The sequence below is a fragment of the Perca fluviatilis genome, chromosome 3 (assembly GCF_010015445.1).
Source record: "Perca fluviatilis chromosome 3, GENO_Pfluv_1.0, whole genome shotgun sequence".
Classification (NCBI taxonomy): domain Eukaryota; kingdom Metazoa; phylum Chordata; class Actinopteri; order Perciformes; family Percidae; genus Perca; species Perca fluviatilis.
In genome coordinates, this window is record NC_053114.1 from 31,933,060 (window position 1) to 32,165,578 (window position 232,519).

The 232,519-nt window shown below is 40.0% G+C and overlaps 12 protein-coding genes and 1 pseudogene across 22 annotated transcripts; 8 read left to right on the forward strand and 5 right to left on the reverse strand.

Annotated features, from left to right (window-relative positions):
* The first annotated feature begins 59,017 nt into the window (after positions 1 to 59,017).
* Positions 59,018 to 87,911, forward strand: greb1 (growth regulating estrogen receptor binding 1). Of its 2 annotated transcripts, XM_039794494.1 has the most exons (34): positions 59,018 to 59,155; positions 66,012 to 66,172; positions 66,331 to 66,438; positions 66,966 to 67,142; positions 68,144 to 68,326; positions 71,005 to 71,118; positions 71,450 to 71,587; positions 73,727 to 73,888; positions 74,010 to 74,132; positions 74,950 to 75,135; positions 75,412 to 75,548; positions 75,811 to 76,087; positions 76,198 to 76,326; positions 76,433 to 76,645; positions 76,954 to 77,151; positions 77,266 to 77,449; positions 77,629 to 77,812; positions 77,902 to 78,038; positions 78,194 to 78,545; positions 78,688 to 78,803; positions 79,055 to 79,260; positions 79,366 to 79,981; positions 80,960 to 81,116; positions 81,210 to 81,312; positions 81,566 to 81,721; positions 81,896 to 82,032; positions 82,186 to 82,347; positions 83,991 to 84,195; positions 84,358 to 84,520; positions 84,663 to 84,781; positions 85,408 to 85,640; positions 86,101 to 86,301; positions 86,457 to 86,595; positions 86,793 to 87,911. In XM_039794494.1, exons 2-34 carry the CDS (start codon positions 66,019 to 66,021, stop codon positions 86,954 to 86,956), a joined length of 6,033 nt encoding a protein of 2,010 aa, XP_039650428.1. In that variant the 5' UTR covers positions 59,018 to 59,155; positions 66,012 to 66,018; the 3' UTR covers positions 86,957 to 87,911. The 2 variants fall into 2 exon arrangements, with proteins under 2 accessions (XP_039650428.1, XP_039650429.1); XM_039794495.1 differs by lacking the exons at positions 59,018 to 59,155; positions 66,012 to 66,172; positions 66,331 to 66,438 and adding an exon at positions 66,531 to 66,709.
* Positions 87,912 to 88,538: 627 nt separating this feature from the next.
* On the forward strand, positions 88,539 to 116,261 carry lpin1a (lipin 1a). 4 transcript variants are annotated; one of them, XM_039794497.1, is made up of 23 exons: positions 88,539 to 88,736; positions 97,875 to 98,075; positions 98,691 to 98,786; positions 103,103 to 103,199; positions 103,282 to 103,501; positions 105,778 to 105,852; positions 106,073 to 106,165; positions 106,312 to 106,426; positions 106,641 to 106,860; positions 107,049 to 107,201; positions 107,314 to 107,407; positions 108,086 to 108,282; positions 108,553 to 108,646; positions 109,159 to 109,228; positions 111,247 to 111,339; positions 111,546 to 111,607; positions 111,709 to 111,847; positions 112,240 to 112,388; positions 112,600 to 112,686; positions 112,913 to 113,065; positions 113,526 to 113,640; positions 113,874 to 113,977; positions 114,104 to 114,272. In XM_039794497.1, the coding sequence occupies exons 1-23, from the start codon at positions 88,665 to 88,667 to the stop codon at positions 114,270 to 114,272; spliced, it is 2,868 nt and encodes a 955-aa protein (XP_039650431.1). In that variant the 5' UTR covers positions 88,539 to 88,664. The 4 variants fall into 4 exon arrangements, with proteins under 4 accessions (XP_039650431.1, XP_039650433.1, XP_039650430.1 ...); XM_039794496.1 differs by having other exon boundaries at positions 88,540 to 88,736; positions 106,309 to 106,426; positions 114,104 to 116,261; XM_039794498.1 differs by lacking the exon at positions 88,539 to 88,736 and adding an exon at positions 94,716 to 94,904 and having other exon boundaries at positions 106,309 to 106,426.
* A 2,071-nt stretch (positions 116,262 to 118,332) lies between these two features.
* On the forward strand, positions 118,333 to 121,879 carry LOC120555343 (membrane-spanning 4-domains subfamily A member 4D-like). Of its 4 annotated transcripts, none has more exons than XM_039794015.1 (7): positions 118,333 to 118,465; positions 119,662 to 119,784; positions 119,969 to 120,085; positions 120,333 to 120,389; positions 120,562 to 120,672; positions 121,397 to 121,510; positions 121,670 to 121,879. In XM_039794015.1, exons 2-7 carry the CDS (start codon positions 119,662 to 119,664, stop codon positions 121,715 to 121,717), a joined length of 570 nt encoding a protein of 189 aa, XP_039649949.1. In that variant the 5' UTR covers positions 118,333 to 118,465; the 3' UTR covers positions 121,718 to 121,879. The 4 variants fall into 4 exon arrangements, with proteins under 4 accessions (XP_039649949.1, XP_039649950.1, XP_039649948.1 ...); XM_039794016.1 differs by lacking the exon at positions 118,333 to 118,465 and adding an exon at positions 118,506 to 118,666; XM_039794009.1 differs by lacking the exon at positions 118,333 to 118,465 and adding an exon at positions 118,686 to 118,832.
* A 2,021-nt stretch (positions 121,880 to 123,900) lies between these two features.
* Positions 123,901 to 130,458, reverse strand: LOC120555386 (transcriptional regulator Kaiso-like). 3 transcript variants are annotated; one of them, XM_039794053.1, is made up of 5 exons: positions 130,011 to 130,458; positions 129,303 to 129,442; positions 129,017 to 129,116; positions 128,032 to 128,271; positions 123,901 to 125,274 (listed from the first exon to the last, which is right to left on the reverse strand). In XM_039794053.1, the coding sequence occupies exons 1-5, from the start codon at positions 130,014 to 130,016 to the stop codon at positions 125,146 to 125,148; spliced, it is 615 nt and encodes a 204-aa protein (XP_039649987.1). In that variant the 5' UTR covers positions 130,017 to 130,458; the 3' UTR covers positions 123,901 to 125,145. The 3 variants fall into 3 exon arrangements, with proteins under 3 accessions (XP_039649987.1, XP_039649986.1, XP_039649985.1); XM_039794052.1 differs by having other exon boundaries at positions 128,032 to 129,116; XM_039794051.1 differs by having other exon boundaries at positions 123,901 to 129,116.
* Positions 130,459 to 134,599: 4,141 nt separating this feature from the next.
* On the reverse strand, positions 134,600 to 141,217 carry ddias (DNA damage-induced apoptosis suppressor). The gene is made up of 5 exons (XM_039794483.1): positions 140,769 to 141,217; positions 140,139 to 140,300; positions 138,371 to 138,470; positions 137,007 to 137,320; positions 134,600 to 136,648 (listed from the first exon to the last, which is right to left on the reverse strand). The coding sequence occupies exons 1-5, from the start codon at positions 140,888 to 140,890 to the stop codon at positions 134,932 to 134,934; spliced, it is 2,415 nt and encodes an 804-aa protein (XP_039650417.1). The 5' UTR covers positions 140,891 to 141,217; the 3' UTR covers positions 134,600 to 134,931.
* A 923-nt stretch (positions 141,218 to 142,140) lies between these two features.
* LOC120555626 lies at positions 142,141 to 150,137 on the forward strand. 2 transcript variants are annotated; one of them, XM_039794485.1, is made up of 10 exons: positions 142,141 to 142,304; positions 142,399 to 142,456; positions 142,558 to 142,667; positions 143,828 to 143,979; positions 144,109 to 144,251; positions 144,410 to 144,572; positions 145,279 to 145,372; positions 145,519 to 145,597; positions 146,677 to 146,750; positions 147,354 to 150,137. In XM_039794485.1, the coding sequence occupies exons 1-10, from the start codon at positions 142,291 to 142,293 to the stop codon at positions 148,312 to 148,314; spliced, it is 1,848 nt and encodes a 615-aa protein (XP_039650419.1). In that variant the 5' UTR covers positions 142,141 to 142,290; the 3' UTR covers positions 148,315 to 150,137. The 2 variants fall into 2 exon arrangements, with proteins under 2 accessions (XP_039650419.1, XP_039650418.1); XM_039794484.1 differs by having other exon boundaries at positions 142,145 to 142,304; positions 142,399 to 142,463; positions 142,559 to 142,667.
* Positions 150,138 to 152,570: 2,433 nt separating this feature from the next.
* Positions 152,571 to 161,205, forward strand: LOC120555627 (annotated as a pseudogene).
* Positions 161,206 to 163,465: 2,260 nt separating this feature from the next.
* On the forward strand, positions 163,466 to 173,872 carry LOC120556081 (interferon regulatory factor 1-like). Its single transcript, XM_039795466.1, has 7 exons — positions 163,466 to 163,555; positions 163,662 to 163,761; positions 171,217 to 171,396; positions 171,500 to 171,661; positions 171,757 to 171,809; positions 171,992 to 172,076; positions 172,326 to 173,872. The coding sequence occupies exons 1-7, from the start codon at positions 163,466 to 163,468 to the stop codon at positions 172,442 to 172,444; spliced, it is 789 nt and encodes a 262-aa protein (XP_039651400.1). The 3' UTR covers positions 172,445 to 173,872.
* A 1,640-nt stretch (positions 173,873 to 175,512) lies between these two features.
* Positions 175,513 to 184,191, reverse strand: cdc42se2 (CDC42 small effector 2). The gene is made up of 5 exons (XM_039794806.1): positions 184,083 to 184,191; positions 181,894 to 182,137; positions 180,880 to 180,981; positions 180,705 to 180,783; positions 175,513 to 177,841 (listed from the first exon to the last, which is right to left on the reverse strand). Exons 2-4 carry the CDS (start codon positions 181,945 to 181,947, stop codon positions 180,709 to 180,711), a joined length of 231 nt encoding a protein of 76 aa, XP_039650740.1. The 5' UTR covers positions 181,948 to 182,137; positions 184,083 to 184,191; the 3' UTR covers positions 175,513 to 177,841; positions 180,705 to 180,708.
* Positions 184,192 to 184,215: 24 nt separating this feature from the next.
* On the forward strand, positions 184,216 to 190,507 carry nip7 (NIP7 nucleolar pre-rRNA processing protein). Its single transcript, XM_039794805.1, has 5 exons — positions 184,216 to 184,357; positions 184,492 to 184,578; positions 184,672 to 184,810; positions 189,053 to 189,193; positions 190,094 to 190,507. The coding sequence occupies exons 1-5, from the start codon at positions 184,302 to 184,304 to the stop codon at positions 190,211 to 190,213; spliced, it is 543 nt and encodes a 180-aa protein (XP_039650739.1). The 5' UTR covers positions 184,216 to 184,301; the 3' UTR covers positions 190,214 to 190,507.
* Positions 190,508 to 190,599: 92 nt separating this feature from the next.
* Positions 190,600 to 199,922, reverse strand: terfa (telomeric repeat binding factor a). Its single transcript, XM_039794804.1, has 13 exons — positions 199,687 to 199,922; positions 198,887 to 198,982; positions 198,180 to 198,310; positions 197,766 to 197,852; positions 195,606 to 195,743; positions 195,208 to 195,329; positions 193,836 to 194,375; positions 192,986 to 193,105; positions 192,098 to 192,220; positions 191,873 to 192,007; positions 191,428 to 191,510; positions 191,282 to 191,328; positions 190,600 to 190,961 (listed from the first exon to the last, which is right to left on the reverse strand). Exons 1-13 carry the CDS (start codon positions 199,850 to 199,852, stop codon positions 190,803 to 190,805), a joined length of 1,947 nt encoding a protein of 648 aa, XP_039650738.1. The 5' UTR covers positions 199,853 to 199,922; the 3' UTR covers positions 190,600 to 190,802.
* A 4,063-nt stretch (positions 199,923 to 203,985) lies between these two features.
* On the reverse strand, positions 203,986 to 217,968 carry zdhhc7 (zinc finger DHHC-type palmitoyltransferase 7). Its single transcript, XM_039794365.1, has 8 exons — positions 217,781 to 217,968; positions 216,071 to 216,157; positions 208,397 to 208,747; positions 207,091 to 207,215; positions 206,822 to 206,918; positions 206,173 to 206,254; positions 205,510 to 205,640; positions 203,986 to 205,115 (listed from the first exon to the last, which is right to left on the reverse strand). Exons 3-8 carry the CDS (start codon positions 208,739 to 208,741, stop codon positions 204,933 to 204,935), a joined length of 963 nt encoding a protein of 320 aa, XP_039650299.1. The 5' UTR covers positions 208,742 to 208,747; positions 216,071 to 216,157; positions 217,781 to 217,968; the 3' UTR covers positions 203,986 to 204,932.
* A 9,563-nt stretch (positions 217,969 to 227,531) lies between these two features.
* Positions 227,532 to 231,009, forward strand: LOC120555579 (regulator of G-protein signaling 9-binding protein). Its single transcript, XM_039794366.1, has one exon. It carries the CDS (start codon positions 228,226 to 228,228, stop codon positions 228,964 to 228,966), a length of 741 nt encoding a protein of 246 aa, XP_039650300.1. The 5' UTR covers positions 227,532 to 228,225; the 3' UTR covers positions 228,967 to 231,009.
* The last annotated feature ends 1,510 nt before the right edge of the window (positions 231,010 to 232,519 follow it).

Consider the following 232,519-nt stretch of genomic DNA (forward strand, 5'->3'; position numbering starts at 1 on the left):
GTATATTGTACTAAAACATAAGCATGGTTTTAACTTTTTTATCTTCAATACTAACAATAGCTAACCGGGCTAGAGCTAATGAAAACAATGAAAATCCGACTTTTAAATAGAACGCATTCAACTCGGGTATGACGTCATTCCCAGTTCCGGCTTCCGAGTTCCGAGGTAAATAGAATGCGGCATACATCTGAGCTACTGCGCATGTGCGAGTGCAATCAAAGATAGTACAGAAGAAGAAGAAGAAAAAAGGTCTCACTCTGTAGCTAAAACAGAGACAAGGTGAAAAGAGGATCTGCAGCAGTGAGAGACAAAAATATGGTGTTTTTTGAAAATTAAACCATGTAAACCTATTCTGGTACAACCTTAAAATACAATTATGAACCTGAAAATGAGCATAATATGGGCGCTTTAAAACACTGCAGTCTTGAACTGGATGCAAGCTGCAACAGGAAGCCAGTGTAGTTTCATGAAACTAATAATTTATATATATGTAATCTGCACATATTAAATGTACACCTTGAACATTTTTTACAAAGTACAAAATCAGGCATTTAACATAAAAAGTACAGAAACTAATCTTAGTCTTATTCAAGTTTTCCTTTTGGCTTGCTTGCTTGCTTTTTTGGGGCTTTAATCTCAAAAGCCTCTAAACTGAAAGGTGTCATGGCTCTGTAAAGGAGGAAAGGTCTGATAATTACTTTTTCTTGTTTCATATTGTTTTGAGTATTTTTGGACTGATCTTTGTGTGTCTCCTGATTGACCTTCTTAGCCCATCACCGATGCACACACACCACAATATCTTATATACTCTCACGTACAGTACACACACTTGTATCTGTGTGTGTGTGTGTGTGTGTGTGTGTGTGTGTGTGTGTGTGTGTGTGTGTGTGTGTGTGTGTGTGTGTGTGTGTGTGTGTGTGTGTGTGTTTTGCCTCACCTCAGGAAACTTGTGGCTAATTCCATTAGTGGGAGGAGAGGGTATGTAAATGAGGGGAGACAGCTGGTGGTGAGGGGAGGTTGATGGAGTGAGCCTGGGGGGGCACTGACACACACCCACACAACACACACAACACACACACACACACACTCATTACTACACTTTCACACGTGAAGGCATCGTCTTCATAACAATACTTCAGTAACTCACACTGAACTTTATTGTATGTGTACGCATTAACACACATGTCTGATGTGTGTTAATACACAGCAGATTTCAGGTTTTAATGACAGTGCGCACTAAACATGGTGTTACACATACAAATAACACAAGGCTTTTGTTGGGTAGATAGTATGTAGTATAGAGCAGTCAGTAAATGAGGGGAAAGAGAGAGATGGGGAATTACTTTGGTTAGGTTATAAAATTAGGTATACGATTAGATTGTCACCAATTAACAAATCTTTTGGTTGAAACCAAAACATTTGGTAATGCTGCTGGAATGATATGTTTTATCAACAAAATGAGAATACAATATTAATTAACATCCACTCGTAGCCACTAAAGTATGATTGAACTTTTTTATGGATCCTTTTTAGGCACTCAAATCACTAAGTTAAAGTTAGGGAAACATTGGGTCGTGGTTAGATATTGACAAAGTCAAAAGGAACTTGAAGCATGAGATACTTGAGGATCTTTTCCTAACTTCAACTAAAGTTTTTTTTTTTTTTTTTTTTTTGGCATAATCACACACAAGACTGGGAGTGTGAAACCCAGTCTGCAGTGTCAAAGTCCTCCACTGGGAAAAAAACAAAACATTACTACTGAACATATTTCATGAGCAAATACATTTCTTTCAAAATGTACCAAATTAGTAGTATATTTACATAATTTCTATTCTACAGATACACACAAACAATGTGTCAAAGCCACATTTTCTCTGAATTTGTGGCAAAATCACACGTGAAGTACTCAATGTGTGTGTGTGTTTGTGTGTGTGTGTTTGTGTGTGTGTGTGTGTGTGTGTGTGTGTGTGTTTGTTAGCGATGAGGGGCTGATAAGTGGCAGGGTTGGACAGAGGGTCCAGATGGTTGGAGAGATAGATGGAGTGATGGATAAAGTCAAAGAAAGAGGGAACAAAGACAAATGTAGTCACTGTTTATCATTCTTATCATTCAGGAGTCTCACAGACACACAGGTAGGTGTTGGTCATAATCCTATTGTGTATCAGCAGTGACCACAGTACCATAGGACTCTCTCATCACCTGTCACCTCACACACACACACACATACACACACTATAATCCTGTCAGTAACTGTGATGGAATTTACAGGGGATTTCATTTTTTATAAATCAAACTGCATACTGTAATTCTTTGGAGCAAAAAGTAAGGTTCTGGACTCATGTTATCACACACACTTCTATTTTCTATTCTTTCTGCAATATATTTTCATGTCAATTTGATCCCCTTGCCTCTGTTCTTCCTATTTTGCAGTCTGTACAAAAACCTGAATAACAGGTGACAGCTTATATATTCACTGCATCCATTATTTTTCACAAAATATTTATGATTCTTCTTCTCCCTCATGCCAATTTTGCATTATATAACCCAATTATAGTAAAAGCTGTGGGACTGGAAATGGCTGCGGGGATATGGCTGCAGATGGGAGCCGTGAGGGTAACGGCTACTAAATGATGCTGAATGTTCATACATATACATTAAACTGTCCTAAAGTACAGGTGCACCATGTTAAAACTGTAATTGGGTGGCTTCTCTCTTTAAAGTGAGGTATTGTTGGCTGAATGTTATGTACTGTGCTTGATTGACAGGAAATGAGAGAGGAGGCTGGGCAGTCTGTCATATCGTTAATGTGATAGGTAATGCCCCAAGGAGACACACACACACACACACACACACACACACACACACACACACACACACAACGGATTGACTCTATCTATCTGTCTGTCTATACACACCTAAACACACACCTCAGTTTCTCTGTCTCAATCTCTTTTCCATGTACACATGAACATTTTCCTCTCTTCACACACACTCTCCCTCTCTCTTAATCACTCACACACACCAATGGCGTCAATGTTTGGATGTGTGGGGTTTTACTGCAGGTTAATAATCAGAGGAGAGGTGTGTGACCCTGTCAGAAGTTTGAGAAACTGACCCAAAGAAATCAGACAGAGGCCGAGACCCCACAACCCTGAGGGCATAAAGTGTGTGTGTGGGTGTGTGTAATAGAGAGGAAGGTAATGTGTGTGTATCCATCCCCATCTTCTCATGGATGACATATGTGGGGTCATTTACATACTATTACCTTTCTATTGGATATGAGGCACCACACACACACACTCACATGGATTGGTGGATTGGCCTGGTGTGATGCTCCTGTCAGATGTCACGATGCAGATGGGATGGGATGGAGGGGGGTAGGTCACGTCTGTTTCCCTCTCTCTCACACACACACCTGTCTTGCCCCCCTAAGGTGCCCAGTTACTGAGAGAGTTGTCAGCACGTCTGTGTGAGGCTTCAACTGTTTGACATCTGCCAGCGACCCCCCAAAACACACACACACATACACATCTCCCCTACCACCTCATTTCAGAACAACAGAGCATCTCCCAGTGATCAACATTTAGACACAGTCATCATTTACTGGTCCCAGCTGCCAACACACACACACACAAACACACACAGCACACACTCATCAGTAGAAAGGGAGATGGTCAATTGGAGAGATTGAACCACAAGCCTGAGACAAGTCGGGCAACAAAGAAAACAAAGAAAAAGGAATTATAGCTGTGTGTGTGTGTGTGTGTGCGTGTGTGTGTGTGTGTGTGTGTGTGTGTGTGTGTGTGTGTGTGTGTGTGTGTGTGTGTGTGTGTGTGTGTGTGTGTGTGTGTTAAGGTTTTTGTTTTTTCAGCTATCCATACTTACACTCAGAGTGATAGAGAGACAAGCCTCCATTTGTTCCACTTTCATACAAGATAATGAAGCTGTCATTCTCAGACAACTTCATTGGATTGGTACAGGAGCACATAGTGATAGTAAGGGACACACATACATACGCACACACAATGCTGCGAGCGATCCCCAAGGCCCCGTTAAGCATATGTCAAATATAACCATGTATAGAAAGTGAGATTGTGTGACATATGTACAGCTGGCTGAATGGCAGAGACACAAAGCGCAGAGCAGCACTCACGCACGCACACACACACACACACACACGCATGCACACCCTGCTCATATCTTTAACATGCAAACGGACAGACAGCCCTGATAGCGAATAAAATGAAATCAACCTTGAATGGCAAAACCCTCTGTGACTACTTGTCTCCTCTTTACAAGTCAATTTCATATCCTGTAGCTCAAGACAAATCTAAAGAGATTTGGGAACAGACGGAGGACTAAAAGGGGTTACAGAGAAAAATGAAAGAGGGTGTGATACACAAAAAAGAGAGAGACCTTGGTGGGAGCTGGGATCGTGTGTTAAATTGGGGTTGAAAAGTCATCACAGTGCCAACGATTCGCAACTACAACTACACTGACTTGTACCCCAAGATTAGACAGGATTGTTATTCTTTCAGACAGCTCAGTGGGTTAAGACACATTACATTATTTATTGACGTTGTGGATTTGAGGTCTTTTTGTCAGGCTGTCAAAATGAATAACAATTTGCCTTTAAGTGGCCAATGTGTCTTTTAGCGATGGGTAAAAGACCCTGCAAAAAATTTGCACATCTAACCCCAGTTTAGTAAAGGTGCAGGACAAAAAACAGCATCAAAGGAAAAGATGAGACTGTCTTAGACTGAATTAATGTATTTCCAATCTCCAGAGTTTTTATTAGTGCAATGTTTTCACCTGCAAGGTTGAAAACAGAAAACACAGTGTCTGGATGTTTCTTTTTTGTTTGTTTTTTGCTTACATGGATGTTTGCCCAACAAAGACTTTACAGATAAGCCTATATGATCAGGGTTCGTACAGGTGCTTGAAATCCTTGAAAATGCTTGAATTTTGATGTTGTGTTTTCAAGGTTTGAAAAGTGCTTGCATTTTGGATAACATGCTTGAAAATGCTTGAAATTGTAACTGTATTTCTTTCATAACACATACCTAACTTAATGAATAGTTTGTTTATTAAATGGAGAAATAAAATGTCGGAGAGCCTAAAATTAAACCTGCTTGCTTGTGTGTGACTCATAGACTGTTAATATTAATAATATACAGTCTATGGTGTGACTGCGATCTGCCACCACGCCGAGACCCGCCCTAGGAAGCAGCTCGATTGGTTGGGGTAAGGCATTTCACCTCGAGTGGTTAAGGTTAGGATAGCCGATTGGTCACGGTTACGATACCTTGCGTAAGCATCATGGACACCTGGCCAATAAATGGTATTGAAGGGCGGGTCTTGGCGTGGCCATAGTGGGATTCGTAATATCGCTGCCAGGAGGTTGTCGTTTAAATGAACGTTGGCTGGAAGATGAAAAATACAAATTATGGATTAAACGGGGACAAACCCTACGAGTTGCCTCTTGTAAAGTCTGCAAAAAAGACGTGCAGCTTTTTCACAATGGGCGAGACTTCGCTCGAGTCACATGAAGTACGTTTCAAGTAAGCCAACTGAAGTAGCCTACTGTACACGTTAGCGCCAGTTAGCGCCTATTTGTTTACACTAGTAACTTCTAGCTAGGAATTTGCATGCTAAGTGACTGAGAGTACTTGGTGTGATAATGTAATGTTAGTATTGCATGTCCGTTATGGCACGTTCATTTATGGAATATGCAGTGAACATAGCCAAAGAACAGAAATTGTGTCAGATAGAGTGTCATACAAGTAGCCTACTGTAAGGTTGAGGATTGCCTTATGCACTAGTTGCACTGCTCTATTCCAGTAGATAAATGTATATGTCTTGGCAATGAAGTACATTTTTTTTTCAATTAATATAGGCTATTTATCAGGCAGGTACCTATGCACTGTCAGAGTCTTCTGGGTTAAAATGGAATTACAGGTTGTTGTTACACTGTCTCAGATGTTGTTCAAACCTTGTCTATATCAAGAATGTGTCCCAAAACCAAGGCCTGTAAAATATTTCTGTTCAAATCCTATGTCTTATTACTTCAGTTTTACAGCCTGAAAATCACATTATCTGGGAAGCAATATTTGGACATTAATTTATAGCCAGCCCAAACTTTATAGGGTGGAAGACAAACATGTCAATATGCAGTATATACAATATAGTACATACCTTCATCCCAGGCTAATGTGTAAGCAGCCAATAATTATGAAAAGTGATATTTGCGGTCTTAAAATGAATATTATTCTTTATCAGTACTGTAGTTTTTTTCAATTTTGTTTTTCAACAAAAAAAAGGAATTTACCAGTGATTTAGTAGTAATAATTTACATGAAGTAGGAGGACTTTAGGAGTGACAGATTAATAAGTGAACGGTCCAACACATTCTCACACCCAACTCGTAAAATAAGGACGTTCGGTCAGGACGCCTCAAAAGCAGCAATTTCCCATTACATACCACTCGCTAAAGGGTGCCTTTTTCGTCGCATCAGACGCTGAAGGACACTGCCCAAACGTACTTATTTTACGAGTTCGGAATGAGAACGGGTTGAACGGTCAAACTGATCCAATAGAGGCCAGGATATCCTAACTTTTATTCCTTAAGTAAGCTCCAAAATCACTGGATCCTACACCTTCCATAATGGTATGCCTTATTTAGACATATATATCTTTACTGCAGGCTTTCTGTTAAAAGGTTTCTAAGCCCAAGTCAATACATATCTAATGACAGTCATGGGATTTTGTAAGACTTGACCAAGCTCCTCCAGAACCACAGAAACGTCAAACAACTGTTTTTACGGGCTCCTCATGATAAATAAACCAATCTTTATTTGTAAAATCATTAGAGGGCCCCTTAAAAAAGTTTAAATAATCGCCAGACCAAATGCAAATGTGAGTTAGTTTGGAACCTCTCAGTTAATTTTTTATTTCCAAGGGACACAATGAAAGACCAAAATGCCTCTGGACGCAATTAAATAGACCTACATCAATGAGAGCAAAAAAACATGCAACGTAGCACTGAGCGACGAAGAAATGTAAACACTACAACGTGCAGAGCTGTGACGATGTCGCATCAATATGTCTGTGAAGGAGTGTTGCATCCATAATGTTTTTTTTTCCCCGAAAATGCCTCAAAAGCCACGCATTTTGCTAAACTAGGTTTATTCTCGCAGTAGTGTGTGGCACAGCCAGGGCCTGGTCGGCTGGAAATCTGTATGAACTGGAGGGAGATGTATCTACCAGAGCAAATAAAACATGAACTCACAGATTGATCTGGCTCCAAGGCTAGCATCTTCATTTACTCATTTAAATTAAATCTACTATCTCTTTTTTTAAATCTGGGAGAACAAAACACAATGGAAAATTCCCACCAAGACAGAAAAAGTAAGAGGCAGAATAGAGATGCAGAATGAGTGTCCGTTGTGTGTGAATGAGAGCAAATGAGGAAGGCAGTTAACTTTTTTTTATCCGATCATCCTCATACCCACTCATGTCTGTCTATTCAAAGAAAGCCATAATTACAGCTTTGAGTATTTAGCCTTATAATTTACTCGTTCTGTCGCATTATTTACAACCCTCTCTCTCTCTCTCTCTCTCTCTCTCACTCTCTCTCTCTCTCTCACTCTCTCTCTCTCTCTCAGCAGGGGTTCACCCCTATAATCTAGTCTGTTAGGTCCAATCCATATTCCAAGTTATTATCACTCTCATTTGCTTATTAAGTGCTCCCTTGTTTTCTTCAAATAAAGTTATAATTAGAGATTTAGTGTCGGCAGCTTGAAATACTATCTCCTCTTCATGAAATCTTGGGTGGGATGAGAGAGAATCGTGTTTTATCATACTCGAGGAGTTAATGAGGATGTGCACAGCTTGATATTGTGTTTGTATGTGTGTGAGGGTGTGTGCGTGTTTTCTAATTATGTCTCTGTGACAGCTTTCTGGCCTCCAAAATGGCCATATACTGTATACCCTCTGTTGTTTTGTCTTCCCACTGATTTATGTTAATGAGGTAAGTCAACATTGTTTGTAATTTTTATTTAATAAAAATAACACATTTTGGGCTACAAATAATGAGTATGAGTATTTTGCACCACATATTGTACTCTTTACTAGCTTATTTAGCCTAAATTGCATTCATCAGAACTGGAAAGACTTAGGCCTCATCACTCGGCCAGCGTTCACAGCTTTGAATACCAATCACCAACGTTTCCCGAGGATGAGCCACTGATCCATTCTTACCTTCTCGTGACCCACCCTGTGGGCCCAACCCTGTCTTTGAGAAACAGCAGAGTAGAGTACATTAAGACACGCCCCAGCAACACACTGATTACATATGCTAGCGACGGTAATGAGCTGAGCTGGACAGTGGAAGACTGCTGCTGTTTATGGCAACTCATTATCTGGCCCATTGACCAGAACTGTTCTACACATCATGGAGCCCTGTGTCCTCTACATCTATTCAACCATCACTCTCTCTACTTGTCTGGATGTGTGTGTGTGTGTGTGTGTCTGTGTCTGTGTGTGTATATGTGTGTGTCAGTTGGTGGTTGGTTGAATGGACCCGTTTTTGTGTATGTGATAGGTTTGAGGTGGTTGTTACATGGATGGATAAATGAAGGGATGAGTGGATGGATAGTGAAAATGTGCGTGTGTGTGTGTGTGTGTGTGTGTGTGTGTTGCTTACATGCGTGTTTACTCGATTAAAAAAAGTAAGATGATTCCTAAACTAATGATCTCGCACCCGCACATGTAGCAGTGCACGTTCATTTGAGTAATACTTTGTGCAGTTAGTTTCATTTAAGTGTGTATTTGTGCATTTCTCTATTCGAATATATGCTGATGTGTCTTACTTGAGTGTGTGTCTGTGTGCATCTGTGCGTGCACGTGCATGTTACTATGATCGCCTGCCAAAGTAAAGTGTTTGCAGCCGAGAGAGACAGGGGCGCTAAGCTCAAGGGCACATTTGTTTCAAGCTAATGATAGAATGTAAATGGAGCAAATTTCCTCTGCAAGAACAGAAGCTCTCTCGCTCAAACACACACACACACACACACACACATACACACACACACACACACGTTCAGATTTACACACACAGATGAAGACACACCTTTTCTCATGCACACACACATGCATAGCGGCATCGTGTTGATGGAGTGCAGAATCTCATTACACATCTAATAGAATAAGTGTAGTGTGCGTATGGGGAGAGGAGAGGAGCAGCCAACCTGATTAGCCTTATCACTTTATTATGCCGCTCTGCACGCAGCACACAGGACAATTGCATTAGAGAGGAGCAGATGAGCTGAAGGCAAGGAGAACTCAGCAAACACACCCTTAATTGATTCCTCACCAAATTAGCAGGGACAGGTGGGGGGCTCGCTGGCTGGGTGGCTGCTTGAATGACTGGATACTTGGTCGTCCGCTTCGCCGAGTGACTGACTTGTTGACTTGTTCAGTGGTTGGTTGACTGAGTTACGGCAAGAGTAGTTGACTGACTGATTGGTTTACTGACTGACTGGCCGGCTGCATTAGAGGTCTTCAGTGGAGCTGAAGGTGAGGAGAACTCTGAAAACACATTAATGCTTTAATTGATTCCTCAGCAGATTAACAGGGACAGGTGAGGTGACAACTTTAATGACCTGCTGACTGACTGACTGACTGACTGACTGACTGGGATTTTCGGATGGGTTTTTATATATTTATATTTATTTTATATAAATCATTTTACATAAATATCATTACGTTCAAATATCTTTAAATGGAAATAGTACCGGCATTAAGCGTTAGCTATCTGTAGCTCAGTCTTGCATTGCCAGACCTTCCTCCACAGCGCTGCGGAGGAGGGTCTGGCGAGTCCACACAGCATTCTGGGATGGGAAAAAAATGTGCTCTGGTTTATTGACATTTTTTAAAAACCAATCACAATTGTCTTGGGTGGCGCTACGCACCGGACAGAGCAACAATGCTTCTTGCAAAACAATACAACATTGCCTGCAAACCAGTGTTTATGTTTATGAATCAAACTTTTTCTTGTAGCTCCGCAGCAGCAGCCACTAGTCCAGTTTGCTGCTAACAGGGAAAATGAAGAGCCAGTAACGTTACCAAACACCAGCCATGAGCCCAGAACTCTAGAGTGGGCAGGTAGGGTTGCTCATTGACTGAATATTATAAGAATTAATAAGAGTGTGGTGTAGACCTGCTCTATATGAAAAATGCGCTGCGATAATTAATGATGCCAAATGATTCGGCACTACCTTAATGAAACTGACTTGACGTTAACCGAAAGCTTTGTAAAAAGGGGAGATTTGTGCTGACGATTATGACAATTTCTAAAATGGGATTTAGTGTCAGAAGCAGAGCCGGTAGTGTGCGAGGGATAGCAGCTGACAGTGTGGAAGGCACATCTACTGTAAACTCTTGTAGTGTGTTAACAAGCAGACATTATCAGATTAGTTACAATATAATCACTTTTTATGCTCAAATATTACTTGTGACCCATTATGCCTTTCTCCTCGAAATTAGGATAGTAAATATACAAAGCCCACAACTGAAAGGGAATAGAAAGTTATAGGAAATATGGTACAAAGGAAAAAATAGATTATGGTGTCTTTAGAAAGTGCAATACAATTTATCAAATTCTTTATTTAATTTCAAGTTTTGGATATCTGTTATTACTTATTTGCACAGAAAATAGATTCTGATATTGTTGAACATCATTGGGTTGTTGTAAAGATGTTAACTTTTCTAATAAATCTACATTGTAAGCAACACTTACTGTATTTTCACTGAATTGGAAATAGTGATATTTTACAAAAAAATCACTGAATTACAGGGCTGTAGAGAACAGGGCGCTATTGCAGACTTATATACTAAGGTTTTAATTCAATTTGTTTGATATAGTCAGTTGTGAAGTGGGCCAGTCTAAGGCATGAAAATGAGTCCCACTCCTGCCCTGCGTGCAACAGAAAACTCAGATTGAACAGATAGTCTAGCACCGGAGTTTAAAATGCCAACACAAAGTAAGCGGAAGGTGACGGACATCTGGTCGAAATTAGGTACATCCAGCGGAATTTCAGGCGGCACCTGAACAAGCCCAGAAATGAAACGTTGTCAATATAGACTGTAGCTTCAATCTAAATGCTATACCAGGCCAATTTAGCTCAGCTGAAGCACACTATACCCATCGATGCACCCTGACACCTAATTATGAGAACACTGGCCGTACTTTCATAGTGGGAAACTCCTCAAAAAGAGGACCATAATCATAGTTATACTTCTTAGTCTATTTTGTAGAAATAAGTTAGACTTGCACTTTGTTAATTATGTTCCTGTTAGTTATTCCTCTGTTGAAACCTGGTCGTTGTGAGGGAGGGTGGGGGGAACCTGGTGTGTGTTATGGAGTGTGGGAGGCGGAAAGAGGGGGGACATGCAGGACACAAGGGGAAGAGAGTTTGTCTTTGTCTCTGTAGGTCCCCCTGGGGGGGATTGTGGGATAGTGGAGGTTAATGAATCTGATTGGCTGGTGGGAGTTTTTCTGCTGGTGCTGCGGTTTGCACACTTGCTTCACTTTTTTATTTCGCTAAGTTTGGCTTCAACACAGCGCACCATGAAGGACAGAGTGGCAGACAAAAAGTGTGCTAAATATTACTGAAGGTGTGGAATAGGCCAGCACTTTGAATCAACACTGCAGAGGTGCTGAATTACAGATGCAAACACATACAGTTAATGGACATAAACTCACCTGCAGTGATACAATACAAAAAAACAAAAATGTATTTTTTAGATAAAACCAGTGAAAATTATAGGCATCATGAAAGTACCTCATGCTGTCGTTACTTTAATATATGCCCACATCAGATACATTTTGTGTCAAGTTTGAAAGTTGGCTGCCCTTCAACTGACTACACCTTAATGAGCACCTATGCAGAATACCAATATTACATTGTTTGGTCAACAGTGAATAACATTTTTGGAAGAAGTCCATGCTTCATATTTTCTGACCAGCACCATTAATGCCTTCATGGTAAATATCCAGAAAACAAAGCTTTAAAAAAAAAAATGTAATGACCAGCTTGATGAACTCTTCCCCCAAATCTTTGATAAAGTATATAAATAATTAAGTTATTCCCTGTAAAATAAATCAACATTGATATTGTAGATAATTGCACCAAAGTGTTGTAAAGTATCACAGATTCCTGTATGTGTGAGTGTAATTGGTTTTAAATTGTTCAATGCTTTGAACCTCTACTAACTAAGACAAGTTCTGACAGATCAAAGTTTGTGTATGTGTCTCAACATAGTTACATCTTGGTTTGTGAAGCTATGTGTCTGAACACACAAGTGCATACATTCATCCATGTCTATGTGTATGTGTGTGTCCCTCTTTGTGCATATAAAACTGTTTGTGTGTGTGCTAATGAGAGTGTGGGGGGGGGGGAGCGGGCCGTCGCAGCAGTGCGTCCTCTGCTCTCCCGGCAGGTCACTAGCGACAGATGTTCTCAGCATATGTGGCGAATTAATTAGCCGCTAGTAAACAGAGGGGGCTGCCGCCATGAGCTGCCGGTCTGCGCTGCCGCCGAGCCGCAACGGGCCGCCTTTTGTCCAAATTCCTCTTTTCTCTCCATCCTCCTCTGGTAGATAGTTACAGGGAGCATCATTCTTTTTGATCAGTGGACCCATAATGAGTTGGGGGCCACATGTCTGTTTGAATTGTGTGTGTGTGTCTGTGTTTCTGTGTGTGTCTGTGTGTGTGTGGTGTGTTTTTCCATCGTCGCAGTGTGTATGTAACTGTGTGCACATGTATGTGCATTCTGTGGATTAGCGTCTCTTGTGTTTGGAGCCAGACAAGGATCACGTCTGTGTGCGTGTGTGTGCGTAAGTTGTGTGTGTGTGTGTGTGTGTGTGTGTGTGTGTGTGTGTGTGTGTGTTTGTACGTCAGCACCCCATCATTTGGTCATGGCAGTGAGCCTGTTTTTGTGATGAGAGATCCCCTTGATGACCTAATTGGTTGATTGAGGTGCATCTCTGCGTGTGTGTGTGTGTGTGTGTGTGTGTGTGTGTTTGTTTTGTGTGTGTGTGTGTGTGTGTGTGTGTGTGTGTGTGTGTGTGTGTGTGTGTGTGTGTGTGTGTGTGTGTGTGTGTGTGTGTGTGTGTGTGTGTGCGTGCCAGGGCCTCACATTCCCAGAACTGGGAATGTTTTCACAGCCTCAGAACAACTTGGCAGAGACTGGAAACACGTTGAGAGCTGTTTGGATAAACACACACACACACACACACACACAAAGGGGCGCCATGCTGATACACCTGGACTGTATGTGTAGCCCTTTAAAGAAAATGTAATTGTTTTTGTATCACCAAAGTATTTGGGTATATCTACATCACACTTTAAGTACCACAACATCAAAATGTGAATCACTGATGACTGGGAGTTAACTCTATATATGGGCATTCAAATGGCAAAATATAACTGGAATTAGATAAGGCACACGTAACACTTTTGACTGAATGGTGTTTGTAAAAAGTATATAGTCGATGATCAACAGGGTTTGTGTTAGGACATGTTTTGGTGTGTGTGTGTGTGTGTGTGTGTGTGTGGCTGCAGTAATGAAGTTGTTAGTTAAAGTGGCCCCCACCCCTTGGGACTGGCTTAAGCTGTGTGTGATTGCTTAGGGATCGGGCAGATACACACACACTTATCATTATCCACACACACACACATACACATATACTCAGAGTCATTACTCCATTACGCACATGGACTATTGATTTTCTGCCATCTTTCCATCAGGTGAGAGCTTGCCAGGGAATATGGGAATGAACGCCTGGCTAGGAAAATCAAACTGTCACTCCTCCTTTCCTCTCTTCCTCCCTTCTCTCCTTCATTACAGACAGATGACAGGTCAAAGCTGCTGCCGTTCACTTTGTTGTTTTTCCTCCATCCATCATCACTCAATCACTTCTTGCTCTCTTACATCTTCATCCAACAAATCTTTGTTTCGTCATCTCTATCTGTCTAATCTCACTTTTCTCTCTGTTTCTCTCCTTTTTTTTTTTTTTTTTTTTTTTTTTTTTTTTTTTTTTTTTTTTTTTTTTTTTTTTTTTTTTTTTTTTTTTTTTTTTTTTTTTTTTTTTTTTTTTTTCTTTCTCTTTCTCGCTGTTTTTTTTTTTTTTTTTTTTTTTTTTTTTTTTCCTCTTTTTTTTTATTTTTAAACCCACAAAAAAAAAAACTCCCCCCCCCCCCCCCCCTCCCCCCACACAAAAAAAAACCCTTTTTTTTTTTTTTCCCTCTTTTTCCCTAGATTTCCTCCAGTCTTCCCCCTCCCTTATTCCTCTCTACCTTCACATTCCCTTCATTCTCTTCTAATCCGTACCTTGCTACACTCCTTGTAATCACTTCTTTTCATCCCTTTTCTCTTCTTCTTCTACCCTAACCCTCTTCCCTTTCTTGGTCTTTCTCTCCGTTTCTCTGGTCAAGTTAAACATTTATGAACCACTTTTAACAAGACAAGTCTGCCATAATCCTCTCCATGACCTCGCTGCCTCATCTTCCTTTCCTTTCCCTTCCTTCCATATGCTCTCCTCCCATTTAAACTCCTCACCATGCTCTCTCCTCCATCTACCTCCTCAATCTCTTTTCTCTCTCCTTACTCCCCCTCTCGTCACATGCTAAGCATTCCTCACCCCTTTATACCGTTCTCTCTCTTTCTTTCTCTCTCTCTCTCTCACCGGTTCACCTCCTGTCCTCCTCTTCTCCCCTCCACACTTTATCTCTCCCCTCCTTCACCTCCTGTGTCTCCTCCCTCCTCACCTCTCCTCCCTGAGAGGAGGATATGGGATCAGAGGATGTAATTCACTGACAAGGGTATCTATATTTAATATTAATGGGCGCATAGGAACCTTCACTCTCACACTCACACACACATATGGACACACACATGCTCGGTGCCAAATAAAGAGTGATCAGAGGCTGTGTAAGGTGCTGCGTTGTAGCCCCCAGGATAGACGCCTTGTGGACACACACACACACACATACACACACACACATACACACCTACCTGTGTAGCGCTTGGCGCCCCAGGATGGATGTGGCATCATTAGGCAGAGGAGTGTGGCCATTCTCAGCAGAAACGGCCACGCCGGCGGTACACATCAATCTAGCACCGCACGCTCCCTCAGATACTGTCCCTTTCACACAAACACTCACAAACACAGAGAGAGAGGAAAAGCAACACAGGAGAGCGAGTGAGGGTTTTTGTACAAACATATACTGTACACACACACTCACACACACACACACACACACACATACATACATACACACACTCCTTGGGCCTTGTAATGTATCTGGCGCTATCTGCCTCGCTCTGTCTTTCTCTTTCACACACACACAAACACACACACACTTCCTTTGTCTAATTTATTTACTGTTGGAAAGTGCCACCAAGGAGAAAGGGACAGAGAAGGAGAAAAATAGTGTTCATCTTCTTCTCTGCACTTGTCTATTCTTTCATTCTCTTTTTTCTCGTGTCATGTTCTCTTTTCTTTACTTGCTTTGATATAACTTCTGAGTGTCACTGATTGATTAGTTCTTGTAGAGTAAGTGCAATCCATGTGCATATAACACATTGCACAATAAATAACCTTTGGAAATTATTCTAAATTAGTGAAAAGAATAGTTTCACATATGTACACTAATCCAAGTACTTTCTGTACATTGCATGTTTGCTTATAGGGGATTCAAACAGTTCAGTTCAAATCTTTTTTATTGTCCCACAATATATAATTTCTTTGTAGCAAGACATCTTAGCAAAAACACACAAAAAGAAACACAATTAAAAACACAGTAAAACAATAAGGTAGCTTTAAGACATTAAAAGCGCTGGTACTGTATGAATAATATACAATATAGCCTATGTTAAAATCCCATGGATTAGGGTGGCTTTGTGGTGTAAGAACTGTTTTTTCTACGTCTAAATCTGCCACTTTCTGACCTGTTTGAACAAAATGACACTAACTTTACTGTTTACTTATTACACATCTTTGCTGACATGAAAGTAAAGCACAAAATATTTGTAGCCTTCTTTTAAAATTGATACACACCTTTGATATAAAACACCCTCTACTGTTACAAAGTCACTGAACACTTGCCTTCTGCTGGTATAGTACCTAATCCTTACTGACCTGCTCTTTCAAAGGTATATTGTACACTGGTGAATATGAGTTATATTTATCCATTTATTTACTAACATACTCCAAGGACATCAAACACATTTTATTAATTATTTGGTATTTTTTTGCATTACACATTTTCTAGCATGTTCTGAAAAGTGTCACTAAAATATAATACAGCAACATAATCTACAAGTTTGTGGACAGAGCAATATGTTTTACTGCTGAACACCAAAGATACAGTATGTGTCTCAAGGGGAACATTATGGGGGATATTCTATCTTGGAAATTTTCCATTTATATTTATGTTACGAATTTACATTTTGAATAACATTTTCCAGGTACTGCATGTCTGTTTTTCCATCAATTTTAAAATGTTCCTCACGTCCTAAAAATCTCCATATCTGTTGTTTTTTGGCTGCGGCGTGTGTGTTCAATGATTTAACAGCAACATATTACAGAGAAAAATCACACACATTGCTGCTTTAATATGGTGATTTCTAAAGTAAAAAGTTTTATCTTGTGTATACGCTTCAGGTGTTTCAATGTATTTTAGTGTTTTCCTTGTGCTAATGATCTCCATATCAGAGTTGTTGAGAATAACGAGCGTCTACTGCAGATACCATCTGCCTGCGGGCTACACACAGTCTGGTTTGTGTGTGTGTGTGTGGTTTCTCCTTGGCTTCAATTGATCTGTGGGTATCATACTGTATCAAGTAATAGAATGCTTTGGGACAGGGGCAATATTTAAATGAAGGGGACAAGTGTGCACATGCATGGACACAAATATCTACCTGTGTTTGTGCCTATGTCTATGTGTGTGTGTGTGTGTGTGTGTGTGTGTGTGTGTGTGTGTGTGTGTGTGTGTGTGTGTGTGTGTTGAAATAAAAAGAGAGCGGTCATGGGACGAGTGCAGAGCAGAGTTTCTCTCTGTTCCTCCAGCCGACAAATGAATAGACGGCCCTATTGGTAATCAATGGTAAAACTCGAGCCATTGAACAACTGTCTGCCTTTTCAATTGTGTCCCGTTTGAGAAACAATTTGACAATAACGTCAGCTTGGGAAAAAAAGACACACAGTCAATATACAGGGAGAGCCATGTGAAGGACAATTTAGTGAGCGTCGCCATCTATATCATCTATATGTGTGTGTGTGTGTGTGTGTGTGTGTGTGTGTGTGTGTTCTTTGTCTCAGTGATTTTTTGGACAGCACTGACAACAGAGCATTGTATACCCTTCACTGATAAACAGCTTCCAGAGTCATTAAAATAGAGTTAGTGTTAACACACACACACACACACACACACACACACACACACACACACACACATACACACACACACACACACACTCAGGTGCAGAGAGGTGAAACTACATGAGACCAAAGACAAATGTTTCAAATAGAAATTTAATCACAGCTCTTGCACAGCTGAAATTCAATTTAATACATCAAGTTCAAATGAGGGATGGATTTATTCAGATTGTGGAATGATGAAGGAATTAAATGAAAATTATTGTATAGCTTTAGATAAGAAGATGGATATCAAAAGCATTACACCTTATCATTAGAGTCTTTATGTTGGGACAAATATGCTCATAAAAACTAGTTGAGAAATGATATTGTAAATGTTTTGCTTAACTACTCCTTGCACCTTAAATAATTTATCAGGTACAAACACGATGTGGTAGTACTATATAAATGCAAACAAAATATTTAAATGACAATGCTGATGGCTGATTTAAACATGAATACATAAATACATACATTTGCAAAAAATTAAAGATGAGGAATAATGTCTGTCTCAACCATAATAATAAACATGTCATTCAAAATAATTTTAAATTTTTATTTTCATTTTCAAATACAATATTTATAGCATTTACAAAAAAACTACTATGCATAGTTTGTAAGATCTCAAACTTTTTGCACATGCAAATGTTTTCATTACAATCTTACTCTTCTATTGTAGCCCTACAACATCTCTCTCTCTCTCTCTCTCTCTCTCTCTCTCTCTCTCTCTCTCTCTCTCTCTCTCTCTCTCTCTCTCTCTCCGTTCCCTTGCTGCCATCTTTTGTTCCATCCTACATGGGACTGCGGTTCTCAGACATTCTTCGGAGGATAAGGTTTAAACACAAAGAGCTTTTGCGCACGAGCGTGGAGAATTGCACACACTTCTATTCCTGTGCATATCTGGCTGCCGAAGGATGTGATTGCGCGGTAGTCAACGGTGTTGTGTTCTTTTTTAGAGTGAACACATGTTTTCATGACCATTATTCAAAGTTTTTGATTCTAGACACATGCACACCATACTGTCTTAAGTTGTTAGTGCTCAAATTGTTACAGTGTGTGTATACAGTGTGTGTGGTTGATTAAGACAGGGTTCTCCAGGGCTTTGCCCCCCTCCCATCCATCAGTTTGATAAGTCCCTGGACGGGCAACATATTGCCTGGGACGCAAAGACACGGCCGGGGATATCAATTTCACCTGTCTGTATGTGCTGTCACACACGCTAACATAACTACATACTGTCAGATACACACACTGTAGTAGGCAACCACACAGGGTGTAACACATAAAGTAACAGACTAATTTCAGCACACACACCACACACGCACACTCGACCCCAAAACATCTGAGGGGAGAGCAGAGGTGAAGGGGAAAGGGGAGAGTAAAGGTGTGTCTGGTGTGTGTGTGTGTGTGTGTGTGTGAGTGTGTGTGTTAATCATTGTTCATTTTCAGTTATTATATCTTTTTACAATCATCCTCACTTTTGGCTCCATATAAGGTAAGGGCGTTTGTTTAGCCCTCAATTCTGTAAGTGTGAATCTTGTTCTTTACAAATAAAAACTTTCAGGCTGTGACCAAAAATTTAATAAATTCAATCTTGCCATTCCCTTGGGTATTGTAAGTTTATTTATAGGCTTCCAAACTGCAACCCAGACCCAGACTGGCCCTGTTTATCCCATTAGCCATGGACTCAGCGGCCAGGCCTCTGTATGTGTGTGTGTGTGTGTGTGTGTGTGTGTGTGTGTGTACATGTGGATCAATAACCATCCTAGAGGTGTGGATAGTGAGGGGCAAGGTGAGGGTCAGGGTTAGCCGCACAGTGTTAGGGAAATAAGTGGATAAACAGATAAGAAAGAGATTGAGAGAAACTGAAGTAAATGCCTTACAGGAGAGAAATTGAGAGAAAGAGAAACAAGGAGATATTGACTTAAAGTGGAATTATGTATCATCACATGAATTATTGGATTGTTTCATGTTTTCTAGTAAGTACTCATACATATTTGAGAGAGGTGGCAACGTTTGCACCTCGAAAATTTTTGTGTACATCTATCACATTTTTGTTGCTTGTTTCTGATATTTTGTTATAGATGAAGAAGAGTTAGATTATGTTGACATCTGTATCTGTTTTCCCACACTTAATACTGAACAAAACATAGTGCTATAGATATTTAGTAAAATCTTCACAGACTCCTCACAGATAATGCAACATATAGTGTCTTACTGTTTTCTTTTTCTACCCCGCTTACGAATGCAGAAAACGTTTGTGAATATAAAAAATAATAATAAGGTATTTAGGTATTATCATGATCATATCACCTTTGGAAAAAAAATTTAACAATATGGCAATCCAAAGTGTTACATGGAGACATAGTGTTGAGGCAAGGTGGAAAATACCAATTCTTTTAATGTCATGCTTTTTTTGTAGCAGTTACTCAGGTTGCCTTCACAGCTGACAAACTTATTTTTCCAGTGATGGCTTCATCTGTCAACCCCCCCCCCCCACACACACACACACACAAACACACACACACACACCACACTCCAGCACGCACGGCGACTACTAGATTTTGCTCTCTACGTAATTGAATCAAATTCTCCACCACCAAAAAAAAAAAAACAGTCTAGCGTCAGCATCTTCTGTTCCTTTTTGCATGGCCACTGATTGTCCTTCCTCCTCAACTCTGCAAACTATAATTGCACAAATTATTCTACAGGCCAGAATGAACTGGCCAAACCTTCAGTTCTCACAGAGACAACAGGAAGTGTACTTGCTATATTTCTCTCTCTCACTTTCTCCTGCTCTGATCATCTCTCTCATACATGCTAACTTAGGTTTTCCACATAGCATAACCATGTCAAATGAAGTCCACAGACACACACACACACACACATACAAATGTGTGCGCACACAGTCCTATTGTCATGATAATGGGTTCTGTGTTGTTGGCTTTAGGGTCAGGAGGTCAACATAAGCTTCTTAATGGACTGTGAAATAACCCTAACTGCATTAACCTCCCAGATCTCTCTCTCTCACACACACATACACACACACACACACACACACACACACACACGTGCATGCATTCTCATACATATAAGTGTATACATGCAGACACACATGCACACATACACTGCTCCCCCACACATAAACACGCAGAAGCTGAGATGCGATTGGATTGGTCTTTAATTGGCGGGGCGATCACACCTTGACGATGGAGAGAAGATCCTTCAATCAGATGGAGTGATGGAGCGAGGGATGGAGAGGAGGGAGGACGGGAGTAATAGATGGATGGAAAACAAATGAGCGAGCCTAAAAAGAGGACACTGTTGTCACAGAGGACCCACACACAAACCCCCAAAACACACACACACACACACACACACACACACACAACACACACACACACACACACACCACACACACACACATACACACACGCACACACACATTCTCAGGCTTACATTAGGATAATGTGCTGTGCAAATACTGCTTTGCCATTTAGAGTGTATTAGAAAGTGGATGATGTTGAAGTGCAAGCTGGGTTGGTATATGCGGAGCCAGTGAGAGGCTGCCACTGGCTAAGTTTGACCTCAGCCCAGTGTCATTCTCCATATGCTCTCCTCCAATACAATTATTCCACTCTGTCTTTGCTGTTATTAGGTGGGAAAGGGGAGTCTATCTAATCAGATTTTTTTGTTTTAGAATTTATTTTCTTTTAAAGGTGTTTCAGGGCTTACCGTCAAGCACTGAAAGCTAATTGTACTCTCGTACCAAATAAAAAATACCAAATAATTAGAAAAATTTAAACATGCGATATTGCCAACAAGCTTTTAAGACTAAATCCATTTCAAATTTCTTCTCTCCTCTCATCTTGCTCCTCCTGTGTCTCCCTAAGAGGGGATCACAAAGGATTTTGGGGGGGATTTAGCTCTGTGTCTTAAATCAGTCTTAATTTTTGCTCTCTGCCATTAAAGAGCCGCCATTAAGCTCCTGTCTTCTCGCCTCATTTCCCTCTTCCTCTTGTTTCACTTTTTCAATTTGTGTGAGAGGGGGAGTTCACTCCTCATAAAATTTCACTTTGGCCAACCTATCATTTGCATCTGAGCCAATAAATAGCAATTAGCATTAACAATTAAACCAGCCAGTGGAACCGCAGGCAGCTCCCTGAGATGGCCTGATGGATGGGAAGGTGGATAGAAAGGAAGGGAGGGAAGGTTTAGTCTGTGTGTGTGTGTGTGTGTGTGTGTGTGTGTGTGTGTGTGTGTGTGTGGGGGGGGGGACTACATGAACTCTCACAGGGCATTCCAGTATATCTTGCACTTTCATTTTCTTTGCTAAGCTAATTTATCTACTGTCTCAGTGGCCTAATCACAACACACACACACACACACACACACACACACACACACACACACACACACACACACACACACACACACACACACACGTGGGCCGAAATGCCAAGCTGGCATGCCATTTTCTGCTCAAATATCGCACAAATTTGACTTGTTAATTACAATCATTAAATACCAACTGTTTCCGGCGCTCCATCTTATTTTATAGTTCTGTTTTTCAGCACCACCGCACAGTTTTTCGTATTCATTCATGAAGAGCTGATGTAATGAGGCCACCCCTGGCCTGATAATGTCTGTTGTGTCAAATTGTGTTGCTATTAACGCATTTTTAGTTGAGACTGATATTTTTAACACAAGAGGTGTGATGTTCTGCCTATTGATCCCCAAAGGCGAGATTTGTTGTCTTGGGATATGTTGAAAAATTTATCCAAGTCGGTGTCTCGCTGCATCTTGCAAAGGATTACTGCACACAGAAATAACCAAAAATGAAACTAAGATATAACAGGGTTAAAGTACCCCACGCTATTCGAAACTGAGGGCTCACTGAACCAGAGCGATCGGGAAGCCAAGGGCATCGCTTGAAGACGTTTTTAACACACACAAAAAAACTTGAAATATGTATCTTGTAATTATAACTTAGAATCTCATGATCACAAAATAAAGATTTCATAATTATGAGAGAAAAAGCTCGTAATTCTCATAATCTTGCACTCACAAGAAAACTAAACAAGATATTTGCCTTGTTATCTTTAGATATGGATCTCGCAGTTATGAGATTTTTCTCTTAATCTCACGACAATTTCTCACAATTAGAAGGTAAGAAAGTAGGCTAATTTACGAGAACAAGTTTCTCCTTTTTTTCTTTAATGAATCAAATTCACTCTTGTACATGTTTGTCCGAAATGTGCACCCTGTCTCCATGTCTGCTACCCCCTGTGTTCACCTCCACTGTGCCGGCGGTGAGAATATTGTTGGTGGCTGGTGACGATCAGTCCATCTCCATACATTAATCACCACCAATAGAAAGCCCTGACACAGCAACTACAGCAGTGCCACTGCCCTGCCTAACAAAGCATAGAGCAAGGACACACAGCGCCAACAGCGGAAAGACAGAAAAGAGGAAGAGAGGGAAAGTGTGTGTGTGTGTGTGTGTGTGTGTGTGTGTGTGTGTGTGTGTGTGTGTTGGGTCGACGGTGCAGAGAAAGAAAGAGAGAAGGGGAACTAGATGGGGAAATATGGAAATGTAGAAAGAAAACAATCATGCTTTATGTTTCCCCCTCTGTCCTAACCTCTCTCTTTTTGTCTCTCTTTCTCCGTCTCTCTTTTTCTCTTGTTCTCCTGGTTTTTATTGTTATTACCACGGCAGCGCCATTAGAGAGCTCTACGTTCTTCTCCACTGGAGCAATAAATGAAGAGGGCCTCACTCCTTTTTTCTCCTCATCCTCTCCTTTCTTATCCCTTCTTCAGGTCCCAGCTCGACTCCTTTTTCACCTCTCGTCGCCTACTTCTCAGTTCTCGTTTCCTCACTGCTCTCGTCCTTTCCCATTACCAATCGTATTCTCATTCCTTCTCTTTTCTTCTCGTTTAGTCCTATTCACCTTCTTGTGTCTCTCCTCTTTTTTTCTGGTGTTTAGTTTTTCTTTCTTTCTTTCTTTCTTTCTTTCTTTCTTTCTTTCTTTCTTTCTTTCTTTCTTTCTTTCTTTCTTTTCTCGTAAAATGTGTTCTTTTCTTCTTTTCAGTAATCTGTTCTAATGGCAGACTATCGTAATCCACCCAATACAAACCTCATCACCACACACACACACACACACACACACACACACACACACACACACACACACATACACACACACACACACACACACAAGGAACCGATGTTGCAGCCATGACAAATCACCCTCTGTGATTAAATGCTACAATGTACAATGGGAACACGTTGGACCATTAATTAATGGTCCAAATGCACAAACACAGCAGTCAAACACCAGCTGAAGAGTCATTACATTACAATTCCTTGATGTCATCACTGTTGTGGTATGGCACGGTCACTGATCATAGAAAATTAGACCTTCAAACAAGCTCAAATGTCAGAAAGCCAAAGTTAACAAGTGACTGTAGAAAGAGTCAACCAGCTCTTGAGAATGAATACTGGACATATTGGTAGGTGGTTATAGAGTGGGATACTCATGTTGCTCTATGCATAGTGGTTGTTTTGCTAAGACATTAGCTATAACAACCTGATTTTGATTGAATTTTAAGAAGCATGTAGAAATGGCGAGTCAAGCTAAAAAAAAAAAGAAACCTATTAAGAAGTGTCAGAAACTGCTAACATTTTATGTTGCAAATAGGTTTATGCATTCTGTATTTGTTTTAGATTTTAATTACCGTGCAACTTCATGGTCTAAAGCCGCTCCTACAATAAGCGTCTTGAAATTATATTCTACTGTATAGTGAATAACTTCAGATCAGAAGCTGATGGGGTCTCACCATTACTATGTTCTAAATGAAATATGTCATGTTATTGATGACTTATTTATAAATGTCTACATTTTTTGTCACTGGGATTTAATCCACTTTCATGGTATTTTATAGTACTTTATAGTTCCTGCAGTCACAGGCAAGAAAAGTTAACAGAGAGAGTTAAAGAAGGATCCCATTCTGAGAGAAGAAAGGGATAAAAGACACCACAAGTGCTACAATCAAACCCCAGCCAACGGCACACAGAGATTGATATGAGGACTTTGGAGTCAGCTGCCCTATCGAGTACACCGCATGGTATGAGACGAGGCAGACACAGCATGCAGACAGAGCTTTAAAAAAAGAAGGACAGAGATGTAAAGTGAGTACAAGACTATATGGAGATATATGGGATAAGGCAAGGCGACATGTGGAAGGTGGTACAGGGAGCAGATGCCAAAACTGTATGACAGTGAGTGTCAAACAAGGAGAGAACAAGGGTGGAGGGAGCAGTGGGTGGCTGCAAGGAAAGGTGAGAGAGAGGAGCCTGGGAAGTGCGTACCATAGTAAAATAAGAAAGGACACTGGTTGGAAAAAGGACGAAGACGCATGCTTGGTATTCATAATAGTGCAGGTGATAATGATCTTAAAGGAGCATCACAACCACTGATGTTTTTTGTACTGATATTGCTTTTGGTCTACCTAATTTGTTCTTAGGTGCCATCTCATTGCAGTCATTTTAAAATATGCATATCATTCAGCATTGTTCTGATGTTTTGTCAACTTCCTTACAGTGTTCCTTACAGTGTATCACCCTAACTAATAAGGGGTTTCTAAATGCATTACTCCTACAGGACAAACATTTCTAAATTAATAGTACACAAAATTAGGGGATGGAAAAGCGAAGGCCGGCCCCCCCTCTTTTTTTTATATAAATTAAAAAAAAAAATAAATTCCCTGCTCTTCCTGAAGATGAGTAAAGTTGTATAACTACACAAAACTATCCAGCATTAAAAACGGAAAAGACCTTGAATGGAGATGGAAGGGGAAACGTGATGGCAGGCTGGAGAGGTGAGAAAGAGAAGATTGTGTGGCAATAGGGAGCCAAAAAAAAGAAAACTTTTAAAAGTCCCTCCAGTAAAAGTAACAGTTTGTGGAGACTGTGGAATAATTTTCTGTATGTGTTGGCAACTGCCTTATGAAAGCACATTAGCCTTCCAGACAAAATCTAAATAGCAGATAGCAGTGGAGGGTGGATGGGGGCAGGATTAACAAGTCTATACCTGCTCTTGAAGACAACGACAATGTGCGAACATTTTACTGACACATCGGGCGGACCGACAAATGGGAAGGAGGGAGGGATAGATGCCAAGGTCAAGGTTATAAATCCATTAGAAAAGTCAGGAAGACCCTATGAAAATGTTATATATATATATATATATAATGTTATATATATATATATATATATATATATATATATATATATATATTGTGCCTGTGCAGTAACAATATTTTTATTGTATTATTATTGATTATAATATTATATATTATACCTATCTATCACTCTACAGGTACACAGTATGTCTAACTGTCTGTCTTTCTCTCTTCCAAACACTCAACCACTTGGTTATTTTGGGTTCTCCATAGGAAGTGCTGCTTCTCACCTGACGTCCCTGAGACATGGATTCATTACCTAGCCCGACGCCACTAGGATGCTGTGTGTGTGTGTGTGTGTGTGTGTGTGTGTGTGTGTGTGTGTGTGTGTGTGTGTGTGTGTGTGTGTGTGTGTGTGTGTGTGTGTGTGTGAGTGTGTGTGTGTGTCTCATGTAACTCATCTCAGGGCAATCAGTTGTTTGGGAAATTGCTGAGAGAAGTGTAATATACTCCCTTGCTCACTGTAATTTTCACTCTTTTCCTCTTTCATTCCTACTTTCTCACTCTCTTCAAGTCTTATGTTTCATTCTTTTCTTCTTTTACACAAATTGTAGAAAACATGAAGATAGCTGATGTGTTGCTTCATTAAACACAGTGGACATTTTATTCTGCAGATTTAAACATTTTTGTATTTGACTTCAGATTGGAAATGAGGGAGACAGAGATGTAAAAAAGGTTGGAATTAAATGTTGCAGTTATGTTTCAAAATTATACTTTGTATTGTCAATTTGAGGGCCAATTACTTTGTCCATGTTCTTCTGTTTTGTTGAGATGCAGGGCAGTGAGCTCTTTATGCTAATGCTGGAACAACCTACCCTGACAAATTAAAGTTACGTAGGTAGGATTGTGAAGATCCAGGACTTAGCCAAAAAATTTGAACATTAACAACTACTCAGTCCCTCCCCTCTTTCCGCTAAAGCCCAAAACGGTCTCCTAAGCCCCTTCCCCCACAAGGGAGAATGAATGAATGTGCATGAGCAGTGATGGACACGCAATTAGACACCCCCCCGGCCCTGATTGGTGCATCTGAACAGGGAGCGGTGGATTTTTGCAAATCGCACTACAGGCTGTAGGTGGTGCCAGAGGAGTCAGATTCTTTTTTAAATTACTTGTTTCATGTAGTTCTACTGGAACATAGGGACAGTTTCAACAAATATGACAGAAAGTTAGTTTTATAAGTCGTACCTACAGCACCTTTAAGGGAGACTGGATCAGAAAACAGAGTTTTGTTAGAGTTGTTTGGGAGCAAAACACACAAGCAAGAGTACAAGGTGTTACAAGTTTGAACAAACCTTATCACATTTGATCAGCCGCCTTCCCTGTGTTGCTCCTGTGGACACACAGTTGAGTCTGTGGCTGCAGTAAGTTTTCTTATCAAGGTTCTCTTAAACCTACATGTTTTTTTCCCTCCTAATCCCTTCCATCTAACCTTTGTATCTCTCTACTAGCATCCCTTTCGTCTCTCCCATCCCCCCCTCACCCCCCCACACACACACACACACACACACACACACACACACACACACACACACACACACACACACACACACACACACACACACACACACTCCAGCGTCTCCCTCAGTGCCCCCAGTGAGAGCAGCTAAAATTAAGTGGTGCCACTTCTCAATGACACTTTAATGATAGCACCACTGCTCCGCACACAGAGAGACGGGAGAGGTATGAGCATCTGCTAAAGATAGGCCCCTCAGACACAAACACACAATACACACACACGTACACACACAGGCACACTCACACGTCCAAACGAGTGAGCCTCCCTTTGTCTCGCCTGCCACAGGGACCATGGGGGACGGGTGGAGTCTAATTAAGAGCATCCATAGGGATAGGTTTGTGTATGCTTGTGTGTGTGTTAGTGTGTGTCATTCCTGCTTGGCATCACCATCACCTGCCTGGCACTGCCATTATGGCTGGCATCTGAGGAGAGAGAGAGAGAGAGAGAGAGAGAGAGAGAGAGAGAGAGAGAGAGAGAGAGAGAGAAAGAGTGTGAGAGTGAGGGAGAGAGAGAGAGAGAGAGAGAGTGTGAGAGTGAGAGAGAGAGAAAAACAGGAAACTGATTGTAGACAAAGACACATTGTTGCTTTTTAGTAGTATTACATGTAACATCTTAGATAGACACAAAGAAAAAAAGAGAGGGAAGTTACGTTTGCTTCTCCTTTCATCAGTATTGTTTAGGGTGTGTATAGAACCTCAATACTTTATGATAAACAATTTGTGATTGAAATCATACCTTTCCTAATTTTACTACATTTCATTTAGGCAATGTTCCTATACCCATAGGCATAATTTGCGGCGGGTGATGGGGGGGTTACAAACCTCCCCAATAATGAAAACTGGCCAGTCCATGCCCCCCAAAATACCTAATAATGATTTCCATTATTCAAGACATTTGCACCATAAATTGATGCAGAAAAATTCACCAGAATGAAGATGGGGATCTCAACCCCAACGTTGAACCCAAAGTTATGCCCTTGCACCGCTAATCGTGGCGACATTAATCACAGATGCATTGGGAAGGTTTCCATATTTTCTTATAATTATTTAGTGGAAAATGTATTGTGAAAGGTATCATATTAGCACCAGTATTAAAAAATCTAAACCAATCCCTAATTATATTTCTGTTTTCTTTTTTGTATGTAGACATGCTGCCTGCATTTTTTATGTCTTAGGTAGGCCCATACGTGTGTGTGTGTGTGTGTGTGTGTGTGTGTGTGTGTGTGTGTGTGTGTGTGTGTGTGTGGTGGGTGCTGTGCAGGGCCTCCTGCTAATAGAGTTCCAACATGTTCTTAATGTTGTCAGCATTAAGCAAGTGGTTGATCAATTAGCCCACTACTACCCTTACAATGTCAATACTGTGACTTTAAAACCTGTGTCAATAATGTAACATTAACTGCCAAAACACTGGTGATCACATCACACTGACAACACTGATTATAGCTGCAAATTCCTCACTGTGAGATCGCAGAGGTAACCAACACACACCTCCACTCATTCACCTGTCAGTGATATTAGATTTGTATGACAGAGACAATGTATTTTAAATCTCTATGTGCTGCTGAATATTTACTATCTATCTGTTGACAGGTTTTATTTCCGAAAAGGGAGAGCAAGAAAAAACTTTAGTATGCATGTATTTTGTGTGTGTGTGTGTGTGTGCGTGTGTGTGTGTGTGTGTGTGTGTGTGTGTGTGTGTGTGTGTGTGTGTGTGTGTGTGTGTGTGTGTGTGGAGGTTATCGTCAGGTCAAAGATGCTGCTGCAGGGAGGAGTGCCAAGTGACATTTTAAGACTCCCCTTTACACACACACACACACACACACACACACACACACACACACACACACACACACACACACACACACACACACACACAAACTGGGATCTGACTGGAGTAGACAGGTCATCAGCAGTGTGATGCAGGCCCTTACCCTGACTGGCACTGGGCGCGCACACACACAGATCAACACATGTCACTTTTATGGCAGATGAGATCAGAGATGTTCTTTTCAGTAGACGTCACATATGGAGCTACGTCTGACTCCCAACACACACACATAGAAAGAACCTCTACACTCTTCTAAGTTTGCCCTATGTATTATTATTTATTTGGTACACTTTTGTAGCTGGTTTAGCACACATGCTCTACATGCATAGCAAATGACCAATCACAAACATTCTCAGCAAGGAATGATATGTTCGACATATGATTTAAAAAAACCAAGCATCTATTTTTTGTGGATTCTTTTATCTAATTTGAAAATAAGTCAGTTTATCATTTAGTGTTCTTTACTCTGAACTCCCGATGCAAGTAACAAATGAGCAGTGACACACGTTTTGGGTGCTACCGTATATATCACAGTATATGCGCAGGCACATTTTAACTACCGTATGTGACAGACATTACTTTTCGCTCGTCGAAAAAGACAAAAATGTAGTGGTGAGTTGGTGTAAGCAGGTGTAAAAAACCTATCCACATCTAAGAGTAGCAATTCAAATCTTATGAAGCACATGTTGAAGCAACACACTTCGACAAAGCTAGTAGCGAAAGACCCCAGCCCTACGGATGCTGAAGGCGCCACTCCATGCAAACAACCAAAGCTAGATTTTACAGGGACTGCAGTGCAGCCGATAAGCCAGGCAGAGCTAAATAAATTGATTGCTAGGTATAGTGTAGGCCAATTATTGGGCCTAATGTGGTAAAAACACTGTTAAATGACTGAGACAGTTGTTATTTAATTTCAAGTATTAAAAGGGACTTTTGTACTACTGCTTGATTTGAAGGCCTGTTGCCCTGTTGATTACAATAAATAGGTCTAAAAATTATGTTTATTGTGTTTGACTTGTGTTTGCTTTGAAAAAACAGACATAAAAGTCACTTAAAAGTTACTTCCCCTAGTAACTAATTACTTTTGATAAACAGTAATTAGTAAAGGAATTCAATTACTTTTAAAAGAAGTAACTAGTAACTGTAACTGTGACACATTTTCAGTAACTTTCCCAAAACTGCTCTACAGTTTTTTTCTTTAATGCTATTCTTAGCTACGTACCACCTGGCCACAAATACAATGACAACTCCGCATTGGCATTAACGTTTTGCACAATCTAAACCAAGTGTGGAGCCCATGAGGAGTAGTTCCCATGACAGTTCAACAGGGAACCATCATACACAATACCAGGACCCTGAAACTGTAGCAGCTATGGTTCTATTATCAATTGTATGGTGCAGTGTTTCAAAACTCTAAGTACAATACTCCCAACTGATCATACTTGTAAATCATTAAATATTGCATTCAAAGCACCTGATTCTCCTTTCATTTGGCATGTAAACATCTTTCACTACAAGACCAATGTTTCAACCATTAAGTTTCTGGTAAAATACGAGTACATTTGTTAAGTCACCTAAACATATATCATTGTGCAATTCTTTCAGTTGTAAATAATTACTTTTGCCATCATCAATTTTAATATTTACACCTGTGCTTTTCTTACTGGGACATGACATGAACACGTCTTTTGTGAAAATGTATTATTTACTGTAAAAGCAACCTTTTTCAAACCACACTGATAGACTATATTGTGGTAATTCTGTGCATAGTGCCATTTCAAATCTAATCAGTAATACTGTAATGAAAATACAAAAAATAAAGTGTCAGTAAGATATAATACAGGTTTACCACAGGTGGCACTACTGGAAATTAAGCTCTCAGCCCAGCAGTGTTAGCGTCATGTTGTTCTTATTGTGCCATACACCACCAACGGAAAAGCATCTGCTGCCATGATTCAGAATGAAGGTGGACGCGACGTATGCCAGCAGCCACCTGCAGCCAGGTGTGCCTGTGAGAATGTGTTTGTGTGGTGACCTCAGGACAAGTAATGAGTGATCTATTCTCAGCGCTGCTTCCCAATGAATTGAGTTCCATTACACCTTGCTTTGCTCCACTCAGGTATACTGTAGGCATGTATGTGTGTGTGTGTATGTGTGTGGTGTGAGAAAGGAAGGCGTCAAGGTTGGAGCACATCAATACCTGAATGAGATGAGGCCTTCCTTTTCTAGAAGCAAACACACACACACACAGACACAGACACACATACACACGCACACACGCACACACACACACAGTATATTAAATAAATAATTAATTAAACAGCAGACTGAAATATTGGCAGCCTGCTGTGGAGATAGACGGTTGATTTTCAACTGGAGAAAAAAAATTCCCTTAGGGAACGCACACACATACAGAAGCTTACCACACATGCTACCATTGGGGGCTGATACACACTCATACAAACAGTAATTACCCCCAACAGCTTAAAAAGACATTTGCGGTGCATTTATAATGGATGCCAAATTACCAAAAGAATCCATTTACACACACAAATACATGTGTGTGTGTGTGTGTGTGTGTGTGTGTGTGTGTGTGTGTGTGTGTGTGTGTGTGTGTGTGTGTGTGTGCACGCTTACATACATGCTGTTTAAACCTACATTTACTAATGTCTGCCCAGTCGAGTGCTATTTATGTCTAGTGTGAATAATTGCAGTTATTGATTTATCCTTTGTAAAGGTAATTTAAATCATTTAAGAAAGTATTAATATATTGTCATGCCCTGTCCTGGAGAACTGACCAGTTAGTAAGTTTTCAGATACAAAAGTACGCATGCGCACGTACTGTACATACACACACAGACAAGCAAATGCATTCTGTACTAGGACTGCATACGGTACATCAACTTTTGCCAGCTCTCTTTTTAGATTGCTCTCTCCTACACTCTTGTTTTTCTTTCCTCTCCCCTCCACTCTTTTCCTCCATTCCCCCTGCTCTTTCTCTTCTTACCTCTTCACCTCTCTTCCCTTCCTCTGTTGCTCTTCCATTCATTAATCTCAATCTCTCTGTCTATGCTCCTTGAAGTAATGTCAACACAGAGCAAACATGAGCACATCCATAGAAATGTGCCATATCATCAGTTCCACTTGCAGTTAGTGTTGGCTTTTGTCGTCACAGGCAGGCCTGTAGACAGAATCAAATCACATTTGTCTGTCCTGTCATATTCTCATCAAAGAGTCTGCTGTGACTGTGTGTTTGTGTGCAAGCACAGAGTACAGAGATTTGTATTTACAATATGTGAGTGTTTGCAAGCATGTGTCCATGAAACATTTACATTAGTCAAGCAGTGCACAGCAGTGAAATGAGACAGGGACATATTCCACTGCAGGCTCTTATTAACATGACACTGATGAAGGGAGGTAAAGGGGGTAATCTGAAAATTTGTTTACTAGTGTCAACCAAGAGTTCCTTATTTTAAGTTACGGACGTATGAGGTATGAGGAAGAGTTGATCTCCTGCTACTGGTGGGGGAGCTAATTTAGGAAATGCTTCTGTGGGCCGGTTAGAAGGTAGGAACACACTCTGTGGGGTTTTACGTGTAGGAGGACTTGTTGAAATAAAGGGTTAGTTTAAAAGGAATGGCCTACCTGAAAGTGTTACTTGCTCAGTTACTTGCTGAGATGGTTGCTGGTTTTATGTTTCTAAGTTTTTAATCAAATTGTGATGACAATCATTCAACACATTAGTGTTTTGTATGTTTAAAGGCTAACGATGATTATCAAAGACATTTCTTTTTCCAAAGTTGAGTGATTTCTTGGTGATTACTAATTCAAACATTTCTATCTGGAATGCTGTAGTTAGTTCAAATAACTAAGCAGATATAAAATTTTGCTCAGCAGACTTCATACTTTTTATTCTTTGTAAAGTTATGCAGATCCTGTATACTTGTGGCTCTTCTCAATGTCAGTAAAATATCCTTGATCATATATTTTCATAGTCTGAGCTTGTGGCCACTATCACAAACAATTGTGGTATTCATGACTACATGTTCATCTTGCCATTGCCAGCACCTCCCACTCTGCAGTACAAGCTGTGAATAGAGTTGTGTTTCTTTTATTTACTCATTGGTTTATAGATCTTTTTTAAATGTCACAAAGCCTAAGATGTTTGAGATCACATCTTTATCTGTAAGAAAAAAATGAATACTTAAGTGTGGTAGTCAAGTTTCTTTCTTGCCTTCTTTCTCTTTTCTGCTTTTTCTTTTTCCCTCTCCTTTATTTCTTTCTCTCCCGGCAGTTTCAGTGGAAGCCACATCTTCTCAAGGACAGGTCAAAGTCGTACACGCACACACACACACACACACATACACAAAGGCATAGGCACATACACACATATATAGAGGAGGTAGTACTGTATGTATTGTGGCAGCTCTGTGGGAAAAGCCTGTGGCTCTCGCAGAAAAAAGCAAAAATAGAATAGAGCCGTCGAGTTGCTGTGACTCCACTGGGCCAATTCAAATCTCTCTCCCTCTCTCTTGCGAGACCCTACACCCACCAGCCCACACACACACACACACACACACACACACACACACACACACACACACACACACACCTGCGCTATTCACACTTACTGCATATCTCAGTCTCTGCTTTGGTTTTCTGTTTCCCTTATTCTCCCTCTGTTTCACTCTATATCTTTATTTTGATTTTACTTTACAGTAATCTTTGTTTGAACCAAGGGACATGTGGAAAACAGTGCAGAATGTCACTGAACAACCTGGGGGAAGGAAGAGTGAGCATATGGCAGGAATGCAAGGAGAAGAAGAGATGGAGTTATCAAACACTCAGCGTCCAATTTACTCCTGTTCTCTTTCATCATGTCTGCTCTCCTCTTACACACTGACAGAGATAACCTGTGTGTGTGTGTGTGTGTGTGTGTGTGTGTGTGTGTGTGTGTGTGTGTGTGTGTGTGTGTGTGTGTGTGTGTGTGTGTGCGCGTGTGTGCGTGTGTGTGTGTGTTTGATAGGGAATGAAAATTAAACTGCAGGCAGATTTTTGCAACTTTAAGCTTGCCAATCCTCAAACGCAGTCAGGCTCAAAACCAAAGCTTTGTGTCTGAAAAGTTGTGACATTGAGAGGTCTGGAACATTTTACGCCTCCAGTGATACAATTTTTTTCCCTTCCTTCAACTACATTTTGATGGTTAAGAACATTAGTCAGAACCCGGATTTTGTTTTTGTTTCCCAGAAACTAGAGCTTGTCAGTAAGCACTGGAGACGTCTGGAGCCTTAGTGCTTTCAGTGGCAAAAGTAATAGCTGAATAATTATTTAAAATACTTTAAAAAATAAAATAAAATTGTTAATCACAAAAATAAAGTACTTTTAGAACATTTAATGGAACCTAAAACTTTTAAAAGTACAACAGTGGGAAGGCAATTCAGTTGGCTTTTTCATCATCCAGCATGGCGCTGCATTAGCCAATCATGCAAGCACACATTTCTGTTACATAACTTTAAAGTTGTAGTGCGTAGTTTCTGTCTCGCCCATGAGGGATTCTAAGTGAAGACAACCAAACTGTTGGCACATCCACATGATACAAGCCTTCTGTTATCCCGCACCCCCTCCCCCCCCACCATCCTTGCAGTTGCTAGTAGCCAAGGAAGACACAGAGGATTGAAAAAGATGATGGACTCTTCAGAAGAGGTAATTATCTTCACTCGATTCTCTGCGCGCGATCTAATCAGAAAATTTTAAAGAAAAAGGAAAGCGGACTCGCAACATTGAAGTCTCTTTGTCAAGGTCTTTATTTTCATACACTGCTGAGTGGGACATGCTGAACAGTAAAATGGTGACTACTAAAGAGCCAGTACTGTATGTGTGTGCGTGTGTGTGTGTGTGTGTGTGTGTGCGCGTGTGTGTGTGTGTGTGTGTGATTGATACAGAGTGCCACACTAGGCGAGATTTGTGGGAGCGAAGCAAAGGAACAGTTGCATAAGTGTGTATGATTGTGTGTGTGTGTGTGTGTGTGTGTGTGTTTGTTGTGTGTGTGTGTGTGTGTGTGTGTGTGTGTGTGTGTGTGTGTGTGAGATAGAAGCAGGGGAGTTCATTCTGAAACAGGCCGTCTGTTCTGAAAGCAGAGCATGTGTGCATGTTGGTGCTTATGTGTGTGCTGTAGCCATGCGCTCTACTTTCTGAGAGCACAGGGCGGAGGGAGCGAAGCGGAGCGCGGCGTAATTAGGCCACGATTTGAACTCTCTTAGTTCCTCCCTGAGAGGGGGCACAGGGTCATGCCAACTATTATAAATCGAGCTGGGTTGTATAGGTGTTCAGATGAGTCCGTGTGTGTGTGAGTGTGTGTGTGTGTGTGTGTGTGTGTGTGCGTGCTTGTGTGTGTGTGTGTGTGTGTGTGTGTGCGTGTGTGTGTGTGTGTGTGTGAGAGAGAAAATGAAAGGTACATGAGGTAAAATGGAGGCAGCTTCTGATTGGTTCAAAGTACACTGTTAAATATAGCTTCATCGCAGAAGCTTGGTGTCTTACTGGTTTAAGGTGCATTACACGCTTTTGATATTATGCACTCAACTCACAAATGTTGTGTCATGTCACACCCATAGACTGTAAAAATAATGGATGAATCGTCCGTTCCTGAAAAGTGAAGCCTATGCGTAGGTGCCTAATTTCTAATGTCTAATTTCTAATTTCCAGAAGGGGCGACTCCACTGGTTGCAAAAAGAAGTCAGTTTCTAAAGAAGTCTACTTCCAAGTCTTCCTCAATACCACATAATGTTCATTTAGTTAATTATGGTGCCATTTATTTTAAAATTGACGATAAAGCAGGGGATGCTTTAGGGGCGCAGCTACATTTCAACCTTTAAATCAGGACAGAGGCTTAGCATGTGCATATCCATGGCATTTTTTGTGTGTCCATGTTTTCATTTTAAACTTTGACCCTTTCACTTACTCTTAGTTAACCAGAACAATTGGTTGCCTAAAAATGTCTTGTTTAGCGTTATGTCAACCAAGCTAGCTAGCTACCGCTAGCGTTAGCTGGTAACTTAAGGGAAAGTTTGCTGAATTTCTGTAGTGTAGTGTAATTAGTATTGTTGCTATGGTTACTTGCAGGCTAACCATAGACTGTAAATATGAATTAATATTTACAGTCTATGAGTCTAACGTATAGGTTAATGTTCCCACTGCCTTCAGCTGATTGGACAAGGCCTTCTACCAAGTAAAAGCTGCACTCCTCGGCATTCATAATTAGTTGGTGTGGAAATAAAACTGACACCATTCTATAAATTACATTTTTTTTGTCTCCAACTTGCTGATAGCCCATTTAGGGGCCACTGATCAATTAAAATCCTTTTGTAACCTCCCCTGCACCCACACACACAAACACACTCATGCTATTAATGAGCGGACGGCTAATTAAGACTCAAAAAAGCAGGGGAGTCACTTCTTTTTGATTGATAGCACCCACCATCTTCTTTTCCTGCTATTTTGCATTTTAATGTTCATTAATAAACTTTTATTGTTTTGTTAATTATAATACCACCCTCCCCCGTTGAGATAATAACTGAACAGAGCGATTTGTTCAGAAAGATTTTCTGCTACATGAAGGAAGACTGGACAAAGAGAGAAAAAGAGAAGAAAAGACAGGAAACAAAAGAGAAAAAATAAATGGACTGAGAGAAATAGCAGGGGGTGAAGGGTGATGTATTGTATAGTGAGAATTTAAAATGGCCTGCCCTTTTTTCATACCAACTAAAACAATACAACAGCGTTTAAGATTAGTGTTTAATTAAGTTTTTAGCAGCATGGCCCTTAAAGCAGCAAGTGTCTGGGATTGGCTGATTGAAATCTAGACCAACCCTTGAAATATTTTCCCTCTGCTAATAGAGACGCAGTTTTTGCAGCAGCTATGTGTGTGGCACTGAGAAGCATAAAATCACCTAACCTTTCAAAATCCATCTTGAAACTTTTGCTCAACGTTCTCTCTTATTTAACATAAGTATGTAAACATAAAAATGTGAAGACACAGACTGTTTATATACAGTGTATGTAACATTTACTGTATGTATGTGTGTGTGTGTGTGTGTGTGTGTGTGTGTGTGTGTGTTTGTGTGTCTGTCTGCAGATGATTGCTGCAACATCTAATTGGTTTGTTCAGTGTTTTCATGCTTAAGTACATCTGCTTGTGTAGGCGTGTATTTACTTGCGTATGAGTGTATGTGTGCGTTTGCTCATTTAAATGTGCGTGTGTGTGCATGTGTGCTGCGGCCCTAGAGGTGCAGGGCCAGGGACGCGCATGATGGATCGTGGAGGCCAGTTGATAGCGCCATTACTCACTGACACACACACACATTCTCTCTCTCTCACACACACACACACACACACACACACACACACACACACACACACACACACAAACACACACACACGTACACACCTGCCTGACACCTGTCCCCCATGGGGATCTGCTTGCCCCTGAGGCCATTGCCCTGGAGACGAGCAAAGCCCAAAATTATTCTGCATGACAGCAAATACACGTAAAGTTTTGAAAAGGAAAGAACTTCAAAACTTTGTAGGACAAACATGGTCTTTCTCTCTCTTTCTCTTGCTGCCTACCTTTTCATTTTCTCTTGCACTCTTAAATCTATCTATCTATCTATCTATCTATTCTATCTATCTATCTATCTATCTATCTATCTATCTATCTCTATCTATCTATCTATCTATCTATTTGTCTGCTATTTCACCTCAGGGGCATATGGAGAGTAGGGATTCCTACATGTATAATAACATTAGAAAATTATGTTTATGTAATTTTCATCTCTGCATCACATTCCTTCACAGGAGATGTGTCTAAAGTATAAAAAAAAAATCATTACCTACCAGCGGGGGAATGTGGAAATTGGCTTTTAAGGAAAAGTTGATAGAGAAGAAGAAACACCAGAAGCAGTACAATCATTTCTGTAACACTGATAGAGAAATGTGCAAATGTTAAAAATAGTTTTTGTATTTTTGTATATTTCTTTTGCTTTTTAGCTTAAATTGGGTGAGATGCTTCTCCATTTTTGTCTATATTATCTGCCACCAATGTCTGAAATGTACTGATTATTTTAACAAATAAAAGCCAAAAGTGACCTAATATAATAAATATGTTTCCCCCCTTATTGAAACATCTAAAAGTGGTAGCTTTACCATCATTTGGTACCAGCTGTCAGCCATAACAGGACGGTCATACATTTTGTAAAGTAAACATGTGTTTGACTACCAGTGATAATTAATTACCTTGTTATTATTTTACTTTAATTTAGTCTTGATGTGCTGATAGCCTGTCTCACTGGAACCATTCTGTATTATCTAACACAAAACAAGCAATTCAATCAAAGAATTCTTCTTAGCACAAAACACACGAGAGGTGGAACATTCAAAGGTCATGCCAAGTCAAAGGTAGGTGTTATGTGTGGAGTCCGTAAGAGGGATCCATAATGACCCTGGTTCAAGGGACTACATTAACCATAACTATTTGTCAGTGTTACCGTAGTCTCGCATTGCCAGACCTTCCTCCACAGTGCTGCGGAGGAGGGTCTGCCAAGTCCCCACAGTATTCTGGGATGGGAGAAAAACATGCTCTGGTTTATTGGCATTTCTTTAAACCAATCACAAAGTCATCATATGTTGAGGTAAACCTTTCACTGTGATTGGAGTGTGTTTAGATTTACCAGAACCTGCACTACATGTGTTACATGTGTGTCTGTGTTTGTGTCTCTGCCGAAAGCCACTTTGTATTTCAAGTTTTGAGCAAAGGAAATACAGTTCTTCTCCTGTGTTGACTGATATTATGGGAAGAAAGAAAGAATAAATAACATACATGACACAAATTGAGGTGCAGTGGCTAATTGGCATTAAATTGGGCACTTTATTGGCATCGAGCGCAGTGAGAAAACACTCATATCTCACTTCATCTTCATTAGTGGGAAAAGTGATGTGATTTGCTTGTGTGTGTACCTCAAAAGGAACAGTAACCAGCAGACATTGATACAAATAATACTACTGGGTCATATGTGTGTTTCTTGCAAATTCTGAGGTATCAAATGAAAAAAGTAAATTCAACAGAATGCCTTCGGTAAATACGGAACAACATTGATGCATCTGCTGAGTAAAACAACTTGACCTGCCACAGAAATGGTTCAATTTCATTCCTTAAAGTGCTCATATTATGCTCATTTTCAGGTTCATAATTGTATTTAGAGGTTATATCAGAATAGGTTTACATGGTTTAATTTTCAAAAAACACCATATTTTTGTTGTACTGCACATTGCTGCAGCTCCTCTTTTCACCCTGTGTGTTGAGCTCTCTGTTTTAGCTACAGAGTGAGGCCTCTCACTTCTGTACCATATTTGTTGGGAGTCGCACATGCACAGTACCTAGGTAAGGACTACTACCCAGTCAGAAGCAGAGTATGAGGGCGTGCCACGCTAGCAGCTAGGCGAGCATTATAACGTGTTACAAAGTGATGCACGGAAGTAAAGGCTGGACTACAACAGAGCTGTTTGGAACAGTTTGTGAACAGTGTTTTCTGTTGGAGATGGTAAGGTGCCTTTGGGGTGGACTTTGGCCTTTTTCACTTTGTAAACCTATAACATGCACAAAAAAGATATATAACACAATAAAGGAAAGGGAAAAAGCCAAAAAGCCTAATATGAGCACTTTAAGCCAACACCAGCTCAAAGAAAGAGGCTTTTGCAAACATCTATATATGTCAAACCTGCTGTCACTTGTAAGTGTATGAGGTCCATTGTCGATTGTGTAAATAAATAATATTACTAAATGAATCTCTCTGTTGTTTTTAGATATACTACTAATCTGCTGTTCATGGCTGTCCACTGAGCATACAGACATTTTCACTGACATGCAGTCAAATGGAGACATCAAAGGATACATTTCAATACTTTTCATAATTTATTACAAATGTAAACCAATACATTTACCACAGTTAAGGGTTGAAAGTCAATGAAAATGTCAATAAGGCAGACAACTGGCCAAACAGGCAGTTGTAAGGATATTGTTAGAACATGGGTCTCCAACAGGCAGACAGTCAGAAATATCTGGACAGACCAACAAACAGAAACAGACAGACAGAAAGGCAGCTAGCCTGGTATACAGACAGGTAGCTAATGTTATATATAAGGACTCCCAGGGACTTGCTACAGCGCACAGCAGAGCACCTAGGGACACTGCAGCCATATGTTTAAGCTTTGTCTCGTCCTACAAAACTCAGTCTGCCCTTCACGTGATTTGTCAAAGGGCTGCGCACAGTGACAGGTACAGGGTACAGGAGGACCCGAGATACTAAGACACACAGCAACTAAAGGAGAGAGGTGGACAGAGGGAGAACGACCAGGGGAGGTGGGGGGTTGGAGGGATAAAAAGAAAGAGAGAGGGAGGGTGACATGAAATACAGTAGGGCTTCAAGACGCACAGGAAACAGAAGGAGAGGGAAACTGGCCAGAGACTGAGAGTTGAGGTATGTTCGGCAACAAAACGGGTTCAAAAGTGTGTCTGAAGTAATTTAGGTACAAAGGAAAGGATGTAGGGAGAGAAACCAGAAAAGAATGAGAGACACAATGCAAGCAGGTAAAACCCAGCAGGGATAGTTTAGAGATGAGACAAGGGGGGGAAGGAGGTATGAGAAGCAGAGTGCCTCCAGGCTTCTCTTCCTCTCCTTCTCCCAACTCCCTTTCTCCCTCCACCCACTCTTCTCTTGTCCCGTCTTTCAGTCCCCCTTACCTCCCACCAACCCACACCTCCACCACCCCTCTCTCTTTCTGTCCTTCTGTGCAGGGGGTTGAGGCGCTGAACAGATTATGGCGTAATTAAGGCGCTAAAGCAGCACATTATCCACCTGGTGGCTTATCCAGGGTGGCTAGCATCGTGGCTAGGCTAATCAGCCAATGTGTGTGTGTGTGTGTGTGTGTGTGTGTGTGTGTGTGTGTGTGCGCGTGCGTGCATACATTGGGCCCATCTCACCTGATTAAGGCCTCTTATAGGGATGTGTTAAAAGCATTAGGTGAGGACAGAAATGTAATTCGTCATGTTTAAAGGCTGGAAATTGAATCAGGGATTAGGAGGCAGCCAAATGAGACCAAATACACATACTCAGCTAGCTGGAGGGAATTCATATCTCCTTGTGTCTCTTTTTCTTTCTGTCTGCCTCTACATTCTCCGTTGTTCTCCATTCCCCTCTATTTGTTTGATTCCTCTTGTTCCCTCACGTTCTGCCTCCATTTCCTAGTTAACTCTTAGGTTACGTGCATCTCAAAGTGGGGAGGCACCAAATCTCACCCACTCTCTCTCTCTCTCTCTCTCTCTCTCTCTCTCTCTATCTATCTATCTATCTCTCTCTTTCTCTCTCGCTCTCTCTCCTCTGTCCTCTAAGTGGTTAAATTGAAAATAATTGTGCAGACAGACCCCACAATGCAATCAAAGTGTGTGACAATGTACTTGGAAAAGAAGCTGGTATTATTGGGTTGGCGAGAGTACTAAGTGTATAGTGAAATACCTCAGAGAGTAATTTTATACCTTCAGACTTTATTAAAGCTAATAGGTTTATATATATACCTCCCCGAGGCTGGTCAATTCATTAGTTGTAACCGTTAGGAACTATTATGCACACAACAAAGTCACAGCGTTGAGAGAGAGAGGAAGAGAGAAAGAGTGTGTGTGGCTGCACGCCTGTATTCATGTGTTCTTGAGACGTGTCATAAATATCAAGACTGTTGATCAGATTATTTTAAACAATAGTAAAAAAAAAACATAAAATAAAATCTTGTGAATTTTTAAAACCATAGTAATACTTACAAAGTCATTCTAAATATGACTTAAAGAAAACGAAAAGAAATCCTATCCTGAAATCCTATGTATTTAAACTGCAATCAATTGTTAGTGAACCATCAAACAAACACGTTTTTAACATGTGATACACCCCAAATAATACTAATTGTAATACTACTACTACTACTAATAATAATAATAATAATAGTAATAATAATAACAATAATATTAATAATAAAAAAGTGATAATAGTGATAATGGAATTCCACAGTATATTGATTGATTAATATTCAACATTTATTGTAGTATTGAAAATATATTTAATTTATTTCAATTCATACTAAAGGACGAAGAGTGACGTCCACACGTAAGGATAGCTGTCTATGACTGCCTCATAGTTTTGCTAAAGCGGCGTTGAGCAAAAAATCTAATCAGAAAACTTAAAAGAAAAAAGAAAGCGGACTTGCAACATTGAAGTCTCTTTGTCAAGGGCGTTGTCTTTATTTTCATACACTGCTGAGTGGGACATGCTGAACAGTAAAATGGTGAGTGCTAAAGAGCCAGTACTGTGTGTGTGTGTGTGTGTGTGTGTGTGTGTGTGTGTGTGTGTGTGTGTGTGTGTGTGTGTGTGTGTGTGTGTGTGTGTGTGTGTGTGTTCTGCGAGTCTGTGTGGGTGTGTCTGTGTGTGTGTGTGTATACGCGTCCTTATAAGTGAGAGACACCTTGAGGGGGTATGAAGGTGATGACGGTCAAGTCAAAGCTTGTTTGAACTATAAACAAGATGAAGGAAATTAAAATTATAACATATTTTTGTTGGCATGCACACACATTTAGTGCACACGTTATTTAATAGGAAATAAATATGAAATCTAACACGTTTAAAATGAATGACATAAAAACCGTTTTGACCCTTTTAATACGCAGCAAAAAAGTCTCATGCTCGAAAAAGAAGGGCCAACTTCAGCACATATACAGTCTGTTATTAAATTTACCATAAAATAATTATTAGAAAATGCTGTGCATGCAACATTGCTTTTAAAAGATTTTGTTATGTATGTTCTAGGTTTTTCACAAATACGTCACGGCAGTTGGGATTCTGTTCACATACACAGAGGTTGATGTTTTTAGCAAGCAATTTCCCTGCTGTAGTGTCCTTGAGCAAGAGACTGGACCCTGACAGGTTCCCATGTTGGCCATTACATAGTTAACCTTTCCCTCTGACCTCCCTGGAGGCAACAAATGAAATAAGTTACTCCACAAGAATGAAAGATTAAAATGCTAAATTCGGATGTTGTTGGTTTAGTGGACACACACAACATCACAGGAATAATAGCAGCAGTGTGTAATATTATCAATATCATATAAAGTATAATGAAAAAAATAAATAACAAAGTCTGAATTGGTTTTCTATAATTATTTGAAGAAGAATGGCGATATTGCCCTTGTTGGCACAATATTTAAAATACTTCTAAGAAGAGATGGAAGAGAAAACGTGTTTGTCTTTTACCATCCTGTACTCTATGTCTAAAACCTCACCTGCTTCTTCTACCAAACTGGTACAGAACAAAGAATACATCTCAGAAAGATTCAATTAAATAAGTACAGAAAGCATCATTACAGAAAGGCTGAGTCATTGTCAAGGGCACCTTTTTTATATTCAGTGCAGGGTAGGACATACGCGATCTTGCATCTGCAGCTATACTATTAAACTATCCCTTTACTGGCGGCAATAAGGCAGCATATGGTCCAAAAGTGTTCTGCAATTTTTAATCAGTGACTAAATTCTTAAAAGGCAAATTATGTAACATCTTTAATTTCTGCATATGTATATTTTATTCAAACCAAAAACTGAGGAACTTAAAAAAGCCAGTTTGATGATTCTACCATTTGAATGTCTTTTCTCACGATCTGTGCATGGATTATAGGTCAGACGTTTATAATCATCATTCACTAAAGACAATGTCAGCTAAAAAATAAAAAATATACAGAAAGATTTGTTTACACTGCACTTGAATACTATTTCCAGTGATTCACTTCATTTATTTTATTAGATATGCATATTCACATTAGAAATAAAAATGTGGCTGTGGCAGAAAATCTGTAAGTAAACACTTCTTCTCTCTATCTCTATTTGAGTTTTAATTTGTGTCTTTTTTTTGCTGCATTTTGGCTATGCATGCATGCAAATTTGCAAAATGCAGGTTGTTGTCAAGATCGCAGCCCTGTTCATGTTGATTGGTCACATCTGTAACTCTATTTTTAGACTGGAGCTAGTCAGATGAATGTCATTGCTACTAACACAATACCGATTTTACCCTGAAACATCTTCATTCAAAAGCTGAATAAAAACAAGATGAAATTTGTGTGGCTCAATGGATCACGTAAATAGACAGTTGCAGTCATGATTTTTTGAAATGTCTATCCACAACGTTTGCATTAATATACAGGAAATAGCTTGTGATATGCCATTTTGATGTGTAATTGCTCTTGACAAATGTAATAATGATTGTCATGAAATCAAATGCATTTGTATGTGACTCAACAAGACAAAGAATTAAATCACTATAGTCATCACATTCACTTTCAGTGAGTAACACAGCAATTATTGTGCTGCTTTCTTTTTTTCTATAATTACAGTGTAATTACAATGTAACTACATGTAACAAAATGTGACACAGCTGCTTGCAACCACCAGGCCAATTACTCACCTGACCTTGACTGAATTTACTAATCACAGTTAGACGTGGTGACACCATAAGACAAATACACCACCTGTCCTGTGTTTTCTCCATATTAGTAGTTCCTGTAGAACAATTCACAGTCCACAATTTTATATTTAATTACTTCATAATTACTCCATAATTACTGAGAGGAGAAAATAGTGATCAACATAATGGGAATGACATGCTGATATGGCTTCAATAAAAAGAAGTCATTCTGATTGTAGGAAAATATTAAACACTATCAGACCATGTCGCTGTTTAACACTGAACTGTAATTTTAACACTAAATTCTGCATGTGCAATTTTTTATTTTTACCTCTCTACGTGTAGGCCTGTTTTTTTTTCTTCGTAATTTAAGGTTTAAACCATATAGAGCTTGTTCTGTTTACCTGCACATACTTAATAGAAGTCTAAGAGTAAAACAATACCTTTTGAAACTAATTGAACCCACAAGAGCTTCCAAGAATTTGGATGAATTTGTGAGTTATGTTATCAGAAGGAAAATGTCATCCTAGCTCTGCCTGTTGCGATGATCTAGTGTGCTCTTTTTTGTTTATAACTTCACTTTATGCGTGGTTGTTCTGTAGCTATTCTTGTGCTGAATGTGCTGGATGACTCTGTCTGCCAGCTCAAAGACAAAGAAGGACGGTCATTAGACTATTCTGTAACATCAGGTACTGTACACCCCTCTCTCTCTCTCTCTCTCTCTCTCTCTCTCTCTCTCTCTCTCCTCCTCTTTCTCTCTTTCTGTCTCTCTCTCTAACACACACACTTTCCTTCTTGCTCTATTTTTCTATTTCTCCCTCTCGCTCTCACACACACAGACACACACTTTAATTCTGCGCTACGGCCCACATTCCATCAAAGTCCAGTGTCATTTCCTGGTATAGAGCGCCATCTATAGGTCCTATGAGGACCACTTCAGCTGCAACGCAAATCTCTAACTACCATTTTCTGGTTTTGAAAAAGACAAACATTTTTAGACTCAGCAATGCGCTTAAGGGGAGGTACACATTGAATAATGACTGTGATGTTTGATTAGTTTCAACACACATGCACTCAATGTAAATAAATAGAGTTTAACACAAAAAAGGAAAGGCAATCTTCTCTAAAAAAGTATACTCAGTGTAAAACTGTTTTGCAATGAGTGGTAAGAAAGTTCTGGAAGAATAAAACTGAAATATGTTTAACAAGAAAATTATGATATGAAGTCACTGACTTTGATGTGTTGCTGTTACATTCAAGTGTCTTTACAGGAATACACCAGCTGGGAAACTCTCCCTGGGTTACATGCCTTAAATATATATTTATATTATAGGCTACTGTTGGCAGGTATAATTGGAATGAGGGCAAGTCAGGTCTATTTTCAAATAGACCTGACTTGCCCTCTTTTAGATAAAAGTTTCAAAAAGAAATATCCTTTCATTTTGTGCTTGTGTGTTGCTGTGTCTGTGTGTATTGCACACGGAGGCTACACATATGTGGCTGAGTGAAGGCAGCCATTGGCCTAAGTGCAACTGCTTTAGCTTTTGTCTCCTATTTTGCGAACTCCTACAATAGCCTGTTATATTTGTTAAAGTGATGAATGAGTTTGCCCATTCCATTCTTCATTTTGTGTGTGTGTGTGTGTGTGTGTGTGTGTGTGTGTGTGTGTGTGTGTGTGTGTGTGTGTGTGTGTGTGTGTGTGTGTGTGTGTGTGTGTGAGTGAGTTCCAACCCTCTCAAAGTCATTGTTTCCCTAGAGGGCAGTGTGCTGGTCAAAGCTTTCTGCTGCCAAGCTCACCTCCCACCACTGACCAGAGAGAGAGGGGTGGGGGGAGGAGGAGGAGAGGAGAAGCAGGGACTCACTCACTTATACCTGTAATGTAGGTAAATTAAAATAAGCTGATATTTCACTGTTTTTACTGTTACTCTTAATTATGTTTGATTTGTATATAATTGTAAAATTTAGGGTGGGGTAAAAAAGTACATGGAACTCTTGCGTTAACAGTTTGGCCCCTTCCGTAAACTGATTCTGAAGTTTGGCAACATTACTAATGTTAAAGGATTAAAGAGAAGAGATCGGGGCGGCCTCTAGCTCACCCAGATAAGAGCGTTCGCCCCGTGTTGGCTGAGTCCTGCAGCGGCGCAGGTTCGAATCTGACCCGCTGTCCTTTCCTGCCTGTCATCCCCCATCTCTCTCCCCCTTTCTGGTCTATACACTGTCAATAAAGGAAAAAGCCCCAAAAATATAAAAAAAAGAGAAGAGATCATGTTAAAGTTGCTAAATATGGTGGAACTTATGAATTTCAGAGACAATATCCAAATTGTATTACTTTTATAAGAGAAAAGTACAGCTTGAAATAAGAGGAAACATTCACACCTGAATGGGTCATATGCTCTCTTCCCACACACATACACGCACGCACGCACGCACGCACGCACGCACGCACGCACGCACGCACACACACACACACACACACACACACACACACACACACACACACACACACACAGAGTCCACCCATTATTAAACAGTCTGTCATGGGGGTTGAGTGTGTCGCTTCTCTCCCCCATTCGCTCACAGCCCCTAGAACAATTTCAATTTTAATAGCTTTTACTATGTATCTGAAGCACTTGAGACACAGAAAGAAAGGGCAACACACACACACACACACACGCACCACATGCCACACACACACACACACACACACACACACACACACACACACACACACACACACACACACACACACACAGAGCAAGTGAGAGAACTAGGCCCCTCTTGTTGAAAATAGAGCCATCAAAAATGAAGGCCAGCCCAGCATAGAGACCGACAGACAGACAGATCCCGGGAGCATCTTGTAATTATCCCTGTGGACGAGTTGCCTTTAGCTGGGCTCAGCTACCCACCCCAACCCCCCTTTCTATCATCCCTCCATCCTGCCGCTAACCCCTCCGCTGCTAATTTCATCCCAGGGATTAGCACCCGCTTGCTTGTCTATCTTGTAATATTTCTGGGGGGTGAAATGGTGAAATATCGCCTTCTTCTATTTATAATAGGACTTAGTGAGTCGGGCCAGGGCATGCTTCTGCCTCCCTCCCTCCCTCCTTCCCTATTCAGAGATGAAGAAAGAGGGTTAAAAAAAGGAGATGAGGAGAGAGAGAAAGAACACCCCAGGAAGTGCCGCTGCTGCGACGCAAGCTCTACCGGGAAGTGACCGCAGAGAAGGTGTGAAGGTGAAAGTGAAAGCGGTGTGTGGCGGCATAGTGCTCTGGTAGTACCTGCAGGGCAATGCAAGCTGTTTTCTTTATGCATAAAAGAGAAGGAGGGAGGAAGGGAGGGAGGGAGGGAGGGAGGAAGGGAAGGAGGGAGGGAGGAGACACTGAGACAGTACCATAGAAGTACCACACACTGCATATCCACCACACAGTCTTTTGTCTAACTATTTGTCTGATGTGTAATGCTTACCTGTCTGTCTTTCTGCCTGACGTTTGTCTTAACCTGCCTGTATGACACTTTAACTGCCAATATGTCTGTCATTTACTGTAACATGCCTGGTTGTCTGTCTGAAATTTGCAACACAACATATCCAGAGCAGTTTAATATTTGTTGTTGGGACAAAGTAAATTCAAAATGCAGTAAATTACTGAATCATTATGAGATAGAATACCAGTCAGGTGAGGCTACATTTACAGTCAATTTTAAAATTGGGAAGAAATTATGATACATATACTGTAATATATAATAAAATAAAAAATATTCGACAGGGATCACATTTTTCCTTGGATTGGGGATGGGAAATTAGATTTACTTTACTGTGTTTATTTGTAATTTTGAGCAAGAAAAAAAAGAAACAAATGTCTGATGTCAGTGCTGGAGTATGGTTTGGCCACATTGCCTATCTATTCTGTGATAGGGTAAAAATCGCTGTGGCTTGCTTGTATTTCTTTAAACCAATCACAACCGTCCCGGGTGGCACTAAGCCTCGACAGCAGAGATAGCGAGAGGAGAGGAACATCCGGCACATCAGCAATGTACAAGACTATGGTATCACTCGATTGTCCACTAACTTAGATTGAGATGATATGAAGGCCAAGATATCCAACTAACCACTCACTCACATTACAGAGGTCACTATTGGAATTACAAATTATATTATTTGATTGAATGAGCTCACCGTGGGGAAAACAAATAATTCAACCATAACCTTAACAGTCTGTATAAACCCATGGACATCCAGGTAAAGAGATTCAGTGTATAGATTTTGGCTGGTCCATCTTTGTGTGTATGACCATGTGCATCTGTCCATCTGTGTGCGTCTGCATGCATGCATTTTGTCTGTTCATTATGACCTATAGCCCTCTGTCTCTCACACACTCCTCTCCATCACTTCAGCCTCTCATTACAGCTGCAGAACCCCAGCCTGTCACGTAATTAAAGGCTAAGTTATAAATGACCAGCAGGCCAAAAGCCATATTTCACAGGTGGCCGCATATTTATTTATAATTTTTCACCTTTAAATGTGTTTCTTATGCAAATGAGAGCCAGGACACTTTTCAATTAACTTTGGGGGCCAGTCCCTCTAAGTACCGCAGAAGCTTGTTATTGAAAATAGAGTATTTTTGTTATCAGCCATAAAATATTCCTGTGTGTCAAAGAAATTGCAGGATATAATGTATGGGCCTGTATTTGGTGCTATCAGAGGTGGCTGGCGTATTTCCCTCCCTTAAGGACATGGCGATTGCTTTTTTCACTCCCTAACAGGTATATGATTCAACCCCTCCCTTTTTGCTTTTCTACCTGACTCTTGCTCCCTCTGTCTCCTCTCACATGCACACACAGTCAGACTTGCACTTACACTGCAGGGCACTTTAATGGTATATTATATGAGCAATTGGCAGGCAGGTAGGTAGGTACAGTATGGTTCTTTTATGGTGACATACTGAGAGTGTCCCCCTCTGCCTCATTTTCTCCTTAATTGACCTGCTGGGGGAAAGCAGTGGAGTGGCCCCGCTATACCATCACCTCAAGGAGAGACAGAGAGAAGGGGATTCAACAGAACCAACTCTCTAGCAGAGTGTGGAAGACAGAAAGTTAAGTAGTGGAGGTATCAAAAGAGAGGTAAAGAAAGAGACGGACCGTTGATTGTAAACCGGGGGAAAAAACATGTGTTCTTCTTGCCCTCCTGTCCCATCAGTAGCCCCTGACAGTGTGAGATGTGTGGGATATGCTTTGAGGTACAGTGTGTTACAATTGTTACGATGTCTGTGCATCACACATTAAGGTGTGTGTGCAGCTGTGCCCTCTCCCTGGTGCGTAAAAAACGTCCATTAATTGAATTCCCCCTAATTTCCCATCAGCCTCGCCTTACAGAGCGAGACGCCTGCCTGCCAGCCGCGCAACGCCACACTTCAGGTATGGTGGATAATGGAGGATGACATTTCTGTCCCACCATGCCTCAGGGCAGCATGTGATACATGGCTTCCTCTATGAAGGTTAAACTCAGCTAACCTGCCTTTGGCGTTTCATTACCCACTTGTTAAATACTCTTTTGGTAATAAAATGATTAAAAATTTTAGTGCTTCTCTCAAATGAGGCCTCTTTTCAAAGGGATTTAATGACTTTGGAGATGAATATGTGTGCGTGTTTGTGTGCCTGTGTGTAGGTGCACTCTGTGTTTGAATGCATGCATGCGTGCGTGCGTGCGTGCGTGCGTGCGTGCGTGCGTGCGTGTGCGTGTGTGTGTGTGTGTGTGTGTCCAGGCAAGTGCATCTCCAGTTAGGCACGACTAGTGTGTAAAAACCTAATGAGAGTGATATGCTTTGCAGTGAAACCGCCATTATTCTCAGCCAAACGACCTGGGCCGTCATTATGTATAAAGTAGCAATACCTTTTCCCTCTGCCGGGGCACATTCAAATAGACATGTTTTACATACAGCTCAGTCTGTGTCTTGAAGCGAAGTGAAGTATTTATACTAAAATGAATGGGCCTGACTATTTTAACATCACAAGTTAAGCACCGTGGCTATAGCAACGGGACATAAAATATTATATTCAACCCATTAACAGGAACTACAAGCCTTGCCTAGGCCAATATGGCTCCACAGCGACTGCGCAAATCATCATACCCAGTGTCATAGAGGCTGTAAAATTAGCAGTAAAGGGACTTAAGAAACTGATCTCAAAAACCCAATAAACCAGTTTCTTAAGGTCTGAGTCAGGAAACAGAAATGGGTCATTAGAACGGTTTTAAGGCCACCCAAAACTTGAAAAAAAAAATTCGATGTAATGCAGGAGAAGAAAAAAAACTGCTTCTTTGGTAATTTAATAAATCAAAAATATAAAAATGCCTAAGCTTAGACTTTGCAGTCTTTTAATTTGACATCTATATATCTCATATCTGGGTACATGACAAAACAGTATGCCCTTTGTGGGTGGCATTTTTAATTGCTTCAAGCTAAAATATACAGTTTTTGTTAAGGGATTTCCTAGATGGTCTGCCTCCCTGTTGGGTCTTTGGTTCCCAATCACTTTTGTTGGGGCTCATTGTTGTACTGCTGCTGCCCTCGCTGAACCACACACACACGCACGCACGCACGCACGCACACACACACACTCACACACTTAATAAATGGCTGGGTCCCCCTCCCTCGGGCCAGAGGACACGGTGCTGGCCAGTTCATCTGATATATCATGGCAGCCCGCTCTGCTCTGCTCCACTGGACCCTGTCCAACACCTGTTCTCCCATCAGGGGATGTTGTGTTGGCGTGGCATGGCTATGCCACTGTACAGATTGGCACTGCCCAGTTGGGGCAGCAGAAAGGATGAAGTATGAGATTCCCAGTGACAAAATGTAAGCTGTAATTAGGAGGGAGGTCCACAGTGAAATAAATATCCTCTGCACCTTATGATTGAAGGTATCACTTTGGGGAAAAAAAGTCATAAGAGGTCTTAACAACAAATGAATTAATGAATTAATCATGAATTGAAAGAAATAATGATTTTAGCAGTTAGAACTTTTTAGTTTACCCTCTGATGTCCTCTGGCCACTCTGCCTCGACTAATTAATTAACAGAGTTTCTTGATGGACAGAAAGCTGTAGTTTTGGTGGAAGTAATGCAAAATGCTAATTGTATAGCTTTCGTCAGCTAGCTTTTGATCATAATTAAAGTAATTCTAACAAATGCATGTGTACAGCTGTTCATATTTATGACAACAGTGTATATGTGAATTACACTCTGAAACTGTAGGGGCCCTTTAATCTATCTGGTTTCCCCTCTTTGTCACATGCTTAGAACCGGTTTGTGACAGGTGCCAAATCGCAAAAAAATATGAAAGTTATGCAATGTTGCTTTAACATTAGTAAATAATTAATCATTTATCTTCAACTTTAATATTTCGTAGTTCAACTTAAACTGTCACTACTTCCAACTATGAAGAAATGTTTTGAATGCAGTTGACGATGATGCACATTTGAGCTTCTTTTCTTCAATATAAGTGGTGTAGATTATACAATTAAAGAGAGAAGTAGACACAAGACACACATAGACACAACTAAGAAAATGAGACCCCTGTGCAAAAATAGTCTTGCATGCTAATCTAATGTACTGTAGTTTTAGTTTTAAAAACCCCAAATACTGCAGCCTCCAAAGTACATTGTTTTTAAGGATTAAATGAATCTACAGTCAAACCCAACCATAATTATAGATGCTCTGCAGGGATGGTCGGGGCCGAGCATTTTAAAGACGAAAAGGAAAGAGGGGTGAATGGAGAAGAGGAGAGAAATGGCAAATACATGAGCGTTCTGTCAGCAGAAGTGCCAAACATCTCAGCATAACTCTTGGGACTTGAACTCACAGCCTTTGGGTCTGAAGGCAAGCGCTTCACTGAGCTATTGGCCAGGTGATGACACTACTAGCTTCACAACATTGAATAGACAATGTGCAGGACTGCATAAAAATGCAGAATTTTAAAATACTGTCAAAAATAATGAATCACAAGTAAATTCTTAGAACTTGTATACTTTGTCTAGACAACATATAGATGCCTGTAATTTATTTTATTGACTCAACCCGGGTTGACGTAATAACATGACTTCACTGCTTGTTAATTTAAATCAGGTGTGTTAATGCAAAGACACATTTTAAACATGCAGGGTAGTTATCCACAGTACCTGATCAGATATAGTATGATTGTCTTGCAACAGGGGCTCAAACACAGAACCTTTGACACCGTCAGCAGGTGCTGATCTCCGGGAGATATTATCTAAGTGGTGATACCGAGTGGCCTTTCAAAATGTAGTAGACAATGTGCAGGACTGCATAAAAATGCAGAATTTCAAACCTCTGTCAAAAATTCATTTCTCACTAGAACATTTTGAAAATGTGTGTACTTGGTTAAGACAACATAGAGAAACTGATGTTTAAAGATGCTCTTTTTTGCATTGGCTGCAATGGTGTAGCGTAGATCACTTTTTGAGATAAATTCAGAAATTTTGCACACTAAAATGATCTTCGAATGTTGTGAATTTTCCATGAACATCAAAGATTTAGTATGCAAGAAATTGCAGAATTTGTTCACACTACTATATGCAGTAAAATGTTTTATTGCACTGTGGGCTCAATTTTTGATACATCAAAAATCTGAATTGTAAATTTGTGGAGGACAGTCTGGAGATGAAGTTCCCCAAATTTGGTGTCAATCGATTCAAAAATGTGAGAGTTGATAGGTTTAAGAAGTTTTGCAGTTTTGGCAAAAAGTGATGGACTTTAAAATTGCTATTGGGTAAAAGCAGGACAAAGGTTCTGCGTCTATATGTGTCTACATGTGTTTTTGATGGGTATGGACTGTCCTGCTATTAATGCTTTGAATGCTATGAATCCCTAGCAACTTAGTTGCATGGCAATAAAGTATTGAATCTGGAATCTTGAAATACCCCTTACATACTCACCTGTCTGTCTGTTGTGGACATCTGGGGGTTGGGGGTTCTTTCACTCATCCCATCAGCATGACAGATTGCCTGGGATAGAGGGGAGGTGCTCAATAAGAAATGAACATTTGTACCGCTGCGTAGGTGGGATCTCTCCACTGAGACTGTGTGTATTTTTGTCACATATTCATAATTCTGCCCATGTTGTTGGAAACAAAGAGAGGGGTCGTATGGTGGACATATTCTCTTTTACTCACAATAGAATCAGGTTTCAGTTCAGCAGCTGAATTTGTGTTTGCCAGTTTAGAAATTTTCAAATAATAAAAAGTTAAAACTCATCACAAAAGTCAATGAGTTTATTATCAGCTGAGTTAGTATGTCATCTACATATAGAAATTGGACTATGACTGTGGAGGCAGTGAATAGTTGTTAAACAAAGCTACTGGTGAAAAAGTTACAATTATCCCTCTCATCTCCTGCTTGTACGCTGTAAGTCCACTTCTTGCCCAGTAGAGGATGACAGAAGTCTATAAATGACCATAAATGATTCTAATTTACTTGAAACTCACACAGTTAACTGTTTTTAAAAAAATTTTTAAAAAAAAAAATAATTTTTTTAAAAAAAAAAGGTTTTTAACATATTGTAAAATACTAAAAGTTTTAAGATTTTCCTATTTTTCATTCATTAATAAAATATTGATTTACTGTACCATGGCCATACAGTATGATAAAAATGACAATGTCTTTCTTATAATAAAAAATAATTGAATAAAAACAGGCTAAATAATCAACATACTTCTTATTTCAGGGGTTACATGGAAAAATAACTTCAAGCAGGTTGACTTGTAATGTTCTCACCTCAAAAAGACAGGTTGGGGTAATACCCAATACTTTTCCAATCTGTTCTAAATAAGTCTGACTCATATCTGTAAATGGGAGGGATTAGAAGGTTTCTGCCCTGATCGACAGGTGGACGGTAAATGTTCCAAGGGGCTTATTTTTTATGGCGAAATGTCCTGTATACTTCAGTCCTGTCAGGTCGGATTCTTGCAACACAAGTAGGCCTATATCAAATACATTTTTACTCAACAGCGCAAAACTGATAATGCCAAGTGTGGAGGGTTAAGAGGGATACAAAAATCTCCACTCATAGGCCTATGACTAAATCAACAAGTAAGAAACACAGGAGGAGGACTTTATTACATGTTCATATAAAGGTTCTATAGCGTACACGGTATAGTCAGAAAAAAAGTGATCTGGGATTGTCTCTACACTACAGACCATTGCCTAACTCAGGGTTACTGTGTCTCTGCTCTGAGAATCTAGCTGTCTAGAATAAAATAAAAGTCTACAGAATCTTTTCTGGAATTCTTAAATATAGCTCTTCCGCAGCTCAAGTTGTTGCTGATTTGCACTTTCTTTCAATATTGTGGATTACATTACAGCAATTTGAGGAGTTTGTGGCTGTAGTCAAAGTTGATAGGCTTCTGGGCCTGTTAGGCCTCTGATGCATAGGCCTGACTGGACAACTACATCTTGACTGGACAACTACATCTTCAACATTTCCAAGCCAGTAAGAAAGCCTGACAGTTGACTGATTGCTACGGATCGAAGACCCTGGCTTGCTTGGCGTACAAAGATGACAGGTAGAGGAAAAAACAATAAAGATAAAGAAAAGGGTGATAATGGGATTAGCCGTAAGGCAGCAGGATACCCCCCTCTGAAAAAGGAGTTTCTTGAAGATATAAAAAAAGATCCTTTGGGATAATGTACTGGAGATTATGGATGCAGAGGATGCATTGTCCAAATTTATGAAATTATTTTCTGCTGTTTGTGATAAACATGCCACGGTGAGGAAGCTCTCTGTCAGAGCAATCAGAGCCTCTTGGCTTGATGATGAATTGAGAATATGTATGCAGGAAAGAGACTTATTGAAAAAACTAAAGAATACAATTTCCAATATGAATAGACCAACACTATCAATCCAAATTTGATGAGTGTATGAGCGATAGTAAAGAACTATGGAGAACACTGAATGAAGTCATGGGTAGAAGTAAAATGAGTAAAAATCCTTCGTTCATTGAATTGAATGGAACATTTATCACTAAACCATTTGACATAGCAAATTACTTTAACAATTATTTATTTAACAAAGTAAGCTTAATAAGAAATCAGATGTCCCCAGTGAGCGGTAAGCTTTCTGATGACATAATAAAAAAATGTATTATGCATGACAAGGTAGGTAGTTTTGAATTTGAGTTGACCAATGCAGAGGATATAGAAAAGCTTCTTTTAGCACTAAAGAGTGATAAACTTTCTGGGATGGATAATCTGGATAGCAGATTACTGCAGATATCAGCTAAAACTGTGGCCAAGCCCTTAAATCATATTTTTTTATTTATGCTTTGATAACTGTGTTTTTCCTCAGTGTGGAAGATTGTGGAAGATTGCAATGGTTATTCCCCTTCCCAAAAACAGTAAGGAACTATTTATAGAGTCAAACAGCAGGCCGATCAGTATACCTGTCTTAAGCAAATTACTGGAGGGAATTGCATTTAAGCAGATTCAGCATTATTTTACAGTAAACAGCATTAACTCTGATGTTCAGCTTGCATATGAAGTAGGATACTCTACAAGTACAGCACTAGCTGCCCTAACTGATGATTGGCTAAAACAAATCGACAGGAAGTCAATTGTAGGAGCTGTGCTATTAGATTTTAGTGCAGCCTTTGATATTATAGATCATGAGCTACTACTCATGAAGCTATGTGCATATAAATTCAAAGACTGTGCTATTAATTGGATGAAAAATTACTTGTTTAATAGACAACAATGTGTGATATTTAACGGCACCATCTCAAACATGGAGACTCTTCAATGCGGTATTCCACAAGGAAGTTGCCTTGGCCCTCTCCTTTATTCTATCTTTGTAAATGATATGCCATATGTATTAAAAAATGCAAGTATGGCAATCTACGCAGATGGCACTACAATGGACACCTCTGCAGGGAACTAGGCTGCTGCAACAAGAGTTAATGCATGTTGCTAAATGGGTCTCAAAAAACAAATTAAAATTGAATGTTTCAAAAACAAAAAGTATATTCTTGGGCTCAAAGCATGCATTAACGTCGGACCACAAACTGTGCCTTTCATTGCAGGGAGATGCTATTGAACAGGTAAAAGTGGTTTAATTGTTGGTTGTCATGATTGATTGATAAAACATTATCATGGACTATTAATATAAACAACATAGTGTCCAAAATGAATAGAAACATCTCCATTATTAAAAGATATGCTTGACTGTTGACAGAGTCAACAACTAAGTTAGTAACACAGTCTCTAGTCTTGTCCCATCTAGACTATTGCTCTATGATCTGGTCTAGTATGTCAAGACAGGAGCTTGTAAACTTACAGCTCATAAAAAACAGAGCAGCTCGCCTTGTTCTTTGCTGTCCCACAAGGAGTAATGTGGAAGAAATGCATACCAGGCTGTCATGGATGACAGTAGATGAAAGACTAGCATGCAGCCTGATGGTATTTTTAAAGAACATTTGTTACGTAAACCCACCGACCTGTTCTCGTAGCTATTACCTACCAATGATAGACGTTTATGATACCAGACTGGCTGTAGGTTATGGTTTTATCCTGCCAATGCCCAGAACCAATGACCTTAAAGGTCCCACGACATGGTGCTCTTTGGATGCTTTTATATAGATATTATAGAATACTGTATCTGAAGTCTCTTTCCCGAAATTCAGCCTTGGTGCAGAATTACAGCCACTAGAGCCAGTCCCACAATGAGCTTTCCTTAGTATGTGCCATTTCTGTGTCTGTAGCTATTGAGGAAGAGAGAGGCGGGGGCAAGGTGGAGGGTGGGGGTGTGGCCTTGACCAACTGCCACTTTGCTTGTTTGAAAGCCATGATGTCTCTCTCTCTCATGGGTGGGCCAAATTCTCTGGGCGGGCAAATCAGAGAAAGGGGAGGTAACCTTGCTCCTTATGACCTCATAAGGAGCAAGATTCCAGATCGGCCCATCTGAGCTTTCATTTTCTCAAAGGCAGAGCAGGATACCCAGGGCTCGGTTTACACCTATCGCCATTTCTAGCCACTGGGGGACCATAGGCAGGCTGGGGGAACGCATATTAATGTTAAAAAACCTCATAAAGTGAAATTGTCATGCCATGGGACCTTTAAAACCTTTGATTGTTTGATTCTGTTATTCTTTTCGGTTGTCTTTTTTCTTTCTTTCTTTACTATATATTTTATTTCATATACCGTTATTATAACATGAAAAACATGCTACTGTGCCTTTTGTTTATAAAATCCAGGAGATTTTCATTGTTCTAATATAACAATATGTATTTATCTTTCTAATATTATTTGTGTTTGCCTTGTGATGGACCCCAGAAAAAATAGTCTTCACTACGGTGATGACTAATGGGGATCCTTACAATATAACAAGAACTCCTCAAATACTGACACTTTGTCACAGCCCTCGGCATCAGATACCGACGCACAAGGCACCCACATGCACTAAGACACGCACGGCCAGACCGGCTATAAAAACAAAGAACCTCACATTACAACAAACACAGCCCCCTTTTACACAGAGATTCCGCAATAGCGCCGCAGTGGTCTGCCATTATGCCGGCTTTCTTTATTCACACAGAACCAAGTAAAGGCATCATAAAGCCACCCCCAGTGATGTAATGGCATGTAATTTTTCTGTAAGTTATTAATAACTTTGGCTGTTTGGAACACTGCTTTGTCACTTTTTGACCTGTGGCCTGACTCGAGCATCATACAGGCTGTGTGAATGTAGTCCACCATGCCGGATAAAACAAGGCTCAACAACTCTGTCCCCCCATTCCGTCTTTGAAACTTTCACACCAACACAGACGGTGATGCAGCTCAAAGGCGCAACAGTCCCGCCTTGAACAGGTTGTGTGAAAGGGGCTACAGAGAGAGCGTGACTTCATTCTCTGCTCAGGATGCTATTACTCTATTGCTATATCTTACCATAGCAAATAGTTGTTTACTGCTATATTAATGTTATGAATATTGATCACAGCCCCTTTGAGATTGTTTGGTCCATTTGATCCTATTAATTAACTACTAATCAGATCATGATTCATGACTGTCCAGACCAGGGAGAAAGAAAGAAAAAAGTATGCTCATCATAAACACCTCAGACCACTAAATTTGATCATTCGTTAGGTTGGATATCTATTTTTTTTCAGAGGCATATCTAATTTAGCATAGCCTAACGTTACCTAATGCAGCTTATCCTGTCACATTTCTTTCCACTTTTGTATCGTTGCCTGTTCATTCAAATAATACAATGATATGACATATGGCATTACCTTTGAAAAGAGAAATTAGTAAAGTAAAAACGCAGTGGGAAAGATGAGTTACCCGACTCTTGGACCGTACCATTTTTGTGCAGGAAGAGGGGGAGGGACCCTCTCTCGCTAAGATCAGAGGTGATGACACGCGCGACACCCAGTCCAGTCTTTTAGGTCTCGCGCCGGGTCGGAGTCATGGTGACAGCACGTTGGATCAACTTTCAGTCTTTTCATGAAGAATAGCTTCTGTGCTTCTCCCGCTGCATTGTAAAGGTAAGTTCTATCAGCAGTTGTTTTCGCATTTTGTGGTTTTATCGTTGTGTTTTCTGCAGGTAGAGCACGTTACCTTGTCTTCTTGATGAAGCAAGACCACCATGCTCAGTTGTTGCTGATGATGTTAGGAAAAAGGAAATAATCAATGGTAACGATGTTAACAATGTTTCAGAAGAAGTTTAAACTGGGGAGCTGTGTCTTTCAGTTGTGTGTCTGTTTTGCTGGAAAACCTGTGGTCCGTTTTCACACTTTTTTCATGTTTATCTTTATCGTCACCAAGCTTGTCTGTGTAATATGGAGTTTTGGGATTTAACTGTAAACCCGTTTCATCCACAACATGTCCCCCATTTTTCTTTCCATGGCTAAAGTTATATCTTGAAAACAACTGCACTTTCTCAAACCCTTTTTTAACTTATCATAAACGGGTAACATGCTAGGCTACACTAATGACTTTTCCATTAACAATAGATGGTTCCTCCATGTCATGCATAGTGTACATGGTCTTCTTTTTCTCATCTGTTATGTTGTAATATAGCCATTTCACATAATGCCTTAACTCATATTCCAAATGCATCTCATGAATTAATTTCATGTTTCCAAAAATGTATTTTGGTCAAGCAATTTTGGCTGCCACAAAAACGTTTAATAGAAAATGTTACAGTTATTTAGGGTAAATTGCCCTTATGTAACACTACAATATGTACTAAAACAGGTGAGTGCTTATAGATCCTTTATACCTCTCTTCAACAACAAAAACATGTTTTGAGTTTTTCTAAACAGTTGTTTTAAACATATATACTGTGTACTCTAAATGTGTCATAATAGGATATTTTTTTTAAACATTTCTCTAATAAAGCATTTACTCTTGTTTTATTTTGTCATATTGGTCCTGGTGTTTATGGCTGTTAAATAAATCAGTTTTATGATTGAAACTTGAAGAAAAACCGAAAAAGAAAGTAGAGTTGCTGCAGTGCATTAAGATTGTACTGACTCCTGATGCTGCTCACAACATTTGATGCTGAGTTGGATGTGTGAAAATTCACTCGTCTATCCAGTTCAGAGTCAGAAAACTTTATTGGCTGTCATGACAGAAAATCGTCTCACAGTAAACATACAATAGCTTATAAAATAATTAACAATGGATACAAATAATACAATGTATGTGTGCAAAGTGACAGTGTTTGCGTGGGTCGTTACTTTTTATTTAAGTTTAAGTTTGTTATAGCTCTTGCAGCTGAAATGTTTAAATCCATACTAAGCTACACTTTCAACCAGATTTGCATTCCTGTAGACAACACAAGTTCCCCTGGAGTTATGCTAAGATAGAGAGAGAAGAAGAAAAAAAACTGTTCAAGGACGTGGAGCAACATAGAGAAGCAACAGGCAGAGCAGGCATTGCATATTCAGTAAGTTAGAGATTTGTGGTGCCTTACAGCTATGTCTTTATACTAACTCTAGCAGATAGTATACTGCAAAGTATGTAGGCACACAATGTCAGTGTGCTTTAGAAGACAGAAATACAGCATATATGTATGTTGCCTGTATAGTCTCACCGTAGCTCAAAACTGACAGTGTTTTCCAGTATAGCATGCTGGATAAATTGATATTGTAAATGCATGTTTAGAAATAAACATTGTTTGTAAATGATTAGTATGAGGGTGCCTGGAGGGTAGTGATTGGAAATTCTGTGTTTTGGCAGAGTTGACAGGTGAGATGAGTGGCTGACCAGTTCAGTATACGGATGAGTATGTAGATGTATAGTTGAATGGCTGGCTGAACAGTTGGCCAGTTGGCTAGCTGGCCGTCAGTTCAGTGTCTGTTGAGCAAACTGTGAATGAGTGCATTTGATGTGGGTCACCGGTCAGTGATGAGCCCATCTGAGGGTTCGCTTGGGTGTGTGTGTGTGTGTGTTTGTGTGTGTGTGTGTGTGTGTGTGTGTGTGTGTGTGTGTGTGTGTGTGTGTGTGTGTGTGTGTGTGTACAACTGAACGCTTTGCATATGTTTTTGGCTGTGGGTCAGTGATCACAGACCATCTGCAAAGCTGGACGTTTTTCTCTTTTAATTCTACTGCTCAAGGGTGAAAGAGATGCTGCACTGACCAGCTGACACTGCTCAACATTCCTCTGCCTTATCTCTCTCTCACACACACACACACACACACACACACACACACACACACACACACAAACATCACCACTCAAGTACAGTTTCTGTTGATAATGTGTGTACACATATTGTTATGCATATTTGGAGGAATGTCTTTGGTTGTGTGTGTGACTGTGTAATATGATCAGCTATTTAAAGGTGCAGTGGTGGAGGTTGGAGACCAAACCCTGCTTGTCAGGCTTAACAGAAAGAAAGAATAGCAGGGATGCTGCATTTGTTTGTGTGTGTGTACAATTGGTATGTGGGCCTGGCCAACAGAGAAAGAGCCTGGGGTTCTTATCTGACCTCTCCCAGGATGACCTTTCACCCCTCAAGACAAGCCCTTTGTGTCCACTGAGCCTGAGTCCATGGGAGAGCGTGTGTGTGGGTGAGTGTGTGTGTGTGTGTGTGTGCGTGCATTCACATACGTGTGTATTAGAAGTATAGGCCACATCAAAGTCTTACTTAAACATTGTTATTTGGATTCACCTTTGGCCTTGCAGCCATGAGATATCCCTCAAACGAATAGATCCGTACCCTCAAAGCAGAGAGCGTATATTTGCGTTTGCATGTATTAGCAAGGAGCTAACTAGGACATAATGTATAGTCCTGACAAATTTGCAGGGGCAATAACTAGTACATCAAATATGTTTCTAACATTATCTTAATATAAAACATCCTTGGTAGCATACAATAAGATACATTTTTACTTCATCGTGTCCAAAATTACCATCATTCATAGCAGGTTAAGAATGATTGAGGTCTTTCTTAGTCAATTCTTTTTTTTTTAGATCCGCTACATTAATTTGACAGGGAATCAGTAATATCCTAAAAAAAATGTTTTCGTAAGAACTCTTTAAAAGTGCTGAATACTTGAAAATAAAAGCTTTGGCGTGGTAGTATTGTCTGTGGATTGCATGGAGCTGATAGTTTAAATACAGGATCCTAAATACAGGTTTATATGTGTGTGTTTGAGTGTAGTGGTGGTGGGAAGGGGGTCCACGGGGTCATAAAACACCACAATAGTGTCTCTCTCCCCAGGGTGAAAGAAAGACAGGCAGAGAAGAAAAGTAGGGGGGAGATGAAAGGATCTCCCACTTCCACGTCAGGGACAGAGGAAGGAGGGGGAGACAGATGGGAGGAGAACAAATTAACAAAGCTTCATTTAAAGTTTTACATTCAGCTTATTTCTGTCATCTCTGCTACATGTCAACTTTTATGTGCTACGGGTCTTTTAGGTTTGTTATTTACAGATAGTCCTTAATAAAGGATTCCGGATCTGTGTAACACTGGAAGAGTACATGTGCATCCACAGATTAAAATAGACATTTTGACTGAACAATACAAATGCACAGCACTAGGTTTCTTTGTGTGCTTCCATGCAGCCCTTGGATTTTAAAGCAAACTGTTTAACATTATAGTGGACAGACCTTTTTCAATACCTGCAGAAAATTCTCTCTTTGATGTTACACGCTATTGATCCAAATTAATATTTGGCAGAAAAGTCTACCCAAGACAGGAAAAAGAGCCAAATTATTATTATTTGTTATTTTAGACTTACCTCTTTAAGGTAGTGCAATAGTAACCATGCAATAAAAACATATTAAATGGCTTTAGATTTAGACTTACAGTATTGATTATTTGGTTAACAGTTGGTCAGTAGTTTAGGATTTTAGTCAAGATTCAATAAAAGGTGGAATACACCTCTCTGCTTTTATCTCCTCCATGTCTCCTCTTCCTCTGCTTGTAAAAAGATCAGACTGCTCTTTGGTAGAAGGTGTGATTACTTCCTCTCAGTGCCGGCTGTGTTATGACAGGGCTTTTTTGTCTTCCATCCTCTGTCTTTCTACAATGTGGTGCAAGGCATTAAAAGCCTGCACTGTGTCTTTACATATGAAAGTGTGGAAGCAGAAGGTGGCTGGTGAGGTGTGTGTGTGTGTGTGTGTGTGTGTGTGTGTGTGTGTGTGTGTGTGTGTGTGTGTGTGTGTGTGTGTGTGTGTGTGTGTGTGTGTGTGTGTGTGTGTGTGGGTGTGTGTGTGGGTGTGTGTGTGTGGATGTCTGAGTGAGGGAGAGAGTGTGTTTGGGTCCATCTCCAACATGATTCTCAAGAGGAGAATGTAAAGCTGAGAGCACATTCTCAGGACTTGGCCTGTTTACATCAACATGTGGAACATTATTTGTTAAGGGGCAGATGTCTAGAGAAAATCTCCATCAGCGTACTGTAGCTAGTAGCATGTAGCTGATGAGACTTTTTGGCAGAGATCAGTCCAAAAGTAAATTCCCTAAGGGTCTGTTATTACTATCAAAAATGCAGTCTATATGTAATTTTTTTTCTCGTTATAAATAATAATAATAATAATACTTTTATATTTTCAGGTTGATTTCCAAACTAAAACTGTGTTGCTGTGATTGTTTTACTTTTTCATTCTGGGTTTGTCCCACCTTATTGCACAGTGGGATGTGGGGGTATAGCACAATTAAGAAGGCATACAAACGTGGGGCCATGTAGAAAGCTGAAACATGAAGATTCATTTTTGTTGTTGAAAGAGCAGATTTAAGGACCATTGGCTTCTTCTTAAATGTTTTCTGCTAAAGCAGGCTACAAATAAAGATTAAATTAAATGGCAAATACAAATGTTTTTGCTGTCAAGGGATGCAATGCATTGTTTTGTTATTACAGTAATATGACCTGCAGGTTGCTGACTCGTCAGTGAGTCTCATGCTACCAGGTTTGTCATATGTATTTTAATACAGAGCCAGTTAATAACTCTGTGTGTGTGTGTGTGTGTGTGTGTGTGTGCGTGTGTGTGTGCGTGTGTGTGCGCGTGTGTGTGTGTGTGTGTGTGTGTGTGTGTGTGGTCCTTTTTCATTTTTATTGATCTCACCATTTTATATTTTGCTAAAGGCATTACTATCCTATTACTCGAAAAACATCTCCAAGCACCATTACTGTATCAGCAACTAAAATACCTAGGCTGATAAGTAGGCTTGGATTGCCCCTGTAAGACTTGTATGGTGGAAAATACTGAGATGAACTGAATTAAATTACAGCTATATAAAGTGGAAACATTTATTAGGGAAATTATGGTAATTGCCTTTATATGGAGAGGAAAATCGTTCCAAGAAGTGCATGGCAACACCAACTTCTTACAGAGAATTATTTGTAATAGTAAGACTTTGCCATGGAGGCCTGAGTGAAGATGGAGAAAGGCATTAGGGAGAGATGGATGTGAGGAGGGACCAACTGACCGGTCAGACTGTGTCCTTAAAAACACTGTGATGAAATAGCATGCTCATTCTGTGTGTGTGTGTGTGTGTGTGTGTGTGTGTGTGTGTGTGTGTGTGTGTGTGTGTGTGTGTGTGTGTGTGTGTGTGTGTGTGGCAGCCAGCATATGTGCAGTCCCAGGTTTAGATGAGGGGGATTAAGTTGGTGTTTACAATCCGGCCTAGTTATTCCCCTCCTCACTGACCCAGTTTTTTTTACCAACACATTGGTTAGTCAGTATAAATGACACGTTAATTCAGGATCTTATGTACTTACAATCTATTATTGTAATTTTCAAGATGAGGATGGCAACAGTGACATGCATGACTCCCCACACATGATCTAAAGTAGTCAGTAGTGTATGATGTGTCTTGCAAAAAAATAATACAGCACTGCTTTTACTAAGTTCATTGTTCAAAAATGCTTCAGTTTTTCTCACATTTTCTATTGTTCTTTAACACACTTTTTAAGAACAATAAGAATGTAAAATTACTAAACTTTACTAAAACTAATACAATAACTTGAACACATTCACTTTGAAAAATACATACACAGTTGTAATCATTTTTACATGCCTTTTAATGTGAAAATGAGATCAAATAATCTAAAGCAAATGTACTTATGGTCATATGTTAAACCTAAACAATTAAAACAACAGTGTTCTGTACACATTTTTAAAAAGTACATGCATACAATTTATTTATTGGAGTGTTTCTCATCTGTTGTTGAGCAGATGAGAGAGGTGATCAGAGAGAAAACAAGAGAGAGAGGTGATCAGAGAGAAAACAAGAGAGAGAAAGAGAGAGCGAGAGAGAGAGAGGGATGCAGAGAGAGAGAAAGTAGAAAAACAGTGAAGCATCTAGGTCAGGGTGTCCTGACTCTGTCAGTTCAGCTGATTTTATGGCATGCTGTCTGGACAGATGCCATCCGCTGTTTATGTGTGTGTGGGCCTGTGTGTGTTTCCAGGTGAGTAGTGCTTTCAGTGGATTTCAGTGTTAGTGCTCGTCAGTGCATAATGTGTGTATGTGTGTGTGTGTGTGTGTGTGTGCTTCTTGACAATATTAAGATATTAAGCAGTACATTTATTCTCATTGTCAGAGGGCTTTAACTTTCAATGTATTCTGTCTTTTATCACATACAGAGTCCTTTTTTTGTCATAGTGCTTTCTTTTATGATCTTTTTCTTTCTCTAAAGGACCTTATTGGCTAGATCACTATGATAAAATCTGTTTTTCCTGTTTGTTTCTAAAGCTGAAACTGACACTACATGTAATACAAAATCATACAATATAATGGACTGGCTGGTAAGTCTGTATTTAGAGTACCTGACTAGTAGCTTGTCATTCAGTGCAGTAAAGGTTGAACTGGACAAGCAAACAAAATCAATTTAGTGTGAGCTTACGAATACCTTTTGAGTGTCCAACACAAGGTGACTGTGGTTTTGCAGGACATCAATGGGGAACTCCTATGCAGGCCAGCTGCGGACTACGCGCTTTGAGGAGGTCCTCCATAACTCCATTGAGGCGTCGCTGAGGTCAAACACCGTAGTGCCTCGCCCTGTCTTCTCACAGCTATACCTCGAGACAGAGCAGCCATTGGCACATGATGGTGGGTTGCATGGATGCAATGGAGAAGATGTGATATCGAGTTCAGCAAAAGAGTTTATTTCCTCAATTTGAATTATGACATCTCTTTTGCATCTTCATCTGCTTGTCACTCTTGTTCACCATTAAAAATGTTTTTTTGTGTGTGTACATCCCCACCAGGTCGTACAGAGAATGATGATGAAGACGATGAAGATGGCTCAGAGTCTAACAGCCCCCCAATACCCTATCAGATGAAGCCCCCATCTGAGGGATGCTGCACCACGGATGGTTTGTACACATACACAACTTCTAGAAAAACTTGAATCACACACAGGGCCACATATACATAGAATCTTTACTGCATTACAGTCACAATTGCCACGAGGAGATTTTCAAAACAAGCACACTAACCTGAAACTGCAGTTTCCCTGTACATGGATACATCTTGCATTTAATCAGTGTTCACTTCATTTATGCATGTGCTGTAGGTTTACGGAAGGATCATGCAAATGAGGAATGGGTGCATTCTGCTGGATATACAGTCACACTATTTGCAAGGGTCAGTTTTGTGAGTGTGTTTGGTCGTGGTGTAGTTGGGAAGAGAAAAGTTAATTTGCCTCCACTAGAAATCTCAATGACAACTAATAAAAGGTGAATAAGCGTCAGAAAAATATCCAGGACGGCCGTCTACATAATGTATATCATTGGTCTTCTTATTTATGCTAAAATTAGACACAGTAATCTAAAAGTCAAAGAAAAGCTACCAGATCATTTTGTGAAAATGACTGTCCTATCCTGTCTTTTCCTCCCCACAGGCTTCTGTCAGGCAGGCAGGGACCTGCGTCTGTCCTCGCTGGCATCAGATCCCTTGGATGTGCCCTCTGGGTTCATGTTGGTTGGGGTGAAGTCCCCCTCCCACCCTGAGTCCCTGCTGGTGTGTGCCGTGGACCGCCGCTTTCTGCCAGACGAACGGGGTCACAACGCACTGCTGGGTGAGGAAGGAGACTCACAGAGAAACAGGAAAATATTATCACTGTTTGTTAAAAAGTGAAAAACCCTCAAAATGTATATTTTCTTTTATAGGAATAGTTACAGAAATACCTTTATTTGATTTTTTCCAAGAGTGAGATCCACCTTGTGTCTGTGCATTAAGTTCAGAGGAGATGAAACATGTTAAGCCTAGCTTAGCATCAAGACTGGAGACAAAGGAAAGCAGCAACCCAGGCTCTCTCCAAATTTAAAAAACTAGTGCAGTGCCCATTGAAAATGGGCCTGTTCGGAACCGGTTGCTTGGCCTGTTGAATTGCTGCTTTCGGCTTACTCGAGACTCACTCATCCAAGAAGACAGCCAGTTGAAGAGGTGCCCTAGTCAGTCTGCCCGCAGACCCCTGAAGCTCCGCCCGTGCAGTTAATCAAAGTTTTTAATATTGAACGTGTCTGTGTGAAAATGTGCAGCTAGCGAGTGGGCATGTTGATGAGGTTAATTCCACTCGCTCAAAACCGGAAGAAAACAAACTTACGAGGGTAAAGAAATAGGGTCAACAAAAATGTCTAACTGGAGAGATGACGAGATACATGAACCTCTGTCTGTAAGGGCCCACGCCAAAATCATCAAATTCAAGGAACGGCAAGAGACTCAGTGACGAAATTATGAGCGTCTCCATGACGCAATGTAATTCTGTAAGTCTGCTGCACGCTCTAGCCAGCACCACCCTTTGTCTAAATCAAACAGATTATTTCCAGTGAGAACCCATCTAACATTCTCGTGTTGTGTGCTACATGTGTAAAAAGGAAACTCCGGACTATGTCTGGATGTAATTCCTCAGACGTTGTCCAGAGTTCATATGTGAAAATGGCTAGAGATTCCCTTCTTTATAGTTAGATACTATCCCTCCTTTTACTCGTAACTAATAAATATTCCTTTAAGTTGATGACAACTGATAAAATGCAGCCTATTGTAATCGTACATTTTCTGTATGTGTGCTCTATCCAGGCTTCTCAGGGAACTGTATAGGCTGTGGAGAGAAAGGCTTTCGCTATTTCACAGAGTTCTCCAACCACATTAATCTGAAGCTCAGCACCCAGCCCAAGAAACAGAAGCACTTGAAGTACCATCTGCACCGAAACAACCAGGGCGTGCTGGTCAAAGGAGCTCCCATCTGCTGGCGGGGACATGGTAAGTGTAGCAAACCCCCAGCCAGACAATGGTGAAGCGTACTGATGTTTCCAGAAGCCTTTATTTACGTTCAGCCGTCAGCCTTGTTCTGAACACAAATATACCTTCTCTTTCCTTACACCTTTTCTTCATGAAACACCGTAAGAGCTACAGGACAGATAAAATACCTCTGTCGGTATTCACAATGCCGAAAAGCTAATGTTAGCATGACTTTGTATAACAAAGAGATAACAACGCATTTAAACACTTCACAGTGGAATACCGTAGATTAAACTCCATATTACTCCACATGAACATTTAACAAATCAAACACACAATACCTTGTTCCCGTTCCAGCTAGGTGCTTAATTTTCCCCTTTCTAGAGCTTTATACGATTTCAGAGCTACGTGTTTTTCCTCCTTACTTCCGTGCGTGTGTCTCACAAACTAGCCCCCCCCCCCCTTTAGATGGAAGATTAACGTTCCACTAGGAGGCTCCAAAATAAAGGACTCATAATATGAAAAGAGGAAACTATAAAGCTCTGAAGTGGTTACCTTATTAATACACATGTGTTTCATTGGAGCAACTGGAGTAATTTTTGTATTCGAAAGGTGGAACCAAACACAAATTTTTGGGGGGTTTGGATTTTTTTCTTTGAATGTTTACATTTAAAGTTGTAGTCCGTACGATTTGAGTTAGGTTGTTTCTAGCGGCAGCTTTGGCGGTAAGATGTAATTTCAGGCGCGCCTCTGGGACTTCATCTCCCAGAGTTCCTTTCAAAAATGAACAGTCTCGACTGAATGACGTCAGTAGATTGCAGCTCTCACCTGCGTGATGCCTTCACATGCTCCAGTCCATACAGATAGCAGTCTAAGATGAGCTAAGAGTTAATACATCCATGAAGATAAGAGCCGTGTAGGGACACGCGCAGCCGTGGAGATGATAGAGCTGGGGAGGCAGCAGCAAACTTACATAGCTAACCATGCTAACACAGTCAACAGTGCTAATCGGAATTACTCACCGAGGCTATTGGGGTGGCGCAATGTTTTCCAGCACTGTTTACCGCAAAGTTAGTGCACTTAGCCGAGCGGCAGGGGGCATCTAACCTATGTGACATAAACACCCTAATTGCCACTGAGGCAGAATGTGATATAAACCTTAGCTGATGAAGTAGAGGCCAAGGAAGAGCATGCACCGCTTTCCGCTTATTTGCCTCACCCAGAGGGGAAAGGGCCAAACGTCCCCTCTGACCCAAGTGCGCCGCCTCACTGCTAACATTATTAGCTGACACAACATGGTTAACAGTGCTAACATCTAAACCAACCTGAGCATCAGAAAGTGCAGGGAAGCCCATACAAAATGTACGCCCTTTATTGATAAAGTTGTTGGTGGTGCTGCCTTCTCCCAAAGGCACGGCACAAGCCGCCCCAAAGTAGGAATGGGTGAGCAGGTCTTGGATGGCAGGCGACGGTGATCCCCAAAGCTCTCCGCAGGCTAGCGGAGCTGCCAAACCTGCTGGCGGCGCCCTGACTGCTGCTGCTACAGGCGGACATGAGAGCCCAGCTGCTCTGAGGCTTTGGGTGGTTTAGGCCTACAGCCTGCCTGTCATTTCCTGAAGCGACTTGGAGAGAGAGTGGTTCATGACATGGAGGACATACTGGAGTTTAGTTTTTTCTTAATTTTACTTTGGACTCGAAATTGAACGGTCATCTTTCTCTGTCTGTTGGTCCGCCATTGTGAGTAGGCAGTAAATAAATGTAGGTGCCCGGCCGGATTAACGTACCGTTTCTTTGCATATTTCCTTGTCGGAAGTTCTAAATTAATGAGTACAGTGGAACACAGCATAACCGGCACTTACAAGCTCCAACTCTAATACATCCATGGGGCAGACGGGGAGAGACCAACCCTTGCTGACTGATGTAAAAAGCGTCACTAACTGTGCGCACACCTTTGAATTTAGGACGGGGAAAGTCGCCACAGACACTCAGATCCTATTACTTGAAAAAGCAGCAAATACAAGCACGTTCATCAGTGGGTCATATCCTCAATCACCATTGTTTTAACTCACTCTTTGATAGATAGAAACTTAACAGACAATTAACTATATGAAAATCTAACGGACAATAACTTTAAAGTAGTACTGTCCCCTTCTGGCTCAGCAGTAGCGCTATAAGCAAGTATAGCACAATCACAAGTCATGCATTTGATTAGAGGCCTTTATCTTTAGTTTAGGTGTTATATAGTCATAACAATGTCTACAAATCTGACAAAACAAACAATGAGTGTATGGGTCTGACCAGATGGACAGGTAGGACCTTAAGGTCAGGGGGAAAGGTGAGACTACAGAGTATACACAGAGGTCACAGTCTGGAGGTAACCTATCAAATTAAAATAGTTTGAATGGACACCATCTGGTGAAAACGCCTATGAGCAAGGACACTAACCCTGTGGATATCAAGTTCTCTCAATGTTTCTAACCTTATCCTGTTGTTTCTGCTTGGTTCTTAACTCTTTACTCCCGGAGGGGAAAGAGTAAAGCTTAAGAGTTTGGTAAACTTACTTTTTGAAGCGGCCTCTGTTATTACTCCAAAGTGTGCCCACACACAACGAATAAGTTATTGCAATTACCTAGCTACTGAAATGTTTCTGTCTCCCTGGATAAGAAATAACAGTTTTTGTGTCTGTGTGTGTGTTTCAGATGGCAGGATGAGACAGATGGGGTCCAGCCTCTCAGAAGGCCATGCAATATCAGCTGAACAGCCACCAAACATGGCACTGAAAAATTCATCACACACACCTGGCAGCTACACAGGTAACACACACATTCACACAGAAATGTGAATATCAAATCCAAAAATGCAACGTTGATATCAAAGTTTACGTTGAAAATTGTTCTGTTGTCTTGGTTATTTGTTTGGGTTCTCAGGCCCAAAAAAGTATTTTACTGTTTCAGACCACATACTCTAATTTTACCATGAGATCACTAAACATTAATGGCAGTGCAAACAGTTGTTGACAGACACCCATATCTCACTTAAACTAGTGGAGAGAAGGCAATATGTAATAATCACAGAAATGTTTTTCATTCAAAGTTACGGTTATTAATACTATTGATTGATTCATTTTTGTCTATCTGTAAACAGCAGAATCAATTGTGGACCCAATTGGGCTGCCACAAATAACTGATGCTCCCCACTCGCTGACAAATGGCAACCATGCTGTTCCCTCCATCGCCCATCCACCTTTACATCAGTCAAGGCCTGGGAGACCCTCAGCTACAGGTACAGATTGTGCACACTGGTAACTTCAGCTCTATAATCCAGTTAATATCCAGAAGGATGTGTATATATCAAGGACATAAGATCTATTTGATAAACATAGACGCTGTGAATAAGAAGATTTAAACACAAAATAAATTCCTCAATATTAACTTACAATACTATATGCCAGAACTAATATGGTTGTTGAAAACATCAACTAACTGCATGTACATTGGGCTATAAAGGTAGAAGGAGGTATGACTTACTGTTTGTAAACACAGCATTCAAAGTTGGCCCCGGCTCAACGAGCCAGAGAGAACGCAGCGGTGATCGAGCAAGAGAGCGAATGAACAGAGGGAGCACCGAACAAAGCAGTAAATCAAATGTTAGTGTTTATTGTTTCATGGCGATTACGTTCTAAAGCACGAAAATACACACATTCGCAGGAAGAAGACACATTGCCGTGTTTTGTGTGAATGCAAAGCTTCATCCTGTGTGTGTGTTGGTTAAACGTGTGTGTCGCTATGAGACACCGAGAGGCCTTACGGTACCTGTGAATGAGAACAGGCTGCATAACCTGCACACTGTTATTGACTGGGGGTTACACAGCAACATGGGGCCCAAAACGCCCATAAACGTCCCAAACACAGACAAACAGGCAGAGGGCAAGAGCTCTGCAGTTACACACACACCCCACACTCTATTGGCTCATAAGTGGTGATTGTGAGGGATTACTTTGGTCTATACATTGTTTTTTAGTAAGGTGTACTGCATAATATACCTTTAAAGATCTGAATATTGTAGCTCATCTTACAGTGTGTATAGCATAATTGTCTGATTTCTAACCATTATCTGGCTTCTTGTGTGCATGTAAACGTGGTCAGATTGTGACTGTTGTCATTATACGGGTGTCTTCACACCTCTGAAAGGGAGCGCTCCTACCATCAGCAGCCCAAACTGTGTGTGTGTGTGTGTGTGTGTGTGTGTGTTAACACCCCTGCTATACAGGAGCCAGGCAGCTGCATTGTTTGTTATGGGTTGTCCTTTGTCTTTCTGTCTCTCTCCCTCCCTCTCCCTCTGTCTGTCACCTCTATTAACTAGGGTTATAAAATTCCTTCTCTGTCTCCACTTATTTCCTGCTTTCTCGCTGAATGAAAAGCTCCCTTCCTGTCAATGTTTTTTTCATGGCCCTTTTATGTGTCTCTATTACTGCATTTCAACAGAGGTTGCAAGAAAGAGGAAAAGAAAGATTAATGTTTGACTAAAATACGACTTTACGTTACTGTTTCAACAGAAGTCCATCCTAAAACATTATTTAGTGTATACTTTATTTATTTGTGGGTTATTAGAATTAGAAAAGTGACTTCTCTGCTATACAAGAAATCATTCCTAAAGTAAGTAAGTAAGTAAGTAAACTTTATTTATATAGCACCTTTCACAGACAAGAGGGGTCACAAAGTGCTTTACAGTGAAACAAAAAACAATAAAAAAAACACATAAAGTACAAAGCTATATGGCTAATTCAATGCTTGTCTAAAAAGATGAGTCTTCAGGTGTTTTCTAAAGGTTTCCACAGAATCCAAAGCTCTCAAAGCTAAAGGGAGAGAGTTCCAGAGCCCTGGGACCACCACAGAAAAAGACACTGAAAATAGTGGCAATATATCAACTCAACAAATTAAATTGCAGTGACAAATATTAAAGCAGAAGCAGCAACTTATGGGCAACAACAAGATCCCATAGCTGGTACAAAGCAGAAAAACTGTAAAATAAGAAAACAATAACATATATTTAACAATGACAGTATTTTTTAAATGTATTTAAATCTGTGGCAGTTTATTTTTGGCGTCGTTGGGCAAAAATTCTATAATGATCTTTCAGCATATTGTAATCCAAGTGGTCTGAGAGAAAACTAGACTTTTTTTCAGGCTTTAGATAATCTAGCCCTGGCAGGAGGCTTTGGGCAATCTCAGGTAATTTCAGAGAGAGAGAAAGCATCCTATTGGCTCTTCTGCAAATGCATATGCCAGTGCGACAAAGAGGGGACAGGTAGAGCTGCTGACTTGCATGTTTTTGCTTTCTACCCACTATAGCTTTAAATTCTTTTAAATTGTAAATATAAAAACGCTAATACGCTATGTAATCTTTTTCTTTATCCCGCAGGGTCCCACGCAAATGCTGGACCTCCAAAAAAGAGGCACAAGGGCTGGTCGCCTGAGTCATCTACCAACAGTCTGACAGAGAGCACTTTGAAGACACCACCATCTTCATCAGCCTTATCAACATTATCCGTGTCCTCTGTCATCACTAATGGAGTCAGAACAGGTAAAAAGAGAAGAGACATACTGACGAAAAGATGAATGAAGAATATATGGGGATATTATGTTTTGTGTTGCTTGTAGTGTTTGTATGTGTAAATTGAAATATGTTTCCGTCATTTTTCCAGAGACAGCAGCCCCGCTGAGTTCATCACAGGGGTCCTTAACCCCACTTTCTCCGGCAGGGCTGTCTGTAACAATCCCTGATGAGCTGCTACACACCTGCAGACTGAAACCTGTCATCTTTAAAGGTCAGTCAACCAATTGTATCATTGATTTATGATGATAAAATGCACCTTATTTACGATTATTTGTACCTGTGACAGAGTTGACTAGCTAAATCAGTCAAAGTCATTATTGACTAGCGGGTGTTTGGTTAACATTTTCCAGTCAGTTGTCAGTGCTGGACTTTCTCAAGCATGTGAACCGTTGAGATTTTCAGTAACCACCCAGCAGATGGCTAGTTTAGCTCGCCACTCCTCTCAGGTTAGAGGTCAGCCAACTCCTGAGGCTGTTTCCCGGCCTATTTGCCCTCCCCCTCTAACCTTTTCAACCCTTTATATCACCTGTCAACTCATCCACATCTCCATCTTCTATGCCCTCAACCACTTCCTATATCCGGAGTATGAACTTTCATCCTTTTATTTCCGTTTTCACTTTGTATTTATCACCTATCTGCTCCGGTCTTTTTCTCCACTTTAGCTGCTTCTTGGGCCTCCAATCATATATTTCTATCTCTACTATCATCCCTCTCTCCCTTGGGAGTAGATAGAACTGCATTTTCCCACCACTCGATCCTGTACAAGGATTGGTCTCTATTTGGGTTTGTTGCAGTGTGAGACTTTTTTATAGTAACTTAGAGAAACACAAACAGCAAAACAAAATCTAACATAGGCCTATCCATGTACATCAGGGAGCAATTTTGTATATTGCTCATGGACACTTGGGATTGGCTGAATGAACAACCCTACGGTTAATGGCCAAATCCACCACCTGAGCCACAGCACCAAGTACAAGTTATTCTCAGCCTCCTCACTGTGTTCATCTGTTTACCTCTCATTAATACAGGTCATGGCCCACTCCCTCAGCTGACTGGAAATGTCAGTGAAGTGCTTGTCAGTTCTCTGCTTCAGAGTTGTTACTTGAGCTCCCAGACACTCCCCAGAGTCTACCAGCACTATGGACCATCACCCATTCAGCCACTGTCAACTGAGATGCAGATTCTACTCACAGTCTACTACCTTGTTCAGCTAGGTCAGTGTAAAACCTTCTTCTAGAATAAAGGCTATTATCAATGTTCAGTCAGACTGCAGAGAGGAGGCAAGTGATTGACATTTCATGATGTCATTGCTGTGTCTCATAATGGCCACTAAGAGGCAGACAGTTCTGAATGAATCAAGCTTAAGTCGTCTGACTCTAGCTTTTGTTAGTCCCAAAACTCAAAACATATTCCATAAAACTACTCAAAGGTCTTTTGAAATCTTCTTTGCCACACTTACTTTTTTTGTCTCTCACCTTGATTTAACCAAGGCCTTGACCAGGTGCCCCTAATAGAGGACTTGGAGCAGATATTCATGAGGTCATGGAGGGAGTCTCACCTCAGCGAGATCAGACAGTACCAGCAGCCTCAAACACCAGCCACCCAAGGGAGGCACTATGGCATAGAGGTGAGACATCTGAGAAGTGTCCTATTGTCCAAAACAAAAAAACAACAACAAAAAAATAAAAAATTTAAATAAACAAACACATTTACAAATAAAAATGAAGCACTTTAAACACCACACAAAGCGTTACTCTATCTCCCTTTACCTCAAGCTAAATATGCTCTCCTCTTCATGCCGTATATTACAGAAACAAATCGTCATGACAAGACTGAGTAAGACTGAATAAATGAACAAATTGCTCATCCTTTTTCTACTCTGTCTCCAGACCCCATCCACCCTGCCTGGGCTCCCCCAACATTTCTCCTTACCTCCCCAGAGCCAACAATCCCTGACCCCCAGCCAGCTTCCTTGGCTCGCCCAGCTGGCTGCGTCATCCTGTGGAGAGGGCGTGGTGGTGTTAGAGGAGAAGTTTGGATCTTTGGCTCAAGGCCTCCAGCAAACGTTCAGCAGGTTAATGGAAGGACGGCTTGAAAACACCAACTACGTGGTCATTATTTTCACTGCACCGGGACAGGAAACACAGTCCTGTGTGGTCGTCACAGGTGGGAGTTGTGTATTCATATGCATGTGAATGTGTAAATGTTGTTAAGTTGTCCAGATAATTAAACAGAAAGAATAAAGCACATTTTAACTCATTGTATTTGTGTTGCAGGTAAACACCAGTGTCGTGCCTTGGCAGAGAGTATGTACTCCCCCAATGAGGGTCTGAAAGAAATCAACCACCAGCTCTCCACTGGTGTTGCCCAGGAACTCATCCACTACTGCAATTCCCTCGGACAAGGTTTGTCTGCCTTTTTTTCATGCACCTTTGTGTGTGCAGTGCATGCATATTAATGTGTGTTTTAGTCATAATTCACCACCATAAGGTATGCTTTTCTGTTTCTCAGATGGGGATTTGGATTCCCTGTTGGATAGTGCCACTGTGGACAGCAACGAGCCATCTCCCTTATCCAGTAGTCAGGAATCCGCTGAAGAGAGGAGTCTTAAAACCACACACAGTCCCAAAGACACAAACAGTTCAAATGATCCACACACACAGTGTTCAAAAGACTCACCCAGCCCTAAAGAGAGAGCTTCAAGTCCCAAAGACACCTGTTCAGGTGAGACACAGACAGGTTTAGGGGGGACACTATATATCCAATGCATTTCCTTGCCTCGCCATAGTGTGATAGGATGACTAACTGTTCTCTTCAGTTTGCCTTTTGACCTATTGTTGATGCAACTTTTCCTTGGGATCCATTTGATTCACTGTAAAACACGGAAGAATAGTCAGAGATTACATCTGCATGTATTGTATGTCCTTTCCTCCTTTTGACAAATAATGTGCACAGCACATACCAGGACAATCAATTTCAAATCAATCCTTGATTGAGTGTGATGATATGGATTTGTCTTTGTATGTGTGTAGAATACTCCATAGAGTGGCGTGAGGTTCGTCCCATTCAGCTAGCAGTGGCCAGGAAGCTACTGTCCCATGTTTGTGCCATAGCAGACTCCAGCACACAGAACCTGGATCTTGGCTCCTTTGACAGGGTCAGCTTCCTCATTCTGGTCCCGCCGTCCGAGGTAACATTTCAGCAGACCGTTCTCCACCTCTGGAGCTCTGGTTAGTTACAACTCTTTTTTTTCTCAGCAGTTGGTTTTATTCATTCTTGTCTTTGTAAAGGAGAGACAAGATGTTTTTATGTTGACCCTCTTTCTCTTTGGCTACGTGTCTCAGGTGTCCTTCAGGAGCTTGGGGGTTTAGACCAGGAGTGTTTGTCTCAACGGGAGGCTGAGCGTTATGTGGTCAAGATGGATCAGAACGCTCAGGCACGAATTGATAGCCTCATCCAGGAAGCACAAAGCAACTCCTCCACACTCTACATCCTGGTCCATGACCACGCCCACTGGGACATTAACAGGTGTGTTTGGTGTGTGTGAGAGAGAAAATGAGAAAGAGATCAGAAGTCATGCAGAATGATTACTGTGTTGTTATTGTCCCATCAACTCAACAACCTGGTACAAGAAGAGCATCAACAAAGCAATCTAGTGTGTTTTAGCTTTCTCTGAGTCTCTGTCGTTGTCTCTTTCTCTCATTCAGTGCATCCCACAGTAGCTCAGACAGTGATTCGGCTCTGGTGGACCAGCTGTTAAACTCCCGTGAGGTCAGAGATGCTCCAAACATCCTAATTCTCCACGTCACCTCCTTCCCCTTCGCTCTGCAGACACAGTATACCCGCATCAGCCCCTACAATGAGATCCACTGGCCCTCTGCATTCAGTAATGTAAGATGGGAGGCTGTGTGTGATACACATTCTGTATTTAACGAACACTAGTAGTGAAAATAATTCACATTGTGTGTTTGTGTGTGTAGGATGTGGACCTGTATCATGAGAAGACGCGCTACTATGGTGTGTCAGAGCTTTTAGAGTCGACCCGTTCAGGGAGCAACCTGCCTCTGCTGCGTTATGATTCCTCCTTTGAAAGTATGGCATCTGCCCTGGAAGAAAGGTAGCACAAACACACACATGCTTAATCCACACAAATACCCTACTCTTCATAAGCATGTTTGAATTACTTGCAGACCTACACAGAAAAATAGAGCAAGAAGCCTTTACAGTCTCTCTCTCTCTCTCTCTCTCTCTCTCTCTCTCTCTCTCTCCTAGATTCCCTAAACTGCACAGTGCTGTGATCCGGACTACGGTTTTGATCCAACACTACTGCGTAGCTCTGATGGCTGCATCCAGCAGAATCAGCAGCTCCCACAATCTCCACAAACACACCTCTGTGGAGACCCTAGAGATTGTTCAATCACTGCTCACTGCTGCCCAGCAATGTCCCGCCCACCATGGCCACATGGTCCTACTGCGGATCCCATCTTTGGCTCTGGCAGCATGGGCCCACCGACGGCTGTCCAGAGTTAGGAGGCAGCTGGGTCTGGAGGAGAGTTTTGAAATCATAGTGGGGAATCCAAACCAAGCTCTTAATATTGGACAGAGCTTCACTGATCAGATCAAGGTGGGGTAGTAGATCACAATATCATGGAATACAGGCAAAATAATTCTATGGATAGATTATTTTACAACTAGAGAAGTAAAAATGCACTGACTGACTGTGAAAATTGTATTTTTCTGTACTTGTGTTTGTGTGTGTTCTGCAGACATGGCTGAAGATCCAGGATGCTCACTGGGTTCCTCAGACCTACCTGGAACTAGAGTCGCTTCCCTGCATCCTGATCCTGTCAGGAGCTGAGCCACTGGGAGAATCACTGCCCAGGTACACACGGAGTTCTGATCATAACTCTCTGACTTCTGACCTAAAACTTTGACCCTTTGTTACCAACCTTCAGTGTACTGCAGTTCCATTGCCAAGTGTTAACGTTATATGAGCGAAAATAGGTCTAATGTGGAGCAACGTTAGAATAATCTTAATGAAAAAGTGTTATACCATAGTATCTTGCAGGAAAGCCACAGAGGCTGTAGTAAATATAATCTGGGGTTTAAACAGTGAATTCATTCTGCTCACAGGTCATTGAAGTATTGTGATCTTAGAGTGATAAGCTGCTCCTACCTTCAGCGAACCACACTCGAACAAGAGCTAGGACTAGCTGCTTATCTAGTGAGAGCAGAGTCACGACCCCCACACAACCCCGGACCAGGAAGTGACCTGCTGGAGAGTGACGCGGAGAAACTTAGCAGTACTGACAATGAGGAGGAGGAGGGACAGGAGAACGGTGAGATGAGATGCATATGAACAGTTCTTTAAAATGTGTAAAATGTTCACTTGCTGTTTTAAGGGATATCTTAACTACTATACTTTTTCTTTCTTCCATTTCCAGGGTACTCCCCTAAGACATGCAGCCAGCAGCTCCAGTCATGCCCAGACAGAGGAGCTTTAGATCCCTTCCCTGCCCAAAGCACCACCTCTCCAAATGTCCAGAAAGGGACCATGGACACCATACAACCTCCCTCACAATCACAGACTCAACTTCAACCCCAGCCCCCATCTCAGTCTTTTCCATATCCTCAACCTACATCACACCAACCTCAAGTGCAGAGTTATTCCCAAGCCCAATCGATCTCCCAGCCGCAGCCACAACTCCAAATTCAGAGTCAAATCCATCCATTATCTCAAACAAATTCCCAACCTTATACTCAAACGCTTCCCCAGCACCAGTCCCTCTCCCAGATGCAAATACCCCACCCTAAACCTCAACCGCTTCCCAACACTCGCTCTCGTCGCCAACACTCTAAATCCACCTCCTCTGGCTCATTGTCCCCGCGAGCCTCCTCTCCTCATCTGAGCTGCTCCTGGGCGCGGGGAGTGAGTCGCCCGCCTTCTGTGCTCCTCTCTCGTGCCCTCTACGATATCATCACAGCCAGTGACAGCAGCGGTCTTCCAAGATGTACTTCATTCTTGCCACACATGTCAGTCGCATGGGCAAGCAGCTTCAGGTAAAACCCAAAACACATTCCTTTTCACACCACTACAAATAGTATGAGATATGACTGATGTGATGAGATATGAGGTATTTATCATATATATCTCATATCATATGAGATATGATATGGTGAGTTGGGTAGCTATCGTGCCTGTCTCGGTTTCCAGTGGGATGTTGGGAGCTGTGGTGTCCTGGAATGGCGGTGCCATTCAACCGGGTGACTCTTTTTCTGTGTGACGATCTGACAGCCACATTCTTCTTTATGATGAATCATGCACTAGTTGAAGGAGCTGATGGGATAACATTTCACTGTAATTGTACCTCGAATGATTTCATGTGACAAATAAAATTGATTGATTGATATAAAAGCTGACTAACCATTTATAAGCCACCATTCTGCCCATGGGACACAAACTCTATTTAAAACTTTCATGGACTGCTAGTACAATGCAAAGTTACCGTTATTTATTTGAACCTAAAAAGTAAAATAGACTTTTATCTTTAAAAATAGTCTTCAAAATTTGCTTTAGTTCAGGCGGACCACCAAAGGGTTAATTTAACTGTTTGTAGTTTGAAAATCGTAGTGGATTGGTTCAGTGGCTCAGTGTGTATTAAAGTTTAGAAATGAAAAGCTATAATGATAATAGTATTAAACTTTATTTCTATAGTGCCTTTCAAAAACAGACTTACAAGGTGCTTCACAAAATTCGATACCATACAATATAGGTGCAAAGGTAGCGAATCATAGGGAATAAAAAAAGATAAAAAACGATCAATATCATCAATATGAATCAAAGTCTGAACACTAGGCTTGAGGAGACTTACTCCTGTCTTATTCCATTATAATGTGTAGTTTTGAACAGATGACATAAATGTGAACAAAAGACAGTTATGTGCATCCAGACCTTTTATTGAAATTGTCCTGAACAGATCAGAGACTGAAAGTTTTACTAGGAGGAATTTAATTAAGAACTATATTGTTTGTGTGCAGGCCCTTGCTGAGTAAGATGATGACGTGTACAGAGCAGTCACTGTACTACCGCCAGTGGACAGTCCCCCACTCCTACCACATGGACAGCAGAAATCGCACTGAAGGACGAAGTGACAACTTTCACCCTCGCAGGCTGCTGCTCAGTGGACCCCCACAGGTACTTTCTGCCATAATTTCTTTCTTTTATTCAAACTCAAGATCATGCTATGCTGTAATTAATTTACATTCATTTTGTTCTGTCCATGGTCAGGTGGGTAAGACAGGAGCGTACCTGCACTTCCTGGGTATTCTGTCTCGGATGCTGATCAGGCTGATGGAGGTGGATATCTACGATGAAGAAGACATCAACTACAGTCAGTTTATTTGCAAGAGTAGCCACAATTTCTTAACTACATTAAGTAAAATATGGAGACTAGGCTTTCTAAACAACTTTAATATTTCTATATTTTCTACTGTTTCCCCAACATTTTCAATGTTTTGCTGTTATTGCTGCTAAATATGATGAAAATCTAGGATTTTGTCAGAATATGTCAAGAACAGATTTTAATCTTCATTATACACCATGCTGTGAACTCCTGTGTAATGCTTGTAAATGTGTTTATTTAGGTACACAGGCTGAGGGGGTGCTGTACCACCCACCCAATGCTTCCTGGCCCAACCCAGACATTGTAAGGACGATGCCCTTTGACTATACCATCCATGACCCCAAATATGATGACATCAGCTCTGTCTATAGCGCTGGATACAAACCCAGTGCTGAGGGTAGGCACAGTCAGAAAACACACACAAGTCAATATATTTTTTACACAACTAAAACTATATTCTCAGAGCATTCATCTTCTCTTAATGTTTGTTGCTTGTAAGAACAAATCCTCAGAAGTTAAATGTATATTGCTGTTGTCCTAATCTTTCTTTTTCTCCTGTTGTCTTTCCAAGGAAACCATGTGCGCCAGGAGGATGTGTACCTACATAGGCGGACATCTCGGATCAAACTGTCCAAATATGCGGCGTACAACACATACCACCACTGTGAACAGTGTCATCAGTACTTGGGCTTCAACCCCAGATACCAGGTCAGCAGAACACAACAAACACGCAATCTGATAACTGACAATCACACACTGCTTTTGAAATGTTAAATAATAATAATAATTATGTATATGTTATTAAATTAAATGTAGCTGATATAATCTGATAATGTATGTTCTCTCTAATCTTATATTCAGATGTATGAGTCAACACTTCATGCCTTCACGTTCACCCATCTACTGCTTGGGGAAGAGATTCAGCTTTACTTCATCATCCCAAAGTCTAAAGAGCACTACTTCAGCTTCAGCCAACCAGGAGGCCAGCTGGAGAGCATGCGGCTGCCTCTCACCTCTGATTGGGTGAGTCTTTCCTTAGTGAAACCTTAACAACAAATACTAGCCTTTCCTTTTGCCAGATGCTGATATACAGAGTAAAAAGAAAAGAACTAGCTCGTAAATAGCTTTTCCAAACGGCCACACTCAAAGGCGGCTTGAAAAGCTGGTTGTTATAGAGAGAGGCGAGGTAACGGAGCACATTTTCAGACAGTGTCTCCTGGAAGACAGTCATGATGATATTGCGTAACGAATGAAAAAGGAGAACCAGAGAGGGAACTTCAAACTCATCTTACTTCCTTAGCTCCACACAATTGGCCAATTACTGCGCGACGTGGGTGGGAATATCACATTGTTGGTAATTAATATGAATATGCAAAGTAACTAAAGCTATAAAAAATAGATAAGTACAATAGGCAAGTAGGAGAAAATGAAAATACTCAATTAAAAGTACCTTACAGTTGTATTGAAGTACGGCATTGTTTGTAAAATGTTTGTTTAAAGCACTTGAATAAGAAATTCATGTTGTTTAGTTTAAAACAGTCTAAAGGAAATTGTCAATTATAGTGTGATTAAAACTCACCAGTTACATTATTTACAGTACTTGATTTACAGCTGATATGTGAAAAGGTACACAACCTTATTTGTTTAACATTAATTTAGTTTTACTGCGAACCGTCACAGGAAGTGCTTTTATTTTGAAAGTTGTCGGTTGTGTACCTTGTGTACTCTTGCTAGCTTACTGAGATGCAACTGTTATGCATGTTGTTGATGCAACAAATACTATCTATGGATGCAACCTATGGATGCAACATGTCCGTCAAGCTAAGTTGCTCACTTTCTTGTTTGTAAAACTGCCACTGTAATAATTATTACCGTTCATGACAGAAGCATATTGAACAGTAAATGGTCACAGTAAAAGACAAGCGTTTTTGGTCGTCAAGCCATTCCACTACAGGCAGAGTTACTCTCCACGGCTGATGAACTGCAATGATTTACGTGTAAGCAAGCCTAAACATTAATTCCCGACATGTTTAAATCTGTCAGCGGCTCGGACACACTGCTGTCCGATCTGACGTACCGTCACCTGTTGGGACACAGATGTTATGAAATAATACTCACGGCTCTTTTTTCCTGTGAACAAATGCTTCGCGGTGTTGGGAAATTCTTGAAAAATTTTGCGTTAAAATGCGTTGTAACTCGCGTTACTGAGATTGTAACGGGTAATAATATTACCGAAATGTAATTACTAATGCGTTATATTACTGCGTTACAGCAAAAAGGAATACATTACTGTAATTGCCTTTTGTAACGCGTTACTCCCAACACTGCTAGGTACATATGTACCACAGCACATTACCATTGCAGTTAAATTGTGATTTGCACTGTTGAGCACAGTGCAACACCCTTGAGCTCCACTAGGTGGTGTTACAGGCTAGACTATAGCTAAACTTGTCCTTTTGGTAAAGTGGATTACTGTAGCCCAGTGGTTCCTATTTATTTTCATGAAGATATGTGCACCGCAGATTTCTGTTTGAGAGGGTATTTTGTAAATTAAGTGAAGCACTCTGATCACAACCTCTGACCAGCACACCAGCCAGAAAACATCTGAACACATCACATCGTCGTTGATATTATGTAATTTTAAATTTTATCTTCTTGTTCCCCAGAGCCCAGACTGCATCAAGAGTCCCATCTTCACCCCAACCACCGGTCGACATGAGCATGGTCTGTTTAACCTGTACCATGCTATGGATGGAGCCTCACATCTGCACATCCTGGTGGTCAAAGAGTACGAGATGGCTGTGTATAAGAAGTACTGGCCCAACCACATTATGCTGGTACTGCCCACTGTCTTTAACGGCACCGGAATAGGTACGTTACTGCTACTGCAAGTAGACATGTAGGGATTATACTTAATTTCATAGATTTCTATTACAGGTATTCGTAGCAGTTACACTGACACATACAGTACTGAAAAGTCAATATCAACTGTTTTGTCATAGTCCTTTATAAACGGTTCCTGTTATTCTGCAGGTGCTGCTCACTTCCTGATTAAAGAGCTTTCGTATCACAACTTGGAGCTGGAGCGCAGTCGACGTTTGGAGGGAGGGGGGCCAGCAGGTGACGTCTGGCCTTTCATCATTCTGGCTGATGACTCCTGTGTTATGTGGAACGCAGTGGACCTCGACGCACGCAAGTACATACAAGCACTTTATTTACTGTATATGAATAAGGTTGTTGGACAAAAAAGCTTTTGCTTTTACTAGAAGTAATTATATGTTTATTAATGTTATGAGTCGGTTTAACCATAGCTACTGTTTGCTACCTGCTGTCGTTAGTGTTCCAGTGGAGCACGCTGTGTCACTGAAGCACATCTTACAACATATGGAGGCCTGCCCAGACCTGGCCCACTACGGACTATGCGGGATCAGGAAGTGGAGCAGCCGTGGACTCACAGGTCAGGGGTCATGATGTCAGAAACCTTTTAAAGTCAAGAACCATTTTTGACAGCATATCAGTCCTTATAATTACTATACAAATTAACTTAAAATATACATGTCCCTCCCAGGGACAAAATATCAAAGATATGAATTACATAGTATAATAGAACAAACTACATGGAGTGTAATCGCACACACAAAATGTAACGCTATAAGCTTCACTAACATAGTAACCATTGCAAGGCTGTTGTATTGGACTGCATGGGATACTTCTAAATAATAAACTGCTACTATGTGTGTTCATTAAGTTGCCTTGAAACATTCAGGGTAGAGTTTACTTGCTGTAGATGCCTCAAATCGGAACTGCAGATACAGGTTGTGATGTCTTCATCTCTTCAGTGTTTACTTGCTTACCTTAAAGATTTGACAGATATTATTTTAAAGCATGTCTGGCTCCAAGCTACTGTATATGTCCGATCTTTAAACAAACCCCCATTAGGCAGTGTGCAGCCTCAGATACCCAGCCACACAGAGCCTCAATGTCTCAATGAAGGTTTACTTTGTAAATCACAATGAGTAAACATAACGTTTCTGCTTTATGACTGAAATAAATTAGAAGCTGCATTTATTTCGTTTCATCCAGGTAATAAACAAAGGGAGCCCTTTTCCAGAGGCCACCTTCATGACTTCCTTCTCCTCAATGTCGACCGGAGCCAGAATGTCCAGTACGACCAGAACCGCTTCACTTGTCACGATGTGGACTTCACCCTGAGGCTCCACAGCGCTGGACTGCTCATATGCCGGTTCAACAGCTTCAGCGTCATGAAGAAGCAAATCGCCATAGGAGGATACAGAACGTTTATTATCAAGACCAAGGTAGATGCTGAAGACACATGACAACACAACCACATATCACTCAGAGAAGCAGAATAAACAGATTTTAAGAATACTTAATAACTATTACTTCACTTGTATAGTATATAGTATAGTAGTACAGTTACACATACACATATAACACCACATTTGCAGCTATACAGGAACAAATTATAATCTTTTTGCACAACAATTCAGTGGTCAAATTCAATACAACATTGTATTTGACCATCATTAATCAAAACAAACAACACATTAAATTACTGATTATGACTTGTTTTGGCTCCAGGCTTCAAAAACAGGCTATAGTATGTTTGGTAGCTGATACAATTTGGACTAGCACTCAAGCAGTCAGTATAACTATGAATCTGTGTAGGCATCTAACAGCTGATGAAAGATATTTTACTTTTTCAAAACTTCATGGCAACAAAGATTATTAAGCAAAAGTTTGACATTTCTCCAGACGACGGATGTTCCCACCTCAGTGGGGCCCTCGCAGTACATCTGTGCCCCAGACAGCAAGCACCTTTTTCTGGCTACACCAGCTCAGCTCCTCCTGGAAAAATACCTTCAATACACCAGCCAGAAGCTGTTTCCACTCAGCACCAAGAACTACACACACCCTGTACTGTCTGTGGACTGTTATCTCAACCTGGGACCTGAGGTACACACACACACACACACACACACACACACATACACACACACACAGTCTCTTTATTTGTGGTAAATGATTTACCTCTGAACAGAAGTATAGATTCATATACCTATAAATTCAAACACACAGCGTATAAAAGTCACTGTTCTTGCATCCTGCAGGTGACGGTGTGTTTTGTGAGTTCTAGACCTCACTCTGTCAACATCAGCACCACAGGGCTGCTGTTCAGTGGCCTTCTCCTCTGTTTTGCTGACTCCTTTGTGACTCCTGTGTTCCTCAAGAAGTTCACCTTCCTCAAAGGTACAAAGGCAGACCAAACACAGACAATGTAAAAAAAAATATACCGCTGTAGGTGTTACAGATGGCGCGTTTGCAATTAGTACTTTTTAATAACGGCACTGTACAGAGCAAGCTATATATGAAATCTCAGATCTCATTTTGATTGGCTAAATGTGCTAAAGTCTCTATCCCCCTCCATTCTGTGTGCCTCGCTGTAGGTGCGACACTGTGTGTCATCAGCGCAGACCGTAGCTCTTTGAGGCAGACGGTGGGCAGGCTGGAGCTGGAGGAGGAGTGGAGGTTCAGGCTCAGCGATGAATTCCAGACTGCCAACGCCAAGGAGGACCGACCGCTCTTCTTCCTTACTGGAAAACATATATGACTGAAACACACGTAAACAGTGGAGTCCCGGTCAGGACTGAAATCACTTGAATTGCCAAAGAGAGGAAATGTACTAGAGTGCTTTTTCATAGCATGACAGTGTGCACCAACATAGGTTCTGAATGGACAATAACGTGTTATTGCCAAAGAAAAAAGGAAATCATTTTTCAAAATACATCTTTTATGTGGCCTTTATTGAGACATGGTTATCCTGTGAGTTAGCAAAAGATTGTTCAGAAAACATTAAGGACTTTTCAGGAAGATTTTTCTAGTAATGAAATGGTGTTGTTTACATTTAGTGTGGTTTATGCACCACTCAATAAATCACTTTTATGTAATCTTAGAATAGTTATCTTTTTCATCCACTAGAATTTGTTTCCCTATAATAAAAAATACACATTAACTAAAAGAAAAACCTGGTGACAAAAAGGTTAACGGATTCATCTTGTAAAAAGTCAAGAAACTCACTAGACTCAGTAATTGCAGTTGCTGCTTTTGTATTTCTTCATATGTGTCTGCAGATGTATCTGTGTTCAAGTTTGTATTGCAATATCACAGTGTTCTGCACATTTCCTTGCAGGTCCACACAATATGAGAAGCTTTGAAAAAGGGTAGAAACAATCATATGTGTGTGCAATGGTAGCCGATTTTTGGCAACAAACTTTCAGTTGGCCGATTTCTTTGAGGTTTGTTTTGCATGTCTGTTTTTACATATGGAATATTTTGCATATATTTGGTCAGATTTGCATAATGTAAAAAAGTACTTATTCAGTGTTTGTACAAGAAATAGTATTGTGTTTGGATGTAGAACATTTGTTATGCTTAATGCTTCATAGACTGAATGAGGATTGTATTTGTTACTGTAGAAGAAACAAATCCACGGTGTGTTGGAAGCATTAACAATGTACAGTTTTGTATGCCTTTAATTGTATAAATGTACAGACATTTTAAATGTCTTTCCTGTGTGTGTTTGTATGTCCCTAGTATATTTCAAACAGAATTGAACAGGCCCTAACTAAATTTATCAGAACTTCACAATATGCAGATAAAGATTTACTTTCTCCTTTTACAACTACTTTGGACTTGAAGGTTTGTAGCCTAAAGGCCGGGGTGGATTTGACAAATTAGTCTGCACACTTCCTAATACTGTCTGTCACAAGTTGATGAGTGTTCCAAATAATATTATATGACTTGTATGACCAATCTCACTAGAATATCTCATCATCTAACTCTTACAGCCAAGTATAGTTAGCCAAAACTGGCTGGCTGAAAAAAGTCTAAAGTGCACAAAATGGGTATTGTCCCTGTCAGCAGTACCCTGTGCCAGTATTCGATGATGCTCCCCCCTATTTTGTGTACAGTGTGTGTGTGAGTGCGTGCTTGTGTGTGTGTGTGTGCGCGCGCATGCGTGTGTGTGTGTGTGTGGAGACCGGTGTCAGACAGGCAACTGAAGCAGCAGTAGGGTCCAGCACCTCCGGACCCTCTCAGATTTCCTCCAAGTACTCCGTTCCCAGAACACACTTGTTGATAAATTTAGTCTTAAGCACTCACTGCAAATCGCACAAGCATCCACTTCTCAGATTTAGGAGTCAAAGAACTCATCCAGAACCACCCAGGAGAGCTTTTGCACCATCTTGAAGAGATTTAATCAGAATTAGGAGGGTAGGATTTTTCTTAAACATCACCTGCATCTGTCAAGACATGGAGCCATGACCCACGTGGAAGAGCAAGACTCCAGCAGCCACAGTGAGGATGACAGCCTCAACGACAGCTGGTCCTGGGTAACAAAACCAAAATAATATGTACCGCAGGCTATGTATAATAATTGTGTATTTAAATCTGTTTGGGTTAATTGTTTAAGTCCAAAACCTAAATAAAGTGTTGACCAGCTAGCAATACAAAGCGCAGAGAAGCTCAGATTACAACACACAGTGAGAGAGTGTGACTTCATTCTCTGCTCAGGACACCATTACTCCACTATATATTTACATAACAAATTGTTGTTATATATTAATGTTCTGAATATTGAGTACAGCCCCTTCAAAATGTGTTAATTTCCGAATACATTATTTGAAAGACTGCATCAATTGTAATTTCTAGGCAGTTAAGTGGTCCTTTTTCATTTTCATTGATCTAACCATTTTAGATTTTGCTAAAGGCATTACTATCCTATTACTCGTAAAACGTCTCCAAGCACCATTACTGTATCAGCGACTAAAATACCTAGGCTGAAAACAACCAGCAACAGGGACCAACTGACCGGTCAGAGGGTCTTCAGTTGCTTTCCTAGAAAACTAGGCTGTGTCCTTAAAAACACTGATGAAATAGCATGCTCATTCTGTGTGTGCGTGTGTGTGTGTGTGTGTGTGTGTGTGTGTCTGTGTCTATGTCTATGTATCTGTATTTGTGAGAGAAAGTGTGCTTGTTTGTGTCCATATGCTGTACTTTACAGCCTGTTCTCAGTGTGTGTGCAGGTTCATAAAGTTAAAACATGTGAGCTTTTGTTTGTGTGCCAGGTCATCAGCTCATATCTCCCCGCATGACCTCTAGCCCACGTACTTATAAAAGCATATTACACCACAGCTAGCCAAACTATTTCATAACAGTCCCACCATGCAGAGACCTGTAAGTGGCTCTGTGGGCTCAGGCAGCACCTCCACATTTCCTCCTCCTTTAGCCCTTTTGTTGTGTCAGGTAGTGCATCACAGAATGCGTGTCATGCTGTAATTTGAATGATGCATGTCCAGTACACATACAATTTGGAAACCTTTATTGTCCACAGCCTTGAATGCTAGGCCAGCTTCCAAGAAATTCACCACCGCCTGTATATGTCACTAAAGATAAAACAATGTCTATATGCACTGTATAGACAAAATGATGACAGATTTATGATGCTCATAACCTTTGGAATCTAAAAACTACTCCACATTATATAAAATAATTTGTTATTCCAGTTAGTGAGCCACACGAACAGCATGTACTTTTCTCTTTATAGGTGAAGAGTTGGGAAGGAATGTCCTTTTGAGGGTCAATAACACTGAATGATAGACAGCCCTTTGACTAATAAATCATAAGGAAGATGTTTGTTCCAGCATTATTTATTTAGATCATAACACCATTTCTAGGATTCATAAGAAAGCTTTAATCAGCCATGTCTGGCCCTGTCAACCAAATTAGATTTTTCTCAAACCCTGAAGCATGCCTGTTAGGACTATGGTTAGGACTCCACATTGGGGGCGGGTTCAATAGTTCAGTTGCTATGTATGGCTCAGGCAGCCTTTCTGATTGGCTCATGCAGCCTTACCCCCTAGAAAACACCCCCGTCTCTGTGGTGATGAAAAGAATGTATTCTTGACCTCAGAGAGAGTTCCTGGGAGAGATCAGGCTACCCCTGTCCCAGCACACCACCTTCTTCCCCTCCTCTCTCTCCACACATGAGCTGCAATGAATGAAATTCCTGAAGAGCACATATTACAGTTGTGTTCCCTTCGAACGTGCTTCTCTTTAATTCAATGATCCCCCTGTTGAATTCCAAAACATGCAGCCGATGTGATGCACTAAACATTTTAGTGCGGTTTAAGAAAATGAAGCTTAGCCAAACGGCTGCTGGCTGTTCCTTCGTATTTACCACTCAAACAATACAGCAATATATATCTCCTCATTTACTGTAACTACCGTATTACTCAAAATGTCTATTTCTACTATTTCTTTAAATGGTAATAAGCTTTTAGGAAGCATAGAAATAAAAAAATAGTGAAGCAGGAGACAAAATAAAGAGAAAGTAGACGAAGATAATTAAAATAAAATGATTTTGATAATCCATTTATGAATCCATTAGTTGCGTAATCCACAATAGACTTTTAGGACTTTGAATATAAATATAAATTGCTGTTTACTTTTACTGAAAATTAATTTGCGCACCAAAGCCTCAGTAAACCTACCTGCACAGGAGTAAATAAAGCAGTTATTCTCTTTCGTCACACCTCTAACTTTTTCTCTCTCAATCAAACATCCGCACAAACATTAAAAATCGGCAAATTCACTTTTTTTCCTACTCTTCTATCTCCATATTCTCTCTGTCTGTCTCTCCCCTCCCTCTTCGCCTCTAGTTGGCTACTTGTTGCTCCCTGGTGAATGGCTCAGTTCTTAGAAAACTCAACACGTGTTTCCTTGTTCCCTCTCCGGCTGCCTGGTGCTTATTGTGTGTGTGTGTGTGTGTGTGTATGTGTGTGTGTGTGTGTGTGTGTGAGACCAGTGACAGTAGAAATGTATCCAGAAAATCATGAACTGTATGGCATGTTGTAACAGGAACTTTATGCGTACACACAAACACATATACACATATACACACACACACACACACACACACATACACACACACACATACACACTCACACAAAACCCATTCTCTCACATTCCTTGAAAGAAGTTTAAAAAGGTCTAGAAAAACAAAGCGAAGCCGCAGAAGTTAGATGTGAACTCAGTTGGCTGTTTGTTGGCAGTGGCTGGGCTGGTTCTCAGAATCATTAAGCAACAACTAAAGAACACTGTGTGACCCAATCAAGGGAGACTCTCTAAAGTGAAAACTCTGTGTCCAAACTCAACTCTGAGGTCAGGGAATAGCACCTTACATAATCTTCCTATAAGTTGATTACTGTAATAGTGGAACTGAACTGGTTTTGGTTGTTTGTGCAGCAGCAATTTTCATGATCTCTTGATGTTCACTGTTATAGTGGCCATATCTCTGTCAGTCTGCAGCCTTCTTCTATTTCTGTAAAGGGCATATTTAAATATATACATGCATATGTGCCAGAAGTACTCTAGCAATGACAATATATTCTTCTCAGGCTTCTTTCTGTCTATTTCTAATCTGTCAACATAATGAGACAACTACTAGGCCTGTAACAATTGTAACATAATTATCTAATTGTCAATTTTTTTTTACATAATCACAGTTTCTTTGTTTAACCACAATTAATTGCTAACATTAGCTAAGTTCTTAAGGCGTATTATTGGTCACTGTTGATTTTGTGTAGATATGCGCCAAATTGTAGTTATATAAGTGGTCAGACTATATATTTTTATTATTATTTAAATTGTTAGTTGTTGGCACTTGAGCCTATACACGTTCATAGCATAAAAAATGACAAGGGGGGATACAGTTAGAAAAAATGCTTTCTGATAATAAAGAGGTGTCGTTTACTTCATAGGCTGTGTACTTGTGTTATTACATTATCTGGGTCACATAACAGTGATATAACCAAAAGATGTATCCTGGAATTCATTCAAAACTTGAATTTGTTTAAAAAAGTAATAAGTAACTAAAATTTTTTAAATTTGACTGAAAGAGACAATAATATTGTTAATCACAATTTTTTTCTGAGACAATTAATTCTACAGCAACATTTTTAATTGTCACAGCTCTAGCAACTACACTACTGAGTGAACTGACAAAAAACACATAGATACTGTAGGTACTTACATTACACTTCTTATTACTTGATATTAGGTGTTAATATGTGTCAAATAACAATGATAGTTTCCTCACTTAGAAATAGTTTGTCAGTTTGAGCGTTCTTGCTGAGAGTTGAATGAAAAGTGGCATTGATCTTCTCCTCTAAGAGCATCAGCAAGAAAGCAAATAAGTGTTTTTTCCCAAAATGCAAAACAGTTCCATTCAATTGTGGCCAAACTGGAACTTCCTGAAAGACGATATTATTACACAAAGATAGCGTACAATGTTGCAGTTGCAGAGTTGTGGTTAATGTGGTTTCTACATTTGAACAGTTTAATAAGTCTAACGTGCTGCTACTTTTAGTTAAAAACTGCGTAAGCTTTACATTCTTAATTTGCTAAAGTGAAGTCTGCCATTTGGTAATCAAAACATACTAATAATTGATTTGGAAAACATTTTGAAAACTGGGACACAGTCAGTATGTTGCACAACTACAGATGCCTTCAAGTCTTCTGAATGTCACTGCTATTCTTGTCTCCTCTGCTCCAACGCAGCAGTAACCGTGTCATCCCTGTGGAAGATTTTACTGATCTCATTTAATCTTATGGCTTCAACTTGCATTATTGTATTAGTGTTTACATAATATGGACAATACTGGGCAGATTTAACATGGCACTGTTTGATTACTGACACTTAGCCTGACAGCACTACATGTATGGATCGATAGATCGAAAGATTGGAATGATGATATTTTTTTATCATTCACCTTGAATTGCACAATTAATGAAATCCTAGTCTATGTGCACGACGTTCGACTTCCGGGAAATTCCACCTGATGTCACTCTTTACGGCCGGACGTCCGTTACCGGACGTCCGTTACCGCTTTCTTTGTGTTGTAATTAAACCCTCCTCCGCAGCGCTGTGGAGGAAGGTCTGGCAATGCGAGACTTATGAAAACAAAACTTCAGAGTTGAAACTGCTAAAATAAAACATCAGAGCAGCTGCTTTAACCTGCAGCTTTACAGCATCTCACCTGCTCAAAACAGCTAGCATCGGAGGAACTAAAAATACATCCTTCTTCTTCTTCTTCTTCTTCTTCTTCTTCTTCTAATAAGGCATACATTTTAAAGGGTTTACAAGTTTTAACTAACAACGTTTTTTAACTGTTAATGAATAGTGATCAAATGCTTAATAGATCAGTTATAAGTCATTAATATCAACTAGGATGTGAAGTTTTTCTCTCTGAGTAATTGAAATCCAAGTCACTAATAAGTCATTAATAATGGTTCAAGAGTTTCTCCCTTTCTAATAAATCAACAACAAAAGTAATTTTATGAATGATAATAAATCCTTAATAAGGAGTTGTTACTGTAATGGTCCAAGTCTGCAGCTGTAGATGTATAATACTTTTGATAAGTGGACCAAATGCCCTGCAGCTCTTGTCCAGAAGGTCAGGGGTCAAACAGTCCATTAGAGTGGTCTTCCTAATAATTAAAGTAAACGACAGATCAAGTGCTGTTTTATACAGTCTATGATCAAGTGTAGAGGTGGGCAATATATCGATATTATATCGATATCGTGATATGAGATTAGATATCGTCTTAGATTTTGGATATCGTAATATGGCAGAAGTGGTGTCTTTTGCTGGTTTTAAAGGCTGCATTACAGTAAAGTCATGTCGTTGTCTGAACTTACCAGACAGTTGTAACAGTTCTATTATTTATACTTTACCCACTTAGTCATTATATCCACATTACTGATGATTATTTATCAAAACTCTCATTGTGTAAATAATTTGTGTAAGCACCAATAGTCAACACTACAATATCGTTGCGGTTTCGATATCGAGGTATTTGGTAAAAAATATCATGATATTTGATTTTCTCCATATCGCCCAGCCCTAATCAAGTGTCATGTTGGTTCAGAATAAACACAGCCTCAACATGGCAACCCAATAGTAGTTATTTTAAAGGGGTTATAGGTGGTTTAAAAAAGTCAGTAAATGATTTATTATCTATTAATAAAGCCTAGTTGCATCCTATAAAACCTTTATATACCTTGGGCAGGAGTACAGTAGTATGGATAAAATAATAGAAACCAATTAAGAATAGTAAATACAGAATTAGTAAAATCACATTAGCATACAGTCATAATAGATCACAATATAATAAACATATAAAAACATATAGGGTAGCCTAATTGATTTTAAGAGGGACATTTTCAGTCAACATTGTGTGACGTCAGCGCCGGCTCAGCCAACCGGATCGCTCCGTATTTGCAATTCGGTGGCGGTGGGAGGAATAATATAACCGCGGTTTACATAGCGAAGCAGCCTCGAGCAGAGAAGTGAGGATCAGCTGTCAGGAAAGCGTTACCGACAATGTTAGACCTGAAGACTGAGGACACGTAACGGACCAACGCCGCAGGGGACGTTTGGTGGAAAATCTGGATGTAAGATTCCGGAGCGAAAAGCGACATCAATAAATAGCCTAATGTAAGTAGGATTGCTGGACTGTACAATAATCTGCCCTCACGGAAATATTAAACATCATAATAGCCAATTTATTCAGTACTATTTGTTGAGTAGAGGCTTGAGCGTCGGTTTTGCCTAATGTGCGGCTGTCTGAATGAATCTCCGGTGCAGACTGCAGAGCCTCACCCCGTGTGCAGATGTTTACATGTCGCCTTACAGGCCACACATGATACTACAGTTACAAAACCTCGTGTTTATCTCGTTTGTTATACGGCTTCGACGTAGGCGTTTTCATGCAAACAAAAACGACATTTCCTCCTTTTTTTGTTGTCTATTTAGAGAGAATAAGGTCAGACCAAATTAGATATAGCCTGTATGAAATGTGTCAGGCTGCTCCTCCAGTCACATTCACTCAATTTATTATTGGCTAATTATTCACATCATCTGCCTGTAAATCCCTCAGCCTATCTGTCACATCTGTCTGTCTTTGTTTGTATGTGGGTGTCTGGTCTCACTGTCTGTGCTGTAGTGACACCGGGAGTTTTTTTATATTGAATAAAGAAGCCTCTGTGGTGTCGAGTGTTATTCCACCCTCGCCTCAGAAATAACAGCAGTTAGGGTTAGGGCTACTGTTGTTTTGTTTCTTTAGTAGCTAAAACAATAGCCTACAGAAATCTCAATACATTTGATGACCTTGTGAGTGGTCTTTAGATTGGCTATTACATAACGGAGAAGCATTGTGATTGGCTGGTAAACAGAAATTTCTTAGAAGAGTGGACAAGGCTTAGGTCGTGTGTGTGCTTGTGTGTATGAATGATCCCATCTGTTTGCACGTGGTCTAGGTAGACAGTGATATCAGGTCTGTGGCATGTCCATGAATAAGTAAATGTGCATGTCTGTTTGTGTGAGACAAAGAATAAAAAGACCAAGGGGTCAAATCATTGCGTAATCTTTATCAAACAGTCCCACTGCCAGTTCTTGCGCAATAATTCACACTAAGAGATTATGTAGTGTCAATTTACCCAAATGACAAAACAACAAACACATTTCACTCCTGTGGTATGTAGGCATGCAGGTAATTTTGCTTTTGCATTCATAGCATTGAAAAACATTTTATTTTCCAGAAACAGTGTCTTTGTTAATAATCCATGGTTCTCATTGTGAACAGTTTAATTGGGATTAGCTCCTATTGTAGTATAAAATTTAATATAGAAATAAACTGTCCCTATAAAACAAAACTATCTGCACAACTAGATGTCACTTAAGTTAGAAACTATATTTCATGTAATTTGGATTGACTGACCTTGACAAAAGACAGATAAGTTCAACATATCCAAAAGACACCACTGTTATTTTTAAGTTTAATCCTGTATTCATAGGTTTCTTTTTAAGTACATGTGACAGTATATATTTAGTGTGTAGTGTATATCTATGGAGGGCGATTCGAGCAGAATGGCCCCATTCTCATATTCCCAGTAATTGATGGGTGTTAACAAAGCATCCTCATCATTAGAATGTTCTCACATGGTCTGCCAAAATATTGAGCCATCTGTTCCCCTAGGCATGACAGAGAGATAGAGGATGCCAGAATCTGAGTCAGCACAAGCAGGTCGCAGGTGAAGATTTTAAGGGACAGTTTGTGCAGACAAGACAGTGATGTCACATCTTTTCGTCTTAACACTGACTGACACACGATCCATTTCTTCAGAGTCCACCTTCTTCCTCTGCTTTTGTTTGTTTCTTTTATTTTTCTTCAGAATTTCACTTTTTGTCGTTGCATCTTCTCTCCTCCTGTCTTCTTTTCCCCCTCAATTTCCTTCCTGTTTTCTGCCTCTCTTCTTTCTGCCTCTCTTCTTTCTTTCTTTCTTTCTTTCTTTCTTTTTCCTTACCTTTCATTCTCTCTCATAAGTTATTTGCTTCCCTTTCCTTTGAATGGGTTTCTGTCCAAGTCATTTAGCAAATTCTGATGTGTCACATAAGCAACGCTTTCACCCTGGTTTGAAGCTAAAGAAACACTAACGGCACATCGTTTCCTGAATAAATAATGATACATGTTTAACACATAATTGATTCTTTTGCATTGCACAACACATATAAAGTGTCTTTAGACAATTTTCCAAAGTAGGCTACTCAACAGTATGTATGTATAAAAAATGTGTACTTCACTGATGTCATACGTGCAGTTGCTCCCATAGGACCATTAGCTTGTGTATAATGTAGGTCGACATGTCAATTGTAAATACTCTTTCTTTCTATGTTTACGTTTTTGTATGAAAGCATGAAGTATCTACTGTATTCATCTAGTACAAACAATATGGTTGATTTCTCCCGGATGCTGACTGTATTTTCTTACTATTCTCTCTCCCTGCCCCCTGAATCAACAACAACAACCCATCTCGCAGCCCAGTGAAGGCCTTTCCCTGTCTGTGTCTCTCTCCAGAGCCATGTTTGGCATTCTAGACAGAGAGCATTAGAGGCTTGGATCAGAGAGACTGGCACAGCACCACATGATTACTCTCGTCCCAGATGGAGTGTACAGACCAGATCATTTTTGTTTTGAATCAACCAAAAAAAGAAATCAAAACCATTTAAGAAATGCAGAATGTTTTGACATCCATGCACCCACCTACCAACACCAATCACAACCCCAAACATACCCGCGCTCAGCAACGCCACAAGAATACTGTCATTGTTTAGGTTTTCAGCAGAGATTGCAAGGTTGGCTGGCGTGTGTGGGCAATAATTGAACTCAGGGGATAAATAATGTATTTGAATGTATCAGGGAGTTCTTGTGGGTCCCTGACAGCCAATAGGTCCATTAAATGCCATGTGTCCTGACAGTGTGGGATGCTGTGCATATGGTAAAGGCCTGAAAGATGAATTAAACCTAATTTAATGGACAACAAAAGAGAAAAAACTAGAGACGTCTGTATGGGAAAGTAATCAACAAAAACTCTCTCCCTCCCACTTTCCTTCTCTGTCTGTCTTCAGTTACAGACCATGAACTATGTGGGTCAGTTGGCGGGCCAGGTGTTTGTGCAGGTAAAGGAGCTATACAGGGGACTCAACCCTGCAACACTGTCTGGATGTATAGACGTCATCGTGGTCCGGCAGCCTGATGGCTCACTGCAGTGCTCCCCCTTCCACGTCCGCTTCGGCAAGATGGGTGTGCTGCGGTCCCGTGAGAAAGTGGTGAGATCCCTCACTCACGCTTTCACTATCTTTCTTTCTTTCTTTTTCATCTGCATGCACATTTTAGTTGTGTGTACTCAGAGACTTTTTGCTCACACTTGTGTTCTCACAACAGCATAAAAGCAAAGGCAAAAATAAATTCCTAAGAGGTGATGACAAGTTTGAATCGATTGTGGAAGAAGTATTCTGGCCTTTTATTTCTGTAAAAAAAAAAACTTTTCTAAGTAAAAGCCCAACATTCAAAAGTGTAGCTTTTTATGACAAATTCACATTGCAGCACAATTCAGTTGACATTTAATGTGCAACGCAGTAACATATTTCAGCAGGCCAGAAACCATATTGTATTAACTCAAAATCAAACAATAGTGCATTACAATACTGCAATACACCACCCCCATGCATCACTGTGTATGTGTGCATTTCTACATCGTTGTGGGTAAGTTAAAAGGGACTGATCACACACAAAAATACAGTAATTGCTATCTGTTGGACGAGATGGACATTTATTTACAAAACTAACAGTTACTAAACATGTCAACACAAAATCCCAAATTGAAGGTTGTTTTATTAAATGAGGTTTAAAACATGTTAAAGGACTAATATTCTGTCTTGCAGGTGGACATAGAAATTAATGGCGAGCCGGTGAGTTTGCACATGAAGCTGGGAGAGAATGGAGAGGCCTTCTTCGTCAAAGAGACTGAGAACAGAATGGTGAGTAATGATTGACAAGAGTCATTACTCTAGTCAATAAACACACACAAAAATATAGGACGGAACACAACTATCTGACATTAAGGTCATACAGGATAAACTAAAATATAAGCAGTGCTTAAATTCTTGCGCAGTAGTAGTTCTAACTGATTTCACCATCTGCCGATAAATGTGCAATTACATGTCATTGTAATGTTAGTTATCAGGTTTAGATCTCTAGTTATACCGGTCGGACAAGCCCAGAGGCGGCAGAATCCTGCCCCTCCTTTCCAGTAGTCTGAGATGCAACATGAGACTACTTGAGTTCTGCCAGACAGCTGCTACAGTACCGGTGGGAGGTTTGGCCTGAAAAATCAAAACAGACAGAAGGTCTATGAAATAAATAAAGAGTGTCCTGGTCTTGATGACAGAAAATATGCCACAAAATCAGAATTAAACAGAAATGTAATAATACGATCATGAATGGCGTTTTGAATGGCCCCCTAATAGAGTGGTCTATAACCATAACAATAATCAACACCTGATTGTAAGACTAATATATCAAGATTCTAAAATACCCAAAAACATTGGCAGCCAGAGAAGAGAGCACCAAGTTTCTGTAATAAGGATTTGATTTCATGCAGATTGACTAACTTTTACAATTTAATGTCTAATTCCAGAGGGTTCCAGGCAGAGGGATGCAGTGCACATAAAAACTATTTTACTTCAGGGAGTTTGGGAACTGGGAATGAAGAGCATAGCTGTTCATACATTTTTGTTGAATAAACTTACAGTGGTTGTAAACCGATGAATATGTTTTGACATTTAAGAATGTTTTATTGTTTATATATGGAAAGTATATAGTGTATATACATGTGTCTAAGAAATAAGATATTATAATGTTAGACATTTTCAACAGCAGTCTGGCTATACAACCAAATTGGCATTTGGTGTGACATTTGGAAAACAATCTGCTGATCTGAGAGTTTGTACAAAAGCAGATAAAGACTTAAGCATGTCAGCTGAAATATAAGAATGAACATATGAATAACAAGAAGGAACATGAACTTCTGTCCCCTCGTGTCATCCTGTTGGCCAGCATGAATTTAGTTTCCTGGAAATAAACAATCAGGACAGACAGAAGGCAGAAACAGATACAGACACGCAATCAGTGGACGGTTTGTATCGTTTTCACGCATCATTGTGGAAAAATTAACCCTAATTTTCTCTTTTTCTCTATCAGACAACAACCGAGCTACATCTTGTTGTATGCTGTTTTCCTATGCATTGCAAACATAAAATCCATGGGGCATCCAGGGGCGGGTCTAGAGCGGAGGCCCGGGGTGGCGCGCCCCCACCCCCCCCTCCCTCTCCCCTCCCCCGAAATATTTCTAAGCAGATTTACTATGCTGTATTATGATAAAATCCAATGGCCCCCCCTGACTGATTATTGGTTCCCTCTGTGCCACCCTACTTAAAAAAAAAACTAGAATCGCCCCTGCCACTGTTTTGCTTCAATCTTCTGAAGTAGAAGTAGAAGTATCATACAGAATACAGAAACAGTACAAAAGTCTTGGCTAAAAACTTTTCCATGCATCCATAATCGATCCATGTTACATGGAAGTGTGTACAGCACAAATGCAAATAGAGCAGAAAACAATCTGACTTTGGAACATTTCCTTTTGTTTTGACAACTGATTCTGTAAAGTGATTTATTGGGATGTTGGAGGGTCAGGGGCATGAGGGGGAGCACTCGTTTGAAGGAAACAAGGATGAGTGGTGAGCATGATGAGAACTGGCTATGTTTCCCACTTAGGAATTAAGAGGAATATGTCGTAGTCTGAGAAAATCCTATTCCTTATCGGAGCGATTACATTGGTTTTAATACTTACTGTCTCTGTCAAAGGTATGGGAGCCTTACTCCAACAGTCAACCCTTGACATAACTTTTCCTCCACTGAGTGGAAAACCACCAGAGGGCTATTTATAGAATCTTCCCTGCAGTCGGCTGCACACAGACTGCACTCAGGAACTGGCTGTCACTGATCTGTGTGCTGTCCAGACAGACGAGAAGACAGGCGAGACGGTCAGACAGACATACACATAGTGAAATAGGAGCAGGACAAACAAGACACGCAGAGGCCAGATAGGCATACAGAACATACAATACATACTGTACAGTACTAAAGCACAGTGGAACATACACAAGAGTAAACACTCTCAGATATGGCAGCTTGAGGATTGCCATAGCATGGTCTGTTGCAGTTTTGAATGATTTATCTTCCGTCAGTGTTTTTGTTCCGCCTTTCAGTAACGGTCTAAGTTATCATCCTAGCGACTTCAAACGGAAAAAGATCAACAACATTTTTGAGGAACTATTTGGCATCAAGCCAAATGTTCTGTGCCTCACTACCCCCCTCTACTCTCTCCCTCTCGGTTCATCAGGAGGTAAAGTAAAATATGAGGATTTGTTGGGGCTTGAGTATTGGCAAATAGATCCCGCACAGGATGTTCCAGCAGAAATTAATCTTCAGGCTAAACAATCAGGAATCTTTAAATAGCTGTGGTTATGAAACACACATGATGTAATTTATCTTTATCTTGATGTGGTTACGTTAAAATGCCTTGCAAGGGAAAACTGAATATTAAGTGTAATTGTTTTCATGTTTATCTAAACTATTCACTGTACAACCAACTTCCATTTCAGTGAGACCAATCTCAGTTATTACATCATGTCATCTAGTTTTTGTAGTGTATAAACAAACACTTTATTGTTGGTCTGCTTCATGGGTGAAGTGGGTTTGTCTCAAAAGATAGACCCTCTGAAAAAATGATTCATTCATGTAACATATTACCTTGATGCAGGTAGATTCAGAAAATAATATGCACAGAAATATTACATCTAGCTTCGATAGCAAGTTATGTAATATATTAGCTAATAGATTGAGAATGAAGCAATCCAAAAGCATTTAAATTAATTAAAAGTGCTTTGGGGGTGGATGTTTAGAGCTCTGAGCAGATGAGCTGTGACTTGATATAGTGCACATCCTGAGCACTGTCCCTTTTTCTCTCCCATCAAAAAGAATCGGGCTGTGTTGGACTGTGTCATGACACGTGCACTGCAAGGCATGTGTCAGTCTGCACTCTTTGCGTCATCTCTCTATCTTTCCCTCGCTATCTCTGTGTGTCTCTTTCTCTTTCTGGCATAGCCATTGTGGTGAGACTGTGATGAGCAAATCTGTGTGATTTTACTAATCTCAAACCCAAATTCCCACCAGATTATGGAAAAAAAAATCTGTCTCATCAATCAGCAACACTCAGTTTCTACTCCCCAATAGTGTGTTTTTGTGGTATAACACAATGCATTTTTTAGACTGGCGATATCTGTTGGTTGGCAAACCACTTTGTTCTGGACTGAAATATCTCAACAGCTATTACATGGATTGCATTGAAATTGTGTGGACATTAATCCAGCGGCAACAGCACTTTGACATTTGTGGTTTTAAGCAAAATTTCTCAACAACTATTCAATAGATTGCCATGAAATAAGGGACACACTCATGTTTCCCTCAGGATAGTAATATAAAAATAGTGATTGTAATCACTTTGGTGACAAATATATCAAAATATTGGTAACGGAAAAATTAATGACATTCCCATCAGCCTAGTAGGCTACTTTGTGTTTAGTGCTCATTAGCAAATGTTAGAATCAGCATTGTCGTTAGTATGTTTACATTAGCAGTAAGCTCAAAGCAACGCTCAGCTGTGTCTAAAAGTACAGCTTTACAGAGCCACTAGCATTCTCGTTTAGCCTTGTTTAGCCTTGTTTAGCTTGTTTCTCAACAGCTACTAACATTAGATGGATTGGAATGAAATTTGGTTCACGTTCCGCAGGGAATGAAGCCTAATGATTTTGGTGATCCCTTGACTTTTCATCTATCTGAATTTTTTAAAATATTTTCCTTTAAAGTTTCACTTGAATATTTACTTGGTGTTGTGTGTTAATTAGCAAATGCTAACACACTAAACTAAGATGGTAAACATTATGTCTGCTAAACATATGTTAGCATTGTCAATGTGAGCATGTTGCCATACTAGGGTTAGCATTTAGTTTAAAGCACCGCTGCACCTAACTACTGCCTCACAGAGCATGGCTGTAGAGTCTTTAGATCCACCCCACTTCATGTCTTAGCACCCACTTTCCCACATGATTCCATTCCAAATTACCAACTATTTTACTTCTAATACTGTACATTTCAGTTCAAGTAGGAAGTTAATCATGATTTTCTTATCATATCGATTACCTCATATAATCATGTCATGTTTCTGTGTTGACAGGAAATAGTTCCGTCCTACCTAGCAACCTCACCCATCATGTCAATGGGGGCAGAGTTAATGGAGTCCCAGCTAGGCAGGGGCAGTTCTCGTCACCATGGTAGGCCCTGTTGAGCAAAGAATATTTTTGAATTTGTAAAAACGTGTGTGATTTTTTTAACAGTTTTTATCACATCATATAGACACCATCCTGTGCAGCTCACTTCCTGTCCAGAGCCTGGGACTGCAGCAAAGTGATAGCGTAATGATCAAGAAGAGGAGGAAGAGGAGGAGGAAGGCACGGCCAGAGGCAGGCAGCGGAGGAGGAGGGAGGAGAGAGGAGAGCGGGGAAGAGTTCTCGGAGGACCAGGACATGTTTACTATTGACTTGAGCTCGGATGAAGAGAGAGAGGGTGAAAGCAGGTGTGTATGTCTGTGTGCATAATATATTATGTTATTGTATGTTTAACATTTTAGGATTTTAGGACGGAAAATACTAATTACCTTAGTATACAGTATAGTATTTCCAGTATTTCTGAGCCAACAGCTTGTGGGTTTTTGTCTCTGTCTGTTTTAAATTGTTGTTGTAGATCGTTGAATATCATTTGGTTGATGTGTGTGTGTGTGTGTGTGTGTGTGTGTGTGTGTGTGTGTGTGTGTGAGAGAGAGAGAGAGAGAGAGAGAGAGAGAGAGAGAGAGAGAGACAACTTCGTCAGCAGTTACAATGTTGTTTGTCAGGCAGATGAAACACTGCTAAATAGATTTCCCATTTACATTTCTCTCCAGTGGAGAGAGTGTGTGTATGTCTGTTTGTTTTTCATGCATGAGTGAGTGAGTGTGTAAGTGGTTAGCAGCGATCTAAGCAGCTCAGTTGGTAGAGCGGGCGTGGAGGTTTACTCCTCGACCCAGCGGTCGCAGGTTTGACTCTGACCTGCTTCCCTTTGCTGCATGTCATTCCCCCCTCTCTCTCCCCTTTCATGTCTTCATCTGTCCTGTCAAAAAGGCCTAAAATGCACCCAATGGATGAGATGAATAGAAATACAACAAAAAATCACATGTAAACTAAGGACATTCTGATAATGCTGAAATTGTAATTTGTCCATTTATAGCCTTATGGCTCCGTGGATATCAATGTCGACCACTTTGGTCCAGATTGAAATATCTCAACAGCTTTTTAGATGGATTTCATCCCATTTTGTGAAGAAAAAAAATGTCCCCCTTAGGATGTGTTGCGATGACTTTGGTGATACCCTCACTAATTGTCTAGCACCGTCATCAGGTTTATAACAAAATATTGGTACCAACAAAACTCATGATATGTCATCTATAGCCTCAGCTGTACTTTATGTTTAGTGCTAATTATGGAAGGTTAGTACACTAACATGCTAAACTGAAATAGTGAACATTGTTATAATGTTATATCTACTGAACATCAGCATGCTAGCATTGTAATTGTGAGCATGTAAGCATGTTCACATTAGCTTTGAGCCCTAAGTACAGCCTCACAGAGCCGCTAGCATTGCTGTAGACAATTAGTTTTGATGAATTTATGCTTTAATTATAACTAAGAATTGTATCACAATAAAATGTCAGCCCAACATCTGTGCCTCTTATAGCCCTTGAAAACTTGATGACTAAAAACTAAAGCTATTCTCTGTAACATTACATATTCATGACTAAAAAACAACAATCAAAGTTGAAAAAATTGTGTTTAACACACAAAAAAACAGCCAACCTGCTTCATTGGGACTGTGTGGGTTGTATTTGTTCAGATTTGATTGACCGTGACCAAACAACCCATCAACTGTCAACTGATTCTAATTGTTGCTAAATCCAAATAATGTGACATTACCTTTCTCTACTGAGCTGCCCACGTCAAACCAGTGAATTATCATAGAAATAACCTGATTGAGAAAATATGTTTTCAGGGCCTTTTGAACCAGTTTTATGCCGCTTCTGTCTCAATTCGGTAAAATCATTTCAATGGCTCAAATTAAATTCTTAGGAACAACTTAAAGCAACACTAGAGAGCTTTTCCCGCTTCGGTCCCCCTACAGGTTGGAAGCGGAATTGTCCATTACATTACATTATGCAAGTTTGCCAGATCGAGTAGCAGATCTGTAGTTCGAATGAACTGGACAATGTAATGTAATGGACAATTCCGCTTCCAACCTGTGTAGGGGGACAGAAGCGGGAAAAGTTCTCTAATGTTGCTTTAAGGGGGATGAGAATTAATGGGTGAGTCTGCATGTGTGTGCATGTTTGTGTTTACGTATGTGTGTAAAGCCCTTTGAAAACCAGCTATGTTTGTGGGAAGCGCTCCAGGGATTTGTCGTTCCCACGGTTTCTCTGTTCCTTTGAAATAATGGCTCTTTTTTTAAGGAAGTTAACCACATGTTATGGCCGGAAATTTTCCGAAACCCTTAAAGACAAGAAAGAATGTGCGTCTGCCTCATGTCATGCTTAATACCGTACTACGTGTGGTTTCGTCAAACAGGCTGCAAACGTAGTTTTCCAAAGTAAGGATGAGATAAACCTAAAGACTATTATTGGGGTTTGAAAGCACCTCAGGATATTTGTATGAGGTTAAACAAATCTCTTGTTTTACTTTATTTGGACTTGCAGAGACACTGTATTTATAAAGTATGGTGTGTGCACAGGTTGTGAAATAATGTGCATGTGTGTGTGTTTGTGTTCAGGCCTGTGTTTGGTGATCAGGGGTCTACAGCCAACACGCACACACACCCCAGCACTAATTGGATCCGTTCACAGAGGTATTACTTTGACACAAAACACACACAGATACACACTTTATGATTAACTTATTCTTGTCTTGTTTAACTGTATAGTAAATTCGTCTTAACCTTTATTGACTTCTTTTTTATTTTGTTCATATTGTACAACGCCTTTTTGACTGTCTCTCACTCTCTTTCCCGCTCCTCATTTCTTTTTCTGTTTTTGTCTGTCTTCCTGCGTCTTTTTATCTTCCTGTAGTCAAGTGGTTAAGGAGACTCTCTCCATCCCTCCACACTGTGCTCTGTCTATCTCCTGTCCTCAGCAGACTTCTCACTTCTCCTGCCCTGTTAGGTATCACCTTCAATTTTACTCTCACAGTTAACATATCATTACATTAGAATTTCTGCTTTATTTTATTCTAGTATTTTGAAGTTTATAATGTATGTTAAATGTACTTTCTTCAAAAAAAATATAAGTGTCTTTCACTTTCCCAGCAGCCCCGACAATTCTAGGTCATCAACACCGAAGAGTGACTCAGAGCTAACCAATCATCCGAACAAAGACAACCCTGAGATGTTGTGGACCTGGGGGGAGCTGCCACAGGCTGCCCAGGTATCTGCACACACACACACACACACACACACACACACACACACACACACACACACACACACACACACACACACACACACACACACACACACACACACACACTGCAGCCACTCTACACCTGCTTACATGTTCAGATTTAGAAAAACAATGGAGATAAGGAATGTAAGGGTAGAAAAAAAGTGTGTAACAAGTTTGATCTCTCTCTCTTTCATAGCCATCCTTCCTGACTTCCCAGCAGAAGCAGGACCCTGCCACAGCAGTCTCCATCCCGGTGTCTGCCAAAACTCACTTCAGAGCCATTAGTGACACTGGACCCCCCTCACTCACTCTCTATGCTGGGGAGACCGCTGCTCATGGTGGGGACAAGGACACTGAAGAAAGCAAAAATGGAGGCAGGGTCGGACTAACCACTAAGACTGGAGACAGGGCTGGAGGTGAGCATGGTCGGTATATGGTATTATGGATGAATCATAAACCAACAGGACAGCTTAATTTAAATGGTAAATTAATTGAATTGTAGAAATGCAAAATCCTTGTGGAAGATTATGTATCAGTATATCCTGTTGTCCCATGAGTTTGTTTTTTATGCATTAGTTGATTCTTTACTGTTTTTGTTCCATAGGGAGAGAGTTGGAAAGTGTTGGGCCATCGTGTGCAGAGATGGAGGGCTTAACAGCCTGCCCAGTGTCTCCCAGGATTCTTCTTGATCATCTTGACGAAGGTGGGAATGGAGGAAGTCCCATCAAAAGAACTGATTCACCATCCAAGAGGAAAGGTATTACTGCTCTATCCCAAACAATACAAAGGAATTTCTTCAACTCAAAGCGTCTATATGCTTCATTATCACGCTACTGTTACTGATGATGTGTGATATTGTCTCTTATTAGAAAAGAGAAGCCAACACCTTGGTGCTGATGGGATATACCTTGATGACATTACAGAACTGGAGCCTGAAGTAGCTGCTCTCTACTTCCCTAAAAGGTTCAGTAACAAAAATATACATGTACTGAACATGTTGATGCATGCCTTCATATGAGTGCAAAATATACTCCAACCCAAATACACACACCTAATGCATAGAAGGCTTTCATGTGGTTTAATTCCCCCTCTGGCAGCCACCACGGAGGTAGTCGGCAGGATTCTAAAGAATTATGAAGACTTATTTGTGTCTTGGTTTTCAGAAGTCATCAATCAACTTTTGGACTATTATTTGTGATTTTGGGGCTTTAGCTTACCATCACTGCATGATTGCATTACATTACATTTATTTTGCTGATGCTTTTAACCAAAGCGACTCACAATGAGTTCATTCAACTATGTGGGTGCAACCCCAAAAAGTGCAAGAATCATGCAAATACATAAAATATGCTAAGTGCATTCAGAGGCAATAGGAGATAGAGAGAGTTTTTTTATGGGCCATGGTGCAGTATGAGCAGATGAGTTTTTTTCAGGCTGCGTCTTATTGCAAATACTTGAAGTAATTAACTGTTACAGTAAAGTAAGTTCAATACGTGTGGTGGCTGATGTGAACATGCTTTTCAAAACTTTTTAGGTACTTTAAGGCACTTTAGGCTAGCGTTTATTTGACCTACACCATCACAACAATATTTTTTAGTGATGTATGTGTGTTAGAGCGTGGGTGTTTCTCTCGCTTCTCAGTGACGGAGGCAGTAGCTCAATGAGAGGGGACTCTGAGATGCTGATGATGATGGGAGTGCGGAGCGCTAATCAGTCCCCAGTGGGAAGCAGTGGGATGGACAGCGGCGTAGACAGTTTGTCCGACCAAGTAGGGGACCTGCCTCATGTTGCTATCTCTTTGTGCGGAGGACTTACTGACAACACGGAGATCACAAGAGGTAGGATGAGGAATGTGCAAGGAGGCAATGACAGAAGGACAAAACATAAGGTTACAATGTTGTTCAATTCTAACTTCTTACCTCTTCTTTATTTTACAGTAAAACATGTCTTTCAATCTGTTTGTGTTCTTACCTCTGTATGTACTGTGTGTGTGTGTGTCTGTGTGTGTGTGTGTGTGTGTGTGTGTGTGTGTGTGTGTGTGTGTGTGTGTGTGTGTGTGTGTGTGTGTGTGTGTGTGTGTGTGCGTGTGTGTGTGTTTCATGCCACAGAGCAGTTCAAGGAGAGGGCAATTTCCTACCAGCAGTTTTCTGAAAACCCTTCGATTATCGATGACCCTAACCTGGTTGTCAAGATAGGAAACAAGTATGTACTGCTATACTATATTCAATACCATAGTGTGATACACATTTAGACATGTAGCACCATGCTGCAAAAAAGGTAGCTTTCAAAGGAATAGTTTGACATTGCCTTAAGTTAGATGAGAGGATCGATACCTCTCTAATGTCTGTACAGCAAATATGAAGTTAGCAGCTGGATAGCATAGTTTAGCACAATGACTGGAAACAGGAGGAGACAGTGAGCTTCCCTCTGTCTTAAATTGTCTGATTAACTTCTCTCATTTGTTTAAATCTATATAAATGTGTCAAAATATGTGCCATACTATTTCTTGGCTGGTCGCATAAACTTCCTGGAAGTTACTCTGCTTCATATTTAACGTGCATACATGAGAGTGATATTGATCTTCTCATCACCCACGCAAGCAAGTGAATAAGCATCACAGGAGTCCTTTAAAATCAAATCTATCAGCTGTCTTGGTCAGCTAGAAGTCTGAGGTGTAAAGTAGCGCTTATAGCTCTCTCTGTCATCTGTTGTAGGTACTACAACTGGAACACAGCAGCTCCTGTTATGTTGGCCATGCAGGTCTATCAGAAACCACTGCCGCAGGTAAGACTACCTCAGTGACACATATATCAGAGTCAGATTTATTTAAAGGGAGCATATCATGAAAAACATACATTTGCTGTGTCCTGTAACACAGTAATTCCCCAGTTTGGGATCAATAAAGTCCATCTATCTACGTATCTACATTTGTGTATCTGGAGTGCCTACCATCCCACAATAAAGCAGGGGGGCTCAAAGAGACAGGCGCTAAAACTGAGCGCTTCCAACATTTAGGCAGACAGGTGAATACAGGTATATTCAGACAGACAGAAAAAATAATGTGTTTTTTGAACATTAAAGCATGTAAACATGTTCTAGTGGAAATCCAAAATACAAGTATGAACCAGAAAATGAGCATGATGTGTCTCCTTTAAGGGAAAGTAGCCAGTATTGTCATCGAGGTGTAACTAAAGTATCAAAAGTAAAAGTACTCATTATGCAATAGAATGGACTCTCTCAGTTGTAAATTATTATATATTATATTACTGAACTATTATTTCTGATGTATTACTGTGTAAGCAGGAACTTTCATGTTGTAGTACTTTACATACTACTGGGTAGTTGAATCTATAAAATTAAGAAGAAAGAAGAAGACACACTTTATTAATCCCAGATGGCATCTCATTTGTTACTGTTTTTTTAATGTAAAATCTGAATCTGCAAAGTAAGCCGTTACTACAGCTGTCAGGTAACTGCAGTGGAGTAAAATGTACAATATTTCTCTATGAAATGTATTTAAGTAGAAGTTTAGTATAGCATGAACCATGACCATTTGTCAATAACGCTTAAACCTGCCCTGTGTGACAGCTTATATCATGTGCAATGGAGCTCTCTCCATTAAAGTAAATGGATATGTTTTTTTTGTTTCATGTTGTTTTAGTCTTTCATCACAGCTCTTTTTTTTACATTCTTTGATCTACTCTTTTCTATTGTGGGATTAAAATGAATCACTTGCTACAACATACATGTCCTCCAGGGTAAAGTTAAAATTAAAAAATAACTATATTATGTTTTTAAATTATTTAATTTGACTTTATTATCATATTTGTTAGGTGATGTTTGGTTTCTTTTAGTGTTCTGCAACCCCCTGCATCACGTTCTCCTGTGCACTCCCAGCATTTTGCAATTAATAATTATCCCTAATCTGATGTGTCACTACAGTGCTGTCACATGCCAGCCTCTTCTCATTATTTCATGAAAAAGTTGACCAAATGCTACTGTTCACATTTGTGTCTGGCTCTCATAATAATCAATATTCAATCATTTCAGTTACTGTTGTACAGTTAGATATTTGGACAAAGCTGACAGTATTGTTGTGGATTGTCTGATATGCCAGTAATGGGGAAGTTCGCATCAAAGCTGCTAATTTTATATCAGTAAAATATGGCTTGAAATCTAACTGTTTTCCTAACACTTTAATAATGTCATGTCCTTTTTTCCCTTTTATTTACAAATTTTCTTTCAACCACCATCCATCCGATTTTGGGTGTACTAAGTGTTGGTGTTTGAGTTACGTGTTTTCTGCTTTTGGCCTCTTCTCATACTGCCTCCCTGGTCTGTTTGGCTCCAGCTCTTCCCAACCTGTATGGTGTTTTCTTGCTTTGCTTGGGTGTTTGTCAGGGCATGTCTTTGTTTGTTTGTCTGTTTGTCTGTCTGTCTGTTTGTTTTGCCATCATTTCCCACCATTGTCAACCATGTCTCTCTCCTCCTCTTTGTGCTGTGTCTTGCTGCATTTCCCTCCACTGCCATCCAGTCACAATCTTCAGAAGTCTTGTCCTTTTAGGTTTTACTTTGCATCCTTTGCTCTTTGTTTGTGTGCCATTGAATTTCCAGTTGTAACTGCCTTTATTTCGGTGATTTAGGTTTGTGCTGTTTGTTATTTTTACTTTTGTATTTTTTGGTGTGCTTTCTGGTCATTGGTTTACCTGTATTTTCTGCTTCACTTTGTTTTGAGTTTCTCCGGTCAATTTTCAGTTACTTTTTCAGTCATTTTTGAGTTGTATGTGCACGGTTGTCCCTAGGCCTCAGTGGAGAACATCATGAAGGAGAAGATGCCAAAGAAAGGAGGACGCTGGTGGTTCTCATGGAGGAGCCGGAACAGTGACTCCAAATCAGTAAGTACAGAGATACACACATTGTTGGTGAGATTTTTTTTTTTAATATAGTCCTTAGCCTTTATTATCTACACAGTAAATAATGTCAGAGGGGGGAAATGATAGGAGGCAAAGGCTGGGAGCCATATTTCTTCCTCACATCAACACATGCAACACTTCTTAAGTTGATTAGGCCTGTTGTGACCTTTGAACTTTGGGCACTTCAGGATTCAGTGACAGATGCAGGAAACTGTGGAGAGAACTCACTCACTATGCCCTCACTGAACAGGTGATTTATTTTATGCTTTAAATCACCAAATTTCTCTCTCAACACTCACATTTTAATCTGTTTTCATAGTTTCACCAAATTAGTTGTCTTTGATTTTTCAGGATGAAGGATGAGTCATCCTCTAGTGATGAGGACAACATATTGTCCAATCAGGCATCAGGATCCTGCCAGTCAGAGCCCCTTATGACTTCTGGGAGCATCTGTTATAAGAAGACTCTTCGGCTCACCTCAGAGCAACTGGTACGTGTTGCTACAGTTGTTTTTATTGACCTTAACAGGGAAAGAAACATGCACACAAGTTAGTTTATGGCAGCTTTGAAGCTCTATAGTGACTCATATATTGCACACTATGATAAAGCAAGAAGGTGGACAAAGTACATACATTACTTTGATAACAAACATGGATACATTGTTTCCCGTGGACCAGTCTCTGAAGATAGATAGTTGGTGACATTTAGTGTATCTTTAAATTAAGGGTTTTATTCTCACATTTTGTTTAAAGGAATAACCCATACATAGTTGTGTCATTGCATGCAATTTATCTGGAGTATATGAGAATCCTGTTAGAAAACATTTTTAACCGTCCTTTCAACCTTTGTGTGTTTGTCTGTGCGTGCGTGTATGGTTTACAGGCTAGCCTGCAGTTGAAGGAGGGTCCGAATGATGTGGTGTTCAGTGTCACCACTCAGTATCAGGGCACCTGCCGCTGCAATGGAACAATCTATCTTTGGAGCTGGGATGACAAGATAGTCATCTCCGATATAGATGGAACCATCACCAGGTAAAGGAAAGCAAGGCAGTTGCATGGCAGTCTCGCTGTCACTGTTATTAGCCAATGGGAAATTCACAAACCAGCCTATTACAGAAGACAGTTCAGTTTCAACCTTTACCAGTAGATGTCAGATTTTTCACAGATTTGGTGTGTCTATTTGCATGAATTAAGTGTATCTGTATTAATTGTATGATGTTGCCTGGCTTGTGTCGCGCTGTAGGTCAGACACCCTGGGTCACATCCTCCCCACACTGGGTAAAGACTGGACCCACCAGGGTATTGCACGGCTCTACCACAAAGTCAGCCAGTGAGTGCTGCCTTACAATCTGCACATGGTGTACAGAATGCAATTGTTAAACCAAAGAAATCTGATTTAATCAGCTTTTATAATACAAATGTCAAACTTATTTGTTTATCTCATTGTTTATTTTACTTTAACTGAAATACATGTAATGTTATTCTAATGATTCTTTATTTAAATCACAGCGCACAGCTAAGTACACGCTCTCTGTGTGTGTGTCTCTCTGTTACAGAAATGGATATAAATTCATGTACTGCTCGGCGAGGGCCATTGGCATGGCTGATATGACACGAGGCTACCTGCACTGGGTCAATGAGAGGGGAACCATGCTGCCAATGGGCCCAGTGCTGCTTAGCCCCAGCAGTCTTTTTTCTGCCTTGCACAGGTCAGACACACACCACATGTACAAATATTCTACATTGGAGTAATTAGTATGGCCTTGAAATCATAAAAAAATGAAAATATTTAACAATATTGAATAAAAGTTAATTTAATTTGTTATTCATACATGTTTTTTATCAGGAGCAGCTACAAGGTAATGGCAAATATGTAGTGTTATAGCAATAGGCTAGATGCATTTTTTGTCTAATCTACAGTATTCGTATATACAATATATCAATATATCAATATATCAATATATCAATATATATATATATATATATGTAGTGATGACTTGTCATATGCAAATTTTGTACTGTCAATTTTAGGAATTGTCATGCTTTTATTTCTCTCAGTCTTTCATCTGTTTGCTAATTAATTAATTTCAAAACCCCAACTGCATGGGAAACTTTGACCTCTTTCCCAGTGGAGGTGTAAAACGTTTAATGTCATTCCGTGATGTGTAGGGAAGTGATTGAGAAGAAACCTGAGAAGTTCAAGATTGAGTGTCTCACAGACATAAAGCACCTGTTCTACCCCAACACGGAACCATTCTACGCTGCTTTTGGCAACAGAGCCACGGTGAGACTGCTGCACATGAACAGAAACAAGCATGCACTTTCTCTGTAACAAGAGGATTACGTTGTTTTTTGTTTTTTTCATAAGGAAAATGTTGTCATTTCTGTGATAATAGTAATTATTTGTGTCCATTAGGTGAAATCACTTCATATTTCTGCCTTGTCACGATTGTATAGTGTTGGCACCTTTGGTGCTTTTGGTAGTGATGCTGATTGTTTGTGTATGTGTGATTTCAGGATGTGTATTCCTATAAGGAGGTGGGTGTGCCTCTGAACAGGATTTTCACTGTCAATCCCAAAGGGGAGCTGATACAGGAGCATGCCAAAACCAATATCTCCTCGTAAGCTATATTCTCTGTTTCACTTGATTTTCATCCCTGTGGTCTGACTCTGGAAACGTGTGTATACAGATGTTTGACTGTCTGAATACTGGTTAAAGTCTGTAAAACTCTGTGTCTCGCTTTCAGCTTTGGGCGTCTGTGTGAGATGGTCGACCATGACTTCCCAGTCCTAGCTCGAGATGAGGAAGCAGACTTACCCTGCTCTGACACCTTTGATCAGTGCACCTACTGGAGCAAACAACTTCCTGATGGCAGCAACCAGGAAGAAGACCCACAGCAACTTGAGACAAGCTGATGAAACCCAATGAAAATCAGCACTGAGGGCGCTGCGTTCCAGCTTTTCTCCACATAGCAGTCAGGCTGACACTGTGGTCAGTGGTTCCAAGATTCATTGCGAAGATCAGCCCTGATTCAGAGTGAAGGTGTTGATTATTTCAGAACTGTAACTGATAAGTGAATGAAGCTCTGTGGCTCCTTCAAGGATCAAATACCGTTTTTTTAATTTCTTTTAATTTTTTTTTATTTAAGACAAGTAATTGTGACTACTGATTCAAAGTAAATGAATGTGTTTTCAATATCCCACATAAACAAACCTTACCATCATTCAACCCGGAGAGCACAAGCAGACCTAACAGTTCATTACAAATAAGACTGCTGTGCCAGAAAAAAGAAAAGAAAAGCATTTTTTTGGAATTGTTTAGAGACGAGAGAACAAAAAAGCCCTGATGAATTTCAACAGCTGCAACTGATGCTTCTGCCTGAGGATTGCTCAACACAGAGTCACACATCGCACATTAGCAAGTGCACTGACTCACAGACACAAACACTTACATGTAAGTAAATTCGTAAAGACATTCCATAGATAATGCACAACATTGCAGAACATAAGTACATTATACCTCACTGTTTTTCAGCTCCATAAGAGATTCTTTTGACTGGTTTCCATTCTGTCCTTCATACCACACCACTCTTTATCCACACTGGTAGAAAGAAACGCTGCCACACAAGAGGGTCAAATTTATTATATTTTTTTGCACCAATATTGCTTTGGTGTAAATATTTGGTCATCCACCTGATAACCATTATTTCTCAGAATTCTATGCAAAAAAACCTATCTTAAAATTATTAACTGTCCCAAGTTGACCTAAGTATTGGGTGTAGTCCACTCACCATGTATATTAGATAGGAAATTATTTAGCTGTACCACACAGAATTTGTACACAAGCAGCCCTTCCACATTGCCTACACAACTGGCTTCCACAATTAATAATACAATATAAATTGCATATACCATTCAACTTTTCAGCTCTCAAATCAGCCTTTTGGTCATTTAAAAAAAATCTTGTTCAATAAAGAATACTGTACCCATCGCATGCAATAAATTCACCAAATAGAAGAGACTCTTGGTGGAAGTTTTATATACAGTATGTGGCTGTAGTAATCTTTTCTGACCTTGAGTGCAATCGATACAGCACAACACTTTGCACCAGAAACACCACATGACATTACTTACAATAAAGCTATCCAGAACATGCAAAAAATAGCACAGATAGTGTATCTAGTCATCTTTCTGTGCCAAACTACTTTGCAGGTCCAACTAAATGTGTGTGGTCTTCTGACCGTGTTACTGTGAAAGATGTGGCTCTGGCACTTCTTCTAACTTGTGTTCAGTGACAATACTCAAGTTAAATGGAGGACAATGCCAATAACTTCTGTCTGTGTTCTTATTGTCTGTTTTATATGTGCAAATAACACCAGGGATAGTATATAAATCACTCAGAGTGGATGCTATTATAATGACTAATGCTCATCAGTGTAAGTACTGTAGAAGCCCATACAGGACTGTGTTCATATATTTTAAGTATTGTAAAGTTGTTACTGCACAGATCAGATACTTTTACTTTTATTTATGCAGTATATATAAATACCGTAAGGTGTTCCCTTCACATACATATATTCTTTGTCATTTGTTATCAAATGTTTTCATCCATTGATCAAATGACATCTATTGTACTGCATTTATGCGAGATGGAAGCGTGTCTGTTTATTTTTACTACATGTCTAACTTAAAATGGAGGAAACCACTGTAAATAATGAATAACATTCATTTTTTGTGACCATATGAAGTCAACTAAAAAAAGCACTGCTAATCTATTGAGAGCTGATATATTGTGTAATACTGTGTTACTGGTGCTCATTCAAACGCTTTATTATGAACCTCTTCTCAAACCAGCCGCCTCCCACTGCACTAAGAGGCGGCAGTTTCAGCATGTGACCACTAAAGCAAGAGATCAACATGCAGTATTTTAGGACAGCTATTAGATGGATTACTTGACTCTTTCCTGATAATGTCAGCCGTTAATGTCATTTTGTTTCATTTGGCGTCTCATTGGTATCGACAAAGTTCATGTTAAAACACAATTGGATAATTTTTTTTTTTTTTTGCAGCTTTGAATGCCTGACCGCTTCAAGAAAGGGGGCGGATTATGTTGCTACGTCCCTCCAGAGTTTTAATCATTTCAGAAAAGTAATTGTCAAAGTAATTAACCAGACTTTCAAAATGCCAGAATACTTTTAATGAGCCCCCTGATTGAATGTGTCTGAGTCTGTTATACTGCTATATTATCTTAATGCATAGGATAGAAATGTCTGATGCTGTACTGTTATTGACTTTGACTAAAAGAAAACTAATGATGAACTACCCTTTAATCTAAAACTGTTGATGTTCACATTTCTTTGGGGGAACAGTGTAAGTTGCGTAACAGGAAAAAGAGGCAGAGGATGCATGCTGTGGTAATGCTATAGATGCATATTTACGTGGATGTAACAATCACTGTCTTTTCACCTTTGTAGGGTTGCTTCAGTATTTATTAGTTATTTGTATGGTCAAACATGCACGGACATGTACACTTGTAATTATTTAAGCCAAACGCACACTCTGATCTGTGTGAGGTCACTTAATTCGATGCTGGAAAGACCCTTCTGCCTTGTAGTCTTGTAATTATAGCATAAAGATCTCGAAATGAAATGTGGAAGTCAAAAGTAAGAGATGGTTTTTCTTCTCAATGTACACAATGCTCTTCCCAAACTTTTAAAGTAAATAATCTGTTTAATGATTATCATCTGATTCTTTCTGTGAAAGATCCAGTAAAACTCTTGACCAGTTATGCAGTCTGTCCCTGTGTTGACATGGATCTTGTTCCAGTTTGTTTAAGGCACTATGAAACCGCAGTGTGCAGTGCAAGCTATTGTTAACAACGTAGTTTGAATAAATCTGTACAATGGACACATTTTTCAATAAACTCAACGGTGATTGCTACTTTGTGTTACACTTCTTGTTTACACTTCCATTCTGCATTCGAGTATTTTTTTCACTTTTGTTACTATACTTGTTGTTGCTAATGCGTTTGTACTTTTATTAATGTGCAATTTTGAATGCAGAAGGAAACACTGACTCTTTCTTGACTTGTTTTATTAAAGGACTTCACACTTTGCCCTTTTTACCACAATTCTATTTCATGGACAGAGCAAAAACACAAAAGCATACAGCTGTGTAGATTTGGAAACACAGGAAACCGTGTCTCTCTTTCCTTCTCTCTCAAACTGTTTCTTCACAATCCTTCTACTTCTCCATTTCCTATGTGAATCAGTCGTCTCAGCAGCATTCATCCGGTGCCGCTGGAAATTCTGCCGGATGTCCCTGATTTAGGCCTTCCGGTTTCTTTGTGTTGGTATTTTAAACTCTGGGTGATTCTCAGATTTCTGCAGGGTGAATTATATATATGTCAATGGGTGAATCCAGACAGCTAGCTAGATTGTTCCCTTAGGCCTACTACACAATAATCCGCATTTGAGCGATGATGCAAAGCTTAATTTAGAAATAGTGGAGGGCCAAATAGGCCATTACCTTTTTTTCGATTATTTTGTGGGGCTTTTTCCCTTTATTAAGTAGTGACAGTGGATAGACATGAAAGGGGGATGACACGCAGCAAAGGGCAGGTCGGATTCAACACACGCTGCTGCAGGACTCAGCCAACATGGGGCGAACACTTTTACTGGGTGAGCTAAAGGGCACCCCAAATAGGCCATTACCAAATTTTATTTTAACTGAACTGAATTAAACTGAAATGGCTTGCATCAGCAGATTCGTAATATTCGGCTTTACCTGCTAATAGGAACTCCATCATTTCACGCTGTGATTCACCGCAGCGAATCACTCTGCAAGGCTAAACAATTACCAACAGTCAGATTTTATATTATTTATGTCCTCTAAAACAATACAGCAAATGAAGTTAATCTACAAGAAAAAAAAATTGTAAACCCTCTCAATCACGAATTACAAAAAGCCCATAAATAGGCTACTGGTTGTGTTCAAAATGAACCGATCGTTTATCAATTCCCCTTCACGCTGCTCGGCTGCTCCAGATGTGAACGTGATGTGGGTCTTTACAAGACTGAACTACAGCAGCGACCGCGGAACTACACAAGGTCTGTCTCTCATTTTGTTCTCTAACAGATGTTGTTGTTCGTAACAAGTTGGTCTGGGATTTGACACTTAGATAAAACTCTTGTCCACGTTACATTATTATGTAAGAAATCAGTTCAAATTCACATCGTATTACTACAAAACGTTTTCATCTCTGCAACTTCAGAGGAGTGGAGGAAAAACTTGCTTCTTTCGAGACAAATGTGTGTTGTTTACTTACTAGGCCTAACTTACGTGATTATCAGCTTTGCTTGATGTGAACATTAGTCCGACATGCTGGAGATATCTAACGTACAGGCAGACCGCTTAAATCCCAAACCATTCCCTGTTACGCTAGCATGTTGTGCGCTGTCTACATCTACTCCGACCGTAGGTGTTAAGCTTGAACTATGTTTCTGGGGGTATTTTGTCGTTGTTCTAATGCGTATCTTCTGCTGCGCTAGAAATTACATTTTCAACACGTTGTTATTTTAAATGTATATATATATTTTTAAAGATTAAACATGACGTATATTATGTTCAACGACACATCCCATGAGTCTAGCCATTGGCCTGCTGTCAGAGCTTCATGGAGGTGGTTGTTGTTGAACGCTTTTTAAATCAGTAACATACATGTGTGACTTTTGTGATTTTGACATTGGACTTTGAGTTTATAGGCATAAGCATAAAGCATAAAGAAAGGAAATGTATTTTTAAACTTAACAGTCTGATTTAAATGTAGGCAATACAAATATGAATAAAACAGATACAGTGTACCCAATTTCATTTATATTAGGGTTGAGAGCAGATCTTGCGGCTTCAAATTATAAATAAAAATCTAATTTGTCACTTAAAGAAACATGCTTTTCAGTACTGCTTATCGATTCCTGAAAGTTCCTTTTCATCAGCAAATTCTTGGATTTATTGCACTTTCATTTACATTTCAGGTTTCATGTCTCTTAATGCCCACACAAAAAAAGGTTACTAAAGCTTTACAAAATACAGCTGTGATGTACATGGATGGGTTACTGAACGGGCCTACTGGGCACAGGCACAGGGGCCCATAGCGTCAGGGGCCCTGACCATGGAGGAACTATCATCTGCCTGAAAAAGCATTTCCCTAAATCATGGATAAGAACCAGAATCGATTGGCAGAATATAAATGTCAGTCAGACTTGACTCCCTACGTATTAATATTTTCAATCTATTTGTCCCCAAGATGTCTGCTGAGCTCTACTGTGTGAGTGAACCAGGTGGAAATAATGCAAGTCTTCAAAGCACCACAGTGGGGGGCAGCAAACCTTTACACCGCTTCTTGAAGGGGCAACCCAAGATTATTGGCGTGAGACACACACACACACACACACACACACGCCAACGCTCAAATACTTATTGATTATGATGTAACACAGTATTTTGCAAAGTCAAAGATTTAAGAATCAGGCCTAATGAGTCTGTGTTACAGACAATACATATTCAAATAAAACAGAGGTGATGAGATGATGATTGAAGTTGTTTTCTCTTAGATCATCGTGCTGGTCATGGGCTCGTCTTTCTTCATCGTTTCCCTAGCGATCATACCAGACTACTTTAGTTCATTCTTATGGACAGCCATCCAGCCTGGCTTCGCAATGGGAACACTGGTTGGTAGCACAACAAGAGATTCATCAGTGGATCTTAGCAGCTTATGGAATCATTTATTTACCAAACAGAAACTAACACAAATCTAGTTTTGACAGCTCAAGGGCTGATATTAATTTGAATTCCCTTCAGTAGTTAAGCCCCAACGATAGGCTGTGTTTTACACAACATATTTAATAATTACAAACTAATGCAGCCCAAAACATTTAAGGGATACAATAAAAACAGCTTTTTTCCTTCTCCTTGTAGTTCATCATATCTGGGATTGTGTATATTCTGACAGAGCACAGCCCAACAAAGAAAACAGTAAGCTCTATTGTCATATTTTGAAGCAATACTGGCAAGTTAGAACAATCTATATAGAGGATCAAGAGAGGCCTGAAAATATTGTAAATAAACAAATGTTGTCCATAACTTTTACAAACATTTGTAAGTTTCTGTCTGTTTGTCCTTCATCTTTATTGGTGTCTACATCTAGGTAACCATTTCGTTGGCTCTGAGTATTGTGACCATACTGGGGACATGTTGGACTCTCCTGGGCATATTGCCCGCCATAGTTAGATACAGCTACCACAGCACGTCATATCAGGTGATTATTATTTCTTTTATCAATTTTTGATTTGTTGCTGGTTGCATCCATTAACATATTGATCCAAAATCTAAAGAACGTTTTAGTTTTTATATGATATTGAACAATCTTACAAACAACATACACTTTGTGTATTTTGGTATCAAATAAAAACCACAGCCTCAAATGGTCAGCTTTTCAGATTTTGTGACTCTTGAAGACTGACAAACATAACATCCAGGATTGGCATCACGCATTTATCTCAATTATTTATTAAGTTGTCATTATTAACAGAGTCCCAAAGTGTTTGATATTAATAAAATAAATAAGACATAAAATAAATAAAAAATAATATGAATTTCCCAATGTTTGATTGCAGAAACCAATTTCCATCACACAGTCCTCTGCAGAGGCAGTTACATAACCTGCTCTGCCCTGTTTGGCTTGATTGACAGACAGAGACTTTGGGATTAAAAGTGGTGTTATGAAATGAAAACAAATATTTTTTGGGTGAAAAAAAAAATTGCTGTAATTAAATTAAAAAAAGGAACTGAAATACAGAAAGCAGAATGAACACAAAAAATCTCAATAATGGGCTTAATAATAAACACTCTGGTCATCCCTACATTTTGACCAAAAACGTATAACTAGGTGTAATACATTTCAGTTTGGTCCACACCACAGCATGGATATCAGTTGTGTTTCTTTCTGCATTTCTCATGTGTGAACATGTGTGTTTTTCCAGGACATGGAAATGTCTATGGATCTGATCTTCCTGGTTCACACTATTGTGGGAGTAATTATTTTCATTGTAATGTCATGTCTGGCCGGGGCTGCCCTGCGTTCCACCAAGAGCCAGGTAAAAAAACATTAAAACTACTTTGCACACATTACAGACTGTGCACAGAGTTGCCCACACCCAAGAGAATGTCTCACAATATTTACAAAGCAAAATTGCAAGGTGAGTAAGCATCAGTTAAGTCAAGCATTAATGTTCTCTTCTTTTTCTTCTCTTTAGGCCATTGTAGTGATGACTACTACACCGGCTGAAACACCAGTTGAATAACAAGCACAAGAGGAAGATCTAAAGTGTGATAAATTGAGCAGAGTGAAGAAATATAAAGCAAACATAGCCTAACATATATCATTTCTAACTACTGACCACTGGTAACTAGCATTTTTTGATGTTGTATATCAATTCAATACAGATAATATGAATATAACTATATGTATTGTCTTGTGGTGTTTCTGTTATTTATTACTACTTCCAGCACCACGTGAGCATTATATTTCCCTTTTTTGAACGTTTGCCACCAGATTCAACAGGAAGATGGCATTGAACATTCCCCACTGCGTAGACAATTAGCTGCTTCTTACTCTGCAGTCTGGCATTGGCTGATTGGATAAGGCACCCCCCGTAGAAAGGAAAGTTCATAGATCATTTACTAATGCTTGATTAGTCATATTACAATAATAAGAACAACTTTGGGGTTGAGAGGCTGTTATTCTTTGCCAGCATGACCTTAATGGTTCAAGCCCGAAAGGCTGAAACCCTATTTTTTTTGTGCTGATTTTTTATTTTTATTTAGAAATGTTTGTGCAAAATTCCATGAGATGGTACATCATAAACACATGACATTTTCACCAATGATTGGAATTTGAGTTTTCTCCATTGACATATTTAAATGGACCAACAGAGCCCGTTGCTCTGGACCGAGACCAGTGAAGGATATTAGAAGCACTTTCCCGGTGAGTGCTGAGCGTTACTGCGCAGCCTCCAACTGAGAGAGACAAGGTAAATGTGACGTGAGCAACCTGTCTGAAAGTTGGAAGTCTTCTGGTAGCTGTGCCAAGAGAAATCTCAACCATTCCCAATCTTACAGAGAAGGAGAGCGTAGGTATATGTAAGGAGATAACATGGGCACAGGCTAATTATTGCTAACTAAAATGCTAGTTAACATCAATAATTAAACCTAAACAGCTAACGTAAGTCGAAACTGCCTGCGAGCTTCTCCTGTACTATACGGTAATTCCTCTACTGTGCAGTAACGGTTATGACAGTTCGCTTGGTTATGACACAATCGTTAGCCTATTTTTACAAAAACGTCTGCTACGGAGCCATAACGTGAGGTACAAGGTAATGGAGCCTTTTATACATTGTCGTGTTTCTTTAGAAATAAACAATGGACAAATAGAATCTTTAAACGCTTCAGATGTAAAGTTATTCACTGTCAAAGTGGCGTCAAAATGAATGGCAGTCAATGGAATGCTAACGGGAGGTGATCGCTTTGTAGCATCAAAATGGCGCCATAGGAGGTTCGAGTTCTGAAGCGAAGCTTACCCACTTGGTTTCCTCTTGCACGACTATTTTGCAGCGGCTCAGTGCAGAGTTTAGCACTGCCCATGACGATTCTGATTGGTTTAAAGAAATGGCAATAAACCAGAGCACGTTTCCCTAGCCAGACCCTCCTTCAGCGCGCTTTGGAGGAGAGTTTGGCAAAGCCATAGGGGCAAAGCGAGACAAGATGAAATATGACCACAATCAGCCCGATGGGGGTGCTATAATTAAAGGACTTTAGGACTATTTTTTCCTTCATTTTGATTTGAACTCCCTAATCATAGGTTTGAAGTACCACATTTTCTGTGGATCTAAAGTCATCAAAAGCTGATATCTCATTGCGTTTTGAAGATATTGACCAATGAACTTAAAAAGTTCATGGCTCAGCACATCAATAGACCTAACTCCACAACCGTTGGGCCAATCATTACGAAACTTGCAGTTGATATTGGCTTGAACTCCAGAATCGCTTATTATTTATTTTTCTTTCTATTTTTAGCTTCAATACACCAATGGACCATTTGACCAGCTTGGTTCCAGATCTCCGAATTATTGCCCACATATTCAATATTTTTCAGCAGTTCTAGTAGTATAAAAATGGCAATTCAATCTGATCAGGCTACTGTTTGACCACTTACTTTTTAGAAAAGTGTTGCAGAACTTTTGGACCAAAATTTCACCGTAAATATAAACCATTATTTACTTGACATTTATAACTCCAGAAGAGTTACAAACTCATGCTTATATGAGTGAGAAACGGCAGACATGACGTCTTATTAGAATATGAGTATTTATTAATGGTTGGTATCGATATAACTACATTATGACCAAATGGAAACACACAGCCATAGGTAATTCTGGAACATTTTATTAAAAGAGAGTGTTTTATTAAAAAAAAAAACAGACTTGGAACGTCAACATGAAAATGTAATGTCAACAACTTTAGCCACAAATGTGTCACCTCTTGTAAACTGTTGTTGTCTCTATGGTTTTACTATCTAAATTGTTGAATACAGAAGAAGACTGTCAGAGCACCTTCCTGTCCCTTACAGAAGAAATTTGGCATAGACAAGACAGAACATGCACAGAACTTCATGGCTGCCAATGACACTTTATTTTTAAACATTTTTATAATATCAGCTCATGTTCCAGCAGCAATTAAATACAAAAACTATGACACCCAGCATACTGTCATTACTTACAGAAGAGAGCATGTGAAACATTCATATCACTTATACAGTATATGTTGTGATATGAACAGGGAGTGTGATGTTATTCAAAACATGGCATGTTTGCACCCTTCTTGTGTAACTGTCACCATACATTTGCAAAAAGCATTTTGGGTTACTTTTTGATTTTGGATCAATTTACCAAAACAAAGGGAAAACAGGCTACACCTAAGAATATGTAAAAAGAAATATTGTAATGTCTTAAAAATGTGTACACAAGAATCAGGAGTGGGAACAGTTTTGATGAATAAAACGTTGAATACTGAATGACATAACAAATCCAACACGTATGAAGTTCATTGTGTTACAGGTGGTTCAGATTGTATTTGTAATGTTTAAGTGTTGTCGTGAAAATCTGAAAACTGGAAAAACAAAAACGATCAAAAACATGATTAATTCCATCATATACACAAATCAGACAAAACTATATATTAGCAGCTGTAAATAATCTCTAATTTGAATCTCTTCTAGATTACACACATCCCATGAACAAAGGAACACATGACATGCATAAATAAAGGAATGAAAACTCTGCTAAATGTTCCTTATTTGAGTATCACAACATTACATTATTATATAAAAACAAAGAATTTGACATTCTGTACATAGTCCAAACAGAGAATATGAGTCACAATAATGATACATGAGAGGCAACTGTTTTACAAATCCTTTGTAACTGTTCGACATGCAACACAAAAGTAAGTCATTTCTAATAGTTTGTTGTCTGCCAAAGATAACCTCATTATTAATTACAATGCAGTGTCTACTGACGAAGAAAGAGAGACTGGAGATGTTATATTTTAGCAAACTCAAACACTTTAAGCATCAGCGATGTAACTTTAGGAATAAATGCTTTTGTTCTTGGAAATAGCCTGGTCCCAAAAAGCTAGATGTTAGCACTCAGAGGGTCAGGAGGAGCTTCTACCCTCAGGCCACTATGATCATAAATGAGGACACTGTCGCTGAAGTGACTCTGGTCATGACTTTTGTGTCGGCCGGTGCCTCAAAATTAGGGATCTTTGTGTCTATCGCTGTTTGTACCTCTCCTGCTGCAGTCTACAGTAAGAGAGGGGACGATAATCAACAATCAGAAATACATAATTTTTAACAGATTTCTTTTCACTTGAGGGCTGTGGAAACAAGCTGTGAATACAATCAAATAGCACCACCTTTCATGTTATACCTTATGCCTAACTTGTTAGCAAACTTTTGTTTATTTACACAACAGGCGGATAAAGAGCAAGTTAAACCTGCAATAACTGATTTTTCGACCACTTGGATGCAACGTAAACAAGGTGTGAACACAACATTGACATGTCTGTTAGCTGGAGATTGTGAGTCCAACATTCACTCTCTTTTTGCTCTGTTTTTGGTCCCAACTTCTTGGAAATATTATTAACTTTGTTCTCACTATAAAGGGCAGCTGCAAATTCAGGTGATAATTCTTTGTAGGTTCATCACTACGAGCAAGCCCTTTTACATTGTCACATTGTTTTCACATTTCATACACTGTTAATGTAAAAACAGAAAAAGTCAATTCAAGCTCCTTTAAGCATTTTTTCAGTCTCAGATGGAAATGGCTCTGTAGCTGCTTAATTAATTAACTTTGTTTGTCTGATGTTTCTGGGCAGGTAGTAGATTTTTAGAGCTGAAAAGACATTTAAAAGCTCTGTAGATGTGAGGGAAGCGTTGGGTGATAGTTATCTGTGGTGTCATGGCTAACATCGAAATGTTGATTATAGGTGCTTTCAATAATTGATTTATTTACTTTTTTGCCTCTTTTCCCTTTTACTCGTTATTTGGAAGGGCCAATTGTCATAGCACTGCAGCTTTATGAGTGTTAACTCCCATTGTTACCCTTAAGTGCAAAGATATTAACACATTCTGAAATTAATGTCAGGACTTTATCTCATTTGAATAATTTTCTTCCGTATATTTGCAAAATATCAAAGAAAATTCTCATCATCCTGAACTATAACAAACCAAAACATTTGAATAGTACCGGCCTTTAATGACAGGACAATGCATTTCATTTTTGAGGCCTCTCCTTGTTGTTTCAAATTGAAGAAGCAGGGGGCTGTTGAAGATCACGCCCGAGGACACACCGCTGGTGAACACGCATGTGCTCTGTGACACGGTACTGGCGTGAAAAGGTCATAGGGCAGCGGGGGCAGGGGAAGGGCCGTACGCCAAGGTGGCTCCGCACGTGTCTATTTAGAGAGCCTCGTTGGCTGAAGGCACGGTGGCACAGAGAGCACTTGAAAGGGTGGTGAACAGGGTTTGGCAGGTGAACTGATAGATTTGTTGCCATACTGGCTGCCAGGGTAGAAGGTATGCAGATAGACAAGGTAGATGACATTGAGGCTTGTATAGAGTCTTGCACATCAGTAGGTGAACAGACTGCCAAGGTAGGGGCCTGGCTCTGACCATTTATAGGGTTGGAAACCCCCTCCTCAACCCCAGCTTTATGTATAACCTCAGCTCCTGGCCTGCTTTGGTCTTTACCAACAGATTGTCTTTCTTCAACATTTGTTTCTCCAACCTGATATTTAGTATCAACACATGCTACAGATTTTGCTTCAGTCCATTGCTCTCTATCATTATTCCCAAACCCATTTCCAAATGTTTCCTTTTGGTGGATCGCATTAGCAACTAGCAATTCAGCAGGTGTGGCATTAATGTCCAGCAGTAGAATCTGGTCTGTAGTTCCTGTAGCAAACTGCTGCCTCAGAGGACTGTAACCTGGACTGGCAAAGGTACCAACCTCCCCCTCACCACTGGACTGGTCTGAATGATCAGAGTGGCTCGGGTGGGAGTGTTTGCGACCAGAGTATCTGTGTGATAAGTACGTTTCCTCCTGTGGTAGGCAGTGATATTGAAGATGTCCACAGTATGATGGGCCCACAATACTGTACGTAGGGTCAGTGGTGTTGTGGGCCATAGACATTGTAAAAGTTGGCTCTGTGAGCTCAGTGCCTGACATCTTTCCGAGTTCCACAGATGTACGGTGTTCAATGCCAGAGAGACCACCAGTGACGCTATCCAAACATGATTCTGGAGTGGTGGAGACTGGCCGACAAACATCAACACTGTGTCTTCTGTCCATCATAGGTGTGTCTCTGTTGTCTGAGTCATGTTCATGCTGGCTAGAGGCAGCATCTTTTGTGCTCCTTGCTCGATGCAAGTTTGTGTACCAATCCGCCTTGGGTCCGTAGATGTTACAGTGGCTGTCCTGTCTATCTGTTCCAGCTGGACACCTTGAGTAATTGTATTCCTCTTTTGTTTCTCCCTGGGAACACAAATCTTCACAGTGAGAGTCACTTCCTGTGTTTGAGTCCTGTACAGGAAGTGAAACTACAGCGCTCGTATCTCGTAAGCGAATGTACTGTTCCTCTGCTGCAGTTGCCATCCAGACATTTTGGCAATCAGAACAATCCAGTCGCTGATGTTTGGAGGTAAAATCATCAAAACTGATATCAGGTTTACACTGCAATCCTCTTGCGAAATTGCTGCTCTCCTCATTCTGTGGCACTAAATCATCTCTAAGATGTTTTGTGCGATTATTATTCTGAAATGAATCACAATAAGCATGGCGATCATTATGATCTGTAATGTGGGATAATCCATTGCTCATATGTTCATCATTCTGTCCTATGAAATGATCTGTATTGCTGCTGTCGTAATCCTGTTTTAAGATGTGAGATTGATTTGAACTATCCTTTTGATCCCAATTCTGTGTCCCAATGTGTTCTTTATTGTATCTGTCATCATTATTCTGTTCCCCATAGTGATTTTTGTGTGTAGCGGTAATACCTTCAACAATGCTGTCACTGTCTGTGCTTCCTGATGGTGAGTCAGGGGCCCTGTTGGAGCTGCATGAGGTCTGGGATACTGGATGGTGAGGAGGCATTGGAGACACTTCTGCCAGATGGAGCATAGCTGCTCTACTGCTGTGACGAATGACAGGCACTGCTCCACAGCATGGATGCGGGGAAGAGGAAGAGGATGAGGAGGAGCACTGTGAAGGGGGAACATTTTCCCTAAGGTGGGAGGCTGAGAGACAAAGAAGGGGAGAGAGATGGGTCTGAGTCTTGTCTTCCTCTTTTCTATTAGTTTCCTTCTCCTCTGCTTTACTTTTCACTGTTAAACACAGTCGCTGCTTCTTCTCTGCTCTGCTCATCTCTTCCTCTTGAACCTCAGCACTGCACGGTAAAGTCAAGCTCCTCCTGTCCTTGTGTGTCTTCTCTAGCTCCTCCTCTATGCAATCTGAATAAGCTGAATGAAACGGATCATTTTGCACCTCACCTTTGTCCACTCCAGATTCTACATGCCCTTCGGCGGTGCAAGGGATATTTTGAATCAAATCCTCAGGTGTCAGATGAGTTACTTGCCTGTAGTCACCTGTATTTACACTACAGGTACTTGCATTGCTTATAGTGCTTGCATCTTTTCTGCTACAGTGGTTTGCACCAGTTTTAATGCTAGTTCTACATGGATCTAAGTCATCATGTGTGTCCACAGTGGCTGAATATTGATGATCCTCTCTCTCCAGTGATAATGGCAGATGCTTACTAAAAGTGTTCACAGTTTTACTATAAGTATTGTTAATGTCTTTATGTGGCTGATTCTTAGCTCCAGCAGAAGCATTTGTATCATCTGCAGTCTGGTGCCAAGCCTTCAGAGCCTCCTGCAGTTCACTCATCTGCAAGTGGCAGGCGGCAGCAAGTAGATTATAATACTGGCGCTGGCTGTGAGTGTATGGCAAAGCCCCTGTGTAAATGTAATCCAAAAGAAGTACCAGTACAGAGTCAGACAGACATGGAGCCTGCAGTTCCACCAGGGCACCAGAAGAGGACAAGATAGATGCCAACACTGGACTAGAAGCTGCCAGAACACACCTGGTGGAAAGAGCAACTAGATAATGTAATTCTGCATAGAACCATGAACATCATGTCAGACAAATGTCACAGGCTTGTTAAAAGTCACACACCAACCCCATGACACAAACAACTACCAATATAAACAACAATTTCTAATATTGTGCATATGTACTTGTTGGTGTGTTTGTTGTTTCTGTTGCTCACCTGTGTGCAGGGTGAAGTTGACTCAGGTTCTGTCTCTGTCTGACCACACAGTCACAGAACTGAGCTCGTCCTCTTTGGAGGTTCAGACTTGCCAACAGTGATGCTGCACGGCTATTAGCTTTCTGGACACAGGGTGCCACCTGGGGAGTAAAAAAATCAAATAAACTCTATTCTTAGGGTATTGTCCTTTCGGTGTTGTGAGGGTGAAAAGATTTGAGTGCTTTCCCTTATTGCTTTACTATCTCTGTCTTAACATACACCATGGCTTGCCACTGAAACCTTAAGAAGGTGTTAAGACTTTCCAAGGCAATGTATGCTACTACTGATTAAAACCTTATGAACTTATTTCTGGCAAATGCACATAACTGATCTACATCTTCTATCAGTTACATCTCAGAATGCACAAGCAGTTTTCTCTTTTATGCTAAACAGTTTAAATCATGAGGAGACTTTCATTTTCAAGGATTACCAGTTTACTATAACTACGTTGTGGTTTAAGTACATCAACAACACAATAAATGTCAACTTTCAATATGCATATTTTGTCAATAAATGTTTCATCTTATAGAATCGAAAACAAAAAGCTACGACCCCAATGTTGAGCAAACTGTTACTTGATTATTTTAACTTATCAGTGGAAGTCATAGTAGTCAATACAGTAATACAGACTTGAACATGTACATCAGGTATAAATGATTATTCTCTTACCTCCATGTTATATAGGGAAAGGAGCAACAAACCGCCACTATCCTGTGGTGTGCAGTGTAAAGCTCCCGTGTGCAGTGTCCTCACAGGTCTTGCTTGCAGTTGTATGGATGAAAGAACCTCTATGCCGGCTATATAGTCCCAGTCTACTATTTAAGCACACTGTCTCATTCGGAAAACAATCACACGCTTTTCATATTGGGAGCTTGGTGTGACGTGGAGGGACAGGTGCTTATATGGAACGCTGGCGTCTAACGTCACAATCTCCATGGCCCGTTATGGAGGGGGACTGAGACCAGCCTACAGAGAACCAACAGGACACAACAGAACTGTAGTACACAGAGCCAACATTTCTCTTCACATCTCAAGAAGATGGTATCAGGGAAGTAATTTTTTAAGTACACAAATATGTAGTAAATTCAAAGTTGTCATGAAGGAAATGGGTACAAGACCTGCCTCTCATCATACTTATGTAATAATAATAATAATAATAATAATAATAATAATAATAATAATAATAATAATAATGACAATGATAATAATAAGAGAAATAATAGAGAACTGACTTCAATTTCTTTGGGAGCTCCCTATTTTGTCTTTCTAATGCAGGGAGGTCAGAGGTCATGCTCAGTTACAAAATGGTCTGTGGTACGCAGTGACCTTGAACTGTGGAGTTTAAGGGTGAGCGCCGAACCCACAGTTATCGAAGCAGTACATAACATTTCAAACCGGATCTCAAAAGCTTTAATTGGCCTAATTTGTCAACTGTGAATCCCGCTAGAGTCTGTAATTGCATTGTTAGAGTTACACACAAGCCATCACAGATGCATTGAAGAAGAAATCTGGGATGTAGCTGAACATTTCTATGTGTTTTGATTCTACAAAGGGAAACTTCTCCACTGCCAGCCCCCAGGCTGATGCTTTGTTGACTATGCTATACTAAGTCATTCCTCCACCCTTCCACACATGTGCTTGTCACGCCTCTTAATCTCTACAGCACTCTAATGTTACCACCACATGTCTAGCGCTCCACTGGTCAGTAGTACATTTTCCCTTGCAACTGTGCAATGGAAATGCTACCATCACATAGGGAACAGGGAGTCCTGTGGCATTAACTACAAGTTAATAATAAACTATTAAACAACTAATTTCATTGCCAAAAAACATATGTTTAAAATATGTCAATCACATACAGTACAGGCCAAAAGTTTGGACACACCTTCTCATTCAATGTGTTTCTTTATTTTCTTGACTATTTACATTGTAGATTCTCACTGAAGGCATTAAAACTATGAATGAACACATATGGAATTATGTACTTAACAAAAAAGTGTGAAATAACTGAAAACATGTCTTATATTTTCGATTCTTCAAAGTAGCCACCCTTTGCTTTTTTTTGACTCTGCAAACCCTTGGTGTTCTCTCAATGAGCTTCATGAGGTAGTCACCTGGAATGGTTTTCACTTCACAGGTGTGCTTTGTCAGGGTTAATTAGTGGAATTGTTTCCCTTATTAATAAAAAAGCTACTTTGAAGAATCGAAAATATAAGACATGTTTTCAGTTATTTCACACTTTTTTGTTAAGTACATAATTCCATATGTGTTCATTCATAGTTTTGATGCCTTCAGTGAGAATCTACAATGTAAATAGTCATGGAAATAAAAAGGAAACGCATTGAATGAGAAGGTGTGTCCAAACTTTTGGCCTGTACTGTATATCACAAATATGTATATAATATTTGCAAACATATGTATATAAAAATACATAGCAGATGACTTAGTGTGTTTTTTTAGGTGTGCTATCCATTCAAAAACACTGACAGAACAGATTGAAAAAGGCTAATTCGTTTACTGTAAAATTAATTTAACAGACTCAACCATAGTCAGTTGTGATGTTTGATACAAGAATAGAATAGTACCAGTATTTTGCCTTACACTGTACATAGTTGTGGATGCCCCATGTTATAGTGTTATTATTTGGTTCTGCAGTGCCTTCAGTATTTGAGGGGGTAGTGTGGTACCTGAATGCAATATAGGTCAAATGTATTTCAAATAAAGGCAAAACACCCAAAGAATTATCTTGGTAAAATAAAAACAAAATAAAAAAATCTGTAATGTAATTCAAAAGAAAATCACAATAAAAGAAATTATGCTATAACTTAAGAAATAATGACAAACACACACAAAGTATAATCATGTGTGTTCTACAAATGGTGGCTTTGAATGAGTGGCTTAGTGACACAGCCCACATACTGTACTAGCAGCATGCTAAGGAGAGAGGGTTTCCCTTTGGGCACGCACACACACACACACACACACACACACACACACACACACACACACACACACACACACACACACACACACAAACATTACCATTATCAACCCCACAAGAATTACAAACATCCAAGGACATTATCACCTCCCCCCTCCCACAGAAGACGAGGAGTCAACTATGGTATCTATGGTAATCTCCGTTGTCATGACTGTTCAGTTCTGTTGTCAAAGGTAGCTTTTTTTCATCTCAGGACTACTGCTAAACTAAAATCCTTCCTCTGTCGTAAGGACTTGGAGACTGTTATTCATGCCCTTATTTCGTCTCATATTGACAACTGCAATTCCTTGTATTCTGGGATTTGCCAATCATCTTTATCACGCCTGCAGCTTGTCCAGAATGCGGCTGCTAGATTGTTGTCTGGTACCAGAAGGAGGGATCATATCTCCCCGATATAGGCTTATCTTCACTGGTTACCGGTCAAATATAGAATCAATTTTAAGGTCATGTTACGTGTTTTTAAGGCATTACATGGATTGGCCCCTTTATATATTGCTGATCTCCTTACCCTAGATCACTCCTCCGGGAACCTAAGATTTTGTTCTTTGGCGTATGATTTAGTATAGAAGTGTGTTGATTGTATGATGTTCATTGTGTCTATATTTGTATTGTCTTCCTTTGTTTTTATAACATAATATAACTTTGTACAGCACTTTGTTCAGCCTAGCTTGGTTTTAAAATGTGCTCTATAAATAAATTGACTTGACACACACATTTTTGGAAACACTTCCAAGTCCTGTGACTGTATCTATAAATCATCTTAAATCCAGTTCACATTGTGTTGATCCCCTTTAAAAACTCCTATATACTTAGTAAGAGTACAGTAAGTCATTCAGTATTTTAGTACTAACATGGTTCCTGAATTACTTAAAAGAAAAAAGGTAAGAAATGCACACCCAAGTTAAGTAATTAAGACAAAAATAGAAAAAGCTAGAAAAAGTGTATAATGCCTACAATCTGCCTTGCAAAAAGGTCAAACTACCATCAGGCCAGACTTAACATTCAAATCTTATAAAATCCCAATGGGCACTTTATACAATCAGCACTTTGTATTTCAAAGCACATGAACTGACACGTGGGGTTATATTTACTATTTTTATTATTATTACTGAAGCCAAAATTCTCTGGCATCACACACTGTGTCTGAAGTTGTTGAGTACTCCCATAGCTTATGTTTTGTACTACCTTCCAACATGTCTCTGCCACCAGAAGCACTGCAGACATGCACCACATATAGACATGCAACTTATTTTGTAGAATTGCATCATATTTAGGAACTAGTGCTCTTGACAGATGTAACATAGCTCAATGGCTTACAAATATACTAAAATATTTCTGTTTAAGCCCCTAATTTTGTAGTTTTTTGGCAAAGTTAACAGGAGAGAAACAGGACTAAGAGTCTACAGCCATGTTAGGCTGTAGTGCTCATTGTAAAGAAACTCAAACTCTTCAATAGATAAACCAAAGTACTGGACAAATTAAAATGTTGACCCAATGATGGCACTAGATGAGTAGTTAGGGGATCACCAAAGTTCACAGACCATGAATGTCTACACCAAATTGTATTGTCATACAAGCAAGTTGTCATGTCATGTGTACATCAGGAGTTCTCCAGGGTAAATGTACACAAGGCACTTCAAATAGAAAAGATCAACCACATAGGATGCTGAAACATCCACACAGACACACATCACACCATACCCAGCTGACCAATACCAATCCTGCTTCTGCAACACATAGTACCGGTACAAAGCTCCAGCTGTTAACTTCTTGTCCCAGTTTCCATTTTTACACTAGTAACATCATCTTATTCTTGCCCTTGCTCTCTTTTACTCACATCCAGAACATTGTAGTCATGATATTTGTTGGCTGCTATTCTTAGCTCTTTGGCATGACACTGTGCACACTCATCCCTACATTAACACCCCTGCAAAACCACACACAGTAGCAGCAGAACAGCAGTCTCTCTGGTGTCAACAGAAGTACCAGGGAGCAGTGATTAAAAGTAGGAGACTAGAGAGCATTCAAAAGTGTCAGAACGTCTCATTGACCTTTTGGTACCTACTGTTTATTGAAAGAGGAGTGTCCCTGGTTCAATTCAGCTGGTGATTTTTATTCCAGTACCAGTATTTCTGTCCGTCTCGATTTTATTTTAATAAAGACTAAAATGCAAGAAAGACAGAATTGCAATAATTGGAATCATATGGTTATTAGATGTGGCATCAGCAGATCATTTATCAGATAACACACAGAATCATCCTTTTACTGTCACTTTGCTTTAATAGCATTCATAGTTGTAGAAACAATGGAGAACCGACAGGGTTATGAGTAAAATGCAGCAATGAGTGAGAGGGTGCAGCAGCAGAAAGTCTTTAGAACACAGAGTTATGATAAATAAAATAAAATATGTATAATATATAATCTTTTTAGCAATGGGTGTGCCTGGGATAGCAGCAGAAGGTGGGTCAAGTAAGGCTTCTCTGACAGTGCTTTAACAGAATATCATAACTTGGGTTGCCCGCCTGAAATAAATTAAAAAGTCCTTTAATTCTTGGATCAATTGGTAAAGTCCATCTGCAACAGAAACTCTCAGATTGAGTCAGAGAATAGATCTCTAGACCAATCACGTGCCTCATTCTCATCATCAAGGAGGTAACAATTTGATCTAACCATCTCACTGTCACAATTTCCTGTGTGTGCCAGACGTCTCGGTGATGATGCGAGAGTGTGATCCAACAGAATTCTTTTACAATCAACTCCATCTCCCTGCTGCCCTTCCCAAGAATAACCCAAATTTCTGCTGCTGGTATCAGTCTGCCTTCTTCTTCTGAGCTTCACACTCATTCGTGTTTTAGCAGCAGGAGTCGGAGGAACAATTAATGCACTGTCCTCATAATCATAGACAGTCACATCACAATCACTTGAGTCACATTTGTGGTTGATCTTTCCGGTTGACTCTGTGTTTAGAGCCCCTCTCTGGACCGTAGGGTGCTGCTGAGCCAGCAGATGGTTTTTATGCTCGTCTGGTTTCCAGGAAGTCGTCCTCCACACCACGTTTTCTTTTGTAGACTCTCTGCCACACTGGAACAGCTGGTTTGCACTGACACGGTTTAACCTACAAAGAGAAGAGGTGGTTCTGGCTGTCTTTTTACCGTCTAATTCAGGCAGATTTCCTGTTCTGTAAGAGGAGGTAGGCGGCCCCGTCACAACAGCTACTTTTACAATGGGGGTGGACTGAGAAGGGGGGATGAAGTCGAGCTCTTGTGTGCCTGTTGAAATTAAACTGCCTCTTTTAATGCATTTATCACTTTTCAGTTTGTCTGGTGTTGAACGTGTACCATTTTTACTCCTCCGATGCCGTTTTAGTTCGGAAAGCAGTGGGCAAGCTTCTGTGGCCGTCCTGAAAGTCTCTGCATGTGTGTTGAGCTGGTTTGTGTTCATGTCGATTATGAGTGAGCTACTGAATAGGTCTGCTGAACAATTGTAGGTATCCCCTTCAAGCTGCTCTTCCTCTTCATTTTCAAAAGACATAGAACTAGCTTTCTCATCCTCCTGATTACACTCATGGGAACACATGTTTCTGGCTTGACTCATACTTGCAAATCCAACAGGGTTCTTATGTACCTGGTCAGAGAAATCATTACCATTCGGTGCAGGTGAATTGGTGATATCCAGTAATAACTGTGAGTGGCTGTCTGTTATCTGCGTGTTACTTTGACAAACAGAAGTTGATTTATGTGATACGTTCTTGTCTTGTGAACCGATTTCCAGGTCGTTTCTTGCATTTTTTCCCGGATTTTGCACATTTAGATGCGGCTCTGTTTCACCAACAATGTCAAAATCTTTGTTTTCCTCACACAAAAATTCTGTAAGACTCTCAGAGAAAGGCAAATCTTCCCACGCCAAGGAGCTTGACAAAAATGTTTTGGCGAGTTGTCTGGTAGAAAACCCCTTGGGGCTGTTGCGGCCAGGTGACGGAGGACTGAACCAAGTGTTCAAGGTTGGGGTGTTTCCAGCAGCTTTCTCAATAGATGAGTATGGGTATTTGGCAAATGGTGGACTACTGGAAGAACTGCACTCTAAAGAAAGAAGAGGCGACAGTGCTCTCTCCTCTGTGACTTGATGGTTCTCCAGGTAGCCTCTCTGTGCATGATCTGGTGTTTTGTTGTTGTCTGTCTGCCTTCTGTTTTCATCTCCACTGTCCTGGGTACTGCAGCTTTCCTCCTGCTCTGCCGATGAAGTAACTAGTCCTAGAGACTGTTGCCATGGAGGGGTGGGAGTAAGGGTGTCGTCCTGGTTCTGTGAACTAGGATGAAAAGAAAAGCAACGGTCACAAAATGCAATTTATAGAGGGAAACGACCTGACACGAGTTTTTTCTTTAATTGAACATTTAACAACAACATACAACAATATCTTCCCCTACAAAAAAAAACACTTTAAAGTGAGGAAAAACTGCTAGAGGCACAGCTACGATTCTTATGAGCTCACTAGTCAAACTAGCTCGTAAGAATTTCTGTTGTTTTTACTTTGATTTCAGATTGAGTCAGTCTCACTTACTCCCAATTATTTGTTTCTGGCCCCTACAGAGTCTGCCCTTGATATAAAATACTGGAAATGATCAGATAGAAAGCAACAGTTACCAGTAGCGTCTTAATGTCATTACCTTTGTGGTGACTGGGAAACAAGACCTGAGGCAGAAAGTGTGGCATTATTAAAGCTGCTGGCTGGAAAACGGAGAGGAATCAGCAGCAGGGTTGTTGCTGGGGGTCTGGAGGTTTTGCTGGGATCAGTGGATCCCAGTTCATATTCTGCGGCCTTCTGAAGAAGGATCCGATAATAACTGACCACTGTGCAGCCTCCCAGGCCTGTAGCTTTGGGGAGAATCATCTGAGTGGCAATAAAGTGGCTTGCTTCTTTACTGCTGGAGCCATTCGCAACAGGCCCTCCTAACCAAGGCCCAATTTCTGTCTTGGTTACCTGAAGAACACAGACAAGACCAGAGAGCACGCAGCCTGAATACAAATGAAATTCAAAGCACATATTTTGGACATGTTGTTCAAATACGTATGATTATTATTTTTATTTTTTTATTTAACCAGGTTAGTCTCATTGAGATATAAAATCTATTTTTCAGGAGAGACCTGGGCAAGATAGCAGAACAAGTTTGTTACAAAAGAGGCAAAGACAACTCAAGTACATTTCAATTTATACCGACCAATACTGGATTTTTGAGGCCAATACTGACATCAACATGTTTTGTTTAAAACAATCTAATAACATAAAATAAATACATAACCCTTAGATTTGGTTTTAGCCATACTAGCAGCACAGTATGGGATGGCAATGTTGGTCTGTCCATCACTTTAGTCCAGACTGAAATATCTCAATAACTACTTGATGGATATGCCATTACATTCTGTAAAGACATTCATGGTTCCCATAAGAATAATCCAACTCATTTTGGGGATCATTTGACATTTCCTATAGTGCCACCAACAATCAAAGTTGTAACTTAATCTGTGAAATAACTCAATATTTACTGGATGGATTGGCACAGAGATTTTGTACAGGCATTCATGGTGTCCAGAGGATGAATCCTAATGACTTTGTTGATCCCCTGACTTTTCCTCTACCGCCATCATGAGGTTGGCATTTTTGTTTTTTAGTGAAAAAACTGTTAGACGGATTGATGTGAAATTTGGTACAGATGTCCATGTTCCTCTCAGAATGAACTGTAATCACTTTGTCGACCCCTTAAAGTCTTTCCAACACCACCAAAAATAATTCCCATCTTCATAAGACATCAGGCTCAGCTGCACTATTATATTTTAGCTGCAAAACATCAGTGTATTAGCATGGTGACTTTAGCATTTAGCTCAAAGCACTGCTGTGCCAACTTCCAGCCTCACAGAGCCGTTGGCGAGCATGGTTGCACTCTTAGACTTTTTTGTTACTTATCAGCCAACATATACACAGATACAGACACAGCTGTAATAAGCTAATATCAGCCAAGTAGAGAAAATGTACCTTAATACCAAAGATGAAATGTCTGCCAATAAAACAGTCCTCGACAGCCTTCACCAACAATGTGGATCTGGTTGATGCTCCATCGGAGTTCTCCACCAACCTACAACATTACAGACACAACAGAAATGCACACTGCTTTTCACTTGACTGGCAAAGAGAGAAAACACTGATCACAAGATGAGCTTTTTAAACGTGCCACATTAAACACTGGTAAAAATAAAGCTAACTTGTGTATTCCCTCTGACCAGCACGGCGGTTTAGTACAGGGTTTTATAGCAGAGTTTCGTCCCCTCACATGACACAAAAACCTCCAATAACATAATAATAACTTAATACACTAGATGAAAACATTAACCTTCAGGTAAAAAAAGATCAGGGGTACTGTTTCCCACTGCAAATGCCAGATACTTAACACTTGAGGCCGTTTTATGATTCTGCGTAGGCTCCACGCAGAGCTTTCGCCATAGCCTACGTAAGTGGCCTGATGTTTATACTTGTGCGCTGGTGTGTGCGTCGAGCCGGCATGTGTGTGTGTGTGTGTGTGTGTGTGAGTGGGGAGTGTGAGAGAGTAACGGCGATTAGCTTCGGAGCGAGTACCGACTCTAGAGTCATAGTGAGAGAAACAAAGTGTCTCCCCTGTGTTTTCTGACCACGGTGGGAAATCTGTAGCAGGAAAGGTTAACCCTCTCCTTGATTTCATGTTGTTTATGGAGAAGGAGAACCAGGAAATGAGCTGGGGGAAATGCAACGCTACCAAGCCACGGCTGAGCGATGTGCGTCGCTGCGACGTGTAGTTACATTTTTCGAGAGGTGCACATCAGGCTACGGCATTGGGTCCGGCGTAGAAACAGAGGGGTCTGCGGGGGTACGCCGTCGATTCAACGCAGAAGCATAAAACAGCCTTTAATAATGGTGTTGTTAAGGCCACTGTCTACTAACTATTATACACAATGTGTCAAGATTTAAGTAGCTTACTTCACTCCATTAACCTTTTACAGGATGTGGTGGAAATTCCAGCTTACGAACCTTCGGGTCAGTGTCCAACATAACCTCATAACTCAGAGGAGTTGTTCAACTTTGTGGCTCCAAGGAAGACGGGAGACGTAACAGCTGTATAACAAGACAGTGCTGTTCAGCATGCCAAGGCCATAGTTAAACTAAACACAAACATTTTGTCTGTGTTGGGATATTTGGGCACCCACAATATCTTTGTTTACTTTGAAGGTTCAGCAAATCTTAGCGCCTCCAGCATGAGTTTAAATACACCTTCAGGAAGACAGGACCTTCAGAGGGTTGGGACGGCACAACAAGTTAACACATCATGGTTAAACTGTACTGCCTGCTTAATTCTCTCCTCAATTGGAATTCATTAAATGCTCCTGTGTAAGTCATCAAAGTCTCGCAAAACCTTCTTCACGTATGTGAAATTAGTTGTGCTGCTCCTGAGTTGTTCCTTAACACAGGGGTTGGGGACTTGGTAGAAAATATAATGTCAGACAGTAACGGAAAACTTGTGTTTAATATATGCAGTCTAAATTTTCAACACAGAGAATGCTGTGATGCTTCAGATACAGAGCATTTGCAAGATACCTTTAAATGGCCTGCAAACTGCTGTTTATGCTGCAAACAAGTGTCAAATTAAATCCTACCAAAAATAAATAAAATAATTGATGTTCAAACTTATTATGGCTACAAGACTGATGGAAGTTGACAGACTAAGACATTGAAGAAATGTGGAGTTGCTTGAAAAGATAATTTCCGTGCTCACCTCTGTAAACCACTTGCATGAATGCCAAAGAATGGGTTCAAGCAGGTTCCAAACACTGTAACTCCAAATATGCATCTGTCCCGGGCCACCCTTAGTGACAGACGATATCGGTAATCAACCTGTTCCCTCAGACAGCTGGAACCACACTTAGAGCATCTGCATCTGTGGTGGATAGACAGAAAGGACATCATGTGAATGTGAGTGAGTAAATTTGCATTGTAGGAATCAATTAATTTAATGTTTTAAGCTTATTCAGATACAGCCTTTATATATTAGCATACCTTTAAATGAACTTGTCAGTGAGACATAAAGTAAAGTACTGGTATTGATTTCATTTAACTCGGACAACTGTTAAGAATAATCAGTCACAGCAAAGTTTTGAAAATACATTCCATGGACCCACTGTTCCTTCATTGGTTGGTTGTTTGTTCAATTCAGTTCAGTTCAGTTCAATTTTATTTATATAGCACGTTTAAAAACAACCATAGTTGACCAATGTGCTTAACAAGCTCCAAAAAGCAAAGAGATAATAAACACAAACAAAGCACAATATACAATACAAAATAACTAACAGTAGAAAAAGAATAAGGTCAAGAATAAGGTCAAGATGTCAAATGTTTGTGTTTTTACCTCGTCGTGTCCTGCTGTTCAACGTCAATCCTCGAGAAGCAGCCTTTACAGTAAGGATAAAACACACAGGCATCTTGCAGAGACAACACAACACAATCCACCAGAGCCCGTCTAACAGACATTGAGCTAATCTGTTAGGACTAAGTCACTCTGAGGCACGGACACTTGGCTGTTGCAGCTAATGTTAACGTTAGCAGGCTGCTAGCTGAAACGTCTCACAACATAATTAACTGTAACGGCAGCAACTTCAACACGACCAATTTTCAATAAAGCTAGAACCAAATATGGATTAAAGCCTAAAAACACACGCACACAACACGCAAATTACGTCAATTTCTAATTCTCAACATCTTTTTAGCTGTAAAAACAGTGACTGTAAAAAGTGTTAAAATCTCTACTTCTGCTTGTTTAGATTTACTGGCGGTTGCACAGCCAGCTTGAAGGGGCATTATTGCCACCTACTGGACTGGATGTGGAACATTAGATTGACAGGATGGAATGCTCCGCTTAATCTGGTGAAAAGCCATTTTAACATAAAAATACTTTTGTATGTGTGTGTATGTATTTCACTTACTTATAGAGATAGCAGAACTATTATCAAAATGGACACAACATACGAACCTGTAAATGTATTTCTGGATCTATTTTAGATCTATTTTAATGTTTTTTGTGTCTGTAAGTGTAAGATTTTACATTAGGCCTAGATAGTGTCCTAGCTTTTTTTAATGCAACGAAAAATGTGTCCATATCAGTTACACTAAATCCCATAATGCAACACTTCACCTTTAATATGCATAATTTACAGTTGTAGGACATTTCATGGTACACAATGATGATCATTCTAAAGTTTCTGAAGATTAAATTTACTGCTCACTATAGACAATTGAATGTTTAATAGGGAATAGCGACAAGTAGATCATATAGATTATCTAGGCTGTATATATATATATATATATATATATATATATATATATATATATATATATATATATATATATATATATATATACATATATATATATACAGCTTTAGATGTACACACAATTTAAAACGCAGGCTACGCATAAAATTTACATAAATGACATGAGCATCTTGTGTTAATTCATCTCTATATTTCTAATTCCATGACTACATAATTTTGCTAATCTGAGTAATTTATTTCTCTATGATTCAAGTAGGCTTGAGGGAAATGTATTATAATCGATATGGCCCCATCTTTTACATTTTTATGCGTAAATTCGCAATTTTTGTAATTTTATTTAAAGGTAGCCTATTTTGGTTGCTTCATTTACAGTAGGGATTGTGTTGCCTTTCTTCTACTCTTTGAGGAAATGGGACTAGGACACACCTCCTCCCCTGAATTAGAGGCGCAACATTTCCAGTAACAGCTTTCCATATCAGGAAGACTGTGAGACATTACAGTGTAGCCCACAGCAAAGTAAACGTTCACTTTCCCAGGAAATGGGTCGGAGCTGAAGAACTGGATTGTTTTCGAAGGAGAAGAAGAACAAATGGTTTCAGCATGGAGTTAATGAGGTAATCTGGAGTCTTGGAAAGTGTTTGTGTTGCTTAAATTATCAAATATGTCGCTTTAAATAGCCTAAAGAAAATATCTGCTGTTTGCTTTCAGGCCAGTTCGCGAAAGGATATCCCTGGTCCTTCTTATTTTGGTGAATATTACAACAGCTCTCTCTGGTACGTAAAGTGGACACGTAGACATCTTTTATATAGTAGTATATATGCAATAACTCATTCTCACAATTAATCTCTTTGTGTAATGTGGGTTTCAGGCCAAACTCTCGACTGTACCAACGACTATGAGTCACAGGTGTTTTGCCACTTTGAAGCGCAAAACTGCTCTGAATACAAGTTGACTTTCCTGAGCAACAGCGGATACGGGTGAGGTGTTGTTTTTATTTACCATACTTATTTTACGTATGGTTTACTGCAGAGCCAGTGAATTGGTAACATTGTATATTTATGAGCTTAGTTTTGGCTGATTTCACTAAAATGGTGTCGTTGTGTAGTTGATTGTTTTCATACAACATATGTAGGCCTGTAATATAAAAATTATATTACAGTTTTTCTCGATTGCTAAGACACATTTCTTGTCAAACAATGCTTTCAGATCATACACACAGCCAGTCAATAAACACTACAGAGCTCATTAGACATTACCTCAAAACATTGAGAACACAGTGTCAAGGGCATAGTTACAGAAAAAAATAGTTTACAGTATTTCATATAGTAAACACATTTTGCAAAAAATCTTACATTAAGTATATCACAACTTGTACAGTGAATATCTTGTACACTGCAAGTAGTGCAAGTAATACAATATTGAATGACTGTATACTGTATTACTGTAGGCACTTGCAGAACAATAGAGTAGTCCAACTGCAAAAGGCCAAAGAACAAAGAAAACGAAATGAAAAGCACATGACGGTACACAAAATAGTTTGAAACAACATTCAATGCTCCTGTGCCACCTGTGCACTCTGAACTAGTTTACATTCTCTACAATTGGTTTGATCACCTAGAAAGGTGTGTGTACAATTTTGAGTCGTTGTGTGTAAATGATGACAACTGTGTTGTAGTTGTGTTTAACTTGCGCTGCCTGTGTAAACTATTTTGCAACACAAGTGCATTACAGTGTGAAATGTGTTTTAACAAGTGAGAATGTGTTTAGAGTTTTGCATGAAGAGTGATTGATTCAACAAATGGGTTTAGGCCATTTGGTTCAGAGAATGGGCTTTAGTGTTTTAGCAATTCAGAAAAACTGTAATATATAATTTTATTAAAAATCAACTGAAATGGGGCGCCCAAATAGCTCAGTTGGTAGAGTGGGCGCCCATATATAGAGGTTTGCTCCTTGACGCAGTGGGCCTGGGTTCGACTCCAACCTGTGGCCCCTTTGATGCATGTCATTCCCCTCTCTCTCCCCCCTTTCATTTCTTTAGCTGTCCTTTCAATAAAGGCCTAAAAATGCCCCAAAAATAATCAAATAAAATGTATTTAAAATATTCAGAGCATGATGCATGTCATCTTGTATTCCACAGGGAGAAGCATAGCAATTTTAAACAGTGTGACACTGCACAGTGTTGCTCTGTCCACCAAGAAGAGATACTTGTTGCAGGGGAGTCTTTTACAGCCACAGTTTGGAAAGGAGGCGATCGCATAGAGTCTAAAATAATCAACGTCACAGACAGCAGTAAGTTGACTTCTCTTAAATGAAAGTCCATTAATCTGATCCAGATCCAGAATAACAGTGAATGGATGTACAACTGGATGGAAGTTAGGAAACATTCATCTTACTTCTCTTATCTCTGTTCTTCTCCAGTAAAGCCCAAAACCCCAACAATTGTCTCAGTGAAAGAATCTAATGGGAATTTTCATGTCAAGTGGAAGCAGAACGTGAAGAAAAGTTTAAGAGATAACTTGAGTGCTAATGTGACTTACCATAAAAAAGGAGACGCAAAAAAGGTAAGAGCAATGCAAAATGCACTTTATAACAATAAAAGATAATTTGCCGTAGAGATGTAGACTTAGTCATGGGAATCTAAGTATGTCAGCTTGCTTCTTTAGTTAAAGGAAATGATTGCCAAGCCATCTTTTTAATAATTCTTGTTTCTCCATACCAGGTGTCTGCTATTGTCACACCAACTACTCTCAACGAATTTGGTTACTATGAAATACTTGGTCGGGGCTTGGAGCCAAGTACAACATATGTGGTCAGCGTGACAAACCAAATAGACTTGAGTGGAAAGTTCAGTGACAGTAGTGAAGAGCGGGAATTCACAACCCGTAAGTGTCATCTATTCAGTCTTTTGTTACTTTTGATGTTTAAGTATAGCACATATTTTTTAGACATGATAAGATTTCTTGAACATATTTATAATCAATTAATAAGGTGCAATAAAGGGTGTGTATGACCCATTATTTGAAATCTAGGATCCCTTGAAACCTCAAAATCTTTTATTTATTTATCTATAGTGTAAACTGTATTTGTTTGTTTTTTATCTTCTCCAAAGTAATAAAACATATTTTGTTGGTATTATGCTATTTTCTGTATTTAAATGCAGTTTGTGATATCAAGGAACAGAGTATAATTTAAAGCCATCAACTACAACTGTCACTTAAACCATGACAGCTTTTATTTCGGCAAGGGGGAGTGCTACCAAACTGCTACGCAACCACATAGCAACTGATCTTTTATCTGCGTTGCTACATTGACCAAACCCACTGATGTGGGCTTTCACAGGGTTTCACAGACTGTGAGGTATGCTGATTTTGTAGCTCACTGATGTTACTGTTTTTTGTTTTGTTTTGTTTGTCTAACTGATCTGATCCATATTTGCATCTACAGTACATTCTGTTACACATTACACAAGCCAGGTGCCAATCTACAAGCATACATCATGCACTTCTCTCTAGTTTATCTCTCTACCACATGTAATCCGTTCAAAAATTGAGTAATTTCCAAACTTACTTCATACATGTTACTTTACAGCCATGTCCTCCACTGTCCTGTCCTTGGTTATCATCATCAGCCTCGGTTTTGCTGCAATCATCATCACCGTTGCTTTAAGTGGCTGTTATGTAAAGTAAGTCATGCAGATGGTTTTTGTGTTGTTTCTCCGTTAGTGAATCATATGAAAGGCTTCCCCCCCAAATACTGTAACTCCTGTGTTGTGTTTACTGTATGTGTCATGTGTATCTGTTGTTGATTTATTTGTGCAATTAATTTTAGGCTCAAAACAAAGTGGTGGGACACAGCTGCCAAATGTCCAAATCCTAAACTTCTTATTATGCATCCAGGAGAGCAAGAGGTGAGTCGCCTGGTGATACTTACTTATTGTTGGCATTTTTCAGCAATAGCCATTCAATGCATTTACATTCGGTAATTCCTTCTCTCTATAGTAGATTCAAATTGCCTTCACATGCATGAGGGATTCACAGGATTCACAATACAACATGTAATCCAGCATCACTAACATTTTATTTAAAGTGCTCATATTATGCTCATTTTCAGGTTCATAATTGTATTTAGAGGTTGTACAAGATTAGGTTTATGTGGTTTAATTTTCAGAATACACCATATATTTGTTGTACTGCACATTGCTGCAGCTCCTCTTTTCACCCTGTATGTTGAGCTCTCTGTTTTAGCTACAGAGTGAGACATCTCACTTCTGTACCATCTTTGTTGGGAGTCGCACATGCGCAGTAAGTACTGCCTGCTAGTCAGTTGCAGAGTGTGAGGGCGTGCCACGCTAGCAGCTAGGCGAGCATTATAACGTGTTACAAAGTGACGCACGTTCGTCACGGAAGTAAAGGCTGGACTACAATAGAGCTGTTTGGAGCAGTTTGTGAAGAGGGTTTTCTGTTGGAGATGGTAAGTCCCTTTGGGGTGGACTTTGGGCTTTTTCACTTTGTAAACCTATAATGTGCAGAAAAAGATATACAGTATAACACAATAAAGGAAAGGAGAAAAGCCAAAATGCACAATATGAGCACTTTAAAAAAAACTAAATGTCCTGTAAAATGAGGTTGCGGATGCAATTTTTAAGTTTGTTTGGCTGCACTATTAACAGATACACCAGTTCCTCAGATTGTGTTTGTGATATAGCAGATGCTCAACAGGTGTTTGCTGTAGTATTAACAAGCACTTGCTGTTACCACCATTAACCATAGGTAACATCATAATTATTAGAACTTTAAACTTCACCAGATACTATCACAAACATGAAGTCAATTTGAATATGTTAAATAATAAATAATTAAAAATTAATAATAATTAACATGTTTAATAAATAGTTAATGTAAAAGCTATTGGAAAAGAACATTTGACTCCTTTACCCGAAATGTTTCCAATCTACGGTTTTAATCGTTTCTATCCTCCTTGTTGCAGGTCTTGAAGCCTGTGCCACCCATCATCTCCTCTGTCTGTGTTGAGCCCCTTGTTCCAGATGACAGCAAACCATGGTTTGTGTGGCTCCACATTTCCTTAAAGGTCCCATGGCATGAAAATTTCACTTTATGAGGTTTTTTAACATTAATATGAGCTCCCCCGGCCTGCCTATGATCCCCCAGTGGCTAGAAATGGTGATAGGTGTAAACCGAGCCCTGGGTATCCTGCTCTGCCTTGATGAATGAAAGCTCAGATGGGCCGATCTGGAATCTTGCTCCTTATGAGGTCATAAGGAGCAAGGTTACCTCCCCTTTCTCTGCTTTGCCCACCCAGAGAATTTGGCCCACCCATGAGAGAGAGACATTATGGCTTTCAAACGAGAAAAGTGGCAGTTGGTCAAGGCCACAGCCCCACCCTCCACCTTTCCCCCCCCTCTCTCCTCCTCAATATCTACAGACACAGAAATGGCACATACTAAGGAAAGCTCATTGTGGGACTGGCTCTAGTGGCTGTAATTCTGCACCAAGGCTGAATTATGGGAAAGAGACTTCAGATACAGTATTAGGAGACCACTAAGGCCTATATAAAAGCATCCAAAGAGCACCATGTCGTGGGACCTTTAATGATTTCTGTGTGATTTTGTTGGCAGTCTAAGTAACCCATTTGTCTGTATTTAGGTCGAAGGAGTCCCTGAGAGACACTAGCAGTGGGAGCCTTCAGCAAAGCAGTGGAATCAGTACTGGCTCTTCTGGTCTCAGTTATGCAAATACAGAACCTAACGTTATAGCCTGTGTTCAGGATGCCCTTCTTAAAGCCCTCCCCAACATCAGCCCGATATCACATTTAATCACCAATTCATTTACAGAAGTAAACCAAGACAGTGGTTTGCTCTCCTCTTCCTACAACCCTTGTGGTGTCAGAGCTAATGACATGAGTTCTGGATCATGTGGCTTTGAAAATAAAACCTACTCCATCCTCATTCCCAGCGGCCCACATCAGAATCTGACGGACAACTCTGAGCTTCCGACGGACACTGAAATGCTTTGTGATTCTGAATACCATCCTAGTGTGGGTGACGTGACCTGTGTTGACCAACACACACCAGCTTGTCCGCTTGTTAATTTTCCACCAGTGGTTTTATCTCTAATGCCAACAGACATGTCATATCAGCAAAGCAATGCAGATTCTGGGGAATTTTCATATGCAGAAGACTCCAGTTTGTCCTCCGTCTCTAGTGGAACCAACACGATTGCGTTATGTGATCCTGTGTCCAGAGTCGAGGGCGGGTGTAAGAGCATTATATGTGATGAAAACCCCTGCTACGGCTGTGCGCCTGCAGGCTCACACAGCTTTCCTCCAGTGGATGACGGCTACCAGGCATTTCAGAATCTGGTGGAGCAGCCTGATATTTTGTTTTCAGAGGAGAGAAGTGGTGAGAAAGAGGAACGTTTCAACAGATACCCAGAGGAATCATTCACCAAGATGCCTCAAAGCTTCTTGAGCCCAGTTGTCCGAGGCGTCATTAACAATGTCCAGGGTGGCCAGTGTCTCTCTGAGCTCCAAAGACCTTTTCTCTCTTTGATCCCTGCTCACCAGTCTATGCCACTAATCACAGACAGCGCCTATCAGAGTGTGTAGCGCTGAAATTGTATTATGTGCAATTTGTGCTTCTTTAAATTATTGAGAAACGAGAACAGGATGTGGCTGTGAATGGTGTTTACAACTGTAACATGACTCAGGTTTAAAAGTCAACTGAACTCGGAAACAGCGGCAAAACCATCTCACCTTAAGATCCATTTAGTAGCTGTTCCTGATCTTTCAGTTTGCCCTGTTGTCATGGATATCTTCCGAAGAAGATTATGTAATCATGACCGAAAGCTTCATAACAGTTAAGAAATTAACTTTGAGTTGACATTGTTTTCTCAACTGTGACATGACTGTTTTAATACTTCTCATGGTCCTGGATACTTTTTTTTTTTGCGGCAGCGATTCAAAGAAAACACATCTTTGCACCTTAAGAACAGTTGATTTGTTTAATTTATGAATACTTTGCAACAGTGTATGACTGCTTTTCATGTGAAACATCAATTTAAGTTTGTACATAAAAATATTCATGTAAAATGTCTGTCATAAACAGAATGCACTTAGCTTGGCATCGCCAGACTAATTCGCAAATGCGTATTACAGCACATGAAACATGAGCTCACAGATTCGTCTGGTTTCCAGGCTAGAATCCACTTGCTTTGACTTTTAGATGTGTGCTTGCTACAAATGCTTGAACAAAAAAGCTGCAGTCAGCTCACATATTCATATCTCACTTGTCATATTAAACTAAGGTCATTTGTTTTTCCCATAGCCCATAGGAAATATGAATGTTGTATAATACAATGTAAATGTTGTATAAAGCTTATAGGAAAACACTGTCTGAAATCATGTCCAACCATCCAGTCTATAGTATTAGTAAGACTTTAGTGAAATATGAGTTAACAGAAGAGTCATCATCTGCAGGAAATGAGCTGGTGCAATTCAGGGTTGTGAAATTGCTTCTTCATAGCTCTTCTCTGGAACTGCCAAGCCACTTCCACTTTCAACATGGACACAAGATAAGAACCTGGAAATGTATTTCTGGATCTATTTTAGATCTACTGTATTTTAATGTTTTTTTGTGTCTGTCTTTTTGTAAGTGTAAGATTTTACATTAGGCCTAGATAGTGTCCTAATTCTTTTTAATGCAATGAAAAATGTGTCCTTATCAGGTACACTAAATCCCATAATGCAACACTTCAACTTTAATATGCATAATTTACAGTTGTAGGGCAATATCATGGTGCACAATGATGATCATTCTGAAGTTTCTGAAGATTAAATAGGCTACAGTTATATATATATATATATATATATATATATATATATAAACACATATATGTTTTTCAAACCCCTTAACACAATCAACACAACACTACACCAAAGTAGCACAACACCTCAGATCATTTGCAAAATGGAACACTTTTGTCAAAACTATATAATGTCTTATAAAAACCCTATTTTGTTGTCATGACATAAACACAACCGTCATATGGTCTGATTCTGTTTCAGTTAAATCAGTTAAACACTCCTGTGCTCAACCTAAAACAATTTTAGCATTTACGTAGAGAAAGTGTAAAAATATTTCCACGACATCAATTGTGCAGACTAATGAAAATATTTACTTCTTTTCATGTACTCAAGTCAGTCAATACTGAACATTTCAGCAAAACATTTTCCAGTTTTCATACAGTATTATCAAGTTTATCAAGTCACTCTTGAAAACACACTTCTATTCAATTGCTTTTAATAGTGTTTAATTTGTTTTTAATTTTTCTTGTTTTGTCTGTCATGTGATATTCTATTGCTCTGTAAAGCACATTGGTCAGCTTGTCTGTATAAATAGTGCTGTATAAATAAACTTTGACTTGACTTGACTTGATTACAGAGCGTACCATTGTACTGTAAGCTTCCAGTAATGCTGTAATATAAATTACAGTAAATATCCAGTTCAGTACCGAATAAAAAAAAGAAAAAAAACTAAACATCTCTGCCGGATCTGTCCACAGGGCCTCGTTAACGTCACAGACTATATTTTCATTTTGAAGGCAATGTGGGAAGAATCTTTTGGAGAGACGAAGCCACCCTTGTATGGATGCTGCTTCAATTTGATTACATGCTTCCTCCATAGCTTGAATGAGGGCCATCTGAACATATGGCCATAAACCTTCCACCGCCATGCTGAGAAGAACTCCTCGATGGGGTTTAGGAAGTGGAAGTATGGTGGAAGGTATTGAACTGTAAAGTGTGGGTGTTGATGAAACCAGTTTTGGACCGGACGCAGAGCGGAACGACATTGGACCGCTCAATGTGTTGTTTTGCTCTGTCCTTTCTCTTCAGGCGTTGCGCGCCACCTTCAGTTAACAAATCTTAACCCAAAAACCTAACCCTATAACCAGTCCATCCAAATGGCGCCTTCCAGGTAGCGCTGCCTGGAAGGCACCGTTGGGGGCAAAAAACAGATAAACCATTGTCCCAGACGACAATGTATTGCATCTGGTCCCTTTGTGTAATAGCAGCACAAAGGGTAATGTTACCCCCACGTTGCTTGCTCCGCATCCATTTGCAATACAGCAAAAGATCACATTGTGTAGATCAATATACTGTAGGTCTGCTATACAGTGAAATTACATGTAAAGTAAAAAGGTTATGTGTGCACTACACAATATTACAGTCAGTGAACAAAACGTCTCACCACATATTCACGCCGCAGGACTTCCACCCTGTCTGAATTTCTTTCAAATGGCACTTTATACAGTTGTTTCATCAGGACTTGATGTTTTTTAAGGATACGGGCTATTGTTGACAGAGAGACCTGTTGGACATTATTGAAAATTTGGTGATTACTGACTATATGGGCTTGAATTTCTCTAAGTCTGATTGCATTATTGGCCAAAACGAGGTTTATGATCTCTCTCTCTTGCTCCTGTGTGAATATGGGGCCCCTCCCTTTTTGGTGTTCTTGACGTTCAATATATGTTGGCCAAACAAAACACATGTAGCTTACTGTAAAATGATACAGGAATAGATACCAACACTGTCAAAATGTCCGAAGTATTGATGCCACCGTGTACGAATTCTTCTTTTTTGTGCATGTCCTACCCTTCCTCCAGGTCTTCCTCTCCCTCTCCCTCTCTCTTTTCCTCTCCCTCTTCCTCTTCCTCCACTTTGTTCTCTCCGGATTCCCCTTCTCATCCCCACTCTCCCTCTTCGTCTGACACCGTCCATTTTTGTTGAAGACAGGTGAACTTACCTGTTGCCTTTTTATAGTGCTTAAACCTGATTGGTGTGTCTACAGTTAAGCACCAGTGTGTGTGCACACCTGGTGGCTGTGTTTAACAAATTGGTTCATGTGTGTGTTCATTTGAAAGCCTTTGCTTTGAAATTGCAAGGAAATTACATCATGATACATTACTGTGTCTAATGCATACAAGTGTGTTTAGTGTTTTGCAAATCAATTACATTCAATTCAATTTCATTCATAGTATCAAATCATAACTAGTTATCTCAAGACACTTTACAGCTAGAGTAGGTCTAGACCACACTCTATAACATACAAGGACCCAACAATTCTAGTAAATCCCCCAAGAGCAAGCATTGTGTGTAATATTTTGCAAAATCTGACAATGTTCTTACAGTTGTACAAATCTAGGCCAGTGTTTTGCTCCTTGAGTGTAAGGTTTTTCTAATTGTGGGAAAGTTTTAATTTTAGTGTGTAAGAAATTGAAAAAAAACCTGTAAGATACTGTTGCATAATTAACTTCACCAACTTTAGATGTAAAGCAACATTGCAACATGTGAAGCAACTCATAATTTTTCACATATAACTGTAACTCTGCTTCGACCTGCTGGTCTAAAATGAATACCAACCATCGACCCTCAATGTTGCCAAAGTTAGGCCAGTTAGTTGCCAGTAGCCTATTCAGTTCACTTATACACACAATTTAAAACGCAGGCTATGCATAATTTACATAAATGACATGAGCATCTTGTGTAAATTCATCTCTATATTTCTAATTCCATGACTACATAATTTTGGCGATCTGAGTAACTTATTTCTCTGATTCAAGTAGGCTATAAATTGAGGGAAATATATTATAATCGATATGGCCCCAGCTCTTACACTTTATAATAATTATTATTATAATTAATGCGTAAATTCACAATTTTTTTATTTATTTTATTTAGGTAGCCTATTTTGGTTGCTTCATTTACAGTAGGGATTGTGTTGCCTTTCTTCTACTCTTTGAGGAAATGGGACTAGGACACACCTCTTCCCCTGAACTAGTGGTGCAACATTTCCAGTAACAGCTTTCCATTTCAGGAAGACTGTGAGACATTAAAGTGTAAGCACGCAGCAAAGTAACGTTCACTTTCCCAGGAAATGGGTCGGAGCTGAAGAACTGGATTGTTTTCGAAGGAGAAGGAGAAATCGTTTCAGCATGGAGTTAAAGAGGTAATCTGGAGTCTTGGAAAGTGTTTGTGTTGCTTAAATTATCAAATATGTTGCATTAAATAGCCTAAAGAAATATCTGCTGTTTGCTTTCAGGCCAGTTCGCGAAAGGATATCCCTGGTCCTTCTTATTTTGGTGAATATTACAACAGCTCTCTATGGTACGTAAAGTGGACACTGGCTTTTATATAGTAGTATATATGCAATAACTAATTCTCACAATTAATCTCTTTGTGTAATGTGGGTTTCAGGCCAAACTCTCGACTGTACCAACGACTATGAGTCACAGGTGTTTTGCCACTTTGAAGCGCAAAACTGCTCTGAATACAAGTTGACTTTCCTGAGCAACAGCGGATACGGGTGAGGTGTTGTTTTTATTTACCATACTTATTTTACGTATGGTTTACTGCAGAGCCAGTGAATTGGTAACATTGTATATTTATGAGCTTAGTTTTGGCTGATTTCACTAAACGGTGTCGAGTCAGTTGATTGTTTTCATACAACATATGTAGGGCTATAATATTAAAATTATATTACAGTTTCTCGATTGCTAAGACACATTTCTTTAAACACAAAACTAAATTCTCAAACTATGTTCACAAAACATCTGACTCTGTTGGCAAAATCAAACAATGCTTTCAGATCATACACACAGCCAGTCAAACACTACAGAGCATTCATTAGACATTACCTCAAAACATTGAGAACACAATGTCAAGGGCATGTAGTTACAGAAAAAAATAGTTTACAGTATTTCATATAGTAAACACATTTTGCAATGAAAACGTACATTAAGTATATCACAACTTGTACAGTGAATATCATGTACACTGCAAGTAGTGCAAGTAATACAATATTGAATGACTGTATACTGTATTACTGTAGGCACTTGCAGAACACTACAGTAGTCCAACTGCAAAAGGCCAAAGAACAAAGACAACGAAATGAAAAGCACATGACGGTATACTAAAACATATTGTGAAACCGCAAAATCAAACAACATTCAATGCTCCTGTGCCACCTGTGCACTCTGAACTAGTTTATATTCTCTACAATTGGTTTGATCACCTAGAAAGGTGTACAATTTTGAGTCGTTGTGTGTAAATGATGACAACTGTGTTGTAGTTGTGTTTAACTTTCGCTGCCCATGTAAACTATTTTGCAACACAAGTGCATTACAGTGTGAAATGTGTTTTAACAAGTGAGAATGTGTTTAGAGTTTTGCATGAAGAGTGATTGATTGAACAAATGGGTTTAGGGTATTTGGTTCAGAGAATGGGGTTTAGTGTTTTAGCAATTCAGAAAAACTGTAATATATAATTGTATTAAAAATCAACTAAAATGTATTTAAAATATTCAGAGCATGATGCATGTCATCTTGTATTCCACAGGGAGAAGCATAGCAATTTTAAACAGTGTGACACTGCACAGTGTTGCTCTGTCCACCAAGAAAAGCTACTTCTTGTAGGGCAGTCTTTTACAGCCACAGTTTGGAAAGGAGGCGATCGCATAGAGTCTAAAATAATCAACGTCACAGACAGCAGTAAGTTGACTTCTCTTAAATGAAAGTCCATTAATCTGATCCAGATCCAGAATAACAGTGAATGTATGTACAACTGGATGGAAGTTAGGAAACATTCATCTTACTTCTCTTATCTCTGTTCTTCTCCAGTAAAGCCCAAAACCCCAACAATTGTCTCAGTGAAAGAATCTAATGGGAATTTTCATGTCAAGTGGAAGCAGAACGTGAAGGAAGGTTTAAGAGATAACTTGAGTGCTAATGTGACTTACCATAAAAAAGGAGACGCAAAAAAGGTAAGAGCAATGCAAAATGCACTTTATAACAATAAAAGATAATTTGCCGTAGAGATGTAGACTTAGTCATGGGCATTTAAGTATGTCAGCTTGCTTCTTTAGTTAAAGGAAATGATTGCCAAGCCATCTTTTTAATAATTCTTGTTTCTCCATACCAGGTGTCTGCTATTGTCACACCAACTACTCTCAACGAATTTGGTTACTATGAAATACTTGGTCGGGGCTTGGAGCCAAGTACAACATATGTGGTCAGCGTGACAAACCAAATAGACTTGAGTGGAAAGTTCAGTGACAGTAGTGAAGAGCGGGAATTCACAACCCGTAAGTGTCATCTATTCAGTCTTTTGTTACTTTTGATGTTTAAGTATAGCACATTAAAAAGGAGAGATTGGGTTGTCTCCAGGAAATAAACTGGTTTAGAGTGGCAAGGTGTGGGGTTGGTGTTCCCGTTAAAGAACACGGATACAGGTGTCCTGTTTTGGTTGATTTATTTGGCTATGGTCTGTAATAATACAAAGTAACAATCAGTACAGCAAACACCATATGTAACGCAAATACATATACACAAACATAATAAAGGTAACTAAGGTAGCAAATGGACTGTATTCGGTACTAAAGTATACCACAGGAATCATGTAAAGCACACAAATTATCTCACACGATGCATACAGACAGCTTGTCTTAGCTTATTAGCTTTAGCAACGCTAATAACAATAACAAAGTTAGCATTAACTTATGCACATCTAAACAGTACACAACGTTAGCATCCAGTCAGACAGTATAATGTTGTTAATCTCACTTTATGTCATTCACACACAGCAATAAACCAGGGAGGTAGATGAACGTTAAGAAGGCAAAGGAGATTACAATATATCCACCGGAGAACTAGCATAACACATTGACATATATATTAAGGCATAACAGCACGGCGTTTTTCACATGTGGTGCATTCAATAGTATCGGAACGGCTATGGTACGTTCAAGAGCGTGGGAAACTTACAGAGAACTGGCTATTACTGAATAGAACTTATCTCAATAAACAATTTAACAATACATTAACAGTGTGGGCTTTCTAACACACATATTTTTTAGACATGATAAGATTTGTTGAACATATTTATAATCAATTAATAAGGTGCAATAATGGGTGTGTATGACCCATTATTTGAAATCTAAGATCCCTTAAAACCTAAAAATCTCTATTTATCTATAATCTCGCATTCTTTGTTTGTTGCATGGCACTGACATGTGAAAACACAAATTCAGTAAACATTCTTCAAAAGGGAACAAGCCATAGCATGCGTAGGTTTTGATTTTGAAAATGTTATACTTGTTGACGCTCCCTGTCCTGGATCTGACCCAGGATCTGCACGCTATTTCAAGCTAAACATTCTCACAGAGTAATCTACCAGGCGTGTGCTCTTGCATGTCTACTTCATTGGCATTGTGCTGCCATATCACATTGCATTGCACAGTGGCAAAAATTGAGCAATCCTTTTCACCAGAGCCCTCCACTTCTGCACCCACACTGCGCAAACTCAGTGGTCTCATTGAAATGAATCAGCGCTGCCTAGTTTTACCGTTTTATCTGAGTTTTTACAGCTTCGGTTTTCTCAATACAGGAAACAGTGTGGAGCCCACTTCCTGTTCCCAAACTTTCATATTAGTGCAGTAAAATATGTTTCTTGTTATGCGCTCCCCGCCATGCTCTCTTCTTCCTCTCTGTTCATCTCAGGTGTTGATTTCTGATTGAGGGTGGCCCCGCCCCTGTATATAAGGGAGGCTGGGAGACAGGAATGGCCCTGGGAGACTGAAGCAGCTCTGATCACCGTTGCAATCTACTTTTGTCTTTTTTTGTGTTTTATTGCTTTGAGGATGGAGGTCTGGTAGTCTAGTTTTCGCGGCTTTGTTTCTCTAGTCACTACTTTTTAGTTTGGGGAGGGGGGGGTTCTGGGTCCGCAACCCGTTCTCATTCCGAACTCGTAAAATAAGTATGTTTGGTCAGTGGCCTTCAGCGTCTGATGCGACGAAAAAGGCACCCTTCGGCATATTTGTGTAACGTACTGGGGAAAGCCGCAGTCGGATGAGATTTAGAGGCGTCCTTCCCCGGGTTCGCGTCCCGTGTGGGGCGTTTTGTTTCCCCGTCTCCGGCGTGCGTTTCCCGGCTTTTGAGGCGTCCTTTCCCCGTTGTTTTTCTCCTAAACCCAACCTCCGCGATTCCGTTATTGTCGCGCTTCACCCGCGGCTGTCCCCCGGCGTGTGAGGCGTCCTCCCCCGCTTGGCAATAGTGCCGACCAAGCACGTTTACATGAGACGCTAAAGGAGACTTTTAACGTCAATAAGAACGAGAAAGGCTCCTGACCGAACATCCTTATTTTACGAGTTGGGTGTGAGAATGTGTTGGGGTCCGATGGCCCTTGATGGGTTGGCTCAGGCTTCTTCCCTTCTTTTGTTCTTTTTGGCCAGACTTTCAGACTCCCATAGTTTTGGTTTAACCAATAATAGTTACATTGGGAATAAACTTTAATTTACTTGAACTAATACTTGGGTTTGGTGTTATTCGATATGTTGACGGTCACATCTAAGTTGTATTTGTTTGCTGTGGCCATAACATTCTGAAAACATTCTAGGCAAGAAATAGGCAATACCGTAACAAAACCTTGGTTTATATTTAATCAGCACTGTCTAGTTTTATAACTGAGTTCAGTACGAGTTTGTAAGAGAGAGAGAGAGATCAATCCGCTTCTAGACTCTTTTTGTCCATATGTGGAAGTACAGTCTGTAGTTTGAGTAACAGCTCTAAGAGCCAGCAGGTTTTGCGTCATCTGGCGGATTTTTTCTGGCCTGTGAGTAGGGAGATCTGGGCCCTGATTAGAAGAGGGAAGTTTACCATAGTTCATTTACACATACTACCAACATTATTATGATACAAAGTTGGTTGAAAATTAGCAAAATATCCCTTTAAGACAAAGGTTGCATCATGGCAGTTTCATAGTTATAACTGCTGTGCAGTGTTTTGGTGTCATGGATCTATTAGCCAAACTGGACTCCTCTCTCTCTCTCTCTCTCTCTCTCTCTCTCTCTCTCTGTTGCTCCCCTATTACAGACACACCCATTGCTTCACCCTTAGGGACCTTAGGGACCTCCCTCCCCACCCACATTCTCTACAGCCAGTGAGCATGTTATGGTGCTCTGCTCTACCATTTTCCTTTTCATCCAAGTCACTGTAAAGTCTAACTCTTCTTTCAGGTGAACTGAATATGTGCCATAGTTTTGCTTCTGGCGAACACGGGGTGTAGAAAACTGAACCGTATTTGCATCTACATTTGATTCTGTTACAAATTACACAAGCCAAGTGCCGATCTACAAGCATACATCATGCACTTCTCTCTAGTTTATTTCTCTACTGCATGTAATCTGTTCAAAAATTGAGTAATTTCCAAACTTACTTCATACATGTTACTTTACAGCCATGTCCTCCACTGTCCTGTCCTTCGTTATCATCATCAGCCTCAGTTTTGCTGCAATCATCATCACCGTTGCTTTAAGTGGCTGTTATGTAAAGTAAGTCATGCAGATGGTTTTTGTGTTGTTTCTCTGTAAGTGAATCATATGAACGGCTTTCCCCCCAAATACTGTAACTCCTGTGTTGTGTTCATGTGTAATGTGTGTATCTGTTGTGGATGTATTTGTGCAATTGATTTTAGGCTCAAAACAAAGTGGCGGAAGACAGTTCCCAAATGTCCAAATCCTAAACTTCTTATTATGCATCCAGGAGAGCAAGAGGTGAGTTGCCTTTTGATACTTACTTATTGTTGGCATTTTTCAGCAATAGCCATTCAATGCATTTACATGCGGTAATTCCTTCTCTCTATAGTAGATTCAAATTGCCTTCACATGCATGAGGGTAATGTAATCCAGCACCACTAATGTCCTGTAAAATTAGGTTGCGGATGAAATTATTACTGACGAGTTTGTTGGCTGCGCTACTAACAGATACACCAGTTTCTTGTGTTGTGTTTGTGACATAGTAGCTGCTCAACAGTAACCTGGTCCTACCAGACTCTCGTACATTTCATTTGTACAGAGAGTCTGGCCACTCTCCATTGACAAGTGTTAACTTCCTTGAAGGCGGGTACTCTGTTGAAGTTTAAAACTATTGGATCTGCCCAGAGCCAGATCTGCCATAACCAATTGCTAACGTTTGGTTGTGACGTCGGCTTAGCATCGCTAGCGTTCGCCTTAGCTAACTCCTTCACCACTAACAGAGCGAGCTGGAAAATCAAACTTTTCCCAAACCCTGTGGGGAGGAGGGCCACAACATCATGGCCATCAACACAACTCAGCAAAGAGTGTTCTTGCTCGATCTTTAACTTCTAGATATTCGGCAGCGTTGCCACAACGGACCGAATGGCTTCACTCGACCTCAACGTCATCGTTCTCAGCCACTCCCTCCGTACAAATATTTGGCCAGAGAAAACCCAAGAATATACCGCAAACCAAATTTAAAGAAAATGAAAATTGAGCCGAAGAACGTAGGAGGTGCGGAGCCAGGCTAGCTCAACAGGCGTTTGCTGTAGTATTAACAAGCACTTGCTTTTACCACCATTAACCATAAGTGTCACCTTACCAACCAAGACTAACATCATAATAATTATAACTTCAAACTTCACCAGATACTTTCACAAACATGAAGTCAATTTGAAAAATGTATAATTAATAATAATAAATAATAATTAATAGGTTTAATAAATAGTTAATGTCAAATCTATTGGAAAAGAACATTTGACCCCTTTACCCGAAATGTTTCCAATCTTCGGTTTTAATCGTTTTTATCCTCCTTGTTGCAGGTCTTGAAGCCTGTGCCACCCATCATCTCCTCTGTCTGTGTTGAGCCCCTTGTTGCAGATGACAGCAAACCATGGTTTGTGTGGCTGCACTAGTACATTTCCTTAAGGATTTCTGTGTGAGTCTAAGTAACCCATTTGTCTGTATTTAGGTCGAAGGAGTCCCTGAGAGACACTAGCAGTGGGAGCATTCAGCGAAGCAGTGGAATCAGTACTGGCTCTTCTGGTCTCAGTTGTGCTAATACAGAACCTAACGTTATAGCCTGTGTTCAGGATGCCCTTCTTAAAGCCCTCCCCAACATCAGCCCGATATCACATTTAATCACCAATTCATTTACAGAAGTAAACCAAGACAGTGGTTTGCTCTCCTCTTCCTACAACCCTTGTGGTGTCAGAGCTAATGACATGAGTTCTGGATCATGTGGCTTTGAAAATAAAACCTACTCCATCTTCATTCCCAGCGGCCCACATCAGAATCTGACGGACAACTCTGAGCTTCGGACGGACTCTGAAATGCTTTGTGATTCTGAATACCATCCTAGCGTGGGTGACGTGACCTGTGTTGACCAACACACACCAGCTTGTCCAGATTCTGGGGGGATTTTTTCATATGCAAAAGACTCCAGTTTGTTCTCCGTCTCTAGTGGAACCAACACGATTGCATTATGTGATCCTGTGTCCAGAGTCGAGGGCGGGTGTGAGAGCTTCGATGAGGCGGTCTGTGGTGGGACAAAGCTACATGGGAAAACTGAAGGGGCCATTATATGTGATGAAAACCCCTGCTACGGCTGTGCGCCTGCAGGCTCACACAGCTTTCCTCCAGTGGATGACAGCTACCAGGCATTTCAGAATCTGGTGGAGCAGCCTGATATTTTGTTTTCAGAGGAGAGAAGTGGTGAGAAAGAGGAACGTTTGAACAGATACCCAGAGGAATCATTCACCAAGATGCCTCAAAGCTTCTTGAGCCCAGTTGTCCCAGGCGTCATTAACAATGTCCAGGGTGGCCAGTGTCTCTCTGAGCTCCAAAGACCTTTTCTCTCTTTGATCCCTGCTCACTAGTCTATGCCACTAATCACAGACAGCGCCTATCAGAGTGTGTAGCGCTGACATTTTATTATGTGCAATTTGTGCTTCTTTAAATTATTGAGAAACATTGTTGAGAAATTTGGAAGACGAGAGAGGGAGAACAGGATGTGGCTGTGAATGGTGTTTACAACTGTAACATAACTCAGGTTTAAAAGTCAATTGAACTCGGAAACAGCAGCAAAACCATCTCACCTTAAGATCCATTTAGTAGCTGTTCCTGATCTTTCAGTTTGCCCTGTTGTCATGGATATCTTCCAAAGAAGATTCATGACCGAAAGTTTCAGAACCGTTAATAAATTGACTTTGAGTTGACAATGTTTTCTCAACTGTGACATGACTGTTTTAATACTTCTCATGGTCATGGATAGTTTTTGTTTTGCGGCATTAGGTTAGGTGAAGCCAGATAACTGAGATCCAGGGCATGTTGATCTTGCTTCATAGTACAGGCCTCGGATGTTCTAGGCTACGGCCAATCGTTGGTGGCATTCATGCAACAAGTTGTTATGCCAAACGCCAATATAACAGAAGAAGAAGAACACGCATCCCGACTCTCCGTGCGTTCATGGACATCGGAAAAACGTTTTTCCGAGTGAAAACGTCACCATTCACGTAACTTCCCTTGCTAATCAGAGGTGTGAAACTCGGGCTGGATTTTGATAACCGAGTTTCCCAGTTGGTGAAGTGTTGTTGACAACTGACGTTTGATGGAGGCGACTTTGGTTCACTGAACATATTTTAATGACAATAAACTGTTTATTGTGGACAAATGCCTCTGCCAAGAAACATACACAGACATAACATGTTTAAAATTATTCATAAATAGGTCTATGTATAAAAAAAAAACACATTATCCGTGTCTTTTCCCGTTCGTTGTACTGCAGATAACACAAACAAACACCTGTCCATGTGCTGTTTGGATGCTTGTATAAGAAAACAGCAGCAAATCTTTTGTTATTGCGGCCTCCATGTTTTCACACACCTGATGCTCTCGGCTCCGCCCAACCGTTGGTGGCAGTCATGCAAAAAGTTGTTATGCCAAAATGCCGATATAACGCATATATATGAACACGCATCCCGATCATGTGAACACTGCCAGTTGGAAAAACAACGTAACCACGGGGGCGGTCCCTTTTATTCCCAGGTGGCATGAACGCAGCATGATTTGCAGAGCAAATCTCAAATTTGCCGGAAGTTCGTCAGGGTTTACCCAGGCTAATCTGAATTGACTAATGTTGACCGCTGACTTGTTGTCTGCAACAAGTCAGCGGTCATAATGAGCTGATGCAATCCAGGGTTGTGAAATTGCTTCCTCATAGCTCTTCTCTGGAACTGTCGAGCCACTTCCACAGAAACACACGTCACCTCGAAACAGTAGCAGCGAAGAAGTGAACTCAATGGAACTCATTTCACTATATGCAAAGAAATGGCGGTATTCTGGGAATTTCTTTGCTAGAAAGTAGTTCAAATAAAGTTGTTTATTTCTTGAGTTGTGTTTGCTTCAAAATTGACTTTCCGGCTGAGTTTTTAATGTTTGAATGTAAAAACAAACAATTTCCACTTTACATTGTTATGACAGAAGACATCTTATATATATCTGCAAATAACACTAAAACTAACTGCTAATTGATAGAGTGAGAAGACTTTTTTTTAAATTATTTGGATAAATGGCCCCTAAGTAGGAGTTTAAACTTGTTCCGTTATTGTGTCACAATAACACAGAAACGCCAAGTCAAAAAGAAACTTAACAGCTTTAGTGGGTGAAACTTCTGAAAAATTGCATAAAGACTACTGAAACATTTTCTGTTGAAACTGGGTATCAGGATAGGACATAATTCGGAGAGGAATATTTCATATATATATTTCAATAGTGTAAACAACAGCACAAAAAAGAGTCATTTAATGGGGCGGGCAGAGAGGTGGGACTTTTCAGAGTTAGGTATGTGAGTTGTCAGTTGGTGGAAAGTACAGATAAATTGACTAGACCACTAAATACTAAATAACTATATTAATTGTTAACTGTTAATATAATCATGAGTATTAACTTAAAACTGTCTAATATTACAATCTACTGTATATATTATATAAAGATTATATTATATAACTTATTTGTATTCAACGCAATGCATTATATATTTTAATATAATATCCTTTTAGTATAATTAAACAATTTTATAATAAGATAACATTGTGAATTGATCAATTGATTTTGAAAATTCTGAATTATAAGCAATATGTAATTTTATCATATATTCTCATGTATAGTTTTACCATGAGATTGATTTAATACAAAATATTGTTTCAGTGCCACTAAAATGAAGACAGTATATTACAGTGGCTGTAGTGTTGACAGCCATACATAGTGAGTTATGAACAAATAATATACCATAGCACAGAGTGCATATTCATATGCAACGCTCATTTGATAAAGTAACTGTGCACTGTGTATAATATTGTGTCAAACTGCATGTTCGAACAATGTGGATGTGAACAGAGTTAACAGGAGGCACACACGTTTAAAAGGGTGTTCTTGCTGATAAGAGTATGAACTCTGTTTCCACCTGGTGGTCTTACATGAATACACACCGTCACAGTAATTTCATGTGGAATCATGAAAAACCACATGGTCCCCAACATTTATAGCACTGACTTAAACCCCGGCAGGTTAGTTTGGACAATTGTTAACAGTACATCCACAACTCAGCAGGTAGAATTGCAATAAAAGCATTTAAAACCATCACAAGGACCTTAACAACTCTCTACTCCATCACACTCCGCTTGTCATGAAAAGAAGAACATGCAGTATTTCCTGTAATTGGAGGAGGGTTATTGGAGGAGGAGAGGGATTGTCATAACTGTAAGATCTTCGATTGGAAGAATCCAGTGGAGGAGGAAGGGTGCCACGGAGTAAACTGTGATTAAATCTGAGCTCCTGAGAAATTTTCTGTTACTCTTGAATCTCCTGTGTGGCCGGTGACACGTCTCCACCTGAACCTTGGACTGCAGAATGCAACAACCAGGCCGGCTGAGGCTGAGGCCGTGGCTGGAGGAGCAGATTCAGTCCGGGAGGTATCCAGGAGTTAGCTGGCTGGACCAGGTAGACCCCCTCCATCTCACACTCATCCCACAAACGCATGCACACACCAGGGTGCAAAAGGTTTTGCTGTTGACAACAATGTATTTACTGTTATTTTCTTCTACAGTCAGCACGGATCTTTCAAATTCCGTGGAAACATGCCGCTCGTCATGGATGGAGTATTGACCGAGATGCTACACTCTTCAGGAGTTGGGCCATGCACACTGGTAGGAACCCCACACCAAAACAAGCTGTGTTCCAGCTACATGGTTGGTCCCCTGTAGTCCATTCAGACTATTTCTTATTATCTTTTAATAATAATAATAATAATAATTTATACTTTATTAATCCTGCAAGGGAAATTACTTATTATTATTCACATTACACACAGGCCTGAATTACACACACATGCTCACTACCTATACATGCACTAATGGAGAGATGTCAGAGTGAGGGGGCTGCCCATGGACAGGCGCCCCAAGCAGTTAGGGGTTCGGTGCCTTGCTCAAAAGCACCTTGGCAGTGCCCGGAAGGTGAACTGGCACCTCTCCAGCTACCAGTCCACCACCATACTTTTGTATTGATAGCTAATTTTCTATCAGTCTAAGGCACTTTGCATACTTATGCTTTGATGCAGAGCAATAATTGAGGAAAACCACAACAAGCTTATATTATATTATATATATATATATATATAGTACAGGCCAAAAGTTTGGACACACCTTCTCATTCAATGCGTTTCCTTTATTTTCATGACTATTTACATTGTAGATTCTCACTGAAGGCATCAAAACTATGAATGAACACATATGGAATTATGTACTTAAGAAAAAAGTGTGAAATAACTGAAAACATGTCTTATATTTTAGATTCCTCAAAGTACCCACCCTTTGCTTTTTTTGATAACTCTGCAAACCCTTGGTGTTCTCTCAATGAGCTTCATGAGGTAGTCACCTGAAATGGTTTTCACTTCACAGGTGTGCTTTGTCAGGGTTAATTAGTGGAATTTTTTACCCTTATTAATAAAAAAGCAAAGGTTGGCTACTTTGAAGAATCTAAAATATAAGACATGTTTTCAATTATTTCATAATGTTAGTCATGACTAATAGAATGAAATTGTCCAAACTTTTGAATGTAAGTGTATATATATATATATATATATATATATGTATATGTATATGAGAACATTTTAATAATGTCAAAACATATCACAATTTGCCACATTTACTAATCAATGCTAAATGTATTTAACTGTTCCACTGCAATATGTTCACATGTGTTACACAGAAACTTCAGTCACTTTTCTTTAACTCTTGCCTCACTTCGTATTTGGCATTAGTTTTTCACTGTCACAATGTCCCTGATTCAATTCTGGCCAGGGATCTTTCAATGAAGGATAAACTGCATTTTGGAAACTATTTCAACCATGCCGATACGATTAACCTGCAGGTCCTGTTTCCTGCTTAGTAGAAGTCTTTCCAGTGAAGTGCAGCCACGGTTGTATGGTCTTTCTAGATTTACCACATTCATACCATCACCCAGTTTCCTGCTAAGTGATATGACATGCACAGGAACCTTAAATGGCACCAGATGATATAGCAAATCAACTGCATTTAAAGGAACACATTTGTAAAAAAATTACTGATCGATGAATGTGTTTTTTTTGTGTGTTCAAACACTGCACATTTAAAACCTTTCCAACCTGTTGCTGCCTAGATTTGGATTGACATTTTACATGCAAAATTTAAATCTCAAGACATGTGAAACTCGCAATTGACTACATATGATTTTTATCAAACCTTTCATTTCATGTATTAGGCTTTTTCTCATAGGAATCAGAACTTAAATTATCTGTGTCAAATTACTGACTACCTGCTTATAGTAATTCAAAAACATTGAATAATTTGTGGAATATTTTGTGTCCAGAATCTAAGAAACAATTACGCTAAATTCTAATTATAATTCATATAATATAATACAATAATAATAATTTGATAATCCTCTTCATAATCTCATAGCCAGATGTTTTTGCTCTATCTATAATCTCATTTCTGTATGTTCTGATCACACACACACACACACACACACACACGTCACACAGTCCAGTCTTGGGAAAGTCACGCTTTGTGATTATAGCTGCACATCACATCATGGGAAAGCTCCAGTTCAGTTGCTGTGAATGTTGTGGGTGATCATATTGCTGTCAAAGTACAACAGGACAGCTTCTCACAAGATCTAGAAAAAACATATTCATCATTTGAATATGTAAAAGCGCACACTGTACGGAGTGCTGTATGTCCTAAAATTCAGCTCAATATTCAAGAAAACAATAAAAAAAAAAATAATAATAATAATATAGTACACAGATTATAGAATTGAACCACCAACTAAGCCTGAGGAAACTGACACAAAATTTGTAAAGGCTCGTCAAGTTGTAATGGCAGTGGGAGATTGGAGCATGTGTGTAATAGAGCTGCTGCTACCTGGGCTCGCCCCTTGTTTGCTGTAAATGATCCGTAGTGGATCTTTTTAAGCTCCAGTGATTTCATTACTGAGGCTAGTAATTAAAATCAGATGACTGGCTGGGATCCAAATCACACCATGGTGCTAAATATGAGAACTAAACACACTGGATGGAGTCACACATTGGATGATAGATGGAAGCAACAGCACAGTTTAAGTTGTTACAGTGATGTTTGAAAGTGAAGATTTTCCCAAAGTCCTCGTTTCCCCAAATCTCTACAATGGTGGCTGTGTGCAAATAGCACATAATAGGGTTATGATTTATGGGCAATACACCCCTGAATACACCAGGTTTAAATATACCAGAATGTTCCTATAACATGCACGGAAAATCCCCCAGTGGTTGAACTTCTCACCTTGCTGCAGTGATGCACCGATGTACTGTAGGACACCATGGCATCACTGTGTCACAGGTGGAAGATAGTACACTTCTGGCCACACCCCTGAATACACCAGGTCAGAGGTGGAAAAAGTACTAAAATATTGTATTCAAGTAAAAGTACCACTACTTTGATGAAATATTACTCAAGTAAAAGTGAAATTACCTATCTGAAAAATTACTCAAGTAAAAGTAATAAGCAGTTTATTTTATTTATTTAAAATGTACTTTAAGTAAAAGTTACTGAGTTACATTAAATAAAACTGTAACGGGATGGGGGGAGCTCTCCCATGTAGTGAAAATAGGACAAGGGGTCATAAATACAAACCTTTTTTGTTTTTAATTAAAGAAAAGTCTATACAAATGTATACACATGTAATAACAACATAACACATGTCACACATGATATGATGGCAAAGTGCCTCAAAACTGAGCTCTCCCTTTACCATTCACACTGCTGATACATTTGATGTGACAGTAAATTCAAAGGCTCGTTTACATTCAAAGAGGTGACAATTTCAATGGGGCACAGCCTATTTGTTCAACCGAGGCTAATGTTCACAGCCCAGACTAGCAGCTAGCTTCTACGCACATAAGTAGCCCGTATGAGCTAATTAGATGTATGTGAATTAATTTAGCCAGTGTCCTACATACATTGTCCTACGGGTTGCTAGTGCTAGACAAAAATTAGCAATGCCACGAAACATGTTGTTTTGCTAATTGGCAATTTGCTATTAGTCATGAAAACTTTGTTTGAAGTACCAATGCACAAATACTTACCAAAACATGCTTCCGCAGATTAGATTAGATTAGATTAGATGCTCGCCTGATCCACCTCCATCTCCTTCTTAATCTCCTACACAAAGACTTGGCTCCTGGTAGGCAGCCTAGATGCTGATCATTCATCACTGTAGTGGTTCTGGGTGCAATTTATTTTCTTCCTTTCGGTTTTCATTAGTCAAAGTTTTTTTTTTTTTTTTACTCAGTAACGGATGGGATTTGTAATGTAACGAAATACGTAATCAAGTACATTTTAAATGACAGATTTTAAAAACTATTTGAAAAATACAAAATACACAACAAAACTACTCAATACATTAACATGAGTAAATGTATGTTGTTACTTTCCACCTCTGCACCAGGTTTAAATATACCAGAATGTTCCTATAAAGGCGCTGACACACTAACCCGATAATCGGCCGTTGGAAAGTCTTGCGAGGTCGGTGAATCGAGTCTGTTCGGTGTGTTCCGTCGGAGGCAGGGCAGTCGGGACTCACCCGGAAATGGGGAGCGGAATGAGCGTGACTAGAGTCTCTCAAAATCTGACGAAAATCTTTTAAACTGACCTTTGTTGATCTGAAATGAAGACAGATTCAGCAAATGCATGGCCTATTTCTCTCTTCAAATGTTTTCAGAAACATGTTTCAGTCAACTGTTTTAGTACAACATGAGATCGTATTCTGAACGAGCCGCCATGACAGTCTGGCTTTGAATTTCCGGAGAAAACAAACCCATGTGACACGTTCGTCCAATCAGCTGCCGGTTTTAATTTTTTGGGCAACAATACCGATTAGCGCCGCCTGCTGTTATGGAGACGTATTACGTCTCGTCTCTTCAGTGTGTTCTGTGGCACTTTTTGGACCAATTCCGGGAGACTGATCAGTCCGATTGGCTTTGGCTTTTCTGCTGACGGTTGGCCGTCTGGTTGGTGTGTAACTGCCATAACATGCAGCATAATATGAAAATCCCCCATTGGTTGAACTTCTCACCTTGCTGCAGTGATGCACTGATGTACTCTAGGACACCATGACATCACTGTGTGGTTACAGGTGCAAGATAGTACACTTCTGACCACACCCCTGCCCCTGCAGCCTCTAAACACTTGCAGACAGATTTGCAGCTTGATAGGCTGATCCAATTCATTAAAAAATGTGGTTAAGGGTTTGGAGGCTAATTCGATCGGAATTTGTAATTGCTTCCTTATGTAGATCCGTTTCCTCCTCTCTGTCTTCTTATGCATATGATTCTGAGTCGATACTATGTTTTATTTTATGTGTTTTTAATGTTTGCATGTATATTGTTTGAAACACTGTATCTGTATGCTGCCATCTTGACCAGGGCTCCATTGAAAAAAAATATTTTGTACTCTCAATGGGACTTACCTGGTAAAATAAGGTTTCACTGATTCTTGAAACTGGCAAAAACATGTGACAATTGTGAAACATGTGAAAAGTGACAATTCTGTTGGAAATTAATAACATTGTCATGAATAAAAAGAATCAAGGTTATAATCAGGGGGTCCTTTGCACATATGTAAGGTTCTTTTATAGGTTTATTTTTTTATTTTTATTAATTTAATGATTATTTGCTGGCCCATTGCCTACAAAATCAGTTGTCCTCAGATAGGAGATAATCATTTCAACTTGATTAAAAAAACAAAAAGTAATAATTGAATTGAATAATATCTTTACCATATGAAATAGTACATTGTAATATCTTTTAAAAACTACAAACAGTGAGTTTTTAACAATATTTACTATTATTTTGTGGTTGCTCAAAATGTGTCCCACATATTCGTCACCACCGTCAGATATTTATAAAAAGCAATAAAATCAGGCAACTACAAGGTCAACTACATTCCTGAGGACCCCATTTTCAAACCTTCAGCTCTACTGCATGCTTCAAAATCACTCAAGCTCCCTTAAGTTTGCTATTTTCTCTTAAACTTGTTCATATTTTTGGACACTGCTACTGTCGCAACCATAACATGTCAACACAGTCGCTTTTGTATAACTCATGCATATCATGTGAAAGAGTAGGTTTTTGTCACCACCGTCAGACGTCACCACCGTCAGGTTTTCGTGGATATCCTCACGGCTGTGGTTCGGCCATGAGGCTGCGGCCGAACCACAGCCGTGAGCCCGTATTTATTGTGATCAACAATTATATTCTAGCCTCCCTTAAGTTCCATTTGTAGGTTTTTGTCACCACCGTCAGACTGTACGTCACAGAAAACCTGACGGTGGTGACAAAAACCAGGATTGATAATTTTTTGACCCAATAGTTAAATTAAGTTGTTAAGCAAGAAGCCATCTTGTGTGGTATACATTTTGGAATTGTATGTTGTTATGAGGCCACTGTCACCAGATTAGTGTCGCCACCCTCAGTTCTAAAGTCACCACCGTCAGAGGGAGTTTTATTTGTTTTAAATGAATATGCTTACAATATGTTTCTTCAGTGCTGTTGAGTTATTAAAGTGATAGTCTCTTTTAATACAAATATATGTTTGTTAAATAAAAAAAACATAACTTTTTTCTATTTAGGCTTAAAGTAAACATTGTATGATGTTAGATCTTTTAAAGGAGTAACGTGAAACAGTATAAAAAATGAACAAAAGTGAATATTCAACATTTAACAGCATATATGTGTACTATAAATGCCAGATAATGATTTAAAAACTCTAAATACATATTAGACCAAATAAATAAAAAACAATTAGCTTTTTATTGTGTCTGACGGTGTTGACAACAACAAATAACTGGAAAAACATCTATTTTATGAAAAAAATACAAAATGAGGAGGTTCCACCAGTACATTGCTGAACAGCCAAGACTTTGGTCTATAATGATATACCTTCAGATTTTGTAATTTAACTAACTTTTTATTTTCAAAATTAAAACCTGTTTTATCCAAATTCCCAAGAATCAGTGGTTTAATAATTCTAATAGTAATAAGACACCCAACCACAGTGATGCTGTGTGTGGTCAGAGGTGAACACACACTTGGAACTTGCAGTTATTCCTGCTTATTAGCCTGTTGCTACAGGAAGTAACTTTTTAAACTTATTACATCTGGGAAAAAAGTATTCAGTATTTAAACTTTGAACTCTGGTTTGCTTTTTCAGGTAGGCTGCTTTGTCAACTGACACAATTAGGGCCATTGGGGGGGGGGGGTCATGCTTAATTAACTAATCTCAAGGCCTCATCTTAAAGCGCATCTTTGTATCAAAATCCTTTTTTTTTTTGTGCTTACAAATTTCATATTTCTAAACTATTTTGCGTAATCAAATTACCACTTAACAAATCTGGGGCCAGATATTCCAGCAGACAACTTAGAATAGAATACAAAATAGCAGGCTGCAAGCTGTAGCTTTATATTTTTTTAGACAGATATGAGAGTGGTATCAATCTTCCCTTCTAACTCTGCTAGAAAGTGAATAAGCATATTTACCAAAAAGTTAAATAATTCTGCTTCTTATAACATCACACACACACACACACACACACACAGAATATAGACCTCATTCTAGCACATATCGATGCTCTGTGGCTCTGTAGTATTAACTGTCATCTTTTCTTTTTTTTTCTTTTTTTTGCGTTGGGTTAGCTCACTCTGCATTTTCCTGTCTTTGCTCAGGGGGAACACTCACCACTGATTTTCAATTTGTTTTTAACACAGTGCATGATTATTCCCCATGCTGTTGGCTAGCACTTCTGACAGCTGTGTGTGTGGGGGGTGGATGGAAGCGTATGTGTTCATATTTATGTGTGCACACGTGTTTGCCTCTGTGTGAGAGTGAGAGTGCGTGGGGACTGTGTGTGTGTGTGTGTGTGTGTGTGTGTGTGTGTGTGTGTTTTTTTCAGTTTTTCTTGTTTTGTTGAATATCAGTATGTGGGAAAGAGATAAATGACTTTTTGTCCGCTGTCCTCTTGTGCGAACACGATAGAAAAGTGTCTTTCGTGCACAGACCAATGCTTGTCTGTACACTGGTTCACTTCAGGACGGTACCATCCAGGCAAAGACAAGCCAGACCCCAAAACATGGAAGGCAAATTTCCGCTGTGCATTGAATTCTCTGTCTGACATATGTGAGCTGCGGGAGCACAGCAGGAAGAGAGGCAGCAATGCCTACAGAGTCTACAGGATGATGCCCAGCACACAAACACACAGACGCAGGAGAGGTAAGACACGCCTTGAACATGTATTTATCAAACATATTCTGACATATTCTCAGTCAGACCTCATGTGACATTACTGTCCTGCCCCCCTCCACCCCTTCTTCAGGGCTGAGGTTGATAAGCAGGTCTCGAGAAAGACAGGCGAGTTTAGGCGATGATACACACACCACGCATGCCTGGCAACCCACAACAACAAGGCCCATTTCAGACACACCACAGAAGGTGGAGACCCATGCAGAGGACATATTTGGCAATGCCCAAACGCATGGTGAGTTGTTGTCAAAGCATTTAGTTGTTTTTTTCTATCTGTTCTCTATAAGACTCTGGCACCTTGTAATGATGCTAGTTATTGTTGTTGTTCAGGTATGTGGGAGGCCAAACCAGAGGACCAGGAGCAGAATGAGGCTGTATTTAAGGTATCAGAACTTCATGTGTGAGACTCTCTCACTGGCAGAAACAAGGACAAGTTCCCTGATGAAACTGCATCCTATTTGACTTAGCTGTTTAGAGATCAGTTGCATGTTTCTGGGATGCAGTTTGGGTTCTGTAGGCAGTGCTCTTGATATCTGACTGACTGTTGATATTTTGTCTCCTGTAGTTGATGGACCACTTAAGCAACACTGACGTCTGGACTGGGGAGCAGAGAGGATGGAGAACACACACACTGTGGGACCACTGGCACTGTACGACATTTATATATACTGTAGTTTGTTTATCTGCTTGTATTAGGACTGTCCTTGACATCTAAAGCCTTCTTACTCCTATGGTCCAAACAGGTTTATGATTTTTTTTTTTTTATCATAAACCTGATGAGTTATTTAGTTATTTAAAAAATCTGTCAGATTGCATCAGTAGCAGGTTAGGTGGGAGTATTATTGTGAGAAGGACTGTGAAAATAGATTAAATAAAAGCAGTGGTTTTGTCCTCCTCAGGTGCTGGTGATGATAACCCATATTCTCTGCACACAGAGAACTACAGTGATCTGTTTGGTCCAAACTACATCAAGGAGCTCTCCGATTGGTCCACACATCAGCAAACACTGATGCCGTAGCTGTGTACTGAACGGCTCATCCTCATGCTCTTTGTGTTAACCACAGCTGTTCTTCCTTCAGGCTTTCTTGCTAACTTTCAGCTGATTTCCTCCTGCTGTCTGTCTGCTGACCACTGAAAAGGGGAAAGAGAGGGGGAGCGGACAGAGAATATTGCTCTGTCAGTCAGTCGGGCGGTCATCCTCTCTGCTGAGCATGCTGAGATGAAGATCCTGTTCCAAGCCAAGCTTTACCTCTGTCATCATCACTTCACTATGGTTCAGTGCCTCAAACTCACTGACATGACACCAAGCTCACAGCGAAAACAGATCTCATTTCGCTTTAGGGCAGGATCAGTTATTGCTCTACTATTTCTCTGACTTTTACTGGATGTTTAGCCAACATACAGTAAAGGAAGTGCAGAACACACAGGCATTACATGTGGCTTTAACAGTTTGGCCTGTGTTTGTTTTTGAGTGGAGTTTAAAACTCCACAGTACTACACAGTAAGCTGCAATCAATATATATCTTTTTTTGTCCTATATACAGTATGCGTGTGAGTCCTATACCTTTAGTTTTACCAATTTTTAAGACTTCTCACAGAGATACTCAAGTTTGTATATTTTCATTGTTTGAGGCAGAACATGGTACACTTTGTTTTGTATGATATTGTACAACCTGTTTTGTGTGTTTTTTTAATTTTTAAATACGGTATGAACGGAATACGGTGGCTTCAGAAGGTGGCTGTTTATCACTTCAATAGAATCCATAACCGGCAGTGGAATTTAATTTGGCAGTCAATGACCCACTGTCATTATTACACTGCTGTCTCATAGTTCTCCACATTATTGATGTGATACATTTAAAACAGCCAACCAATAATATGCCTTTATTGTTTATTGACCTTTAAAGATCAGCGCATTTTAACATATTAAGAAAGACATTTTAAACAGCACACAACATTTAAGTAATTTGTTGTGAGGGCTTCACTATAAATATGTTGTCAGACTCACCTTGTGACTGTAAACAGTTGTGTAGTACTAATAAATAGCCACAAGTAAAAATACAACTCATATTTCCAAGTTCTGTAACAATAATGTCTACTAAAATCGAATCTCTTTAGTTTGCAGCACCATATAAAAATAGCCTTACTTTATTGATTATAACTGGAATATACAGTACTGTAGATTGTCACACTAGTTATTTGTGCTTGGTCACTTTACAGGCTTTTTTCATGGTAGCCATCTTGTTATAGACAGATTAGCACAGGTGTAAACAATAACACTAATTAGGACTCTGTTACTTTGAAGTGTCAGTGTCTTCATGTCTGGCCTTGAAAGTGGCACACCAGCCTGTCATTTGTAATTATGAAAAATAATGTGCTCTTCCTTCTCAGCATGATTTAACCCTCCTGTTGTCTTTGGGTCAAATTTGACCCATTTTCAAAAAATGTCTATATCAGAAATTTGGGTTTCTTTCAACCAAATTGCCAAAACTTAACATGGATGGTTCCATTTAACGCTCTTCTCAAGTAAAATGAATGATCAGTGAACTACTTTCATTGATTTGTGGGTGTTTTATTCAATTTTATAGCTTATTTCTGCTTTTTAAACTAAAAAAATTAGGTTTAAGTGTCCATGAATTCCAGGAATAAGGGTAAAACTCACTGTATGAGTTGGTAGTAGTGGGAAAAAAGCGTAAACGTAACGTAAACGTAAAAGTGACAAAAATGTCGAAAAAAATGTCGAGAAAAAAATAAATAATAATAATAATAACAGGGAAAAAACTTCAAAAAAAAGTGCCGGAAGCCTAGGGGAAAAAAATGTTGAAAGAATTGTCAAAATTTCTTTAGCTGGGTGGCCGGGTTGGTTCAGTGGGTAGAGCAGGCACACATGTATTATGAGGTTTATGCCTCTTCGCAGAGGTCCAGTGTTCGATTCCTGCATGTCATCCCCCCTCTCTCTCCCCTTTCTCACCTGTCCTGTCCATTAAAGGTGGAAACGCGCAAAAAAATAATCTTTAAAAAACATTTCTTTAGCCGGGAGGACAACACAATGGTTAATGTTTTTAAAAAAAGACCTGACATTTGTCATTAAACCTACATCAAGAATTACCAATAAAGTTATTTACAGTGGTGGAAAGTAACTAAGTACATTTACATAGTTAGAGCACTTAAGTACAATGTTAAGGTTCTTGTACTGTACTATTATTTAGTAGTATTTCTTTCTTATGTTTTCTACTTTGAATCCACTATATTCCAGAGGGAAATATTGTACTTAAACTATATATATATATATAAAGTATATTTATTTGGCCTTTACTACATTTTTCACATAAATTTATAATATTCCTAACATGTCAATATTATAAACCAGTGGTTCCCAACCATTTTGCTTTTGACCCTCTACAAAGAACCTGTCTGGTTCGGGCCCTTGGCCATGTTTCCGATGTCTAGGAGTTGTTAGCTGTTGCACCAAAGAGACATGTCCCCTCTTAACTTCTCAGGTGTCATTTAAATAACTGTCTTAGGCCCGTGGAGGTCAGATTAACAAAAAACGAGAACAGGTTAGAAAAAAAAATGACAACAGATTTGTGCAACAGAACTTTGTTTTATCCTTTTTCCTCCCCAATCAATCATCTCACGACCCCTCAAATTTATCTTGTGACTCTTTGGAGGGGGCCAGAGCCATAGGTTATAAACCACTGGAAGAAACTACTGAACTGTAGTTTTAAAAAGCTCCACCTCGCCAGCTACAATTCTGCTTACAAATTGACTTAACCATCTTTAAAAAAAAACAAAGGAGCCATTATTATGCAGAATGAGTACTTTTATATCATATCTATTATTATTATTATTATTTTTTTTTTTTTTTTTTTTTTTTTTTTTCATTTTGTGTGTATTTGATGTTTTTCATGGGGTGGGGGTATATTACTTTGTATTTTTTGTAAAGCACTTTGTAACCCTGTTTTGAAAGGTGCTGGATAAATAAAGCTATTATTATTATTTTTATTCTTGAGCTCAACCATACCCTTTATCACCCCATTGATGTGGGGTTTTGGCCTGAAGTAAAATCATGGAACACACAGTCGGTCAAACATCAACATTTAACATTTATTTGTCATTATTCTGAAAAATGCAGAAAAAAGACAGATGAACTTCCCTTAAAGTGGGAACTACATATCAGGCAGTCCCTGAGGAAAGACAACAAAAAAAAAACACTGCTCCGACTCTCTGCCTTCCCAGTTATGTTATAAAGAAAAGTAACCTAAAATATATGTATGACCCTGAATACATATAAACCATGGATCCTTTACTTTCATGTTAAGTATTTACAGTGTCATCATAACAATCCCAACAATGTTTAAAGTCACATTCAACCAGTCCACTAGCACTGCCTGCTGGTCAGATAATATACTGCATACTGCAGCGTTCAGCACAGAGCTGGAAAACACAAACTAGTCTACGCATTTTTGGATCTCTTTTCACACAGGAATTACTACAGAAACATTTAAAGAGGGACAGATGAGCTATGTGACAATATTTTAGCCTGATGAATCACAATATTAAATCTGTGTTGGGAAAGTGGTTACCAGCAGTTTTAAGGCTGTAAATGACAATATATTACATATGTGAGAATATCTATCCAGCATTCATGTTGCCTGGTACCAACACCAAATATAGCATTCTTTTATCATAAATAGTAGGACAATAGCACTTTTTTAACACCAATTTACACAGACTTTCGCTTGACTTAATAAAAGAACCACATTCTGTTGTTATCATATGATGTACATGGAGGACAAATAATCACATGTATTAATAGATCCAGGCCTGGCGGGTTTGGTCGACACTTTTCATTTATAATGACTGTGAGTAGCGATGAGCAATGTGTACATGATGAACAATAATGGCAATACTGAGGGCCAAAAGTGTACCAGCCGGTCAATAAAAAGGGAGAATCTTAACTCTAGTCTGATCCCTAACACAACTGATAACCAACGTAATCAGCCAATAAGAGCTGCACTTATTTACTTTCCCCTAAGAGAGGAAACCTTTATAGAAAATGATATACCCTTGACAAAGGAGATATCACTTTTTGTAATTTTAAATGGTTTGGACAAAATAATGTTAACATCACATGAAAACATCTTTTAACACTGAAGCAACCTAATCACAAACACTGCTACAAAGGTGGGTCGCATTAGGTTGAGTGCCAGATTTAGTAGCATCTGGCAGCTTTAAGGAGCTGCGGCATTCAAGTTTTCAAAAGAAACGCAAAACTACTAAGACCTCCGGTGGGACAAGATACCTTTCTGACAGGATTGTGAGTGTATCAGCCAAATAAATGACAGAAAGATTATTTTTATGTCAAGAGGTGTCATGACAAGGAACAGTGTGTGACACAAACTGTGTGAGGGGAAAGGCAGCACAGCAGTACAACAAACCAAAAAAAGAAATGTTCATACAGTAGATTTACTACAGGTTTGAGAATACTGCTGGCTCTATCAACCCTGACCCACATTTGTGGCGCTGTTTGCAGTGTGATTTGGTTACTTCCAAGTTTAATTCTTGGTCTACTGCTGGTACACAAGCCTTGGAAAAAGAAGAAAAGACATAGAAAAATATGAATAGTCTTGGAACCACTACGCTCAGTATTTGCAGCGTGAAGCTGCCAAACGTCACCGGTAAAACAAATAAACATGACTTCAGAAGGCAGATTAGGAAGTTTATAGTTTATTAAAATTCTATATGGTTTAATCTAAATGAGTATAAAAAAAAACAAAAAAAAAACAGTTGAAATCAATGCGAAATTCCCTAGCAAGTGTGAGTGTACAATGTATGATCCAGTGTACTCTACTCATTCAAGTTTATTACAAGACAGCAATCTTCAACCCTGAAAGCAACTCAGAGGATCATGAGTATTTCTCAGAATAAGACAATGAACATATCGCTTTTTGCCTTGCTACCTCTACCTGTCCTTTGATAAACCTCTGATAATAAAGAAGGAAACTGAATGCTCCAAATCTCCAGCGTGGCCCAGCCACCATGAGGTCCATTTACAAATCAGAAAATAAATACAGGCATCCAAATGGGCTACAACCGCAAATATTTTTGAAAATATTTTCCTCATGCATACACACAAGCATACGTCTGACTGAGATTATGAGCTTTCTAAACCCTCTTATCTATTCTTAACAGTTACTCTTTACAGTGCAACAGTATGGCAGCAAATGGATAGCAGTGCTTTCATTAAAAAAAAAAAAAGAAAAAAAAAAGGAATGGAAAATAAAAAAATATATACAACATTATGGAAAAGCAGTAGTTTCATCTTTTGGTCCTGTGTCCGATACAGACAGAACTGCTTTTTGAAAATGCTTCCTCATATCAACAACAGTAGTTTCCACAAGACTGTGAAGGGCTGAGAGGGGGAAAAGAGTGGAACAAATGTTAGGATCTTAAATGCTACTGACAGGCCAAATTACACTACTGTACCATCAAATCTGAGCTTGTTTGGACAAAGTTTGTGGGAAGGGGGGGTCACTTTTTGAGAGTGAAAAGGCTGACTCTGGCTCTTTCCCCTGACTTTTCCACACAAAAATGTTTGATATTGTGGTGCTGAAACTCTTTAGGCACCCAAAGAATGGGGGTGGGGGGGTAAAAATAATGAGTGAAAGTAACCATGGCAACATCCAGTGCAAGTTTAAAAACAACGCAGGGTGCAACATTAACAGTTAACCAGTTGCCTGAGGCCAGTACAGAGGAATGCCACAAGAAAAATCTAAGTGGTTATCTGCACAACTAAGATAATCAAAAGGAACAAGGACATTCATTCCTTCATGGAGGAAGGGCTAAATGTTCCTTAATAACACATGACTCTATATACAGTACAGTATGCGCTGTGGGGGATTTCACCTAGCCTCACGAGCCAGACCCACATCGAATTACATTTGCTGCCGCTAGGGTGCGTCTAGATTTCTAGGCTATATTTCACCAGTTCCCTTTCAAAGCCAAATAAGACAAGCTTGCTGCTGTGTATAAGCATGATTTGCCATCATTTGTTATGAAAAGAGTCAAATCAGGGTCTTTTGGTTGTAGATGGTAACTTGAGAAATCTTCAAATTCCCATATTGGTGTCTTTCTCATCAATAACAAAAGTGTTAAAGCCAGACGCTGAAGGCTTAAACTATATTTTTGGTTAAGATTGATACACTACATGGCTGGGTTGGCTCAGTGGGTAGAGCAGGCGCACATACTGTATACTGAGAGGTTTATGCCTTGATGCAGAGGTCCAGGGTTTGAATCCGACCTGTGACAATTTCCTGCATGTCTTCCTCCTCTCTCTCACCTAGCTGTCCTGTCAAAAATATAAAGCGGAAAAGCCCAAAAATATAATAATAAAAAAAATAAATAAATAAAAAAAAAGGATTTATACTAGAGATGCACCGATTGACCGGCCATTGACCGGAATTGGCCGATTTTCACGTGCTCGGCCATGACCGGTGACCGTCAGGTCAGTCTGACATATGTTGATTTTATGCCGGTCAAATGCACTCGGGTGCCGCATGATTAACATCGCGCAAGATCAGCGCACCGCCGCTCAATCAGCTGTTTATAAAATGTCATAAAGTCGTAATTATACACGGCTCTGCAGGGCCGTCTGCTGTACTGATCTCAGCCGCTCCCTCTCCCCTCTGAGGCTGAATAAGTGGAACATGAAAACCGCAGGTCCCGTGAAATTTGACAGCTACAGTAAATTGGAAAATAGCGTTGCGCACCTAGCCTGACAAGCCAGACCCACATCAAGATGTTGGGTCTGGGAACTCACCATTGACGGAGCTCAATCCGAGGGGCGGGATAAACGGTTGTCATTCAAATTCCCTCTGCACGCAATAGGATAGCGCTACAACCAGGCAGAGCAACGAAGAAGGTAGCAAAGCTATTGATAGATTAAACTTTTGCTGTATCAGGTCGGCAAAACTCCGAACACGTCTTCCTTTTTTAAGAATGATTTTTGTACTGTTCTTTGTTCTTTTCTCAAAGAAAAGCTTAACTCCAAGTCTTCCAGAAGACCGCTGTTCCCAGCAGCAGCAGCCATAAGCCCCGCCCACCGACTCTATACACGATGTGATTGGCCTGACCAGAGTTTGGTTTTTCCAGATCGCAAGCCAACGGAGAGTGCCTAGACCCCCCTGGCTGCAAATTACATTTGCTGCTGCTAGGGTGCGTGTAGATTTCTAGGCTATTGGGCACCCTGACTTTGATGAATTTACTGTTGATCAGACCACAGATGAGACAAGAAGCTAACATTAGCGAATGCTGCGGTGACTGTCTCTCTGTCTCTGACGTCCGGCTACAAGAAACGCTGTATTTAAAAAAAAAAAGACGTTGTATTCCTCCGACACGCTGTATTAACGTTACTGTTTAAAACGCTTTCCATGTTAGTGGGGATGCATACCGCTCAAAACCGACATTAAAAACGTAGTAGTCTTCCCCCATTGTTTAGTTTGTTGCTAAACTGTGTGTAAAATGAGTGGTGACGTTTATGTTACTGTTGATGTTCAAACAGGCCTGCGTGTGTGTTTTGAGAAATATCTTTATACTGCAAGGCTATATTTATTATATTAAGTTGGATATTGGATGTGAAAAGAAGGAAATGTTCTAACATTGCACTTTAGATGTGTGTGAATTTCCCACACCAGGAGTAATTTATATAGTTCTATTTTATAGTGATCCATTACCTGTTCAAAACATGTTCTATGCAAAATGTAAAATGTTCTATTAAAGAAAAGATAGAAAATAAATATTTGTGTGTGCTGTAAAGTGGTTAGAAGAAATGAAATCGGAATCGGCTAAAATCGGTATCGGCTGGCCTAACTCAAAGAAAATCGGAATCGGCCTAGAAAGTTGTAATCGGTGCATCTCTAATTTATACACTAGTGTGACCTGGATGATTAAAGCGTGGAAGACAGAGGAACTAGTTCTTTGGAAATAAACCTCTCACATACTGCATGTTGTTTATCAGTGTTTACCATGAATGCTGCATTGCTCTGTAAAGTATCAATCAAATCAATCTTTTCTCTTCTTTAAATCGTATGAGGTACAATTTCAGTGAAATAGATTGGAACATCCCATTTTTGCATTAGTTTTAAATGTTAAATTTGTAGGTTTCAAAACAAAGTAGCCATTTGCATAAAACAAGTCTAAGCTGGACTTGTATGGCTTTGGGGTAGTGAAAGCTCTGCGGCTGAATGATCAGTTCCACTAAGTAGAGAATCTCTTACCTTGTTACAACTGAGAACCTTCAGATCCTCCATGCACATAGCCCCCTTTAGATTTCATCTGGGCCTGAACAAGGTCCACCTACAAAGACCAAGGTGTAAACGTTAGTTGACTGAAAACTTAGGTTTGCTTTAATCTGTTGGATGAGTATTCTGTAAAGATAAGGAAAAAACCTACAGATGCCAATCCATGGCCCATGTCCCCCGAGCCTACGTGTGTGGTGTGAACAAAGTTTGTTGGCTCCCCGATCATGGAGCGATCGATCCGTCGCCGCCGTTTCTGTAAATAAAGTACCATAAAATTAAACCTTTTTTTTGTTTAAACCTAAAGGCCACTAGTCTTACCATCCTAAATATATTTAAGCTAATATTACAACCCAGTGAGGATGGAGCAAAGGGGAAACCACCGGCCGAAACAGAGCCTGCTCTAGGGCTGCACAATATAGCGTTTTTTAAATTTTTTTTATATTGTTATAGCAATATCAACTGGCCCAATATACATATCGCAAGATTGCAACATATCGCGAAAGAGAGAGATTTTTTTGTGTTTAACTGCTGCCTTTTATGTTCAATTTTGTTCAGTAAAAGAATGTTAGAAATTATTTCATGTTATCCGTTTTAAATTCAACAAGCAAGCTGTTGTATTTTAGCAGAATACTGGAAGCAGCAGAAATGCAGAACTGAGAACACCTTAATATCTGGTTATTTGTATCGTTATCGCGAGATTCAACAATGGTATCGTGTATAGCACATTTTCCTCATATGGTGCCGCCCTAGCCCGCTCATCCCTCTCCTGTGTACATTCTCAAACTTTCTTTAAGCAGTGAGCCTGTGCTGCTGTGGATCTTAAACTAAGACACACGTCGACATTCGTGATTCCTTTTATCTTATCTGTTAGCAGACAGACTGGCCGACTACAATGAGGCACAATAACTAGTTGTCACATGAATAAAACTTATGGGGGGGGGGGCTAGCTGGAGGCCCTACCACTTTCTTATTTAATCTGTAACAAAAAGAGGATGTGATATATATTTCAGGCATGACACAACCACAATGTTCTTAAAGAAACGTTATCTGACAATGGTGAACGTTCACTACTTTCCCAGCAGGAGTAAAACTGAAGATATCGGGGCCAGAAGAGAATACTGTTTATCGACATATTAAATATCTTCCGGGTTGATTTCGTACTCACAGGTTGTGGCTGCTCTGCAATGCAGCAGCTGAAACAAACCCAGAACTCAGTCATTCTGAGGCCGACGAAGAAGCCGCAGCAGTTTCCTCTCTCGGTGCAGACGTCTCTCTGCGTCTGTCTTCCTGTTCAGTGTTACCAGAGCCACAAACGCACGCCGGAAACTGATGACAGACACAGACCAATGGTCTCTCCGGGGTAAACCGTTGGCACAAGAATTGTTCTCCCAACACAGGGCAGCACGCTCCTGTCAACAAGTGAAAGGTGTAGAAAAAAGAAAAAAAACTAATTAAGTTTTTTTTCCCCCACTGAATGCCAAAATACTATGACAAATTAGTCATTACTGTCAAGGTTATCTATAATGTCTACACTTGTTTTTTTCCTGTCAAGCAACTATAGATTGGGATTAGCAACTTGCGGACACCTTCTGTTAGGCACAGGTCTAATTTTCCTAAATGAAAGTTGCTGTTTAACACTTAATAGCAATATTAAGAAGTGAAAAATAGATGCATGTGATGGGGTTGAAGCCACTTGATTTAGCCTAGTAGCCAGTTTTGTGCCTAACAGGCCACTTCCTTCACTTGAGCAGGTTTCTCTTCTGGCAAGACCCACAGATTATGAGGTCACACCTAGAGGCAGGGACATTGGTGTACATATAGCTCTTCAAGTGAAATCATTTGCATTTCAACATTGCTGTTACACACATTTACCGCATACAGACATTCTGACTTTCTCATACAGAGTACTAAGTTGTACAACATGAAAAGCTATTCTCTTTAACTTATAAAGGTGAAACCTCAAAATGTAAGAAATTGGGTCAACGCGTACTGATCCTGAGCAGTAACCTACTATTAAAAACACGTCCAAGATGTTTCACTTTTGGTAAACAACAAATTATTTGATTATGACCTTTGGCTTTCATGGTTACTGATTAACCTATGCTTCAGTGTTCATCATGCTGTTATTAGCACTACAGCCATGATAAGGTGTCATTTTAATTAATAGCCCTCTGGAGTATAAGCAATCAAGAGGCTTCTGTTAACTGGACAGACAAGACAACGTAGAAAAGAAAATTTGCAGCATCAACGGAAAAAATGACTGAAAATGCCTATGCGGTTACTACTTAACATTTTATGTTGCATAGGTCATACATATCCTACATCATAAGAAACGATTGCTTTTAGGAATAAAGGATCTCCAAATGGTGACTCAGATGACACTTGTGTCATATGGGTTATGATGAGAGTGAAACTGTGAAAGAACAAGATAATTTCACAAACAAGAATTTCAAGGCTGTCCCAAACTTCAATTCTTAGTTTATCAGGAACAAAGGGCATTGGAGTTATTTTTCAGTATTTTTAGTTTTAAGTATGATTGAACACCAGCAGGATCAGATATTTCTCAGGTCAGTTGATATAGCGGTTTTGCTGTGTAACGTTATAGCTTGACTTGGCAGCATCTGAAAAACAGGATCAGGCATTTATTTCAGCCATTATTGCTGTCAGGCAGGAGGATCAAATGATCTGCCAAATGCAAAGAGCTCGCTGACAAAGTAGATTTCCTTATTTGCATCTGGCTGACATTACACATTGCATCGAGCGGTTACAGTGCACTCCGTGGAAGGGAATTATTTTATCAGGTGCCAAAGAGTGATTGCAGAGGTTCTTAATGACTGTTGAAATCCTTAAAATAATCAGATATTCTGCCTCTAGTCTTGGATCACAAGAACGCAATCTGTATTTACAAACATCTGGACGTTATGCAACGTTAACTTGGCACCGCTGCGGCAAAGACTCTCCTCTTCAGCCGGCGAGTCCGAGCTAAAATCACAACTGGAATGAGATTCAGTGTGGTTACTGACGGCATCCCTGTGTCCCAGATTTGAACTGAATCGCTTCAGTAACGTTAGAGCGGGGTCGTTGCCTGCAGCCAACCAGCGTTAGCATGATCAGCTGCTAACACAGTTAGCTCACAGGCTAACCATAACTAGCTCGCTAAAAGCAGCAGGTTCGTGTTTTTTTCCACTGACAGCTAGCTAGCTAACCAGGCTAACTGAGCCCGTTTTCGAAGGTGTGACTTCTATGTTCAACAAAAACGAGATGTAAAACAAATGAATACTCACCTAACTATTTACCAGCTATATAAGGACCCTGTTACCAATAGTTATAGTTAAGTGTAGTAAATACACTTACCAGATGGCGACCGGTTTGCCGGAGTAAAATCGTAAGATCGACTGAAAGCTAAAGAATGCAAAAAAAAAAACACAACCAGGAACTACGCTCCCTGATTGCGTTAACCGACTTCCGCTGTAAAGTGTGACGGCTTCCGTGTTGACCCACGTTTTCACGTTTCGCACAGAGGAGATACAACTAACGTTATTCGCTGATAAAAGTTGCTTTTAAGTAGCCAAGATGAGGCCACTAACAGACGAAGAGACGAAAATAATGTTTGAGAAGCTGTCGAAATAGTAAGTGACGTAGACGTTGCTGCATGCCTATTTAAGTTATAACGTTACCAAAAAATGGTAACGTTAGCATCCTTGCTAGCCTGCGTGTGTGTGTGTGTAAGAGCCTCTGAGCCATGCTTTTTCTCCCTCAACAGCATCGGTGAAAACATAAAACTGCTGGTGGACCGACCTGATGGTTCCTACTGTTTTAGGTTACACAATGACCGTGTGTACTACATGAGGTAAATCCATGAACAATTAACATACTCGTTCGGGCATCTATCGATGCTTCTTAATCATTCAGAAATTCATGTATTGTCGTTTTCTGCCCACAGTGAAAAAATTCTTAAGTTGGCCACAAACATTTCCCGGGACAAGCTCGTGTCAGTGGGAACATGTTTTGGAAAGTTCACAAAGACCATTAAATTCCGCCTGCACATCACAGCTCTGGATTTCCTGGCGCCCTATGCAAAGGTGAGAATGGTTGCTTACTTTTTATTTTTGGTATCTTTGCTTTCATCATTCGCCTCCCCTCCTCCTCTCCTTAGCTGCAACCAATGGAGGATGGAGTTAGAGATGCATTGAGGAGAAGATAGAGGAAGTGAGGCAATACAAATATTTTGTGAAGGGACACGTACTAAAGCTTCAGTCTCTGAAAATCTGTGTGCACTCTGGAGTGCAGATCGGAAGTGGCTAAAGACTGGCCACCTAAAGGCCCTGGCACACCAACCCGATTATCGGCCGTCGGACAGTCTGTCGAGGTCAGTGACTCAAGTCTGAGGCGGAGGAGCCGTTGGCCTTCATTGACTACGTTTACATGCAGCCAATAACCCGTTAAAAACCGGAATATTAGCAATAACCCGGTCACGCCCGGCCATGTAAACACCGGCAAAAACCCAAATATGCTCATATTCCGGTTTTTAAAAACCCGAATATGCTACCTGGGTTACCCCTTTTCTAACTCGAAATTTTGGTCATGTAAACGCGTATCGGCATATCCCCATCAAAAGGAACATTGATTTGTGTTCTGCGCATGTTCTATTCGCAAGGAATCTTGGTCTTTTGAGTAGAGGAACTTCTTGTATGCGCCAGAAAACATAGTAATAATAATAATAATAATAATAATAATATACTATAATAATATAGTTATATATATGTCAATGCAGAAAACCTGCGCGCAGTATACCGGAAGTAAACAAGAAGTAGAGGTAAACATGGCGAGACGCAGCACAGCACCACACTTTTGGAGCGAGGAGGAAACCAATTTCTTTATTAGTGTGGTGAAAACCATGAATATAATGTCTTTTGTTGACGGTAGAAAGTACCGAGATAGTGAGATTTATAAGAAGGTGACCGAAAAGTTATTGCGTCGTAAAGTTGTCCGTAGGCTACGTCCAGACACTAACCGTGCGTCGCCGTTTACGTCGGGATATTGCCAATTGATTACAAATTCCATGTAGGAGTAACTCTCTGCTCGCGCATGTAAACGGGTTATTCCGTATGTTTCAGAAACCCGAATAGTGACCTTAACCTGACCTTAACCCGAATATTGACAGCTTGTAAAAATAGTCATTTTGGCTGATTTTACATGTTGAATCGGAAGGCGGGCAGTCGGACTCAGTGGCCAATCTGATTGGTGGAGTGCTAACCTGGAAATGACGGGCGGGATGAGCCTGACTAACGCCTCTCAAAATCGATCTGAAATGAAGACTGATTCTATTCTATATTCTATTTCTCGCTCAAAACGTTTTCAGAAACGCGTTTCGGTTAACTATCTTCGTAAAATATGAGATTGTATTCCGAACGAGCCGCCATTATGAAATCCGGGAGCAACCAGACTCACGTGACGCATTCGTCCAATCAGCTGGCGGTTTTAATTTTTGCGGCGACAATACAGATTAGCGCCGCCTACGTATTACATCTCGCGCATGCGCAGAGCGTACGCTCAAATCGGCGTCGCTTCGGTGAGCTCCAAGGCACTTTTTTGACCAATTAGGGGAGGCAGTCAGTCCGACTGCCTTTTCTGCTGACGGTCGGCCATCGGGTTGGTGTGTCAGAGCCTTAAAACCTGTGGCATTACTATTTTCACGCAAGTATAAGATCTGAGTATGTGTTCTACCACAGATGCCACTGTCCACCTGTATATACTGATCTTTACTGACTCATCATGCCTCTGTTGTGTGCCACATAAAATATGGCCCATCACTTGCACTGTGTTAAATCTCTGAGACCCACATAGACCCATTTGTGTCTTTTTTTTGTGGGGGGGAGGGACAGAGGATCTTTAGGGGGTGATGGTAGGTGCAGACTAGATGCCACATAGACGTGGTATACATCATCTGAAAGCTGGGAACCCGGCAATTAATTTGAGATGCAGCTCAGCACTGTGTCAAAAGGTTTTCTACTCATAAATCTGTAATAAATCTTGTGTTTTGGTTTGGCACTAAAATCAAATGCCTACTATGTGGACTAACATCACGCATGAATACAATTGGGCTCATTGAATTAGAGATGGTCAGATACCATTTTTTTGCTTCCCGATTCCGATACCTGAACTTGCGCATCGGCCGATGCAGAGTATGATCCGATACCAGTGTGTCATATATTTTATTATGTTTTAACAACTGTATAATACGATCCCTGTATGGATGTGATATGATTTCTATCTTTGTTGTCAGTCTGGCTCAGGTTAAACTCTTTGTAAAACATTAACAAACACAAACAATGAATGCCACAGAACTTTCTTTTACTATCCAGTCTGACAGTCAGTTATAACGGAAAAAGAACATAAATGAACTACTTTAACGTAGATTTTCTTTAGGGCTTTATTACGTGGCATCGGATCGGTGCATAAACTCCAGTACTTCCGAATACCAGCATTTTAGGCAGTATCGGAGCCGATACAGATTCAGTGTAGAGATGGTCCAATATCGGTATCGGACCATCTCTACATTGAATCCACAAGAGTTTCAGCTTACCAATCGTACCCAATTTATGCAGTTTCAAGACTTTTTGTTTAGGGACCCCAGTTTGCAGAAATATTAAAATACAACATTTTAGAATTATGTCGGCATGTCTGTAAAGGGTAAACTCGTGGGTACCCATAGAACCTGTTTGCATTGAGGTGAGAGGTCAAGGGACCCCTTTGAAAATAGCCGTGCTAGTTTTTCCCTTGCCAAAGATTAGCCTAACTTTGGAGTGTTATTTAGCCCCCTTCTTGACAAGCTAGCATAACATGGTTGACACATGGATGCCTTAGGCCTTCTAGTTTCATATAATATATAATAGTTTCATATAATACCCAGCATCTTAAAGACAGTAAAGTCGACCTGGGAGTTCCGACGCTGCCGCAGGTGTCAGGGGGTTAAACTGGTAGTTCATGCCATAACATTATACTAGTAGGTAACTACTGCCAAATATGCGACATGCCACTCATTTGGCTGTTAATGCTAAGTAGATGCCAGTGGCTGTTAGGTCAGGTGTATGCAGTTGGTATCTGACCTGCTGGTTTTTAAGCCATATGACAGAACAGTAGCTGCATACTAAAAGGCTTTTTTTTCACAGCAGGCGTTTAGAATTGTGACGATAGTAAAAGCACAGGTGTCACCAATAACATTAACAATGGCTCCTTTATTTATGTGGTTTGATTGGCCACGATTAAAATTGCAGTCGCTCATGTGAAGCTCTCAGGTCTAAAAGCACATCAGCGTTGACCAAAGCTACAGTTACTGTAACTAGGTTGCCAAGACAGACACATGTGCTGGGGTCCCCATTAGAGGATGGATACCCGAACCGAGCCCGTCGGGACGGTTTCAGATCGATATTTAGAAATGATGTTCGGGCTCGGTCACATCAGTGCGATAAGGCATTGAACATTTTAAATTTAAAAAAGGTTATTATGTAGGTGCACGCCAGCGTTAACGTGCGCTTGTTGCCCCGTGTGCACTGATGCGCTCATCTGTTGACATTTCCGAATGCCTTCCTACAGTTGCTTAATAAAAGCGGGCTTTCCACACAAACAAACATATGTGTCATTAGTATGAGGAAAAAACAAGATTTTAACTGTGTCGGGCTCGGGCCGGTATCGGTTACTGCTCTGTCGGACGCGGGCCGGGCTCAGACAGAAAAATGCGGTCTGATCCGCACTCTAGTCCTCATGAGGCAGGATCGTTTAAGCAAAATAATATAACTTTGCCGACTAAAAGCCAGAAATATTTAACTGACTGAAGTAAAAAGAGCTGATTCCAGGTTTTATATACCAGATAACTTAATCCTGATTTATGAGACGGCTTCCTGATGTTTGCACCTGCATACGCAGTCTCTCGAGTTCATTCATCCAGCAATCAATTCATTATCAATTATTTGGTTCTTTTAAAGCTGTTATAAGTTGGATTTTTTGATATTATAGTAAGCCAATATGAAGATTGTTTTGCTTCTAGGATAATTAACAATGTGATAACTTAATATAAATTGTTATATTGCTGCTCTCTCTATGCTGCTTTGCACCAATAAAATCAACCTTGCATTGCAATATTAGTTATATTTTTGGTTTGGATAAATTGTTAAAACATTGTATCTCTGCCAATAAGATTAAGTTAAGTATACTAATGCATGTAGGAATAATAACAAATGTTAATAATTTAAATAACTTTTTAAAAGCACTTAACAAATAAAATTGGATTGGATTTAAAAGCAGCTTCCTGTCATGTCTTCTAGTTCAAGGTGTGGGTGAAACCTGGAGCAGAGCAGTCCTTCCTCTACGGGAACCATGTGCTGAAGTCTGGGCTTGGGAGAATCACCGAGAACACCATGCAGTACCAGGGAGTTGTGGTCTACTCCATGACGGATGTGCCCCTGGTAGGTTTTGTAACTATGATGCTGAAATGCTCACGTGTTTGAGGACGGCACTTACAGTGCACTGTTAAAGGCAAGGTTGGTAACAGTTTCCAACATACACGTTGGATAGCTCAAAATGCGTACAGATAACACGCCACCTGGCTTTAGGAAAGTGCCGTGTAGGTTTACACAAAGTCATGTTGTCGACCGTGGCCAGAAAACCAGGGGAGACTCATCTCTCTCTCGCTCACTTTCCCCACACACACTGAACTCTCTTAAAGTAGCCGTAGCACCATTTTACAACAAATGCCTTATCTGATGTGACCGAGCCTGATCCGAACATCATTTCTAAATATCTGTCTGAACCTGACCCGGCCAGTCGGGTACCGCCGGGCTCGGCTCGGGTATCCATCCTCTAGTCCTCATGTCTCCTTGCACCATGCCTAAGGCACGTTCACGCAGATTAGCCGGGACCCTGGGCGTCTTTCTTTTGGAGTCAGTAGAAAGGTCTCTTTGCTTTCCTAATTTTCTTATAACTGTGATCTTAATTGCCTACCACCTGCAAGCTGTTCTTGTCTTGTCCTTTACAATGAAGATCTCTAAAGTTATTTTGATTTTAACAAAAGTATCTTTAAAATTAAAATAGTGTCCTGAAAAAGGGGCGTTTTTGGTTGATATTTCTGCTGGGGCCACTAGTGCTGTAATGCACAGGAGATGGTTAACAAGCTTCACATAAGAGCATGCACTGCGATGTTAAAATGCTGCCCCCAGTTTGATTTCTTCACAACAATGCAGAACTACTGAATTGAATGTATCTACACATAGCTTTTTATGTATTAAATGACAAATACAAACTGATTTTGATCTTTGTCCTTGTTCACCAAGGGAATTTCTGAACTAGTTATGTGTCTTAATTCTCAGGGTTTCGGAGTGGCAGCCAAGTCTACCCAGGAGTGTCGGCGAGTGGACCCCATGTCCATTGTAGTGTTCCATCAGGCCGACGTAGGAGAGTTCATTAGGAATGAAGACACATTAACATAAACATGATCACCAGCTGGACTGTCAAAGGCTCCTTCCTTTTTTATACCCAGTAACATTCACTGAAATTCCCACCCAGAACATCTTGTAACCCAGAAGGGGTTGGATCCCCTTTAATAGATGTTACACCTGTCCCATATTTCCAATGCACAGTCTAGGGACTGAAACAAAGACTTCTGACTCACCGTGGGATACCGCTAAGATACCGTCACTGAGTTTTCTGATATTACCTGCGTAAAAGGAATTGTTTTTTCTTTTGTAAATGTCATCTTTCAAATAAAATCCTTAATGTCTGTATTTTTGTCTTTGCAAGCTTCCTATTGTAAATAGGGCTCCAGTGAAAATGCATGTCAGACACACATTTTTATATATAACAAAGACCGCTAATCTTACAAATTAAACCCTGAAAATTTATTGAAAGAGGTGGCATGAACTTAAATTGTACAATATCTTGAAACATGATAAACAGGAGAAAAATATTGTGCTGAACAAGAGGAATAACAAAAATAAATTTGCTTTTAGAAACAGTTCGTAAAGAAGTGTGGACGTGGGAAACGGGCCATTGTATAATGTCCATCCATCACTCGTCCACTCAGACCTGGTTTGCCTTCTTCAATGTTCTCCACCTGTCCTTCAGGTTGACGTTGGTCCGGTCATTGAAGGAGTAATATGACATTATCTTACTCCAGTTGCCTTCTCCAAACCTTTTGACCCCTTCTTTCAACTTCTTTGTCTCACTCTCACTCCACTTCTGCAACACAACGGGAACATCCGGTTACACAGCTTGGTTTTATTTTTGACTGATGTATTGAGAAGTCTGCCTGCGTGGTGCTTTCATCAGCTGCTGGACAATCCGATATCTGGAAGTCGCAGCCTCTGGCAAATTAACTTTTTGAACGCAAGAAGCGACTAAATCTGTCACTTTTTTACCTAAGTTTGCTGAAAGATTGTCTTTCAGGTTTGATATTCCTACAATATATCTTGTGAATTTCGCTGATTCTCAAGACTTCTCAGCAGCACATAAACTTAATTTTTTGACTTGAGTGTTAAAACAAGTTCTGTTGTGCTTACCCTCTTCTTGTTGCCCGAATTGGAAATGGTGCTCTCATTGTGCGATCCTTTGGGGGAAAACAAAGATGTATTACCATATGAACAAGATTTTCACAACTAGATTTACACAGGATTAATGAAAAGCAGATATTTGATGAAAATATTACCGGTTTTCTTTCTGGAGGGGACATATGACTCTTCATCGCTCCATGTTTCCTTAGTTTCTTTAGCCTCTTTAAACAGCCGTTTCCTGTGAACAAGGACAGAGTTTCTTCTCACGCTTGGCACCCTTATTCATGATGATAATTGATAAACAGCTGCCAAAAAAATATAGGCTGCATCTATAATCATTTTGGCACGGTTATTTAAATATACTGGTTGACATTTTGGTGCGCGTTATTAGTCGATCTCTTTTCAGTAGAACAAGTTTTATTGTTAAGTCATCAAAATGTGTAACTTTTTGCGTGACTTTTAGACACCCAAATTCATATGGAATTATCTTCCGGTGAATTTTTAAAATACTTTTTATTGTGGCATGTTATGCTAGAATTCATTCACAACAGGTCATTCAATCCATTCTAAGATAAAGCTGCTGGTGTAATATTTACTAACCATTTGGAATTGGAAGGCCCTTGAGCTTGAGCAGAGTCCTTGTGAGGAGTGGAGCTCGTTTGAGGGACAGGGTGAGGAGGGAACAGATTGGGTGAGCTGTCCAATGAATCTGCGATACAGATGACATCTGGATCCCTGCATAAATACATCAACGTTGATCAAATGTCAGTCACTGAATCATAAATCAACATTGTGACATCAGATGAATGTTGTATTAGGACTTGCTTGCTGAGAGGTTCGCTGGCCAGTTGTTTACGAGGTTTCCGCACTGGGGTTTTGCAGGGAGCCAGTGACTCCTGTGGGTCTTCCTTACTGTCTGATGAGGACTCTTTTGACTTGGTGGAGTTTCTGCATGATGAGATCAGACTCAGTCAAGCATTGTCCAGGAAAAAAATGTGGACTTTTAGAGATGTAAAGAGTATTACATTTCCTTATAGCTTCCATGTAGTGGAATCAAATGTGAACCACAACCAACTAGCTAACTAAAACAACAATAGTGATGCTTTGCTCCCCCAATTTAAAAAAAACTGTCACATCTGCTAGCCAATGTCTACTTGATGTCCCCAAATCCCAGCGTAAACTGGAGGCCGTCTTTAACCATAAACTTTGGAGTAGATGACCTCTTAATACTAGATCATCCAGTTCAGATTACTTTTGTAAAAGCAAAAGAGCAAACTTTTTACAGTTTTTCCAATGTGGGGGGGGAAACGCAAACAAGAATGTGCAAATAGGGACTTATACTTCCCAGTTTAGTTCTTGAGTTTAATTCCTCTAGTTTCACAATTCCTGGAACTTTTGGTTTTGAAATGGTTTTCAAAGTGACCCTAGGTTTTTGAGGTCAAAAAGCAGGAAAACTGCTTGAGCACTGTAAAAAGGTTTCCAGGTCTTTGGAAAAGCTTCTGTGGTTGAAAACAGCTAATTAAAAGACCCATTAGTGGCCGGTAGAGGTCCATGCTATTCCTTAAACTCCTAACTGACCCAAGTTTTTTTTACGACAGACCGTCACCGCTATCCTTAGAGCCCTGTGTTCTCACTACGACGGATAAACATTACAACATGGTAATAACCTTAATGGCAGCCCTATGTGGGGTTATACTGTACATTTGGACTTACCCGCTGAGTGAACTGTTGGACTGGTTATGGCGTTTTCCCGCAGAGATCTCCCCGTTCTCCACAGAGCCAGGGGGGTCCTCGTCACTCTCTGTTGACAACTCTGTCGGACAAGTAGAGGCTCTGCGTGACAAAACAAGCCGTTTTAGTGCTGTACACTCACTGAGCAATGGAGAACCACCTACTCATGACGAAATGTGCTATACAACGCCAGGTTTAAAAAACATTTTCAGTCATGGAGATGTGTATCATCAGAATCTGCATTGAAAAATTATTTGCTTTATTTTTTCTATTTAGGAAAAATACAGAATAGCAATATAATGTTGTGAGAGTCGCACTGATCTGATACTGATGATTTAATTCCTCTTTTTAAACATGTATGAGCTGCTGTATGAGAATTCCTTTATCCTACTAGTTATTTATTAATGCTCTGTATCAGGACATGTAGTTGCGCTCAGTTACACTGTGCGCTATTAAAAAAAAACTCTGTTAGCTTGTAGCGTGCTAAGACAGGTCTCCATTGCTCAGGTGATAGATAGTAGCTTAAAACTACTGCTACTGCCTGCCCGCATCTTATGGCACCACTACAGTCAAAACCATCACCTCGACTTATTGTGAGGCTACACAGGAACAGGCCTATGTGATGGAGATGGAGCATTTTTGGACAGTTAAAACACACTTTGAGAAATTATTTATTATCTTGTATAATGACCATTTCTTAAAATGTGTGAAAGTGGAGGCCACAGACCAAATCCCTCCATAACAGAATAAATATCTGCAATGGTATTCTGACTGACATTGGATTGATCAGAGAATCCCCTAAGTATTCTCTGATCACCTTGTAAAATTGTACCTGCTGCTATTTTTGTTGGCTCGTCTGGGGCACTTCCGCACAGGTATGGTAACCTCATTGTCTGTTAATGGGCTCTGCGAGTCATTTCTACTGGGTATAGCCAGTGACTGTGATGGCTCTTCTGTACGGACATCAGTCTCCACTTCCTGTAAAGCCGTTGTGCACTGCGAGCTCCCCTGGCTGTCCGGCTCGACCACCAGTCGTGCCACAGTGTAAAGCCTCCTGTTCCTCAGCACTGAGGGGGTCTTTGAGAGCGAACCTGCCTGTGTTTGAGGATCAGCCTCTGTGTGTGGTGGTTGGTCTGCTGGGGAAGCCTCCATGGGGCTGCCTGAGTCTCTCTGAAATAGCCCATCCTGCTCCGAGTCTCGATCGGTGACCGTCTCGGGACTAGGAGAGAGTCGCAGGCAGAGAGCTTCTTTTCTTGCCAGCTCCTCTTCCTCCACTTCTTCCTCCAGCTGAGCAAATGTTCTCTCATCTGAACCTGCAGCCAAAGCATTGTAGGCCGCCTCCAGCCTGGCCCTCTGGATTATTGTATGTTTACTGGCAGATAAGACAGAGACAAGTAAAGAGAGGTTGAACAGGGTATTTAGGCCAGAGAATAAAGAGAGTCTCCAATTGACATATTAGCTTAAAATAGGAAAGGTTCCCATAACATTGTACTTGAAACATTCTGGCCTGAAGCCCTAAAAAAAATTACCCCACACCAGTTGAAACTGGAGTACCGATAAAGGTTTTTAAACCAAATACTGTGCTTGGATATGGTTCTAAATGTGGTTAGCACAGCTTCTAATTGTGGGTATTAGTAAAGCTTATTATTGGGGGACCTCACGGTTTCCTCTAATCCTTCCCAATAACAGCAGATAGACTCAGAGATGGGCCTATTTAAAATAAAGAAAAATCTGCTGTCATCCAGATGATGTGTTTTTCACCATCTGGAACAAAGCAGAGGGGGGGAGACACAGAACACAGTGGGAATCTTTGTGTCAAATGTTCAAACTGTAAAGTGTCCCTTGTGTTTTTGCTGCTGTGCAGCCCAATAATGAGAGGGGTATGGGCGCCTGGTTAGCTCACCTGGTAGAGCGGGCGCCCATATATAGAGGTTTACTCCTCGACGCAGCGGCCGTGCGTTCGACTCTAATCTGCGGCCCTTTGCTGCATGTCTCCCCCTCCCCCTCTCTCTCTTTCTCTCCCCTTTCAAGTCTAAGCTGTCCTATGCAAATAAAGGCCTAAAATGCAAACAACAAAAAAAATAATGAGAGGGGTAGAGTGCGCCATATGATGTTACTTGACTTAACAGAGACCATAACGCTTTGGCTATTTTGCATTTTATATGAAATTATGAGCTTGTTTGAAAGGTAACGAGAGAGCCTACCATGGTCCAAAGGGGATGATGTTTATATGTGGAGTGACAGACGGGCCTGCTTTATCTTGATCATCAGGTTCAGCTTCCTTGTTTTGCTCCGCGAGTTTTTCATCAATAAGCTGTGTTGCAGCCTGTTATACAGTACATACGCAAATCAAAAACACAAAATAAGTACAAAAGACATTTACTTCACCAACCAATCAACAGCGTTGTATCTGTGGATTGGCTGAACAAATGCATGGGTCATCACAGGTAAGGCTTTCTTATTGAACTCATGTGTCAACACATGACAATCACATTTTCAATATTCAATCAGTATTGGCCAGTTGTAGCTGAAATATCTCATCAACATAAAGAAACCTTGTTTCAATACAGTGAGCTTTTATCTTGTGTGTAATGCAACATACCTTGTGGAGAAAGGGAACATTTAATGGGCAGAGACTCTGGCAAAAGGCCAACATCTCCTTCTTGAACCGTGGGAAGCTGATTTGCTCGACTTCATGCATTTTACTCTTCTTTTTGATGAGACTCATAAATATAGCTTTCTACAGAGAACACAGACATTCAGAAATGTGACACACATGCCATGCGCACAACCATCTTCATCTAGACATGAAAGTCAAATTGAAAATGATTTAATGTAAAAAGGCAAATTATGGCCTTAAATGTCTACACTATATAAAACACTTTAATGTGTGATAGAAAATGGAAACCAGCTAACTCTGCTGGTTCACAACTAATAACAAAAATATATCTAATAATAGCGTGATTTTATTTTTTATTTTGGTTATTGGTTTCACACGCACATCATCAAACAACAAGCTGACACGTGTTGTGTCGAGTTTTTCATCCCATGACTGAAGAAGTGTTAAAAGAACAACTGTTGCTTCTGCTATTTGGCACTAGCACCTTATTTCACTGTACTGTATGTGCAGTGTGCGGAAGTCTCCACACTTGACTAAACAGTTTCAGAAACAAGATTAGGTACCGTAGGTAGATGTTTTTAGAGACTGCTAAAGACTAAACAGAAGCAATGTATACTTTACTTTCATGGAGATGTGTAACATTAACTAATCAATGTACATAGCTCTTTGACTGGAACATTTAACAAAAACTAACAACCTGGGTATCCTTTGATGTCTTTGCAATATCGATTAGGTTGACTCAGCATCTACTGTCTATACCTTCAGGCTTATTAGTGTAACATTATGTCCCTGGTATTGAGCTACATACACATAAACGCATGTACAGTGGTGTGAAAAACTGTTCGCCCCCTTCCTGATTTCTTTTTTCTTTTATGTGGACCAAACTGTAAGTGAGAAGACTATATGAGACATGCAATAATTGAGTCAAAGATATTTAACTTTTTCAATGAAATAAAAGCATGTCAGATAAACTATATACATGTCTGGCCCTTGGTTTGATTCTCTTTTTCTAGTGTGGCCCTTCGTGAAATTGAGTTTGACACCCCTGCATTACGTGCTTACATAATTGCAAAAGGGTTCTCGACTGTTGTAGAAAGAAGTGGCTGATCTTTAATGCAATATTTACATTGCCCATTATCAGCAACCATTCATCCAATGTCCCAAAGGCACATTCTGTTTACTAATCAGATGTCATTTTAAAAGGTTAACTGAGAAAACATTGGAGAACCCTTTTGCAATTATGTAAGCACATGATGTAATCTGAAAACTGCTTCCCTGCTTAAAAAAACAATGCAACAGATCTCAGCTGGTATTCTGTCTGTAATGGAAATTTCTAAGTGACCCCAAACTTTTGACCGGTAGTGTAGGTTTGTTTTAGTTTTTTTCCTTAACAATAAAAACCTTCATTTAATAACTGCATTTTGTGTTTACTTGTGTTATCTTTGTCTTATATTTAAATTTGTTTGATGATCTGAAACATTTAGGTGTGACAAACATGCAAAAAAAATAAGAAATCAGGAAGTGGGCATACTTTTTCACACCACTGTATGTGTGAGGGACCTCAGTTTCTAAATAAAATAAAAAAACACACCACTAAATATCTGGTCATACGAATTGGCATTTTACTTTGTAAGATATACAACTAAAGGAGAGGGTTGCTGGGGGAGAGATCGCTACAGGTGGGAGATGGAGCGGAAAAACAACAAAAAACACAGGGAAGGTGTGGAGGATCCATCAACCACAATCAGGTGATTGAAGGGGCCTGAATAGAGCCAGCGAGCTTAACCGGTTCTTCAATAGGTTTGACAAGAAAGCTGCCCCCCGTCATCTCTAACATGGTCAGAAAAAAAAATGCAGAAAGTCCATTTGCAAAGATCACAAGATAAATAGAAGAAATACAGCATTTTGTTACAAAGTTATCCGTTTCACTCAGTATTTTAATATTTGTAATAACGTCACACGGATGTTTATGATTCACTACACAACACTTTTGCTCATAATGGACACTGCAACTTTTCTATAACAATGCAACTAATGACCATGTGAATGCAGTAACCAAGAGAGAGAAAGTTAAATGCTGATTTGACTCACCGAAATTACCGAGATAGTGAGTAAACATGCTGGTTTAGTTAATGAACTCACCTTGCCAACCATTGGTTTGGGAAAGTGTTTGTTCAGCACTTCGTTTGCTTTGTCAAACTCATGGTTGTTAATGAGAATCCACACCATCTAAGGACAGAAAAAAACAAAACAATTTGTTAAATCAAATCGAAACTTTGTGAAAGCAAGAATCTTTAAACAAGTCTAGCTTCTTCCTTTATTAGGCAGGCAGGTGGCGTGAGCGGGTGGACACACACACACACACACGGACACACACACGGACACACAACACACGGACACACACACACACACACACACACACACACACACACACACACACACACACACACACACACACACACACACACACACACACACAAGCCTTAGCTTTTTGATTGACATGTATTTGAATGCCCTTATGTCACACATTATAACATAAAAACAAAAAACACTCACCATGTCTTTAATCGAAGCGCATACATTCTCTAAATCCTGCTGTGGTATACTGAATTCCCGGCTTATATCTTTCAGCACCCTTAAGGCTGACTCCAGAGGAGTTACTGACTGGTCAGCCTCAAAGTACAAGTCTGTAGGCAAAGACAAAGCCATATTTCACTGTGGTGTTTGGTTCACAACATGCAAATAGGATGGGATGTATGTTCAGGGAAAAGCCTTGAATTCGGTTTTACAGTTCTAGTTGTAACGGTACACTTTATCATTTCAGTATGAGAGTTCAATACAGGTGGTGAATCAAGTGGCCAGACATTTTGTTTAAAATCTGTATAACAATGCAGTGCTGTGGTGGTTGTGCTAAGCTGATATCTCCCATTTGTCCCCAAATGTGGTTTGTATTGTGTGAAACAACTCAAAATGGGTAAAGAATATCTCTACTGCTTTATTCTGAGTTGCCAATAGTATTAGGCCCAGCCATGCTGCATTGAAAATGCATCTAATTGTGACAGAGTCACCATAAAGGGTATTTTATTCACTGGTAGGCAAGCAAATATTGCACTTCTGCATTCTTGCATGGAGCTTATGTTAATGTCTACTACAAATAGAAAAGTGTACACATAGATGCAACTAAATGAAATACCCAACAATACACAGTTTTGACAAAGTTACTGATTTGTGCCATCGTGATGAATGTATAATGTTGATCTTACCAATTTTTTCACCATCATTTATCCGGGAGAGAAACTGCAATATTCGAATCTTTGTTTTTATAACATCGGTGTCCTCCAAAGGACGGACCAAGACACCTGTAACAAGACAATTAATACGTCTGTCATTCCCCAAAACAGCTAGCTAGCTAGCTACATGTTCAAATATTAAGTAAATCATTTACACTCAGCAGGCTCTGCACTCTAAAGTCTTCATTTAAATCCATGTATTAATATAAGGTCAAGTGGAGATACAGGAGGGAAAAAGTAACATAATTTTAAATAATGTCAATGCTTTATTTGTATGGTCAGGACAAGGTAGCTATACATTTGGAAAATAGGCCATATAGTATAGCTAGTACTAATGTTTGTGAGAACCAGATGTAACGTTACATAGTCCGGACTCCAGTAGTCTCCCCTTTGAAAAAACTAAACGCACTGACTGGACATGACTGTCGGTCTCTCCAACACCTTTTGGTCCATAGAAAGGGAAGCGGCTAGCTTGTGCGCTAATTTTTTAACGGGGATGGGGCGATTAAACAGACGCATATTTGGAAAACCAACCAGCTGGTCCGCTTCCTAAATTCCTTTATTTACAAAACAAAAAAAGACAGTTTGAAAACAACTTGGCTAGCAAGACCTTTAGGGACTGTCGACAAGCGATATAGTCCCGCCGGTAACGACAAAGTTGGTCGGACACAATGAGCTAACGTTAACTAAACTAACTTAACGTGAACTCTTAACTAGCTAGCTAGCTAGCTAGCTAAAGTTAGTTTGTGAGTCAGTTTGTTAACGTTACTTACTTTCAAGGACATCTCTAATGCCACAGAAGTCCTTGTATTGCTCGTTTTTAAACCGCTCTAGCCCCAGAGAAAAATAATAATCAAATATCCAGCGGTTGACAATACGTTCGACATCCTTAGTTTGGTAGCTGTTTACAATCTTTTTTGCCGCCATGTTGTCCACCATTGATGTTGTTGTCAACGGAAGCAGGTAGGAGCATTGACATATAGGAGGAGGCGGGCAATGGGCGGTTGCTGTCGCTTCTTCTCCTTATTCTTCTTTAGTTTATTGGCGGGCTACAAACTAACGTTTAAAGGTGCGTGTCGCCACCTACTGTACCGGAGTGTGTAATACCAGGACTTTAAACCATCAATAAAAAGGAAGAAAAAAAATGATATTATATTCAGAATATTAAACCCGTTTCATTTAAATCATTAAATAAAGCCCGTTAAACCTGTATTTTTTCTCTAACAGTCCTTTAATGCTCCACTCCCTTCCCAAATCTACCACCCTGTTCTTCAATCTCTTCCTTTCTACATTAAACTTCCTACAAACTATTAGTGCATGTTCAACAGTTTCCCTACAATTACAAATCTCACATTTAGCTGTCACTGTCTTTTGCATTAAATATAAAGTAGCATTAAGTCCTGTATTTTCTAATCTCCTTCCTTCTTTCTTATATTTACCTCTATTTTCTTCTTAATTTGTCAGACTTTTGAATTTTGAAATAATCTACCCTTATATTCCAGAGTCCTTCAATCCAAGTGGCGCCACCATGAATGTCTTATATTACATCCATAGGATAAGGGTGACACAAGTGTAACCGTTCATAAGCGTTGAATATACAACCAATAATTTTAGGTTTAGGATCAAATGTGAAATTAAGTCCAATCAGGATCTGCCAATCCAACTGAAGCAGACAAAATTTGATCAAACGCTTTGCCAAAGATCCTAAACCGTCTTTGGCTTTGCTGAGAGTTACTAATTCTTCTTTTCTGAGTTATTAGCTAATTTCACACCAACAGAAAACATAATACTGCCACACATAAAAGGGTGTATTGTCAGGGTACAGTCAAATCTTTATAAAGGTTTGTGCAAATTGTGCATTTTGTCAGCATCCCGTCCACTTCCAATGACCATAACTATACACTTGGAATAAATATGTACAGTATCGTGTTACTGATTTTCTTAGAAGGGCACCTGAACAGGCAAGGTAAGCTATAGCCATTGGCGGAAGCATTCAGATCCTTTACTTAAGAGTAAGAGTACTATTACCACACAAAATACTCCACTAAAAGTCCTGCATTCAAAACCTTACTTAAGTAAAAGTATGTAAGAATTTTCCATGAAGTGTACTTAAATTATGAAAAGTAAAAGACCCACCCATTGATATAAAACTATTAAAATATTATGAAATGTTGGTTGTAGGACCCATTTTGGTAGTTAACCGAGGAACAGGCTACAGTGTAAAGTTGGTTGATGCTACCTGTGACTGAAAGAGGGATTACTGTACTGAATATCTTGTGCTTTACACTTCAAATGAGTCGCTCAACATGGACTCTTAAGTCTTGCGATAGACTGCGCCTCCCTGACTTCTGGCAAAGACAGTTGTGCTCTTTCTTGGACAGGAAGGCAAGTATGTTGACATTACAGGGCACCCAGTCCTCCACAAGGAATCCCTCAGTTATTCCTTTTATTATACAGGACGGGTGGGAACTTTACCTGCATCATATTTGGGTCACAAAATCTTTTACTTTGTCTTTACTGGATCTATTTTTACTTTGAATTTCACCATTTCAGTTACTGCATATTGTATGTCAATTTCAAGTGAAACCAACATCCATGCAGAGGTTGTCCAAACTGACAGATTCCCTAAACTGCCATCTATCCCGACTTTCACTAGTTCTAGCAAATCTGCAGCATGGTATGTCAGTGTGATACCCAAAATACTTTCTATGTTATCCAGAAACATAACCCAGGAGTAGACAGAAGTAATTGTGTATGATGGACAATCAATCACGATGTAAAGCTTTAATTTAATCAAGTTTATTATGTAAAAGAATGACATTAAAGATAAGACATTATACGATTATGACACATTAATTAAAAAAACTTGAATAGAACATTCCATTGATATATTGTCAATAGTAACCTTTATACTTTAACAAAGCAGAAGGACTTTTGTTCTTGAGGAAACATTCTCCCAGAGAGAGTAGGAAACAAAGTCTTTCATAACCGTTAATGGCAATGCTAATGGTAATTCTGAGATCAAACATCCATCCTGTTAAGAATCATTACGAAACATCACAAAATGGTTAACATTTTCTTGCGCAAATCCCCTTTAACTGCAAACTGTGGGAAAAACCATTGACAGAATATTGTTGTATTGGTTAACACAATTTTGCACAAACAATTCTCTCCCCATGTTGACTGTGTGCTAATATTAACATACAGTCAACATGGGAACTTAAGTCATACCGCAAGAGGTGGAACAAAATACTAAACTGGTATAATGCTTTAAAATCTTAATTCATTGATTTTGTTGGTGAGCATGAATGTAAAACTACATACCCTGTAACAGAATCTCAATTTAAGACATTCTGATTCCAGCATTCGAGTTTGGCCATTAAATAGGACCATCTTATTGTGAAACACTTATACATCAACCAAGCTTACCCAAATTATACCAGTCAACATCAAATATACATATTCAACATAAAAAGATTTGTCAATCCATAATTAGCTCTGATGTCCGGTTACTTTCTACAAATACCACAAAAAGTTTAACAGTGTGTTAGTCCTGCCACTGTTACTTCAAGTTCTGCTATTCTAATGACATTTTTACATGTTTATTAGACTATAGTCCTCCTATTGGCTCTCAATGTAATTTTGCCACCAATACCTGGTAATATTGGCATAACTATTTTTACTAACAGCTGTTGCTTTATGAGCAACATATTTGTGCATCTGCCACACTCAACAGCATAACATTTCCTGTTGTTTTCTTCGTCTATACAATCCATATTCCGTTTATGTGCATAGGATTTTTATAGATATGCTGTGTGTGTTCATTTTTCACCTCATAAATTAAAAAAAAGTACATTGAGCATGTTAGGACACAGGACTTGCTGAATGAACCATGCTGAATATTGAGAAAGCATGACATGAAAAGGAAAGTTATATTGTCCCAACATTTAATCTTAAAAGTGTTGCTGAGGTTAGCTGAGTCCAGCAGAATAAAATGAGAGGCTAACGTTAATAAAAATCCCCTGATGTGAGTTTAGCTTTCAGTGCTGTGTCCCTTAGTCCCAACATAGATACGTTTTACATTGTAATGACAGCATGTTTCTGAAAAACATTAAAGCCATAGAGCATCTGATATCATTTAGTGTAAACAGTGGAGTTCCTTCTGACAACCACAGATGAGAGCAAACAGCAGTGTATTGTCCAACACGCCATAAAACTGAGACTTTGAGAATCTAGAGTTTACATTATTTTTTGACAATGCCAGCAAATGAACTGAACTCTAGATTCAAAAAGCCACATTCATCCAGTGCAAACAGGCTCATTAATAATGCAGAGTAAAAATGAAAATGAAAATCGCTTTCTTAAATATGGCAATAATGACAACATTTTTCAAGCTGATAAATTCCCTTAACTGAATGATAAAAAAAAGAAAGCATAGATATGTGTTCTCATAACACTAGAAAAAGTAGCTGCTACTGTCCTGCCACTAGAAGTTACAGGCCTGACATTTCTGGAGTAAAGTAGGAAAGGTCTCGCAAGCATCGGCTGAGCTCCCAGAGACTTTGTTCAGTATTAAAGCTTGTATAATGAGCCTGGTACCTCAGCCTCTTTCAGCAAAGCAGCTCCTTTTTAATTCTACAGGCTGGCTGCACAATAGAGATTGGCTCTGTAGATCAGAGTGAGCTCACAATGAGCCAAAAGGAGGTTGTGCTACTTTTCAAAATGTTGCATCTTATCTGAAACTGGGCTCTGTCTCAAGGGTTTGTAGCGTTGTTTTCAGAGTTTAAATGCTATGAAGTCTTACCCAAGTGTTCTTGCATATGGATTCCTACTATACACAGAAGTAGCCTTCAGTTTTCCAAATTAGAGAGAAACTGTGTATGAGTATAACACTTAATTACTTTCTGTCTTTTCAGCAGTCAAAGTTGTTCAACCTGAATCTCTTCTTTATGAAAACATATCAGTGGTCTGGGGGTCACGGATCGTTTAGCGATAATGAGACGTGGAGCAGCACGTAGGAGTGGTGGAATGGCTTTATAGACACGTACGTACAACAACAACAAAAAAACTGATTTTTTTTTTTTTTTTTTTTTTTATCTAAATGAAGTAGTCTCCAGTAAGTCATTATGGTCAAATGTTGAGGAGTTTTCACTGATGAAAGGTAAAGAAGCTTCAGCAGTAATTTAAAAAACAAAAATAATTTCCACTGGCCCGAGTAACCTAAAGGATCAACAACTCCAGCCCAATGAAGGAAACACAAGACCACTCAGTCCTCTTGAATAAGAATGAGGCTCGTGTTCACAGCAGCCTGTTCACTGATTTGAAGATAGTGAAAGCCTCATTTCCTGGCTGAGACGCTGACTGATTGAGCTGCTATACATGCAAATCAAGGCAGCACAGTTCCACTTCTGATGTCCACTGTGCTCCATATCCAGACTCTCTCTCAAGTGCCATGTAAGTAGTGCATGTCCTTGACTGTGATTCCCTTCCCGTCTAGGTCCAACAGAACAGTTTCAAGCATTCCCCCATTTAGATCCACTTGTCTGTCTCCAGTGATGAGAGATATATTGCAGATTCAAACGCTATTCTTCAATCTTGTGTGCAGCAAAATAAACTAACTGCTGTAGTTGTGTACTGAGGGTGCATGATTTGAGTTCAAACAGCACCTACGAGGAATAAAAGACCCACTTGAGTTTACATACTGCATGCTTTACCTAAAAACACACAAACAAACCAAAACGTCTGCTCATGTTAGAAACAATATTCCAGTTGTTCACCACACTCGTGCAGACCACATGAGCTGGGTCTACATCAGCATGTAAGAGTGAGAATACAAACTTTCAGTGGTGATTGTGATTGACTGGGGTCCCACTGGAGCAGCCTGTCTCCCTGTCACCCACACATGAAGGACAGCCTCAGGGAGCAGAGGTCCATCCGAGCCGCCGCCGAGGAGGCCATACAAGAAATCTTGCTTCAGAGACGGTCAAGTGTTGGCGAGCTGCATCCGTCTGCCCTGCTCTCAGACAGAAAACTCAGACCCGCCGTGGCGAGCATGGGTCAACAGCAACAGGCGCCGCAGACGCAGGCCTGTGAATGGATTGCACCACTGCAGGGAGGGCGGACCCCCAAACACAGCTCTCATTCCGTCCCATCTCATGCGACGCTCCCACATGGGCTTCTCATTTTTAAGACGTTCAATCTCCTGCAAGACATACATAAAAAGAGCCCTCATTAAGTTATCGGTTTGTTTTGGCTCATTAGCATGCCAAGACTCACAATTACATTACATCTTTGTTCAGTGTTTTTCATTTGTGTACTGCCGGCTGTGCCATGCAAATTTCCTTCCGGCGATAAAAAAAAAAATAGTATCCATCTATCTACATTAGCATTGGGACAAACCTGAGAGAAAACTGTAGGGTATAATATTGATACTTCATTTCCTCATCTGAAAAAACAAGGTATTAAACGTAAACAACGTAGAGCCAAAAGGTATTTATCAAGGCTCTTTTTCCCCTTGTCATTTTACAGGTACCCTCGCTGCCACACACACAACTTGTTGAGAGGAACCAAGCTTGTGGGGTGCAGTGGATACTGACCGTCTCGTCATTGCAGATGGAGTGGAGCTGCGTACCAAACATTACAGCTGTAAAGGTGAGGAAGAGGACGGCTTCGAGACAGAGGAAGATCAGCAGCAGTACAGACACCCCTGGAGAGAAGTCACTGCACTCTGGTCACAGGAGAAGAGGACGACAAGTGGAGTTTTTATTTTGCACTGAACAACTGAGATGTCAAATGAAACACAGACTGAATTAACAATGCATATATTAATATGGGACTGGATGTGCACACAGTTACTCTAACGTATCCTCTCCCAAAACCATTGCCTCATTCTAACAAGCTGGAAAACTAAATATTCACAAAACAAAAGGTTTGCAACTAAGGATGGCCTGAAACACTGGTTAGCATTGAAAACATAAGGGTTAGAAATATTTCCTTGCTGAGTCAGAGTATCATTTTGTAGAGGGCAGAAGAGGCTCAAAGAATGAAATACCATCTTTATTTACTGGTTCATTTTCAGCTGTTCTTACAGGATAACAATCCCTTTTCCACTCTGCTCCGTCTGTCGCTCTTCATCTCGATAAGCAGTCTCAATTTCTTGTATAAATAGCTGTATTTCTGACTCATCTCTCTGACATTCTGTTTTTGTATTTTTGACACAAACACGTCATAGTCGATGCTGCAACATAGAGAGGCCTTACCGTTCCACTGGACTTTAATACAGGTGAAGAAGTGCATACCACTGAGGCCCAGGGCATGGGCAGAAATCAAAGCTATGTACATCTGCAGAAAGAAGAAGAGAGAAGGAGGCAAGGTAATGTGAAAAAAGTGATCAAGAGAAGGCAAAAAAGATTCCACTCTTATCCCACGAGGTTGGTATGCAGATACTGTGGTAATGTAGGCTAGCTCATTTCACAGTTGTAATAACACTTTAAAATATTTGGACCTGCAGGTAAAAAAGAAAAAACGGTGTGGTGCTGTGTTGCTTTAGTTTTTTACTATAAACCTCTCTGTGAGGAGCGCAGACTAAACATTTCATCTCACAGGTGACCTTGTTCTGCTCAGCCATAAATGACAGCTTTATGTTTCTGTCATCAAAAAGTTCCAGTCAGCATATAAAGCCATAAAAAAGCGCTGATGTTGTTGAGACTAAACAAGTGTCTGTTGTGCACTACATCACTGTAAACCTCAGCTGATGTGTGGATTCCAGACAAATGTGAACTTGTTTTTTAAAAATTTATTTATTATAATGAACATTAAGTGATTCAGAGGAATTATCGTATCCATTAACTGTATTTCCTATCCTTACCGCACCCCTTGTGAAAATAATGCGTACTACTCCATACTTACAGTGAAAAGTACAAAGAATCTCTGATTCTTTTCTCCCACACAGTTATTGACCCAGGGACAGTGGTGATCCATCTTCCGGATACATCTTTTACAAATACTGCAGGCAGGAGAGAGAAGATGTTAAGGATGACACACTGCTAAACTAATGCGGTTTACACAAAATGTGCAAATACAGACAGTAGTAGTACAATTTGGATGCTACACAGTGTGGTAAATAAGCATGTCACAATTTAATTCTGTGTAAAATTGGCCACAACAATTAGACTGACCTGCAGTGGTGTGCCCTCTCAGGCTTGATGCTGCAGCACTTCGGACACTTGTAGATGACCTCGCCAGGCTTCAGCTGTAAGCTCTCCATGTACTCCTTGGTTGCGTTGCCCTTAGGAACTGCACCCTAAGGAGTTACAAATGTCCAAATAAAAGCATTATAGCTCGGAGAAGTCAAGCTGTGTAACTTTGCGTATGCAGCAATTAAAACTACTGTTGTTACGTTTTTGGGCCTGTGAAAACACCCACTACTTGTACACACAATAACTACTCGTCTCATCTTTGGGAGTTAAGTAAGACTGGATGTTTAACTCAATTTCTTCAGCACAACATAATGAAGGGTTTGGTACATTCAACAAAAGTAATCTCTTTGGTCTGGGAGCTTCCGATATAGCCATTACCTGATTGAATCACAATCGGGTGTAACTACCATTTAAAGTCAAATGCACAATTACACTTTAAAACCTTTTGGCACACTGCTGTACAAACTTCGGTGCACTACTTTGGGCATTTAAAGCAGCAATTGTTAAGGTTGTGCGGTTGTGAAGCGGTCATCAGGCATCTCTGTTTCTCTGAGTCAACATGAGTCAACATGCAGCAGCAGCACAAACAGTATTTGACCTACAACCCCCTGAAGTAGGGCTGGGCAATATGGAATGGAGAAAATCAGATATAAATAAAAATAAAATATAATCATCAGTAATGGGGATATAATGACCGAAGTGGTTAAAGGCAAATCATTAATAATTTAATAATTAATGCAGCTTTTAAAACCAGGAAAAGACTAAGCCATTCGATATCCCAAATCTAAGTCAATATCTAGTCTCATATTACGATATCGATATATTGCCAATTAAAAAGCAGCTGTCAATAGAACTAACTACATCAAGTCAATTGAATTTTGAGGAGATAAAGTATTTTTTAGTTCCGATGGGATGGAAATGCAAACATTCAAATCCTGACTTTGTTCCTTGGCCCTTAATTGTCTGGGAACATTTGGTCAACAACAAAAAAAAACATTACGATACTCAGATTAGCAAATAAAATTTACTAGGATGTTCTACAGAGTTTTCCCCATCCAGCATCCCTCACACACGGTCCTTCAGCTCAGTGTCCCAGATTACATCAGTGATGGCATTGGCGATGCTTCCTAATTAAGCTCCAAATTGAGGGTATCTTTTTTTCATTATAGTATTCTAAGCTTTGTCTTACTCATCGACTGTGTTTTCTCTTCCTTTCAAACCCTCCCACCCTCTCTACATCTGCATCCTTAGCCTTACCCACTCTTACTTCCCTTAACATCCTTACCGGGTCCGTCAACATGGTGCGCAGATGTGATGCCAATGCAAGCACGGCCAGGGAGTTGAAGGTTGCCCCGTTCAGCAGCGAGTACCAGAAGTTCTTGCCGGGTAGCAGCATGACAAAGTTCACTACGAACTCAGCATACAGCACCAGGAACCAGGTCATGCCTGCACACACCATCCCACAGCTGTCCTGAATGAACCACATTGTGCGGTTCCCTGCGGTGTGGCCAGCGTGGGGACCACCAACCATCACCCCTGCTGCCAAGCTCCCCGTCTCCACATCTGCACCTGGCGACAGCAGCGGGTGATGCTGCTCCATATCTCGCAGTCGGTGGTTTGAAGACTGCATCCTGCCCTAGGGGAAGAGGAAATATTTCAAGAAGATTAAATTTAGGGCTACGGTCTATTTTTTAACCAATGATTGACCTAAATATTTATATGAAATAATATACAAAATACATTTACTCAATTTACTGTATTGACTTGTTTTGTTGTGTATTTAGTGTAAAAAAAAAAAAAAAGATAAAAATTGCACCTGGAACCACTACAGCTGGGGTGTCAAACTCAGTTTCCCTAAGGGCCATACTGGAAAATGAGAATCCCATCTCAGGCCAGACATGTAGATTTTATTGACATGCTTTTATTTAAGAGAAAAAGTCAAATACTTGACTGTATTCTTGCATGTCTCATATCTTATCACATTATCTTATCACAGCCAAAAACACAGTAAAAAGCACCAAAAACTTTAAAACAAAAGTGCCTAAAGCATTGAAAAAAAGCACATAAACCGCCAGAAAAGGTGTCAAAAAAAAAAAAGGCTAGGCTACAGTACGAAGAGCAGGCTAAATCATGACACATTGACATTTCCATCATGAAATAAACAAGTCACAGAAGCAATTTACAGCCTTTAGCTTTTCCTTTTAGAAAAGTCCAGTTAAACTATGGGAATATTTTTTCCTGCGGTTACCTATACTAAAAATGTCACAGGGTCACCGAAATCATCAGGAAACGTCAAATGAGAGCCTTGAATATCTTTTTTTTTTTTTTTTCTTCCATATTTATGGAAATTTTGCCAGGAGCTGTACATACATTGCTCAAACCAAAGTGTTGGACAGAAAACCAACTAACATTACCATCCTTAAACCACGCCACTAGCGGGGGCAAAGAAAATGTATGAACAAGGGTGAGTCAACTTTGGACCCAACTGTTCAGGGCCCTTTGAGCCATGCCGATTTTATTACAAAAAGACGAGTCATTGGAGTTTCTTCCTCTTTATTTATGTCAAGGCCATAAGAGAACGTTCATGACCTTCCCGAGAGACTCTGTCCGCAGCTTTAAGATAAATCAATGGCTGACATGATCCCTTTAGGAAACTGATTCTGCAGCTGAGGAATACAGGCTAATAATAATAATAATAATAATAATAATAATAATCATCATCTGTACACCCGGTTAAGCCTACCTCCTGCTAGCAAGCTTCACTGAGACAAAGTACAACCTGGCAGTTAAAAAAAAAAATATACTTAATAACCGTGATTTTAGTTTATTTGGTGTAAAAAGAAAATTCATATTGCAATTTGCTGTTAGATTTGCCAGAGGTCAGATCCAAAACACGCATCTGTCTCTGCCCAAATAATCACTTTGATTCCATTTTGAAGAGCCAATCACTTGAATACAATGGAACGCAAAAGATTTATACTGTTACTATATTGCAGCAGATTTAATGCGACAATGCATATTTGCTCATAAGCACTAACACAGGATGAAAGCCAGTGATACAACTGAAAGACAATAGCCATCCACTGAAGAATACTGTTTAACATGCTTTTACACCTTACCAGTCACTCATTTAGTCATTGTTTAGCCACAGGCTTGACTTAAGTTGGAGAGGTGTTTATTGCATTTGTTGAAGCAGTGTTCTGGTAGACTCTGATTTAATGCTCTGAAACAAAGGACGGTTTGCTTTTGCTAAGCATTTTAATCAAATGAGACATTTCCAGTGAGATGGGTGGTACAGCGCTAAGCTTTCAGTCTTTAGCTTACTAGCCAACCAGGCGGCCTTCCAAGCCCCACACTGCTGTTTGTTTCTGCTTGCATCCAAAGACTTTCCATGTCAGTGGGTGTCGTCGAAATTGCTTGCAAAATGGAAATGCCAACTGGGATAAAAGGTTATTGGCCTGCAGAGCTGAAAGCCCACACCAGCAAAGACGTTTTCCTGACAGCCAGAAAAACAGAGATCCAGCTACAGTAGGAGTCTAGCTCAGGCCACACAGTGATTCAATGGGAATTGATTCGGAGTCAGTATATTTGATGGGTCTCCTGCTCCTGGCTATTAAAATCTTTGTATGCACTAGACAGGCAAGTTATTAAGAGGCTGGTTAAGCTGGTAATCTAAGAGCAGCACTTAAATTGGTTTGGTTATAGGCTTGTCGTTGTTGGTGACACAATGTACAATGTAAGTTCTCCAAGAAAATATCATCGACATGCACGCGCGTGCATGCATATGCGTATGTAGTATGTATGTATGTATGTATGTATGTATGTATGTATGTATGTATGTATGTATGTATGTATGTATGTATATATATATATATATATAAATAAAACAGCAGCAGGTTAGTTCTCCATTGTGCATAATGACAAGACGAGGGAGGTTTCAAGATGATTGGGATCAGGGCCGATCCAAGCATGTTTAATACATTGTAGTCTCACTTTGCCAGACCCTCCCACAAAGCGTGCTGGAGGAGAGTCTGGCTACTCCACATAGAATTCGGAGATGGGAGGAAAACGTGCTCTTGTTTATTGCTAGTTCTTTAAAACCAATGACAATCGTCTTAGGCGGTGCTAATATAATATAAGCATATTATTGGGGCATTTTTAGGCTTTTATTTCCACAGGACAGTTGAAGACGTGAAAGGGGAGAGAGAGGGGGAAATGACATGCAGCAAAGGGCCGCAGGTCAGCGTCGAACCAGCGGCCACTACGTTGAGGAGTAAACCTCTATATATGGGCGCCTGCTCTACCAACTGAGCTAACCCGGCCACACTGAAGAAACTTGTTTTGGTGGAAGACGTTAGGGCTGGATGATTAATCGAAACCGAAATTCAGAGCCTATAACCGACGTAATTTTACCAGTCGGTTATTTCGGTCTTTTAATCCTATTAATATTTCCGCGGCCGCCCACTGTGTGTTAATCTTCTCTCTTCTCTTAATACATCCATGGTGTTAATGTACTTTCCCCTTAAAACATATTACGGCCGCCGCATGTGTAGTCACGTGACTCCGCCCCGTCCAGTCTGCGACATTGAAGCAACATGGAGGAGAACTCAAACACCGAGTCAACTCAGCAACAGGAGCCGGAGCCGCTTGTACCAAAAAAAACATGCAGTGTCCGTCGTTTGGACACATTTTGGTTTCAATAAAGACGACACCGAACAAACTCAATTCAAATGCAAACACTGCAGAAAAACTGTTATATTACCAAAGGTAATAGCAGCTATCTATTTCAACACCTGGAGCGCAATCACATTACTGAATATGAACAGTGCATGGCTCAAAAAAAAAAGAGAGAGGCTGACAATCGCCCAGCAACAAGTGCCTCCACAAAGCAGGTGTCGATAACACACACATTTACAAATGCTACACAATATGAAAAGGATTCAAGAAAATGGAGAAAAATAACTGACGCATTATTAGACAAGCGCATGAGGGCCTACAGGAAGCGTGGAGCAACAGTGGGTTTAGACAACTCGTTAAAACACTCGACAGAAGATACACTGTGCCATCGCGACACTTTTTTTCCCAAACTGCGCTGCCCAACATGTACCAAACATGTCGTAAAAAAGTAGCTGCTGAACTTAAGTCTCTTAAGCACTTTGCAGCCACATCTGATCTGTGGTCAAGTAGGACGATGGACCCATATTTGAGCCTTACATTGCACTACATTGACGATGAATGGAAGCTGCGCAACAGGTGCCTTGAGACCGCATATTTTCCAGTTGATCACACGTCAGAGATGATTGCACAGGGCCTGAGAGATATGCTTTCTGCGTGGGAACTAACAGAAGAGAACCTCGTGGCCATTACGACAGACAATGGCGCTAATATTGTCAAAGCTGCACAGCTCAATGGATGGACACGGCAGCAGTGTTTTGGACACAGGCTGCACCTCGCAATCGGTAAGTGCACCAATGCTATGATATTCAATCTAGTTGGGAATTTGTGGGTGGTGACGGGCTGCTATATTCTTTATTTGTTTAGATCATACATTTTAACGTCTGTTTTTTATATGACTTGTGTTTTTTCTTTTCTGTGCTGAATCACTTTGTTACATGTGTTTAAAGGGGTGCTATATAAATATTAATTGTCCTTCAGCACACTAAATAAATACTGTGACAACAATAAAACAATGTAAACCTCACATTACAATGTAACAAAACGCTACATTAAGTCATCATTAGAGTAGAAATTAAAAAAGCTGTAGATGTGTTATTAAACTGCTTAAATAATATCAGATTAATAAAGCATTTCTCCTCTTGTATAAATTTTGTTAGAGCTAAAGTTTGTAAATCTCTGAAACCAATTTAATATTCTTATATTCTTTTGTGTGTGTGTTTATTTCAGAAAATGCAATGAAAGATCAACGTGTGGTGCGAGCAATGAGGGTGTGCAAAAACAGTCAGTGCCTTTTCCTATAGCTGGAAAAAGAAGAAGGCATTAGGGAAGGCGCAACAAGAGCTCAACCTGCCTCAACACAAGCTAAAAACAGCCTGTGTCACCAGATGGGGATCGATGCAAATGATGACTGCAAGGGTCCTTGAGCAAAAGAAAGCCATTACACAGGTCCTCGCTGATGATAAGAAATCAAGGCACCTTATTCCATCTTGGGCTGACCTGGATGTCTTGGAGGCTGTCAACAGAGCTCTTTCTCCATTGATGGAGTTCACAGATGCTCTGTCAGGAGAAGACTATGTGACCATTTCATTCGTGAACCCTGTCCTACACATCCTCAATTCACAAGTGCTGGCTGAGGAGGAAGATGACGTGGAGCTGACCAAAACAATCAAAACCAGCATCCTTGCATACCTTAAGGGGAAGTACTCAGACCCCATCACAGAAGAGGTACTGGACACCGCCAGTTTTGTTGATCCCAGATTTAAAACATACATTTCTGCGCACCATGTTGCCACCATTCAGGAGAAAGTGAAAACAGAGATGGTGTCAGCAGCTGCAGTCTGCAGGGAAAGTACCACTGAGAGTACACAGCCCTCTACGTCTTCATCAGAAGCAAAGAAGCCAAAGAGGTCATTAGGAAGTTTTTTCAAAGGAAGTGAGGCAACTGCAACTGTACCTACTGTGTCACTTCAGCAAAAACTAGAAGCAGAGCTGAGCAGCTACTTGGTGTCCCCCATGCTGGATAGTGAGAAAAATCCACTGGAATGGTGGGGAAAGCATCATGTACACTTCCCCAATCTAAGTGAGGTGGCAAAAAAGTATCTCTGCATACCAGCCACTAGCTCCCCATCAGAACGAGTTTTGAGTTTGTGGAGGAAACATTGTTACATGCCTCAGATCCTGCCTGAAACCTGAAAAGGTAAACATGCTAGTGTTTCTATAGTAAGAACCTAGAGTAAATGCTTATGCATAGAGCATGACAGGACAAGATCCCTGAGAGGAAGATCAAAAGGTTTACAAAGGATACAAGTTGTATTTTGGCAATATTTACAATAATTTATTTTATTTTCAATAATTTATTTTGTTTACAAGAGAGACATTATATTTTACTTTTAAGATGGCATGGCAATATTTACCATGATTTTGTTTACAAAAAGAACTATTTTTAAAAGTTCTTTATTTTCTACATTTTTAGGAAACTTTTTTTTTTTACATTTAAACTTAAATTACTTTTTTATAAGACGTCCCGGGAGTGGAACGTCAAGGAAATAGACTTTATAAATTTGTATTGAACTGCCTTTATTTGTTTTTACATTTTTCTGCATCAAAAAGATCAAGGCTGGATATGCCACTGGAGGAAATCACTGTCTCAGTATTTCACACATCAAAATGACTCAAGCTACTGTTAAGAGCATCACCAGGTAAACACACTGACCACAAAAGACAAGATGTATCAGGATCTGTTAGTCAGCTCAAAAATTGGTAGCAACTGATTCATCCGGCTGGCTCATACATTTACTTTGCAGGGTTAATCAGAGTAGTATGTCACAATGATGGAAAACATTCTCAGTTTTTGCAGGTTGGGAAATATTGGACACACATACGGGGAATTACTCAAAGCACATGCACAAGCACACAGGTAGGGCTACATGTGTTGGGATGAACTTATTTTAAAGTTTTGAAGTTAAAGCTGCAGTGGGTGAAATGCAAAAAAAAAAGTAGAGTTCAGCTCTCCCTCTCCCATCTCTGTCGCACGGGCAATGCAAGTGCCAATAGGAACGCGCGCTCTCGCTCTCTCTCTGAAATGATCTGTGATTGACCAAATTCTCCTGTGATGGCTAGATTATCTAAAGCCTGGAAACAAAGTCAAGAGGAGGTGCAGAGTCTAGTTTTTCAGAACACTTGAATTACAATTTGCTAAAGATTATGGAATTTTTGAACGATGCCAAAAAGTGCCTACCACAGCTTTGAGTGGAAGCTTGTAACCACAGATACTGAGGGAAAATGCTAGCAATGCCAGCAGACATTTTTGGACAACTTAAGTTCTACAACTAAACCCTTTCCCCTCATGCCCGGTCTGTGAAAACTTGACAAAAAAAATTTATAAAGAAATGTCAAGAAATATTACTATTTGTGGAAGCATGATGAGTGCCTGCCAAAATGTGCCTCTGTCTATTAACAAGTGTATTCAAATACAAACAATGTTGTTTGCCGTGCATCACCAGCAGAATACTGTTTCTCTTTTGTCCTTAATAGGGCAAAAACCGCTCTTGCCCAGTTCAAGGCGTATTGATTTTTCTGTGGTCAATGAAAGGGAGGTCCATTAAAGCCATACCAGCTGGTTGTCCAGCTGTCTGCCCTTCCTAGTCAGAGGGCACAGCACAAGAGCCACTAGTCCCCCATCTCTCCCCTCTCCTTATCGCTCTTCTTCTCTTCTCTCTGACCTACACAACCAGCAGTAACCTCTGTGTCATCCTGCTCAGATCACTTTGCAGGGTCACTCTGTTGCAGAGTCATCACACACAAAGTCAGAGCAAGGCCTACGGTCAAAGAAAATTAGATGAAACAATAGCCAAAATTATTCCTGAAAGAAATGGGTTTCGATTTGATGTTTCACTGACACATTTCCAAATTGCCAAACAGCTTAATGGCCAACCTAATGTCAATCCTACTGAAAACAGTGAGAACCAAAAATAAAACCACCCCTGGGTGAGAATGTTGACACTACTGAATAAATCGAGAACATAAGGGCCAATAACATTACAGGCTGCAAATGACTTTTCAGGCCAATGTTCTCCGGTACAGACAGTTTTAGCAATAGTCTACTGCTTAGTGCCTTCTTAGAAACCCTCCTGCCAAATTGAGAAATGCCACTCTTTCGGCTTTTGTATAAGTGATAAACAAATGACATGAGGTTAGCTGCTTTACTCCGTTTGCCCTTGTTACTCATTCAGCTCTGTGAAACAAAAGACATGTAAATTGAGAAAAATGTGAGGCAACCTACCTAATATGTTCTCTCCTCACAATAACATGCTGTGGTGTGTACGTCCTGGACCAGCATTCAGGATGAAGTACATATGTAGGCTGAGTCCTGAAAAAGACACACAAACACACACAAAATGTGTTTAATATTCGAATCAAAATGTAATAATATAAAAACACTCAGCTGCCAGTTTACTTGTTTATTATATATGCAAAGCTAAACCCAATGTAGCCTACTAAATTAGGTTATGGTATTAAGTTTTGTTTTAACTATATACAGTACAGGCCAAAAGTTTGGACACACCTTCTCATTCAATGCATTTTCTTTATTTTCATGACTATTTACATTGTAGATTCTCACTGAAGGCATCAAAACTATGAATGAACACATATGGAATTATGTACTTAAAAAAGTGTGAAATAACTGAAAACATTCCACAAATTAACCCTGACAAAGCACACCTGTGAAGTGAAAACCATTTCAGGTGACTACCTCATGAAGCTCATTGAGAGAACACCAAGTGTTTGCAGAGTTATCAAAAAAAGCAAAGGGTGGCTACTTTGAAGAATCTAAAATATAAGACATGTTTTCAGTTATTTCACACTTTTTTGTTAAGTACATAATTCCATATGTGTTCATTCATAGTTTTGATGCCTTCAGTGAGAATCTACAATGTAAATAGTCATAAAAATAAAGAAACACATTGAATGAGAAGGTGTGTCCAAACTTTTGGCCTGTACTGTATATGTAGCGTAGACCAAATGTTAGAAACACCTCTCAATAAAATGTCATACAGTTCAACAGCACCGCAAACTACAGCCTCCATAATGACCATACCTCTTTCAAACAGTTTTAACAAAAACTTAACATTATAACCTCCATGAAGGATTTATTATAGGGATGTTGTATTAGACTGTATTAGGCATACCTAATAAACTGGCAACTGAATTTATAAACATTTACAGCTTCCACACATTGTCACACGTTTGTACAATGATTTCTTCCTCCCCAACTGAATGGGTCTGTGTGGTGTCCAGGATTTTGCAAGTGTTCCTTTTTTACTCCCAGGAAACACACCCATCACGATAGCTATTCATTGCAGTGTGGTGACACTGCAAGTACTTTCTGATAGTCTGTGGACTAACCACAGATTTTTTTTTCTACTGACTTGACTCTAGTGTGAAAAAAATTATCCTGTCTAGAGTGTTTTGACAATCTCAATAGCTGAGGTCTCTGTCCAAACCACACTGGTAATACTGACATGCAGCAGTTACTGATATGCAAGTTACCGACAACACTATCGACCACATCCAGGCGTTCAGACCACAGACTGAAGCACCTCAACAAATTAGTCACAAGTAAGGTGTGACTGAACTTAGAGCCCTTCATCACATCTCTGCTGCAATAATAAATGTAAAGGTCGTGACTGACACACACACACACACACACACACACACACACACACACACACACACACACACACACACACACACACACACACACACACACACACACACACACACACACACACACACACACACACACACACACACACACACACACACACAAGCTTGCTAGCTAGCCTGACACATTCATCCGGACTGGATGGTAAATATCACTTGCTAACTAGCCACCAACAAGCTAACACAGCTAGCACGTTAGCATGCTAACACTGTATGCGAGCAACGGGTGCAAAAACAGAGCCTCCCGAGTGACAGCTAAATGGCATACCTTAATATTCCTAATTTATTTCGTTGGCAACGCCGTCTTAATACATCTTGAAGTCCCGTTTGAGCTAAACTTCAGTTCCAACGAAGCCGTACCTACAGCAGCAGCAACACATTGCTCTAACCGACTGACAGTGACCACCAGCAAGGTAACGACCGAGCTTCCGGGGTTCGCCTCGGGTTTCTCCGTAACTGTTCGCACATGTCCGGCGAAATAATATTTTCTTAAATAGCCTCACCTCGTGGATTGTGACAGAATTGCAACTACAAAACTGCGATAATCTCAGTCTTCCACTACCGGGTGCTATTAGCTAAATACAGTGACAGTACAGTACTGTCAACTGTCAAGTAGGTACAGTTTACTTGACACTCTCAAGTAAACTTTGAGAAACTATAGTGCATTGAAATATAGCAGTTTAAACTATCATGATTAAGATGATGATGATGATGATGATATGTTTGTAAAAGTAAAAGTACTTTGTTAAATGTTCCTCAGCCTTTACCTTCACAGTGAACATCAAGTGGATACTTTTCAAATCCACCTGCACTTGAACTGCTCTGGCGCCCCAACCTTGACAACGATAGAAAATGGATACATATTTTACAGTAGGCTAGGCCAGCCTTTCTCTATCACTCTGGGCTAGACTATCTGGTTTGCCTGGTGTGAAATAAACAAAAAAACGTATGAAATAAAAATTGGGGATTGTTTTTTACAATAGATTTATTTTTGTATCTCATATCACGTATCAAGCTTAATCTAGTCTGAACCCAGTCTCTCTCAAAAGAACAAACTCACTGAATCCTCTTGACATTTGTACAGTGACCATAACCTTGAACCTTGATCAAAATCCATGCAAAAGTAGTTCAGCAAAGCAGAAAACTATTACTCTCTCTTATACTTTCATGCATGTTACACTTCTGTTCTAGTCGTTGATGTCACAACAGGTATTTTTGGGAGTGACAGCTGAAGAAAAACATGGTCTCACTGAGTGAAATATTTAGCTTGTCCCCAGCAGGGAGCAGCAGGACCTTCCTGGCTGCAGTCTCTGCTGTCACGTGTCTCTCAAGAGTGAATTATAAAGCCAAGACAAAGCAGCTTGGCCCTTCTCTGCCCTGTGTGTGCAGCTGCGCAGTGAAAACTCAGAGCTTCAGCCCTCTCCTGTTCTGGTTCAGAGCCAATATCAGCTGTCTGTTTTAAAAGGAGGGAGGGAAAAAATACCCAGCAATCCTCTAAAGCAGCTTAAAGGCTGAATCAGGGGACTGAAGCCTTTTCCATTTCCAGAACTGCTTTTCTCACTCTCTCCATTATAGCTAGATGAGCATCTGACTGACAAACGAGCAGTCGCAATGGCTACATGTAAAATGTTATCTGCATTCTCCTAAAGGCTCTCCCTCACCGGATACATTCCCCAAAAAAACATCTCCTACTACCAGCATATGCATTAAAGGGATCAGCACTAAAAGACAAGCAGGGGAATTTGATTTGAACTCTTGATGTAATTAGGAGTCCTCCAATTAAATAATGAATGCTAAGTGCTCATGTAACAAATAAAATCTCCCGCTGGGAGCCTTGGGTTCCTATGTGTATTATTATTATTTTGGCACCGTCCACCCCCCACCCTCTGTTGACATGCTGGCTTTAGGAGCGAAATGATGTGAAGCAAAGTGGAGTGGAGAGCAGAGTGGTTTGGAGCGAGTGTGTGATGTAACTGTAGCTGGTCCCCCTGTGTGTGTGTGTGTGTGTGTGTGTGTGTGTGTGTGTGTGTGTGTGTTGCTGCAGGAATCAAAGGGGAGCAGAAGATGTGGGGCTTTGCTTACATCAGAGAGGATGAGAGGGAAAAATACATTTGGAGAATGAGAAAGCAAGAACACAGGCAAAAAGTGATTATCACTGGAATCTGTCCGCCAACAGAGCCTTATTTTCATATGGTCCAGGAACAGAGCCACAGCTGGACAGTCTCACTTCTTGGCTGTCTCCAGAATAACATGTTATGGGTGTTTAAAGAATTTGTTAGCATAACCTCTAACATCTCATCAAACTACTTCATTTTGATATAATGCATTCTAATCTAATCTAATTTTGGCAGAGCGTCAGCCATTTTTATGTGTACCATTGCCATTGCAAAGAACTGTGACCATTGTAGTGCTTCGAAGCATGGAGAGGCATCTTGTGTGCACTACATCCGTTGCCTTGGTGCTAGAGAGGAATTGAGGATTACTGGATTTAATTGCTTCATATTTCTATGGGGAAGTAATCAAATTTTATACATTAAATGATAGATCAAAACAGCACTGCTTGCACATATTCACCTTCAAAGACCAAATGCATTGTATGCTACAAGACAAAGGTACCAGACCTAAGCTACACTGAGAGATGCCAGCGTGTGAAGGCCGGCCTATTGAGATTTTCCGGGGAAACACTTGGGGGAAATGTTTTGTAAAAAATGAAAAGAGAAAGCAGAAAAGTCTTCATGAATTTTTAAAGAGAGAGACACCTCAAGAGGAATTGCTCTGATGTTTTTGAATTAAATACCCCTACCTCACATTCATTTATCTGTGGCAGAGAGAAAGAGAAGGGAGAAGAAGAGAAATCAGCATATAGCTACAGTTGGGTGCGATGTTTGATGGGTGTATGCAATCATAGGATGCTACATGGAGGTATTTACAGTATTACTGTATATGGAATTATACAATTTGATATCTTTAAAAAGGTCCCATTAAATTAGAACAAATGTGTTGAATAGATGATAGATTAGAATAAACTGAACATGATATTAGACCATACCCTGAATTAGGTTTGGGGAACCTTTAGGTGAAACCATTAATATGGTCAATTTAATCATGATTCACTTAAGAAATTGAGGATGGAGACGATTCTTTGTCTTCTTCTATCTATTTGCAAAGGCATTACATTAGCCTATATAATATTTACTAACTAACTCTGCTCATTTATATTCCACACGGCAGACTTCGCTGGGGTGACTGTACTGTACACTGCCATCTGTCTATGCTGGAAATATCCAAGAAAAATGTATGCATGCAAACTCTCCTTAAGACAGACTGACGATAAATCAGTTCAGAAGTACGCTGGGAGTGTTGTCCACAGCGGCATGAGGAATGACACAGACCTGGGCCGTGATAGAATGGCCTCTAACCTTGCAGGCTTATCCCTGTTGGATACACCTTCCCCTCGCCCACACAAATCCTCCTAGAAGCCTTTAAGAGGGGATTTTCTGAGTAGGGCAATCTGTTTGTCTTTCTAAAACCACAAGCGCAAAAACAGACAAGGGCCGAGGCCTACTGTCCTCCAGGCCATCAGCTCTGCTTGTAGGCCTATGTTTAGTTGCAGCGTGCACATGCAGTAGCAGAGTGCAATGGACTACAATGAGCTATACAAATAAGTAGTGGTGGAATGTAACTAAGTAAATTTTTTTCAAGAACTGTACTTAAGTACAAATTTGAGGTACCTGTACTTTACTTGAGTTTTTTCTTTTCATGCCACTTTCTAGTTCTACTCCGTTACATTTCAGAGGGAAATATTGTACTTTTTACTCCACTACATTAATCTGACAGCTGTAGTTACTAGTTACTTTACAAATCAAGATTTTTGCACACAAAATACAGTATAAAATACAATGTTTTATTATAAGTTAAACTACCCAACAATATATAGGCCTACAAGTCCAGCTGAAATGATATGCCGATTAAACATTTAGTCGATGGACAGAACTGTTGTGATCGTTTCCAGTTTCCAAAAATCTTAGGATTTTAACTTTAAGTACATTTTCCTGATGATACTTTTCAACGCAGGACTTTTACTTGTAACAGAGTGGTATTAGTACTTTAACTTAAGTAAAGGATCTGAACACTTTAATCAATGAATCGATCAGACTTTTCATACATAAAAATGTAGCACAAAGTGCACACACACACACACACACACACACACACACACACACACACACACACACACACACACACACACACACACACACACACACACACACACACATATATAACACAATTGCCCCTCCCGGCGCCATTCACCCACCTACCCAACCACCCCTAAATTGACAGAAATGATGTCATTCAAAACAGAAACAAGCTGAACCAACTGGGGAAACGCCATTATATGTGAGGAAACACCAGAGGCAAGACACCAAAAAAAAAAAAACTTAAATATATAAATAAAGAAATAAAATAAAAGATCGGAACAATAGCTAATTAGTACATAAACTGTAAATTGTTAAAGCATAAAATACAGATATATAGTTAACTAGAATAAACAACTATTAAAATTATTTATGAAACTATCTAAAACAGACCACAAGTACACATAACTTGTTTAATAAAAGGCATGGCTAAAAAGGTAGGTTTTAAGTTTGCCTTTAAAAACATCAATACTCTCTGCAACTCTCAGTTCCTCAGGCAGGCTGTTCCTCTACTTCTTCCACCGCTGCAAATAAGTTACAGATAACAGCTCAAGAAGGTCACTAATGTAGCTCTTTTATTAACTACAAGAAGCTCCTGTAGTGTGTTGTTGTGGTGGAGTTGAATGTCTTTTAAATCCGCTTATTATTTCTTCTGGGAAGGGACTGGTACAATGGACTACATTAAGGCTTTGATGAGAGGAGCCAACAGACAAACAAGTGCCTCCTTGACACACACACACGCACGCACGCACGCACGCACGCACCATAGGATGACAAGTGGCAGACTGTGTTGTTTAACATGTTTCTAGAGACTATTAGGTTGAGAGTAACAAGCGATAGAAAGTGGCTTGTATGAGATCAATGTTATGAGACTGATTCAAACCTGCAGCATTCAAAGTAAATGGTGTGCATCTTAGCCTGTTGTGCGGACATTATTCAACAAACATATCACTTTCCATTGCAAGCTGTAGCTTTATATTTTTTAGACAGATATGAGAGTGGTATCAAGCTTCCCATCTAACTCCGGTAGAAAGTGAATAAGCGTTTTTACCAAAAAGTTAAATAATTCTGGTTCTTAGAAACATCTCTCACTCTCACACACACACACACACACACACACACACACACACACACACACACACACACACACACACACACACACACACACACCACCCTTCCTGAGTGCTGCATCACATTTGCTAAGATCAATACAAAGCTTATATGAGGGCTTTTAAGGTACTGTAACCTTAGCTTTCCTTTTATAGGAAGTGTGTGTGTGTGTGTGTGTGTGTGTGTGTGTGTGTGTGTGTGGTTGCGTGCATGCGTGTGTGTGTGTAAGTCATGGTTGAGTGGAGATCCTCCTAATTCTGGACCTTGGTGGATTTGAGGCCTGATTCACGGTTCACCCTGCTGCTGCATGCTGTGCTGTGTAAGAGACCACATAGTGGAGAGGTCCATTAATAATTCAACAAAGATAGACTTCCCTTTTCTCTGGTTCTCACTCTCCCTCTCTCCCTCTCTTTCCCTCGCCCCTCGGTGCTCTGCCTGTTTCTAACTGAATGAATCTTCCTCATACTTCCACAAACAGCCTCCATCTCTGGGCTCCCTCATCCGCCCGCCCCTCTGCTAACCCTGCCATCCCAAACCACTTAAAACAAGCGGCAACGTGCTTCCAGATCTAAATCTGAGGCCCAAGTAATCTTTGGCTTTTAAGGGTTTTTTAACAAGACATCAAGTTAGCTTTTCGTGATCATGTCAGATTAGGGCTACGCAGAGTGCTAATCCTGTTCCAGACACTTATCTCAGATGTGGGCATCGCTAAGTAATATATGTCAAACCTGGAAAAGTCAAAAGAGCAGTGTTTTACAGGATTTTAGAAGATGATATTTTGACCACACAGTGGCTCAGTGGTTAGTGGTTACTACTGCCTCACAGCAAGACGTTACATTACTTCACTGACTGAGGCCTTTCTATAAGGAGTTAATTTGTTGTCCCCTGAGTTTATGGGTTTACTTCGGGTGTTACAGTTTTTTTTACCACACCAAAAGACACACGTTAGATTAAAACAAATCCGATAAACCTTTAATTAAATAACCAAAATGGATACAACTGTGTTCAGACATTTAGTAGAAGCAGCACTTATGGTGACTGCACCAGCCAAAAGTTTGTGTGGGCCTTTCTCTAGAAAGGGCAGAGGAAAGAGGAAAGAGCAGTCAGTGCAGGAGCTTTTTACTGGGATTATCAAGAGAGCTGACAGAGGTTATTTAAGAGTTATCTAATGTGTTTGTTTATGCATTATGGCACTTTGAGGGCAAACATCTTTACGTCTGTCCTCTTTTGACCATTATCTCACACGAATTGTGTGCCAGCATGCTCCATTTTCTGCCTAAACCATTGATTCCATATGATGAAAATGCATGAGAGACAGCCTCCATTAAAAGATACATTAGAGAGCATTTTTATTGCTAATCCCAGGCCCTTTAGGAACCCGCTAATCTGGATTATAGCATTTGTAGCTCATTTTATAGCATCGTTTATAAATCGCCCTATACCAAGTTATTTTCTTCTCCTTTGGTTTCCTGGCTTATGGTATTGACACGACACATCTCAGCCAATCATGCCATATATTTTTTATTTCAGGACAGTTTGCTGTCATTTGTCATGTCAGAGGTGTCACATAGCCTACTATGATCCAGGATCAGGATACTTTTTTATGAAAAACATATTTTTACACAATTTGCGTCCGCAGGGTTGAAGGTTAATGGTCAGATCTGCTCTGTGAGCTGGGGCTCACATGTAAACAAAAACACCACTTTCAAATGTGACACTAGTAGACACAAACACATCTGGCCCTATACTTTCAAATATCAGTAGAAGAGATGGATTTCTGCAGCAGACTCATGTCAAATGGCAATCACATCTGCTGCCATGTCACTCAACAGTGTGGACTGTTACCATGGCCTTAATTTGACATTTACATATGTACTGTGTTCTTTAGTCATCTATTAGATCCATCCATATTCAGCACAAAAGGTGTAACATTACAATCCCAATGTTTTCAACTGATATTTTGGTTGCTATGCACTCTAAAATAATGCTAACTTCGTTATTATGACAACAAATAGTTGCCCAATAGTATAGTTTAGTCATGAATACATGATTAATATTGCTTTTGTCTTTGCTTACTTTGTGTTTCATAAAACAAACAAAAAAGATTTTTTTCAGGATTTATTTGTCTTTTCACAAGTCAGTGTAATGCATTCATCTGTGTAAAACAACATTAACATCTGGAGCTCCTCTCTATCTTGTTACTCCTCTCTGTGTTACAGCAAACCACAGAGAGCCACTGCACAGGAAATCACATTGAGCTTTTCAAAATGTGTTCATTCTGAGCACCACAGCATATCTGACTCATCCTAACACTTCAATCTACCAGTCCAACTTATCAGAAACCTTATTATATGAACATAGACAGACAGATAGACGAACAAACAAACAAACAGACAGACACACACCACGGCCAATTTTAAAATGTAATCCTACAAAGCTGTCAACATTTCCACTTAAAGGTTAACACTATAACAAGAAGAGATTGAACAGATATAAATTCTTGGGTTTGTAGTTGTCACCATGGACTTTGACTGTGTTTCTGAATTTGTTAATTCAGGATTGGAATAACTTGCTGCTGTTTTGTTTTGTGAGCTGAGAGAATCAGATTCAAGGACTCTGCAATGTACCTTCCTTGTAAATAAATAAAAAGGTTTTAAATGAGGAAATACAACAGACTACATAACATCAGAGATAAAAAAAAAAGTTAGATAGATCCATGAAATTCAAATCATATCATTTTGAAATCCGCCAGCATTAATCTGACAGCTAAACTGCAACATGAGAAACATTACTGCGCTAGCAGAAATTGAATACCGTGAGGAAAAATTACTGAAGGGTGCTTGCCAAGAGGTGAGAGGTTGCCATGGAAACATATTCAAAGGAAAGAAGATCCATTTGCCAAGATCTTAACAAGACATCTGACTCAGCCAAGATATTTGTTATTAGTCAGACATCACAGGCTTAGCTACCAGCAGATCAAATATAGCCTAACGGCACAGTTTACAGTACAAACAGAGCAGAGGCACATATAGCAAGATTGAATTGGTCTTATCATGAAATAGGGAGTTAGAGATGTTAGTGCATCCGCAATAATGCATCAAATTTGAGGGATATGCATTACTTTTAAACGAGTGAGTGAAACTAATGTGAGCGAAAATAAATCTAACTAGGAATAAATGGAATAGATAAAATAAATACACAACAAAGTAAACAATAAGTCTCTCCCGCAGTTCCTCAGTCCATTAGCCTTACACGGCAATCAATGGATCATTAGGCCCCATCCGCCTCAATAATGCAAAAAGAGCAAACCAGGCAAACACCGCACAGCCTTATCTGCATCTCACCTCTCAACACAGCAGGAGCCAAGTAGGTAAACAACACATTATCCAACCAACGCTGTGTGCATCAACTGGCATCCTTCTGTCAGAAACTGTGTGCAGACAGGTCTGTGTCTAAGGCTACGTTCACACCGCAAGTCTTAATTCGGATTTTTTTGCTCAGATCCGATTTTTTGTTTGGCTGTTCACATTACCTTTTAAAATGTGGCCTATATCAGATTCCAGTGTGAACTGTTTGCGGTTTCCAACTGACCCGCATGCGCAAAAGAAAAATAACAATGACATCAGACGCAGCACCCTGTTGCACTAAAGTTAGGGAGGTTATGGAGGAAGTAAGCATTTTCGCTTTTATTTCAAAATGTTTGAGTAATGGCAGCCGTAACATGAATGAGCAGGTGTTGAGGAGGAGAAGAATGAAGAGAAAGAGAGCCAAGTTGGCTATTTTGGCGTTTTGCGGGGTTATGGCTGCAAATTCACTACAGAGGTCTGTGTGGATGCAGAGACGAAAGCCAGGAGTGGTGGGACTGCGTTGTGAATAGCTTCACAAAGACGCAGTTTATTCAAAACCTTCGGATGTCTAGGGCTTTTGATTATCTCTGATTATCCTGCCTCTCCTCAAGACTCATACGACAGGACACTCAAATTAGGCTAACTCCCGCCGGCGCATAATTGTGACAAATGTCGATGTAGATTTACGTAAAAGTTGCATAAAATCCGCCTTGATTGTTCACACTGCGGCCGCATTGAAAAAAATCTGACCTGGGTCTGATTCAGGACCACATACGGAAGTGGTCTAAATCTGATTTGAAAAAATCTGATCTGGACAATCCAACAATGGATTTGAGTGTTCACACTACTTCTGAAGAAGTCTTACCTTACCTATCTTCAGATTTGGGCCACTTTTGCCTGCAGTCTGACCGTAGCCTAATTGACTGTAAGGCATGCAAGCAGAATAGAATATGTGGGTTGTTATTCATAGCCTACATCTCACACAGGTTATTATCCATTATCTACTACATTACTATAAATGTAATACCTTCAGGAAGCCTATAGGGTGATTCAAATTATCAACCTGGAAAAGTGTGAATACATTTACACTTGCAGTACTGTTTTTAAATGAAAAGACGAACATAAAAAATGCTCCAGCAATTGCGTAACTTGTCTCCAGAAATGAAGGAGACAACGCATACATAGGGATCTTGATGACAAATGGCAGATAGTGGCAGATAGGTTAGAGCTTTGTGACTTGACATCTTAGCTTATAGACATCACCGCACTGCCCACATTCAGGGACAAAGCAGCCAATGGCAGGACGCATTTAAACCAGACGCCGATGTGACCAAACCAATGAGAGCGCAGCTGCTTTGTTTCCCTGCCTGCATGGCTTTGTTTAGTGCGCACATGTGACCTCAGAAGGCGCTTACTGGCATTTAAACATCATCGACAGGGTGCTGAAGCGGACAGCTCCCCATACAGATAAACAAACCAAAACCTGAACACAATGGCTCCCCGTTATGGACGCTTTGAAGCCTTTTTCTATCTTTAACTCTCAGTGAAGATCTCCATTTCCCTAGCCGCGCATCATCTTTGAAAATTTAAAGGACTTTATTTTTAAGCCGCTGACGAGAACGGCGACGTGTTCTCTCTGCAAACGGCAGTTTAAAGCGGATGTTGTGACACCTGTAGCTGAATCTGGATCTCAGTCTCCTGAAACGAGAGGCTGGATTGTTTCACATCCCTTCTGCATCCGCCCTGCAGGAGAGGTGCTCCGGCGCTGTCTGATCTCGAGTGGGGAAGCGCAAAGGTATAGCCTAAAGCCATTTACAGACGCATTAATATCTAAGCCGCTCTCTGTGCCTGCTTAGACAGGAAAGAGCATGGATAGAGAGGAATTTGCTCTGACTAGTGCGTTGAAGGGATTTGTAGAGCTGGGTGTGTGCTCCTGTTGAAACTAAGCTCAGGACAGTGGATGAAGCACAGTCACTAACAGCTCGCCATTTCTCTTTCAGCCTTCTTTGGTTTATTATTTCATATTTTTGGCGAGTAGATTTGTTTTTGTTTAATCAGCCATGGGGAAAGATGAGTGCAAAACAATGCTGGACGCTTTGAACAAAGTGACCGCTTGCTACAGGCATTTGGTCATCGCCCTGGGAAGCACCTCGGACTCGCAGAACCTGCGGGAGGAGCTGAAGAGGACCCGCAAAAAGGCCCAGGAGCTGGCCGTGGCCAACAGGACTAAACTGACCTCTCTGCTCAAAGACAAGAGCATCAGCAAAGAGGACCGGGCCGAGTACGAGCGCCTATGGGTGCTGTTCTCGAGCAGCATGGAGCTCCTGGAGGTGGACATGAAACGGTCCCTGGAGATAGGGCAGGATTTCCCCCTCAAGGTGCCGACGAGACACCTGATCCAGACGGGGATGACCGGCAGCACCACCACGGTGGCGGCCCGGGCCATGAGCGTGCAGAACATGAAGTACGAGGCGGACAGCAACATCGACACGGCGGACCTCCGGGACCTGCAGTGCGAGATCTCCCAGGTGAGCCAGATGATGGAGGAGATGGAGATGAAGGTGCAGGTGGCGCCGTGGGCCGTCGAGGCGAAGCAGGAAGCAGGCGCGGAGCTCAAGTCCAACATGAGTGTGGGGAATTCCTCCGTGGGTGTGATCTCCATCTGCGAAGAGGAGCCCAAAGAAGAGGAAGGAGGCGGCAGCAGGGATAGTGGCTTCGCGTCGATCTGCGCTGTGGTTATATTCTTAGTCATCGTTACGGTGGCTGTGGTTCTAGGATATTTGGTCATCAACATGTCCTGATGTCTATAACCAACATAGTCCAGTCATTTTAAGCCAAAATGGGGGTCAACCTTGAACAAATTGCAACAGAAGCAAACTCAACTGATTTTGTATCCTCAATATGTCCTGAGTAGCTAAGGCAAAAAAAGCCCCGAAGAATCCCATTAGGGGAAAGTTTCGAAAAAGACCCAAATATAGGCCTATTCATTGTTTTTCTCACGTGAATAGGGTAAAAATTGTAAACTTTAGATATCACCATGAAAAGTACTGAGTTTATTATTTACATCAAGACAAACAAAAAATGTATTACAAGTTTTTAGAAATTGTTTGTTAACATGAGTGCATAATCTAATTAGGTACATATGTGCTAATTTGCATAAATACCACAACAGATCTAAACATTGGGTATAGCCAGGTGAAAATGTCTTGTTGAATCTTGTTGACATCTTACAGTACAAGACTTAATGTTAATGTCTGAATGGAACCCATTTAGGCTACCCATGAGCATTAATACATAGAGGCAGGAAGAAGTACTTCAAACCAGAGATAGGGAACAGGACCTACCTTTTGTCTTTGCATTCTCCTTACCCTTGTCTCCTGTTCTTCCCTCAGACTCATCCCCCAGAAACAGTCCCACGGACCCAGTCCCAAACCCCATCTCTGCAATAATAATTAATAAAGGCTGGTTTGAAGTACTTCTTCCTGCCTCTATGTATTAATGCTCATGGGTAGCCTAAATGGGTTCCATTCAGACCTTAACATTAATTCTTGTACTGTAAGATGTCAACAAAACATTTTCACCTGGCTATACCCAATGTTTAGATCTGCTGTGGTATTTATACAAATTAGCACATACATAATTAAATTATGCACCGTTTGCTCATGTTAACAAACAATTTAAACGTGTAATACATTTTTTGTTTGTCTTGATGTAAATAATCAACTCAGTAATTTTCATTGTGATATCTAAAGGTTAAAAGTTTTACCCTATTCACGTGAGAAAAAGAATGAATAGCCCTATGAATAGGCTATATTTGGGTCTTTTTCGAAACTTTCTCCTTTATAGGATTCTTTGGGGCATTTTTTTCTTTACTCAGGGCATATTGAGGATACAAAATCAGTTGAGTTTGCTTCTGTTGGAATTACCTCAACCTTTTTTCATAAAATGACTGGACTAACAGCCCACCCTGATGGACACCCCGCGCGGCTGCCCACGGGCGTGTCACCGTGGTTACAAGAGCCAGCAGCTCCACAACAGAGAGAAAGAATTGTTTTTTTTGAGGAGCTGACAAAATTGGGGACACGTGAAGTTATTCATCTTTCTCGGATTTATGAATGTATTCGGTGGAGTTGAGGAGTTGCACTAGATAGCCTACAATGTAGAACAATAGAATGGACGTCGAGCACAGTTTGAGGTTAAGTATGCTATATTTTTTAAAGGGGCCAAGGGGTCGTGTAGCCTATTTTTGGAAGAGGAAAAAAAAAAAAAAGTCATGAAATTACGTGACAGTGTCTGACCATCAGGATGATAGGCCAACCAACAACACGTAATCCAAGTGGATTAGTGGAAAAGATCAAGCGTAAATGTAGCCTACTGTTAAGTATTCCCCATGATGTTCTGCTGATTGATGCTTTACATTTATGAATTCAATCCAGCAAAGTCAGACGTGTTCAAAGGAGCATGGGGCATCAGAGAAGTGGGGTTAAGTTTATGGGAACTAATAGAGCCAGTATTCCTGTTAGGTGTGATCAAATCTGCACTGTTCCACGAGCACAGCTTTAATACACCATACAATCTATATATTGTAGTAGGCCTGCATCCTAGGCTACTGGTAGTAATTGCATCAAATCACAACGTTCTCCATGAGAGCCTTGGGGACCTGAGAGACAATAATGCACCCATTCACTGTAAGCCTGTTCATGTTCCTTTTCAGGGTTTTCTTGCAAACAGTGTTGAATGTATACATTGCAACATGTGAACAGAGGGTTTGTACATACAGACTGCTGTGTCAGATAATGTACATACATAAGTATATTTATTATAATAAAATTTTGAAACACACATTTGAGAAACGTGCAGTTTGAAGAAATATAGCTCCCAGGTGTTTCACAAGCAAGACTAGAGCAGTTTTTGCATGCATGCATGAGTTGAACGTCATATCAAATGGAACATTTGTTTTGAGTTATATGGCCAGTTTGTAATGACTGCAAAGCTTGACATGCATAGGCTACATCAGATGTACAGATTTATTTTAAGCAGAGGATTAGTATCTTAGACGTAACCAGGCTGGTTTTAAAATAGTGTTCTATTTAAAAAGGAAAGGAGACTAAAACAGATTCTTTAAGTCCCTAATGGTTTTAGTTATAAGAGTCTTTGAAGGTCCAAGGTGAACTGAGAGTGGATGACTGGCAGTGCCAAAGCCTTTATCTGCGACTGTTAGTTAAAGGGTGCGGGGTGGGTAGTTTGAGGTCAGCTCAGAAATAGTTTCAAGTCAGAAATCTTAATCACATGGTGTCTAAGAGCAAAGACTGGGTTGATAGCTGAGGGAAATCCAAGCAGAGAGATGTTAGTTACACAACATGAGTCTAACAGCGTTTGCTATTTAGCTATGAAGAAACAAGAATAGGAAATGATACAATGCTCTTATATGGAAGATCATGTTTCCCTTACTTTATTAGAAGTTTCGAAAGGTTTAATTAAAAAGATGCAATCTCACTGGGCAGATACATTTTGTTTTCTCTCCTTTTCTCTAAAAATCTTAAAATTTAAAATATTGAGTCAAAATAACTGTGGATGTTCAAAGTTCAACACTTTCTTCCTCCAAACTGTATTAGTTATTTATTTGAAACAAATCTATCTGTTGGTCTAAGGGGTTGCAAAAATAGTTTTAAGTAGATTTTTCAAAAATGGAATTAAGATGATTAATCCACAATTGAAAGCAAAACAAAAACTATAACAATTCCAAGTTTATGGTAAATTATATAGTTTATGGCACATTATCGTATGGATATTTACAGAGTGCATCACTGCTTACGAGGCAGGGGCTGAATTAAAAAGCAGAGGATATATTGTATCAGAATCTTTTCAGGTAAAAATGGAACAGCAAGATTAAATAAATAGGCAGTACATCAAAAGGATGTAAAGTGCTACTAACAACTACTATTAAAGAGAAGGGTAGTAGTATCGAAGCATTCGGTTTCTCTCCTCTGTTACAAATTCACAAGGATCCTTTGACATCAGCTAGTTTGTCACTTACAGTGGTGCTTTCAGGCTGAAAAACAAGAATCACCTCAGGATAAATAAATCAATGTCTATTCATCGTCCATAGTACAGGTAATGGACAACTTAAGTAATTCGTACTTATTCACATGCTCCAATGTGAATTCTAATGAAAAGTCTGTTATAATTGCTCGCAGTTCAATGGTTGCACAATGAGCTCTGAAATGACTTTAATGATCTCCTCCCCCATTCCTGAGGGGTTTCTCTGATAATTGTACAAGGTAAATAGACCCATGGCATATAAAGACCATTCAGCCTTAGTTTCCAGCATTGGAAGTATGTAATAATCTCAAA

Bases quoted from the DNA above. Each gene is read 5' to 3' on its own strand.
- greb1 (XM_039794494.1), top strand. From the start codon at position 66,019: ATGGGGAACTCCTATGCAGGCCAGCTGCGGACTACGCGCTTTGAGGAG. The intron at 78,804-79,054 runs GTACACACGGAG...TTCTGCTCACAG, and splicing joins CTGGGAGAATCACTGCCCAG to GTCATTGAAGTATTGTGATC. The intron at 86,596-86,792 runs GTACAAAGGCAG...GCCTCGCTGTAG, and splicing joins GAAGTTCACCTTCCTCAAAG to GTGCGACACTGTGTGTCATC.
- lpin1a (XM_039794496.1), top strand. From the start codon at position 88,665: ATGACCCACGTGGAAGAGCAAGACTCCAGCAGCCACAGTGAGGATGAC. The intron at 103,200-103,281 runs GTAGGCCCTGTT...CACATCATATAG, and splicing joins GGGCAGTTCTCGTCACCATG to ACACCATCCTGTGCAGCTCA. The intron at 113,066-113,525 runs GTCAGACACACA...CGTGATGTGTAG, and splicing joins CTTTTTTCTGCCTTGCACAG to GGAAGTGATTGAGAAGAAAC.
- LOC120555343 (XM_039794009.1), top strand. From the start codon at position 118,737: ATGCTGGAGATATCTAACGTACAGGCAGACCGCTTAAATCCCAAACCA. The intron at 118,833-119,661 runs GTAGGTGTTAAG...TTTGTCCCCAAG, and splicing joins TGTCTACATCTACTCCGACC to ATGTCTGCTGAGCTCTACTG. The intron at 120,673-121,396 runs GTGATTATTATT...GTGTTTTTCCAG, and splicing joins ACCACAGCACGTCATATCAG to GACATGGAAATGTCTATGGA.
- LOC120555386 (XM_039794051.1), bottom strand. The intron at 129,117-129,302 runs GTGAGCAACAGA...TCTTTCCACCAG, and splicing joins CAACTTCACCCTGCACACAG to GTGTGTTCTGGCAGCTTCTA.
- ddias (XM_039794483.1), bottom strand. From the start codon at position 140,890: ATGTCTGTTAGACGGGCTCTGGTGGATTGTGTTGTGTTGTCTCTGCAA. The intron at 137,321-138,370 runs GTACATTTTCTC...TGTGTTCTTCAG, and splicing joins ATTTCATCTTTGGTATTAAG to GTAACCAAGACAGAAATTGG. The intron at 136,649-137,006 runs GTAATGACATTA...TTTTCATCCTAG, and splicing joins GTTTCCCAGTCACCACAAAG to TTCACAGAACCAGGACGACA.
- LOC120555626 (XM_039794484.1), top strand. The intron at 144,573-145,278 runs GTAAGTGTCATC...GTTACTTTACAG, and splicing joins AGAGCGGGAATTCACAACCC to CCATGTCCTCCACTGTCCTG. The intron at 146,751-147,353 runs GTTTGTGTGGCT...GTCTGTATTTAG, and splicing joins CCAGATGACAGCAAACCATG to GTCGAAGGAGTCCCTGAGAG.
- LOC120556081 (XM_039795466.1), top strand. From the start codon at position 163,466: ATGCAACAACCAGGCCGGCTGAGGCTGAGGCCGTGGCTGGAGGAGCAG. The intron at 171,397-171,499 runs GTAAGACACGCC...CCCCTTCTTCAG, and splicing joins AACACACAGACGCAGGAGAG to GGCTGAGGTTGATAAGCAGG. The intron at 171,810-171,991 runs GTATCAGAACTT...TGTCTCCTGTAG, and splicing joins AGAATGAGGCTGTATTTAAG to TTGATGGACCACTTAAGCAA.
- cdc42se2 (XM_039794806.1), bottom strand. From the start codon at position 181,947: ATGACTGAGTTCTGGGTTTGTTTCAGCTGCTGCATTGCAGAGCAGCCA. The intron at 180,982-181,893 runs GTGAGTACGAAA...CTTTATTTACAG, and splicing joins TTGCAGAGCAGCCACAACCT to AAACGGCGGCGACGGATCGA. The intron at 180,784-180,879 runs GTAGGTTTTTTC...TGGTCTTTGTAG, and splicing joins TGGGCCATGGATTGGCATCT to GTGGACCTTGTTCAGGCCCA.
- nip7 (XM_039794805.1), top strand. From the start codon at position 184,302: ATGAGGCCACTAACAGACGAAGAGACGAAAATAATGTTTGAGAAGCTG. The intron at 184,579-184,671 runs GTAAATCCATGA...TTCTGCCCACAG, and splicing joins GACCGTGTGTACTACATGAG to TGAAAAAATTCTTAAGTTGG. The intron at 189,194-190,093 runs GTAGGTTTTGTA...CTTAATTCTCAG, and splicing joins CCATGACGGATGTGCCCCTG to GGTTTCGGAGTGGCAGCCAA.
- terfa (XM_039794804.1), bottom strand. From the start codon at position 199,852: ATGGTGGACAACATGGCGGCAAAAAAGATTGTAAACAGCTACCAAACT. The intron at 198,311-198,886 runs GTAAGATCAACA...CTTTGCCTACAG, and splicing joins AAATGATGGTGAAAAAATTG to ACTTGTACTTTGAGGCTGAC. The intron at 194,376-195,207 runs GTAGGCTCTCTC...CTTATCTGCCAG, and splicing joins ATCATCCCCTTTGGACCATG to TAAACATACAATAATCCAGA.
- zdhhc7 (XM_039794365.1), bottom strand. From the start codon at position 208,741: ATGCAGTCTTCAAACCACCGACTGCGAGATATGGAGCAGCATCACCCG. The intron at 206,919-207,090 runs GTCAGTCTAATT...TCCTGCCTGCAG, and splicing joins GAGAGGGCACACCACTGCAG to TATTTGTAAAAGATGTATCC. The intron at 205,116-205,509 runs GTCAGTATCCAC...TATGTCTTGCAG, and splicing joins CCATCTGCAATGACGAGACG to GAGATTGAACGTCTTAAAAA.
- LOC120555579 (XM_039794366.1), top strand. From the start codon at position 228,226: ATGGGGAAAGATGAGTGCAAAACAATGCTGGACGCTTTGAACAAAGTG.